This window comes from Odocoileus virginianus, chromosome 5, assembly GCF_023699985.2.
Source record: "Odocoileus virginianus isolate 20LAN1187 ecotype Illinois chromosome 5, Ovbor_1.2, whole genome shotgun sequence".
Lineage (NCBI taxonomy): Eukaryota > Metazoa > Chordata > Mammalia > Artiodactyla > Cervidae > Odocoileus > Odocoileus virginianus.
The window spans coordinates 2561348-2849705 of record NC_069678.1 but is presented as its reverse complement, the minus strand read 5'-3'; the positions used below and the strand labels follow the sequence as shown (position 1 = coordinate 2849705).

Below are 288358 nucleotides of genomic sequence, written 5' to 3'. Positions count from 1 at the left end.
AACTCATGGAAAAACCCAAATGAACCTATTGGCCATTCCAATAACTTGAACATCTGTAGATACTTGGGGAAATGGCAATAAGGCAGATGACACTTTCAATATCAGAAAGAAGATGCCCTCCTACCTTGGAGTCGTAGATTAGAGAAAAAAAGAGAGAGAGAGTGCTATTTAAATGCTCACTAGACCACTGACACAGAAGTTTAATGTAGTAAAGAGGTTTATGTGGATGCCAGGAATGGAGCTAGCTAAAGAGGAGGAGGAAAATCTACACTAAGGAGAAGGCCATTGGCTTGTAACACATTCAGAGAATGCAGAGAGCTGTGAACCATCAGAAGAAATAACTAGCAAATGATAGGATAATTACAAACAGATGTATCTGAAACTACTGGCAGGACTTGCAACTGTGGATTTTATCAGATGGTAATTTATCCTGGAACAAATGTCAATCAATGAACTATCCCATTCCAAAACCAGGATTTATTTCCAAGGTTTGCCAAAATATCATAGGAGAACAATTATTATTGAGACAGTAACCATCCTCTCAAATAAAAGGAATAATCAGGGAATGAGTCATTCTCTTTAAAAGGTACTAACTAGTAAACTGGATATTATTCAGAAAACCCTTGTAACTCTCATCTATAGTTTTGGAAATGATCAGTGATTTTCCATAGAGCATGGTGAAAATAATGGAGTTTTCCTGCTGTTGGGAAACGTGAGGTGTCACTGTTTCTCATTGCCCAGGTCTCCAAGTGGAAGGTGTAAAGAACTTGGCTTCCTGTGACCTGGTCTCACCATCCTTTGAGCGCCCCAGCCTTACCAGAGCCCAGGGGACACCATTCCTGCTGGATACTGGGTTCCAAAGTGCCAGTCACATCATGAATGGAATTCTGTGGAAAGACAGTACTGTCTGCAGATGTTACACTTACTGTTTTAAACAAATATGCCCGATGTCCATTTCTTTTGTCATTTGCTTTTATTTCCAAAACCAGAGAGCTGAGGAGCAGCAGAAAAGGGATGGGTATGGTGAATCCAGTTTTCTGAAGAAGCAGTTCTTAACTAAGGGCTATTTTGCCCCTCTAGGAGACATATGAAAATGTCTGGAGATATTTCTGAATGTCATAATGAGGGGGGATGCTGCTAGAATCTAGCAGGTAGAGGCTGGGGATGCTACTAAACATGCTACAATGCCCAAGACACACCCCTACAACAAAGGCTCATTTAACCCAAAATGTCAACAGTAATGAAACTGAGAAATGCTTGTCTACAATCACTATTCATTTCTGGTTTACTGTTTAATAGGCTATCAAATGGTATGTTTATTTCACATACAAAGAGCTAACTGAAAGAAAGGGATTCTTTTGGGAATAGGCTGAACAGTAAGAGTTGAAGGGTAGGAAAGGAACTATTTTTCTCCCATCTACTATATTCTGAGAGCTGTGCCTGGTACATCACTTACTTTATCACATTCAATAATTCAGATAACTTTATGAGACAAATGTTTTTCCTGAACTTTATAAGTAGAGTCTTTTCAACTAAACAATTAAACTTGAGGAACCTGTAGGCAGCACTATAGAGAAAATGAATTCAAGAGGTAAGCCTAATATATAAGGAGTAACATAGAGTATTTTTCTCTGACTTAATTCACAAAGCATAAAACTCTCTTTTATATGGAATCTAAAAAATAAAATAAACAAGTGTATATAACAAAACAGAAACAGACTTGGAGATACAGAGAAGGAGCTAGGGGTTACCAGTGGGGAGAGAGAAGGTGAAGGAGCAAGATAGACGTGTGGGACTAAGAGAGATAAACTACTATGTTGTTGACTTCCCAGGTAGCTCAGTGGTAAAGAACCCGCCTGCCAATGCAGGAGACGCAAGAGACACAGTTTCGATGCCTGGGTCAGGAAGATCCCCTGGAGGAGGAAACGGCAACCTGCTCCAGTATCTTGCCTGGAGAATCCTATGGGCAGAGGAACCTGGTGGGCTATGTTCTATAGAGTTACAAAGACCAAAGTAACTTAGCATGCTCACATGCTGAACAAGTGCTGAACAGGTCCTTCAGCCCATCTTCGAGACTGAAGAAAGAGCCTGAACTCAGGGACAGAGACACCAAGGGATTAAACGATTGGGGTGGGGAGCTTGCATGTCTGAAGCAAGGTTCTGGAGTGGCACCCCACCACCTGCGGTAGACAGCAGAGTGGTCACAGCCGCAGGCTTCGCTTCCAGGGCAGGGGGAGGGTAAAAGTTATAGGAGAATTGATGTCAGGCGTGCCCGTCAGTTACCAGGAAAACCAGCAGAGGAGCATGCCCCTCACCACCCCTTTGCTAAGCTAACCTGGTGGAGATGTTCTGACCTGAAGCTACAGCAATACTTAGCTGGGGCCTGAGGCAAGTATGCAGGGAGGTCAATCTGTAAGCAGGGTGTAAGTGAAGCAGGCACTGGTCAAGCTGGGGATGTAGGCAGAGCAAGAGGGCAGACTCCTTTTGTGGCATGATCATATATATGTATAAAATAAATAAGCAATGAAGAAATACAGGTGTTATTTTGTAATAATTTGAGATGGAGTATAATCTATAAAAATATTGAATCACTATGTTATATACCTGAAACTAATATAATATTGTAAATACTTCTATTTAAAAAAAGAGGTGAGGCTAGAGGATTTAAGTCACTGTGTGTGTGTGTGTCCAACTCTTCACAACCCCATCAACTGTAGTCCACCAGGCTGCTCTGTCCATGGGATTTTCCAGGCAAGAATACTGGAGTGGACTGCCATTTCCTACTTCAGGGGATCTTCCCACATCTCCTGGGTCTCTTGTATTATCAGGCGGATTCTTTACCACTATGCCACCTGGGAAGCCCATGACAAAATAGTAAAAAAAAAAAAAAAAATTCGCTCAATGAGAATCAAAAAGCACCTAAGACATAAGCTATCACCTGTAGCCCTCAGCCTGGTGGGGCTGGCTCTTTTGCCAAGTGGTAGAAAATTCCTTTAATTGCTCAATCACGAGAACAACTGGCTCCTCGGAGTGTAGGATGCCTCTAAGCTAGTTGCACACTTTCTGAATCCTGCCTTGATTTCTGACCTGTGGTCTGAGCCTGTGGTCTCAAGAAGACTCTTAGAGGGGAAAGAAAAACACATTTGTTAATCTGGATGGCATTAGCTCTGACCACCCTGCCATGGGACAAACACTGTCAGTGCCAGGCATCTGCAAACCCACAAACACCAGGATGCTGGCATGTTTTTCTGGCTAACTAAGATGCTTTACAGTTTTCAAATTTGTAATGTGCCCACCAGATACTGGCTCTAATAGCATTCTAGGGGTTTTGGGTTTCTATCCTTTACTAGTTATCTATAAAACAACCCTAAATATGTGTTGTTCAGGTCTTATGTTACTAGTCCTCTAATTCTATAGCTGCCATATAGGAATATATTTTGATGTTAGTGGTAGTCTCAGTCCAACACTGCAGCAATGATTGGTTCAGAGAAGGAGAAAATGTGCCAAATTCAGTGTTTCTTCTATAAAATCACTGATTATTATTTAATTGATTTTAAAAAATTATGTTGTACCTAAAGACCATAAGGGAGGATGACTAAAAAGGAATACAGTCTAATCGTGTTCGTATTTTCTACTCTCAATTTCTTTTTTTTTAAATTGTAGTTGATTTACAATGTTGTGTTAATTTCAGGTGTATAGATGAGTGATTCAGGTGTACAGATGAGTGTGTGTATATATATATATACACACACATTCCTTTTCATAGTTTTTTCCCTTATAGGTTATTACAAATATTGCTACTCTCAGTTTCTTTTCATTAATTTATAACTTATCCTTGCCTGGTCTCAAGAAAGTCTTTTCTTATATTTCTAACATTGCTTGTCTTTAACTTCTGGATTTCTTTGGGGTTTCTAGCCTTCAGAGCACTCTATGAAAGTTCACCAATTTAAGACTTCATCCAACCTTATTCAACCTGCTTACTTCTCTTCTTTAGATAGGACCTTATCTAGTCCTGTGTGCCAGGCTGTTCTTGCCTCCTTCTGTAGCTGAGGACTTCCCCTCATAATCAGAAGAGCCCAGTTCCCTGCTCCATCCATACTGCTCATACAACTCCAACTGATCACACAAGAGATCTAGATGACTATGGACTTGCATGCTTTCCAGGTGGCGCTGGTGGTAAAGATTCTGCCTGCCAGTGCAGCAGACAAGAGACGTGGGTTTGATCCTGGGTTGGGAAGATTGCCTGGAGGAGGGCATGGCAACCCAACCCAGAATTCTTGCCTGGAGAATCCCATAGGCAGAAGAAGTTGGCGGGCTACAAGTCCATAAGGTTGCAAAGAGTCGGACCTGACCGAAACAACTTAGCACACATGCAAACATTTCAGCAAGTCTTCCTCACTGAAAATCTGCTGCAATCCAGGAATTCTCCAGCTGCTATCTTTCTATGTGGCTCTTCACCCTCATCCATCACATAGCTAGCCTACTTTCTTTTGTCTTTTTTTCTTTTTCTCAAAATTGTAATCAATTTTTTGAATGGAGCACAATAGTTCTAAAACTTATCTTTGAGACCCGTCAACATTTTATCATGTGAGAACATGATTTGAGAGATGTGAATGCAATTTATTGAAAATCTAAAGACACTATCACCTGCACATCAATGAATACATTACAAACAGGTAAAAAGTGAAAAGGAAAAAAAAAAAAAACCTCTAGGGTTCTTGGACTTTAAAATGCAAGCTTTTTCTTCTTTTCAACAACCCGCTAAATGAAAATGTGAAAGGGAAATTAGGTGGTTTAAGCTGTTGCAAGTTTCTTTTAAATTGAATCCATGGTAAGAAAAAAGTAAATGAGTAGTGAATACAGTTAATTATACCTCTGAACAAAATCAGTGACTGCCAACAGAAGTGTGATTTGAAGGATTCCAGAAATACACATACATCTAAAAAACAAATCTCCCTCTTCTAGTCTATTAGTGTGTTTAGTGTCATCCTTAGAGGGTCATGTATAGTATACAGATTAAAATGTAAATACCCCTGGTAAATAAATGAATTAAATGGTTTTGCTCATTAACATATATATAAGACTGGGGGGGCAGGTTGTAACGCAAAGGGATGTCGCTATGGAAATGATGCATTTGGATAAGTGGGGAGTGGGGAAGGCTGAGGCACAGCTGAAGGAAATAATGCCTCTACTGGGTAGTGTGGTTGCAAGAGGGGAGAGTATACAGGGCCTGGGTAAATAGGAAAAGGCGTGAAGGAGGAGGTATCAAGAAAGAGAAATGAGTGAAAACAGCAAGGTGCAAACACCTAATTCACAATTTTCCATAATCTGGAAAAGTATTCTTCTGCACAGCTTTCCCCTTCTCTCTGACATTGAGCCTCTGAGAGTTTCTAAAAAAAGAACACTTTTCCTCCAACTCCTCTTAATACCCTGCTTAAACCCAGCTTAGCACAGTGCCTTTCACGTAGTAAGCACTCAATAAATATTTGATTGATTGATACTCTCCTGTCAACTTATGTGTCCTGCAACTAACACCACATCTCAAGAGGCTCTAAAAGCGAAGTAGGAAAATGCTCATGTTAAATGTGCAGGAGACAGATGCATTCCCACAGTTAATGGTATGCAACCACACAACTGGGTCCATACAGTGGGACAGCACATCACAACTGGTATATATATAGTTTATTAAGATGGATGAAAAGCAAATGCAGTCTTACTTCTCCTGGGAATAAATAGCAAGAGAACTTCCCAGCATAGGTTACTGTGGTTAGAAAAACAGGTTTAATAATCCTACTTCACAGATGTAAGATCCTAACTATTAGAGAATTACAGTATTCAAATGCATTCTAAGTGAACACAGTCAATGAACAACAAAGCTTGGACTCTTGAAATTATCCACCCAATCCATATTCTAGTCACAGTGAAATGTACCAAGAGTCACTAAATCCTAGGTGGTTACATATGGAAGGCTCTGAAAGGAATACTACCTTTCATATGCTTTTGCATTATGCTCTTTGGGAAGTTCCATACATTTTTTTTTCTCTAACAGTACAAATGAAACTGTAAGCTGCTGTTAGTGAATAAAACCAGATTGCTCTGGGCACAGAGCCACACCAATCCAGGCTTAATGTGTCAAACAGAACTGAGCTTGATAGGTAGCCTCTGCCGAGCAAGAAACTTAAGCTAAAGAGAAGAGAAGCCTACAGATATTTTACTTATGCAAATCAGTCTTGCTACAGAGTTGAAAGAGAATGGCATTGAAACATGTATATTATCATATGTGAAATGGATCGACCAGTCCAAGATCGAAGCATGAGACAGGGTGCTCGGGGCTGGTGCACTGGGATGACCCAGAGGGATGGGATGGGGAGGGAGGTGGAAGGGGGGTTCAGGATGGGGAACACATGTACACCCATGGCTGATTCATGTCAATGTATGGCAAAACCTTGAGAGTCCCTTGGACTGCAAGGAGATCCAACCAGTCCATCCTAAAGGAGATCAGTCCTGGGTGTTCATTGGAAGGACTGATGCTGAAGCTGAAACTCCAACACTTTGGCCACCTCATGTGAAGAGTTAACTCATTGGAAAAGACCCTGATGCTGAGAGGGATTGGGGGCAGGAAGAGAAGGGGACAACAGAGGATGAGATGGCTGGATGGCATCACCGACTCGATGGATGTGAGTTTGCGTAAACTCTGGGAGTTGGTGATGGACAGAGAGGCCTGGTGTGCTACGATTCATGGGGTCGCAAAGAGTCAGACACGACTGAGTGACTGAATTGAACTGAACTGAACTGATAGCAAAACCATCACAGTGTTGTAAAGTAATTAGCCTCCAATTAAAATAAATAAATTTATATTAAAAAAAGAAGAAAGGATTATAAGAGGTTCAGGGCAGAAACAGATCAGTTAGGGACAGTACTGCAATAAACCAAGCAAGCTCTGGAAATGGCTTAAACTATAGTGGTAGCAGTGGAAGTCACAGTAAATAATAAGAATTCCAGATAGAGTCTACAGGTAGATCAGAGAGAATCTGCTACTGAATTGAAAGTGTGATAGAAGAGAGAAACAATAACAGTATTTCTGTCCTGACCAATCAGATGAATAGAGGTACTATTTATTACATGGAAGTGCGAAGTTCAATAAGAAAACAAGCTGAAATCATTTTAGTTGAAAATCCTTTCAGACATTTAAGTGGGGATGTCAAGCAGACACATGGACCTCTCTGGATTTGAGAGGTTTAGACTGGATATATAAATTTGGGAGTCATCAGCATAAAGATTTTGTTTAAAAGTGTGAGAATAGATTAGATCATTAGGTGGTGAGTGTTAGTAGAAAAGAGAAAGTGTCCAAGGCCTAACCCTGGGACACGTCAAATTCAAATCATGGCCATATTGATGGAGTTTACCAGAGGATCATTATGAGAAGCATTCCGGGACTACTGACTAATACAGAACCAAGAGACCATTGTGGGACAGGACTATTTTTATAGATAGAAAATCAACTATGTTAAAAACTCTTATATCCTCTAAATAAGCACTTTATTATTTATAGTGTATACATGGGGAAAATTGAATAAAGAATCAAACAATTACTCTACAAATAGTTACTAGATATTTTTAATCTGTTTAGTCAACCCACAATCCTCCAAACATGTTTTAAAATATTTTACTTTTTATTTTACAAGAGAATCTGGAGATTGAATTGCCTTAATTCTCCACTTCATTGTGCTTGGTATAAAATCCAGAGCCTCCATAACCCAAATCAAACAGTTGATCTGCTCATTTTTTTATTCATTTGAGTTGCTCAAGTCAAGAAAACTTTTAACTGGGACATATAATTTTGCCTTAAAGCTTAAGCCTATACTATTTTCCTATGTTTATAAATTCCTGGAAATTATATGCCCATCTTACATGACTTAAGAATCTAAGTAATCAGAATGCACAGCTTTGGACACATAGAAAAGTATTAATCTCTTTGAGATAATGTTGGTGTGGATGAATGGATGAAGGAAGAAACAGAGAAATAAACATACACTATAAAAATCATTCCTAATGATTAATATACATCGAGATCAATGAAACAGGTAGTTTCCATGACCTTATCTTAATGAAAAGAACTGAACTTTCTGGGGGCACACACCTAGTTGTAATTCATCTACACCACTATGCTTATTAGTAAGCCCATAAAACTCATGCCAGATAAATATTCAGAAACCATCTCTTTGATTATACCAATACTTTGATTAAAAACACTACTGAGACTAAAATCAATAAGATGATAAGATAGGAAACCCTAGACTCTCTTTTTTTCCCCATGAGCACACCAATTCAACAATACATGGATTCTGCAACCAGAATACACACCAATTCAACAACAATACATAGGCTGCACATAAAACATTTCAACCTTTTCAGATGGTGCCCAAGGAACTGGTTTCTAACTTGCCCATTTCTGAGAACTGATGGGATCCTCCATATACTAGACCCTTGGGGGCTACAGAGAACAAATATGACAGTTTGAACTAGTGAGTAGACACTGGCCACAGGAGGAGTCCTGTTTCAGAACAGAGCAAGCAGATAAGGGAGGAAAAACCCAGCTCCCAGATTTTCCTTGTGGAAGGAAAGAGCTGAACCTCACATCAAGAATTCAAATATTTTCTGGAGATTGCCCATGGAATAGCTTCTGTCTTAGAGTGCTAATGAGACCCAACATATTCTAGACACTTGAGAGCCACTGAGAAAAAAAAATTGGTTTGAACAAGAACAAAAGAGCACTGTAAAGCCCCTTTCTCCCTGACCCAATGTAAGGCATTTACTGAACCTATCAGAGAAATAATCTGGAGCCATTAAGAACAAAGATGGCAGTTTAGACTGGCATGAAGATTTGAAAGACCCACAGAAGTTGTAGCCAGGTTGATTTGTGAAGGTCTTCTATATGTGGTCAGCATGTGAAGATTGGGAGAGGAGGTATTTTTTCTAAAGCATAAATACCTACACAGAATCAAAGAAAATGAAATAATTGGGAAACACAATCCCAACAGAGGAATAAGATCCAGAAACTCACTCTACTAAAACAGAAATATATGAATTACCTTAATTTTTTTTTTCAAAAAAACTTCACAAAAAATGCTCAGTGAGCTCAGAAGAACAATGCACAAAGTTAAAATTTCAAGAAAATTTAGTGAAAAGTACTAAACAGAAATCATGGAGTTGAAGAATAAAATAACTGAACTGAAAAATTCAATAGAGAGGTGCGACAGCAGACTAGAGTACAGAGTAAAAAGATTTAATGAACCTGAAGATAGGACATTTGAAATTATCCACACAGACACCAAAAAGATGAAAAAAATACTTAAGGGGTTTATTATTCACCACCAAGCAGACCAATATACACATTGTAGAAGTCTCAGGAGAAGAAGGGGGAGAAAAAAGATAAGAAATCTATTCAAAGAAATAAAACCTCATCAAATCTGGGGAAGGGAATGTACATCTAAATCCAAGAAACCCAAAATATTCCAAGTAAAATGAGCTCAAAGAAATCACAGTGATACATATAATCAAATTTTCCAAAGATAAAGACAAGAGGTGAATTTTAAAATGCAAGAGAAAAACAATTCGTCATGACACAGCAAGTCCCATAACATGATCAGTGGATATTTCAGCAGAATGCTACAAGTCAGTAAGGAATGGGATAATATATTGAAATTACTGATAGAAAAAGAACACTGCCAATCTAGAATATTATGCCTGGCAAAACTGCACTTAAAAAATAAAGAAGAGATGAAGACTTTCTCAAACAAAAACTAAAGGAGTTCATCACCACTAGAAATGCCTCACAAGAAATACTAAAGGGTGTTCTTTAATTTGATATGAAAGGACACTAAAGGGAAACACAATAGCATTAGAAAGTACAGCTGAACTTTGAGCAATGTGGAGGTTAGAAGCACTAACCCCTGTGCAGTCAAAACTCCACACATAACTTTACAATCAGTCCTCCATATCTGTGGTTCAGTATCTGCAGACTCAATACTGTGAAGTATAGTACTGTAGTATCTACTGAACAAAATTCAGGTATAAGTGGACCCATACACTTCAGACTGGTGTTGTTCAAGGTTCAACTGTATAAAATTTGTTGGTAAAGGTAAATATATAAACAAATACAGAATACTGTATTACAATAATTATGATTGACAAATCAGTTTTAATTCTAGTGTAAAAGTCGAAAGAAAAAAGTACTAAAATAACTATGATAAAAATATGTTAATAGTACACAGAACACTATATACATATGAAATATAAATTAGATGTAAATTGTAAAGTTGATAACAAAGTTTAGGGGACATTAGTGAAGTATATAATTAATAAAGTTTGTGATTGATGATAAGTTGATAGTAGCTTCAAAAAGACTGTTATAACTATAAGATATTTTATGTAAGCTCCATGGAAACCACAAAGAAAATACCTATAAACACAAAAGAAAGAGAGAAAGGAATTATAGCATATAAATTTTTTAAAAAATGAACAAAACACAAAGAAAGGCAGGAAAAGGACAAAAGAACTACAAGACAAATAGGAACCAATTAATAAACTGACAGTTGTATATCCTTCCCTATCAGCAATTACTTTAAATGGAAATGGACTAAACCTCTCAATGAAAAGAAATAGAGAGGCTGAATGAATTTTTAAAAACAAGATTTAGCTATATGCTGTGTATAAGATATTCATTTTAACTATATCTGAAAGACTTAGATAAGGACATACATAGGCTGAAAGTGAAGGAACAGGAAAAGATATTCCATGCAAATGTTAGCCAAAAAGGAGTAGGAGTAATTATATTCATGGCAGAAAAAAAAAAGACAAAGTCAAAAATTGTCACAAGAGACCAAAAAGGATATTATGCAATAATAAAAGAGTCAATTCTCTAAGATATAAAAATTATAAATATATAGGTACCCAACATCAGAGCACCAAAACATATAAAGCAAACATTGACAGAAACTGAAGAGAAAAATAGACAAAAATAATGGTAGGGGACTTCAATACTCCACTTTCAAAAATGGACAGAACAGCTAGATAGAAAATTAACAAAGAAATAGCAGACTTATACCAAACTATAGACTTAATGAACCTAATAGACATGTAGAACATCTCATGCAATAGTATCAGAATTCACCTTTTCCTCAAGTGCACATAAGATTCTCCAGTATCTGGCACAAAGACAGAAATATAGATCAATGGAACAGAATAGAAAGCCCAGAGATAAATCCACGAACCTATGGTCACCTTATCTTCGACAAAGGAGGCAAGGATATACAATGCAAAAAAGACAACCTCTTTAACAAGTGGTGCTGGGAAAACTGGTCAACCACCTGTAAAAGAATGAAACTAGAACACTTTCTAACACCATACACAAAAATAAACTCAAAATGGATTAAAGATCTAAATGTAAGACCAGAAACTATCAAACTCCTAGAGGAGAATATAGGCAAAACACTCTCCGACATAAATCACAGCAGGATCCTCTATGACCCACATCCCAGAATTTTAGAAACAAAAGCAAAAATAAACAAATGGGACCTAATGAAACTTAAAAGCTTTTGCACAACAAAGGAAACTATAAGCAAGGTGAAAAGACAGCCCTCAGATTGGGAGAAAATAATAGCACACGAAGCAGCAGACAAAGGATTAATCTCAAAAATATACAAGCAACTCCTCCAGCTCAACTCCAGAAAAATAAATGACCCAATCAAAAAATGGGCCAAAGAACTAAACAGACATTTCTCCAAGGAAGACATACAGATGGCAAAAAAACACATGAAAAGATGCTCAACATCACTCATTATCAGAGAAATGCGAATCAAAACCACAATGAGGTACCATTACACGCCAGTCAGGATGGCTGCTATCCAAAAGTCTACAAGCAGTGAATGCTGGAGAGGGTGTGGAGAAAAGGGAACCCTCTTACACTGTTGGTGGGAATGCAAACTAGTACAGCCACTATGGAAAACAGTGTGGAGATTTCTTAAAAAGCTGGAAATAGAACTGCCATATGACCCAGCAATACCACTTCTGGGCATACACACTGAGGAAACCAGATCTGAAAGAGACACGTGCACCCCAATGTTCATCGCAGCACTGTTTATAATAGCCAGGACATGGGACATGGAAGCAACCTAGATGCCCATCAGCAGACGAATGGATGAGGAAGCTGTGGTACATATACACCATGGAATATTACTCAGCCATTAAAAAGAATTCATTTGAATCAGTTCTAATGAGATGGATGAAACTGGAGCCCATTATACAGAGTGAAGTAAGCCAGAAAGATAAAGACCATTACAGTATACTAACACATATATATGGAATTTAGAAAGATGGTAACGATAACCCTATATGCAAAACAGAAAAAGAGACTCAGATGTATAGAACAGACTTGTGGACTCTGTGGGAGAAGGTGAGGGTGGTATGTTTCAAGAGAACAGCATCGAAACATGTATATTATCTAGGGTGAAACAGATCACCAGCCCAGGTTGGATGCATGAGACAAGTGCTCGGGCCTGGTGCACTGGGAAGACCCAGAGGGATCGGGTGGAGAGGGAAGTGGGAGGGGGGACCTGGATGGGGAATACATGTAAGTCCGTGGCTAATTCATTTCAATGTATGACAAAAACCACTGCAATGTTGTAAGGTAATTAGCCTCCAACTAATAAAAAAAAATAAAATAAAAAAAAAGATTCTCCAGTATCAATGCTATGTTACAAAATAAACTTTAATATAGGAAGAGTGAAATTATACCAATTATCTTTTATGACAACATGGAACGAAACTAGAAATCAACAAGTGTCGATGAGGATGAGATAAACTGAAATGCTTGTACACTGTTATTGAAAATATAAGATTTTTTTGTGGCTACTACTGAAAACAGTATAGATGTTTTTCAAAAATTCAAAAAAAAAAATAGAATTACTATAAGATCTAGTAATCCCACTCCTGGTTTATATCCAAAGAATTTAAATCAAGATTTCAAAATGATATCTGTACTTTCAGTTCATTACAACACTATTCACAATGCTCAATTTGTGGAGACAACCCAAATGTGTATTGATGGATGAAAAGATAAGAAAATGACATACACATATGATGAATATTATTCAGCCTTTAAAAAGAAAGACATACTGCAATATGCATCAAAATGGATATTGGTCAATCACAAAAGGACAAATACTGCATGATTCCATATAGATTATCTGAAAGTCATCAAACAGGAAACTTCCTAGATAGTCCAGTGATTAAGACTCTGTGCTTCCAGTGCAGAGGGTGCAGGTTTGATTCCTGGTCAGGAAACTAAGATACCAGATGCCACACAGCATAGCCAAAAAAGAAAATAAAGTGATTTTTAAATATAAATAAATAAATACAAGTAATCAAACAGAAGCTGAGAGTAGAATGATAAGGGCTAAGGAGAGGGAGAAATGGGGAGCTGTTAATTAATAAGTATAAAGCTTTAGATATGCAAGATGAATAAGTTACGGAGACCTACTGTATAACGTCAAGCCTATAATTAACAGTATTGCATTGTACACTTAAAACATTTATTGAGAGTTGTTGTTGTTTAGTTGTGTCCAATTCTTTTGCTACCCCATAGACTGTAAACCCCCAAGCTCTTCTCTCCATGGGATTTCCCATTCTAAAATACTAGAGTGGATTGCTATTTCCTTCTCTAGGGCATCTTCTCAACCCAGGGATTGAACTCGCATCTCCTGCATTGCAAGTGGATTCTTTACTGCTGAGCCACCTGGGGAAGCCCTTATTGAGAGTAGATAGCATTGAGAGTAGATAGTATTTGGAGTAGATGTTATATATTCTTATCACAACAAAATAAAAATAATTTTTTTAAAAATCCATTGACTTCTTCCTACCTTCTGCTTTTTTAAAAAATAAAAACCTCTTCTAACACTAAGTTCACATTATGTGCTTAATTGTTCAGACATGTCTGACTCTTTGTGACCCCATGGACTGTAGCCCACAGGGCTCCTCTGACCATGGGGATTCTCCAGGCAAGAATACTGGGGTGGGCTGCCATGCCCTCCTCCAGGGGATCTTCCTGACCCAGGGATCAAATCCAGGTCTCCCGCATTGCAAGTGGATTCTTTACCATGTGAGCCACCAGGGTCATCCATGTTATACAGATACTTAAATATTCCTTTTTACCTTCAGCTTTTAAATATGCCTTTTCACCTTCAGTTTTCCCGATTCCTTTTTTTTTTTTTTTATTAAATTGGGCTCTTAAAAAGATGGAATGCTTCATGAATTTCCTTGTCATCCTTGTGCAGGAGCCATGCTAATCTTCTCTGTATTGTTCCAGTTTCAGTAAATGTGCTGCCCAAGTGAGCACCTACCTCCTACTTTGTGTATGCTTGCATGCTTAGTCACTCAGTCACGTCGACTCTTTGCAACCCTATGGACTGTAGCACACCAGGCTTCTCTGTCTATGGCATTTTCCAGGCAAGATACTGAAATAGGTTGTCCTCCTCTAGGGGATCTTCTGAGCCAGGGATCAAATCTGCATCTCCTCAGTCTCTTGTATTGGCAGGCAGATTCTTTGACTTAAGTTAAAATGTTTTGACCTACTCTTCAAGGCTCTCTGTAATCCACTAATACCTTTCTTCATCTTACTTTATTCCCACTATTCCTCTGGATGACCACTTTCCTGATGTCACTATCTACTCATTGTTTCTGTCTCACCTTCAGCTTTCCTGTGTCATTATGTTTACTCACGCCATTCTATGCTCCACTGCAATAACCTTCCTATTCAGCTCCACCTATACACATTTAGCATTCCTCAAGGCCAAATCTAGGCCTTTTTTATCCACAAAATCTTTTCTAAGCATCACAAATGGTACAGTATTTCCTTACCCAAATGCTGGCAGCACAGTAACTATGCTCTTTTCAAGACTTCTGTCACTTCCTACCTTGACCTATACCTATTTCCCCTATGAGACACTAACCTCCTTGAAAATAAAATTCAACTCTACTTCATATTTGTATCATCTTAAGTGATACAAATAATGCTCGAGCATACTGAGTGCTGAAAAAGACATTTGTTTAGTGAATAAAGCCATCCTGGAGAACCAAACATAAGGAATGCGTTGAACAGAACAGCTACTAATAGAAAATAATGTATGTTCATCCTTGGCAAGCATAAATAGATACATAAGCCGTGTTTGTGAGCAACAATTTTTTTTTTCCTCAGAAACTTCTTTAACTTCTTCAACCATCTTCAGTCCAAAAAAAAAAAAAAAAATAGGTCATCTGTGCATCCTTTTTAGCAGTTGTGATAGCCAAAAACAATAAATAAGCTATTTTACATTCCATGTGTGCTTTCCTATAGGCACAGCCTAAATGTTATAAACAAAGAAGCTTAAATTCACACTGGTGCCCCCTCCTTTCAGCACCCATTACCACTTCATTACTGCTATGTTTGTTCATTACAAACGTAAGAGGAGGGTTTCAGGTCACAAAAATCATTATCCAAGTAAACAGTCAACTTTGATGTAGGGAGTTATTGACCACTGCGTTTCAACAACATATGTGACCATCACACAAAGCCTTGGTATGAAATATTAACAGCCACTGGTTCCGTTCTTTTCCTTTCTGTCCTCCTTCACCTTTTCCCTGCCCTGCCCTCTCACCTTTTCCTGCCAAGGAGGCTTGCAGAAGGATTTCCTTACCTCTATTGTATTTGCTATTTTCCATCTTCTCATTGGAACAGAGGCTTGCTATGGTCTTGTTTTAAATTTTGTGTTGGACCATGGCGGGTCGCTGGTTGAAGTGGAGCAAAGTGAAATCCCGTCTGGAAAATGATAATGCTGCTTTCCAACTTCTCATCACTGCATTTTCTGCCCGCCTTGGCTCCAGAAAATTCTCCAGTTATTTCCTTTTGGCAGCACCACTTTTGTGCACTTAATAAATCTGGACTTATGAGGGCGTAGAGTAGCCTTCCTAACATTTTTTTTTAATGTTATGGACATTGCTATTTCCCTTAGGGAGAGCTAAGTAAAACACCTCCTGCTCTTTGTAATTTCTGGCTCTGCTGTGAGTTTCAGGTTTTGCTGCTCTTGGTGCTGCTTCATGACAGGCAGAGAAACGGTCCATCTACCCAATATGATTCAACAGGGTCCAAGGGAGGCCTGAGGCCCAAAATTCTTTCCCCTCCTAGAAGCCAATCAGCTTCACCCTTTAGATGTACTGGGTGCTTAAAGTCCCCCCATTAGTATTTATCACCACACATCATTTAACTCAAATGTCCCTTTCTCCACGAAACCTCTCATAATTTCCTTTGCTCATTTTAGCTTCTGTTTCAGATATAATAAATCAAGCTTGCATCTTAATTCTATAATTAAAACAGAAAATCATAATCTATTATATAATTAGTTGTTTTACGTTTCTCTCTCCCCTGCTGAACAGTGAAAGTCTCAGAGGTTAGGACCATATCTTATTAATCTTTGCTTCCCCAGCCTGTGTCACATAGAAGAGGAGCAATTAATGTCCCATGAATGAATATAGTGCCTGAGATCCTATCATACATCATTCCCTTGGATTCCTTTTCTACAAAGCTTCTTCTTAAATGCAAATCCTCTTGGGTAGAATATTATGGTATAATACTAATTCAGTGATTATTATTGGTAAACTATTAAAGCATTCCTCTTCACAGGGACCAGGATCAAGATGAAAACCTTGGGGGCTGGGGAGTATGCCAGAGGATGATTTAAAAGGGAGAGAAAAGGCTCACAAAGGGAGGCATCAAAGATTATCTACTTGATGATTTCAGTTTTTAGGCCAAATCTATCTCCCAGCTCAAGGCTCATTTACTACAGAAAATTATGCTTTCAAAATGTTTGCCCATAGAGGATGTAGGAGTGGACTGTCACAATTAATCCAGAGATGCATTTGTAACTGCAAAATAATAGGGTACATGAAATCTTGCCTAGAGCCAATACGTCTTTAGGCTGGAACTCAATAATGATGCGCCTATAAAAAATGTTCCAGCTCTTACCAAAAACTCTGGCAAGCTGAGGGGCTCTTTTCACAGCCAGCCCTCTGGGTTCTCCAATGACTCAATGTGTCCCTGCTACACCCCAGCTCATTAAGCTGCTGGGTTATACAGACAGACATTAATTACTCAGAATTAAGTGCCTGCGTGTAAATGCTTATTTTGGATAATTCAAAAGGTTATATTAAAGAAGTACCATTAACTGCCTAGCAATTTTGACTTGTGTTCAAAAAGCTTAACTTGGGAAGGCCAGTTACTCCAGTTGGATGACAATTTAGTAAAAAGACGTCACACTTGACTCAACTGGTTTGCTTTCCAGTTTTCCTGGCTCTCCTCTCTGGAGGATCCTTAGCATCTGAGAAGACTGTTTCTCCAAAGATTCATTTACTTACATATATCAGCACCCCTGAAAAAAATGTCTCAATAAATACCTGAATCACTCTCCCATTGGCTGCGGTGTTGTTGGCACAGCTTTTCTAAGCAGACACGTTATGGTAGTTACAATAGAAAGTTTACTTTAAAAGTAAGATAAAGTGTATGAAACTCTGTCCATACACTTCTCATCACCACAGCTACTTGCTTTGATACCAGCAGGCTTTTCAAGACCATGGAGATTTAGGTGCTTGAGCACAGTGTTTTTAAATAATCAAATATATTATTTTAATTTTTTGTCCAAAAGGTACATTTTTAAAATTAATGTCTGCATCCAATTTAAAATTTTCCTATTAGGTGGTTCCTCCCCCACATCCACCCCTTTCCAAGATATTGACATTAAGATTAGTATCTGGGAATTAAACCATAAAATCTACATATCACAATAAAGATCTGAAAAATCGTGTTGAAGAGATGATGGATTCCAAGACCAGGAGACTCTACTGTAAATCTGGCAGTGATTATATGCACTACAGCATTATAATCTCAGAGCTCTTGTCTTGGGAGTTCCCTGGTGGTCTAGTTATTAGGGTTCAGCACTTTCATTCCCATAGCATGGGTTCAATCCCTGTTGGGGGAACTGAGATTCTTCAAGCTGCACAGTGCAGCCAAAAAACAAACAAACAAACAATAAATAAAATGTTCTTACCTTCCTACTTTACTTTTGACATTTTGCTTTTTGTACCTCAATTTATGCCTCTTTAAGATGATAACAACACTATCTCATAGGATTGTTTGGGGTATCAGTGAAAGGATGCGCTTAGCATAAGGTCTAGTTCATAACACACACTCAATAACTGTTAGGAATTATTGCTATCCAATGAAAAAATAAATATTCACATGAAATACCAATGTGTGCCTTGTCCTATGAATGAAAGGGGCATAAATCATGAAATTTCAGGATACAAGAGATAAAGAAACGCATCTAGTGGAGAGGGAAAAATCCAGACTTGAGCAGGAACTGGAAACCAGAATGATGTCAGACTTTCTCAACCACAACCACTGAAGCTATAAAAGGATGGAATAATGTCTTAAAAATTTGGAAAGAAAAAGTGATTTTCAACCTGGAATTCTGTGTAGAAACAATCTAATTATCCAGGGTGATAGGAAAATGATACATTACTATCAATATCCTCAGATAGAAAAAACAAGATAATGCATTTGTAAAACAAGAACAGGATGCCATGAAAAGGGATAAATGTGAAAAAAGAGAGAGAAAAGAATTCTTGAAAAACTTTTGTTAATATAATAATTCAAAAATAAGACCTAAAATATACAGTCAAGAAAATATCTCAAAAACAGGGGAAATAATAAGTTAAAATAAACAATGCCAGTCCAGCTTGGATGCATGAGACAAGTGCTCAGGGCTGGTGCACTGGGATGACCCAGAGGGATGGGATGGAGAGGGAGGTGGGAGGGGGGATCGGGATGGGGAACACATGTAAATCCATGGCTGACTCATGTCAATGTATGGCAAAAACAACTACAATATTGTAAAGTAATTAGCCTCCAACCAATAAAAATAAAGGAAAAAAAATGACAATAGAAGATAAAAGAAAAATAACCAAGTCAGAAAAAAACATTCAACTAATAGTTGCTACAAAGAAACAGAAGATAGCAAAGGAGGGAAATAAAATCGTCAAGCAAAAATTATAGCTTCTCAGAACTGAAAGACACGAGTTTCCAGATGAGATCATTCTATACTGTGCTTTACTATGGGTGAAAAAAAAATTTTATGAATGAAGAAAGTATATAATCAGAAAAATTCAGAAGCATTGCAAGAGAAAAAAACCCCAAATGACATACAACTGCAAATCAGAATGATGTTAGATAACCTAATACAACTACTGGAGACAGGAAAACAGTATAATGGAATGATGGATGTTCAGGTGCATAACTGGCCTATCCATCTAGTGTAAGAAGAGGCACATGTTCAGAACTATGGGTCAAAATTTTTATTTCTTTCACAGCTTTTTAGATACACCTACCAAGGATTCAATCCAGCAAAAGAATGCATGCTCCAGTTAAAAAAAAAAAAATGGAATGAGATTTGGAATTCAGGAGATAAGAATTCCATTATAATTTAACAACAAAGAAAATTCCTATTTTGACAGAAGAAGAAATTCCAAGAATAGAGCAGTGAAGCAGGCCCAGTGTTTAAGGTAAATGGGATCAAAAGGGTAGATGACTCCAGGAGACTTGGGGGAAGTGAAAGGGGAAGTGAAATTGACATTATGATTGTCTGAGAGTTTGTAAATAAAATTAAAAGGCAGTTGGCAGATCTATTGAAACATTTGGGGAAAATTAGAGATAGACACATAGAAAACCAAGCAAATGAAAACTAAAACCACCTAACTTTAGATTGTGATTTCTAAATGCTGCTGCTGCTGCAGTCAATATGAATGCAAACCTTTTCAAACCTGGCGACAAGGCCTATGCTCTTTGGGTGAGAAGTGAAAGTGTTGGTTGCTCAGTCATGTCAGACTCTTTGTGACCCCATGGACTGTAGCCTGCCAGACTCCTCTGTCAATGGAATTTTCCATCAAGAATACTGGTGTAGGTTGCCATGCCCTTTTCCAGGGGAATCTTCCCAACCCAGGGATCAAACCGGTGTCTCCCACATCCCCTGAATTGCAGGCAGATTCTTTACTGCTGAGTCACTAGGGAAGCCCTATAATTTCTAAATTCCATTCCCCAATAAAAGGAACCAAAACCCTTGGAGAAATGGCTGATTCTAGGGCAAAGTGAATAAATACAAGATGAGACAGGAGCATCTTATAGTGCCAAAAGTGAGGAGGTGCTCAAAAAACCTAAGCATGGAAGCACGTCAAAGGGAGGCAGGAGTCAACCTGGAAGACATCCCAATAGCCAAAGCTGGAACAATCTGAGCAACAAAATAAATAACCTAATATAGAATGATAATCCAAAGTATAATATAGCAGTCCATGAACTCATACTGATATAAACAAGTGACTGAGTAAATAAATGAAAGAGAAGAGAAGACATCCAAACAATTTATATAGATAGAGTCCTCCCTTCCAGGAGGTGAAGCGTAGTTATATCCTTCCATGAGTGTAAACCAGGGTTTGTGATTTGCTTCCAAAAAATAGAATGTTGGGGAGGGGGGCAATAGCTTTACCCTGGAAGATACCGGTAAACACTACCTTGGCCAGGTGGTTAATGTTAGCACCACCAGTGATGACTCGTGTTGATAGCACGAATCCACTGATATGATGATGAAAAGAGCATTCATCACTGTATCTGTTCTTCCCAAAGCACTATAACCCCAATCTAATCATTAAAAAAAAAAAAAATCAAACAAACCCGTGTTGAGAGGCATTTTACAAAATACTCAACCAGTACTAGTCAAAACTCTCAAGATTGTGAAAGCAAGGAAAAACTAAGAAACTGTAGCAGACCAGATGAGACTAAGGAGATGTGGCACTAAATACAATACGGCACCCTGAATGGAATTCTGGAACCGAAAAAAAGACACTAGTGAAAAAATGAATGAAATCCTAATAAAGTATGAAGTTCACTTCATAGCAATGTACCAACATCAGTTTCTCTGTTCTGATAATATACCATGATAATGTAAGATGACATTACATTATGAAAGGTATATAGAAATACTCTTTACTATCTTTGTAACTTTTCTGGAAATCTAAAATTATTTTAAAATTAGAAGTTGATCTTTTTAAAAAGTAGTCATTAACTCTAGGAAAGCAAACAATTATACAAAAAGAAAATATTATCCAGTATACTACCTGGCTCTGCAGCATATTATACTTGTATTGTTCATGATAAAAAAAAATCCAAACACTGATTTAACTGAAAATTGTGAGATCACTATTACAAAAGGATGGAAGGAAAAAAGCAGAGGAGGTATGTGAAAGAAATTTCAATTCCATTTACCATAGGGAGTCATATGTAATACAATATTGATAAACTACAAGACAGTGCTGTATACATATCATTTTCAAATACGGAGGTAAATACCAGTAGAAGTTGGACCATAAAGAAGGCTGAGCGCCAAAGAACTAATGCTTTCGAACTGTGGTGCTAGAGAAGACTCTTGAGAGTCCCTTGGACTGCAAGGAGATCAAACTAGTCAATCCTAAAGGAAATCAACCCTGAATATTCACTGGAAGGACTGATGCTGCAGCTACAATACTTTGGCTAAATGATGCAAAGAGCTGACTCATTGGAAAAGACCCTGATGATGGGAAAGATTGAAGTCAGGAGGAAAAGGGGACAACAAAGGATGAGATGGTTGGATAGCATCACCAATTCAATGGACATGAACTTGAGCCAACTCTGGGAGATAATGAAGGACAGGGAAACCTGGCATGCTGCAGTCCATGGGGTCACAAAGAGTCAGACACAACTTAGCAACTGAACAACAACAACAATTTGGTCTTTAAAAAACAAAACTTTGTTCAAAAGTTACATATACACACACACACACACACACACACACACACATATATATAACTGAATCACTGTGCTGCACATTTGAAACTAACAAAACATTGTAACTGAACTATACTTCAGTAAAAGGTAAAATTAAAATTAAAATGAGATTTATACTATAAATAAGAAAACTACCTAGATTTTTTTCCACCTCATGGAATCAGAGATAAAGTAGATTCAAGAAAGAAAATTATTTTCAAGTTTATCCAAGCAGCATCTAGGGAGAAGACACCCCACCCTGTGAAAGCACTCCTGTGCCCAGTATCATCCCTACTTTATGCTAGAACTAGCATAAAGTAACTAGTAACTAGTGTTACTCTCCCATAGTAGGTCCACAGATATCTTTTAACCAAAGAAGTGAGTGTATGAGTTATAAGGGGAGCTCCCACTATGTGCTAGTCACTAAACATACATCACTTCATTTAAACTTAAAGAAAACTGCAAGGCAAATACTATTTCCACTTTGCCAATTATGAGATTGATGTTTAGAGGTTAAATATTTTGCTTATTGTCACACAGTTAGTAAATGGCAAATATGATCTAGACCCAGCCCTCTCTGGCGGTAAAGCCAAGTTCCTTAATTGCCTTTCCCACCCCACTTCCTGTAAACCCCAAGGAAAGAACAAGTAAAGGATCAGAATGATGAGCAAGCAGCTTGTCTGGAGAGTCTTTTTGGAGAACTTAGACAAGAAATAACCAGAAGGAAACAGCAAGGTATTCATAATTTATCAAAATAAAATGGTGTAAAAGAGCAAGACACACAAGAAATCATATGGTGACCGGCTGAGCAGCAGAGTAAGGGTGAAAAGGACATGGTTAATGATTCAAATGCTTGGTAACAAACTGTGATGGCTTCATTCATGTTTTAACCATGACTCTTTTAAGGTTAAGACTGAGACTGAAGTTAAACAACCTAATTCAAATCTTAACTCTGCCACCTTAGGTAAAATACTGAACTATATGTGCCTTGGTTTCTTCATTTGTTAAATGAGGAAAGTAACTGTAAATTCCTCATAGTATTATAGTGAGGATTAAATGAGATAATCCATTAAATGCATAAGACTGCGCCTACCACTTAAAGAGCTCAATACACACTGCTCTAGTTGGTTCTTAGTGGACTAGTCATAAAATAAAGTCGGTGCATTCTCCCAGCTTGGCCTAGGGCATCTTTGTAGTGTTGCTAACTGGTTGGAAACAGAAGATGCTGCCATTGTATTTTCATGGAGTTAGGCATTTATTATCTAGCTGTCCCCCAGCAAACCCTGGTTCTTCCCACAAAGCCAATCTCCCTCTTCAGCAAAATGAATGAGAACAACAGGCCATTATTGCCCTGCCTCACATCTAAACATGAACTCTGTTACATTCCTTTGATTCATTTTTCATCCTTTTGATTGATCAAAACATTTTATAGCCACTTTCCATAAGCAAGGAACTCAGCAAGTCCTGTGACAGATATAAAGATATAAAGCTTGATCTTTATTACCTCTTGCCTCAGCTCTTGCAAAGCATCATTACTTATCTCCTGCCTCCTGTGTCTTACCTGTCTAATCCAATTTATATAGAGCTCCAGATAACTGTTTTTAAAGTGTACAATTTGAATCATGTCATTTTCAGCTCAAACATATTTTGTAAATGTCTCTTCTTTTGCAACTGAAAATCAAACTCACCAACTTGTCATTTACAGTCAGCATCTGACCTGAATCTACAATTCTTATCTCTTTATAGTTTTACTACATAACTCACATATCCCTGAATTGCACTGCCTCCAAGGATCCCATGCTTTACCTGAAATTCCTCCAGCCATTCCTACTTCATGAAATACTATGTAGCCTTAAAAATTAGCTCAAAAAACCACTTTCCCCTTATAAGCTACATTCATCTCATCCATCTATTCTACCAACAAATCTATGTTGAGCATTTGCCGTGTACCATGTACTACAGTAAGTGCAAGGGACACACAAGTGAATAAATTAATACTACTGCCTTAAGAAGCTCAGAGTCTAGTGAGGGGAGACAAAATATAATCAAGTAAGAGTGATATAAATAGAAAATATTTACACAGTGAAATGAACCATAGAGAAACTGTCAATATGTACTGTTAATGTATTTCTTGTCTTGTGACCTGGTGGGTTCAGCTGTAGTTCCAAAGAAGATTCAGCATTTGGGCTAAGTGTGGAATAAGCAAGTGTTTACAAGACAAGCAAGGTGATAACGAGGAGAGCATGGTGGTGCAAGATGGTGAGGAGAGCTTGAGTCTGAGAACAGGGCAGGTACCCGTATGGCAGCCTCAGAGACTGTGAGTGGGTGGGTTCAGCATGGAAAGTAAGAGACGAGTGAAAGAGAAGACAGGACTGGTCTTAATGTGCCACACCAAGGACACGAGATGTTTTTTCTGGGATCCATGGGAACCATTAAAAAGCTTAAACAAGGAGGTAATATAATGAGATTTCCATTTTAAAACATATGCCACTCTCTGGCAGCAGGATGGATAGGTTAGAGAGGGGATGATGATGGAGGAAGGGAGACCTGGTGGAATTCCATCCCCATGTTCCAGTGAGAGATGAGAAAGGCTGGACTGAGGCAGCAGCAATGCGCACACAGTACAGTGAACAAATTGAGAAATGGTGAGGGAAGGAGAATGGAGAGGATTTGGTCAGGATTGGTATATAAAAGACTCAGGAAACAGAAGTGGAGGATGACTCTGAAAGTCATCATCTTCCAGAGCTCTGTCCTCTAAGTGGAAAGGGAGCATCTGCTACACAAGAAAAAAAATGTAGGAAAAAAAAAAGGAGTAACAGGTGTCTATTTTTGAGGAAGAAGTTTTCACATATTGAGGGATGGGAAAATCATTCTGGTTTATATATGATTGAAAGTGAAAAAGTGAAAGTGTAAGTCGCTCAGTCATGTCCAACTCTTTGTGACCCCATGGACTACACAGTCCATGGAATCCTCCAGGCCAGAATACTGGAGTGAGTAGCCTTTCCCTTCTCCAGAGGATCTTCCCAACCCAGGGATCAAATCCAGTCTCCCACATCACAGGCAGATTCTTTACCAGCTGAGCCACAGGGAAGCTTAAGAATACTGGAGTGGGTAGCCTATCCCTTCCCCAGGGGATCTCCCCGACCCAGCAATCGAACCGAGGTCTCCTGCATTGCAGGTGGATTCTTTACCAAATGAGCTATCAGGGAAGCCCTTATACATGATTAACTTCAACTTTATGCTAACTAGAAGAGCCTGTTTTGTGACTTATTAAACATGCTTTGTACATCTTCTTTAACCATCAAAGAAAACAATGCATTTAAAAATCAAGGTGGAGTAACCATGGTTCAGGCATCCAAAATGGAGTTGGGTGACCATTGTGGATACGGTTTCAGACACATTTCTGTGTTACTGAGAACTTGACTTTTCTGAACTCTATCAGACTCAGGGATAACACCCACTTCTCAAAAGAGTATCTACTGACAGCTGCCAGCTGCAACCTCATGACCTTAAGATCTCCTCTTCTAACTGTGCAGTCATCTTAGATCACAACCTATCCTTGTTTAACAAACACCCTTAATTCTTGCCAATTTCAATCCTAATTCTTAAAAAATAACTTCAGTAATTTTGACAGTTTTGCCTGTATAAGCCTCCCATATTTTGTAGTATGGTAAAACACAATCCAAGCGCTTTTTGAATCTGTGTCTCCCAGGCTAAGTCCTCAGTCTGTCTCAAGTAAAACTCTTTTCCATTCCTATTATAGATTGTTTGTTATTTCCATTGACAGTAGGGATACATTTCTGTAATTAAGAAGAACAATTTCAGTTACTTCTTCAATCCAGAGCATCCATTTCAAGGTAGTTTTCTGCATCCAATTATACAGAAGAGGGGAAATGTTTAAATCTCTAAAACATTTAACTTCTACCTCTCCAAATATCCTGTTTAAAATATGCATACCTTGATGGAGGAGACTGTGCCCTATTCATTTTGGAGTCCTTATGTTACCTCATGAATAATTCTCACTCCAAACAAAATGGGCCTAAAACTCTGAATTACAAAAACATCATAAAAAAACCAACAAGGACCTACTATATAGCTAGCACAGGGAACTCTACTCAATGTTATGTGGCAGTCTGGATGGGAGGGGAGTTTGGAGGAATGAATACATGTACATGTATGGCTAAATCCCTTTTCTTTCCACCTGAAACTATCACAAATTGTTAATCAGCTATACTCCAATACAAAATTTAAAAAAACACTTTAAGTTTCCTACTTTACTTTTTCAAATGCACTGTGTAAAGACTCTTTCATTTAATTGTAGGTACCACAATTGCCTATGTCAATGAATTTGAGGCAAAGTTAAGTGCCAAATATTGTTGGAGAACCTACTACGTGTCAAACAATTTCAGCAAGTGCAAATATAGCATAAGGTACCACATTCCTCTGAGATAGATTTTGTTGTCACATCGGTCACTATGTCACATCTGCCTCTTTGTGACCCATGGACTGCAGCATGCCAGGATTCCCTGTCCTACACTATCTCCTGGAGTTTGCTCAGACTCATGTCCATTGAGGCAGTAACGCTATCTAACCATCTCATCCTCTGCCACCCTCCTCTCCTTTTGCGTTCAGTCTTTCCCAGCATCAGGCAGCTGGCTCTTTACATCAGGTGGCCAAAGTATTGGAGCTTCAGAATCTGTCCTTCCAGAGAATAGTCAGGATTGATTTCATTTAGGATTGGCTAGTTCAAGCACCTTGAAGTCCAAGGGACTCTCAAGAGTCTTCTTCAGCACATAAGGTATTAAAAAAGAACTTGCCCAAGATCCAATAGCTAATGGTAGGATCTGAATGCAAAACTATTCAAACCTGGCACCAGGGCCTATGTTCTTTGAGTGAGAAGTGAAAGGGTTAGTTGCTCAGCCATGTTCGACTTTTTGTGAACCCATGGACGAGAGCCCACCAGGCTCCTCTGTCCACAGAATTCTCCAGGAAAAAATACTGGAGTCAATAGCCATTCCCTTCTTTAGGGGATCTTCCTGACGCAGAGATCGAAACCAGGTCTCCTGCACTACAAGCAGATTCTTTACCATCTGAGCCATCAAGGAAGTCTTATGTTCTTTAGGTAGCCTACCCCATTTCTGAAGCATCAAAAGCAGAGCAACAAAAAAGAGAGTTCAAAGGCCCCTACTGAAAAGCAAGGCAATGTATATCAAGTGCAGATGAGAAAATACAAGGGTTTTGATCACAGAACATTTAGTCAGAAGCAGGTTATCATTGGCTGAGATATGAGATAAATACTGAAAAGTAGTGTATTTTGCCAGGAAATAATATTTATAGCACACTAAGAAGATGAAATATTAGTACCCAGAAAAACATCTACTTCTGTATCACTGACTACACCAAAGCCTTTGACTGTGTGGATCACAACAAACAGGAAAATTCTCAAAGAGATGGGAATACCAGACCACCTTACCTGCCTCCTGAGAAACCTGTATGTGAGATAAGAAGCAACAGTTAGAAGCAAATGTGGAACAACAGACTAGTTCAAAATGGGAAAGGAGTATGTCAAGGCTGTATATTGTCACCCTGCTTATTTAATTTACGTGCAGAATACATGATGCAAAATGGTAGCCTGGATGAAGCACAAGCTGGAATCAAGATTGCCAGGAGAAATATCAATAACCTCAGATATGCAGATGACACCACCCTTATGGCAGAAATCAGACAGGAATGAAAGAGTCTCTTGATGAAGATGAAAGAGGAGAGTGAAAAAGCTGGCTTAAAACTCAACATTAAAAAAAAACCTCAACATTCAAAAAACTAAGATCATGACATCTGGTCCCATCACTTCATGGCATATAGATAGGGAAACAATGGCATATAGATAGGGAAACAATGAAAGACTATTTTCTTGGGCTCCAAAATCACTGCAGATGGTGACTGCAGCCATGAAATTAAAAGATACTTACTCCTTGGAAGAAAAGCTATGACAAACCTAGTCACCATATTAAAAAGCAGACATTACTTTGCCAATAAAGGTCCATATAGTCAAAGCTATGATTTTTCTAGTAGTCATGTGTGGATGTGAGAGTTGGACCAAAAAGAAGGCTGAGCACGAGAGAATTGATACTTTCGAACTATGGTGTTGGAGAATACTCTTGAGAGTCCCTTGGACAGCAGTGGCCACAGGACTGGAAAAGGTCAGTTTTTATTCCAATCCCAAAGAAAAGCAATTCCAAAGAATGTTCAAACCGCCACACAATTGCACTCACCTCACATGCTAACAAAGTAATGCTCAAAATTCTCCAAGCCAGACTTCAACAGTATGTGAACTGTGAATTCCCAGATGATCAAGTTGATTTAGAAAAGGCAGAGGAACCAGAGATCAAATTGCCAACATCTGTAGGATCATCAAAAAGGTGGGAGAGTTCCAGAAAAACATCTACTTCCACTTTACTTCCGCTGACTACACCAAAGACTTTGCCTGTGTGGATCACAACAAACTGGAAAATTCTTCAAGAGATGGGAATACCAGACCACCTAACCTGCCTCCTGAGAAATCTGCATACAGGTCAAGAAGTAACAGTTAGAACTGGACATGGAACAATGGACTGGTTCCAAACTGGGAAAGGAATAAGTCAAGGTTGTATATTGTCATCCTGCTTATTTAAATTATATGCAGAGTACATCATGTAAAATGCTGAGCTGGATGAAACACAAGCTGGAATCAAGATTGCTGAGAGAAATATCAATATTAAAAGATGCTGGCTCCTTGGAAGAAAAGCTATGACCAACCTAGATAGCATATTAAAAAGCAGAGACATTACTCTGTTGACAAAGGTCTGTCTAGTCAAAGCTATGGTTTTTCCAGTAGTCATGTATGGATGTGAGAGTTGGACTATAAAAGAAAGCTGAGCGCCGAAGAATTGGTGCTTTTGAACTGTGGTGTTGGAGAAGACTCTTGAGAGTCCCTTGGACTGCAAGGAGATCCAACCAGTCCATCTTAAAGGAAATCAGTCCTGAATATTCACTGAAAGGACTGATGCTGAAGCTGAAACTCCAACATCCTGGTCACCTGATGCGAAGAACTGACTCATTTGAAAAGACCCTAATGCTGGGAAAAATTGAAGGCAGGAAGAGAAGGGGATGACAGAGGATGGATTGGTTGGATGGCATCACTGACTTGATGGACATGAGTTTGAGTAAGCTCCGGTGGTTGGTGATGGACAGGGAAGCCTGGTATACTGCAATCCATGGGGTCGCAAAGAATCGGACATGACTGAGCAAATGAACTGGACAGCAAGGAGATCCAATCAGTCAATCCTAAAGGAAATCAAGCCTGAATATTCATTAGAAGAACTGATGCTGGAGCTCCAATACTTTGGCCACCTGATATGAAAAGCAGACTTGTTGGAAAAGACCCTGATGCTGGGAAAGATAGAAGGCAGGAGAAGAATGGGACAACAGAGGGCCAGATGGTTGGATGGCATCACCAACTCAATGGACATGAGTTTGAGCAAGCTTCAGGAGATGGTGAAGGGCAGGGAAGCCTGGCAAGCTGCAGTCCATGGTGTCACAAAGAGTCCAACATGACAGAGCAACTGAACAACAGGATATTTGGAGAACTAAAAGAAAAAGATAATTAACCCATTAAAAAATGGGTAGAAGAAAAAAAAATGGGTAGAAGAGCATGAATCAGACTTTCACAGAACAGAAAACACAAACAGCCCTTAAATATATGAAGATACTCAACCTCATTAATCATAAAAATACACAAATTAAAATATCAGTGGTATCTAACTTTACATCCACTAGATTAACAAAAATTTGAATAATTTGAATCACAAAGAGATGGCTAGGATGTAAAACAATTCTCATTAGCACAGGGAGTATAACTTGGTGCACCCTTGGACAAAGTTTGACATTACCTAATGAATCTAAGCTTGCCTACATTTTGTGACTAAAAATTTGACTCCTTTACTTTGAACATATCCAAGAGAGAAATTCTTGTATATGTGTGCACTAAGATATATGTCCAAAGCAATGCTGTGCATAATAACAAAAAGAAAAAATCCATAAATAATAAAGTGGATAAATAGATTGTAGCACTTTCATAAAAATGGAGCACTCTATAATACTGGAAGTAAATTACCCACAACATTAACATGGATGAATCTCAAAAACACAATTTTGGAGTAATAGAATAAGTCACAAAGAATATACACAGTATGACACAGGTCATATACAGTTTTAAAACAGGCAAAACTATACAATCTGCCTCTTAGAGATCTGTATATAGGTGATATATTTATAAACACAAGAAAATATTAACACAAAATTCAATATAGTGACACTTTCCGGAGTGTGATGGGGGATGGCTGTAGGGGATTTTTAATCACTGATCATGTTCTAGGTTTTAAACTAAGCGGTGAACACAAGATGTTTGCTTTATCATTATTCTTTAAAAGGTACACATATATCATAGACATTTATACTATAACTTATTCACAATGAAAGTTTTAAGCAGTTACACACTTAAGCCAAAGATGTGACAACTGCACATTTTCACAAAGAATTCCTGTTGGCTCTTTACCAGCATGTAATCCGCATAAGTGGGCTCCAGGAAGCAGGCTCTCCCGCAGGTGCCAGCAGGAATGGGAGATGGCGTTCATGGCAATTGTCCATGGCGATTAGGATCCTGTGAAGAGAGGGCTGCTTCCCAGAGCTAAAATTTCTCCACACCTGTCTACTGGAATCTCAAATCTGAGACAGCAAGCAAGGAACCAAAGTTAAGTACTTCAGTGACCAGTGATCAGAATCTATGATGTGATCATGGGACAAAATAAGCCAAAGTACTGTCCTGGAGAATCCAAGTGGAACGGTAAACCTGTGCACTCTTGTCTTCACCTATCTTCTCTTTCAACTTGCTTTTAAACCACACAAGGGCCAAATCTGTCATCTCCTTTAACACCCCAGGTAGCTTTCAAGTAAAGATATACTGTGACTGTCCATCAATGGGATAGGTTACTTGAGAAATACATAAGGTCACTCCTAAAAAATAATGGCCCACGTTGGCACAAAACTCATTCCCCAGCCAGCAGCCTTGATCAGTCCCCAAATGTGGTTATTTTTACTTCTTTATTTTTAATTGGAGGATAACTGTTTTACAATATTGTGTTTGTTTCTACCACACATCAACATGAATCAGTCATAGATAACACATATGTCCCCTCCCTCTTAAACCTCCCTCCTGCCTCCTATCCCATCCCACCCCTCTAGGTTGTCACTTGCAAGGCATTTTATAAAGTTCTTTTTACAAGTCACATACACATGCAAATGTACAAAACCAAGTCCTTAATTTAAAAGTTATATCTTTCATTTTACTGAAATAGGATTGTTGATTAGATCAGCACTGGGTTCACTGGCATTCTGCAGAATAACAGTGCTTCCCAGAGCAGAATGTTTTGTTCTATTAATGTTAAGTAGATTGTGTTTCAGGTTCCAAAATCAATTCCATGTTGGGTGCATTTTCTAAAAGTCTTACAAACAACTGAAGGATAGTAAGTTTAAAAAAAAAAAAAAGAGGTCTAGTGTTGGATTCAGGAGCTCTGAGGTTGAATGCAGGTCTGTTTCTTCTCAACTGTGCTGCTACCTTGAACAGGTCTCATTTCTCTAGGTCTCAGCTTCCAAAGCAACTGATCTTAAAGAGTTGGCTAACACGCTGAAATGGCTGCTGGGAGGACCAGGTAAGAATAATATGAAATTACTTTGTAAACTGTTAAATACTGTGTAAATGTAAGAATCGTAATTCTAAGCCTAGAAAGCATGAAAAAAAACATAAAAAAGTTTTTAATAACAGATCAGGCTTTGAGGTTAGAGATCTTTATATCCACTTTCCAAACCTAATAGCTGACCCCAGATAAATAACATAATCTCTCTAAACTTTGGTTTCCTTAGCTCTAAGATTGAATTAGTACATACCTCTTGGTGCTACAATAAAGGACTAAATAAGATAATTGAGGTGGTGCAGTGGTATAGAATCTGTCTGGCAAGGCAAGAGACACAAGAGATCCTTGGGTTTGATCCTTGGGTTGGGAAGACCCCCCCTGGAGAAGAGAATGCCTATCCACTCCAGGATTCTGCCCGGAGAGTCCCGTGGTCAGAGAAGCCTGGCAGGCTGCAGTCCATGGGTCACAGAGTTGGACACAGCTGAGCACAGCATACACACACACACACACACACACACAGAGGTAATATTTAAATCTATTCCTGAAAATAGTGAGTGCAAAATAAATGTTTATTGCTATTATGTGTAATTAAAGTCCTCTTTTTTGTGGTCTCACCCACACGAATCAGGCATTCTCTTTTCCTAGGATCATGAGTTAATTCATGAAATCACTAAAAATTGTATTTTTAAAATTGTAAAACCAATAGCTATGAACACACACACATGTATATAGCCATATCCAAAATCACTTCAACAAACAGCTACATTTCTGAGCCTCTGCATCTGAGCCTCTGCCAGTCACCGTACTGGACATTTTACAGATATCAATTCATTTAGTCTTCACAACAAGCCTACCAGGGGGTTATTATTGCCAAGTTTTAGAAAAGAAAGCTAGCCTCAGGGAGGTTATGGAATTTGCCTGCAATCACACAGCAAGTCAGAAATGAAGCCAAAATTTCAACTTAAGTATCTTGTCTAACTGCTAGTCCCATGATAGTCTTTTCTTTTTCTTTCATCTTCTAGTCTTTTCCATCCTTTCTTCATTTTCTTTCATTGTTCAAAGTTTTACTATAACAGTTATCTACCTCAAATACAAATCATTTATACTGATGAATGCAAGCAAAATCAGCTTATCTTGAATCTTTTGTTCTGTTAACTACACAAGAAACACTGAACAAAATAAAGATTGAGGGTGGGGTAGTGGGAGGTACAAACCATTAAATGTAAGATAAGCCACAAGGATGTATCCTACAGCACAAGGAATACAGCCAATATTCTGAGATAACTGTAAGTAGAGTACAGCCTTGTATAAAACTTGCTGGGCAAACACACCAAGGAAACCAGAATTGAAAGAGACACGTGTATCCCAGTGTCCATCGCAGCACTGTTTACAATAGCCAGGACATGGAAGCAACCTAGATGTCCATCAGCAGACAAATGGATAAGACAGTTGTGGTACATATACACAATGGAATATTACTCAGCCATTAAAAGAATACATTTGAATCAGTTCTAACGAAGTGGATGAAACTGGAGCCTATTATACAGAGTGAAGTAGCAGAAAGAGAGAAAGAAAAACACCAATACTGTATACGAATGCATATATATGGAATTTGGAAAGATGGTAACAATGACCCTATATGCAAGACAACAGAAGAGACACAGATGTAAAGAACAGACTTTTGGACTCTGTGGGAGAGGGCGAGGGTGGGATGATTTGAGAGGATAGCACTGAAACACGTATATTATCATAAGTGAAATAGATCGCCAGTCCAGGTTGGATGCATGAGACAGGGCGCTCAGGGCTGGTGCACTGGGATGACCCTGAGGGATAGGATGGGGAGGTGGGAGGGGGGGTCAGGATGGGGGACACATGTACACCCATGGCTGATACATGGCATTGTATGGCAAAAACCACTACAATATTGTGAAGGAATTAGCTTCCAATTAGAGTAAATAAATTTAAAAAATTCATTGTGGGAAACATTTTCACAGGACATAGGTGTATCAAATCATGTTGCATACCTTAAACTCATGCAATGTTATATGTCAATTATGTCTCAATAAAGCTGGCAAAAATAACATCACCAAAAAAAAAATTGTATAAAAGTTTATTGTTGTTGGGGCTTCCCTGGTGATTCAGATGGCAAAGAATCTGCCAGCAATGCAAGAGACACAGGTTCAATCCCTGGGTTGGGAAGAGCCCCTGGAGAAGGGAATGGCAACCCCCTCCAGTACTTTTGCCTGGGAAAGCTCATGGACAGAGGACACTGGTGGGCTACAGTCATGGGGCAGAGAGTCAGACATGACTGAGTTACTAACACTTTCACTTTATTATTGTTAGAAGATATTATTAAAGTAGATTGAGGAGGCACAAATATAATCTGTGCTGCTCTGACTGCTTATTCTTTGGGGACTTTTTTCCCGTTGTGATACTCACTGATATTTCTATGTAGGGGCAAAGAGTTGCCTTTACTTCAACTGAAGCAGGTGCAACTTCATCAGCTCTGGGCCTGTCTAGAAATAGCTCAGTCACCCCTGACTCTGACTCCATGTATTGGGAACAGAAGTTTGAAAATTTATAATCACTCACCTTTGAAGTATCAATCAAATATTGACTGAACACCACTCTTGAGCAAGGGGCTGTACTAAGTAATAAAGGTAAAAATATACTTAGTGAAGTGAGCCAAACAGAGAAAGACAAATATCATATGATATCACTTACATGTAGAATCTAAAAAAATGATACAAGTGAGTGACCTTATTTACAAAACAGTAATAGCCCCATAGACAGAAAACAAAGGAGAAGGTGGGGAGGGACAAATTAGGAGTTTGGGATTAACATATATACACTACTATATATAAAATAGATAACCAACAAAGACCTACTATATAGCACAGGGAACTCTACTCAATATTACAGAATAACCTATAAGGGAAAAGAATCTGAGAAAAATATATGTTATATAATAACCGAATCACTTTGCTATACACCCAAAACTAACACAAAATTGTAAGTTAAACTATAATTCAATAAAAAATAAACAGAATTAAAACTGATGAATAAAAGTTGAAAAAAAATAAAAATAAGCAGGCCCTGTTTTTGGCAAGACAGTAGAGTAGAATCTGACTTCTCACACTGTGATGAACAGAGTTTTAAGAAGAAGCATTTAGTCAAGATCTCAGGTATACAAAATTCCAATATGAATATGGCAGTAGCAGAGGGGTATCTTTATTTTTTAAGAGTTTGTTTCAGTAATGAATAGAAATGCTTTGAGTTCACCCTGAGGAAAACAGCCTCTGAAATCATAATGCAGCCATGGAAGGGCTTACATGATGAAAAGAGGCCACGGATAAGAATCCCATCATGCCTCCACTCTTGTCTCATAACAGTGAACATAGCTGACTCACTAGCCTCTATGTTCTCCTCAGTCAGCCCAAAGGCAGTTAACAGCACTATTAATCTCATATTTTATCAGTGACAGTACCTTAAAACACTTCAAATCATGAGTGTACATATTCTTATTACATATTTGACTACAGCAGTCATAACAAAGATGTTGGAAAACATATGCGGGTACCAGTCAAAGTTATTTAATAAGAGTCTCTCTGGACTTTACTGGTGGTCCAGTAAAGAATTTGCCTGCCAGTCTTCACGACACAGATTTGATCCCTGATCTGGAAGATTCCACGTGCCTTAGGGCAACTAAGCCCTGCGCCATGACTGAGCCCACCTCTAGAGCCCACGAGCCACAACAACTGCAGCCCGTGTGCCCTAGAACCTGTGCTCCTCAACAAGAGAAGCCACCACGGTTAGAAGCCTACACACCGCAATGAAGAGTAGCCCCCACTAGCTGCAACTAGAGAAAATCCATGCAGAGCAACTAAAAATAAGTAAATAAGGTCAATGACCATGTTTTCAAAAAACAAAAACAAAACCTCTCTCACATGTAAAGACACTAATTTATTTTGTTGATTGAGTTTGATGGGACCAGGGAGATGTGAGTAGGTGCTTGTGAAGGATTTATCCTTGATGGCTGCCCTTGAGGATTTCCTTGAAAATGCTTCTCTCTTCATATGAGACCTTTGGTTGCATCCACCAATGGATCAACATTAAATATGCTGGCAGAGAAACTGAATGACTCCAGAAGTTGAAATGTGTATTCTGAACTTATTAGAAATGTAAGACTAATGGGGTAATAGGCACTCTCACTTCAGCCACAAGCAGTCAAAAAGAACAAAATCTCTAATTTACACATCAGATACTGGCCATAAATATGGAGAACAGGTTTAATCAGAATGATAGGTAAGATGCTCTCAACTGGGCACCTCAAGACTCTGGCTCTGCAATGTACTGAATATGTCCCTGCAAAATTCAATTGTTAAAACCTTAACTGCACTGTGATGGTATTTGGGGGTGGGGCCTTTGGGGGTATTTGGGTGGAGCCATCATAAGTGGGATTAGTGCCCTTATAAAAAGAAGCCAGAGAGTTCATTCTTTCCACCATGTAAGAATACAGCAAGAAGTTGAATATCTGTAAACTCATCAGAACTTGACCATACAGGCACCATGATCTTGGACTTGCAGCCTCCAGAACAGTGACAAATAAGTTTCTATTGTTTATAAGCCCCTCTGTTTATGATGCTTTTGTTATAATAGCTCAAACTGATCAAAACAGGGCCCTACTGAAGAAATATGAAAGAAATATTTATATAATCAACATAATAATTCCATTATAAAAAATATGATATACATTTCAGAAGTAATTAAAACAGTGTGTAGAAATTTGGGCACAAAGGAAAATCAGATATGGATCCTATCCTCAAACAATCTATGACCTACTAAGAAAAGATAAAATATGTAAAGAAATAACTATAATGCAAAATAGAAGCTTAAAAGTGACACAAATAATGATAGAGTTAGATTTTGTGGGATTTCAGAAGATGAAAAATTCCTTAGAGAAATCAATGTGAGATTTATGAAAGAAAGAATATTTGGATGACAGGATTTCATTTATGGAGAAGAAAGAAAAGATAAAAAAGAAAGTAAAGGTACAGAGAAGATGGTTTTTAAAAAAATTTTTAAGACCTTTTTTGTAATGTGGGCCATTTTTAAAGCCTTTATTGCATTTGTTAAAATTTTGCTTCTGTTTTTTATTTTTTAGCCAGGAGGCATGTGGGATCTTAGCTCTCCTACTAGGGATCAAATCCTTACCACCTGCATTGGAAAGCAAAGTCTTAACCACTGGACCACCAGGGAAGTCCCCAGAAGATGGTTTTAATACAGCAAACTAGCTCTTCGACTGGATTAGAAGGCACAGATGAACCTGCTTGCAGGAATAGAGACGCAGACATAGAGAACAGATGGGTAGACACAGCGGAGGAAGGAGAGGGTGGGACGCATTGAGAGTGTAGCACTGACACGTATACATCACCATGTGTAAAACACCGCTTGTCGGGAGCTGCTGCATAGCAAAGGGAGCTCAGCTCCATGCTCTATACCTAAGGGAACAGAATGAGGGTGGGGTGCGAGGGAGACGCAGAGCAAGTGGATACAGGTATACTCATGGCTGTTTCACATAGTTGGACAGCAGAAACCATTACCACAGGGCAAAGCAATTATCCTCCAATTAAAAAATAAAAAAGAACATCTATAAAGCATCAGGGCAAAAAGTTAAGGGAACTAAATCACACAGAACGTGAAGGTTACTCACCACTTGGCCTGAAGCAGACCTCCCCCAGCTCCCCATTTAGTCTTCCTCTTTTTCCAGAAAGTTCCCATTTATGGCTCCCCACTCAATGCCATGGCTTTATTTAAATCAGACCTGACACCCAACACCTCTCTCCTTTCTTCCCCAAGACATTTCCCTTCCAGCCTTGACAGGATGCACGGCCACAGTGCAGACCGAGCACCAAGCTCCCACTTTTGCAGACCTTCCTGTGAGACGTGTGGTGTGGCAGCTTGCCAGGCCCTGATCACTTAGCCCGGGGAGCCTGCCATAGGGGAGTTCCTCTGACTGCAGACTGAGCCTCCATGCCCCCTCTCCAAAGGCACTGTGAGGGCATCGGCGCTAAATTGTACCTGACATTTAATTCCAGCTTTGGGCAGTTTCGTGTGAAACTTGACTTCAGTGAGACATTGATCAGCCTGCAGCTCTTCATGAGCTTTGACACAATCAATTTTCTCCAGCAGATTGGACGATCATTAGCTGCCTCACAGAAAGGCCTGGGTCACGCACAACTTTCCGCAGGCCGCAGAACTGCACGCCAGGAGGAAATGATGAAAAATTGCTGTTGGCAAGTGACTGCCCCTTTCCTCGCAGAACATAACCAAAAAGCTCTATGAAGAGACCTACCTTCAGTCTCCTCACCTCAGAAATCTGGGTCTCTAAATCAGTTAATTTAGGAACTAAAGACAAAGTTGGGTGAGACTCTGCTTGAGATGTCCTTTACAAGCATGCCTTATTGTCTTAAACATCCTTAATTCACTCACCCCATCTTTACTTAACTAGAACTGTCTGGACGGGAAACGAAAAATAAGGCTCTTGATTAATGTGGGTCCAGATAATTTATTTGCTTCTCTGGGGGCTCAGTGGTAAAGAGTTCACCTGCAATTCAGGAGACACGAGTTCAGTCTCTGGGTCTGAAGGTCCCCTGTAGAAGGAAATGGCAACCCACTCCAGTATCTTACCTGGGAAATCCTATAGACAGAGGGGCCTGGCAGGCCATGAGGTCGCAAGAGTTGGACGTGAATTAGCGACTAAACCACCATCACCATATAACTTATTGTGGTGTTTAAGTCAATGGATCAACAACAAGCACTTATGGGGTACTTGGAAACATTGTGAAGGCAAAACAGTGTTTTCAAGCCACTAACTCCCATCCTTATATGCAGAATTACGCTGTTAACAAGACAGTATAGGATGACTCCCTGTATTAGATGATTCATAATATACAAGCAAGCTTGCTTCTCCAAAAACATGAACCGCTGTATCAGAAATCATGTCAACATTTGCTCCCACCTCTGTGCCCAGTGGTCAGCTAGTACCTTCCACAAGATCAGCACTCATTTAAAAAAAAATAAAGAAAAGAAAGTTGAATAAATGAATGCATAATTCAGGTGCCACATTTCTGATACTGGAGTATTTCCTGCGGTGAAAGCATTACTACTAAAAGTGTTTCTAGAAAGTTCCCATTAAAAGCACAAATACAAGCTTATTTGCTCATTTGTATAAATTAACACAGCCTAGCATGTATTCAATAGGTATTTCCTGAGTGGCTGAACCTTGTTTATTCAGTCATTTTGGAAAGTGAAGTAAGACAGGCAAATTTGAAGGGGAAGGAGCAGTCTTAAGGCAGTACTGCATCTGTGTCTGTGGAGACACAGGTAGGAGCTGTAGGAGGCGGAGATTTCTGGAGCAACTGGGAGCTTTATAAATACACAGGTAGCCCCTGCCCCCTACCCACACCTTGAAAAGCTGTTAATTAGGGTGTTTTCGGAGGATGTCTCCTGTTCTTCCCTACCTAAACCCACAGGTCCTTCTGCATTCTCATGAGGAGATGCAGATTTCATTCCTTTGAAGGAGGAAGGTCTAGGGGGCCTGAACCAAATGGACTTTGGATTACCTCCTCAAGGAAAGCTGGCATCATCTAAAGTAAGTAAGTGAAAGTTGCTCATTTGTGTTTGACTCTTTGCAATCCCATAGACTGTAGCCTGCCAGGCTCCTCTGTCCATGGGATTTTCCAGGCAAGAATATTGGAGTGGGTTGCCATTCCCTTCTCCAGGGGATGTTCCCAACCCAGGGATTGAACCTAGGTCTCCTGTGTTGCAGGCAGATTCTTTACCGTCTGAACCACCAAGGAAGCCCATCATCTAAGGCAGAATCAATTTGCCAGAAACTGGAGACGGTACAAGACAGGCCAGGTTCAGCACTGCCAGGCACTCGGAACTCAAGGTCTGGAACATACCAGGCATTTAGTAGATATTCAATAAAATTTGCTGAGGGAATTAACCTCATTTCATTAGGTATTTTAAAGTACATTTTATTACTTGTAGAACAGATGTTCTCATACATCTTAAAGCAGCTTGTCAGAGGGGGGAGAGCTTTAATTTTAGAATTAAAGACATATTATACATTCCAATACTGGCTCTGCCTGTCTTATCCTTAACTTCTTTGGCCTCAGTTTCCTCAGCTATAAAGTGGGTATGTCTTCCTGGCAGAGTTTTTATAGGGATTAAATAAGGAAATAAACATGAAAGCTCTGTGGAAAACTAATTTAGGGGATAAATGAAATGTAAGTTTTCATTCATATATAAACAATATAGCTTAGCAGTACAAATAGTTTGTATTTGAAGTTTAAATGATATGGTTGGCACATTACTTTACATATGCTGCTGGAAACCCCTAATTAGCCTAATAAGCAAACCGCTTAAAGAAAAGAGGCACAGTAATAGTTTGAACAAGATCCCAGCTGATCCATTTTTGGTATTCTCAGAAAAAGTCATTGGGCTTCTTCAAGCTTCATTTCCCCTACCTCTTAAAATTGATAATACCTGTCTCATTTATCTCATGTATACTAGTGAGAGTCAATTCAGATGGCAGATAGGAATACACTTTGAAAAGCATTAAGAACAATAAAAATGTAAGGCACATTTTGTGTTTTCCCTTAAAAAGTATGGAACTTTCTCTGACATGATCCAATGGAAAAAACCATGTTTCCTGCTTTGATGTAAGAGTCTTCCCTGAATACGGATTCTGGCTTAGGAATTGACTGCCTCCGAACACAGTTTCCCTGTTCATTTAGGATGACTAGGAAGTGTGATCATCAATATGGAAAACTTCAGCCATAGGTGTTGGTCAGCATTTATTAAAAATACTCAATGGAATGGAAATAAACATCCCTGGTTTCCATGGTCTTTCTCAGGTCACCACCCAGGTACAATGTGTCCTTTGGAAAGGAACAAACTCACCAACCATGGATCACTTTGTCCATCGAGCCAATGACACCAGGAACTGTAGAAAGCCTCCAACTTCTAGGAGCTTAATACAGCTAAAGATTATTTCTGACTTATACTACAATCCAGTGCAAGTCAGATGGTTCAGGCATGGTTCAATGGTTAGATGGGGGAAGGGAGAATATGGAAAAGGCATGTCAAATACTCATCATGTAGCCCTAAAGTGACAAGCATCACTTCTCACAACCCATAGGCTACACTAGACTCATGGGCAACTAACAAGAGACTGGACAATGCAGAAGTGCACAGAGATAGCAGTGAGTATGAACAGTCTCCAGGGGATTCCATCATTAAGAGCCCTAGGCCTAGTTCCGCACCCATTTTCTGATCCTGTAGACCCAACGCAGCACAGTCCACCAAGAAGGAAGCCCTCAGCAATGTCATCCTCATTAAGATGGAATGGGATGGATGGAATGGGGTGGGATGCAATGGGAAGTGATGAGTTGGGCTGGGTAGACTGAACCCATACAAATCCTCAACAGTGCCTGCAAAGTATCTGGTTTATAACAAATGAACAATATGTATTTGTTGACAAATGCAACAAAAGAATGACAGGAGAGAGTGACTATCCAAGAAAGGTGTCTCTCTCACCAAACATGGCCTTAAGTCGTGTGGTTCTCAGCAGGCCAGGATTGTGAAAGAATCAATGAGGCTGAGGAATGGAATGAGGTCAACCACTGATCTTTTTTTCCTCTTCTCTTATCTTAATTTGTCTCCACAATCTTTAAGCAGGCAAAAACTATTTTTTTCACTCCACTCCTAGATTTTCCACTGATCTCCTATCTCACTGTCTGCTTTCCTCTTCAGCTCCAGTTTTCTCCCTCATATCCTCCTTCTTGCTTTACTTCCCCTTTCCTAGTACCAAGCTGCATAAGGACAGAAGATGTGGTCAAAATTTGAAATGTGTTATCAGGTAATGATAACCCTATATGCAAAACAGAAAAAGAGACACAGATGTACAGAACTTTTGGACTCTGTGGGAGAAGGCGAGGGTGGGATGTTTCGAAAGAACAGCATTGAAACAAGTATACTATCAAGGGTGAAACAGATCACCAGCCCAGGTTGGATGCATAAGACAAGTGCTCGGGGCTGGTGCACTGGGAAGACTCAGAGGGATGGGATGGAGAGGGAGGCAGGAGGGGGGATCGGGATGGGGAATACATGTAAATCCATGGCTGATTCATGTCAATGTATGGCAAAAACCACCACAATATTGTAAAGTAATTAGCCTCCAACTAATAAAAATAAATGGAAAAAAAAAATAAAGCAAAAAAAAAAATTGAAATATGGTTAATGTTGAACAAATGGGCAAAACTGAAAGTAAGGTCAGCCATTAAAGAGAATGCTAGGTCTAAAAGGGAATCTAAAAATTGTGGAATTCATAACAAGTAGTACAGATAACAAGTTCCTATTCAATAATTATGATTAAAATCTTATTCATTCATATTAGTTCCTGATGATATTGATTTTTTTATTAGATTCTGTGCTAAAAAGTGGGGAAAAAGAGTGATGTAGACCAGTTCTCTTTTTATATATGTGAAAAGAATGAGCCATAAAAGAAAAGGTAGCTGAGCCAAGGTTGTATAGAGTGAGTAGTCAAGATGGTCTAGAATTGCACTACCCAATATGGTAGCCACTAATTACACGTTGTATTGAACATGTGAAGTGCAACCAGTCCAAACTAGTAAAACACACACTGAGTTTCAAAGACTCAGTATAAGAGAAACATAAAATATCTCAATAACATTTTGTTCTGATTACATGTTAAAATGATATATTTTATTACATTGAGTTAAATAAAGTATATTATTAAAAGTAATACAACCTGTCCATTTGTTTTTAATGGAACTCATAGAAAATTTTAAAACACATTTGTGCCTCAAAATACATTTCTATTGCACAGTACTGAACTAGAATGCAGGCCTTTTGCCTTCATGGAAGTTCTTTTCCATAGCACAATACTAATTTCCTTTGCTGTGTTTACTCGATTATTTTCTTGAGCACCAGTAACAGTCTGGTCAGTACTCCATCACATTTTTCAACTTTAAATCAAATGAAACATAAGCAAAAAGTTTCATCATTCTGCTTTATTCCAAATATGAGCATGGTCTTCTACAAAGAGACAGTTATTTATCTGTACTCCACATGTCTTTCTACTGTTGTCTAGCTAAGAAACAAGTGGCCTTAGAGCATAAGCTCTATGTTTTAATTTTCCCCTTGTACCACAGATTCAGCTAGGCCTCGTGTTTGCTAGCAATCACAAACTCCGGGAGATGGTGCAGGACAGGAAAGCCTGGCGTGCTGCAGTCCATGGGGTCACAAAGAGTCTGACATGACTGAGCAACTGAACAAGTGTTTTCTAATTCAGTGAGAACCCTGTGCAAGAAAGGACCCAGAAAAGGCCAAGGTTGCCACCCATTCCTCATGCTCTGGAGAATTTATTGTTACTGAAACATAGAAACAATTGCTAGTCCAACTATTCAATCTTCTATCCAGTTGCCACCTGATTTTTGTATCTTGAGTTTTTTATCTCTTTTGAGTTTTTTCTAAATAGGAATTAAAATAGGAAAGAACTCATGGGGATTGGAATTGGTGCTTTCTATTCCACTGTGAACTCAGAGGAAAATCTAAAGAGAAAAATAACCCTAAAAGGAAGCAGAGGAGAAAAGCAGAAGAGATTACAACCTCTTGTCTTGTCTCCCTTTTCTTGGCCTCTTGTTCTTTTTTATTCTGGCTTCCTTCTCTCATCTATTTTGTTTGGCATGTTTGTCATTATAGTTTGAGCAATAGAAAGAAAAAATATCCATTGATACAGCCAACAAAGAGAAGCTATCTAGTGTGCAAAGATAGGCCACTTGCCTGCTTTAGCCAATAGGATACAGTCTTTCAATCAGACAGAATCTGATTGGCCTACCAAAGGTGAAAGGCCAGGTGTTGTGTGGTGGTCTGACCTTATATAGCTAGCCCTGCAACATCATTATCCTATGACATATTCAAGGGTTTCATCCAGCTATGTATTCAGAAGAAAGTGAGAAGGCCATTTTCTTAAGATTACTTCTGTACACACCATCCTCGGAACTTAAGCTCAGTCAGAGATACTTGATTAATGACTGGACTTTTTACTTTTATTAATTTTCATCTCATTGATGCTTGCTATAATCCTTTAATAGGAGCTTCTCTGTGGCAAGGTCATGGATTAGAGGTTTAGTTGCCACCAAAGACTATTAATATCCTTAGTAAACCCTGCCCTTCTGAGTTCCTACACTGTAGCTGTCTTTTTCTTGAATTTATTTAACTTTTGGCCATGCCAGAATATGTAGGATCTTAGTTCCCTGATCAGGAATCAACCCATGCCCCTGCATTTGAAGGGCAGAGTCTTAATCACTGGACCACCAGGGAAATCCCTGAAGGTGTCTTTTGAATGACCTTATCAACTACTCTTGAGTGGCCTTATGACTTTTGCAATAGCTTCAAAAGGAAATATTTTTCTTAAGACATATGTTCTGGAGTTTGCAAAAGAAGTCAGGGTGTGTTGCCTAAGTAGGCATTTTTCACTCCTCGTGTTCAGCAGAAACACAGTGGAAACACAAATGTTCACTTAGCAACCACCTCTGCCCTTGACCCAAGAAATAAGGAACAGAGGTGATTTTGGAGAAATAAAGAGAACATGTTCCAAACTCAATTTTTACTGCTACTCAGAAGGACTCTAGCTTCTAAGGACAAACCTAAATCCTGATTCCCCTTCCCCCATCTCCCTCACCCCCCAAAAAAAGAGCAGAGGAGATCCTTCCCAAACTGCCTCCGAAGTCAGGTCATAAAAACAAAAGCTGTCATTTGGGTCCCTCACCCCACCCTCCCACTTCTGCATGCCTTCTAGGGTGATCATCAACCACATTTTGGTCCCCAGCACATTCTCCTGCACATTCTGTCACATGACTCCCCAGTGCATCTGCTCAGAGTCACTACTGTCTCACTTTAATTCAAATCACTTTATCCCTCATTTACTCTGAATGAAAACAAGGAAGGAGGTGGGAGGCGGGTGGAGGGAGCAAGGGTGTGATTGCAGAGTAAAGCAGATGTTGTGTTAGGGAGTGACTGCCTCAAAAAAAGAAGAGAAAGGAAGAATTAGTAATGAACCCCAGTAAACCAATTTGCTGAATTAGTAGACAAGGTCAGGAGTAAGTCTTGATTTGATAGAAGGTATAAAGCAAAGATGTAAACCCACCTTTAGGAAACCATACTACAGTCTCATCCCCTACATTAGTACTATATTACCATGTAAATATTACTCTAAAAACTTACAGGCTCAAAAACAACATTTGTTATTTCATAGTTTCTTTGGATCAGAAATGTGGGCACAGCTCAGAAGGGTCTAACTGGCTCAAATTCTTTCATGAGGTTGCAGTCATAGGCCAGGGCTGTGGTCTCATCTGAAGGTTTGGCTGTGAAGGATCCCATGGTTGCTGGCAGGACATGATCTCTTACTCCAGGGAGTCTCCTAGTTCCAGTGGCTGTGCAGAATAGGATACCAGAAAATAATACTGAACCTGTCCATATACCCTCAAAAACACCTGGCCTATGGTGTGGGGAGTTTGCTGTAATTGACACAAAAAAATACTGACTTGTCCAATGACTCAGTCTTCTCTCCAATCCCAATCGGCTTTTTATATGATCTTTATATTGAGGTCTCTCCACAGGAATGTCCCATAACATGCCAACTGGCTTTTCCCAGGGTGAGTAATCTGAAAGATGGCAAAAGAGTATTCCTAAAATAGAAGCCACAGTCTTTTTGCAACTTAATATAAGAAGGCTATAAAAGGCTCTAAAAGAAGGATGTAACTTACAAGTTATATCCCAGAACTTTGGCCATGTTTCATTCGATAGAAATATATCAGTTAGCCCAGGTCACATTCAGGAAGAGAGAATTACAGGAGCCTGAACTTTAGGGATAATTAAGACCATCTTGGAGGTTGCCTTACATCCTCTGTCTAAATTCATGTTAATTTAAAGGTTTTGGTTTTCGCATGGATTTACAGGATGTGTTGGGCTTCCCTGGTGGTTCAGATGATAAAGAATCTGCCTGCAAAGCAGGGGACCCAGATTCTATCCCTGGGTCGAGAAGGTCCCCTGGAGAAGGGAATGGCTACTGTTTTGCCAAAAGTTTTCACTTTTGTCTCAAGTTCAAAGGGTTTGTTAACAAAATAAGCCACTCATTAAATACAAAGAAATAAACAGATTTTTATTGGAGAATTATCTAGCTTATTTTCAACATACTAACATTAAAAGAAAAGAGAAACAGAAAGATCAGAAACTACGTCACCAAAGTGGGTTTTGACCAATACCCAGACCTGTATAGCATTGGGAAGTCCTGTGTCACAGCACCTGTGGAGTCCCAACAAGGAAAGGGTTCCAGGCAGTGCATCTGCTTCATGGGTGAGACTTCAAAGAGTGCATTTCGGGGTTCCCACTTAAAATACTAAGATGATCGCAAACTGATATCATCATCAATCTGTGACCAAATTGCAGCTCTGGTTTCATGTTAACACTGTTTTTGTTGTATAAAACTTGGAATGTAGTTAAGCCTGGGGCTTGGTTGGCCAGGCCCCCTCCAGGGGCTCAACAATCTCGAGATTTCTCCCCCATCTTATCTATGGTGCTGCAAATCTTGCACACAAAGCAGGCAGTCACTCACAGTTACTCACAGTCACGGAAGTATCCAGGCAGGTTAGAAGCAAGGTCAGAGGCCTGCTCTGCTTTGTCTCTGAAGTCTAAACAAGATTATTCATTTAATTTCCCTAGCAGCTACCCCCTCCAGTATTCTTGCCTGTAGAATTCCATGGACGGAGGAGCCTGGCAGTTTACAGTCCAAGGGGTCGCAAAGAGTTGGACACGACTGAGCGACTAACACTTTCACTTTTCACAGGATGTGTTTCTTAAAGTTTTATAGATCAGTCAGAGGAAGGTATAAAGAAAGATGATATAAAGAAAGATGATCTAGCCAAAACCATCTGGACTGAAAGCAATATTGTTGAATTTTTCAACAATAGAATAGAGTGTTTCAACAATTTGGTCAAAACTACATCCTAGTTACTGGAGAAATAAAAGTCTAAAAGCAAATAAAAATAGAAACTTCCCAAATACTGAAATGAAAATACCTAAGAATTCATAAGGAATTACAGAAAACCTTTTCATGATATACCAAAATAAACCATATCTTGGAACTAAAGATGGGCTATTAGTATTCCAACAGAATATCATATTGGTCAGCTTACTTCATAGGAAATTGCTTTTGGCAAAATTGCCATCGGCCAAATCACCCTATCTCATTAGAGAAAAACAGTGTAACTCACGCTAAAGCAAGCTTGCCGCCAGCATTTTATATCAAGATTTCCAGGATAGGTAACTATCACTGTAAGGCTGGGAGATGGTGCTAAGTAACAAATTATGCCCAAACCTAGGATTTAAAGCAACAAAAATAACTTACCATTGCTCATGGTTTCTATGGATTATGAATCCAGAAAGGACTCAGCTAGTAACTCTTACTTAGGGTCTGTCATGCATTTGCAGTCAGATGTCAGCTGGGGCTTCAGTCATCTGAGAGCTTGACTGGGGCTGGAGATACTTTCTAAGTATCTTAATTACATGGTTGCCAAGTAGGTCCTGTTGTTGGTGAAGACCTCAGTTTCTCTCCATTCATGATATATTCATGAGCTGTGTGCATGCCTCATGGTATAACAGTTCAATTTTCCCAAGGTGAGGGATATAAGACATCAAGGTGGAGGCTGCAGTCCCTTCTGTGACTTGACCTCTGGAAGTCATGTACTTTTACTTTCACCAGAATCTATCGGTCAGCCAGAGCCAGCTCTGATTCAGAGTGGGAGGGCAGCACACAAGAGTGTGAATTCTAGGTGTGAGTCATTAACAGATTGGTTCCAAATAGGGAAAGGAGTACATCAAGGCTGTATATTGTCACCCTGCTTATTTAACTTATATGCAGAGTACATCATGAGAAACACTGGGCTGGATGAAGCAAAAGCTGGAATCAAGATTGCTGGGAGAAATATCAATAATCTCAGATATGCAGATAACACCACCCTTCTGACAGAAAGTGAAGAGGAACTAAAAAGCCTCTTGATGAAAGTGAAAGAGGAGAGTGAAAAACTAGGCTTAAAACTCAACATTCAGAAAACTAAGATCATGGCATCTGGTCCCAATCACCTCATGGCAAATAGATGGGGAAACAGTGGCAGACTTTATTTTGGGGGCTCCAAAATCACTGCAGATGGTGACTGACTGCAGCCATGAAATTAAAAGACACTTGCTCCTTGGAAGAAAAGTTATGACTAACCTAGACATCATATTAAGAAGCAGAGCTCTATCCAGTCAAAGCTATGGTTTTTTCCAGTAGTCATGTATGGATGTGAGAGTTGGAATAAAGAAAGCTGAGTACCAAAGAATTGGTGCTTTTGAACTGTGGTGTTGGAGAAGACTCTTGAGAGTCCCTTGGACTGCAAGGAGATCCAACAAGTCCATCCTAAAGAAAATCAGTCCTGAATATTCATTGGAACGACTGATGCTGAAGCTGAAACTCCAATACCTTGGTCACCTGATGTGAAGAACTGACTCATTGTAAAAGACCCTGATGATGGGAAATATTGAAGGCAGGAGGAGAAGGGGACAACAGAGGATGAGATGGTTGGATGGCATCACCAACTCAATGGACATGAATCTGAATAAGCTCCGAGAGTTGGTGATGGACAGGGAGGCCTGGCGTGCTGCAGTCCATGGGGTGGCAGAGTCAGACATGACTGAGCAACTGAACTGAACTGTAGGTCGGCAAGCATATAAATAAAGAAGATGGGCCACATCCAGCCAGTTTTCTACAGACCTTTCTCTCTGTCTCCTTGCAGAGATAAATACTGGCCCTTTCTTGGCTTCAGTGGACCCTAAGTCAGGGTGAGTTCAGGCCTCTACATCCACATGGAAACTGAAGTAGACTTTATGGGAAGAGTAAGTCTTACACTTAAGAGCTGCCTGGTGGAATATCAAGAATATAAGGGAGGGTTCTTTTCTAGTAAAATATACTAAACACTCTGCTAGGGAATAGAGCTAAATTCCTCTAGAAACAGGCAAAATGCTGTTACACATTTAGAGGAAAATCTAAAAGTGCATGCACCCCAGAGAGAAGTAACATGCTGGTCTAAATTTGTGTCAAGGTGTGAATGATTGGTGACAGATCTCTTCCTGAGAAGAAATTTCATAGGGGTTGGGCAACAAATAGAAAATGGAAAGACTCTACCAAAAAATATGGGAGAGGCTTCCAGGGAAGTGAAAGTCAAATCACTGACATCACCATTTTTCCAGGACCTACACTTATCCCACAGCAATTCAAAGAGAGAATTACAGAAAGTAAGATAGAGTAGCCAAAGGATAGTAATGGGCACTAAAATAGAGTGCAGTTAGGAACTAGTCATTGAGGGAAGTGTAATTTTTTAGGAACTATAACTTATTTTTGCCTTTTGACAAATGGTCTTTCCATGCATGTAGCTCTGCTGTATTAGACCTTTGAAGGCTCTTATATAAGGTGTTCTTATTAGGAGCAAGATTGAGATAGAAGCGACGGCATAGAGTTCTGTGGAGATGCAGTCATAAAACCACACTTGGACCAGAAATAAATGATCGCTGCCACACTTTTGCTGGTCCTTCACACCACCTGGAATTGTCTCAAATGGGCAGAAAAAAGTATGCCAATGTTGGCCTATATTCCCACAAATGACTAAGAGCTGGCTGGCTGTGCAAAGAGTGTTTTTAGGTCAAATCCCATGACAATGAATTTCAAGTGGTGTGGAGGGCTGCTCGAATGCTTCCAGGGTTCTGCAATTTGGTTGTACCAAATATGGCTCAAAATGACTCCAAAATACCTGAAAACCATTCCAAGGAAACAGGCCCTATTTGAATTAATTATGACTTAAGATATATAGCTTACAGACTATAATTTTAAAAAAGTGGATATTGTGATATCTAACTCCCTTGCCATGTCTTCCTTTTTCCTGCCAGAACCAACTATGCTACCACATTCTCTCTTTTTCTGCTAGAAAAAAAGACTTCCATCTCTTTTTTCCCTGTTGGCCATGGCCACAAAATATCATTTTTGTCATTATCAGTGAGTACTCTCATGGACCATATTGCCCACATATTTCACCATGCAACTAAATTTTCTTTTCTTTTTTTTTTTTTTTTTTTTGGCTTTAGAGGAAAATCCACTGGAACAATTAGAAATTATACACACACCAAAAAAAGAAAGAAAAGTTGCTAACTGGAATACTAGCCTAGATAACAGAGCTTTCCTCAGTGGAGCCCTGCTTAAAAGAGACACTATTTGTGAAATATGTGAATCTGGCAAGAAGTCACAGAATGCTGAACTCAATGTGTAGAATTTAAAATGATGTCCCTTCGCCTTTTTCTTTCAACTAGACTTTAAAGGACTGTATCTGTCTTGTTCACTACTATGTCTTGATAAGTAATGATGTGCCTAAGATATGGTAAATAATAAATATTTCTGAAATGAATAAACATGGATAAATAATAAATGCATTAATGGGTCAGTAAAATGTTTTATGATTCTTCCTTTTAACTGTGACTTGCCATCCCACAAATTCTATGGAAAAATATATTTTTCCAAACCCTAGAATCCAGCTCTATGCCCTAGACTTGCCTAGCTTTCCAGCACTCTTTCCTCCATCCTCACGAGCTGGCCCTGGTTTCCAGACACCAGGACGTCTCCTTTATCCCTTCCCGACCTCCTTCTATTTCCTACTGATCCCCACAGATAAGACAAACACTGTTCTAACTCAAAGTTCAGAGCAAAATTAAAACACATTCAAGAGAAAATAGCACCCAGGAAAAAATACCTATTTGCTTTGCTATGCTCCCCCTCAAACCCTAATTTCAGTCATTCATGTGTTCAAGTACTAGTTCATTCATTCTGCTCACAAATATTATATGTCAATTATACCTCAACTTCAAAAATAGAAATGCCTAAATAAACAAACAAATACAAAAAATTTAAACACTGAGTTACTTTTCAGCACTATTAGCAATATTGATACAAAGATACTTCCAAGAGTTACAATTCAGTAATCAAAATCTGGCAGAAAAGAATTTATTCCTAGCGCTTATGTGCCAAGTTACTCCTAGTGCTGAATCCCATTTCACTGATGATGATTATAGGCAAACCAACATTACTGAGCCTTTTCTGTGTGCCAGGCACTGTATTGGACACTTTTCACATGTCATAAAATATCATTACTATGGAGCATGGACGATGTCCTTGGATACTGTTTTATTACACTGAGTCTGCATGTCCAGGAGAGTCCTCCAAGCTCCCCACACTTCCAGAGTCCCCTGGCTGCTGTGAAGCCAATAAGTGAATCACAGGTAATACAAGCAACTGTAGCTATCCAGTCACAGATCTTACTTGTATTTACAGAATTCTGACCCCACCAGGGTAAACACTGGTTTTGGGTATTATTCAACGTTATAAGATTTGTTGTCATTCAGTTGTGAAGTCGTGCCCGGCTCTTTGCAACCCCGTGGACTGCAGCATGCCAGGCTTCCTTGTCCTTCACTATCTCCCAGAGTTTGCTCAAATTCATGTCCATTGAGTCAGTAATTCCATCCAACCATCTCATCCTCTGTCTCCCTCTTCTCCTCCTGCCCTCAATTTTTCCCAGCATCAAGGTATTTTCCAAAGAGTCAGCTCTTTGTATCAGGTGACCAAAGCATTGGAGCTTCAGCTTCAGCATCAGTTCTTCCAATGAGGGTTGATTTCCTTTAGGATTGATTGGTTTGACCTCCTGACTGTCCAAGGGACTCTCAAGAGTCTTCCTGCATTACACCCAGGCTTTACAAGAAATCTAACTTCAAGTTAGTCACAGCGGATAACTGAGTATCTGAGAATGAACATTGTGGGATAAGTCTTTGACTTTATTAAACTTTGACCAAAGGAGCATATCCATATCTCTTTTTCTTTTTTTGCCTGTTCCTCCCTTCCCTCACATCTCTTTTTCTTTTCTCATCTGAGCCTCTGCCTTCCTCTTCCTCCTCTGCCATATCCTCACATCCCTCTCCCCATCTCTGAATGTGAATGGCTGTTTTCATGACTCTTGTGTTTGGGAACATTCAACGGAGTTCACCATCCAAAATGTCTCTAGGTTTGAAGACCTCCTTCTGAGCGTCAGGAAAGTCAAGGTGTCTTGCCAGGTGTTTAAGTTCTAGTGTGCGCCAATGTAATGCACCAAATCACCTGGGGAAAGAATATACGATTTTCCAGTGTCCAGATGAGCCAATGAAATATGCTTTAAATTCCTGAAATATAGATTGAGTACATTTTGTGAAAAGATTCTCTGTTATAACTGAAACCTGGCAGAAGGGGGAGCAACCAGAGGGGACTTTCTCCTCTCTGCCTTGAAACCCCCCGGGGAAATAAGGTTTCACTTTTAAGCATGTCTGGTTGCCAGTGAATTCAGTATGATTGAACTTCACACTTCAGATTCCACGAAATTTCCTTTAAAAATAAAACTCTTGAAATTTGACCTTTTATAGCCGTAAAATTCCACAGTATTTAACACATTTACCAGCACCTGAAATGATGAGTGAACATCTTGATTCATTTTAGGATAATAAGTATCTGATAAAACAGGACCCTTGGGGCATCTCTGAGGTTTTATAATTAACTTGAGCTGTCATCAGTGCATTATCTCTGTTATCTTACTAATTAATTATGCTTGTTACACAGCCAAAGCGAATGTGGGTAAGATGGTGAAAGTGAAAATATTCCTTTTGAATAGATGAACGGAACCAAAACAGACATAGAAATTCTAAACACTAAATGTAAGAGTCAGAGATGGCTTATCTTTCAAATGGACCCCTTCTAAATTGGCATTATTTCACAAAATCTTCCATTGCCCACAACCCTATCTTTCAAAAGCATAAATCAATCAATGTGAAGTGTTGGAAGACTGTACCATTATACAGATGCCTATTTATACTAAATAAAGTCATAATTTCCAAATATTTCAGAATTTCAAAATATTCTTATCTTGTTTGTAACCCAACCAAGCCCTGATGTTCAAGTACTAACAAAATCATAAGGCATGCCTATTGTATGAGATTCAAGAATTGAGAAAATTATCCAGGTAATTCATTGTATAATACTATCATCAGCAATAGATTCTGGCTCCTAAGCTCCTCTTCTGCTAAAGATAATATTGTATTTGGATGATGATGATGATCCACACAACCCCAATCACATTCTACTTATTTGTGCCTGCTGCTTGTGCCTAGGCAGATCATAAATACTAAGTATTTCCTTACTTCTATTCCTCATATGAAAATAAAACTGTACAAGGAAATTCACCCAAATATTAGTAACAATTAACTATGTATAGTGGTATAAAGAGTTATTTATTTTTAAACTTCAAGTTTTTTTGACTAGAATAATGGATCCCTTTTCAAATAAGTAGGACAGGTTGACAAAAGACAGAAAAGACAATAGACTGAAAAGACCACAATAATTGTCAGCCCCAGAGCTCTCATTTAATTGGGTTTTCCCCATCTAGATGAGTTTCAGTTCCCTGGAATTTGTCTACAGTGCTCTGTCTTCACCCATGATGAAGGATTCCCAAGTCTTCATATCAGAGCCCTGAACTCTACCCCTCATCTTTCATTAGTCACCTCTTCTAAGTACTGACTGCATGGAATCTACCTCTAAATTGCTTCTGGACTCACATACCTTCTCAGTGACAGTAAATGTAGGTAGCTAAAATCCCCTCTTCTCCATCTCCTACCTATGGATGCAATAAGGTCCTAAACATAAGACCTTGATCATTTGCACTTATTTGACTCCCACTGATTGAAAGACTTGGCAGATTCCAGTCTGGAAACAATATATTTAAACTCTGTCTCTTGAAACCATAGAGGAAATAGGATATAGAATTCGTTCCATGTCTTCAAGCGCTAGGAAACAGCATTAAGCAGCTGCTGCATTCCACCTCAAATGTAGACACATGTAATGAAAGGTAGAATGATTCTAACACTGAGAGTTTATACTTAAGCATGGTGGAAATTTTAAAGTGCTTTAAGATCTTCCAGGATGGAAATATGCAGCTATTAATAGCCTCTAATTAAAACAGATAGGCTTTGTTGGGTTTGAACTTGAACCTTCTTCTTAATGGCCATACCTACTAGTTAAATGAGGCGGATGGACAGAAGAAAAGTGACAGAAACAGCTTCAGCAAGGTGTTGGATTGCAGAAAAAGACATTTTTGGTCGACTCAAGTTTTTTTTTAATCATCCTATTTTGATACCGAGTAAACACGTCTATTCTGGAAGAAAATGGAAACTAACATTTTCTGAGGTTGGCTAAAGATTCCTTAGGACTTGATGAGAGGATGTGGAGGTCGCAACTGTGTGGCTACTGGGGACCAACCAGTAAATAATATTTGTTGGGAGAACACCTGCGAGTAAAATCATCTTCCCTTTTTTTGTATTCATGTTGGGCACCACGGAATGAATAAGAAAAGATGCTACAATCTCTCCGAAATGCTTTTCATCTTTTGTCTGAAATAGCAAATATGAATTTTTAAGTATCTCAGAACATTAACAGATCTTAGAAGAAGTTACTATGGGACATTATTTAAAAAAAAAAAAAAAAAAAGCAAGGGAATTCCAAAGAACATCGACTTCTGCTTCATTGACTGTGCTAAAAACTTTGACTGTGTGGATCACAACAAACTGGAAAATTCTTAAAGAGATGAGAATACCAGATCACTGTATCTCCTGAGAAACCTATAAATAGGACAAGAAGCAACAGTTAGAACTGGATATGGAAAAATGCACTGGTTCAAAATTGGGAAAGGAGTAGATCAAGGCTGTATATTGTCACCCTGCTTATTTAACTTATATGCAGAATACATTGCACAAAATTCTGGGCTGGATGACTGACAAGCTGGAATCAAGATTGCCCGGAGAAATATCAACAACCTCAGAAAAACAGATGATACCACCTAGTGGCAGAGAGTGAAGATGAACTAAAGAGCCTCTTGATGAAGGTGAATGAGGAGAGTGAAAAAGCTGGCTTAAAACTCAACAATCAAAAAACTAAGATTATGGCATATGGTCCCATTACTTTGTGGCAAACAGATGGGGAAAAAGTGGAAGCAGTGAGAGATTTTATTTTCTTAAGCTCCAAAATCACTGTATACGGTGACTGCAACCATGAAATTAAAAGGTGCTTGATCCTTGGAAAGAAAGCTATGACAAACCTAGACAGCATATTAAAAAGCAAAGCAGAGACATCACTTTGTGGACGAATTCCATGTAGTCAAAGCTATACTTTTTCTAGTAGTCATGTACCAATGTGAGAGTTGGACCATAAAAAAGAGTGAGCACTGAAGAAATGATGCTTTCAAACTGTGATGCTGGAGAAGACTCTTGAGAGTCCTTTGGACAGCAAGGAGATCAACCAGTCCATCCTAGAGGAAATCAACCCTGAGTATTCATTGGAAGGACTGATGCTGAAGCTCCAATACTTCGGCCACCTGATACAAAGGGCTGACTCATTGGAAAAGACCCTGGGACAGATTGAGAGCAGGAGGAGGAGGAGCTGGATGGCATCACGAACTCAATGGACATGAGTCAGAGCAAAGTCCAGGAGATAGTGAAGGACAGGGAAGCCTGGCATGCTGTAGTCCGTGGGGTCGAACGTTACTTAGTGACTGAACAATAATGGAACATTAATCAATAAGCCTATGAAACTAGAACTAACTTCTAAATTTAAATGCCGCAATAGGTACATCTTGAACAGGCTCAAAAATTCTGATCATTAGCTTGTGGACTATAGCAGGATTGTAGACCTGCTGACTGCACCACACTGTGAAGACAATCCCAATAAAATATTAATATATAAAGCTGTCTTTGGTGAAACTGAAATAAAATGCTTAGGTTTTATTTAACATCAGAAGTAAATCTTGAATTCATAATAATAGCATCAAGTGTTATATTATAAAAAATGTAAATATTATCTAAGAGCAACCCTCAGTCTACCTGGAGGCCTTTCAAATAATACTATTACACAAGAATCATGGATCTAAGGGAAGGCAGGCAAAATGAAAAACCTGGAAAAATATCTATGTTGGACCTTACCTGGGCCATCTCACCTCAGTCAGATTTTCTCTACATGAACACCAAGGTCTAAATACTATATACTAAGCATCTGTATTCTACCTGTAATGGGTGATTCAGAAAAAATAAATGGCCCTCTGGCCTCAAGTTGTACATTTTGATTATATAGACATCCATTGCCACATTTGAAGGAAATAACACAACTCAGTATCCGACAGGGTGTAAAAGTAGCTCTTTTATGATTGTTCAGGGTTGGAGCAAATATCAATCTCTTATTTTTTAAAAAAAAGTTCTATCACAAAATTAAACCCTGGGATTTTTGTCTTTTAAAAAACTCTTCTTAATGGTTCCAATTTCAAGTACTTATTAGATTATAAATAGTGTCAACAGAAATAACTTTTCTTTCCCCATGAAGGAAACTCAGGAAAGAAGAAGGCCTCTCAGGAATCTAAAATTTACAAAGGACAAGCATCCACTTCTGAAAATACTATTTGAGCTTTAAAACTTTATACATAGACTTTAATCTCAGATATATTTTCTTAGAAGCCATGTCTCCACAGTAAAAAGAGAAGCCAACAGTAAGAGCAATTAGGGTTCATTATGATTTCAGGAGGATTTCTGGTCCACACTGAGATGTTGACTGTCAGCACTGCCCTGGCGCTAAGTCGTTCAGTCATGTCTGACTCTTAGCAACCCTGTGGCCTGTAGCCCAGTAGCCTCCTCCATCCATGGGGGTTCTCCAGGCAAGAATACTAGAGTGAGTTGCAATTTCCTCCTGCAGGGGATTTTCCCCATCCAGGGACAGAACCCACATTTCTTATGTCTCCTGCATTGGCAGACAGGTTCTTTACCACTAGAACCACTTGGAAAGCATTGCTCAGATTCCTACAAAAATTACATATACTTCCACTGGACAGATGTAAATTCCACTTAGGTGGGAAAGCATTAAGAGTAAGCTCCCAGCAAAATGCTAACTGGATAACCTTTTATTTCTGATGCCACAGCCAAGATGACATCTGAAGGGTTTATACAATAGGAAAAAAAAGAAAAAGAAAGAGTTCCTAATTACTGACACAGAATATACTGGACAACACTAGGCCAGACAGAGATGTATACAACCTTCCCACTTGTAGAAAATAACATTTGAATTAACAAAATGCATATGCACATGCCAATAGCACTGCAATTTTGATGAGACAGATCTCTCATGTATGTTAAATAACCTTGACTTCAGTTTCCAATGAAGTTATAATGTTTCCAACCAGAAGAAAACTATCTTTTTTTCATAATCTCTTTCACCCATTCTTACTAGAGCTCCTTTAAAGTTCTGCCTATTTAATGGCCTAAATTTAATATCTCATTATTATTTGAATTTGTGTTTTTCTCTACTAGTGAATTTTAGCATCATTTTACTGGCTTGTAGCCATTTGAATTTATTCATAATTATTAGAATTTTTAATTGTGAAAAGTGGAAGCATAAAAAAGTAAAAAAAGAAAATTAATGTTACATTGTAATGTAAGCAATGCAGCCACTCTCCAGATTTAACACTTTAATATTTTGACTATTTGCTTCAGTTTTTTAAATAAACAAAATTTTCAAATATGGTTGATGAATTTCCTCCCCTACTACATCCTATTCTTTCCCTTTCTTCTAAAAAAAATAACCAATATCCTGGAACTAGTGTACATTCTTCTCAGTATTTTCATACTTTTACCTAAAATACATTTATCCAAATTTGCATTTTTAGTTGCTCTTCTGGTCTGGACATTAGACCTTCTATTACTACTCTTTATTAGGTACCTTCAAATTTCAATATGTGTATTTAACATAAAATTTAAAGCTATTTAAGAATCAGTATTCTGTCCTCCAGAAAAATGCAGGACCCTGAGTTCATTAACTATGATACTACCTCCCATATTCTATGATTTTTAAAAATCTACCTGTCCACTGATTCCTTGGCATTCTGTTCCTTCTTACAGCTTTCTCCTCCTTTTGAGTCCCTTCCTTCTGCAAAATGGCCTTTCAGTGAAATATATGAATGGACATTACTCACTCTTGAATAAGAGTTTACAAATCTAGGCCAATGGGACTTCTGACTTAGCTCTTTATGGGTTTTACTCTGTTGACTTTATCTGATTTTTCTTTTAGGCAGCTTCTTTGGTCTCTGGTTACATGTAACTGTCTTTTTTACTCTTCATAAAACAGTTTGTTTTACTACAAAGTTTAAGTATATTTTTTTTAGTCTTGCTCAAGTACATTTTTTAACAGATGTTCAGGATTTTTCTTCTGAAAAAACCGTTAGTAATTATTTATCTTAGAATATTACCTGTCCTTTAGTCTCTCCATTTCCCTCCTCTATAGCTTCTGTTAGCTATATATTACCCTTTTATTTCTAATATCCATGTTTCTTACCCTAGTTCATATTTTCTACCCTTTTGTATATCTATGCCACATTCTAGGCCATCATCTCATCTCTTCTGTTACAGGGGTTTGCATTTCAGCCCTTCCCTTTCACAGGTCTACAACTGTTTCTAGTTTCTTGGACCTATACCTGAGTCTAACATCCCTCTGTACTTCCAGTAAAGCCATTCATGTCAATATATACAAAGGTGGAGAAACTCAGATGGTGACAAGTGTCAAAATCATGTCAAGCAGAGAGTTTACTTGTCTGAAAGATATCTTTATTTTATCCTCGCTCTTAAATCTTTTACTAGGTAAAAAAAAAAATTCTAGGTGTACATTGTTCCTCCTCAGATTCTTGAGGAGTTTGGCATGGGGAAAAGACTAAATGTGGATAATATATGTTCTTTTTAAATAGCTGAAGGTTTCTCCTACAGAATAATTAGTAAATTCTCCATGTCACCTTGCAATACAGAACTATGGTATGAGACATCTGCTAAAAGGAAAGGACTTCTGGTTTACATAGGGAGGAATCTTCCAGCATTCAGACTGCCAAAAATGGTGTGGACACTCTCCAAAGATACTAAGATCCCCATCATTGGAGAGGCTTTCAAGTATAAAGAGAACAACTAAAGCAGACCAACATTTGGCAAGAATGTTGCAGAAGGGATTTAAGTATCATATGATGGCTGAAATGACTGGTCTCTTAGGTTTCTTCCAGAACTGAGAACCTCTAATTTCTTTTCATGACTTAGATACAATTCCATAGTATGTGCTCTTACTGAGTGGCTCAATATTTATTAATTAGGTGAAGATTTCTCTATTACTCAGATCCCCAATCTCAGTGCCTTATAAAAACAAACATTTCTTTCTTTGCTCACATTACACAAGATTTGCAGTTTGGCTGTGGTTCCGCCAGACTGTGCTGAAAATAGCTTAATTTAGGCAACTCTGTGTGTCTTCACATTATGAGACCAGGCTGAAGGATCAGTCATCAACTGGAGCTATTCTCAGAATGGAGGGCAAAAACTCCAAAGGGGTGGGAAGGGCAGAGCCAAACCATACAAGTACGTCTAAACCTTGGCTTGGAGTGTCTTGTGTCATCTGCTTATATTCCATTGGCCAAAGCAAGTCATATGGCCAGACCCAACGTCAATGAGAGTGGGAAATAAACACCTACAAGGAAGCTTAACAAGGACAGGAAAGAGTCAGTAGTGTGTGGAAGCCAGCTTATACCGACTTGCAAGAGCCAATATTTTAATTTCAGGAATTTGGCCGACTGGTTGTTAAATCATCAGTATTTTGAAATCAACCATGATGGAATTATTTACACCATGAAAGTTGGAAAATGCTACAAATCAGACTTCTCTCTGCCCTAAGAGCCACTTGTTAAACACTTACTAGCACACCACTAGAAGGAACCAATAGTTGTAAACAAAACTGTCTACCATTATTTCCTCGGCAACCAGGGTCTCTAGGAGGCCAACAGTAGCACTGAATGAATAACATCTAAAAAATCCTTCAAGGTGTGTCTCTTCTCTGTAGCAGGAGGTCATAGTACTGGTTTTCTTGGCTCACAGGAAAGAAATCAGTGTCCTGTAAGCCCTCTTAAATCACCTTCTGGCACAACAAGCTGAAGCAAAACCAAGAAGGTAAAAACCTATTTACCCCACCCTATCTTTAATGAGCTCAGTTTAGGGTCTTCTGTTTCCTTGGCAACATACCTGACACTAAAACTACTTCCAGTTCCTACTTTTCTTAGCTGCTTTGAGTGTTTCCAGTAAAATACTTCCATGCCTTTCCGATCTCTTGGCATGCTCTATGGCTGTCACCCCACATGAGCTTTTGGGATGCTTTCCAGGCTGGGCCCCCCACTTTAGCACATAGACCCTTTCTTAAACTGGGCTCTAATTGAGTCCAACATTTTCTTTCCTGCAGTGTGGGCTGGATAGTGCTAAACGCTGTCACTTAAGGAACCCCAGGTGCAAAGGCTGGACTCCCCCACCCCACCCTGTCATCTGTCCACTTCCCACACTCACCAATTGACCTGTACTGTCAAGAATTCCTAAGCCAGTGTGTGAAGTCGGAATATTTGTGGATTCCCTCTGGAGACTGTCCCATCCTAAGGATGATGAAAGGATTAAGGAGAAACCAACTTGAAAGAATACCAATAGGTTTCGGCAGAAGTGCCTCCGGAAAACACCAAAGCTGTGTTTCTGCACAAAATCCATGGCCATTTGCCCCCTCCGTCCTTCCTCTATTGCTCCCAATTTCCCTCTCCTGCCTCCACCCTGCCCCCTCCCTCGTCCCAGAGGACTGGTTCCAATTGCAGGGCCATTCCCGCAGCAATCTCTGGCAACTGGAGTGAAAGGTGCCGACAAAGAGGCCCTCTCCACAGCTCCCTTTTCACAAGAAGCATGTATCCAATTAAAGGATTTTAATTAAAATGCTTTCTGTAGCATCCTGTTTCTACTCACTGTTATAAATTAAACTTGACATTCTCTGATTTAACAGGTGGGTGAGATTATTCTGAAAGCTGCCAGATGAAAGGAAATAGAAGAGAGGCTGAAGCAAGCTGTGTGTCTGGGAACATGAGCATGTGTGTGAGTGTGTGCACAAGTGCATGCTTGTATACAAGTGCATGATTATGTGTGCATGTGTCTGTCTTTAAATTGATATTAAAGTGTTTGATTTGGAGCGGAAAAGTCATGATATGACTAGGAGACACCAAAAGAAAGCAGAATCTCAATGGAAAAATTAGAACTTCATGCAATATCCTGAAACTCTCAGTCAGCCCTGCCCATTTGCACATTTCTCATGATGACATTCTTTTCTAAGCATCAGCTCAGAAAGACCCGTAACTCCATTTGTTGATTTCTATAATGATGTTTTAATCCATGCTACTTTATGCAAGGGGATTGGAGGGAGGGAGTTTCAGCACTAGTATGAGGTTTCAGCCATTTCAAGTTTCACTTATGAGGTGCTTTATAGTCAGTCTCCAACTTAACGCTTCAAGGAGTTACCATGGGCTGTGCATTGTACCCTTGGAATAATCGGCCACTTCTAGGGCCTCCTATGTTCCAACCAAAGTAGTTTGCTCTCTAACCCTATACATGAAGTGTGTTATCTAAACACATGTTGTTGCCCACATCATTCTCCCTGCCTGCCTGAACCACTTCTCCCCAAAATCACTTCTTCCTTCCAGATTCTGCCCCATCTCCACTCCCCCGTGACATTCTTCTTGACCACTCCAGCCATGCTTTCTGCTGTAAATACCTAGCACATTCATTCATTTACTCAACAGAATCAAGAGATGTTGTACGTGCTGAAGGTATATCAGTGAACAATAAGAAACTAAACCGGGGGGAGGAGCCAAGATGGCGGAGGAATAGGACGGAGAGACCACTTTCTCTCCTACAAATTCATCGAAGGAACATTGGAATGCTGAGCAAATTTCACAAAACAACTTCTGATCGCTAGCAGAGGACATCAGGCGCCCAGAAAAGCAGCCCATTGTCTTCGAAGGGAGGTAGGACAAAATATAAAAGATAATAAGGGAGTCAAAAGAGCTACGGACGGAGACCCTTCCCGGGAAGGGAGTCTTAATAGAGGAAGTTTCCAATCACCAGGAAACCTTCTCACTGGCGGGACTGGGGGAAGTTTTCGGCATTCTAACTGGGAGGAAAAATTAAACAAGGCCCAAAGATTACGTGCCTAAAAGCAACTCCCAGCAGAAAAGTACCCCAGACGCCCGTACCCGCCAGCAACAAGCGGGGCGGAACGGAGAGGAGCGGGCGGCATTGCTTAGGCTGAGGACCGGCCCGAAGACCCTGAGAGCAATCGGAGGGAGCTTTTTTAAACTGTGGGATAGCAAGGGACAAAATTAACTGGCCCGAACACACTGCCGGTGGTTCACAAAACAAAGGGACTGAAAATCTCCAGAGAAGAGCCGGCCCATCCCCGCTGGAGGTAGGAGGCAGGGGGGAGGGGAAAAGGGCAAACTCAGCCCCTGAAAAGCCACCCCCTCCCACACTGCAAACAGGCCCCCGGTTCCTATCTAAAGATTTCCTGAGACCCGACTGGCGGTGCGTGCTGGGGCCACGGAGGGAAAAAGTGCGCCGTACCCGGGGAGATTGCGCCCAAGCCTCTGGCTGCCTGGGCCGCTCGCCGCGGAGGGAAAAGGCGCGCCGCACCCGGGAGAGTGCGGCCAAGCCTCTGGCTCCCTGAACCGCTCAGGCCGGGGAAGGCACAAAACGCAGGAGCAACCGAATCTGTGCTTTTGTGGAGTACCCGAAAACTGGAACCGCACTCAACGCAGGGCCCGCTCCATATAGAGCAGCCGGGAGCCTGAGCAGTGTAGACGGCGAAAGCACAGACACCCGTGAGCGGGGCAAACCCAGTGTGGCCGGAACACGGTGAGCGCTATCCACACAGAGCGGTTATCTGTCTGCAGCGCCCCGCCCTCCCCGTAGCAGGACTGAACTGAACTAGAGAACCTAAATAAGAGATCACCTCCGCCCGCCTGTGTCAGGGCAGAAATTAGACACCAAAGAGACGGCAAACAGAAGCCAGATAAACAAAGGGAACCGCTTTAGAAAGGACCGGTGCAACAGATTAAAATCCCTGAAGGTAACACCGACTACACGGGAAGGGGCCTACAGATATCGAGAAGTGTAAGCTGGAAAGAGGAGCTATCTGAAATTGAACTGAACCTACGCTGACCGCAACAACCCCAGAGAAATGACTAGATATATATGTACATATTTTTTTTTTAATTAAAAAAAAATTTTTTTTTCTTTCCTTTTTTTTAATTTTTTATTTTTTCTCTTTTATTTTCTTTTATAATTCCCTATTACTCCCCCATTACTCCTCAACTTTCATTTTCATATATTTTTACGATTTTTTTAATTAGGGGAAAAAAAATTTTTTTTTTATTTTTTTTTTTTTTCTTTTTCTTGTTTTTCTCTCCTATTTCCTTTTAGAGTCCTCTAATACTCCTCTATTATTCCTTAACTTTCATTTTCATTTCACTATAACCTTGCCAAAAAAAAAAAAAAAAGAGAGAGAGAGAGAAACCCTATTTTTAAACCGAACTTCATATACAGTTCTAAATTTTTTGTGTGTTTTTGTTTTTGTTTTTAAATATTGTATTTCAAAGAGTCTAACCTCTACACTAGATTTTCAATCTTTGTTTTTCAGTAGTATGTGATATAAATTTTGGTCATTTAAGAATCCAATATTCAGTTCCCATTTCTATTCAGGAGTGTGGTGATACTCTCCCACTTTTGACTCTCTGTTTTCTACCTCAGAACACCTCTATTTCCTCCATTCCCCTTCTCTTCCCAATCCAACTCTGTGAATCTTTGTGGGTGTCTGGGCTACAGAGAACACTTTGGGAACAGATAACTGCGTAGATCTGTCTCTCTCCTCTTGAGTCCCCTTTTTCTCCTCCTGCTCACCTCTGTCTCCTTCCTCCCTCTCCTATTCATCATGTAACTCTGTGAACCTCTCTGGTTGTCTCTCACGGTGGAGAATCTTTTCACCATTAATCTAGAAGTTTTATTATCAGTGCTGTATAGTTGGAGAAGCCTTGAGACTATTGGAAGAATAAAACTGAAATCCAGAGGCAGGAGACTTGAGCCCAAATCCTGAGAAAACCAGAAAACTCCTGACTACACGGAACATTAAGGAATAAGAGACCATCCAAAAGCTTCCATACCTACACCAAAACCAACCACCACCCAAGAGCCAGTAAGCTCCAGTACAAGACATACCATGCAAATTCTTTAGCAACGCAGGAACATAGACCTGAGTGTCAACATACAGGCTGTCCAAAGTCACACCTAACACAGAGACCCATCGCAAAACTCATTACTGGACACTCCATTGCACTCCAGAGAGAAGAAATCCAATTCCACGCACCAGAACGCTGACACAAGCTTCCCTAACCAGGAAACCTTGACAAACCAATCGTCCAACCCCACCCACTGGGTGAAACCTCCACAATAAAAAGGAACCTCAGACCACAAGAATACAGAAAGCCCACTCCAGACACAGCAATCTAAACATGAAGAAAAGGCAGAGAAATACCCAACAGCTAAAGGAACATGAAAAAAGCCCACCAAGTCAAACAAAAGAGGAGGAAATAGGGAATCTACCTGAAAAAGAATTTAGAATAATGATAATAAAAATGATTCAAAATCTTGAAAACAAAATGGAGTTACAAATAAATAGCCTGGAGACAAAGATTGAGAAGATGCAAGAAATGTTTAACAAGGACCTAGAAGAAATAAAAAAAAAATCAATTAAAAATTAATAATGAAATAAATGAGATCAAAAACACTCTGGAGGGAACCATGAGTAGAATAACAGAGACAGAAGATAGGATAAGTGAGTTAGAAGATAAAATGGTGGAAATAAATGAAGCAGAGAGGGAAAAAGAAAAAAGAATAAAAAAAAATGAGGACAACCTCAGGGACCTCTGGGACAATGTGAAACGCCCCAACATTCGAATCATAGGAGTCCCAGAAGAAGAAGACAAAAAGAAAGGCCATGAGAAAATACTTGAGGAGATAATAGCTGAAAACTTCCCTAAAATGGGGAAGGAAATAGCCAACCAAGTCCAAGAAACCCAGAGAGTCCCAAACAGGATAAACCCAAGGCGAAACACCCCAAGACACATATTAATCAAATTAACAAAGATCAAACACAAAGAACAAATATTAAAAGCAGCAAGGGAGAAACAACAAATAACACACAAAGGGATTCCCATAAGGATAACAGCTGATCTATCAATAGAAACCCTTCAGGCCAGAAGGGAATGGCAGGACATACTTAAAGTAATGAAAGAGAATAACCTACAACCTAGATTACTCTACCCAGCAAGGATCTCATTCAGATATGAAGGAGAACTCAAAAGCTTTACAGACAAGCAAAAGCTGAGAGAATTCAGCACCACCAAACCAGCTCTTCAACAAATACTAAAGGATCTTCTCTAGACAGGAAACACAGAAAGGTGGTGTAAACGTGAACCCCAAACAACAAAATAAATGGCAACGGGACCATACCTATCAATAATTACCTTTAATGTAAATGGATTGAATGCCCCAACCAAAAGACAAAGGCTGGCTGAATGGATACAAAAGCAAGACCCCTATATATGCTGTCTACAAGAGACTCACCTCAAAGCAAGGGACACATACAGACTAAAAGTGAAGGGCTGGAAAAAAATATTCCACGCAAATGGAGACCAAAAGAAAGCAGGAGTCGCAATACTCATATCAGATAAAATAGACTTTCAAATTAAGTCTGTGAAAAGAGACAAAGATGGACACTACATAATGATCAAAGGATCAATCCAAGAAGAAGATATAACAATTATAAATATATATGCACCCAACATAGGAGCACCACAATATGTAAGGCAAACGCTAACGAGTATGAAAGAGGAAATTAATAGTAACACAATAATAGTAGGAGACTTTAATACCCCACTCACAACTATGGATAGATCAACTAAACAGAAAATGAACAAGGAAACACAAACTTTAACAGACACAATGGACCAGCTAGACCTAATTGACATCTATAGGACGTTTCACCCCAAAACAATCAACTTCACCTTTTTCTCAAGTGCACACGGAACCTTCTCCAGAATAGATCACATCCTGGGCCAGAAATCTAGTCTTGGTAAATTCAAAAAGATTGAAATCATTCCAGTCATCTTTTCTGACCACAGTGCAGTAAGATTAGATCTCAATTACAGGAAAAAAAATTATTAAAAATTCAAACATATGGAGGCTAAACAACACGCTTCTGAATAACCAACAAATCATAGAAGAAATCAAAAAAGAAATCAAAATATGCATAGAAATGAATGAAAATGAAAACACAACAACCCAAAACCTATGGGACACTGTAAAAGCAGTGCTAAGGGGAAGATTCATAGCATTACAGGCCTACCTCAAGAAACAAGAAAAAAGTCAAATAAATAACCTAACTCTACACCTAAAGCAACTAGAGGAAGAAGAAATGAAGAACCCCAGGGTTAGTAGAAGGAAAGAAATCTTAAAAATTAGGGCAGAAATAAATGCAAAAGAAACTAAAGAGACCATAGCAAAAATCAACAAAGCGAAAAGCTGGTTTTTTGAAAAAATAAACAAAATTGACAAACCATTAGCAAGACTCATTAAGAAACAAAGGGAGAAGAACCAAATTAACAAAATTAGAAATGAAAATGGAGAGATCACAACAGACAACACTGAAATACAAAGGATCATAAGAGACTACTACCAGCAGCTCTATGCCAATAAAATGGACAACTTGGAAGAAATGGACAAGTTCTTAGAGAAGTATAACTTTCCAAAACTGAACCAGGAAGAAATAGAAGATCTTAACAAACCCATCACAAGCAAGGAAATCGAAACTGTAATCAGAAATCTTCCAGCAAACAAAAGCCCAGGACCAGATGGCTTCACAGCTGAATTCTACCAAAAATTCAGGCAAGAGCTAACACCTATCTTACTCAAACTCTTCCAGAAAATTGCAGAAGAAGGTAAACTTCCAAACTCATTCTATGAGGCCACCATCACCCTAATTCCAAAACCAGACAAAGATGCCACAAAAAAAGAAAACTACAGGCCAATATCACTGATGAACATAGATACAAAAATCCTTAACAAAATTCTAGCAAACAGAATCCAACAATGTATTAAAAAAATCATTCATCATGACCAAGTAGGCTTTATCCCAGGAATGCAAGGATTCTTTAATATCCGCAAGTCAATCAATGTAATACACCACATTAACAAATTGAAAGATAAAAACCATATGATTATCTCAATAGATGCAGAAAAAGCCTTTGACAAAATTCAACATCCATTTATGATTAAAACTCTCCAGAAAGCAGGAATAGAAGGAACATACCTCAACATAATAAAAGCTATATATGACAAACCCACAGCAAGCATCACCCTCAATGGTGAAAAATTGAAAGCATTTCCCCTGAAATCAGGAACAAGACAAGGGTGCCCACTCTCACCACTACTATTCAACATAGTTTTGGAAGTTTTGGCCACAGCAATCAGGGCAGAAAAAGAAGTTAAAGGAATCCAGATAGGAAAAGAAGAAATGAAACTCTCTGTGTTTGCAGATGACATGATCCTCTACATAGAAAACCCTAAAGACTCTACCAGAAAATTACTAGAGCTAATCAATGAATACAGTCAAGTTGCAGGATATAAAATTAACACACAGAAATCTCTTGCATTCCTATACACTAACAATGAGAAAACAGAAAGAGAAATTAAGGAAACAATACCATTCACCATTGCAACAAAAAGAATAAAACACTTAGGAGTATATCTACCTAAAGAAACAAAAGACCTATACATAGAAAACTATAAAACACTGATGAAAGAAATCAAAGAGGACACAAACAGATGGAGAAATATACCGTGTTCATGGATTGAAAGAATCAATATTGTCAAAATGGCTATACTACCCAAAGTAATCTATAGATTCAATGCAATCCCTATCAAACTACCAACGGTATTTTTCACAGAACTAGAACAAATAATTTCACAATTTGTATGGAAATACAAAAAACCTCGAATAGCCAAAGTAATCCTGAGAAAGAAGAATGGAACTGGAGGAATCAATCTGCCTGACTTCAGACTCTACTACAAAGCCACAGTCATCAAGACAGTATGGTACTGGCACAAAGACAGAAATATAGATCAATGGAACAGAATAGAAAGTCCAGAGATAAATCCACGAACCTATGGTCACCTTATCTTCGACAAAGGAGGCAAGGATATACAATGGAAAAAAGATAACCTCTTTAACAAGTGGTGCTGGGAAAACTGGTCAACCACCTGTAAAAGAATGAAACTAGAACACTTTCTAACACCATACACAAAAATAAACTCAAAATGGATTAAAGATCTAAATGTAAGACCAGAAACTATCAAACTCCTAGAGGAGAACATAGGCAAAACACTCTCCGACATAAATCACAGCAGGATCCTCTATGACCCACATCCCAGAATTTCAGAAATAAAAGCAAAAATAAACAAATGGGACCTAATGAAACTTAAAAGCTTTTGCACAACAAAGGAAACTATAAGCAAGGTGAAAAGACAGCCCTCAGATTGGGAGAAAATAATAGCAAATGAAGCAACAGACAAAGGATTAATCTCAAAAATATACAAGCAACTCCTCCAGCTCAACTCCAGAAAAATAAATGACCCAATCAAAAAATGGGCCAAAGAACTCAACAGACATTTCTCCAAGGAAGACATACAGATGGCTAACAAACACATGAAAAGATGCTCAACATCACTCATTATCAGAGAAATGCAAATCAAAACCACAATGAGGTACCATTATACACCAGTCAGGATGGCTGCTATCCAAAAGTCTACAAGCAATAAATTCTGGAGAGGGTGTGGAGAAAAGGGAACCCTCTTACACTGTTGGTGGGAATGCAAATTAGTACAGCCACTATGGAGAACAGTGTGGAGATTTCTTAAAAAGCTGGAAATAGAACTGCCATATGACCCAGCAATCCCACTTCTGGGCATACACACCAAGGAAACCAGATCTGAAAGAGACACGTGCACCCCAATGTTCATCGCAGCACTGTTTATAATAGCCAGGACATGGAAGCAACCCAGATGCCCATCAGCAGACGAATGGATGAGGAAGCTGTGGTACATATACACCATGGAATATTACTCAGCCATTAAAAAGAATTCATTTGAATCAGTTCTAATGAGATGGATGAAAGTGGAGCCCATTATACAGAGTGAAGTAAGCCAGAAAGATAAAGACCATTACAGTATACTAACACATATATATGGACTTTAGAAAGATGGTAATGATAACCCTATATGCAAAACAGAAAAAGAGACTCAGATGTATAGAACAGACTTGTGGACTCTGGGAGAAGGCGAGGGTGGGATGTTTCAAGAGAACAGCATCGAAACATGTGTATTATCTAGGGTGAAACAGATAACCAGCCCAGGTTGGGTACATGAGACAAGTGCTCGGGCCTGGTGCACTGGGAAGACCCAGAGGGAACTGGTGGAAAGGGAGGTGGGAGGGGGGACTGGGATGGGGAATACATGTAAATCCATGGCTAATTCATTTCAATGTATAACAAAAACTACTGTAATGATGTAAAGTAATTAGCCTCCAACTAATAAAAATAAATGGAAAAAAAAAAGATTCTATCCATACAAAAAAAAAAAAAAAGAAACTAAAGCAACATAAAATTTGTTCAGTGGGGGATATATGCTGGGCTTCCCTGGTGCTTCAGTGGTAAAGAACTCACCTGCCAATAAAAGAGACCCAGGTTTGATCCCTGGGTCAGGAAGATCCCCTGGAGAAAGAAATGACAACCCACTCCAGTATGCTTGCTGGAATGGTCCCATGGACAGAGGAGCCTCATAGGCTACAGTCCATAGGGTCACAAAGCAACCTGGACATGACTGAGCACGCACAGATACATGCTAGGATGAGATATGAAACAAGTTTAAGCGGGCAGAGTGTTGTTTCTATTTTACCTAATTCTGTTGTCATTATTTAAAGTTTTTAAGAGTACATCCCATTTCTCCAATTGGGCTCTAATTTCCTTGGAGATGGGAATTATCTCTAATACTGAAGCATCATAATCAAAATATTTAACGCGAGTATAGCAGAGGTACTCTTTAGTCAGTGTGAACCTCAACCATCCTACTGTGGCCAGCACCCCTGCTAAACTTCTTTGTATCCTCCAGGCTACATTATTGCTCAATATATTTTGGTCAACATATTGATTACATAATAGAGTTTGTTTCTTCATATTATCTAAATAGTACACCAGTGGCCTGAAAGAGTTAATTTCAGAGTCTAACTTATTTTTATGAAGAATATGAAGGCTAGGCATTCCTCAAGCAGGGCCAGGCAGTTACTATAGGTGGGTGAATTTCCTTGTCAATCTTGACAATTCATCAGAATTCCTGCCCACTTAGGAAAGATTTTCAAAGAAAAATAGGTCTTCCAAAGTCTCTTATCTGGAAAAGTCCTAAAATTACAGCTTTACTATTTGCATTCCTGAGGGAAAGATGCTTTTACTGTATATTAGAAAGATGATGGACTTTGGATTTAAATAGATCAGGGTTCAAATCCTGCTTATTTGTCTTAGATACCCAGCCTGGGTTAATTAACTTTTCTGTGGCTTGGTAACCATAATTGTAAAATACAAAGCATAATACCAAGCTAGTAGTGTTATCTTGGAAATTAAACGAAACAAAGTTAGAAAAGTGCATAGTACCTTCCTGATATGAAACTGATGTTTTGTATTGAATGGTAGCTATTTTGTGGTTGTCCTCATTGCCTATTGTATAAAATAGTACAACCACACATGTGGTCAGATGGTAAATAATACATATAGACTCAACTTCACAGTCTATGGATACCTATATATGACTTATTTTCTCAAAAAGCTCAGAGTTCCAATTTTACTTAGCTTCCACCACCCCGTATCCAGCAAAGAGAAGAGATATCTACAACTCAAAAATACAGCATCCCTCAATAAAGCAAGGTCTTTGAGAACATGCAACTCAACTTCCCTTTCTCTGTGTCTTTACTTCTTCCCATCACATTTCTATGTCATTCCTGGTATGAGGCTCGACTTACAATATGAAATATCACATGGAGCTGAAGAGCAGAAGAAGAGTAACTGACATGACTGAAGGACCTATGGAGTGAGTGATTAGATGAGTTACTAAGACTTTTGAACGAGACTGAATGAGAACATGCTAGGATCTACTGAAACATGTCTGTTCATCTGGTGAACACACTCTTTTACAGGAGACAACTGCCTCAAGCTGGAAAGAGGCAAACCTAGAGGCAATAAACAAATGTCAATTTCCATGATAGATTCTATGATTATGGAACTTATTACTCTCAAGAAGGGATGCAAGATGAAACTATAAATGCCTGCAAAAATGAGTGAGAAAAACCCATAAAAGACTGACCTATCTTAGAGTATATTAAAGGAAATGGGAACATTTAAGGTGTAGTGGCAACAATCAACAAGCATTTACTAAAGCCAGGACTTGGGCTAAGTGTAGATGGAGAAGCAAAGAAGTAAAGACAAGGTCTCAGGCTGAAGAGATTATAAAATAATAGTGAGATGTGCCCACACATGGCCACAGGCAACTTAGAATCCAATCAGCAATGAAATGCTGTGGAAAATTAAAAGGGAGAGTGCTGTACCTTATCATTTGAAGGCTTCAGAAAAAGGTAGCATGTGAGATGCACACTGAAGGAGGGGTAGAATCTGTGCAATTAGAAATTAGCGACAGGGCCATTGAAAGGAGAGAGAAAAGATTGAAGTGAGATTGATACGCAGTGTAAGGGGGCCCAACCTCTTATCTACTGCTAGGCCCATTCCTCCTCACCCACCCCATTGGTGGGGACAGGGTGAGGAAATGAAGGAAAAGTTAAGACAAAGGTAAGAAAGGTAAATGACAAGAAGTTTATATGTCTATCAAGTAGTAGGGGTGGGGAGGTTAAAGAAGATGACATCTAGAATCTCTACAGGCTCAAGAAGTGCATTAATTTATTTGACAATTAACCCTTGCCTGAAAGGAATTAACTCCCTGCCCAACCCACTGGACCCCAATACACTCATACATTGAACTCCCATTTCTGAGGGTATTAGTGTATGGCCCCACAGCAGGAAGAAACCAAACAACTATTAAACTAAAGAAGAATAACCAGCACTGTAAAGCACATGGGACAGGATCAGGGGCTATATGAGGACTGAACATTAAACAGATAAACACACAAATAAACACATACTTACAATCCATGCTATACATGCGACAGAAACAGATCACGGTTCATTGAGAGAGGGCGACTGATGGGTGACATAAGAAAGGCTGGTGAGGATTTCCAACCCTCTTCTTGGAAGAGCTCTAAATTTACCCCAAATGCCACATTTAGCTTCACAAACGATTTCCCAACATCTTTCAACTTATTTTCACTCCCTTTCCATTTAACCACCACCTTCGCATGTATCACCTCTCAGAAGCATATATAAAAGACTATATGGGGTATATAGGAGATTGTATGGGATACATAGAAGAATACTTTAGAATGCTATTGTTGTAAACCCTGAAACCAACTTTTAAGGCGTAGATGGTCATGCAAGTCTAAGCATCCACCCTTTAAGTCCCTGGAGTGAAATCTATTTATGGGTCAAAACATTTTCCTCCAAAGCACCCAAGGAGATGAACTTTCCCAAGAACTCTCCCAAGATGCACCATGCTTTTCATTCCAGGAAGAAGTCTGCTTATGAGAGAATCCATGTCTGATCCATTAGTAAATGATGAATTTGTTGGGGGATTATGTATGACACTCTGTCCTTTCTTTTGGCATTGAGTAAGAAGGGTATAAAATCTGCTTGTGATTCTTCAAGAGGGGACTCAGTTATTACCCATAAAATTCTTGCAATGTAAATACTGACAGCAAAGAATAGAAACCTAGACTCAGAATATCAGGATTAAGCAGTAGAGTTCAGGCCTCGTAAGAGACATCTATCCATCTGCTGAGAAAGGATCAGCAGTTAAATGCACAAGAGACTACAGGAACACCTTAAAGTTAAAACAGAAATATTGGACCATACCTTTCATATAGATATACACTAAGAAACTGTATTTTATTCTTTGGTAAAAGAAGAAAAGAGGGTCCCTTCAGGATAATTTATTTAGTTTTCAACTTCCCTTTGCCCAAGGAAGTTTACCAACAGCGTCAGTTCAGTTCAGTAGCTCAGTCATGTCCAACTCTTTGCAACCCCATGTACTGCAGCATGCCAGGCCTCCCTGTCCATCACCAACTCCCAGAGATTGCTCAAACTCATATCCATCGAGTTGGTGATGCCATCCAACAATTTCATCCTCTGTTGTCCCCTTCTCTTCCTGCCTTCAGTCTTTCCCAACATCAGGGCCTTTTCCAATGAGTCAGTTCTTTGCATCAGGTGGTCAAAGTATTGGAGTTTCAGCTTCAGCATCAGTCCTTCCAATGAATATTCAGGGCTGATTTCCCTTAGATTGACTGGTTTGATCTCTTTGTAGTCCAAGGGACTCTCAAGAGTCTTCTCAAACACCACAGTTCAAAAGCATCAATTCTTCAGCACTCCGCTTTCTTTATGGTCCAAATCTCACATCCATACATGACTACTGGAAAAACCAAAGCTTTGATTAGACAGACCTTTGTTGGAAAATTAATGTCTCTGCTTTATTAATGCAAAAGTAGGAAGTCAAGAGATACCTGGAGTAACAGGCAAATTTGGCCTTGGAGTAAAAATGAAGCAGGGCAAAGGATAACAGAGTTTTGCCAAGAGAACACATTGGTCATAACAAACACCCTCTTTCAACAGCACAAGAGAAAGTCCTACACATGGACATCACCTGATGGTCAATACCAAAATCAGATTGATTATATTCTTTGCAGCTAAAGATGGAGAAGCTCTACACAGCAAAAGCAAGACAGGGAGCTGACTGTGGCTCAGATCATGTATGTCTTATTGACAAATTCAGACTTAAATTGAAGTAGGGAAACCACTAGACCATTCAGATATGACCTAAATCAAATCCCTTATGATTATACAGTGGAGGTGACAAATAGACTCAAGGGATTAGATCAGATAGACGGAGTGCCTGGAAAACTATGGACAGAGGTTCGTGACATTGTACAGGAGGCAGTGATCAAGATCATCCCCAAGAAAAAGAAATGCAAGGAGGCAAAATGGTTGCTGAAGAGGACTTACAAATAGCTGAGAAAAGACAAGAAGCTAAAGGCAAAGGAGAAAAGGAAAGATATACCCTTTTGAATGCAGAGTTCCAAAGAATAGCAAGGAGAGATAAGGAAGCCTTCCTCAGTGATCAATGCAAAGAAATAGAGGAAAACAATAGGATGGGAAAGACTAGAGATCTCTACAAGAAAATCAGAAATACCAAGGGAATATTTCACCCAAAGATGGGCACAATAAAGGACAGAAATGGTATGGACCTAACAGAAGCAGAAGATATTAAGAAGAAGTGGCAAGAATACACAGAAGAACTATACAAAAAAGATCTTCATGACCCAGATAATCACGATGGTGTCATCACTCACCTTGAGACATACATCCTGGAATAGAAAGTCAAGTGGGCCTTAGGAAGCATCACTACAAACAAAGCTAGTGGAGGTGATGGAATCCCAGTTGAGCTATTTCAAATCCTAAAAGATAATGCTGTTAAAGTGTTGCACTCAATATGCCAGCAAATTTGGAAAACTCAGTAGTGGTCACAGGATCAGAAAAGGCCAGTTTTCATTCCAATCCCAAAGAAAGGCAATGCCAAAGAATGTTCAGACTACCACACAATCGCACTGATCTCACACTCTAGCAATGTAATGCTCAAAATTCTCCAGTCCAGGTTTCAACAGTATGTGAACCGTGAACTTCCAGATGTTCAAGCTGGATTTAGAAAAGGCAGAGGAACCAGAGGTCAAATCGCCAACATCTGCTGGATCATAGAAAAAGCAAGAGAATTCTAGGAAAACATCTATTTCTGCTTTATTGACTATGCCAAAGCCTTTAACTGTGTAGATCACAACAAACTGTGGAAAATTCTTAAAGAGATGGGAATACCAGACCACCTGACCTGCCTCCTGAGAAATCTGTGTGCACGCCAATAAGCAACAGTTAGAACTGGACATGGAACAATGGACTGGATCCAAATTGGGAAAGGAATACGTCAAGGGTATATATTGCCACCCTGCTTATTTAACTTATATGCAAAGTAAATCATGCAAAATGCCAGGATGGATGAAGCACAAATTGGAATCAAGATTGCTGGGAGAAATATCAATAACCTCAGATACTCAGAGGACACCACCCTTAGGGCAGAAAGCGAAGAACTAAAGAACCTCTTGATGAAAGAGGAGAGTGAAAAAGTAGGCTTAAAACTCAACATTCAAAAAACTAAGATCATTGCATCCGGTCCCATCACTTCATTGCAAATAGATAGGGCAACAGTGGAAACAGTGAACCACCAACAGTGCAGTTTGTCTATAATTTTAACAACTGGTGTGCTTCAGACTTAGAACACCAGCCTATTCTTACTCTGGGACACCTGCTGATAGCATCCCAGGAACACAGAAGATAATAGCAACCCTTCCTTCTGCTGGTCCTCTTGCTGCAACACAGGTAGGGTGACGAATGGTCCCAGCCCTGGGGTTGCCCCAGTTTTAGCTCTGGAGATTCCACATTTGGGGAAAGTCTTCTGTCCCAGGCAAGCCAGAGCTGGTCATCCTATCAGATCACACCAAGTCCAGATTGCCACACCGCTGAGGGGTACATCAGGACTGGGGAGTGGCATGGAAATGGTAAAAGAAACAACGTACTAGACTGACTTTGCTCCATCACCATTTTTAAGGGCCTAGGTCTTCACTGAGGAAAACCTTTAGGCCAGTTTTTATTTGGGACTAAAAGGTATGAACATTATAAAACAGGAACAATAGTCAAAACTTTTCCTTTACTCTGGATAAATCAGGATGTTCCTGACAAGAAAACATAAAACAAAGATCTCATTCTTTACTTGGGCTGTTTTCAATAGAAACCAACTAGCCCTTGTAGTGAAATAGTGAAATATTGAAAATGTCTTTGAGATAGTTTGAATTTCTGTTTCATGAACAGCAGAAAGTGAAAACAATTCATCAACTGTACATTGAATTTGATTAAATGGAGAGATATTGAAGAATAATCTGAACTGATTACAGACAGCAAAGTTACCGGGTCTTACTGAGCTTCTATCATATAATCAAGAATGGTTTGAAAACTGGGAAGAATAGAGCGCATACCATTAGGAAGGAAATTTGTTCTCAGAAGGAGACAAGGTAATGAAAGATAATTCATGCTTTTCATTCCTCAATATTTCCCCATGGACTGGCTACATCAAAATCACTTGGAAACTTGTGGCATGGATTACAGGCACCAATTCTAACAGACACTGGTTTAGGTCTGGGTGGACCAGGGAATCTCATTTTAACAAGCTCTCTAGGTGAATCTGATGAGCTAGTTTTAGAACATTAACTTAGACAATTAAAATATTTTAATGGTTTAAAGTGGCATAAATTGGCAAACTCACATGGATTATTCTCTAAGGTATATCATCAAGAGGCAATGGAACTCGATTATGAGACTGGGATATAATATCTCTGGGATATATATATATCATATATATATGATATATATATATATATGTATATAAATATATATACTATCTCTGGGATATATATCTCTCAGGATATAACAGAGCCTAATAATCTAGGATATAATCCTGACTCTGAACCTGTTAGCTCCACAAACTTAGAAAATATATAAGCTCTTCTGTTCCTCAACTTCCCATCTGAAAAATAGAGGTAGTATTAGTCACTTCCCAGAGTTGTTGTGAGGTTTAAATAAGTAAATGCATGTCATACTCTTCAAAAATCTCATGTCACATAGTAAGTGCTCAATATATGTGTGTAGTTCTTATATCTTTGGTAGTTATTTTGGCTGCACTGGGTCTTCATTGTTTTGCATGGGCTTTTTCTAGTTGGGCAAGTGGGGGCTACTCTTCATTGCAGTGTACAAGCATCTCATTGTGGTGACACACTGTTGTGATGCACTGGATCTAGAGCATGCAGGCTTCGTGGGCTCTAGAGCACGGACTCTGTAGTTGTGGTGCACTGGTTTAGCTGCTCCACAGTATGTGGAATCTTCCCAGACTAGAGATCGAACCCACATTGCCTGCACTAGCAGGCAGATTCTTATCCACTGTGCCACCAGGGAAGTACCTAAGCATAGTTTTTATTAATGCTGAAAGAGCCAGCAGATGAGACTTCAGAATCAGCATCAGTGATTCCATGTGCATTCATGATAGAAGAAAAGTGGCGGAAGACTAAAGATAACTATACCAACTAATCTTCAAGAAGAACAAAACAATGCTTTTGAGAAACTCAAATGGCTTCTAAAATTCTAGAGAAGATGTATGCATTAGATTATGAGTACCTACAGGAAAAAAATATCTCTAGAAGCTAGTATAGGCTCACTCACAATACATAATGTATGGACTTCAAACATTTTGGTTGTCATTAACAGTTGTTCTTTTATTTTTATTTCAGGAAGTCTTCTCTAATGTCTTCATGGGCATGGTGAGCTGGAGCTCAGATGAGAAGTGTCTAGAGGTGAACATATTCAGAACAGAACTTTTGATCCCTCTTTACCATCTAACCTAACTCTACCCATCTTCCCCATCTCAGAAACGATAACCACCATCTATGCAGAAACCTGGAAATCGCCTTGCTCTCTCATCCCACACAGACATGCATGCAGTTGATCAAATAGCTCCCATAAACCCTACTTCTAAATTGTATCTTGAATCTATCCACCTGTCTTTAACATCAGTGCTACCAACATGCTGCTGCTCACCATCCTCTCTCATCTAGAAGCTCACTGTAGCCACCTAATTTGCCTCCTTACTTCCACTTCTGATCCCTACCAGGCATTCTCCATGCAGCAGCCAGAGTGGACTTTAAAATGTATACTTCATCTCACTCCCCAGCCTAAAACTCTGCAATCCTTTCCTATTGCACTTAGAACACTAAGTCTAAATTCCCTGCCATGGTCTATGAGGCCCTGCAGAACATGCCTGCCTTCTGCCCGCATCCTCAGTACTTCTCCAACAGAGGTTCCTGCCACTCCTGCTCCATCATACACAGTAGCCTTCTTTCAGCTCCTCAGCATGTAAATCTCACTCCAGAGTTCCTGAGCTTGCTTGTCCCTCAGTCTTCATGCTCTTCCCCCAGCTTTTCCCATGGCTGGTCTCTCCTTATTTCTTGGGTCTCTGTTTAAGCATCTCTTCATAGAGAAGACCATCTTCACTATGTCTAAAATATGATCCTCCATTACTGTATATGGATGCACTCTACTTATTAGCTCTATACTACCTATTGTAACTTGTAATTACCTTTGTGTTTGTGTATGTGTGTGTGTGTGTGTGTGTGTGCGTGCGCGCGAATGGCACACATGTGCTCGGTCATGTCCAACTCTTTGCAATCCCATGGACTGTAGCCCACCAGATTTCTCTTGCCTGAAATTCTAAAGCAAGATAAACAAATCCCTTAATGAAAGAAGTAAATTCATAGCCAAGTAAACATCCATAACCAAAGATTTGACTGATGTTTTTATTTTTAATAATATAGTTATGTGGAGGGTTTACTATACATCCTTAGCGTACAATTGCAAGAAGCATTAAGGGGAAGCAACTGAGATGTCCCTGAAATTTCAGCACAGTTGCCTTTTACTCATCCTAAGATCAAACTTGGGAACACTATTTAATTTGAATCTTCTCTCCTTGGGTTTCCCTGGTGGCTCAGACCATAAAGAATCTACCTGCAATGCAGGAGACCCAGGTTCAGTCCCTGGGTTGGAAGATCCCCTAGTGAAGGGAATTCTACCCACTCCAGTATTCTTGCCCAGAAAATCCCATGGAAGAGAAGCCTGGCGGACAAAAGTCTGTAGGGTTGCAAAGACACAACCCTACAGACACAACAAGCGACTAACACTTTCACTTTTTTCAAGGTCTAATTTGTGAACATTATTTAATTTAAATCTTCTCTCCACTCTGACCCTGCACAATGCTTGGCCAGATCCACAGTTAACTAAATCAGCCACCAGTGGAATGTACTGAAGTGAATAAAACATCATGGAGCAGAATAAGTTAATGCAACCAACTCTTAATGATCTGTGTTGGGAGTGGGTGAGGCCAAAGTGGGTAGTTCAGTTGAATAAAATCCGCCCATGCTAGGGATCCATTCCTTTGTCTCTAAGTTACTCCTCCCAACAAAACCTCCATGAGCTGCTGGCAAGGAGCCAGAAGGTCTGATGAGAGTTCCACACCCACTCATTCCTTCCCAAGCCCAGGTCTCTGGTGGAGGTGCTAATGAGCAGTAAAAAGGCCAGAAGGTGATAAGGAGGATGAGGAAAGAGAGCCTGGATTATCCATGACCTGTATAACCAGTCCCTGAAGATTTGACAACTGGATTTGCAGAATCCTCTTTCCACCCAAGAGCCTGTGAGAAATTCAGAGGAGATGGGCAAGTACCGGGAGTGGAGACACTGTCTTGTTTTGAGTGCACAAACATTGAGACAGTTTCCATAAAATGTGCTTTGTGGGGGACACAAGATAGATGCTGAGTGCCTGTCAATGGGAGCTCTCTAGCTGTGAAATGTCTTACAGCTCATTCAGTCACAAAAACTATTATGATATATTTGGAGCTAAAATTTCTGTAAAGAATTTCACTTCACCACTCCCATGACTCAATGCTACAGTCGTCTTCTTCAGAGGAGTAGTTTGGCAAAGTACAACACACAGCAGGATAAAATAGTCTCCAAAGGGAACAAAAGCATTAGTTTGTAGAATCTGCAAATTTCCAGGAGGTAAATATAGGATTTCAAACTACCAATAGGATGTCACTAAAGACAGGGTTGGAAAGAGGTGGGCAGAATCTATAGCCATGAATTGGAATGAGCTGGCTTCATCATATCACTGATACACACTTGGATTTTAGGAGTCAAACAGAGTAAACTCTGATGCCTGTTCTGCCCCTTCTTGCCTATGTTACCTTGGACAAGATACTTAACCTCTCTGAGCCTCAGATTCCTCATCTTTTAAACAAAAGTAATGCAAATAAAACAGTTTAAAATATAAGTCTAAAGAAAACAGTGTCGAACATGATAGACACTCATTAAACACAATGCAGGAGATGCCAGAGATGTGGGTTCAATCCCTGGGTCAGGAAAATTCCCTGAAGGAGGAAATGACAACTCACTCCAGTATTCTTGCCCGGAAAATCCCATGGACAGAGGAGTCTGGTGAGCTATAGTCCATGGATGGGGTCACAGACAGTTGGACACAACTGAGTAACTGAACACACACACATAGACACACACAAAAGTGAGTATTACTGATTATTAACTTCAGCTAAAGGAGCCATAATTATTATAGAAAACCAATGAGTAACCAATAGTTCCTGTATTAGAGATACTCACATAACAAAGTCCAAAAAAGTCACTGTTTAGGCACAAGGGCCACTAGACTCCAAACATTTTTCTTGAGAAGGAATTAAAGAAAGAAGGAAAATTATAACTCTTTACTAGAGATGTGGCTTGAATTTTTACAGCAAGAAGTTTTCATGTTTTAAACATATAGTTATTTTTAATGTTTCAAGAAAAGCTATGGAGACAAAATTCCAGAAGCAATGCTTTCTGAGTAATAGAAATAAGCACTGAATTTTAACATTGTCAAAGCAAAAATGATATACAGCTTACTTACTGTGATTCTTTAATATAGACCCAGACAAAATTCCTAAGAAAATCTTACTGAAAACTGTGAACTTGGACAGAGGAAAATGACAAAGAGGTAGCTTCAATGGAATCCCTGGAATGAAATTTTACAGATGAAAAGGGGAGAGACACTCCACTGTAAATTGTAAAAAATAAAAATCAAAAAGTAATGATCACAAAACAAACTGAAAACAAAATTCAGTTTGAAAAAGTGTCAGGATAGTGCTGAGTGAAATATGTTAACCTTCACAAATCACAGCTGACAGATATCCAGGCTTATATAACTAAATCACAAAGTTTATAAAACGACTGTAGAGTATGTGAGGATGTTTTACAAAAGGAATGAATCAGGATGATGAACTTCAGTGACAGAGCAATGTGGCTAGTTAACAGTTTACATTTCACAGTTTCATCAGTCCAGGTATTATGGACAGAAATTTCATAGCCACCATGGAAAACAGTACAGAGTTTCCTCAAAAAACTAAAAATAGAGTTGCCATATGATCCTGCAAACATACTCCTGGGGATATATCCAGAGGAAACCATAATTCTAAAAGATACATGTACCCCAATATTTACAGCAGCAGTATTGACAATAGCCAAGACATGGAAACAATGTAAATGTCCATCAACAGATGAATGGGTAAAGAAGATGTGGTGTGTGTATATATATATATATATAATGGGATATTACTCAGCTATAAAGAAGAATGACATAATGCCATTTGCAGCAACACAGATGGACCAAGAGATTGTCATACTAAGTGAGGTCAAAAAGACAAATACCATGTGAAATCACTTATATATGGAATCTAAAATATGAAACAAATGAACTTATCCATGAAACAGACTCATATACATAGAGAACAGACTTGTAGTTGCCAAGCGGGAGAGGAGTTAGGGGAGGGATGGATTGGGAGTTTGGGATTAGGAGATACAAACTATTATATCTAGAATGGATGAACAACGAGGTCCTACTGTATACCACAGGGAGCTATATTCAATATCCTGTGATAAGCCAGAATGGACAATAATGTGAAAAAGAATGTGTGTGTGTATGTATATATATATACATGTATATGTGTATGGAATCACTTTGATGTACAGTAGAAATTAATGTAACATTGTAAATCAACTATACTTCAATAAAATAATTTCAAACAAATAAACAGAAGAACCTAGACATTTTACAGTGGGGAAATCAAATCATCTACTGACTTGTATATGAATCACTGAAGGCTGACCTGGGGCCACAGGTATGTGTGATGTGATAATGCATACAATCTCAAGGGTATCCCAGGATGAGTCTAATAGCCACCATCACCCAACTCCTTCATGAAGTACTGAGTTGCAGCAGATCCTCTAGATCAGAGCTGGAGGCGATTCCACTATGGTGTTTGGACATTCTTTGGCTTACATCTTGGGAACAACGGCATTATTTTTCAAGACACGGGTAGCTGTGACGTCCCCAACACCTTGACTGGAAACCCGGACAGGAGCCCATAGCAGTGGAAACTTTTTGGACCTGGCCTAGTAAAGTACTTCAAGACAGAGTTCAATGGCAAGCAAGGGAAGCTGCAAGGAGTGGTGGAAACTCAGACTCCAGCTGATCCAGGGTGTTGAAATATATCTATGTGTATATGATGGCTAGTTTAAGAAAAGCCAAGATATGGAAGTCTGAGTTGATTTAAAAGATAAATCAGGATCCAATTATCCTTGTCACAAATGGACTCTTTCTCTATGAAACTATTCAGAATATAATTATTTTATTTTTCCCATTCTTTGCTACTGTTAAAAATATGCTTGATTCACAAAAACCAGATTGAGTCACCTTTCACTAAACTTTCCTTTTCTATAAAATATAGTGAAGCTGTATTTAAATGAATCTAAATAAACAAAAATTGATTTTGTTAAACATTCTGTTTAGATAATATTTTGATTTAGGGGCTCAAAACTTTTTACAAATATGAAGTTCAGTTCTAGTTCAAACTGATTCATTAAGAGTGTTTTTATTTCTTCAGTATGCAAATGTGTTTTGGGGGTTTTATTATCATTATTATTGTTGGAGAGGCCTCAATTCAGTTCAAGGTTCAAAACGAGATTCATAAATGATTTTTGAGTTCAGTAATTCAGCCAGAACTTCCCAGTTTAGTTCAGTTGGAGCCCATGTATTTGTGTGTGTTGTGTACATGGATATGTAAGTGTCACATATGTGCATGGACACATGTATACATAGCTTGACTTTATTTAAGCTCGTTTTACCCTGTCGCTAAGCTGTTGAACGAGACCTAGAGGTCACAGGAAAGCCTGGAGCTGTATGAAAAGAAAAACAGTGCCCTGTGGCTGTGTTGGAAGGCCACTAGCGGCAGCAGCCTAGGATGAATGCCTCAAGGATGACTGCCTCCTGCCTCAGCACTCACCTTACACACGGCTCAGGCAGTGCACCACTAAAGGCTGATCTGGCCCCAGTTGCAGCCTCTTCCTGGGCTCCCATTTCTACTTGGAAGAGGAAAGACAGAGGAATCAGCTCTATAAAATTAGTCCATCAATAGATCTCTGAGCACTTATTAATATCATGAAAGTGAAAAGTGAAAGTATTAGTCACTCAGTTGTGTCTCTTTGTGACCCCATGGACTGTAGCCTATCAGGCTCCTCTGTCCATGGAATTCTCCAGGCAAGTATACTAAAGCGGGTTGCCATTCCCTTCTCCAGGGCATCTTCCTGTCCCAGAGATGGAACTCAATATTATGAGCCAGGCTCTATTTCAGGCTCTAATGATCAAATGAATTAAATAAGACAGATACATTTCCTGCTCTCATGGAGCTCACAGAGCTATTCACTGAGATACTGACCTCCTGAATTCTGAATTATAATAATTTTCAACAACGGGGTGAGATAAGTTATCTATATGTCATATATATATATATATATATATGTATGTATTTATATATTTAAATTTGTGTTTCATACATATATATATATATATATATATATTTAAATTTGTGAATGATAAAGTTTGCTACTATTCAGGGAGCACAGTTTAAATCTTACCTCTCTCCAGTCAGAAGTCCATCAATGGCCACCTTACCTGATGCTCCCTATTAAATGAGATGATTTCAAAAAAAGAAGGACCCTGAAATGCAGATGATCCTTGGGAGGTGTTTAGGTCTATGCCTCTTTTATGTCAAGTGTAAGACATGACTTCAGGAGTTATTATATGTGGAGAGAGGATCAAGATGGTGGAGCAGGAAGACCATGAGTTCACCTCCTCCCATAGGCACACCAAAATTACAACTACTTACAGAGAAACTAGCTCCAAGAATGACACAAAGACAAGCAGAAAATATTTACCATAAATAACTACATAAAGGAGCCATAATGAAATGGGTAGGAGTGACAAAGACAGGGGGTAGTCAGGACCCACACCCCTAGGTTAGTGACTCACAAGTGGGAGGGATATCACAACCATAGAGTTACTCCCTGAGGAGTGAGGGGTTTGAACCCCACAATGGGCTCCCCAACCAAGGGGTCCTGCATTAGAAGATAAGTCTTCAAAGTATCTGGTTTTGAAAATCAAGACTTTAATCTCAAAGGGGATGGGCAAAATGCTCTGAATCCCAATGTAAAGGTAGTAGTTTAAGAAGTGCCTGAGCCACACCTAATTATTGACGTTAGAGAGCCTCTCGAAGAGGCAGGAGGCAATTGATACTCCACTTGGGAACTGAGAAGCTGGCAGCAGCCACTCATAATCTTATTCTGCTGTGCTGGTACTTGCTCTGGCAGGCACCATTTTGGAATCCTGAACTCACTAATCTATTTGCACAAGGGCCCCGCCCTCCCCACCAGCATACCCGCAGGAACACCAGGGGCCTGCTCTGCTCAACAACATTCCTGCAGCAACAGCATGAGACAAGGCGGGGAGGCCAGCTCCTCCTGCCAGCACACCCACAGTAGCTCATCTTGCCCCAGCAGCAGTGTGTGCAGCCCACATAGGAGATATCCTTGAAGCATATAGCTCTGGTGGCCAGAGGACAGCTGCTAAGACATCTGCTCTAACACTGAGATAAGTAACAGACCTACCTAACTCACAGAGAATTGGGCAAAAAGAGGAGGCAGAAGAGTATATTCCAAGTGAAGGAACAAGACCAAAACCTCAGAAAAAGAACTAAATGGAATGGAGATAAGCAATCTACCTAATAAACAGTCCAAGGTAATGATAATAAATATGTTTACTGAACTCAGGAGAAGAATGAATGAACACAGTGAGAACTTGAACAAAGAGTTAGGAAGTATAAAAAAAGAACCAATCAGAGCTGAAGAATACAATAACCCAAGTGAAAAATACACTAGGAGTAATCAATAGCAGATTAGAGAGGAACAGCTCAGCAATCTGGAAGAAAGAGGAGTGGAAATCACCTAGGCTGAAGAGAAAAAAGAAAATAAAAACTAATGAAGATAGTTAAAGGGACTTCTGGACAACATCAAGCAAAATAATATTTGCATAATAGGATCCCAGAAAAAGTAAAGAGAGAGAAAAGGGCAGAGAACTTTTTCAGAGAAATAATAGCTGAAAAATTCCCTAACCTGAGAAAGGAAACAGAAACCCAGGTTTAGGAATCACAAAACATCCCAAACAAGGTGAAGTTAGAGAGCTACACAAAGTCACATTGTAATTTTAATGGCAAAAATTAAAGATAAAGAGAAAACCTTAAAAGTAACAAAAGAATAGCAACTAGTTGCATACAAAGGAATTGCCGCAAGAGTACCACCTGACTTTTCAGCAGACACTTTGCAAGCCAGAAGGGAGTGGTATGTAATATTTAAGGTGATGAAAGTTAAAATCTACATACACTACCAGGCAAGGTTATCATTCAGAATTTAAAGGAAGATAATGAGTTTACAGATAAGCAAAAGCTTAAGAAGTTTTGGCCTTATAAGAAATGTTAAAGAGACTTCTCTAAGCAGAAAAGAAAAAAATCACAACTAGAAATATAAAAGTTATGAAATGAAAACACTCATTGGTACAAACATAGTAAAGGTAGTGGATCAACCACTTATAAAGCCAGTAGGAGGGTTAAAACACAAAAGAAGTAAAAAAAATCATCTGTATTTATAATAAGCAGTTAAGGTACACACAAAATAAAAAGATGTAAAATATGATGTCAAAAATATAAAATATGGAGGGGGAGTAAAAATGTAGGGCTGTAGGAAAGGAAAGGAAAAGGGAAAGTGTTAGCCACTCAGTAGGGCTATGGTTTCTTATAAATGAACCTCATGGGAACCACAAACCAAAAATCCATAATCAATACCTCAAAAGGATCCTACATCATGGTCAAGTGGATTTATCCTAGGGATACAAGTATGGCTTAATATCCACAAAACAATCAATGTGACACAGTATTAACAAACTAAAGAATAAAAACCATATGATCATCTCAATATCTGCAGAAAGAGCTTTTGACAAAATTCAACATCCATTTATAATAAAAACTCTCAAAAAAGGGAGTATAGAGAGAATATACCTGAATATAATGAAGACCATATATGACAAATCCACAGCTAAGATACTCAACAGTGAAAAGCTGAAACATTTCCTCTAAAATCAGAAAAACAACAAGAATTCCCACTCTCATCACTTTTATTCATTATAGTATTGGAAGTCCTAGCCACAGCCATCAAATAAGAAAAAAGAAATAAAAGGAATCCAAATTGGAAAGGAAGAAGTAAAACTATCACTGTTTGCAGATTACATGATATTGTATATAGAAAATCCTAAAGACTCCACCATAAAAACTATCAGAACTAATAAATGAACTCAGTAAAGTTGTAGGATGCAAAATTAATATACAGAAATCTGTTTTGTTGCTGTATACTAATAACTATCAAAAAGAAAAACCATGAAACAATCTCATTTACACACGTACCAAAAAGAATAAATACATAGCAATAAATTTAACCAAGATGAAAGACCTGCACTCTAGAAACTATAAGACATTGATGAAAGAAATTAAAGATCACATAAATAAAAAGATATACCATGTTCATGGACTGAAAGAATTAATATTATTAAAATGTTCCTACCTCCCAAGGCAATCTATGCAATCCCAATCAAAGTACCAAAGGAATTCTTCACAGAACTAACAAGTAATCCTAAAAGTTGTATGGAACCACAAAGGAACCCAAAGAGCCAAAGCAATCTTGGTAAGTGATAGCATCATGCTCTTAATTTCAAACACTACTGTAAGCCTATAGTAATCAAAACAATATGCATAGACCCATGGGACAGAATATATAACCTAGAAATAAAAACAGACTTTTAGTCAATTATTCTATGACAGAAGAGGCAAGAATATACAACAGGGAAAAAACAATCTCTGCAATAAATTATACTGGGAAAACCGGACCACTCCATGCAAAAGAATAAAACTGTTAAAGACTTAAATGTAAGGCCTGAAACCATCAAATGCCTAGAAGAAAACAGAGTCAGCAGGTTCTCTGATAACACTCTCAATAGTATTTTTTTTAATCTGCCTCCTTAGTCAAGAGAAACAAAAGCAAAAATCAACAAATGGGACTACACCAAATTTAAAAGCTTTGCCCAGTGAAGAAAACCATTAACACAAAATGAAAAGACAATGTACTGAATAGGAAGAGATATTTGCAAACTATATATCCAATGAGGGGTTAATAACCAAAATATATAAAGAAACCATACAGCTCAACACACACATACACAAACCCAGCAACTCGATTTTTTAAAAAGGGCAGAGAACCTGAGTAGACATTTTTTTCAAAGAAGACAGATGGCCAACAGACACATGAAAAAGTGTACAAAATTACTGATTATCAGGGAAATGCAAATCAAAACCAAAATGAGATATCAACCTCACACCTGGAATGGCTATCATTAAAAAGGCAACAAGTAAGCTTTGATGAGAATGTGGAGAAAAGGTAATTCTCATGCATGCTTGGTAGAGTTATAAATTATTGCAACCCCTATGGAAAAAAGTATTGAAGTTTCTCCAAAAATTAAAATAGAACTACCATATAAACCAAAACTTCCACTTCTGGGTACACATCCAAAGAAAACAAAAAGATGAATTTTAAAAGTATGTATGTACCTCTGTCTTCATTGCAACATTATTTACAATAGTCAAGATATGGAAGCAACCCAATTGTCCATTGATAGATGAATGAATAAAGCACATGTAGTATTTATATGCAATGGAATGTTACTCCACCACGGAAAAAGAATGAAGTCTTGCCATGCATAACAACTGGATGGATCTAGAGGATATTATCCTAAGTGAAAGAAGCAGCAAAGAAGGCAAATAGCACATGATCTCCCTTACATGTGGAACCTAATAAACAAACAAAAAACAAAGCAAAATGAAAATAGATTCATAGATACAGAGAACTAATGGGTGATTCCAGGAGGTGAGAAGGGTTGAGAGTTGGGTAAAATAGAAGAAGAGGATAAGAGGTACAAAGTTCCAGTAATAAAATAATCATGAGGATGTGATGATATATGCAGCCTAAGAAATATGGTCCATAGTATTGTAATGACTTTGTATGCAGAAAGATGGTTACTAGACTTATCGTGGTGGTCACCTGGTAATGGAGTTAAATGCTGGTCACTGTGCTGTGCATCTGAAACTAATAAATATTATACATAAACTATATTGCAAAAAAAATAATCAAGGGAGTTACAAGCACAAAACTGGGGACAGTGGTTACTTCTGAAGACAAGATAAGGAAGTGGAATAGAGAAGGAAGATATAGGTAGATACAAATGAAATAGTACAAAATAAACAAGATAAAAAGTAGTAGTCGGATGTTGAGATGCTTAAAACTGAGATTCTGAGGGGAATAAGATTCTCAGTAAGGACAGCATCATGTGGGTATGACCATGAGAGTCAATGGCTGAGGTAAGATGAGTATGAGATGTCTGGAGGAGAAGAGGCCAAGGGGCTGAAAGGCCAGTGTACTGGAAAAGTCAGCAAGATAAGATATTGAAATTGTCAAGGATATAATGAGCATAGTAATGGAGAAAGTGACTGGGAGCCAGGAATCAAGAGAAGTGATGCTGGGTCAGTAGATGGTTGCCCAAAGGAAAGGGGCTGATGCTATTGTCCGAGGTTGAGTTCCAAATCTGGATGCTTTTATGGAGGAATGTGGGACAGTAGTTTGGGATCAGCAATAAGACGCAAGGAGAACATTTATCCTGCTCAGGCCATGTGGTACCAGGAACGTGGGAGGGAAACCAGCTACCCGAGAGAGGATCACAAAGGGAGTAATGTCCTTAGGGAACAGTTAAACAAGAGGGTAAAAGGGACACTAGCAAGAAGCAGATGTTCCATTTATACACTGAGTTCCAGAGACACAGGGGAATAGCTTTGGGAAAAAAAAGTCATTGTGTGTTAAAATCTGTTAAAAGAACCTGTGTGAGTAAGTAGCACAGTAGATTTGGGGATAAAAGTAACTTTTACTTTATTATAAATTTGTTCTTTCTCATTCTAGGACTCAAAAAAACATTTATGGGGCCATTTCTCTAAGGCATGCACTGCTACCCCAGGCTTTATTACAAATGTGTTTATTACCTGAAATTGTCCTGAGAATTACCTTGTAACACAAAAAAGCAATTATTATTATTATTATTATTATTATTATTATTGTGTGTGTGTGTGTGCTCAGTCATGTCCAACTCTTTGCAGCTCCATAGACCAAAGTCTGTCAGGCTCCTCTGTCCATGGATTCTTCATTCAAGAACACTGGAGTGGGTTGCCATTTCCTACTCCAAGGGATCTTTCCGACCCAGGAAACGAACCCACATCCCTTACATCTCCTACATTTGCAAGCAGTAGTATATCATTATTATTCCCATCCTGAGTACTAAGGCTCAAAAAGGTTCAGAATGCCTTCTCAATAACACATAGCTGAGGAGCAGTGCAGACAACTGGGCAGGGGATATAAACACAGAGTCTGGAGTTTTACTTCTTGGGATCAAATCCTGTCTTGGCTGGATGGCCTTAGGCAAGTGACAACATCTCTGTGCCTTGGTTTCCTCATTGGAAAATAGAGAAAATGATGGTTCCTTCTTCATACATTGTTGTGAGCATTAAATCAAATATTTCAAATCAGACATTGAGAATGGTGTTTGGCAGATGGAAAGAACTTAATCAGGGTTTGTCATTACCATCAAACTTAGTCTTCTGTTGTCAATACCCCTCTCTGCTGTCTCTGTCCATAACTCCAATCTGATTTCACTTTCCAGTGTCTTCATTCCCTCAGATCAGAAGCATCTATACTTCAAACTCTCAAATTCCTCTGGAAATTCTGAGTAGGTTCATCAAAACCATTATGACAAAAACCTTAAGACCAGTGACCGTGACCAATATAGTCTAACAAGTTTTTCACTTTCCAAAGGAGAAAAAAAAGTTACATTTTCTGAGTCCATCCATCTTCCCTCATGGAAATTAAACTACTTGGGATTCTGGTAAACATGATATTCTTTTCACTGAAGCACTAATTATTTCCTTTGTATAGCAGAAGTAAAATTTGACCCCAGAATTGATGTATGCTTTAATATTCAATAGACAAGGGTCCCTTGAGAATTTTTTTTTTAAAAAAAGGTTTAGTTTGGTTGACAAGAACTTCTGTGATTTCTGTTTTTATACAGTGACCCCTTAGCCAGCAATCAGTTCATCAGCACACATTTCCTGAACCCTTATCTTATGCTGAGCCCTACAGTAAATCTTGGAGATTGAAAGATAAAAGTTCCTGGCATCATGGTCAGAGGGAAATTGGAGAGGCAGCGTCTTCTAAGTAGGTATCCACGTGTGCCTATGAGTTACCTTGTTTGCAGAAATCTGACTTGGAAAAAGCATTTGAAAATTGCATGCTGAGCTCACTACCCCCGATGCTTTAAGAAAGTTGAAGGTGCAAAGAAACTGATCGATCTCATAGGTACTATGACCTCCATGGCTAGCACAGAAAATATTGGATCCATTCTGCATAACAGAGTCATGAAATTGGGAAGAGGGGGAATCTTGCAGTCTCTTGCCCAGAATGGAAAGATGCTTTGACCAGGTGGGGAATCCCATGAGGTTGGCAGAATATCCCACTGTGGGGCTCTCAGTCTCAAGACCCATGTTTTCTTGGCAAAATAGCAACTTCCTGCTTCAAAGTAAATAACGTTTAAAGGCTTATGGAAATGGTTCTGAAAGGCACTTGGCTATCCAAAACATTTTTGCAAAATAACATGTCAATAAGTTAAGTGTGAAAGAATCAGAAACAGATGGATTAAGTTTTACACAGAATGCCCAGGGTTTACCAATTAATCAACAACAACAACAAAAGGGAAAACATGTTTGGCCATTGAAGGAGGATTTGGGATGTTCTGGCAAACACCTAGCTCTGTCAAGTCCATCCTTCTCTACACACCACCACTATGGAGACTTACATGAAATTAAGTTTGTACGCTGCTGCCGCCTCCTCCAATATATAAACCATGATACAGTCAGATGACTCTTAGTTGTTTGGCCACCTGATGCAAAGATCTGACTCACTGGAAAAGACCCTGATGCTGGGAAAGACTGAAGGCAGGAGGAGAAGAGGACGACAGAGGATGATTGGTTGGATGGCATCATCGACTCAATAGACATGAATCTGAGCAAACTCCAGAAGATAGTGAAGGACAGGGAAGCCTGGTGTGCTGCAGTCCATGGGGTGACAGAGAGTCAGACACAGCTAAGCAACTAAACAACAACCTAGAATGGTAAGTCCCCTACATAAAAATCTTCAAGTTGCAAACTTTCAAAGATGCAAACACACATCTGATTCTAGCAAGGAAGGTCAAGCTCTGAGCCATCAGTGTCAGATGTGAGTGAAATTGCAACTTGCCCTCCATCTCCTATTGTTGATGATCCTTCCACTCTACCATCTCTTATCCCCTCTTCTTCCTTTAGTCCTCTACTCTTCTTGCCTGTCCACTCGATGCCAGCCCCTATATGCCAACTGTTGTACTGTACTTTTCAAGATACTATACCGTAAGATTAAAAATGTTTTCTTTATTTTTTGTGTTTGCTTTTATGTATTATTTGTGTGACAAGTATTATAAGCCTGTTATATTACAGTACTATATAAATGATTGTGTTAGCTGTGTACCTGGGCTAACTCTGTTGGACTTAAGAACAAATTGGACTTACAAACGTGCTCTCAGAACAAGACTCGTTTGTATGTAGGGGACTTACTGTATGTGCTCCATGGACCACAGGCTCTGTGAGACTCAAGCCTCCATGCCCCTGCTCACATAATCCTCTATGCCAAGGAGGGCCTTCCCTGCTCATGGCCTTCAAGGCACACTTCCAGCGCCAACTTCTTCAAGACATTTTCTTTGACCTTCTTTCATCCAGGTCTCCCACACAGCCTGACAACTATGATTCCAATTGGGTGGCTCCAGACATCTGGCCCTAAAGAGAAATCCAAGTTGCCCACAAACCAGAGAAAGAGCAAAGGCCAGTGAACACTTCTGAGAACTAAGCCTGCTCTTCAGTACTACCCCAGTGCACAATTTCAAGGCACGTCAGTAACACTTGATTCTGTGAAAATGGCGCTCTCTATTGTTAAGTGTGTGTTAGTCGCTTAGTCATATCCAACTCTTTGCGACCCATGGACTGTAGCCTGCCAGGCTCCTCTATCCATGGAATTCTCCAGGCAAAAATACTGGAGTGGGCAGCCATTCCCTTCTCCTGGGGATCCTCCCGAGCCAGAATCAAACCCAGGTCTCCTGCACTGCAGGCAGATTCTTTCATCTGAGCCACCGGGGAAGCCCTCTCTATAGCTAGCAAAATACAATTGCATGATCCCTCGTGAGTGTGTGCAGAAAGGCAGCTTTATGGGACTCATTCATGGCCCTACTTCCTTGTACTTAGCCATGTACATTGATGGTCATGCTACTCAGGACACAGCGGGAACCAGAGTACAACAGAGTAGTTGGAAGTAGATGGAAAAGTAAAACCCAGTAGTTCCAATGGGAGAAACCAAGATGTGGAATGGCCCATCCACTGGTCCAGATTGAACACGGGCCAGATTTTCCTAGGGCTTCCTTGATGGCTCAGCACATAAAGAATCCACCTGCAAAGCAGGAGACACTGGAGACACAGGTTCAATCCCTGGTCAGGAAGATCCCCTGGAAGGAGGAAATGGCAACCCACTTCAGTATTCTTGCCTAAAGAAAAATCCCATGGACAGAGAAACCCAGCAGGCCACCATCCACAGGGTCACAAAGAGTCAGAAATGACTGAGCAATTAAGCACAAGCAGGCAGTACTTCCTAGAGTCTCTTCTGTGGGGTGTCTGAAGTGTTATACAAAAGTAAGTTCCTGGACTTGCCTGGTGGCCCAGTGGTTGAGAATTCGCCTCCAATGTACGTCTGATCCTGGCTCCAGGAAGATTCTACATGCCACAGGGCAATTAAGCCCCGGCACCACAACCCCTGAGTCCACACTCTGGAGCCTGCAAGCCACAACTATGGAGCCCACATGCCACACTACTGAAGCCTGAGTGTCCTAGAGTCCATGCTCTGCAACAAGAGAAGCCTGCACACCGCGACTAGAGAGTGGTCCTCGCTCGTCACAACTAGAGAAAGCCCGTGCACAGTAACAAAGATGCACTGCGGCCAAAATAAACAAATAAAAGTTTTTTAAAAGATTGTTTCATCAAATTAATTTGGAATTTCTCCAAGATTTCTTAGGGTACGTAATATGCTACTTTCCATCACAAATTTCCAAAATAGAAGTGCACAGAGAATTCTGTAGTGTTTCCCAAACTTATTTCACCAAGGAACCTATTTTTGTAAATGTGGTTGTGGCTTTCTGAGAACCACATAAAATAAGAAAAAAGCTATGGTTTCCTTTTTACAATATCCCATCTCTATCTGACCGCCTCATTTCAGTCCCATAACAGTTACTCTGCACCAAGTGTCCCTAATGTGAGGCTCATGGATGGGTTACAGGAGGTTTGGGAATGCCCTGAATTTGCATGCAAAATTGTATTTGTATATATGTTCTTAGGAGGATCTTCAGGTTTGAAGAGAAGGCCAAGACCCCAAAGTAAGATAATTCTTTCCAAAGTCCCTCTTCAACATCTCGGTACGGTACAAGAGGCTGGGGCGAGGAGTTCCTTTCATGCACAGGTAAATGAGTGTGCAGTAAAAACAAAACAAAACTCAAGAACATAAATGTTTATCTTAATATTATTACCTCCTCATCTATAACAAGGTGAGTGATGTTCCTAATTTGGTCCAGAGTCCCTTCCTAGGTAAAATGTGGAATTTCTACTCCAAAAGGCCCAGGTTAGCATTTAACCTCATAATGAGTATTCTGATTTCCAAGGCCCTCTCCTCACCCTCTGCTGTTCCACCAACAAGGCAGGCTGGCAAGGGGCATGGATGGCAAATTCATCCAAGGAGCCCCAGATGCCGTCAGGCATCACAGAAAACAGCCCTATTGTACAGGAAAGGATCCAAGAAAAAACGAGGCAGTTCAAAAGATCAAGATGCATTTTCATTGATCTTGGACTTGTAAGAGCCGCACCATCAATCACAGTCGTTTAAAAATTCCTATTAATGGTGCAGAGAGCTGGAGCTCCCATATGGTTTGTCTTTGTAACATTTGGTTTGGGCATCTCTTTGGAAATCAGCATGAGAATCTGTCAGTGTCAGATTCAGCCCCGTGCCTGCTGCCTCACTTGAAACAGCAACGTAAGGGAGGGAAGGAAGAATGTGGGCTTAATTAGATGCTTTAAGACAATGGATACTGGGGTCTCCAAGAAGGAGCCTGAAGACTAAGAATATCTTGTTCCTGGGAAAAGGCAGAAAGCTGAAGCAAGATTCAGCCAGGCCAAGAAGGTCCTAGGATGTGTTCTGAAATGATGGTGAGGAACCAGCATGTCTGCAAAGGAATTCTACTCTGTACCCTGTACCGTAGGTACCAGGGTCAGGGCTGGACATGATGCTCCTGGTAGCTCAGAGTGTATTTGAGGGGCTGGGATGAATCAATAGGAACTGAGAGAGCATCAGAAGGCATAGTACAAAGGGCAAAGGTTTTTCTTTCTTGCTCCCTCTCCTGCCTTCATTAAAGTAGTGTAACACACACAGGCTTGACACAGGGTAAGTTCAGCCACGGTCTATCCAAAATGGAAGCCTCTAGTGTCACGTGTCAGTGGAAGACTTGATACAGCTAGTCCCAAGTTGAGATGTGCTGTACATGTAAAACACACATTAAATTCAAAGACTGTAAGGTGTAGCACTAATAATTTTATATTGATTACATGTTTAAATGATAATTTTGTTATCATTTATTGGCCTGATTTTTTTAAACAGCTGTATTGAGGTATAAATGATATACAAAAATTGCACATATTTAATGGGCACAATTTGATGAGTTTGGACACACGCATACTACCATGTACCATCACCACAATCAAGGTAAGAAATGCACTTATCACCACCAAAAGTTTCCTCACACCCCTTTGTGGCATTGTTGTTTGCTTTCTTTGTGGTAAGAACACTTAACATGAGATCTATCATCCTAATGAAAAGTGTTAAGAGCACAGTGCATGCATGCATGCTAAGTCACTCCAGCTGTGTCCAGCTCTTTGCAGCCCTATGAAACATAGCCTGCCAGGCTCCTCTGTCCATGGGATTCTCCAGGCAAAAATACTGGAGTGGGTTGCTGTGCCCCCCCCTCCAGGGCTTCTTCTCAGCCCAGGGATTGAATCCGTGTCTCTTATGTCTCCTGTATTGGCGGGCAGGATTTTTACCACTAGTGCCAACTGGGAAGCCTTAAGAGCACAGTACACAGTGTTAACTATAGGCACAATATCATACAATAGATCTCCGAAACTTATTCATCTTGTATAATTGACACTTGGGTTAAATAAAATATACTACTGAAGTTAATTTACCCTTCTGACTTTTTAAATGAAGCTACTAAAACATTTAAAATTATGTATGTACATCCCATTATCTTTCTGTTGGACAATGCTTCTTCATGGCATAGCTATGTTAGTTTCCCAGAGCTACCATGACAAAGTATCACAAGCCATGCAGCTTAAAGCAGCAGAACTGCTTCTGACATTTGCGAAGCCCAGAAATCTGAAATCAAGGTGTCAAGTTTGTTTCCTTTTTCAGGGCTTTGAGGGAGAGTCCTGTCTCATGACTCTCTTACCTCTCGGTGGTTGTTGTCCACCTTAGCATTTCTTTAGTTGTGCGTGCATGATTCCAATCTCTGTCTCCATTGTCACACGGTCTTCTTCCTAGCAAGTCTCTCAGTCTGTATCTTTTTCCCTTATAAGGATGCTAGTCGTATTTAGGGCCTACCCACCCCAGGATGGCTTCATCTTAACTTACTAATTACATTTGCAAAGGCTCTATTTCCAAACAGTCACATTCTAAGAATCCACAAAGAACATGAGTTTTGGAGACACTAATCAACCCAATATAAAGGCTTTTGTTGTTGCTCAGTCACTCAGTCATGTCCAATTCTTATAACCCCATGGACTGTAGCCTGCCAGGCTCCTCTGTAATGGGATTTCCCAGGAAGAATACTAGAGTGGGCTGCCATCCCTTCCACCAGGGATCTTCCCAACCCAGAGATCAAAAATACGTCTCCTGCATCTCCGGCATTGGTAGATGGATTCTTTACCACTGAGCCACTTGGGAAGCCCAATACAAAGGCTAAACTTGTTCTTTTAAGGAAACAGGAGCCCATGCCTTCCCTTCATGGAGAACACTCATTTTCTCATCATGGTGTGCTGAGGTATACCTATCACATCCCCTTCCAAACTCATGCTATGGACCCCAAAAGAACGGCTGATGAAAAGCTTGCTAAGGTAAAACACACTTAAGACAGGAAATCAGGAGAGCTGGATTCTAGCCCTAACCCTATCTTTAACCATCACAGTGGTCATCAGCAGAGATGCTAAACTCCTCTGAGCCTCGGAATTTCCCTATTTCAGAAATGGAAATACAGCCCCCTACACTTCCAAATTCACAAAATAGCTGTGATGATCATGTTGGATAATTGTGGACGTTCTTCTAAAAGTACTAGATGTGGCACATACATACAATGAAATATTACTCAGCCATTAAAAGGGAATGAAATTGGGTCATTGTGGTGATGTGGATAGACCTAGAGTCTGTCAGACAAGGTGAGGTAAGTCAGAAAGAGAAAAACAAGTACATATTAATGCGTATGTATGAAATCTGGAAAGATGGTACAGATGAGCCTGCTTGCAGGACAGGAATAGAGACACATGTAGAGAACAGAAATGGAGACACAGTGGGGGAAGGGGAGGGTGGGACAAACTCAGAGAGGATTGATATATATACACTATCATGTGCAAAATAGATAGCTAGTGGGAAACCGCCACACAGCACAAAGAGGTCGGTTTAGTGCTCTGTGATGAGCTAGAGGGGTGGGATGGAGGAGTGGGAAGAAGATTCATGGAGGGGATGTGTGTGTATGTGTGTGTGTGTCTGTGTGTCTGTGTGTCTGTGTGTAGCTGATTCACTTTGTTGTATAACCGAAACTAACATAATGTTGTAAAGCAATTATATTCCAATTAAAAAAATTACTAGTAACCTATATGTACATAGCTCAGTTGGTAAAGAATCCGCCTGCAATGCAGGAGACCCTGGTTTGATTCCTGGATTAGGAAGATCCCTGGAGAAGGGATAGGCTACCCACTCCAGTATTCTTGGGCTTCCCTTGTGGTTCAGCTGGTAAAGAATCTGCCTGCAATGCAGGAGACCTGGGTTCGATCCCTGCGTTGGGAAGATCCCCTGGAGAAGGGAAAGGCTACCCACTCCAGTATTCTAGCCTGGAGAATTCCATGGACTGTATAACCCATAGGGTCACAAAGAGTCAGACATGACTGAGCGATTTTCGTTTTCACTTGTATGTAAATATAAGCCTTTATTACAGGCTACCCACTCTGCTCCTTTTTCTATAACTTTGAGAGAAACGGGAGAATCCCTCTGAATGCTGGGGGATCTGGGATGTCTCAGCCTCAAGCACAGTTGGAGATGGCCTCCTGAAAAATCTTCCCTACAGAATCACCCCTTTTGATCCATTCTTCCTACTGCAGCTAGAGAGTTATTCACAATTTTTTAAAAATTTTAATCATGTTATTTGCTCCCTGCTTAAAAGCTTTAACATACATATATATATTTATATTTATATATTCCCTAGAGGAGGGAATGGCAACCCACTCCCCTGGGAAATCCCATGGACAGAGGAGCTTGGTGGGCTACAGTCCATGGAGTCGCATAGAGTCAGACACGACTGAAATGACTGAGCACATATACTGAGCATATACACATTTAAATAGTGAGCTTGCCTAATTCTGATGCAGAGAGAAGAGTTTGGGATGGTCTTCTGCTAGCCTCTCTCTGAATGAGGCACTAGGATTGGAGTCAGGCAAAATAAACAGGAGATCTCAGTTGATGAAAGATTTGAAAAATTGTCTGATGTGGGAAGGAGGAAATGCGCACCCTGCTACCTGGAATACATGCAGACATTCAGAAGAGACCCAGGACAGCCAAGCCAGCTGTGAATCAGGCCCAATCATCTGGGCAAAGAGCAGCCACTTCTGCAAGACCAGGTTCCAATGGCCCATCAGAGAGAGGAGGCCCAGAGGAAGCCTGAATTAGAAACACTTGCTGTTTCTCATTAGGCCTAAGAAAGTTATTTATTTTGTTTTTCCCAGACTGTTTTATTTGGCAGATCCTGGGTGAAATGGCATCCTCTTTTCCCAGGGTCCTCGTAGCTGCTTATTTGTTTTTGCAATTGGCCGTTTTACAAGTAGGGGTCACGGGACCCAATGCCACTAGTGAGCATGTTACTTTGCAGAAATACAGGGCTTGGGTAGGGTCGGCTGAATGGCAGGAAGGCCTAGTCCCAGAATGGCAACACATTTCCCACCTACATTATTGGTGGCTACTGTTTGCAGCTCCACCAAGGAGCCTTCCAAAGCCCTCCTCTCTCAATGAGCACTGAAAATCTCTAAGTCAACTGAGAATTTGCTGTTGATGCCTCCTGTATCTCCACCAACAGTCTCTATCAATGCCACCTTCTTCTTAAAAATCCCAATCCTGCAGAGCCGTCCCAACCATCCTGTCCTGTGGGAAGCCAAGCCTATGCCATCCAAGCAGGGTGACGAGATGTCCCCAGCTTACCTGGGACCGCTCTAATTTACACTTGCTATGCAGATATACTAATACCCTGGCTTTTCTCTCTCAAAACTTTCAATAATATGTAGGTTCCTTAAACTAAAAGTAGAACTGCCATATGATCCAGCAAGCCCACTCCTGGGTTATACCCAGGAAAAAACATAATTCAAAAAGATCCAGGCACCCCAATGTTTATTCCAGCACTATTTACAACAGCCAAGACATGGAAGCAACCTAAATGTCCATCAACAGAGCAACGGATAAAGATGTGCTATATATACATACAATGGAATATTACTCAGCCATAAAAAGAATGAAATAATGCAGCAACATGGATGAACACAGAGATTATCATATTAAGTGAAGTAAGTCTGAGAAAGATAAATATCATATGATATCACTCATGTGTGGAATCTAATTTTTTAAAATGTTACAAGGGAACTTATTCACAAGATGGAAACAGACTTACAGATATCGAAACAAACTTAAGGTCACCAAAGAGGAGATGTGGTGGGGGAGGGATAAATCAGTAGCATGGGATTAACATACACACACTACTATATATAAGGCAAGGACCTGCTGTGTAGCACAGGGAACTCTACTTAATATTTTGTGATGACCTATATGAGAAAAGAGTCAATATATGTATATGTAAAACTGAATCACTTTGATGTACACCTGAAACAAATACACCATTGTAAATCAACTATATTCCAATAAATTTTTTTAAAAATACACAAAATGTTCAAGTACATATGTAATATTTTAAAATATTTCATGTAAACAAAACTATATACCTTTAAATATTATCAAAAAAAATTTCAAAATTGTTCTGGCTTGGATGAAAAGTTATAGGGACATTCTGTTTCCAATGTATGTTTTCTAAAGAGTGTTCTTTTGAATGATTACACCAGGAGATATCTAGAGCAATAAGTTTCCTTATGCAGCAAGTTTGAAAAACACACACCCCTTGTTTTAGTCACAGTTTACATTGGCAAATTAAGGGCTCTGATCACTGACTAAAGATTTTTGTTTCATTTTGTTTAACCTAATGTTCCCAATTTATTTATTCAGCCACAGCCCTGATTTTTTAATAAACACCTATTAACAGTTTCTTGGAAAGCAGTTCAGAAAATGCTTTCCTGAAGTATTAGAGACCCAATGCACTGATCCTCTCAGGTACCAAATTTCAAAGAGATCCCTCAGAGAGAATCATATATCATCTGAAGGGGAGAAGGTGTCCTTCACAAATTATTCACATGTATGTTCATAATCATATTTTTTGAACTAAAAATCAGGTAATGTGATCTGACACATAGTCTAAAAATGAGACAAGAGATGTGAAATCAGGGCAGACCTAAACAAATATGAGCCTTCTAAATACAACCTTCCCTCCATTCTCCCTTACGGTTGGCCTCAGCCCCTCACCAGAGGCCTGGGGGCTGGTGCCGCTAACCTATCCCAGCTTACTTCTGAAATTCTCCCAGGGCAATCATGAGGTACCCCTGCTCTTCCCAGAGCCTTGCCTCCTATGCTTCACAGATATGAGCTGAGTGCCAAGTGCATAGGTTGTGGGAGCTTATGGATTCTTGCAGAGGCCTCTCCCCATGAGAACATAACAGCATCCTCTCTGATTCATGGGATAAAGATATAAATGACCAGAGCTGGCCAACGAAAGATAGCCTACCTACTCTGTAATTGTTGCCATGGGAACAAACCAAATCTCACTATACTTCTGACAAACCTGGGTGTCTAAAAACAAGCCTTACCCTATAAGGCTTAAGGATAAGCCTATAACCTTATCCCCTTGTGCAGTGCCCAGAACATGGAAGGCATCTGCAAACACTACAAACTAAAGACACAGATTAATAAAGTAAACATCTGTTTTCTTAGCCAAAAAATATAGGATTTTTGTCATAATTTTTTTATTTCTCCACTCAGAAGACCTATGCTAACAAAATATTCATGGCTTTGAAAAAAATTTTCCCATTTGTTATAACTTGATCATAGTCCTACATATTGCTTTTAATATTCCTCTGAAATCATAAACAATACCTAGGTGATGGGCCACCTCTTATAAAATGACTTCTCCCTGACCCTCACAGAGAGAGTGAAATAAAATAGACTGAGTATTGGGTATAATTAGTGAATGATATAAAAATGAATCCAGAAGTGGGCATCTGGCAATCTGTGATCTATTATAATCTGTAGAATTATTTGGTGACATTGGCTCACCTTATCCTGGTTCCCAAGACATAGGTCCCTTTGGATCTTTGGGGGAGTTTTCCTTCTCACCCAACCTGGACACTAAATCATATACCACCCAGAAGAATTTTATAGGGCTGGACACTCCTGGCTGTATTAAGCCATGCTGACTGCATCCTGGCCTCCTCAATATGAGAACTAAATCAAAAGAATGAACTCTTCTGTTGGTCAATTCTCTCTGGAAATTTCCAGGAAGAATATTGGATCTAGCTGAACAGTTGAAAAATAAGGCCAGCATAACTTTATTAAATCGATAAGAATTGTTTCTCTGTGAAAAGTGAAGGCTCAGGAGGATCTGCACTTTGTTAAACAAAAAATGATGTCTAGGGACTTCCCTGGCTGTCCAGTGGTTAAGAATCTGCCTTGCAATGCAAGGGACACCAGTTGGATCTCTGGAGCAACTAACCCCATGTGTCGCAACGACCGAGCCAGCTCTCTCTAGAGTCCGAGAGCCACAACTACTGAACCTCCATGCTGCAACTACTGAAGTCTGCAAGCCTAGAGCCCATGCACCACAACAAGAGAAGCCACCGCAATGAGAAGCCTGCACACCACAACAAAGAGCAGCCCCACTCACCGCAACTAGAGAAAGCCTGAATGCAGCAATGCAGACCCACCACAGCTATATAAACAAATAAATCTTTAAAAAAAAAAAAAGAAAGAAAGAAATGATATCTACATTTCCACTGAAGCCAAAATAAGAATAAGTTGGAGTGAGAAACAGTTTGGTTCTGTGGAAGGATGCTGGGAGAGAGCCTTTGGATATGGGATGCTTTGTTTATTGTCTTCTTGTTAATCCATCACTTAATCAAAATTTACTATGGTATGGACACTGCAGTATCCAAGCTTCTGGAGACCAGAGAGAACAATTCCAGTTCTTTAGATACACACTCAGCAGTTGGGAAGACAGTATGCAAATGACTGATGAGCACATGTGAGTTGGTACTGAGAACGGAATGAGAGCCCAGAGGATGGAGCAAGCAATTGACATACTCTCAAAAGAGTAGTTCTTTCCATGGACAAAGGGGACCAGGGCATTCCAGGCCAATTAGATGTCCTCTGCAAAAGTAAATAAGTGTAAAACAGGATAGCATTAGTTAGCACAAAGAGCAAATGAAGAAGTGGTGAGAGATGAGTCTGGTGCTAGATTGCCCAAAGGCATAGGAGTGGACTGCTACGGTAATCCATTATTCAGTAACTGCAAGATTCATGACTATTTTCCACCAAGCTGTCACCAGCTTTTGTGCCATGAAATGATGTAGTAGCTCTTGTTAACCATGTCAAAAGCTCAAAGTGGAAGGTCAAACTGAAGCCAGAATGAGGACAATGCTGATGGATTTCCCTGCACAATTTAAGAGGATTCATATGCTCACTAAAAACTAACCAAGGGCCAAGATCATGTGCATGTATACTTCAGGTTGCTTTACTAGAGGGTTTCCCATGTGGTACAATGGTAAAGAATCCACCTGCCAATGCAGGAGACATAGGAGACACAGGTTTGATCTCTGTGTTGGGAAGATCCCCTGGAGGAGGAAATGGCCCCACTTCAGTATCCTTACCTAGAAAATCCCATGAACAGGGGAGCCTGATGGGCTGTAGTCCATGGGTTGCAATCGTGGCTGAGTACACAGCGCTGGAGAAGGGATAGGCTGCCCACCCCAGTATTCTCGGGCTTCCCTTGTGGCTCAGCTGGTAAAGAATCTGCCTGCAATGTGGGAGACCTGGGTTCAATACCTAGGTTGGGAAGATCCCCTGGAGACGGGAAAGGCTACCCACTCCAGTATTCTGGCCTGGAGAATTCCATGGACTGTATAGTCCATGGGGTCGCAGAGCTGGACACGACTGATCAACCTTTCCTTTCATGCATGCCTTACAAAGAGGATCATCTAGGATTTTCCTGACAAGTGGATATTTGACCCAAACAAAGATGCCCCCAACCACATAGGAAATCATATGGTGATTTTCCTGTCTTAATGTTTCATAATCACACATTCTACACCCAGGCACCCATAATGAGACTGCTTAAATCTAAGGCCTCCACAGAACAATATTGCCATCCATCTGGTTAAGCAAAGTGGGTGTGAGTTTCTGCTATCCCAAACTTAGGATTTGGCCTATACTTGAAGAAAGCAGCACTGTTCTCAAGAGAGCAGGCTGCCCCCAAAACAGAACCCAGAACTAACTGAGCAGGCACAACTTTATAGCTCAGTGGGGAAAAGAACAGGGCCTGTGCTTTTCCACGAGCTATGCCTTAGGACAGAGGCCCCTGCTGCCTTCAGAAGAAGCTGAGGTATCCAGAGCCAGAAATACTGGAGCTGGAACTGCTATAGACCTCATGTACACTGGCTCATGCTTTGTTATAAACATTACTGAGTCCCTTTGGCTCAGCAGTTTCTGTTTTTGTTTGAAACATAGTGACTTCCCCTAAAGATCTCCAGAGGTCATTTCTTTTTTTTTTTAATTAGAGAATAATTACTTTACAATATTGTGATGGTTTCTGCCATACATGAATCAGCATTAGGTCACTTCTGGAGCATTGAGAATACCAGGGTCTAAAGCTTTCTTTTCCATATCACCTCTCTGAACAACTAACTTTTTGACTTATTTTTTTAGAAAATTTCCTACAAGCTCAATATGATTGCCCCTATATTGATATTTCACCTGCCAGGTTGGCTTTGTGGGTTCCACACTCAGAAAGGATCACACTTGGTTAAATGCTCTGCTATGCCATGCTGAAATTCTCAACACACTTTCCACAAGGAGCCCCATATTTCCGTTTTGCACTGAACCCTGTATATTATGTAGTGGCCCTGACTGAAACAAATGGAAATAATCTTTGGCTTTGGAATAACATTTTTTACATTTTCAAAGTGTGTTCACATCTCTTGTCCCATAGGATCCTCACAATTAAGTAGCCAGGAGAGAAGAGAAAGTGGTAAAGAAGATGTAACCTTCAAGACAAAAGCGATCTAGGTTCAAATCCAGGCTCTGCCATAATCCCGGGCTATTGAATTCATTTCTCTGATCCTCAGCTTCCTCTTCTATAAAAGAGCAGTACTATCTGGCAGTTGATGTGATACAGTTGATGTGATGATTATGCAAATCAGTGGATGAAAAAGTGCCTGGCCCATGGTAGACACTGAATAAGGCCTTCCCCTCTTCTCTTCTAAGCCTTTTTTCTGTCCCCTGACTCTCCCAATTTGTGAGATATAAGGATTGAAACTGAGAGGTTTAAATGATCTGCCAAGTACAGAAGTCAAGCTGGGATTAAATGTACACTGATTTAATTAGGAGAATGCCTGTGTGAGTTAAAATGGAGAAGGAGCCAAAAAAATAAAAGAGAGAGCTGTCAGACCAGGAGGCAAGTCTGATTCTGAGTTAAAGGAAGAACAACAAAAAGTTGGGCAAAATTTCCTAGACCCCTACGTCATTTAAGGAAGATTCATCAGGGCCACTGGGGAGTTCTGGAGCTAGCCAGAGTCAACCATTAGCAGAATCCCACATCTCCCAGGCATAGTCTTGCCTTAGTATCCTAGCAACACCATCTTTGAATGGAGCAGCTCATGGGAGGCACAGCCTTGTACCAAACAGGCTGTGGATTTCAGGGAGCAGCATTTAGGTCCTTGGTCAATTGTTCTGTCTGTATTTGGAGAGCTGTGAGCTGCATCTTGGGCTTCCTAGGTGGTGCTAGTGGTAAAGAATCCACCTGCCAATGCAGGAGACATAAGAGATGCAGGTTTGATACCTGGGTGGGGAAGATCCCTTGGAGGAGGGCAAGGCAATCCACTCCAGTATTCTTTCCTGGAGAATCGCATGGATTGAGGAGCCTCATGGGCTATAGTCCACAGGGTCTCAAAGAGTCGGACACGACTGAGGTGACTTAGCACAGGACAGAGCAGCATTTTCAGGGCCACCATATCACAGTTCACTGAGTTGATGCCAAAGCAAGATATACTTGACTCTTTCCTGCAAGGAATTCAGCCAGCCCAGCATCTTCTGGAAATGTGAAGGAAGTTGTTCTTGAGTCATTGCTTCCTCAAAGATCAGGACAGCTTTCTGTTAGAGTTGGCAATCCTGCCTGCTCTTAGACACAGAGAGCCTGTTGGCTGAAGATGCCTTTGTCCTGTCTCTCTGAGGAAGTGAAACATTTCCACAAAATTCTTCTGGGGCTTCTCAACACAACTATGGGTTTTTGGAGCCCAGGAGAGGAGATTTATTCAGTCATAGAGACGCAATTCCATTCAGTCATTCAAGGGAAATTGCTCAAAAATTATCTTTTGGCTGTAATGGTCCATGAAATAATTTTAAGGAAAGAAGTGGAAAGAAAGAAAGAAAGAAGTAAATAGGGGTGAGGGAGGAGGAAAGAAACTTCTTACTTACAAGGAACATTCACCTACATCACTATGTTGACCCATCAGTCTGTCAAGTGGGTGAAGACAGATCAAGTGATCTTATTATTCTCATTTTAGAAATGTGGAAATTGAGATTCAGAAAGATTAAACCACTTGCCCAAATTTCCATAGCTCATAAAAGGCAGAGCTGGAACTCCAGCCCTGCCTTCTGCCCTCCTCCAGGAAGACTGGTTCTACACAACACCAGTAAAGGCCTTCAAGTGAATCATAGAAAATATTAGTCATTTCAGCAAACCATTATTCTGGCAGTTCAACACCATCCCCCAGTCCCACACACTCCCTCTCAAGCTTTCATAGGGCTCTAGAGCCCGTATATATAATCACTGCTACCTTTCGTGGGAGGGAGAAGGAAAGATGACAAGAAAGCATAGTCAAACTTCATTAATCCAGAGTAATCAGATGGTGGGCAGAGGAGAAGATGAAGGAGGAGAGAATAAGACGTCTAGACCTAAATAGGCAAGAATCCAAATAAAGGAATGTATTCAAAATCAATTCACTTTGACTTTCTTGTTTTCACCTAAGTGAAGTTTTAGTAGAAATTCTTCAAAGATTTGCCTTAAGGAACAAGAATTATTTATAGTTTATGTTTCTGATTCACTCAACTGTTCCTAATTCGGAGTTTTTCATGCTGAACAACAGGGCCCAAAATTTAGTTTTTATTTCTAGCATACATTGAAAAAGATGATCTAACCAATTAGTGAGTAGGAATAACAAGAATATGGGGAAATTTGCTATTAACTCATTTCAGTAAAAATTAAAAATTATTTATTCATTTAGAATCACTTATTTATCAAAAAAGGAAAACACATCTTAAGTTAGGCTTGTTCACTAAAAACAGATATAAAAATAGGTAAGATTTAATCAGATTGAAAATAATAGAATAAAGCCAAATTCTTTTTTAAAATATTCTTTTATTCATTCTTAATCCGTAATACAGACCAACTCTCTTACATCCTACTTCCTTTTTACCAACACCCCCACAACTTCATACATACATACCTTGCTCTGTTAATTTAAAGAAATTTTAGTGTGCTTGCATGGTAAATTTGTAGAAGCCTACAAATTATGTTTCTATCTATAATGCCATTGCAAAGATGGGTTCCATGCAAAGATAGGTTCAATAAAGGACAGAAATGGTATGGACCTAACAGAAGCAGAAGATATTAAGAAGAGGTGGCAAGAATACACAGAAGAACTGTATAAAAAAGATCTTCACGACCCAGATAATCATGATGGTGTGATCACTCACCTAGAGCCAGACATCCTGGAATGTGAAGTCAAGTGGGCCTTAGGAAGCATCACTACGAACAAAGCTAGTGGAGGTGATGGAATTCCAGTTGAGCTATTTCAAATCCTGAAAGATGATGCTGTGAAGGTGCTGCACTCAATATGCCAGCAAATTTGGAAAACTCAGCAGTGGCCATAGGACTGCAAAAGGTCAGTTTTCATTCCAATCCCAAAGAAAGGCAATGCCAAAGAATGTTCAAACTACCACACAATTGCACTCATCTCACACGCTAGTAAAGTAGTGCTCAAAATTCTCCAAGCCAAGCTTCACCAATATATGAACTGTATGCTTAAGCTGGTCTTAGAATAGGCAGAGGAACCAGAGATCAAATTGCCAACATCCACTGAATCATTGAAAAAGCAAGAGAGTTCCAGAGAAACATCTATTTCTGCTTTATTGACTATACCAAAGCCTTTGACTGTGTGGACCACAATAAACTGTGGAAAATTCTGAAAGAGATGGGAATACCAGACCACCTGACCTGCCTCTTGAGAAACCTATATGCAGGTGAGGAAGCAACAGTTAGAACTGGACATGGACCAACAGACTGGTTCCAAATAGGAAAAGGAGTACGTCAAGGCTGTATTATCACCCTGCTTATTTAACTTATATGCAGAGTACATCATGAGAAATGCTGGGCTGGAGGAAGCACAAGCTGGAATCAAGACTGCCAGGAGAAATATAAATAACCTCAGATATGCAGATGACACCACCCTTATGGCAGAAAGTGAAGAGGAACTAAAAAGTCTCTTGATGAAAGTGAAAGAGGAGAGTGAAAAAGTTGGCTTAAAGCTCAACATTCAGAAAACTAAGATCATGGCATCTGGTCCCATCACTTCATGGCAAATAGATGGGGAAACAGTGGAAACAGTGTCAGACTTTATTTTTGGGGGCTCCGAAATCACTGCAGATGGTGATTGCAGCCATGAAATTAAAAGACACTTACACCTTGGAAGGAAAGTTATGACCAACCTAGGTAGCATATTAAAAAGCAGAGACATTATTTTGCCAACAAAGGTCCATCTGGTCAAAGCTATGGTTTTTCCAGTGGTCAAGTATGGAGAGTCGGACTGTGAAGAAAGCTGAGTGCTGAAGAATTGATGCTTTTGAACTGTGGTGTTGGAGAAAACTCTTGAGGGTCCCTTGGACTGCAAGGAGATCCAACCAAGTCCATCCTAAAGGAGATCAGTCCTGGGTGTTCATTGGAAGGGCTGATGCTGATGCTGAAACTCCAATACTTTGGCCACCTCATGCGAAGAGTTGACTCATTGGAAGAGACCCTGATGCTGGGAGGGATTGGGGGCAGGGGGAGAAGGAGATAACAGAGGATGAGATGGCTGGATGGTATCACCAATTCGATGGACATGAGTTTGAGTGAACTCCGGGAGTTGGTGATGGACAGGGAGGCCTGGAGTGCTGCGATTCATGGGGTAGCAAAGAGGCAGACACGACTGAGCGACTGAACTGAACTGAACTGAACTAAACTGCATGGTAAATTTGTAGAAGCCTGTTTCTACCCATAATGCCAGTGAGAAAGTAAAGGCCCATGGTGGAAGTTTAATATTTAATAATAAAAAAGGCATTGTGTCTTTTATTCCCCCACAAAATCATAGAACAAAGCTTCTACCCAATTTGGGAGGCCCCATAACAGTATCCTTCAAAAGTCCTACTGTCTCCACAGGAACTCTCTGGGGACAAAGAACTCTTAGCATTGCCAGAAATCGTGACTTTTTCAAATGACTCCAACTTATAGAAAATAATACCTTTTACTTTAAGTCATATAAACTCTTCAATTATTTGAAGATATTTATCCTAGCATCCCTTCATCTTCCCCTTTCCAAGTTACCCATTAACAGTTCCGTCAAACTCACATGAATCCACGAAGAGACTGGTCCCTTTTCTCTGAAATATTAAACTTGTCCTGATTCTTCTTTAAGTGTAAAGCAAGCTCTGAACTGTTTACACCACTGAATGTATTTCCCTTCTTTAAAATGGGATTAATAACAGTATCTACCTCATAGATATGTGTTCAATAGGAAAATAAGTGATCCAGACTCTTAGTGCTTACCAGCATCAGTGTTCTGTCCATCCTTTGGTGCACACAGCTGGAGTATACATCCCCTGAAATTAGAGGAGGCAGGTGACAGTTCAGGCAATGAAACATGGGCAGCAACAATAAGTACCACTTTCAGATCTGTTCTATTTCACTCCCCAAATTTCTTGCAGGTGATTTTCCTTCTCTTTTGCCATCTGCCTGTTGAGTGGAGAGAATTCCAAGGACCTAGAGGAGGATGGAACCACAGGATAAACAGAGCCTGAGTCTCAGCACGACTGTGTCCCTTCACCCCCATCTCTCCTCCCTGACCCACAAATGTGTGTAAGATAAACAAGAATAAAATTTTATGATATTAAGTCACTGAGGTTTTAGCATTGTTTCAGCCATTAGTCTAATTCTTCTGTGTATACTAGACTAATTCATTCATGTAAAACCACAGTGTCAGGTACAGAAGAAGTGTGCAATAAATATGAGCTACTGTTACCACTAACAGCACTTTTATCACCACTAATATTGCAGTTGCCCCTACTACAGACAGAATCTGAGTGAATCTACTAGTTTATGAATCACAGAATGTTGTTGTTGTTTAGTTGCTAAGTCATGTCCAACTCTTGAAACACCCATGGACTGTAGCTCGCCAGGCTCCTCTGTCCATGGGATTCTCCAGGCAAGAATACTAGAGTGGGTTGCCATTTCCTTCTCCAGGGGATCTTCCCAACCCAGGGATTGAACCCACATCTCCTCCTTGGCAGACAGATTTTTACCACTGAGCCACCCAGGAAGTAAATCACAGCATACTTTGACTTAAAATGAAATTTTAGACAACTCTGAAAAGAAAGATCCAGATCTTTTTTCACATGTGCTTCTTTCCAACATAGTCCTCCCCTTTTTTGTATTTTCAAGAGCTGAAAATTTTCAAATTTTAAAGTAAAAATAAATATGCATCTCTGATAGTTTTGCTGATTTTCATTACCAGTCCATTTTGAAGATGGGTGACATATTTTTGAATCTTGATCATTTCATTCAATGTATTACTGATATTTTCTTCTTTCAGTTTTTATATGTGCTCTGAATTTCTATGACATATAATCTGTTTTCATCCAAACTGCTGCTAAAGATGTCTATGAGGATAAGACCAAGTAGAGAACCCTGTGGCATAACCTTAGTGGTTCCCTCAAGAATTGTTCCCTCATCAATATTTGAGTTCTATAAGCCTGGTCTGTACTACCATTCAATTGAAGCCTCACCATCTTGTCCATAAAATATCTTGAAATCTTTGTCAAATGTCACATCAATAGCGTGATTTGCTAATCCACAGTATTTACCTAATCGATTAATTTAACATTTTGAAACAAAAGTTAAAGTGGGATTTACTTGGAATGACTTTTTTCTTAACAGTTTTGGGCTGACTTCTAGTAAACATTGCTGTCTTTTCTAACTATCTGATTAACATGTTATAGAATTTTGCCTGGATTTGACACCAAGTCTATAGCATTGAATCTCTCTTTCAATCACTCTTTCAAAATAATGATGCTTGCCCCTTGCCCTTCTCCAATTTTTCTAGGACCTCTCTCAGTATTTGTGAATTTTTAACCATTACCAACAAGTTTCCTCATCTCATGTATAAATTCTCCTGGTACCCAGGGTATGATTCATCTTGATCTAAAGAACTGAACTGACTGACGTCTGTAACCCAACTCCCCTGGTCACAGAAAGCACTTACAGCTATCAAATACTGTAACCATGAGTACAAATAATTCTAGAGATAGATCAGGAAACTCTATCTTACTTAGGAGTACCTCCAAGCTAAGAAACCCACATGCCCACTCAGTTATGTACTTGGAGAGTGCAATGTGCCAGGCATTTAACACACATCCTTCATTTAATCCCAACCATGAAAATTGAGGTTCAGAAAAGAAAACTGACCAAGGTTACATAACACGAGTCAGGTTGAGTCAGGAGTCAAGCCCAAGTCTGTCCAACTCCAGAACCTATGTTCCATTCACTGAACCATGCCCACTTTCTCACTAGGACTTTAATTCTCTCTTCCCACCTATCTTGGCTTCAATTTCCTTTTAATTACATCTGTTCTATACTTTACGGTTGAGACACTTCTCCTTGGTGAAGAAAATGAGATCTTGTCAGAAACTGAGGTGCTGGGACTTCCCTGGTGGTCCAGTGATTAAGAATCTGCCTGCCAATGCAGGGAACACAAATTCTATTCCTAGTCCAGGAAGATCTCATGTGCTGAGGAGCAACTAAGCCCATGGACCACAACTACCGAGCCTGTATGCCTAGAGCCTTTGATCTGCAGTAAGAGAAGTCACCACAATAAAAACTCTTGCTCCATAATAAAGAGAATCCCCCACTTGCCACAACTACAGAGTACCCACACATAGCAACGAAGACCCAGTGCAGCCCGAAAAAGAAAAAAAAAAAAAGGACAAAAAGAAACAAACTGAAGTGCTTTGCTCCCCACTACGTCTGCCATTCATTCTAAGCATTCTCCAAATGATTGTGTTCTAACAAAAGGAGCTTTGTCCTTTTTTCCCCACAGACTTCTTATTCGGCATGTTCATTCTCTATCTTTCACCTAAAATCCTTTTGTGTTGGTAAGACTTGGTTCCTCAGGGTCCTCAGGATACGCCTTCTTATCAGAAGTGAAAAAATTTTATACCAACCCTGTTCTTTGAACCCCATCCTCCCACGCCCTTCTTTCTATGTAGTCCTGGTCTTCAAGTGGAAGATTCATCTGAGTCCCCACCCTCCTTCAAGTGCATTCTGTACCCACATGGACTACTTATAAGCTGAAAACATAGGTGTCAATGAATGATTCTTTAGTATCAGCCAATGAACACTCCAAGTCTCCCTTTGGGTGTATGTATGCTCACTCATTCAGTGATGTCTGATTCTGTTACCTTATGGACTGTAGCCCACCAGGCTCCTCTGTCCATGGGATTCTCCAGGCAAGAATTCTGAAGTGGTTTGCCATTTCCTCCTCCAGGGGATCTTCCCGATCCAGGGATCGAACCTGCATCTCCTGCTTGAAAGGCAGATTCTTTACCACTGAGCCACCTGGGAAGCCCAAGCCTCCCTTTACCTGGAGGCACTTTCAGTTTTGGAAGTGACTGATAAAGCGAAGGACAGTGATTCCAGGCAGAACTTCTGGAATGAGAATCTTCTTTAACGGGAAGCCAAATCCTGGCTTTACCACTTACTACCTCTGTGAGCTTGGCAATTCACTTAATTTCTCTGAACCTCACTTTATATATCTGGAGAAGAGAGGTAATAATTCTGCTAGGGTAAATGTCACCTCTTATCACTGAGTGAATTTTAATTTTAGCAGTTTTGCCCTCTAGGTAAATGAAAGAATAAATATTTGAAAGTTGGGAGGCCCGAAGTTTGCCACTAATTCATACTGTGTGAGTGGTTGCTCATCTGCTTAGCCATGAACAGCCACAGAACATCTGGGTTGTCAAAGTCATCACATCCTAGCCAGAGGCCTGCAGTTACAGGCTAGGGAAGAGGACCAGAGGAAGACTGTCAAACTGGAGAGCTCACAAGCCTACTGAGGACGGCAGCCCTGTCTGGCCCCCACATGAAACTGTGGTCTTGGTGATGCCAAATCTTTGCTTTTCCCCACAAAGATACCAGAAGTTCAGAATTTTATGCAAAACCTCCAAATTTGTAAATGTTGGCAAATTATTTATTTTTAATATTTAGCATTCTACACGTTTACTGACAACATACCAGAAGTTTGCAACCTCTGGCCAAAAGCCTGAAGTGAGAAGCCCCACTCCCCTAGTTACAGAAAGCACTCGGAGCTATCACATGCTGTAACCACGGCTACAAATAATCCCAGAGATAGGTCAGGAAACTTTATCTCATTTATGGAGCACCTCCAGACTGGGAAACCTGCGTGTCTACTCAGCTATGTGCTAGAGTCACCCTTTTTTTGCCACAGATATTAATTTACCACAAGACTGCTCTTGTCAGACCCCCCAGCATCTCCAGGTCAAATTCCTGGCCCATCCCAAGATTCCAGGCACTCACCGGTGATCTTATTTATGGTGTCAATTACTAATGGTGCTGAGATTAAGAACCTGGTGAAACAGATGCCAGGCAGGCTGTTGCTAAAATTGTCTATGTATGGTTAGAGGCAGGGAGAACCTGTCCTGTCCTGTGCATCTGTGGAAGAGAGGGGGAGGTTTTTGGAGCCAGAAGCTAATTTGTTCACAGTCAGGTTAACTGAAGCCCACAGGATGACGCTTTTGGGGAAACCAGGGCTGGTGGCAGCTGTTGGGCGAGCCTTGCTCATTTGCGGATTATGAGAGACCTGGAGAAGGCTTGATAAATCACTAAGCGCCTATCTTTGGAATATACAACAGATTTTCCAGCAGATTCAACCCATAAAGATTAGAACCTGGGTTTTCTAATATTTAATGCATACAAGTGGCTAAAATACATATTTTTAAATTTTTATTTAAATTTTGTCTGTATTTTCCAAACAAATGTATAAAATAAAATCAATCTTAATGTTTATCTGTAGAGAACTGGTTAAAAATTATAGTGCATCATACTATAAAGTAATTCAAAGCCAACTATAGGATAAATAAAGTTAATTTTAAAGAGCTATCTATAGAATATTATCTATGGTACTATCACTTTTTCATTAAAAACAAGTAAAGGAAGGAAATCAAAATCCATGAGAATGTGTAAGTGTGAGTAAATATATGACTATATGGGCTGAATAGGCTTAGGAAAATCTGGTAAGATATATACTAAAGAATTAACAATAGTGTGCTATATTTTCATTGAATATTTGTTGGCATTTTATTTCATTAAAACAAGAAGTCACTTTGTATATTTTAAAAAGTGAATATGTAAAGAAAATACTTAATCCTTATCAAATCAAGTTAACTCATAATTAATTTAGCACCTATTGTGACTCCAATATTTGCTACATATCAAGAATAATATGAGAAAAACTCCTATCCTTGAGTATTATAGTCCACGAGGGGAATATATACATATAGAGAGATAGGTAGATAATAGATGTTGATAAACACTACAGGGTCTAAATCCAGGCATCTTCACTACCAAATTCTTAAAGCTTTGGAATTTCATATTTCTTAGAGTGTCATGACTGTGAAGAAGAAAGGACATTGCAACAGAAACTAATTAAGAAACATTTAGAAGTGCTTGAGCAGAGATGAGACACCCGTTTTCCTTTCTATGCAAGTGAGATTTTTCAGCTTATTGTTGATCTATCTTTTCACTTAAATAGAATATTCCAAAGATGGATTATGAATGAGATCTAGCTACCTTCCACAGAACATCAGAGATGCCAGAAATCTTCCAAACCACCTCTTGTGACATTTCTATTTTAAAGACAGGAAAAAAGGGCCTAGAAAGGCCTGAGGACTGTAATAGAACTGATTGAAGACAGGACTGGAACGTGAAACTTCTACTGTTTCAGCCCACCCACATTATGCTCATTCCCATGAATGATTCAGCTAGTAAGACATCAAAGTAGAATTCTTCTGTACCCCGGTTTACCAGGGAGATGCTCCCACCAACTGCAGTCTGACCTAGGCAAGATTCTTACTGGTTCAAAATTTCCTAGATCAACTTTAATGGAGCAGGCAGGCAAGCCATCCTAATTATGTCTTTTTTAAAACAGTTTTTGCTCACATGTTATTTTCTATCAGGAAGACAAATGGACAAACACCAGCATAACTAGCATTTCTCAGATGCTTGGCTTCTCTGGTGGCTCAACTGGTAAGGAATCTGCCTGCAATGCAGGAGACCTGGGTTTGATCCCTGGGTTTGATCCACGGGGAAGACCCCGTCGAAAGGAAATGGCTACCCATTCCAGTACTCTTGCCTGGGAAATCCCATGATAGAGGAGCCCAGCAGGCTACAGTCCATGGGGTTACAAGAGTCGGACACAACTTAGCGACTAAATCACCACCACCACCCTACAAGTAGAACTTTTGATTACATTATCTTTTCTCAGAAATACATGATTATCTCCATTTCACAGAACCAAAGATTCAAATCCAGGCCTTTAAAAATATGTCTAGGGCTTGTTCCCTGTATGCTGTCTGCCCTTGTATAGCAGAAAAAGCACTGGATATGGCCCAAAGACTGTAGCTTCTCTAGAAGCAAAACACACTAATAAAATTCTCTGCTTCTGGGGGGGGGGGAGAGTCAAGTGAAATAAAATAAGAGTACATTTCATCCTGTCATCTCCTGACCTATAAAAGTGAGTTAGAAGACCGGACTCCTAGAGAGTTGTTGCCTCTGGGCTCTACAAAAGTCTCTGTTCACTTCTCATTGTTGCAGATTTTTTTAATCTTGTCTTCAAGCCAGCTTCCTTCTCTCTTGTAATCACAACACTCCATTCTGTACTTGGACAGTCTGTGAAATCTGTCTTCTCTTAGAACAGATGATAGAGCTCAGGTTTCAAAATTCAATAAATCTCGTCCTGTGAGATTCTTGAAGTGGGCATTCAGGAAAGCAGAAGCCAAAAATAGATGTTCTTCAATTAAGGCTACAGTAAAGGTGTTAGTTGCTCAGTTGTGTCTGACTCCTTGAGATCTCATGGACTGTAGCCCGCCAAGGCTCCACTGTCCTTGGAATTCTTCAGCCAAGAATACTGAAGTGGGTAGCCATTCCCTTCTCCAGCGGATCTTCCAGAACCAAGGGGTCAAACCTGGGTCTCCAGCATTGCAGGCAGATTCTTTACCATCTGAGTCACCGGGGAAGCAAGTAACTCTAAGGGTTACTCAGTCACACTCCCACTTCCGCCTTAATGTCTCCTAGTTCTGCTCAGGCTTAAAGCAGTGGAAGAAAAAAGATGGCTTTTTGTGTGCAGCAGCATGTCCCATTGGAGCTTGTGTGTCTGCAGTATAACTCCTTACAAAGCAGCATTTTTCCTGAGAGAATGAGCTGGAGTGAATTTACCCCCTCCTACTGGTTCTTCTTTATTTCTTGAAACAGAAAGGACTATGTCATTCAAAGTATAAAACACACCTAAAAAAATATTCTTCAGTGAAGCCCAATGGAATTAAGGTGTGACATCCCCAAGAACAGCCAAGTCACAAAAGAGCTAGTCATGCTCACGGCCAAGTTAAATAACTCATAATTTTGGACCTCTGGGTCCTGCTAGCACTCTTTGAGTGTGGGCTTAGGAAATGCCTGAACTGAACAGGCCGGACGGCTCCTGTTGAATCGTGCTTGCCTTGGCCCTGGGGTAACTCTCCTGTGATTTGGCTTCCCCCACACATATCACACCTTCCCACAAGTGACGTTTTCACTTAGTGCTCAGCTTTTCTGTGGTGGCTTAAGTGCCTGCACACATTTGCGTCATCAGGCTCACGCTGTGAAGATGACGTGGCAGCTGTCCATGGTGTGGCTCTCCAGATGGGTTAGAGTGCTGCTAGGGGTCCTGCAATCCTTTCTGGGATAAACATGGATATGGCGTGACGATGTTTGCCTGACGTGTCTCCATGACGCTGCTTCCTGTGGCGCCTTCTGCTGGCCAGCACTTTATACTTAATTTATCAAACTGAGTTTCCACAGATCTAATGGCACCTGGTTCCTTGAACTTTAAATCTTCAGCCAAGTTTCAGGACTCTCAAATATTCCACATCTGCTGATACAAAATTTCCCAGAATTCCACTAGCATACTGCATCATGTATCAGTGGGCTTCTGCACTTCCTTGGAGCATCAATACAGCCATCTTGATTACAATCACTGGTCTTCAGCTTATTCTACATCTGTGTGAAGCAGTCTAGCTTTTAACCACCTATCAGTACCCAAAGGATGTCTTCCCTGAACTCTGAATTGACCCAGCTACTTCTCTTCTGTGCCCCTGCAGCAGCCACCTTTGTCTCTACAATCTCATTCCTACAATACATACACTAATTGCTTCTGTTTATGGTCTGTATCCATACTAGACTGTGAACCCCTAAATTGTAAGGACCATATGTTAATAATGAGATTCACTGGTAAAGAATCCACCTGCCAATGCAAGAGACATGGGTTTGATCCCTGGGTCGGGAAGATCCCCTGCAGAAGGAAATGGCAACCCACCCCAGTATTCTTGCCTGGGAAATCCCATGGAAAGGAGGAACCTGGTGGGCCACAGTCCATGGGGTCACAAAAGAGTCAGATTTAGGGACTAAAGAAAAACAACAATATATTGCCAACATCTAGCACCATGTCCTGCCCAAAACAGATTTTCAGGACGTGTTGATGAGCCATTGCAGGTTTAGTTGAATGACTTTAGATGAAAATTATTTCCAGGCCTGTGAATTAATTCTATTCCAGAAGCTTTTCTTGTATCACTTTGTCATGAAACGTTACATACGGCTTATGTTGACACATGGAAAGACACACATCCAACTGCAGTTGTTACCACAAGAAGACTAACTAGTTTAACACTCAGAGGATGACTATATTTAGCAGGTCTTGCAGAGGCCACATGGAGGGGGATGACTGACTTCCCCCACACTCTCACCTTACAGGAGGCAAGAAATTAGCAGCCACTCTGGATTGGTCTGTAACTCAATATTCTCTGACAGTATCTTCCTTAAATCCTCCCGAAAGGCTCTGCTGGGATTCATATATATTATGAAATCCAACTGTCTGTTATGACATATGGATGCCTCACCCTCTGCATCAGCTTTCCAGCCTCATCCCACAAGTGTGTTTGTTTTCCTGTCTTAGATACAGACTGAGAACCCCAGAGATAATCCTTCCCAATTGCAACACCTTCAGTTTGCTTGAGGATACCCTGTTCAGCTACATAATAGAGAATGTCCTCGGATGGTTAAGTCTCTAGGAATCTTGCATCCTGGAGGTTTGTATTTAAAAAAAAAAAAAAAAAGTCTTTCCAACTGTGGCTCCTCTGACTTTTGCCCTGATTGTTTCAACTAGGGCCTAAGCCTTCTCTAGTTCTGAATGGTTAAGGAAGCCCTTCCCAGGCTGTGCTTAAGAAGAATTAACCCATGTTAGTGTGAGGCTTGGAGAGCTCTAAGGAAAAGATGCATGTAAGCATATGTTGCAAAGAAACAAAACCAGAATTTAGGAAAAAGCCTCTATTGATGAAGCATGAAATACTCCCTAGACCAAAACATTCTAGAAATGGGAAATGGAACCTGTGGCAGTTTGCCTACATGTTTCTGGGAACCACTTCTGGATGAAGGGATTGTTGAACCAGTTCTCCTTAGAAAAGACAGCTAACTGGTGAGCAGACCAAGACGGTGCTTGGCTTATTCTATTGGGTGCCCCGCTCTCTGAGCTTCCTCTCTGAGGATCAACACTAGCCACACTCTGAGACCAAAAGTCTCATGGGGTTAGACAAAACCTACTTCTAGAAACTTAGTTTGGAAGCCATGCAAAAAAATTTTACTGGGTCTTTGGCAACTGCACAGAACGCTACACAACAAGGCTTTCTGTGCTCCTACTTAGGGATAGGAAGGGTCATTCCACAGGCCTGCAAAACTGCAGGCTGAATAGATTGGGAGAGAATGGATACATGTATATGTATGGATGAGTCCCTTTGCTATTCACCTGAAACTATCTTAACATTGTTAATTGGCTATACCTGAACACAAAATAAAAAGTTAAAAAAAAAAAAGACTGTGATCCTGATACTCTCAAGATATCTTCCATACCTGTGTCTATTTTATGTCATCTCAGCCTATGAATAGTGATGTCATCAACTAGGTATGCCTGGGGGTGCTCACCTGGGCCCTACTACTGTGAGAAGCCTCCACAGACTTTTCCTTTCCAGAGCCAATGTTGTGGCTGAACCAGCCCTTGTGGTCCTTGTTATGATTGCAAGACTCACCTTAGCAACAGCCATTGGGGAACTTTGACAAAATAAGGTTTCTTCCCAAGTCCTGAAAAGTACACGGCATGCCCAGAGCCACACAAACAGGTCATGAATAGAAAGAGTGTGGACCTGGGGTTCTGCCTCTATTGGAATTGAGGGTGGGGTGCCTAACGTTTTGTGGGTTCACCAGCTACTGGTGAACTTAAAACTTAAGAGCAGGAATTAAGGTGCAGGAAGGTCAAAGCATGGTTACTCAAGTCCTTGGTTATCTAGGTGACTGAGGGCTTTCTAAAACGGGAAATTTGTGTGTGGGGTGGGCTTTAGCTGTGTAGGTGGCAATACATTTATTGAGGACGGATGTCTTTGAAGTGGATGCCTCAGTAATCAAAAGCATATACTGCGGTAAGTCACTTCAGTCGTGTCTGACTCTTTGTGACCCAAGGACAGTAGCCCACCAGGCTCCTTTGTCCATTGGATTCTCCGGATAAGTATACTGGAGTAGGTTGCCATTTTTTACTCCAGGGGATCTTCTTGACCCAGGGATCAAACCTGTGTCACTTTCATTCCCTGCATTGACAGGCAGGTTCTTTACCACTAGTGCTACCTGGGAACATTAAAACAAAAAACATTAATCCTTAGGTACTCATACTACATTGTCAAATGTAGCATCTTTTTGGATGAAACCGAGTAAGAGGCTATTCCTAGGTATCCCTTGCTCTTCATTTGTAAGAATTAATATTTTTAAAATGGCCATACTACTCAAAGAAATGTACAGCTTTAACACTATCCCTGTCAGATGACATTTTTCACAGAACTAGAATAATCCTAAAACTTATTTGAAACCATAAATGACACATAAATTCCAAAGAAATCCTAATAAAAAAGAAGTCTGGGCATAACTCTCCCATACTTCAGACAATACTATGAAGCTACAGTAATCAAAACAGCATGGTGGTGGCACAAAAACAGACATGTGGATCAATGGGACAGAAAAAAGAGCCTAGAAATAAACCCACACATCTATGATCAATTAATCTTCAACAAAGGAGGCAAGAATATACAATGGAGGAAAGACAGTCTCTTCAGCAAGTGGTTTGGGAAAGCTGGATAGCCATATGTAAATCAACAGAACACAGCCTCTCACAAAAATAAACAAAAGATGGCTTAAAGACTTAGATATAAGACATGACACCATAAAACATAAGCAAAGCATTTCCTGACATAAATTGTAGCAGTGTTTTTTAGGTCAGTCTCCCAAGGCAAAAGAAATAAAAAACAAACAGGACCTACTCAGAAGCTTCTGCACAGCAAAGGCAACCATAAATAAGATGGAAAGACAACCTACGGAATGGGAGAAAATATTTGCAAATGATGCAACCAACAAGTGCTTAATTTCTAAAATATATAAAAAGCTCATACAGCTCAACAATAAAAAGCCAAAAAACCATTCAAAAAATGGGCAGAAGACCTACATAGACACTTCTCCAAAGAAGACATACAGATGACCAATAGGTATATGAAAAGATTCTCAACATTGCTAATTATTAGAAAAATGCAAGTCAAAATTACAGAGAGATATCATCTCACACCAGTCAGAATGGCCACCATTAAAAAGTCCACAAAGAATAAATGCTGGAGAGGGTGCGGAGAAAAGGGAACCCTCCCTGGTGGCTCAGGCAGTAAAGAATCCACCTACAATGCAGGAGATCTAGGTTTGATCCCTGGGTTGGGAAGATCCACTGGAGAAGGGAACAGCTACTCCAGTATTCTGACCTAGAGAATTCCATGGACAGAGGAGTCTGGCAGGATATGGTCCATGGGGTCACAAAGAGTTGAAACAGCTGAGCGACTTTCATTTTCACTTCCTACACTGCAGATGGGAATGTAAATTGGCACTGCCACTATGGAGCACAGTAGGGAAGCCCCTTAAATTAAAAAATAGAGCTACCATATGACCCAGCAACCCCACTTCTGGGCCTATAACCTGAAAAGATTAAAACTCTAATTGAAAGATATATGCACTCCAATGTTCATAGCAGCACTATTTACAATAGCCAAGACAAGGAAGCAACCTAAATGTCCATAAACAGATGAATGGATGAAGAAGATGTGATATGTGTGTGTGTGTACATGGAAAGTCATGGAAGAATGATATTCTGCCATTTGCAGCAACATGAATGGACCTGAAACCTAGAAATAATCATACTAAGTGAAGTAAGTCAGAAAGGGAAAGACAAGTATGATATCACTTACATATGGAATCTAAAATATGACACAAATGAACTTATTTTCAGATATAGACCCACAGATGTAGAAAACAGATTTATGGCTACCAAAAGGAAAAGGGAGGGGAGATAAGTGAGGAGTTCAGTTCAGTTCAGTCACTCAGTCATGTCTGACTCTTTGTGACCCCGTGGATTGCAGCACACCAGGATTCCCTGTCCATCACCAACTGCTGGAATTTACTCAAACTCATGTCCATTGAGTCGGTGATGCCATCCAACCATCTCATCCTCTGTTGTCCCCTTCTCCTCCTGCCCTCAATCTTTCCCAGTATCAGGGTCTTTTCAAATGAGTCAGTTCTTCGCATCAGGTGGCCAAAGTATTGGAGTTTCAGCTTCAACATCAGTCCTTCCAATGAGGAGTAAAGGATTAGTAGATATAATCTATTATATATGAAAGAGATAAACAACAAGGTCCTACTGTATAGCACAGGGAACTATATTTAAAATCTTATAATAAGGTATAATAGAAAAATCTGAAAAAGTATATATACATGCACACACAAATATATAACTGAATCACTTTGCTGTACATCAGAAATTAATACAACATTGTAAGTCAATTATACTTCAATATAAAAAAGAAAAAAAAAGACCTATACATAGAAAACTATAAAACACTGATGAAAGAAATCAAAGAGGACACAAACAGAGAAATATACCGTGTTCGTGGATTGGAAGAATCAATATTGTCAAAATGGCTATACTACCCAAAGCAATCTATAGATTCAATGCAATCCCTAACAAGCTACCATCAGTATTTTTCACAGAACTAGAACAAATAATTTCACAATTTGTATGGAAATACAAAAGACCTCGAATAGCCAAAGTAATCTTGAGAAAGAAGAATGGAACTGTAGGAATCAACCTGCCTGACTTCAGACTATACCACAAAGCCACAGTCATCAAGACAGTATGGTACTGGCACAAAGACAGAAATATAGATCAATGGAACAGAATAGAAAGCCCAGAGATAAATCCACAAACCTATGGACACCTTATCTTCGACAATGGAGGCAAGGAAATACAATGGAAAAAGGACAACCTCTTTAACAAGTGGTGCTTGGAAAACTGGTCAACCACTTGTAAAAGAATGAAACTAGAACACTTTCTAACACCATACACAAAAATAAACTCAAAATGGATTAAAGATCTAAATGTAAGACCAGAAACTATAAAACTCCTAGAGGAGAACATAGGCAAAACACTCTCCGACATAAATCACAGCAGGATCCTCTATGACCCACCTCCCAGAATATTGGAAATAAAAGCAAAAATAAACAAATGGGACCTAATGAAACTTAAAAGCTTTTGCACAACAAAGGAAACTATAAGCAAGGTGAAAAGACAGCCCTCAGATTGGGAGAAAATAATAGCAAACAAAGCAACAGACAAAGGATTAATCTCAAAAATATACAAGCAACTCCAGCAGCTCAATTCCAGAAAAATAAATGACCCAATCAAAAAATGGACCAAAGAACTTAACAGACATTTCTCCAAAGAAGACATACAGATGGCTAACAAACACATGAAAAGATGCTCAACATCACTCATTATCAGAGAAATGCAAATCAAAATCACAGTGAGGTACCACTACACGCCAGTCAGGATGGCTGCTATCCAAAAGTCTACAAGCAATAAATGCTGGAGAGGGTGTGGAGAAAAGGGAACCCTCTTACACTGCTGGTGGGAATGCAAACTAGGACAGTCGCTATGGAGAACAGTGTGGAGATTTCTTAAAAAACTGGAAATAGAACTGCCATATGACCCAGCAATCCCACTTCTGGGCATACACACCAAAGAAACCAGATCTGAAAGAGACACGTGCACCCCAATGTTCATCGCAGCACTGTTTATAATAGCCAGGACATGGAAGCAACCTAGATGCCCATCAGCAGACAAATGGATAAGGAAGGTATGGTACATATACACCATGGAATATTACTCAGCCATTAAAAAGAATTCATTTGAATCAGTTCTAATGAGATGGATGAAACTGGAGCCCATTATAAAGAGTGAAGTAAGCCAGAAAGATAAAGACCAATACAGTATACTAACGCATATACATGGAATTTAGAAAGATGGTAACGATAACCCTATATGCAAAACAGAAAAAGATACACAGATGTACAGAACAGTCTTTTGGACTCTGCGGGAGAAGGCGAGGGTAGGATGTTTTGAGAGAACAGCATCAAAACATGTATATTATCTAGGGTGAAACAGATCACCAGCCCAGGCTGGATGCATGAGACAAGTGCTCGGGCCTGGTGCACTGGGAAGACCCAGAGGAATCGGGTGGAGAGGGAGGTGGGAGGGGAGATTGGGATGGGGAATACATGTAAATCCATGGCTGATTCATGTCAATGTATGACAAAAACCACTACAATATTGTAAAGTAATTAGCCTCCAACTAATAAAAAATAAATAAATAAAATAAATAAAATGCTTTCAACATCTGCAAGCCCCCCCCCAAAAAAGAGGCTATTCCTTCTATTAAGTTTTCTAGAGCAAGGAACATGACTTATCTATTAAAATAGCATTCTTAGCATTTTGCTGAGTAAATAAATATAAAAACAAATGAATGAAAAAGCCTACTGTAACTAACATTAATGAATAGTGAAGACTGAATGGGATTGATTGAGTGTGCCCTTGGGCAAGATTCTTAGCCTCTCTGTGTATTTTCTTTTACCTGCAATATGGGCATAATAATGATAGTATCTATCTTAGAAGATTGCTGTTGATAATTAAATAAGATGATGCATGTAAACCACTTAACTGGCATGTAATAAGCACTTGATAAATGTTTCTTGTTTTCCAGTTATTACCACTTGAGAAATTCTCATTCTGCAATTTTGTAAACCCTCAAGATGTTTTAGGAAGTGGAAGGAACTCCTGCTGAAACATATATCTTACTGATGAACTGAACCCTAATGGGGTAAAGTCAACCACTGCAGATTGTTTTGCAAAACAGTTAAGCTGGTACTAGAAGCTAGCCTTACCCTTACCTGCTGGTTTCATAGGAAAAGCAGATCTTAGGAAATAAGCCTAGGTTGGCTCACGGACTTGCAGAGACTCCTAATTCATACCTAACACATGTTTCCTTTCCTTTCTAGGTGCTCAACTTGACTATATTTCCCAGCTTCTCCTGCAGTTAGATATGGTTAGAGTTCTAACCAAAAAGAGAAAGAGTCATGTAACCAGTTTCAAGCCTAGCTTGTAAATATTTCCCATGTTCAAGTTTCCATTACTCCTCCATCTGCTGCCTGAATGGAGAACTACCAAGCTATGTGCTGATAGTGAAGTCTGGTCGGAGCCTGGTTCTCAGAATCATTGATTGGAGAAGAGCCATATAACCAGGAAGCCCATGTAGACTGTGAAGTGAGTGAGAAATAAACATTAATTTCTTAACATTTGGGGATTTATCTGTTACATCATCTAGAGACAGCTTAGGGGGGACTTTACATGCCCATGGGTAGAAGAAGGACGTGTAGTGTGGCAAGACTTGGAGAACTCGAAGACTCCTCTTCACAGAGTCCAGGAACTTCTCCTAGAATGAGAATTGCATGAAGGCTGATCTGGCCATTCTTTGGCAACCCACTTCATTTTGGCTTCATTGAATGAAAGTACTAACAAGGACTCAAAATTTCTTTGGTTTTCTGTGCCTATACTGGGCTTACAATGAAGGTGAAAGTCACTCAGTTGTGTTCAACTCTTTGCAACCCCATGGACTATACAGTCCATGGAATTCTCCAGGCCAGAATACTGGAGTGGATAGCCATTTCCTTCTCCAGGGGATCTTCCCAACCCAGGGATCGAATCCAGGTCTCCCACATTGCAGACAGATTCTTTACCAGCTGAGCCACCAGGGGAGCCCAACAGGGCTTGCAATAAAGTTCAACAAAAGCAAACAGTATGAGTATGCAGCATCTGCAGTAGGAAACATTGTTAGGTTGGCCCATGAAAGATAAGTCCTCTGAGCAGCTGTAGGGATGGAAAGTTTCCCTTCTTGCCTTTTGAGTTCTTTAGCTGATTTAATAATTAAATTAACATGAAAGAGATTAACAGGGCTTCTCAGGTGGCGCTAGTAGTAAAGAACCTGCCTGCCAATGCAGGAGACATAAGAGAAACAGTTTTGATCCCTGGGACAGGAAGATCCTCTGGAGGGGGCAAGGCAACCCACTCCAGTATCCTTGCCTGGAGAAACCCATGGATAGAGGAGCCTGAGGGCTACAGTCCACAAGGTTTCAAAGAGTCAGACATGACTGTAGCAACTTAGCTCACACGTACGCAAGACAGATTAACAGAAGGAAAACAAATTTAACTCTGTGTGTGCCTGCTCAGTTGTCTCTGACTCTTTTGAGGCCCCATGGCCCGTAGCCCGCCAGGCTCCTCTGTCCATTGAAATTTTCTAGGCAAGAATACAGGTATGGATTACCATTTCCTTCTCCAGCAGATCTTCCCCACCCAGGGATTGAACCAGCGTCTCCTGAGTCTGCTGCAGTGGCAGGCAGATTGTTTTACCACAGAGCCACCTCTGTAAAGAAGCCCCCAAAGATATGAAATTAAAGAGCAAGTAGTGCAATTAAGGCCTTAGGAACCTTCCTGAGCTAAGGGATGTACTAGGAGCCTGGGGCTTCGAACGGGAGGAGGGCAATTCACAGAAAGTTAAGAGCAGCTGATGCTTGTGGGTAGCAGTTTGCCCTGAGCACAAGCAATCAGATAAAAAGGTGTCTCTCATAATAGGATTGTTTTTTTTTTTCTTTCCTGGTTCATTTCCCACCCCCTCCCCCAACTAAACTCATTGAGGTAATTAAGGGAGAGGTAAAGGTATTTCTCCAATCTGTAGGGTCTTGATTGCCTTCAGCTGAAAATTATCCACACACCAAAGTGGCATATTTGGGGATAGCATATTGTGTTCCCCTTGACAGTGCAATGAGCTAAGAAGGAAAACATGATGAATGTTTTCTCAGCCTTAAGAAGCAAGGTTCACCTTTCACCATTCCGTGTGGCATAGCATGCGCAGCTGGAGAAAGCAATGGGCTCGTGCAGAGCCAGACACAAGGAGCATGACAGCTGCACCTATCCCTGGGGACTTGGTGGGAGAGTGTTAGACCGGTGGGGTGGGAAGGTTGGGGAGACTTGACTCTTCGATCACCCCCTAGTCCCCACTGGGCCTTTCCAGGGTGAAGGTTCCCACGGAGACACTGGAGGGAATCCTGAATTGCCCAAGTTAGAATGTTGGGCTGCACCCTGCAGTCCTCTAAGCTCTATGCTTGCCCAGCTTCAATGGTTTAGCAGGGGTCCCCAACCTCCAGGCCACGAACCTCCTGTCTGATCAGCGGCGGCGTTCGACTAGAAATTAAGGCACAATAAATGTAATGTGTTTGAGAGCTTCCCTGTGGTGGCTCAGTGGTAAAGAACATGCCTGCCAATTCAGGAGAAAGGGTTTTGATTCTTGGGCCCAGAGGATCCCACATGTAGTGGAGCAACTAGGCCTGTGTGCCGCAACCACTGAGTCGGATCTCTAGAGCCCAGGAACCAGAACTACTTAGCTCACATGCCAGAACTACTGAAGCCCGCAGGCCCTAGAGCCAGGGCTCCACAACAACAGAAGCCACCACAAGGGGAGCCTTGCGCAACGCAGCTAGAGAGTAGCCCCCTCTCGCCACAACTGAAGAAAAGCCCAAGCAGCAAGGAAGACCCCACACAGCCAAAAAGAAATTAATAAAATTTTTAAAATAAATGCAATGCGCTTGGATCATCCCAAAACTAGGGTCATTCCGAAACCTCAGCTCAGCTCAGTCGTTCAGTCGTGTCCGACTCTTTGCGACCCCTTGGACTGCTGCACACGAGGCCTGAAACTGGGCCGGTGGAAAAACTCTCTCCCACGAAACTGGCCCCTGGTGCCAAAAAGGTTGGGAGCTGCTGCTTTAAAGGACAGCAGGGATCTTACACATCTGAAGCAAGCTCCTGGAATGACACCCCACCGTGTGCAGCCCATGGTGAGCAGATCCTGGCGGCAGGCTTCACTCCCAGCAGCGTGAGGGGGAGGTTCCCAGTTACAGGAGGAATTGAGGTCAGGTGGGCTTCTCATTTACCAGGGAACCAGCAGAGGAGCACACCCCTCAATGCCCCTTTGATAAGCATAGTGGAGAATTCTGATCTAAAGCTTGAGCCATCCTTAGCTGGGGCCTGGGGTGAGTATGTAGGGAGGTAAGTCTGTGAGTAGGGTGTAGGTGAAGCAGGCACTGGTTGAGCTGGGGTTGTCCAGAGAGCAAGGGAACAGCCATCATGAGTGGCCTGACCATCCACAGAGCTAGGACATCTCATATCAGAAAAGGGAGTCCAAGGTCACAATACTAGGGGCAGCAGGGAGAGCATAGGACTTAGGAGTTTTGAGATCTGACTTAAGAGAGCAACAATCTTCTTTCCGAATCCCACCACTGTAACTCATAGTCCCACGGAGATTACTTATCTTTGCTGTACTGCCTCCCACCATCCTCATTTCTCCTCAGTTTATATGGCTTCTATGAATTCTTCAAAGGACTATTCAAGTTCCACCTTCTCCAGGAACACCTCTCTTTATTATTGACCTTATAAATCTAATTTGGGGAGAAACACACTAATGGAAAGGTCTTTGTTGGAGCCCTGTCTTTGTTGCATACAAGCTCTGTTCATTTTGTGCACATTACTAAACCTCTATTAGTTTCAGTTTCCCCATCTGTAAAACAGGGATTTAAATACAAATCCTAGAGGATTGTTGCAAGGATTATAGGATAACCTTGCATAATGTGTAACATATAAGAAAGACTCAATAAAAATTTGCTTCATTCTAAAATTCTGCCATGCATCTGGTCTCTACCACCACCAATTTAATGGTTTTATTGTTCACTGCTTTATATGCATATATCTTGACTCCTCAACCCGGCTGAAATCTTTTTGAAAGTATAAATTTTCAATATCTATCCCACAGAATAGTTCTGAGAAAACTAGAATACTAAGCTGTGTTTAGTATTTTTCTTATTAATTATTGTTCATTATTAATCTGTTATTAATTAATTGGTTGCTTGAGCATTTATTTTAACCTTTTAATAGAGTCAGAGAAGGAATGACTCTCCTCCTCTGCCAAGGAAGTCTTGAAAATAAAACTTTATTGGGACCATGTAGAAGATAGATTCAAATTTGAGGAGTCGGTAAATGGCCCCAGTTTCAGAAGGTCAGCAGCAGGGCATTAGTAAATAAGTATCAGCGCTATTAACACAAAGCCTTTGGAAAAAGACAAGAGTGCCTAGCTTCAGCTAACATAAAACTAACAAAGCACATCTTGCAGTGAGGATATGGCTGCCTTGGCAGAAGTAGGAGTAAGTAAACTCTAAAATAAGTCTTCATTTGTACTAACTCAAACGTAGCCCTCTTAGTCTGTTCATTCATGCTAAGTTGCTTCAGTGGTGTCTAACTCTGTGCAACCCCATGGACAGAGGAGCCTGGAGGGCTACTGTCTGTAGGGATTCTCCAGGCAAGAATAAAGGAGTGCGTTGCCATGCCCTCCTCCAGGGGATCTTCCCGACCCAGGGATCAAACCTGGGTCTTTTACATTTCCTACACTGGGAGGCGGGTTCTTTACCACAGGTGTCCCCTGCGAAGCCCCAGCCCTCTTAGTAACCCTGTCTTCAGGGGTTACTGAGGATGAATAAGCCTTCATCCTCATTCCCCAATCATTCTCTATCATCTTTTTATTTTACATTTCCTCAAAACGATGTTTGCAATCTGAAATTACATTATTCGTTTGCTAGCATATTCTATGTCACTCTCACACCAGATCACGACCTCCCTGAAGACAGGATCAAGTTTAATTGTTCATTTCTATGTCCAAATAATCAAGTTCTACCTCTGCAGTGGAAACAATCCTAACTTCACCTTCTTACACTGAAAATCTTCAATGAGTTTTGAGAGACTTGTATATCATTTGCCTCACATGTGCATGACTGCCTGAAAAGTGAGCACTTTCAAGGACAAAACTATAACATGTATTTTTTTTAAGTCCTCTATTATGTGTATTGGAGTCTGTCAAGCTATAATCTAAGGTAAATTTTCATTAATCTGTCACAGAACATTGTGTGAAAAATAATAAATCTTTAATTTGGGTCCTATTAATTTGGAGTGAATTCAGCCATGTAACCATTTTGCACTATTGAAAAAATTGGTTTGGCCAATAAATTCAACAATAAGAATGACTATGTATTAGGATTCATCCTGGGCCTTGAGAATCAAAGGGGAGCAAGACAGCCTTTTCGCAAAAACATGAGCATCTTAACACAAAGAAGGGTAATCTTTCAATAGCCCTTTGTATGCAACCATTGTGCCAATTAAAACAAGCTTTCATCATTTCATTAAAAATAATTGGGTAGAGTATATTCTTGACAATCCTTATCCAGTTTGTGTTGAAAGTTTTTTTTTTTTATTACTTTCTCAGTTACAGAGAGAAATATATGCCATAATTCAAATGTAACCAACTTGGACTGTTCTAATTTATCCAAATTATAGATATTTTCTGTACTTAATATTCTTGCATGATTATTGTCCTTTAATAAGAAAAAATAAGGTAAGAAATTATTTTTACTATTAAATGAAAATATGGAGCTTCTGTGTCATTTGTTGCTCAGTATATTATGCTTTCCTATTACCTAAAACCTCAAAACACTGGTAGACCAGTGAACAATATTTGGTATGCTGCTAAATCAGTAAGAAATAACAATAAGCTTCGTATATTGTTGTTCTTGGTCTACCACTGTGGAACCAAGTGTTGACTGCTAGATTTTCAAATAGGAGTGTCTTTTTATATTTTGAGATGTCACCCAGAGAGCTTACAATCCTTGAAAATACTCAATCAGCTAGTGTCCTGACTATTTTAGCAATGATCTGAAGGCTAATTGGGCTTCCCAGGGGGCACAGTGGTAAAGAACCAGCCTGCCAATGCAGGAGACAGACGCAGGTTTGATTGCTGGGTCAGGAAGATCCCCTGCAGCAGAAAATGCAAACCACTCCAGTACTCTTGCCTGGAAAATTTCAATGGACGAAGAAGCCTGGCAGGCTACAGTCCATGGGGTCACAAAAGAGTCAGACACAACTGAGCTGATGGCTAATGGAGTTAACTGGCCACTCTTTGAAATTATTCATTAAACCAAAGCCATGGCTGAAGTTTTTGTTTTCCCAACCCAAGCTCCATTTCCACTGAAAGAGTGGTGGTCCAGCAACTTCACCCCCACAAAATCAAGCCCTGGTGAAATGGGTCAGTGAACTTCCAGTGTAACTGTCTGCTGGGAAACAGTCTGAGGTAGGTGTAAGAGCAGGAGGATTTAAGTCCTGAAGAACTGATGCTGAAGCTGAAACTCCAATAGTTTGGCCACCTGATGTGAAGAACTGACTCATTTGAAAAGACCCTGAAGCTGGGAAAGATTGAAGGCAGGAGAAGGGGATGACAGAGAATGAGACGGATTGGATGGCATCACCGACACGATGGACATGAGTTTGAGTAGGCTCCAGGAGTTGGTGATGGACAGGGAAGCCTGGCATGCTGCAGTCCACGGGATTGCAAAGAGTTGGACCCAACTGAGTGACTGAACTGAACTGAACTGAACTATGGCTTCCCAGTGACATTTATGTATGGACAGAGCCCAACCTTCAAACTCCTAGCCTTCCATTTGCAAAACAATAGTTTCTGCCCTGTTCACCTCTCACCATTATTGTGAGGCTCCAATGAGATGATATGTAAATGCTTACAAATGGAATAGCCCTGGGCACGTTATTAGTCTCTTAAAAGTCGTCTGATGCCTAACAACTCAAAATCACTCCTCTTATGCCGGAAGGGACATTCAAGAGGGAGGATATACATTTATGATTAAACATTCTAAGTAAATTCTGCCTCAGAGAAACTCTGGCCCCAACCCTTCAGAATTCTTTCCTGATGGTCTCCGAGCATCCTGAGTCTGCTGGGGCTCCAGCAGAAAGGCTTAATGCTAATCACACAGACCCTGAGGTCAAATTGCCAGCTTAATCACTAGCTACATGAGGGCCTTGGTCGAAGACTAACTTTTTTAAGTTGGTTTCCAAATCTATAATATGATCATAAAAATAATACCCACTATAGAATTGTGGGAGGGTTGGATGAGCTATCTATGTAAGACACATGGTGTAATATCTGGCACTTAGCTACAATGAGGATTGCTATTAGACTCACAGGTTTTGTTTTTTAAAAAATGGCATAGAGATTTATTCTTATTTCTACAACTTTTCATGAAATACATTAATTATTTTTTTTATTTTAAAAATTTTATTTTTAACTGGAGGATAATTGCTTTACAATGTCGTGTTGGCTTTTGCTGTACAGTGTGAACCAGCTATGATTATACATACATCCCCGCCCACCCCTCCAGCCCCACCTCTCTAGGTCCTCGCAGAGCACCGGGCTGAGCTCCCTGTGTTCCACAGCAGCTGACTCACAGGTTTTTGCAGCTAACATGAAACCAGGTATCCCACTACAGTCCTGGCTTCATGTCCTAGTTTTCTCTCTGTCGGGCTGTGTGACCTGGATAAATCAGTCCCTCGGAAGCTTAGTCACTGATCATAAAATGAGGATGGTAACATAGACTCCATGTGTTCTGAACAAAGGTCATGTTAAGTAGCAGAGATGAGAACACTGTGCACAGCACAGTTAGTTCAAAGGCATGGGCTGCTGCTTGCTCATTCCATACGAACGGATACGCAGAAAACAATTGCAAAGATTTTATTTAGCGGCTTTCTGTGCTTGGCACTTAGAAACAGAGTTCCGTGCATAAGGGCAAATTTTTATACACCTTTTCTTCATACATATTTTACATACCCTTTTTATTGCCCCCTTTTTTAATATTCATAATATTGGATTCCCCACTAGGCACATAAATACATTTATCTACAACACCTCAAAACCAAAAAAATCTTAGTAATATCTGAATTCTTTTACTTGGTACTATCTGCATTTCCACACCACTTAAAAAGTTTAGCTGGCACCAAACTTCACTTTTCTTATCATTAAAAGATTTGAAGGGGAAGGGAAAGATGAAAGGAAAAATCCAAAACTTCAAAATTGCAATGAACTATTTGATTAAAAAAAAAAGTGGCGATCTAAGAGCAGGTGAAAGAATGTATTCTAGAAGGCCCATTCTCAATTCTCTGGAAGGTGACAGGACTCCTCCTGCCACAGGGGAGATGGGGCAGGCAATCCAGGTCAGGCATCTGGATCTGGCATTCGGGAGGCCAGACATCCCTGTGTTGCCTCGGTTCTAGGTATCATCTGTTGAGGTTATAAAACTCTTCCTTTCTCACACTCCTTCTGCTTCCCTTCCCCTGCCAGGCTGCATGCTCTGGAATCAGCACTTCCTGTGTGGTGCCCCTCTCTTCTGGCTCACGGTGGTCAGAACTGTGGGACTGAGACTCATGCCTCGCCTGGGTGCCTCTCACCCGTGCCCTGACCATGCATAGCGTCCCAGAGAGGTTTACTCCTCAACACCTCCACGGCTCTTCCATACCCTGGGGGGTAGGGGTGGGGACCAAACCCATTTCCTCAGTGAGTTAAAACTCTCATCACTGCTCTCACTTCCTCATTCAGTCTTGTTCTCCACCTCTCTCTTACTCTCTATTCTTTCTCCTTCTCTCTCTCTTTCAGCTGCTCTTACTCCCTCTTTTCACAGGCACCACTGGAAACATCAATGCTAGCACACCAATCGAAGAGAGCCAAAGTTCAAAAGCCATCTTTTTCAGGAAGCCAAGTCCAGTTGTAGTACTGATGTCTTTCTACCCCCATTGATGGGAAGGGGTTTCAGGATACATGGTTCATTCCAGAAAAAGGGTAAGCTGCAGGGAAGAAACGTTGGCAGGCAGCTACTGCTGACCCAGTCTGTCTACTGTTGTACAGAGACAAATTTTTGGTGAAAGCACCCATGCTGGGCTTCCCTCCACAGAGTTCACCCAGTTCCGAGTCAGTGTGCATGTATGTTTGTGTATGGATGAGTTTGTGTATGAATATATTTATGTCTGTGTGTGTATGCATGCACATATGTATGTGTGTATGTAAAGGTAGGTCTGTATCTGTGTGTGGGTAACTTTTTATGGCTGCTACATGCTAGCATCTCCCTTAACATTATTATAAAACGATTATTCAGTTTCTTCAAAGGCCACTCTGAGTAGACGATGCTAAGATTTGGGAAGGCAGGAGAATGGCCGCTGAGTCAGAGATGATTCCACTGCAAGTATTCCTTCAGTGGCTTTAAGTGTCTCTTGTTGTCGTTGGGTATGTGCTTTCCTCCTCCAGAAAGTAATAATAATACACAGTTCCTGTTTTTCAAAGGCGTTGGGCTCCCACAGAGGAGGATCTGCCCCTGGAGACTCTGGATCTGCCTCGGCTGCTGTTGGCTCCACGGTGCTGGGACTGGCCACTAAACCATGTGAACAGACATCTGGGAGGAGGAGCCTGGGACCGCCCCATACTGCCGGCCGTCACAGGTGTTAGTCGCCTGCTGATTATTGGGTGAAGGGCTAATCATGTGCATGCCGTGCTCCATCCCCGTAGGCAGGTACTGCCGCTCTCCAAAGGCCCCATTGGAAGGAGAAGAACAGAGTAAAGTGCTTTGAGAGGCGCTCAGTTTTTCCGGGCTTGCAGCTAGCCTAGGGGAAGTAGGGAAATTGTATCCATACAGATTATAAGGATTGTGGAGAGAGAAGGCATTGTAGGAGCTCTGCTGCATGTGGCTGCCCCCGAACATGTGTGGTGATGAGGAGCTGGAAGCTGCATTGCCTGCCTGCATGACATACTGAAACTGGGAAGTAGGGAAGGACCCCAGCTGGCCACCGTAGGCTTCCATCTTGCTGTTGCTAGGCAACGAGGGAGGAGTTGGTATTCCTGAGATCAGGGATGGAGTCCTCTGAGGCATGAAGGTTTCGGAGGGCTGAGCAGCCGAAGTGGTGCCGCTCTGGAGCCTGTTGTAGCCACTGTCACTCAGCCCTGGGTAGCTCTGCAAGGCAGCCATGTTGCTTCTCGCACACGGCGGATAATCGGAGAGGTTTAGATTACACAGCTGGCTCTCTCGGCAGCCCACGTTGAAAGTGTTGGGGGCCAGATGAAACGTTGGAGGAGAACAGGATGGAGATAAGAGATGAGAAGAAGCTGAAGGGGATGGTGTCCCAGTGCTGGAGGTGGTTGGGGAAGTGCCTGTGCTGCCCCCTGGAAAATAAGACATAAATTCTTTTGAGACATGAGAATCACCTGAAAGGCTTGTTAGAACACAGATCACTCATTCCACCCCCAAAATTCTCATTCTGTAGGTCTGAGACAGGCCTCCCCGGTAGCTCAGTGGGAGAGAATCCACCTGCCAATGCAGGACACTCAGGAATGGCCAACAAGATCACCTGGAATAGGAAATGGCAACCACGTCAGTATTTTTGCTGAAAATCCCATGGACAGAGGAGACTCATGGTCTACAGTCCATGGGGTTGCAGAGTCAAACACAGCTTAGCGACTGAACAAAACCAAGGTCTGGGACAAGGCCTGAGGATTTGCAGCAAGTTGTCAAGTGACCCTGAGGCTGCCGGTCCAGGGACCAACTCTTTGGTTAGATGATGTCCAGGACCATTTTGTCTCTTAAAATCCCTGAATTTTATTTGAGAGAGCTGCTGTAATACGGCAGATGTTAGAACTACGTTGGTGGCTGATGCACCGATAGACAAAGAGCCAGTTCAACCCAATCTACGTCAAATGTGTTCTCAGGTAGTTTGAAAGTGAAAGTGTGAGTCGCTCAGTCATGTCCAACTCTTGGCGATCCCATGGACTGTAGCCCACCAGGCTCCTCTGTCCACTGGGATTTTCCAAGCAAGAATACTGGAGTGGGTTGCCATTTCCCTCTCCAGGGGATCTTCCCACCCAACCCAGGGATCAAACTCAGGTCTCCTACATTACAGGCGAATTCTTTACCATCTGAGCCACCAGGGAAGCCCTCAAGTAGTTTAAGAAGGTCAAAAATGACCTTTCTAAGCCTCCCCTTTTCCAGACTGCGAAGAGCAGTGCTGCACCCACTTCCTGTCCCATCTCCTGGAAGCTGAAAGCAGTGATGAGTGTCAGGACTGCTGAACCTTTCATGTGAATTCCAGAAGGAGCAGCTACTTTGTCTCCCACTGGGACTCTCCCCTCATGGAACTTCTCTTTCAGGGCAAGGTTGGGACTTGCCCAGAATTGTTGAGAGCTGTGATTCCTCAAGGAGCACTGTACCCTTTAGGTCATCCACAACTCATGTTAGGACTCCTTGAACTTGAGCTGCTATACAAGAGTAAAGGAACTTTAACATGGAAAGGAGCAGAAATAAGGTTTTTGTCAGTGAGGGGAAAATGTGCAGAAAACTAGCAGGATTCTAGAGATAATGGGATCCAAAGAAGCCACCCACAATGTACAAATGAAGAAGGTCCACATATGCAAGTTGAGAGGCAGATACATCAAAGAGAAACCCAAAGTTAATTTTTAGCACAGGGGGTAAAAAAAGTCTTAGCCTACCTTCACAAGTATTAGAGTAGTTTTGGCTGTAGAAGCATAAATTTTGCTCTTGTTAATAGTTTTTTCAAAGTTAATTTTTTACAAAGCCCAACCAACAACATCTCTTGCTTGGTCAAAAGAATTTTCCCAGATAGAACTGGATTTAGATATCAATAGCTCCTGATTATAGAATCATTTCAGGAAATTCTCCTTCTTTGTTTCTTATTTAAATCTTAAATTCTCTTTGATGTTGTTCAGTCACTAAGTCATATCTGACTTTTTGCGACCCCACTGACTGCAGCACACCAGGCTTCCCTGTCCTTCACTATCTCCTGGAGTTGGCTCAAACTCATGTCCATGGAGTCAGTGATGCCATTCAACCATCTCATCCTCTGCTGCCCATTTCTGCTCCTGCCCTCAACCTTTCCCAGCATCAGGAAAACTCCCTCAAGATAGGTAAAAAGATGTTTATTCTACAAACTGAGATAAGACCAACAGTGTAAATACCTCTGAGAGAAGTAAGCCAGAGCTGACCATAGAAAGAAGGGCATCAAACCTGATTCCAGGTTCACTGGCCTCCATCCAGCTCCCATCCACAGGCAAGGCAAGCTACGTCTTAAATCTCACCTGTGAAACAAGGGCTCGAACTGATAGGCTTCAGTTTCTGTCCTTCTCAGAATTATATTTATGTCTGGCGGATTACATTTCTGTTAAGTGTGAATTGCTAGTAACAAGTACTTTCCCAGGAGTCACTTAAACACAATGAAGAAGTTCTTGAAGGGGAAACAAAAGGATGAGCGAGAATACGCTTCTTAATTTTGTACCACTGAGTGGCCCAGTCTATGGAGCCTTGCGTGAAGCTCAGGGGTTCATTTTCTGTAAGCATGTGGTTCCTCTCTGAGGCCTCCTCCACTTTTTTCTCCCTCTTCCACCCTAACTGCCAGGCATGTCAGTGAAATAAATGCTATGGCAAAAGTGGAGAAACTCGACTCCAGCTGTAAAGAACTCTGTGTTTTATGGGCTTTGTGTCTGGTCTCCTCTCTTTGAAAGTCCATCCTGGCTCTTCCAGCTCTGGTGTTTATGTGGTCCTGGAAGAGACCCCTGCTCGGCACGCTGTACCATCCCCTCATAGGTATATGCTCCACCAGGCCAAGCTCAAGCCCTGCAGCAGGAAGTGCAAGATGGAGCAGATGACTTTTTATAACTCTAAATGCTTTTCTCGGATGGCCCATGATGGAACGAATGGTACTGATTTAAAGCCTCAATTGGTTTCACTAGAAAAAAATAAGAAGGGAACTATTAACAAGTTACAGGGATCTCTGCCGAGCAGATGAGGGGCACATGTTAAAAAGTTTGTAGTCAGCTTGCTCTGGCTTTTAAATGACACTCACTGAAAATGAGGCTTGGTGGCCTGCTGAGCTTCAAGGGGTGAGAGCCCCCATACAAACTAGTGTTTGAAGGGGGAGAGCAAGCCTGTTCGAGAGAAAGTCACGTTGCTTCCATCCACTTTGAAGAAATGCTCTTACGTACTTAAAATAATCAATAAAGATAACAGCCATTTTTTCCAGGTCCACACAAAAGAGAGAAGCATTCGTTGTGCTGAGAAGCAAACCAAGATATTGAGAAGTCTTTACTCTCTTATGATCTAACAGCTTGTCAGCTGTTAAACAAGATTGGGAGTGCCAGCCAAGTGCTAAATAAGCATAAGGAGGCAAGCTGCCCTTCTTGTGCATTTCAACACTTAGCTTCCTAGAGGCCTCTCAACCCAGAAGAGCCAGGGCCGAGTGGGAGGCCAGGCCTCTCTGATACACAGCAGTCAGAGCTGTCTCTCAAAGGAAATCATGCCTCCCTTTCCTGTGTAGCCTTGTCTTTGTCCCCATCTGCTCTGTACAGCCAGGTCTGGAATGCTCTAAGAGTGTTGACTTAAACTTTATTTAATGGATGAACAGGGGCTGTAAAGTCAAACAAACCCAGTTCTAATCCCAGTGGTCTTTCTAATGATGGGACCTTGGCAAGTGGGCTTCTCCACATAGATGGAATTTTTAATATCAGCATTGTAAGCATGTTCAGAGAAATGGATAAAATAATATATATTATCCTCTTGGACAGCAAGGAGATCAAACAGTTGATCCTAAAGGAAATCAACCCTGAATATTCATTGGAAGGACTGATGCTGAAGATGAAGCTCCAGTACTTTGGCCACCTGATGTTGAACAGCTGACTCATTGGAAAAGACCCTGACGCTGGGAAAGATTGGGTCCTAGTGGGGATGGCTGGTGTCTGTTGGCCCCTGTTCATGGAGCTGAGCATCCTGGCCACTCTACGCTCTAGGGAGCATTACATCACAGCCAACTGCCCAAATGTAACAGGCTATTTGAGTCTCTAAGGCTGTGAATGGTGGAGCACTGGACACCCACCAGGTCCATATCTCAAAGGCTAAATCAACTGTTTCCTCTCTCAACTATCTGCCCCTTCCCTCTCACTCCCCACTTGGGATGCAAATAAGATGCCCCATGTCTCCATCTCTCCTCAGATCAGATCCAGCAAAGTGAAATTGAATACAAACAGGTAAATGGGTGTTATTCTCATTGTCCTCAGAGATCTTAATTCTTCTGAAGTGTGAAGTCACTCAGTCGTGTCCCAAACTTTGAGACCCTATGGAGTGTATGTAGCCCACCAGGCTCCTCTGTCCATGGAATTCTCCAAGTAGCCATTCCCTTCTCCAGGGGATCTTCCCAACCCAGGGATCACATCCAGGTATCCTGCATTACAAATGGATTCTTTACCATCTGAACCACTAGGGGCCCCACTTCTGAGTAATGATTAAAATGTAATGCTATAAAAAAAATGTAATGCTATAAGTAGTTAAAAGCTCTCCAGCATTTCAGGACCAATCCTCCACCACCCCACTTCCCTGAAGGCTATTTTACCCACAATCCAAAGTGAGGAGGTACTCAAAATTCACTTCAGTGTTAACTTGCTCCAACATTCAAGGCCAATAGACAAAATAACCAAAAAGAATACATGTTTAGCAGTGATTCCATACAAGGACAATAACCTAGAATATACTTGTGTACCATGAAGACAAGTTAAATATGACCATGAAAATCCTGAATACCAAACCTGCTGACTTTTGCATCTTTAGATTGATCACTTCCAGACTGTAACATGGAGGCTTTCACAAACAGTGTCCTTGTGGATTTATTTTGTTGTGCTTCCCCCACCCAAAATTGAAAAACAGTGAAACAAAACCCCATCTGGGCTAGTGAAGAATAAATTTCCATATAATTACTTGGTTCCATGAGCCAGACTCTTCTCTCACGTAACTCAATGGCATCTGCCCCTGAGGAGTACTGATTCACCAGGTGCCCTTGAGTAGCCTTCTTCAAGGCTTTCAAACAGGTAAGAAGTAGAATGTCAGGATCCTATGGATGAATCCCAGAGAATAAACCCAGAGGCTGTAAAGCTTAATGATCAGAGCCCTGTTTATCCCAACTAAGGAATAACTAAGGAATAACCCTTAGTTGAAATGTGCAGTCTCTCAAAACAGAAATATAAACATTATAGTGTTAATGGGAATTATGTGGTTTCAATCCTAGAAAGTCTTTATGAGTCTTTTCAATCCTAGAAAGAGTGCATCTCTCCATAAAGTTTAAAGATATACATAGATTCAAACCTCTTCCTTTTAAAACAGTTTTAAATTAGATTCACCCAATTCTCATTTTTCACATTGGTTCTCTGTGTTCTGAGTCTCTCTGCTTCTTAAATGCCCCTATTTCATACCTACCACATTCCCTACCACATTCATACCTACCACAGAATGTTCAAACTACCACACAATTGTACTCATTTCACATGCTAGCAAAGTAATACTCAAAATTCTCCGAGGTCATAGAAAAAGCAAGAGAATTCCAGAAAAACATCTACTTCTGTTTTACTGACTACACCAAAGCCTTTGACTGTGTGTATCACAATAAACTGTGGAAAATTCTTAAAGAGATGGGAATACCAGACCACCTTACCTACCTCCTGAAAAACTTGTATGCAGGTCAAGAAGCAACAGTTAGAACTGGACATGGAACAATGGACTGGTTCCAAATTGAGAAAGGAGTACATCAAGGCTGTATACTGTCACCTGTTTATTTAAATTATATGCAGAGTACATCATGCAAAATGCTGGGCTGGATGAAGCACAAGCTGGAATTGAGATTGTCAGGAGAAATATCAATAGCCTCAGATATGCAGATGATACCACCCTTATGGCAGAAAGCTAGGAGGAACTAAAGAGCCTCTTGATGAGGGTGAAAGAGGAGAGTGAAAAAGCTGGCTTGAAACTCAGCATTCAAAAAAACTAAGATCATGGCATTCAGACCCATCACTTCATGGCAAATAGATGGAGAAACAATGGAAACAGTGACAGACTTTATTTTCTTCGGCTCCAAAATCATTGCAGGTGGCAACTGTAGCCATGAAATTAAAAGACACTTGCTCCTTGGAAGAAAAGCTATGACAAACCTAGACAGAGACATCAATTTACCAATAGAGCCCCACATAGTCAAAGCTATGGTTTTTCCAGTAGTCATGTATGGATGTAAGAGTTGGACCATAAAGAAGGCTGAGTGCCCAAGAACTGATACTTTTGAACTGAGGTGTTGAAGAAGATTCTTGAGAGTCCCTTGGACTGCAAGAAGATCCAACCAGTCCATCCTAAAAGAAATCAGTCCTGAATATTCATTGGAAGGACTGATGTTGAAGCTGAAGCTCCAATACTTTGGCCACCTGATGCAAAGAGCCAACTTATTAGAAAAGACCCTGATGCTAGGAAAAATTGAAGGCAGGAGGAGAAGGGGACAACAGAGGATGAGATAGTCGGATGGCATCACCAACTCAATGGACGGCATCACCAACTCAATGGACGGCATCACCAACTCAATGGACATGAGTTCGAGCAAACTCTGGGAGATGGTGAAGGACAGAAATGTCTTGCGTGCTGCGTGCTAGGGTCACAAAGACTCAGACATGACTTCGTGAACAATAACCATATTCCCTAGGTGGCACACTCCCATTTTTTTCACTTTCCATTAACTTGCTTATTTTCCCTGATACTTGTTTTACTGCCTTCTCTACTGCAATTTACATCTGCTCTTACTGTCATTTGGAATCCTGTCTCGTTCCTGGCAACAGCGTCCACTTTTCACTCTGAGAAACACTCCCTTTCCCACTCACCCTTCACACATACCTCCAAGGAAAGGATGTGACTCAGGCCTGAATGATCTAAGCAACCCCATCGCTGCCACAGTAATTAATTCAGAGGTAACTCAATTAGAGTCAATGAAACTCAGTGAGATTGTGCTAGAAATCTTAAGGAGAGATACATGACCTTTCCCATCCAATTTAAACCTAAAAAGATGCAGGTCCAGAAATGCTGGCAGCTATGTCACCACCATGGGGAGCCTGAGGATGAAGTCTGGTGAGAGATGATAATGTCTTAGAGTGGAATAGTAACAAGGGAGATTAGAGATATGAGCAGATTCAAGAACTTGATTCCGGCTGGATACGGTGGGGACAGGGAGGCCTGTCGTGCTGCAGTCCATGGGGTCACAAAGAGTCGGACATGACTGAGAAACTGAACTGAACTGAACTGGATGTGGTGGGTGAGGAGGGAGGGAACTGTCTGATGACTAATGGGTAGCAGTGCCCTTCCCCCAGGAGAGGGCGCCAAGTCTGTGAGGTAAATCATGGACTCCGTTTTGGATGTATTGAGCATAAGGGATTACAGCACAAAACAGGATATGTAGCCAATAACCATTTGCTTCGGGACTTCCCGGATGGCTCAGTGGGAAAGAACCCACCTGCCAGTGCAGGAGATGCAGGAGACTGGGGTTCGATCCTAGGGTCAGGAAGATCCCTTAGAGGAGGAAATGGCAACCCACTCTAGTATTCTTGCCTGTAAAACTCCATGGACAGAGGAACCCGGCAGGCTATAGCTCACAGTGTGGGGAAGAGTCAGACATGACTGAGCAACTATTTGCTCTATGGATTGAACTGAGACACTCTCCAATCCTTGTCAAGAACTCCTCTCGGGCATAATTTCTTACCTCAGGGATAAATGAGATCAGCGTAAATTGGCTATCTTTGAAACATTATAATAATCAAAGACCTCTGTCCATTGAACTTTCCTCCATTCCCAATCTCTTTACTAGTATGAATTTTCTCAGTACTTGATCTCTTTCTCTGACCAACCTCTAATTAACACAAATCAACTGATAAAAATGAAATAAGGACCTACTAGAGTTAACGCTCAAGTTGTTGACAACTCCAAAAGAGACCTTCATGATCCTAACTTTGAACTGCCTGATAAACACTAAAAACCGCAAAGATGCTGAAATCTGTCTAGTGATGTCTGCCACCAGTTGAGGAGAAGGGAGCTTTTCTGTCAATGGCGGGTCTCCTTACATTCACAGATGGAGACGTATGACCAGCTTTGGAGCCACTGGTCCTGGATGGTTCCTTTTCACGTAACAGTTGTCAGATCACTTGGAGACCCCACTCACAAAAACCCTCTCAGTATTGGTCATACAAGTAGCTCAACTGTATATATTATCAGAATAACCTCTTAACAACATCAGGATATCATCAGAACAACAAGGCTATAACTGACCTGGGCTCTTATTTCTTTTTACTTCTTTGTCTGTGTTGCCTCACTCCACTTCCACAAGCACAACTTGCTTGCTTAGTTTATTTTGTCCCTGCCACAAGTGGTGTTCAGGCAGAAGCCATTCCTGAAATATAATTTCTATCTCCAGACTATCTGAAAGTATAAACTCCCTTGCTGATTCTAAATGAAGATGTCTGAAAATAAAACCATACACTTGACTTCATAAAAGTGAAATATGGATTTACTATTTATAGAGCAAATGCTCAAGCTGTTGACAATAAACTATCAAATGGACTAATAAACTGATTGTGTGTGTGTGTGTGTGTGTGTGTGTGTGTGTGTGTGTGTATGGTAAGAAGTAAGAAAGTCTGGTGGAAAGGAAAGTGCCCAGTGAATCAGGAGATCCACAGAGTCCTCGACTCAGTTCTGCCAGCACTTAACTGCAGATACGTTCCTAGGCTGCTCTATGCCTCTGTTTATTTTTGTGTTAAAGTCAGAGGACAATGAATCCCATGCATTCTTCTCCATAAGAGAAAACAATTATATAGAGCATCCATTCAATATATTTTTTAAAATAGAAAGATTTGGATTTTTGTAAAACTGTGGTTAACTCACCTAAGCACATTCCTTGAAATGTTATCAACAAATGGGTCTTAATGAAAGAGAAATTTAACTGACAACAAGGAAAAGATGGAAAAAGTGTCCTTCACTGCCTCCAGCAGCAGCAACAGCACAAAACTGTCCCAGGGCTAAGTGTCTGACATCCAGATATTCATGTGCCTGAAGCAACGAGGTAACATGGACACCTGGGTGGGTCGATCACTGTTTTGATCTTCAGTCTGGTGCCAACATTGCCAATAGTCTCTTCACCCAGAGGGAGTTAGTACAAAATCAGTCTGCCATTGAAACTTCCACTAGAAACTCACCACTCTTTACTTCTAAGACATAAAACAGTTTAACACAGATGGCTGTGTCTCTTTTGTTCATTTTATGACTGATACTGTCCAGAGTTACTGGAAACCTCAGTTTTTAAAGGAAGAGGGAATGAGTATTGTTACTTTTACATCCTTTGTTAATGTCAAGAAACTCAAGCCACATATTTTTTAATAATGTGAACCTGGATCAAGTTCAATGTATAGTTCAAAAATATATTCCAATTAAACTATTTAATAGAGTCTTGGCTTTTCCTCTAGCACCATCTCACCACCATATGTATCCAATAATTCTATGCTCATTTCCCCCCATAAGTATAAAAAGAGACTCAATGAATAAGGGTGACATCTTGCTCTTCAAGTTCAGTTTCTCTTAAACCACTGTTTCCCATGTGTCAATAATAAGTCTTCAGATGGATAAATTTTCAACAGAAGCATCATGAACCCTGCTAAGCTGCACACCTTAGCAATGCAGGTTCCCTTTTAGCTTCCCCATGCCTACTACACCTGCCCAGCAGTTCCACATGCTGGTGATATGCAGGTAGCCATCCCCAACCATTACTCCACATCTGTATCCATGCCCATATCAGGTGATTGTGCTCCAAGATTTAATCAGAGGGTGACCCTGCCTACCCGAGCCATAGTGCCACCAAGTGATCTCATTCATTATTCATTAAGTACTTCCTGGGTGCCAGGCCCTGGGGTAGGTCTTGGGGACACAGCAATGAACACAATGTCACCACCCATGCCTGCTCTCAGGAACTGGCACCCCTACCACCCTTCTCATACCAGCCTTCATAATACAAACTCCTGCTCAGCTAGGGCTTGGAAAGTCAATGAGCAAAACAAAGGCAGATAAGCAAGGAGACACCTCAGAAATAAATAGGATCAAGTAAGTGTCTCTGCATGACAGCTTTATTTATAAAGCATGTTTATGTAAATGGCCTCACAAACACACACACACAAAAAATCATCACTCTTTGGGATAATTATCCCTCTTTGAGATGAGAAAATGGAATCAGAAGTAACTTGCCCAAGGTTATATAGAGAATTTAGTGACCATCAATCAAGATGAAGGCACCAAAGCATCAGCAACATCCTGAATATATATTGATAGCCTCAGAAGGAGCAAGATGCTTCCAACAAATGGCTTCCATTTCTCCTCCATTTATGGAAAAAGGAAATAAAGGGGTTACCTTGGCAGCCCAGTGGTTAAGACTCTGAACTTCCAATGTTGGGGGTGTGGGCTTGATCCCACATGCCATATAGCATGACCAAAATAAAATAGGCCTACGTGTTCTCTCATAGTAAAAAAGCAATATAAAATAAAACAACAAAAATTTTTTTAAAGAGATGGATATTCTGGACCACTTGCCTCCCCAGACCCCTGTGAAGATGAATGGTCTAATCATGTTATGAATAAATCATCAGAACAGCAATATTTCCTGTCTCTGGTGTGCTTTCTTCTCTGGTATTGATATGAGGGACATAGGGGGTGAAGACAATGACAACGATGATGATGACAATGACAGAAAGCACATACTGAGGGCTTCCTATGTTTTTAAGTGCATTATCTCATTTGATCCTTACATGAATTCTATTATAGTCTCCCATTATGCAGATAAGAAAAATAAATGTCAGAAAGGATAAGGGACTTGATCAGTGTCACCAAGCTAGCAAAGAATAGTGATAAGAGCCTAACCCAAGTTGTCTGACTCCAGAACCTATGCTTTTAATCACTCTCTCATCTTAAAGCCTGAGGGAGTTCAGTAATTCACATCATAAAACTTAATTCAGTATGCAGACTGCTAGAACCTCCCCGAGAAGGGGGTGAAATATAATGTTATCAAGTCCTAGAAGGGACTCCTATATCACTGAGCCGTAACTTAAAAACTAGGACTCTATTAATAGCAACTATTTGGTAGAATGAGCTCAAACTAATTTTGATCACTGTCACTTCGAGACAAGAGGAGGCTGGAGAGGAAGACTCATTAAGTGTCTGACATTTGGGAAACTTTCACTTGGGTGCCCCGGTGAATGGGTGCTGCCCCCAGGAGAGCCAGTGGTCAGACTGAAAAGAGGAGGTGAAACCAGCCCATGAGCCTGTTCACATGGCCACAGGCTTCCCAACCTGAGACGAGAAGGGAGATTAGAAATCGGATGAAAAGCACAAAGCAGTGGAAAAAAAAATGTCTACTCTGCCCATCCACTTGAGATGGATGTGGCTCCACACCAGCAAAACGGGAGAAAGTACAAGCTGGAAGATTCAGACGGGCTTGCAGCAGCCCCCTCCTCACTGTCAGACTTGAGTGATTCATTCCCACTGTCTGGGGCTAAGTTGTTTCTTATCTACAAACTAGAATAAGAAAACAGATAAGGCTGCCATGAGTAATAAATGAAATTATTATTATCTCCAAATCTCCAACCCTGGGCTCCCTGGTGGTTCAGTTGGTAAAGAATTTGCCTGCAATGAAGGAGACCCAGGTTTGATCCCCTGGAGAAGGAAATGGCAACCCACTCCAGTATTCTTGCCTGGAAAACCCCATGGACAGAGAAGCTTGGTGGGCTACAGTCCATGGCGTCACAAAGAGTCAGACATGACTAAGTGACGAACACTTTCACTTTCCAAATCCTAAGGGCTACATGAATGCTTAGTGATAGAAACAATCATCTCACCACCATTGTGATCATGAACATAACCTTGCTTCGGGAAAAGGGAGAGGGATCTGGAGCTGCTAGGTAAAACACTGCCTCTGAAACCAGCTTATTTGCACAAGTGGTGATGCTCTGGTTATTTACGGAGCTATCTAGTACTCTTCGTTCCAGGAGAGTCCCTGTAACTCGTGGCTTGGCTCGGGGCCAGCTGCGCTATATTCAGTTCAGCTCCCACTCCCTCCCCCGCACAGTCTCTAAGCAGAGGCCTTGCCCAGGGCTTTACCTTGCTGCTTTTGCATGGTGGTGAAATCTTCAAAGGTGAGCGTGCGCACAGGGGGTCTCCAGAATGCATAAGTCTCCATGATGGCTTCCAGTCCGGTTCTACAGAGAGAAAAGCCAGCAAGTTGTTAAATAATCCCCAGAAATTCATTGACTTAAAAAAAAAATCCTGAGGTGGTTTGGCAACAATCAGTATACACATAAGACCTGAGAGATATCATCACTGGGGTAAACTGGTCTGGAAGAGCACAGGTACAGATGTTGCTAGCCTACAGGAGAAAGAAGAAATTAACCCAATTCATATTATCTGCAAACAAGTCATAGCTACGATAGAATTTCACTCTGACCTTTCTTCAGAGAAGGTTTAGTCTGCATGAAAAATACATGTTAAATGTTAAAGGTCAAGGTCCCTGGATATCATGAACAGATCTGAGCAGAGAGCAGCAGTGACCATTTCTCTACCACAAGACAGTGTCATCATCATTACCACAGCGCACTGATACATCTGCCCCAGAGTCAACTCCATCACCAGGTATGTGGAGTCAATGAAACCGTCACATTGCTGTGCCTTTAAAGGCTTCTTAAACCAACCGAGATAAACAGGGTAATAGAAATAGAAGGAGAGATAAGTGATCGAATACACTTGAATTTCTGCTGCAACAGGAAATGCCCTACTTGAAGGCACAACAAGTGTTTGGTCCCTACAAAGGACCAATACATTTCTGCAAATATTTATCTGCATTCTGTAATATAATAACCTAAGTGGTCTTTGAGAGTCATATACTTGGGACTTCAGGAACATCCAATATTTTTATAATATATTACTTTAAGGCTTCTGCTTCATTGATCCTGGAAATTCCATTAATTGAACTATGTGCACACTGCCTAGTTTATCCTTCAATAAATTCTATTATATATATGTATGTATCTTTAGGGCTTCCCTGGTGGCTTTGTGGTAAAGAATCCACCTGCCAATGCAGGAGACAGGGGTTCAATCCCTGGGTCATGAAGATCCCCTGGAGAAAGAAATGGTAACCCACTCCAGTATTCGTGCTTGGGAAATCCCATAGACAGAAGGAGTTTGGCGGGCTACAGTAGGCGGGGTCCCAAAAAGTCAGACACAACCTAGCAACTAAACAACAACAATATATGAGATTGATGGACATTGTTTTAACATAATTATCCAGGCTATCTGGATTATCTTAAACATATTGCTGCTGATATTCCATATCCTCAAAGGAGAATATTGGTTGGAGCTTTGTTTACAGCTTTGAAACACAGCTTCTGATTATTCACTCTTTAAAACTAATTGTTTCACTTCCAGCTACATGGAGGCAGGGGAAATTTGGGCAGAAGAAGGTAGGAGAAGAAAGTTAAAGAAGAGTAGGGAGCATAAATCCTTTCATTGCAAAGTCACTGGAAAGGAACACAGTGTCCCTTCCTGGAAAAGATACGCTTTCCTCTTGAGATGAAATTTACGCTGCCTGGCCTCCCTAGGTAATACATGTCCAGTGTTCTCTTCAGTCCAGCACAGCAAGAATAATGTGAGAAGCTTTATATTAAGTGGGAACAAATATCCTTCCCTAATAAATGATTACAAGATCCCCTGAGGTTCTTCTCTGATGAGCTGCTGATACACTGATTGACTCTTTGTGTTGGAAAATTTCCTCTCTGAACTGGCCATACTTGCACAGTTAACTTTCTAAAGTCTTCCCTGGAATCTTGGAGGCTTTAAATACACCAATGTTGGCAAATCAAACTCTGTATTTTTAGAAGAGGTTGAGAGGAGAGGGTGTTACATGGTGTTTATTAGCTGTTAATCTGTTAAAAGTAGGAATAGAAGACATCTCCACATAGTCACCGTACATTAATGCTGAATACAGTACATGAAACTATTTGTGGAGAGAAACAGTCCAGGCAATTAGGGAGTTCAGAATAATAAGAGGATAGGCAGATAAAGCCATGCTGAGCCTTGATGAACATAAAAAATAGACATGCCAGGCTTAGCTCTTACTGCCTTGTTTCGGAATGTTGGGGGCTCACCAGAACATCTTAGGATTCTCTTTAATGGCATGAGAAGCTCACTGAAAATGGCCAAAGTCTCTATTGTTCCACCTCCTATTCCATTCTTCCAGCAACATGTACCAATGATGGGGACAAAATATTAGTTCAAGGACAAAGAACAGTTCCTTCTCACTTCATAATAAAATAATAGAACACTGTGAAGAAGTCATAATACACTGGTATACTGTCAATGATATATTTATTAAAGGAATAAAAAATGAACATTAATTTTATTTACATAACAGGCAAAAAAGGCAAAGGTATTAATAATTTTATTTAAGTAGTTAACTCTAAAAAGGATAGCAGACATTCATCCATTATCCAAATCTAAAATCTCCCTATGTTACCATCTTAGATGGAGAGTTATCTAGCCTCGGTTTGAGTATTTCCCAAGGAAAATATATAGTTTTGTGACAGATCTATTAGAAAGGTCTTTCTGACCTTGAGCTGAAATCTCTGATGTAACTTTTTCTTGTTAAAAAAAATAAACATTTTTAGTTTTTAAAAAATAAACATTTTATTTTGGAATACTTTTAGATTTATAGAAGTATCAAAGATAATACAGAAAATTCCAGAGTAACCGATGTAACTTATACCCTCTGGTTCCATTGTTGTTGTTATTGTTGTTGTTTACTCATTAAGTCTGTCCGACTCTTCTGCAACCCCATGAACCAAGCTCTTCTGTCCATGGGATTCTCTGGGCAAGAATACCAGAGTGGGTTGCCAGGGATCTTCCTGACCCAGGGATGGAACTGGCATATCCTGCATTAGCAGGCAGATTCTTTACCACTGAGCCACCTTGGAAGCCCCTGGTCCTATCGTGTTGTATGCTAAGTCATTTCAGTTGTGTCCAATTCTTTGTGACCCTGTGGACCATAGCCTGCCAGGCTCCTCTGTCCATGGGACTCTTCAGGTAAGAACACTGCCAATGGGTGAACAGTAAGAGTGCCAGACACTTTCCATACACTCTTCAGGAAAAGCTTCCCTAGCTCTTGGCATAATGTATGGCATGCCACATATGGACGTGCCCATGGTCCATCCAGTCCAGGTGTCTGTCCCAAGGAGGGTTTTTTTTGTGGTGAATTTGGGGTTGGGCATGACTACCAAAAACTAACAGCTGAGTCCATACATTCCAACCACACTTTACTAATGTGCTGTGGATCTATCTCTTATAGATTCATCCTAGACCTTACTGAATCTATTTATATATTCAGATTGGGTCTCTTTTTAAAAAAATAAATCCTCTCTGTTTACTATGGGCTTCCCTGGTGGCTCAGATGGTGAAGAATCCACCTGAAATGTGGGAGACCTAGGTTCAATTCCTGGGTCGGGAAGATTCCCTGGCGGAAGGCATGGCAACCCACTCCAATATTTTTGCCTGGAGAATCTCCATGGACAGAGGAGCCTGGTGGGCTACGGTCCATGGTGTCACAAAGAGGTGGATATGACTAAGCACAAACATAGTTATTGTTTACTATATGCCACATCATATCTGTCTTCAGACTTCACTAAGTTTTATTGTATAGACCAAATTGTTCAAAAGCACTATTTTGTTTATTTATCAGGATTTGGTAAAGTGCTGCAGCAAGGTAAGTATTAGCTAATTCACTTTCCACCATATTTTTTAAAATTTATTTTTGGCTGCCCTGAGTCTTCATTGCAGCACATTTGCTTTCTCTAGTTGTGGAGAGCAGGGGCTACTCTTCCATTGTGGTGTGTGAGGCTTCTCATTGTAGTGGCTTCTCTTGTCATGGAGCATGGGCTCTAGGGCTTGCGAGCCTCAGTAGTTGTGGCACGTGGACTTAATTGCCCCTCAGCATGTGGGATCTGCCCCAATCAGGGATCGAACCCATGTCCTCTGCATTAGCAGGTGGATTCTCAACCACTGGATCACCAGGGAAGTCCCACAGTCATGCTTTTCTATGTCCCATACTTAGCACAATGCCTTTTACATGGCAAGATTTCAATTTATATATATTAAATTAATAAATAAAGGAATCATTTTTATTATTTATTTATTTAATATTTATTACTATTTTTATTACTGAGTCACTATTTCCCAAACTTTAACCAGCATTCATTTTTCTAAGCCTAAAACAGGAAAACAACTTGATATCCAGTCAAGACTCTGAAGACAGAAAGAATTCTCTAGTACCAGAGATGGGAATTGCATCTACATATGGCTGTTTGTGTCTTTCTTGACTCAGGTCCCAGAGAGGTTTCAGTTTTTCTTTGATTTCTTCTGTTCTGGTCATAGAATTTCTAACCTTCAACAGAGTCTGAGTCCCCTAGCACAGGACAGTCATTTCTACCCTCATCTTCTCTTATAAGAATCCTTCCCAACTACCCATTAACATCTTCAGCCACTTGGATGTCTATTCAAAGTTTATGCTAAGCAGTGACATGTTGTTTACTTATTCATCATCATTATATCCCAGTTTTCAAAACTTCATCTCAAGGGTTTTAAAAGTGAATTCATTCTCTAATGGATAAAAAAAAGTAGTCTTAGGTAACCTACATGTCATAAACATGTTCCGCATGGTGGGCCTCAAAGGGTCTGCTAAACACCAGAGACCTGATGTCATCTCCGAAGCTTCCAATCAAAGATGATCAAATTGGCAAGTGTCCCCATCTTGCTTACTTTCCCCTCTTTGCTCCAGTGACAACAGAGACCATATCTAAACCCCCTTTGTTCAATTGTTTGGCTGTAATCACCTCTCTGATTTCCAGGCCTGTCCTCTTTAGACATTTCCATCTGCTCACTGGCCAAGCCAATAGCATGCACTGAAGAGGAGGGAGAAAGGGAAAGCGAAGAAGCAAGTCAAAGAGCTCTTCTGTAAATTGATGATGCCTTGAGAGTCAACTGATTTGGAAAAACAGTCAAAGTGAAAAGAAATAGTCTTCCAATCTTCTCATTCCAAAAAAAAAAAAAAAAAGTGAGACCATACCTTTGAGGTTTATCAAATATTTGATGATTACAATAACTACAACTACATTCACAACCTGTTAGATAACACACCTATGCATAGTTTCTGGTTTTTATTTATCTTCAGATAGAATACTATTTTTTATGTTTCTTTCATTTATTATCTTTGTAATTCTGACATCTTAGGCTTTGCTGGTGATTCCATTAATAAGGGGAACTTATACTATGGATTGTTAGGATCACTGATTAGCTGTCAATAGAAGACAGTCAAGGACTAAGGAAAGTCTAATGAGATGAGGTCTTGAAGTCAAAAAGAGGTTATTCAATCAGGAAGACAATTATGTGCTAATTTCAAGAGATATAAAGGCAAAAAAACACCCCCAGGGTCTTTACCCTCAAGGAGAATTCTGCTCAACAGAAAGATAATGACATGTAAATTACTGATTTCTGAACTGTGTGACACATGCTATACTGGAGATATGTAGAAGATACCATGAGGCACTGAGCAAGATGTCTTGAATACACCTGGAAAACTCAAGGGTAGGGGGTTGTTCCATAAAAGGCCAGTTATTTAAGCTTAATATTATAGGGCACTCAGCAGCTTTTCACACAGATAAGAGGAAGAAAGAGCTTTCTCAGTAGAGTTAGTAGTATATGCACGGACTTGGAGGCGTGGAAAAGATGTATTCTAGGAACTGAAAATAGTTCAGGGTGACTGGAGCTCCAAGAGAAAGATGAGGGAGGTGGAGGATGTGGGGGCCGGACACCATGAGTATTTATTCCATGTTAGGTCGGACACAACTGAAGCAACTTAGCAGCAGTAGCAGCAGAAGGTTCTTGGGTTATATCCCATGGCCAATACTGTGCTTCAGAACTCCTTCCCTTTCTCCTCCTGTTCCAACATTTGAAAAGACACAAAAACAGAATGTTCCGTTTTTTCAAATCTGATTACCACATGTCAACTTTCTAATTCTTTTTCTTAGACTGTCCTTGGTCCACTGTGGTCAGGTCAAACCTTCCACATGTCCTTCTCCTTCACTAGATCTAAAATTTTCTCCTATATTAAGATTCCTCAGGGTATTCGTTCTCCAGGGATAGTCTTAAAGACCTCCCAATGAAGGTCTGCAAATTGACAAAGAAGCCATCATTCAAAACTAGGAATAAAACTACCATATGACCCATCAATTCCACTACTGGGCATATACCCTGAGGAAATCATAATTGAAAAAGACATATGTACCGGAATGTTTATTGCAGCACTGTTTACAACAGCCAGGACATGGAAGCAACCTAGATGTCCATTGACAGATGAATGGATAAAGAAGTTGTGGTACATACATAAATGGAATATTACTCAGCCATAAAAAGGAATGCATCTGAGTCAGTTCCTATGAGGTAGACGAACCTAGAGCCTGTTACACAGAGTGAAGTAAGAGAAAGACAAATATCATATATTAACGCATATGTATGGAATCTAGAGAGACGGTACTGACGATCCTATTTGCAGGGCAGCAAAGGAGACACAGACATAAAGAACAGACTTTCGGACATGGGGCCGGGGCTGGCGTGGGTAGGGGGAGAGAAGAGGGTGGGATGATTTGAGAGAGTAGCATTGAAACATATACATTACCTTGTGCAAAACAGATAAAAAGTGGGAGTTTGATGTATGACACAGGCAACCCAAAGCCAGTGCTCTGTGACAACCTAGAGGGGTGTGATGGGGTGGGAGGTGGGAGGGAGGTTCCAGAGGGAGGAGACATATGTATACCTATGGCTGATTCATGTTGATATATGGCAGAAACCAACACAAAATTGTTAAGTAATTATCCTCTAATTAAAATTTTTTTTAAAAAACCTTGGCTTTAGGTGTGCAATAAATACACCTACCTGATGAACTGGTACTTTACAATGGTTTGGAAGAACAGGTGGCCAATGGACAGATTTTAGAGTTGAGTTAAAACTGTTCCTTACCCAGGGATTTCCAACATGGGAGTGCTGTAAACACTTGGAGTCTGAGTAAGTAGAGTAATGCTAAATTACACAAGGCACAGATTAGCTTACTGGTTAAGAGTACAAGGTCAGGAGCCAGGCTGTTGACCAGGGTTCCAGCTGCAACCCTGCCACTTAACTGGTGCAACCTTGCCAAGTTATATAACCTCACACTCCTAAAGCTCCCTACCTGTAAAATGGAGATACTATTACTCCCTCTTAATTGTTACTTAATAAATGCATACTGATTAGGACAAAATATTTCAACACAAGAGAGAAAATACAATAAAAGCATGAGGACCACTGGTCTAACTCAAGTAATAGAAATCCCACCATCTGCTCAGGTTGTGATATGGAACAAGAGAAAACATTCTTACTTAACTGGGATACAAAGTTTTGTCAGCCGTCTGGTTCTGGATTGAATGTGGAAGGACCCCTATGTTACCTAATTTTGTTTCTCATTCTCTCCTCTAAGAACCAAAAAAATGTGTCCCTCAAGCCTCTGTAGGCCTCATTATCTTGCAGATATTTCAGACTCCAATGTGTTAGCCATTAAACAGACGTCACTCTGTTAGATGACACCATCGCTGGGCAAGAGCCATAGATAATAAAACAACTGCCAACTTTCTCTGGCAAACCCACATGGCCAAGAGGACAATAGGGGGAAAGATTCATGACAGAGGAGGGAGAACAAACAACAAGGCAGAGAAAAATGTTAAACACTGGCTGAAAGACCGTAAACCCGAGGACGCGAAAAACAGCTATGGCCTGGATGAACAGGAGGAGTCTGGCAGGAGGTTGCTGCCAGAGTCCACTATGAAGCCAGCTACCTTCAGCTGCAGATGAAGCGACGCCTACCAGGGAGTCCAGCACTGATCGCTTCCATAGTTCTGTTGAATGGCACCCACGCCAGGGATAACAAAAGAGTGTACAAAATCTCCAGGGGCTAGTGAGATTGCCAGGAACGAGCAGGATGAGACCGGCTGGAAAAATACAGCCAATGGCTCAAGGAAGAACAAACAAAAACTATAGAAATTTAAAGTGAAGGAAACACTTGCAAAGTCATACTGATTGAAAGGAAGACAAGTGGTCAATTCCTGGGCTCTAAGCTCACCTTCAGGAGTGACGAGGAATCAGAGGTGGACGGGGCAAGTGTGTCTGCTGACTGGCAAGTGATGCCTGTCGGAGGAGTGCGACCCCATTCTCTGGATGCTGTCATTGGCAGATTTGCCAGCTCTAAAAGCAACTACCTCACCGTACTCGGTCTTACCATCAGTAAAATGGGAAACTATACTGATACCAATCAGCTCTGAGGTAAAAGTAGAAAACTTGGACCATAGATACTCAATGAAATGATTACTACTACTATTTATATACTTAGGATTTGAATGCCTAGAAATAAATATACAAGGTTGAGCTGCATGAAATAGCTAATATCTCACCATTCTGACCTACAACTAAGGAAATTTCATATGTTCAGATTAACAGATAGATAAGTGTGTACATAGTATTTGAGATACTTGGTCATACTAGAGAGCTCTACTAACAGATTTTAACTGAGACCGACCTGCACCTTAACTCCCAAAGCAGTTTCTTTCAGAGGATGTGGCCCTGGGGCTAACCTTTTCCCCTTTTTCCTCCTGTTAACTTTCAGCACTCGAATTCCTCATCTCACAGTCCTCTTTCATGCCAGGAAATGGCTTTTCATTCAGTGAACATGGCCTTGGGACAGCAGCTGCTTAACTGGGGGGTCCACAAAAAAAAAAAAAAACTTTACTCCCAAATACTTTCCCCCACACCAGTAGAGATTCCTTCCTTTGGATTAAGTCTCAGCCTCATTAAGCATGCTCTTCCAGTAAACAGACACATCCATTCCCGTAAGGCAGTCAATGGTTCCATTTTTAGATCACCGTCCCCCAACACACGTAAGGGACACTAGGCACCAGGAAACACTACCACCAGTCATATTCCCAGAAAGCAGCAGTGCTTGCTGCAAACACTCTGAGAATCAGCTCAGGCTCAGTACAGGCCCTGTTGTGTTTTTAGTGAGGGGTAACCTATTAAACTCGACATTAAAAAATACTAAGATATGGCATCTGGTCCCATCACTTCATGGAAAATAGAAGGGGGAAAAGGGAAAGCAGTGACAGGTTTTCTCTTCTTAGGCTCCAAAACAAGTATGGACTGTAGTCATCAAATTTGAAGACGCTTGCCTCTTGGAAGGAAAGCCATGACAAACCTAGACAGCAAATTAAAAAGCAGAGACATCGCTTTTCTGACTAAGGGCAGTACTGTCAAAGCTATGGTCTTTCAGTAGTCATGTATGGATGTGAGAGTTGGACAATAAAGAAGGCTGAGAACTGAAGAATTGATGCTTTCAAACTGTGGTGCTACAAAGACTCTTCAGAATCCCTTGGACAGCAAGAAGATCAAACCAGTCAATACTAAAGGAAATCAACCCTGAATACTCATTGGAAGGACTGATGCTGAAGCCATATTTTAGCCACCTGACACAAAGAGCTGACTCATTGGAAAAGACCCTGATGCTGGGAAAGACTGAAGACAAAAGAAGAGGGTGGCAGAGGATGAGATGGTTAGATAGCATGACAGATTTAACGGACATGAACTTGGGCAAACTCTGAGAGATAGTGAGGGACAGGGCGGCCTGGCATGCTCCAGTCAACGGGGTCATGAAGAATTGGATAAAACTTAGTGACTAAACAACAACAATGCAGGCCCTATTGTGTTTTTAGTAAGAGGCAACCAGTCAAGACTACTTTCCCCTGAAAACCAAGCTCCCCATAATATAGGGCCTGGCCCTCTCTGACAGTCCCTGCCTTGTGGAATTTGAGTGTCCTGGTTTAAGCCTCCAAGGAAAACTCCATCGAAACAAAGACACCCTCCCAAAAAGCTGCAACAACTCCCTGGACTACAGAAGGGCAACTCCCATGGGGACCTGTCATGGAAGCACAACAGTGCCAGCAAGGGGCATCTGGAGGAAACCACGTCACCTGGGACAATCTCCCTGTAGTTGTCTTAGACTGTACGGAAGCTGGGAGTATAGGCAAAGGCCAAGGTCAGAGACAGGATGAAGGCTGTTAACAGAGGAGAATCCAGAGTCGCACAGTTCACAGCACTTCTAAAACAAGTTCACAGAACCTTCATTCCATCGACAGGTCATAATTTTAATCCTCTCCTCTTTGTGTTTGTGTTTACTTTGGAGGAAGTCCCTGGGAACCATATAGATGTTCCCAAACTTACTGAGGTTTTCTGTAAAATCTTACAAAATCCTTGCAGGTTTTCACTTTGGATGTTGGCTGAGACCTGCAAGGTCCTCTCTCCTGCTGCTCCTGTCTGTGCCCTTTCAAGCACCAGGTCTCTGCCGTGGCAACGCTCCCTCCAGCTGCACACATGGGCCCTCCAGGCACATGGACACAGACCTCCCAGGCTGCTTCTCGACTATGAGGCTCAGTGCAAAGACTCCTGTTTCTCTTCAGCCCCCGGCCCTTCGTTTCTCTTTGGACAGATTCCCACTGGGGTGGTCATCGCCGAAGACATCGCTTGACCTCTCAGTTTGCTCCTGAGGCCTTTCTCAACCAAACCTGACTCCGCTTGGGCTCAGCTTCTAGGAGCCCATCTTCCCTGAGGCTCACACCTCTGGAACTTGCTGGATGTCCTCCCTCTTCAGGGAGCCGGGCAGCCCAAACACGCCCTCACTGTACAGGGCCAGTTCAAATGGCCTGAACATTGCTAATCTACAATTAAGCTACATCAGTGTCTTATAGCAGCAGTCCATCTCAGATTTGAATTAAAATTGCCCTTAGTCTTTCCTACAAAGACTATTTATAGATTCACTCTTTCTTCCATTCTTAGTGTCCAAAACCAGCTCCCCACTGTTGCTCTACCTGACTCACCCCTGGTTGGCTTAAGGCTTTCTTACTCCAGAGGTCCCAATTTTTAACTTCTCTGCCACTCATCAACTCTGTTTAATGTTTTGTAACCAAAGGAACAATTATTATTTTACTCTATATACCTGGTACTACATGGGGAAAAATATAAGAATAAGAACCGGAAAAAGGTAGAGCCCCATATGCAAGGAACTTCATTCTAGCAGGGAACAGACAGAGCCTAGGAACACAGATCACAAGACAAAACTTAACTCAAGCTAAGGGCATCTGTTTTCCCCCAGGGATAAGAAGGAGTTACTGCCTCCTCCTTATGAGGAATCTCCCAGAGGGGATGCTGGGTATTGCACCCTGGGGCTGGGCCTGCTAAAGGTAAATACATATTGATGCTTCCACCCAAAGCTGTATTTGGGCTACAGAATTTCTGAGAAATCTAGAAGGAAGAACAACAGAAATGAACAATCTCCCTCCCATTGTAGAGACAATACCTGGAAGCAAAATCTGTCAGTGTTTCCACTGCAAAAGGACTAGATGTCTACAACTCTTCTCCATTACATGAACACACACACACACACACACAGAGAGACACACACTTTGGTAGACACTTCTATTCAGGGACATAATTACATGTGAATGAAAAGTAGGAGCTCCATAAGTAAAGGTCAAAGGGCAGTGACCTTCTCACACTGTAGCGTGTGAATGATGCTTCCTAAAGAAGCAGGAGGAACCATGATGGGCTCTGATGAAGTCACAGGGTTGACACAGTGAACTCACTGGGATTCCCATTGGGGTTCCAGAACACCCAACGGTTATCACCCCTTGTCCTCATTTGAACTCAGAATAAATTTCTGAGAAAGACCTAGGAGCCTGATGCCATGGAGACCAAAACACCAGTTTTACTGTTGATAAAAAGTATTTGGAGACAACAGCAGAAGTACGAAGGCTGAAAGAGTGTGCTGGAACCCCCTGAAATGAGTTGACTTCCGCAGGCCTCCTCTGCTGGGCTTACCACGCAACGGGAAGAGCCCAGATTGCATCCTCTCTGCAGGCAAGCAGTCCTGAAGAGTTCTAGACTCAGCAATCACATCCGTCACCCTGGTTCCCACTGAGGGGAAGGAGAAAGTGATGGGGCTACAAGCCACGAATACTTCTCACAGACCTCTCCTTTCATTCAAATAAGAATGGGAGGACTTCCCTGGTGGAGGCAATGGATGAGAATCTGCCTGCCAATGCAGGAGTCATGGGTTCGACCCCTGGCCCAGAAAGATTCCTCATGCTATGGGAGAACTAAGCCCATGTGCCACAACTACTAAAGCCCGTGTGCTCTAGGGCCGGTGGGCCACCACTCCTGAAGCTCTCGTGACTAGAGCCTATGCTCCACAGCAAGAAAAACCACTTCAATGAGAAGCCCGTGCACCGCATCTCTGCAACTAGAGAGAACCCTTGCAAAGCAGTGAAGACCCAGCCAAAAATAAATAAATAAGAACGGGAAATAAGTGTCCTCACGAGAGCTGCCTCAAGTTCTTCTCAGCCGTCAGAGGACACTGCTGTCACCCAAGCCACGCTCCATCACCCCAGCACTGTAGTGAGAGGTTTATGAGCCTAGGGAGACTCGTGAGAGGCTTTTTAAGAGAGCGCAGCGGCAGCTGCGTCCTCCCATCTTCCCTCTCACACTCCCCTCTGGAACCTCAGCATCACACTGGGATTGATGGAGATCGACAAACCTAACGTGTTTTGGTTTGAGGTCTGGCAATTTCTATAACTCCAAAGTATTCCACAAATGTTTTTGTGTTCTACAAAACCAAAAAACACTGGCCAAGCACTTTCCCTCCTAATTTTTAAGCCCATGTGTCTTTAAAGGAAATGTAATCCATATGTTTCGGGTACATTTCTATGCAACTCATCAAACCATGCACGTCTGTATGAGTCATCTGATGTCTAAAATGCATGGGGAAAATCATAGATTCTTAAGAACTCTGTTAGCACAAGAAAGGCCATCAATGAGCCACTGATTAGAAGGTGATGAACTAACTGGATTCTGGTGTTGGCATAGACCACCAGTTCCTGGAGATTTATAAATAATCCTCTATATCCTCACCCATCAATTTTCCCATCTGTCAAACGGCATTAATAATTCTTGCTGCCATCCTGCAGGCAGCCAGTAAGAATTAAAGTGTGGTTAACAGGCAATTTTGAGCTTCTTAAAGAGAAAATACAGGGACTCCTGTATTTGCCCCAACAAGTTTATTTTAGTCTAGCTTCCCACAGAGTTGGAGGATGAGAATGGCTCCTACCTTCGCTAATTCATCCCAGTCCCTTCATGACACAGATGACTTCACTCATCATATCACAGTTTCACCTGCTAGGGATGTTCAGCCTGACCTCCTATCCTCTACTAGGGGCTCCTTATTTACAGGGATATGGGGAGTAAACGGGGCTTTCTTTAGTGGCTCAGTCAAGAAAGAATCTGCCTGCAATGCAGGAGAGAAGGGTTCAATCCCTGGGTTGTGAGGATCCTCTGGAGAGGGGGCGTGGCAACCCACTCCAGGATTCTTGCCTGGAGAATCCCATGGACTGAGGAGCCTGGTGGGCTATAGTCCATAGGGTCACACTGAGTCGGATACTACTGAAGTGACTGAGCATGTGCGTGCGCACACACACACAGAGGAAGTAAATGACAAAGTCATGGTGAATAATCTGCACAGACAGCCAGAGAATACTGGTTGATTTATTTGGAAAAGGGAAAGATCTGGCTACTTGAGTAGGATCTTTAAGTAGAAGAATGATTTTTAGAGAAAGAGCTCTATTCTCCATATCTGTTGACTATAAAATAAGCAAGATTAAACTGCTAGCATGATAAAGCTTGAAGTGCACAGACTCTGATGTGAGGTGGACTTGGGTTACCTTCCCTACTCCCAGATTTACTGTGTGACATTAGGAAAGCTGCTTAAGCTCTTTGAGCCTGTTTCCTCATTGGTAACAAACAGGTTGCCTTAAAGATTAGAAAGAATGTAAGTAAAAAGTCTGGAACACAGTAGTGTTCAATCACAGATAACTACTATAATTACTGATGTTATTGAAAACAGCCTGCAGGTTTTAATACGACATAATAAAGAATTTCCATGCTATCAGAAATTAATGAATAAGACACTGACATGGGCTAATGAGGATCTCTTGTTCTATTTTCCTGGAGTTCTTACAAAGAAGAACAGTCCATCACTCAGGACAGACATTTGTCTGTCCTAAGCAGTAAGATATTCACCAGCCTTAAGGGAGACACAGGCCATGGCCAAATGATGTGTCGAGATCCTATCTGGCCTAGTGAGGAGACAGGAGAACCTCAGGACTTGAACTGAGCTGTTATCACAATTTTCTAACCAGAAATATATGCTTCAAGACACAAGGTCTTAATCTCAAGATTAAAGTCTGCCTCCAATTTCCGGTGCAAGCTCTAATCCTGGTCAACACACCCTCTCTATTCTAATTTTCTCTTCTAAGTCACGCCACTGAAAAACAAGGAATCCAATGGGAAGACAAAACAAAGGGGAAAAGGAGAAAAAAAGAAAGCATTCTTTGGAATGCCAAGAAGAAAATAAACATGAAATGCTGCTGGAGATACAAGGAAAGAAAGTAATTGGATACCTAAAGTCACCAGGATTGGTCTCTGGAGACAGATGGTGATGTCTAGAGCAGAAATTCTTAACTTTTTGGTCACAGATATTTTTTGAAAATTTAAAGAAAGCTATGGACCTCTCCCGAGAAAAATGCACACCTGGTCATCCACTCACAACTTTTCTTTCTCTATCTGGTAACTCACAGAACCCCTGAAATATGCATGGACCCCAAGTAAACACCTTAAACACCATAGAGGCTTCTTTATCAAAGGCCAGCTTTTATTTTGAGCTCCTCTTCACTAACAAGGTTCTCAAGAAGGCCAAGGCAGAGCCCCTAAAAGGGGGCAACAGCAAACAACTTATAAGCACGTTCTTGACTTGGCCATTGGGCATAGAATAGAAAGCATTCTTCATTGGCTACATTTTGAAAACAAAGACTTTTGTCTTATTTTAAAGAGTCATTAACAGGAAGGTATTTTCCTTGGGCTAGTCCACTAACTGGGCTTCCCAGGTTGCACTAGTGGCAAAGAAGCCAGCTACCTGTTGATGCAGGAGACGCAAGAGACAGGAGTTCAATTCCTGGATGGGGAAGATCCCCTGGAGGAGAGCATGGCAGCTCACTCTAGTATTCTTGCCTGGAGAATCTCATGGACAGAGGAGCCTGGCAGGCTACAGTCTGTGGGGTCACAGGCGGATATGACTGAGCATGAGCACAAATTACAAAGAACTGAATAATTCAACCTTTGGGAGGCAGCTTTTTTATTCCTGAACAACCACCCATATCTCTTGGCCTGCGTCAGTCTAGCATGCAAATGTTCTCCAAAAAGCAGGAGCCAGAACCACTAATGGGGCGTGGGGAAAATAATGCCACATAGAAAAGGAAGGTCAGTGAGTCTTGTCCAATTTGCTCACCTGTTTCTTCCAGAATCTCTGAATCCTTTAGCAAAAGGGTTTCGGTCAATTTTTAATCTGGTGATCTGGAAACAAACAAAAAAAAGGATGAACTGTATTTATATTAACTGATTTCTTTTTCGGTTGCTCCTAGAAACTTAACAAAAATCACCCAGTGAACAACAGCTGTTATTTTTATTTAACTTCCTTTTAGTTTGAGATTTAGATTGAAGTTGACATAGGACTTGGGCCTGGCACACAGATGTCTGACCCACCTGACCCACTTCTTCCTAAAAACCAACGTCTTCCCAGTATGTGACTCTGTAAACTCTCTTCTGCTCACCTTCCTTGCCCCCAAATGGTGATAAATCATGTGCCCAGACAAACAAAGGTACCCAAATGGAAAACCGGACAATGGTCAGATAAAAGACACACAGGAAGTACCTGAAAAGTACTTGTTGAATGAATGAGTAAATGAATGAGTGAGCAAGTGAGTGAAGAATGAATGAATGAATTCAGTCAATCCAATCAGGTGCAATTAGACCACCAGACAACCTGCCTCAGCCTGACAGAACCAAATAATTGCCTGCATTTCCCATTTCACTTAAGCTGTGCCTTTTCTGCCTTTGTGTATTGCTCATCTGAAATGACATAAAATGATCTTGTAGACAACACAAAAAAGTAGCTAGACTTTTGTCAAGGCTGCACCCAAAGAAAAATCTAGAAATGGGGGACGGGATGGGGCAGGATGCAGGGCATCTCACCCAGTTTCTTAAGTCCCATAAGTTAATCAAAAGAAACAAAGAAGCTGCTTCATAAGGCTGAGCAAATCCAGTGCAAGCAACTGTAAGCCAAGTTGGATGGGTCTTTAGAAGTCATGTGGTTCAACCACCACTCAGCACAAGATCCCCCTCAACTTCATCCTATCTTCGTCCCCTTCCATTCTGCTTTGGTATATATTACCCTATTGCCTTCAGACCAGAACAAGCCTGACCAACAAATTCCATCTGTGCGCCTGTTTTTTTGCCTTTAACCTTTGTCGTGGGAGGCATTTTGATATCTTCTGTCTGAACTGGATGTTAATGACTCATTACATTCAAACAACAGAGACTTAGAGGTGGGACCTAGGGAGCTCAGGAAAGGAGGAAAGTCATCCTCAATGGGAATTCTAGGAATAAGGAAATTTCATTTTTAAGATCATCTTCCCATTTCTTTTTTTTTAACCTTTTAAAAATTCATTTATTTTTTTAAATGAATTTTCAAATTCATTCATTTATTTTTTAATTGGAGGATAATTTCTTTACAATGTTGTGTTGGTTTCAGCTTTACAACAACACGAATCAGTCATAGTCATATATACATCGCCCCCCTCTTGAGCCTCCTGTCCCCCTCCCATCCCACCCCTCCAGGTGGTCAAAGAATGCATTTGAGTCAGTTGAACTGAGGTGGATAAACCTAGAGTCTGTTATACAGAATGAAGTAAGTCAGAAAGAGAAATACAAATACCATATAGTAATGCATATGTATACGGAATCTAGAAAAACAGTACTGATGAGCCCATCTACAGGGAAGGAATGGAGATGAAGACATAGGGAACAGACGTAAGGACATCTTCCCATTTCTGATCACAGCAGAACTTATCACTAGGACAACTAACAGTGTTTCTTACATTGCAAATCTTTCCAGGTCCCTTTTCTGTCTCCCTTCGTCACCACAGAATTTCCTAAAGCCACAGTCTGAAGGTCTTTAAAATACAATGTGAAATTTTGTCAAAGAGACTCTGACTTGAAAGTACCAAAGTTTATTTTTTTCCCCTTAAACATTCTTTGCTTCAGAGTGGTACACTAATAACGTAGCACTAATAATGAAGCAAAAGCAATTTTACATCTATTTTATAGACCAGAGCAGGAGCCTGAAGCTTCGGCTTTCTAAAGTTTAGTGTCTGCCCTGTGAATACTGTATTGACTTTAAAGACTGTCACTGCTTTTCTGTTTTTGCCTTAAAATCAGTTCTTTCTTCCTCCATAATCCATAGCAATAAACCACACACCATATTTTCTTTTCAAGTTGGAGTTATAATATTTTATTTTCTCTTTCAAGTTGGCTTATCCTGTCTGACTCATTTATGATAGCGGCTTGTGATATATGATTGCGCTGCTGTGTTTTGGGGGCACAGACCCCTGTAAATATAATGACGTTCTATTTCATGGGCCTGGGAGAAACGGTTGAAAACCTGTTTCTCACAATTCCCTGTATCTCAGGCCAAGGGGTCTGCAGGGAGATTTAATAGACAAATGCCACCAAATATTAGGAAACACAACACTTTTCTACTTCTTTCAAAGTTTTTAATGTGGGATTTACAGAGTTTTATGAAGAGGGTGATGGTGCTACTCATTATTCATTTATTATGAAGGGTTTCCCAGGTGGTGCACTGGTAAAGAATCTGCCTGCCAATGCAGGAGATGCAAGAGACACAGGTTTGATCCCTGGGTCAGGAAGATTCCCTGGAGAAGGAAATGGCAACCCACTCCAGTGTTATTGCCTGGGAAATCCCATCAGGAGTCTGATGGGTTACAGTCCATGGGGTTGCAAAGAATCAGACATGAGTGAGCATACACATTGTGTTACATTTGTGTGCAAAGCTATGTGACAGGTTGCAATCACAGAGTGGTGGACAATCAGTACTGTGAATCATCTGTGCCTTCCCCAGTAAAGCTTATAATCAAGGAGAAAAAAGAAGATACATATATATATATTAATAATTACAACATAAAACAAAAAGTTATAAGGTTTTGAATAAAGGCAAAGTGCCATAAGAGCTTAGAGGAAGTAATAATTGCTCCAAGCTAGCTGAAGGGCTCCCAGGTTTCACCTTAGAGGAAGCATGTAAGCCAAGCTGGGAAGGATACATAGGATTTTAATGAAATCTGCAAAAGGGGGAGAAAGGAACAAGGGATGCATTTAAGAAGAAAGCTCTTATGTAAGTCACAGAATTGAAGTGGGAAAGAATGAAGCTTTTGTTTTGGCTGCATTGGTCTCAGTTGCATCATGTGGGATCTTGGTTGCACTGTGTGGACTTTCCAGTTCTTGCACATAGACTTAGTTGCTCTGTGGCATGTGGGATCATAGTTCCTCAACTGGGAACCGAACCTACATCCCCTGCATTGGAAGGCAGATTCTCAACCAGCAGACCACCAGAGAAGTTCCAGAATGAAACATTTTTAAGAAACAGTGAAGAGTCCGATGTGACCAGAGCACAAGGTACAAGAAGAAAAGTGTGAGAGAGAAAACAGAGGCTGACCTCAGGTCACATCATGAAAAGCCTTTACTATCCTGCAGACATTTAGTTACCCTGTAGGCAGAAGAAAGCAATACTAGCTATCCACACCAAATTATGACCCCGATTAATGTTTATGCCAACAACTTTGGCTATGCCTACAAATATCAAGGGTGAGTTTCCCAGGTGGTTCAGAGGTAAAGAATCTGCCTGCCAACTCAGGAGATGTGGGTTCTATCCCTGGGTCAGGAAGATCCCCTGGGGGAAGAAATTGCAACCCACTCCAGTATTCTTGCCTGGAGAATCCCATGGACAAAGGAGCTTGACGGGGTCACAAAAATTCAGACACAACTGAGCACTCACACACACACAAATATCAAGGGTAACATGGACAGTATTTTGGAGGAGTAAATCAACGTATTCACAACATCAATAATCCCATAGTTCCCATATCAAGAGCCACCTGGTGGATTCAGTATAGTGGATGCTAAGTCACTTCAGTTGTGTCAGACTCTGTTATGTCTGACTCTGTGCGACCCTATGGACCATAGCCCACCAGGCTTCTCTGTTCATGGGATTCTCCAGGCAAGAACACTGGAGTTAAGTTGCCATTTCCTCCTCCAGATTCAGTATAGAAAGGGATGCAAATGACAGCTTGCTGTCCTACAGAAGGAAAGATGTGACATGAGATGAATTTTCATCAGGTAGAAAAAGAAGTAAAAAAATCCTCCCTTTCTACTCCAGTGGGACATGAGAAGAGAGGTGACAGACAGAAGAAAGGCAAGCAGTTAGGCTTACACACGCTTGTGTGCTCCGCTCAAACTAAAATCCAGGGGCAGGCCTGGGGAGACTCCGAGGCGCACTGACAGCTCACCACACACACGGGGAGGCTGCACTAGCACGGATGCAGCAGGAAGAGGCCTGCGTTAGGGCTCCCGAGCCTTCTACGGCCCTCTACAGAGGGTCAGGGGCTCAGAGGAGAAGGCACGGTGACCGTGACACAGAGGTGCTGCCATCCAGACAAGAGCCAGAGGACCTGGATGAAACCTGAGGTGGAGCCGAGCTATCCAGGGACGCCCAGGGCGTCTGACTGGACGCAGGAACACCAAAGCACAAGTTCAACGGTCTCCTGTTGATGGAGCATATCAACACAAGGAACCCAAGGACCAGCCTAGACCTGGCCCCAGGCCACACCCTAGCAGAAGCCAGTGAGGACCAGAGAACAGCGCAGGGGCCCCCAAGAAACCACAATTAGGACTCATAAACCCCATTGCACCCATCCCTGCCCATGCACTGTACATCTGGAATAGCAGGGGAGGCTCGTTTGAATACTTCATTATCAACCCTTAATGTTATTTATTTACTATGATCAAATAGGATGGTCAACCTCTGCCTCCCCATCTTAGTTAGACCAGGTCACTGCTGTCTTTTGACTAGACTACTCTAAATACCCTTCAAACTAATCTCTCCTCTTCCACCCTTGTGTGCTAAGTCACCTCAGTCATGTCTGACTCTTTGCAACCCTAGGGACTGTAGCCCACTAGGCTCCTCTGTCCATGGGAATTCCCTAGGCAAAAGTACTGGAGTGGGTTGCCATGCCCTCCTCCAAGGAATCTTCCTGGCCCAGGGATTGAACCTACGTCTCTTATGTCCCTGTCCAATCTCTTCTCTTCACTCAGCAACCAAAGTGATCTTTGTTAACATACAGCCAGACCATGTCACTCCTTCAGTGCTTACCACTGGACTCAGAATTCAATCCAAGCTCTGCCTGGCCTTGCAGGGTCAGCATGCCCTGGCTCCTGCCTGCCTCTCCATCCCCACCCACCCTCCCCTAACTCTGGTTCACAGGCTCCAGGCAAACTGAGCTGCTCTCAGAGTTGGAATGTGTCCAACTCTTTCCCACTCAGACCCCTCACATGCATTCTGTGCTGTCTGTGTTTAGTCATTCCAGTCGTGTCCAACTCTTTGTGACCCCGTGGACTGTAGCCCACCAGGCTCCTCTGTCCATGGGATTCTCCAGGCAAGAATACTGGAGTGGATTGCCACTCCCTTCTCCAGGGGATCTTCCCAAACCAGGAATTGAACCTGGGTCTCCCTCATTGCGGGCAGATTCTTTACCATCTGAGCCACCAAGGAAACCCATTCTACCCCCAGACTAAAATGTTCTCTTTTCTACTCTTCATATAACTGACTCCTCACCCTAAGTCTCAATCCAAATGTTAACCTCCTGAGAGAGGTCTTCCTTGATTACCCCTCCAAAATAGGGTACTTCTGCCACTCTCTTAACTACACTCTCTTTATTTTTTCCAAATTATATATAATTTATTTGTTTTTTTTAACATAAATCAATTATTTAAAAGGGACATTGAAGAATTGATAAATTCTCTTATATTTTTTCTCATAGCTAGTTTATCTCCCATCTGTTGTAGTGGTAAGTCAAAATTTGTACTTAGCCTAACATTATAATATGCATGTTACAATTAAATAAAGTGAAATTTATTTTCAACAATATTAAAGATACATTTTACTATTTACAACAGCATCCATAGAGATTTGGGAGGAAAATACATATCTATATATTATAGATAGATATATGTAAATATAGATGTGGGTTCAATCCCTGGTTGGGAAGATCCCCTGGAGGAGGAAATGGCAACCCACTCCAGTATTCTTGCCTGGATAATCCCATGGACAGAGGAGCCCGGTGGGCTACAGTCCAGAGTCGCAAAGAGTCAGACATGACTGAGCATGCATACAGCCACAGCCAGCTAAGATGACATGCTATTTGTGTTCAATGAATGCATAGAGTGAGGGAGTGAATGAATTTCACTCATTGGTGAAACAGAAATCACCAGTCTCAAAGCCATAATAAACCTTAGAGAATATAGACCAAACAACTCCGCCAATCCTATTTGCTTTCACTATAGGGATTACAGACAAAAATCTTAAATGCCTTTCCCGTCAGAACAAGGTCTATTAGAAACTTCCATTGTAACTAAAGCTATTCTACAGCAGTTGTGTTCAAATTTGGTCCAATGATAATGAGGCAATGTGGAAAATACAGAGGTTATGGAAGCATTTTTCTTCACTGATTTTCTTTCCATAACCTTATACTGATTTGTGTAGTCTGAGTTATTGAAGACAATGGCACATAAGGGGGTGGTTATGGCTTGCCACTATTCATTTTAATCATTTTCCCTCACTGTTTTGCCTAGTAACATAGATGCAGTTAATAAATCAGGTATACCTCACCATGCACAGTGCAGACATAAAGAACACAACCTACAAAGAAAATCTGAATATTCTCAGTATAATTTCACCAGACCAAGGCTCAAAGGGACTTCCCTCATTAACATATGCTTATTCTTAATTTTTTACCAGATTGCTTGAAAAGTATTCCATCAGTATAAAAAAATTTTAATCCAATATGAACAAAAATTCTATACTAATTTGATTTCAAATTAAGGCAAAACTGGCTCAGTAGTTCAGGGTATAATGAGTAGCTCAGAAATCCTATTGGATTTGCTTACACAAACCTGGCCTGGCTGTGGTTTCAGACTTCCCATACAGCTCATGTAGCCAATTCTCATCAAGAAATAAGACTGTATTACCTGAGGAAGAGAGGGCTGTGCCATTTTGAAATCTAGTTTCTTATTTGGAGAAAAAAAAAAATCAAGGTCTTTTTCCCTTAGAGAGGACAAAGACTCTGCAATGGAGATTTCCTGTTAATTCCATGAGGACATATATTGGCATCAGCTTCTTCCAAGAAAAAGCATTAAGGGTAGAATCATCTTTATTCCCACTTCTACCACCTTGTCCTCCTCAATGAGAGTCTGGGCATCGTGTACTTTCCTCTCTGCCATGGGCCTGCCAAGTTGGCACTCCAAGAGCAAATAATAGCAATAATAACTTCAGTATGTTAGCAGTCCTGGGAGTCTATGTGTCAGTCAGCAAGGATGAGTAGAAAGAATGGGCAAGAAAAGCATCAATTATTTCATGAAAATAGAAACTCTTTCTTCACATGCCACTCCTAATTATATGCAAAGAAGCAGAATCACAGATACATCAGGAACCTGGTAGTAGAGGTATGTTGGCTAATTATCCATTCAGTCATGTTCCAAGCATGTAGTCAGTGCTCCATGGACTATAAATAGCTTAGAATTATGGAGATGGAAGAGTCTTTCCTTCTAATTAGTGGTTTCAGTTTCAGGGCATCCCTGGTGGCACAGTTGGTAAAGAATCTGCCTGCAATGCAGGAGACATAGGTTCAATCCCTGGGCTGGGAAGATCCCCTGGAGGAGAAAATGGCAACCCACTCCAGTATTCTTGCCTGAGTAATCCCATGGACAGAGGAGTCTGGCAGGTTACAGTCCATGGGGTTGCAGGAGTCAGATATTACTTAGTGACTAAACCACCACCACCATGGAGATGGAAGGGTCCTTCCTCCTAATTAGTGGTTTCGGGGCTTCAAAATGTCACAGGTTAATTCTAAATCCTCCCCTTCCACCATGTGAAGAATCAATATTGATATTGCAATTTTTTATTCTATCAAATGAAGAGAATTAACAGCTCCCCACTATCTCTTCCTGTCATCACTATTTCTTAAAATAAATGACATTTTAATAATACATTGAAGCCCCCAAAGACAAAACAACTTGCTTAAAGTGACATAGGAAGCTAGTGGAGAATTTAGGACTAAAATCCAGGTCTCCAGGTCTCTAGCCCTTTGCTGTATGTGGAACAATGCACTGCTTTTCCCTAGGAAGGCTGGACAACAGTACAGTTCACTTTAATTCCATTCCTTCTACTATCCTTCCTGCCATGTGCTCCTCCAGACAAGTCCCCGAGAACAATGAGAATCTATCCCTGACTCTTTCCTCTTTCCTTACTCATAGCCCTCCTTAACCATTCCCTTAAAAAAAAAAATGAAGTAAACAACTTTGCTTTAAGATATTATTTGTTCTCAATCTAGAAGACTGAGGAAATAAAAACACAGTAATCACTGAATGCAGCTCACAAAAGAGAAAAGTTTATGCTACCCAGCATCTTCATGACAAGTTTGAAAATTATTGGTACCTAACAGATCTGCCTTACAGGATGCAGACCTCTAGATTCCTGGGGGAGAGACCCAACGTTAGTTTGCTGTATTAGAAGGCACTGTGTTATATTAAATCATATCTACACAGCCAAAGGGAATGTTAAACAATCATGCTTATTGATTTATCCAGGGAATGGAGGCTTGTTAAACAGGCAAAAGCTGTTATCTGGATTTTAAAATGGGTGGAATTGAGTATGACTCATCTATTTTGAATGTCAGCACATCATGAATTCACCAACGTGACAGGAGAACAGAGAGATCAAAGTAGTTACCTATTGAATATAATTCCTTCAAGAGACCACGTACCTCCTCCAGTCCCCAAGAATCCTCCTTCTCCTTAATAAGAAATTTATTCTTTAAAATTACCTCTATTCCCCATTATCTTTCATGCCTGTGCAGACCCAGGCATTTAGCAATGTAGGCTGACTACTCTTAATTAGATGCCAGGTTTATGTCAGTGACAACGATGTCCCCTCATCTAGTCCTGGTGAGGTCAGGACACTTCCAGGCCAGGAAACACAAGATGAGAGGAAAACACAAATTGTGTGGCCTTGCTCAAGGTCACACAATTTGCCAATAAAAAGGTAGAAACCGAAAAGATATGTCTACTACCAAATCCCATGATACCCCCACCAAACTACCACTGCCTCTACTCAAGCCCATACGTGTGCTTCCCTGATGCCTCAGTTGGTAAAGAATCTGCCTACAATACAGGACACTCAGGTTTGAGTCCTGGGTTGGGGAAATCCCCTAGAGAAGGGAATGGCTACCCATTCCAGTATTCTGACCTGGAGAGTTCCATGGACAGAGGAGCGAGGCAGGCTACAGGCCATGGGGTCACAAAGAGTCAGACATGACTGAGCAAATTTCACTTTCTTTTTCAAGTCCAGATATAGGCAAAATATTTATATGAGTAGAATGTACTCAGATGCTGGAACATTGTCTATGAAATGCAAAGAAACTGAAAGAGATTTCAGGCTCATGCTTGGTCTTCTTTCATTGTCGCAGTGAGTTGTAGAGTTTTAGCTTTAGCTTGGGTTACAGTACTGACTCTTCTGGCCTCTAGAATGGATCTCAGTGAGGTAGTGGGATGGTCATTCAACAGTGTTCTACTTTGCTCTACAAGCTACATTCTAGAGCCACATTTATTGCCACATCTCTCCACCTGCATGAGAAGTAATGATTAAAATGGTGGCTGGTGTAGTCGTGGAAAAAGTTCAATTATTCAAAGAACTTATATTTCCCCTCTTCTGTAATACAATTAATCCCAAAGTCCCAACTGCTCCAAAAGTCATGTTGATACTGCTGCTCTATCTTGTATCAGAGCTTAAAAAATCTTGATTATTAAAGTTTTTTGTAAGAACCCTCCATGGTCTCTGCAATTTTACTATCTGAGGGGTTTGAGAGAGTTTAAGCAATTTTAAATAGCGCCCATCGCAAACTACAGCTCTTCTACTTGAGATCAAATGCAGCATCTAAAAGGAAAGTCTGAAGTTGGGAACACTTTACAGCTGCTGAGAAAGTGCAACAATCATATAGCACTTAACCTTTGTATGACTAAGGCATTGTTGTATATCAAATTCCCCTAAGCTAAAAAGTAGCCAGGGAATCTTACCAGGATGTACTATCAAAGGTAGAAAAAGTTTCTATATGAACTGAAGATTGTGTGACACACCTTCCCCTGCCTGGCACACAGTGAGCCCTCAATAAATAAATGTTTCTTTCTTTGTTAGAGCACAGTGCCCAATATAAAAGGCATTGAGTTCTAGAGTATAAGTCCATTTTGTTCCAAGGAGGCCCAAAATAAAAGTGTGCAGAGTTTCAAGTAAAATTAACAAGCAAAAAAATCTTTGCTTTGGAAAAGAATTCACTGTAGGATCCTATTCATTAGATAATTTACCAAAATGTGAAATACAATCTAACTTACAAAATGAGATTCATATGCAACTCTTAGAAAACTGCATAAAGTGAGACAACTTGTAAATCCATCAAGTTATTCTCTTCAAAAAAAAAAAAAAAAAAGAATGTTTTTTAGAAATGTCCACAGTAATCCTAGACTTGGCCTCTCCCTTCCTCTCCCCCACCAATTGGCTAATTCCTATGTGTGTCTGAACAACAGAAAAACCTTCAGTTCTTCCAGGAAAACTTCCCTCATTTCCCACACCAAACAAAACAAAACAAAACAAAAACAAACCAAAGCAAAACAAAAAAACACCCTGTCCACATCTCTGTTATTCCACTGTATTATCATTATGTATTTATGTGTCTTTCACTCAACTTGAACTCTTCTTTGCTTAGGGAGAAATGAGATTAAGAAATGAGCCTTAATTGGCTAAGCTTAGAATATTATAAGTTCTCAATAAATATTAACAGAATGAATACATTACTGACATCAAATCATACAGATCTTAGGGTGTGGCTGGTGAGCACATGCCAACTTCGTCTGAAAGTATAAATGGGAGTGGTGAGTCTGACAGAGCCTGAGAGGCTTGATGACTTTGATGTAGCCTGATGGAGGGCTCCACGGAGAGGATAAAAGGGAAAGAATGAATCAAACCTCAGGAATTTCAAGTGATGGGGAACATTTGCCAGGATGTAGTAGAGATCATGAAACATGGGTACAAGTACAGAGAGACCTGAAAATGACTTAGGTTTGGTCCTCTTGGTCAAAGATCTCGTCTCTGATCTAAATCTAGACTCTGACAGCTGCTCCCAGGCATTATCGCCTTGTCATCACCAGCGCTGTCTGTGCACCACCAGCCCAGTGGCTCTCACCCCAGCATTTCAGTGCCATGGAGAAGGACTAAGCAGTTCTTACAAAAGCATGAATCAACTCCTTTAAAGGCAGCTGCAGCAGGTGACTCTCAAAGGCAGCCTCTTACCTGCTGGTTCTGATAGGCTGTGACGGTGGTGAACACTGTCTCAGGAAAGTTGAATGTCTTCACTCCATCCCCAACGGGGACAGGCTTGGTGGGGGAAAGGTCACTGCTGAAATCCTTGCGAATCACGTGAACTCGAGGCTGGTATTTGTGCATAGAGTGAAGAATGATCTGAAATGAGAAGGGGAAACATTACTCCAGGGTTGCCTCTAAGGTCCCTACACCTTTTCTAGCTCTTATGCAAACAAATTGCAGGATAAAAGCATTATAGGAGAGCACAGATTGGAGGTGAGATGTACAGGGAACTGGAAATCGGTGTACTTGCCCATGGCTGGAAGGACTAAGTGACCGGAGCATCACCTCACACAGAACCCTGTAGCAGAGCGTCTCAATCATAGGTGATGAGTGCACTGTGTCTTCTTCATTTGGATAAATACTGAGTGAATTGGTTCTGATACCAGTACACTCCACTCCACTAAAAGGTCTCAGAACCCCTGCTGTGTGACTGTTGTTCCCTCCTGCTTCACATCTTCAGCATGGGCTCATCTGTCTTTAAATTTTACACGTCATCACTTGCCCTTTGTTATGGACTTTATGGACATCCTCTCATGTTATGTGAGAGCAAAGGGTATATGGGTGTTCTCTCCTCCTCAGAAAGTTACCATTTCCCTAAAGATAGGAGCCATGATTTTAGCTTCTGCAGTCTTCTTCCATAGCATCCAGTGTAGATTCTGGCTTTCAGTGAAAATTCAGTGTGTTAACTGCCAAAATTAAACCAGGGACACCAATTACACCTGGCCAGCCTTAAGACCTAGTCTTCTCTCATAAACTTATAAATTTCTTGACCAATCAGCCAGAACTGCCCCTACAACAGTTTCTCTGAGTTTATTGCCCTCGGAGGATAATATGAATTATATGATATGAATAATAGGAATTATTCTAAATGTTGTGATTTATCTCAGCATTTTGAAATTCGTCCTGTGTTTCTTGACACACAGTGTCTTGACTTGACTTGACAGTGAGTTCCTAGAGCACAAGAACTCTGTCTGATAAACACAACCTAATACATAATAGACAATTGCTTAATGTTAGTTTGTAATAAATGTAATTTAACAAGAAAAAAAAAAGCTTTTATGCTTGCATAATTACTTAAAATGACTCAAAACAGCATAGAGATTCTTTTTTACCCATTTGAAACAGCCTGGGACTAGTCAGTTCTAGAGCAAAAACAGGGAAAGAGGAAGGTAGAGGAGATGGGGTTATTTGACTCACATGTCCTTGATCATCCAATTCATTGTTGGTCAGCTTGAGTTTGTCAAAACTGACCACCTGTCTCATCCAAGTATCTCCAGAAGCTAGAGAATCAGGGTGGATATAAACTCTTGGGGGCACGGGGGAATCAGCGTTGCCAGCCACCATCCACTTGGAGCTGTGATACACATATCTGAGACAGAGAGGGAAGAGAGGAGAATTCAGAGACAGATGCAGGGGAGGAGCAGAGACCCGGGAAACAATTAGGGACAGGAGGGAGGAGACACAAATGAGAAAAAAATGGAGGAGGGAGGATTAAACAGAGAATACAAAGGAGCAAGGGAAGGGTGGATAACCAGGGAAAATGAAATAGAGATGGAAATTGGAAACAAGATGGGTGGGGGAGGGCAGAAAAGTGTTGTGGTTAATGATCAAAGCTGCAGCTCTCACAAGGAAAACATTCTCACAGTTCCTTTTCTTTCTTCTTCCTCTCCTTGCCTTGCACCCCTGTGTGCACACAGGCATCCTGAACCCACGTGTTTAGCTATGGAAAAGGTATTTTACTGCAACCTTTCACCTTTCAAATGCAAACCATATAATCCATTGGCCACTTGCTCAGGGTTTGGTCCCTTATTAAAAACATCTTCCATATTGTCCTATAAAACACAGCCATGTGCAGAGACCCTCCAAGCCTCTCACTTGTTAACCATTTCCTAGCCAAGACTCTGAATTTTGAAGCATTTTGATGAAAACTTAGTTTTGAACATCCACATTATTTTCCCACAAAGTCACTGGAATGATACTAGGTTAATCAAAGACAATTAACTGGGAAGTCTTGGTGTTTCTGGGAATGGCTGCACTAAGATAGCGGTCTCCATTTTCACTGAAATGAAGTATGTTTTTAAAGAAAGAAGCATCTCCCCTGCTAAGTCCAACATCAAGACCACTTTTTTCTTAACCAGCACTCCCTCTAACATACAAGTAATGAACTTCTCTATTCACCTCTAACCTCCAAATTCATCGGCTTAGGGCCAAGTTCTGAAATATCTCAAAAATGAGCCATGACTCACTGATTTGATTGAGAACTCAGGAGATCAATTAAGCCACAACCGGTTTCCAACAAGAACTGCGTGTGAGACACATGGAGACTATGTTGCCTTTTAATGGCTTTGAAGGAAAGTTATTTAGCAAACTTGTTCATAATCCATATTAATTACCAATAATTCCCCTAAATAGATATTCTTCTTGAGGTCTTACCTGATTCTCTCATTCTTCCTCTCCATCAATAACCAGATAATCCACCATGTGTATGATTGAATATACTATACTAATGCACTTCTCTAACCAGTTTTCAAATAAATCATCTCAGCTCACTTAACCAAATCATTCAATACGTTAGTCACTTGCAATGCTAATTGAATTAGTTTTAGACTTAAGATCCATTTGATTTTTGCTACCCTGGCATACACTACACAATCCCACTTTAAAAAAAAATTGTTTATTTTTTGTTTTTTAGACTGTGCCATGCAGGATGCAGAATCTTAGTTCCCTGACCAGATATGACCCCCTGGAGAGGAAGCTTAGAGTCTGAACCACTGATCTGGCAGGGAAGTCCCTACATAATCCCAGTCTTTATAGAAGTGTTAGGAGGATCCAGACCAAACCATTACTGGTTCTGATTCCCTGCCTCTCTAGTGACTACTTCCTGTCTGGTGTTCTGCCACAGGCCATTGGCATATCCTCTATCCTTGTTCCCCATCCAGTACATTGTACAGCGCACTGTTAAAATGTGTCATCTAATGAGCTTACAGAACATCCTGGGTGCTGGTGATGCCCACAATTCCACATGCCAGTCATCATTACCTGTATCTTTTATTGTCCACAGGTACAATGTCCATTGCTATGTAGTACTGCTGGTGTGGATCTAGGCCAGTGATTTTCACTCTCATGGCAGGAAACATCCTCCTGTGATGGGAAACAAGGCAGGAAGCTCAGCAATCAGAGGGGAAGAAGTAGCAAGAGTAAACATTTGATGAGTCTCTTCTTAATAGGAAGCACATCAATATCCCATATCCTTTAATTCTCAAAGTTGGCTTGTTTTTTTTTCACTTTGAAAATTACCAGTATCAAATATCCTGAGAATTTACACTGCTGAAATAACACCTCTTCTGAACTTAAATTGAACTGATTATTCATATACTCAAAGATCTCATACCATACCATGCTTTACATTATTAATCTTTAATGTGAGATAGATGGAGAGACAAGAGATAGATAGATAAAATGCATGTATATACATTCCCTATTAGACTGTAACATTCTTCTCTTTTTTTTGGCTGCACCATGCAGCTTGCAGGATCTTAGTTCCTCAAACAGGGATTGAATTGGGCTGCCTGCAGTGGAAGTATGGAGTCCTAACCACTGGACAGCCATGGAATTCCCTAAAATATCTTTAAATATACTTACACTTTTATACTTAATACGCTTGAATAACTTATATTTTTATTCCCCAAGTAGCTTATCACAGTTAATTGCAGTGATCATGAAATACTTTTTGACTGTTTACTTGAAAATGACCACTCTCAAAATAATATCTCAAGAAAAGAAGAAAAGAAGGAAGGTGCTACCAGTTCTCAAACAAAGGACCACCAACATTTTTTTTTTAACGCATAAAACTGTAGAAAAATTTCTGCAAGTTCTCAGGCTGTCAACGTGTGTGTCAGAGGAAGGACCCTGTGGAATAAGAAGCAAATACCAAATGAATTCTAGTGGCCTCTGGGCAATACCTTGTTTCTACCACAATGGCTTGTTAAACTTGCCAAAGCAAGCGAGGTCAGGATATGGCACTTTACAACCACCCTCATAATTGAAGAGGAGGAGAGGGAGCAGCCCCAAAGAGGTATTGAGTTTCAAGGAGACTAAAATAAAATTTGCCATTCTTCTTTAACCATAAGAAAGAAGAAAAACATCAGGCTATTTTGCATGTCATTCATTTAGGAGCCAGACATAAAAAGTGCTCAGTTTTTTAAAAAATGTGGATTGCCCTGAATGTGCTCTAGGGTACTTGTACACAAAATGCTGCATTAAGTTTAGCCATCTGGGGCCAGTTAGTTGAACTGGGCAGAGCGCGGTGCTAATGAGGTCAAGGTCACAGGCTTGATCCACAGATGGCCTAATTGGCTTTGCTCCATTTCACAGCCGTAGACCATACCCTGACCCCAGACAGTCATCTCACAAATGTGCACCGGTTGTTTACATGAGGGGCTTTCTGTGCTAGTCACACTCTCTACTACTCATCAAAAATTACTCAGAAAACAAAAGTCCTCTGGTTATAGGTTGGTGACATCATAATCTTGTTTGAGGTTAAAGCACAAGAGTGACCACAGATCTTCAATAGAGATGGTGGCTATTTCTTAAATATTTGCAAAGAATAATGTCAGTATTACCAATTCTTCTTTTTCACTTTATAACTTTCAGAAGCTTCTATTGGTATTCCAGTTTTAGATTTTCTTTCTCTATTCTTAAAGTTTAATTAGAAAGTCTTCTATTTTAGTATTATGGTGAGCTAACAAAATTTTATTATACGCTGCTCATAATGACTAAATCTATCATTCACTGTAGGTGAGGCACTTTGATTCACATTAACGCTTTCCAAAAATTTGGGAACCTTGGTATATACATGTATAGATCATTAATTCCATTCTTAATAACCATGACCTATGATTGCCCTGTCTATATAAATGTTTGGAGAACATCTTTCTTGGGGTGGAAAATCCTCTCTCTTACTACCTGAGATAAGAAAATGTGGTTTCTGTCAGCCAGCAACAGAGGGATACACTACACTGAAAGAGATGAATTTATTTCCTGATGACTTCAAGAAAAAGGGTCAGATGGTTTTAAATTCAATACCTGTTTTGTCTGAAACATTTATATGACCTTGAGTGGAGAAGCTACCTGTCTTTTTCCAGTACTTAAGTTCTAAAATGAATGAACTGTATGGCTCTTGATAAGTCATTTAAATTCACCATCTATAAAACAAAGGAAAAGAACTAAAAAATCCTTACACTGACTTCTTGCTTTCAATTCTATGCTGATATTTGAATTCTCTCATTAAAATCTTACCAAAGTTGCTGTTTCTTTTTGTCAGTATTTTAGCACAGAATAGCAAGCAACGTCATAACAGCCAAGAAAAAATTAACCTTTCACATTCACAAAATGAGATGAGTTTAGTTTTCATTTTATGCCTAAATTTAAGTCAATTTTTTTGACTTCCAAACCCATTAATCCCTACAAACACCTCTGTCCATGGTGCTGACCATGCAGGTTCTGTTGGTTCTTTCAAAGATTGAGGGTTCTGTAGACTACAGTAGTTCTGAATCAACAAGCTTACAGCTTGGAATGTGAAAAGAAGTAGATGGTGACTAAGGTCTGAGAGGGGAAAAGACCAGAGAGGCACACATAACTAATAAAACAGAAACTGAAATTAAAACTGAAAAGGACACTACATAGGAAGAAAAATGAAGTGAAAAGGAAAGAATCAATTTCTGGGATGGGGAGGGAATGAAGAAAATTTACAGAAGAGAAAGACTTCTTTGCCTGTTTCTGAGTGGTTCCAGAATTACTTGAGCAGAGTTACTGATAGCAACATTATTAGCTGAGGCAATCCAACACGGAAGCAATGAATATAGTTTCTAAACCTAAACAAAGGGATATGAATAAAGAACAAACTGTATGTCTGTGCTCAGAATGCCTGGATATATTCAGGCTGCTGTTGTTTAGTCACTGAGTCATGTCTGACTCTTTTGTGACCCTGAGGACTGTAGCCCACCATGGCTACATGGCTCCTCTATCCATGGGATTTCCCAGGCAAGAATACTGGAATGGGCTGCCATTTACTTCTCCAGGGGATCTTCCCAACCCAGGGAGTAAACCCACATCTCCTGTAAGGACAGGTGGGTTCTTTAGGCAGGTTCTTTAGCACTGAGCCACCTGGGAAGTCCATATATTCAGGTACCAAAGTGAATTTGTGAAGGCAGAGATACAGAAAAGAAAACATTGCAGAAGAAATCATGAAATGACATCACAGGAGAGTTGTCAAGGAAGTGTTTGAATAAACTGAATTCGTTGATGTGCAGGGAACAGGGAATGATATCAGGAACCAATGTGATTCAAATACACAGACATAATGTTAACAGTTGTAAGTAACTGCCCCCCAAAGAAAACTGGAAAATCTGATAGACAATAAAAGTAGTATTTCCCCTCTCACCAAGCTAAGGCCCTTAACAAACACTAAGAAAAAGAGTAAAAATATCTTCCTTGAATTGCTGTTTCTGTCCAAGTCATAATATCTCAAAATGTAGACTGAAACTCAAGCAACAAAAAAAGATGGCTTTTGAAAGTAATTCTGAATAAACAACAAAGTCTTACTATATAGCACAGAGAACTATATTCAATACCCTGTGATAAACCATAACGGAAAAGAATATTTAAAAGAATGTATATATATATGTGTGTGTGTGTGTGGGTGTGGGTGTGTGAATATACTGAATCACTTTGCTGTACAGCGGAAATTAACACATTGTAAACCAACTATACTTCAATTTTTAAAAAATAATTCTGAAAGGTATTTCAATTACTCAAATTGCTCCTCCAAATAAAGTTTTTTTAATGATTTTATTCCCTACTAAAACTTAAAGAAGGAAGGGGGTTTACAGTGGAGTATGAAACTGAATAAGACTTCTGCTTCACTTTAAGATCATCTTTTTTTTTTTTTTTTTTAAGATCATCTTTTCATAACATCTTATTGAGAGGGTTCTCTATATGCATATTCAAGTGAACTAGACCCAGTCAAAACATGCTTTTGCTTTAAATGTCCATGGTTCACAAAGACAGTTTGCGATCAGTGAGGTCAGTCTCTTTGGTCTCTGTGATGTGAGACTACGTGGATTGACTTTGTAAATATGAAACCAGTATAGCTGCTTTAATTTCAATGAACTATTCTTATACACTAAAATATTCAGTACAAATTTATTTTCATTTGAATTCAAAGGGCAGAACAGACATAAATACTTAAGACAATTGTTTTGGAGCCAAACAGATTTGCGTAGAATTCTGAACTGTCCTTTACTACCTGTGTGGCCTTAGTCAAGTTAGTTAACCTCTTCCAGCTTTTGCATCCTCCTCTATATATGGGATTATCATATCCTCCCTCAAAGGACTCCCGTGAAATTTAAAAAATGTAATACATGTTGAATATCCAGCATAAAACAGACACCTAACTGAACATATGCAAAGATACCAATAAAAAGTAGCTTAATTAAGTGTTTATCTCAAGAAATGTCAATGTATGACAAAAACCACTACAATATTGTAAAGTAATTAGCCTCCAACTAGTAAAAATAAATGAAAAAAAATTAAATAAAATTCTCAAATCAAAAAAAAAAGAAATGCTGTGTTTTTAAAACTTTTATTATCCTACCTAAATCGTTTTGAAAGAGTTTCCAGCAGGTCCCATTAAAGTGATAATTTCAAGCCAACAGTAAGACACAAAGAATCAATCATCAGAGTTCCAAAAACGCACCAAGCCCAAACTTTAACCAAAAACAAAATTCTTACAAAAATATCTGGCTGATTTAAATGCCTTAGAAGATGCAAGCTTTTTCTCTTGAAAACACTGGTTGGTAAAGTAACACTAGCTTTAGTGATCTATTGTTTGACTGTTATGTACCATGGATCTCTAGTACTGGCTGGAACACATTTGCAAGCAGAAAATGTTTGTGAGGGTAGAGGTGATTTAGGTTTGAGTGATCCTTGGAGGAAAATAGCAAAATCCAATAAACACAAAAAAAGCATTTTAACAAGATATCCAGATGCTGAAAAGTGAATGGGAGTGGCTTTGGCTTCACCAAGGCCACCTACCACAAATAAATAAAAAGAAAAATGTAACAGCTCCTAAGTTTGTTCTCCTGGTCTTGAATCTGGCTATTAAAGAACTGTCCTTACCTGCCTGCTTTGGTGATAATCATCTCGGTTCCAATGTCATGGAACCTCTTCCAGAGGTCAGCACATTGTAGCTCCACCTGAATCTCTTCCATGGAAGACATGGCGGCAGGCACGGGGCCCGCAGCACCAGGGCCCAGGTCAGCGTGAGTGTCAAAGGAGCAGGAAGTCCTCTCGGTGAGCACCTCGGAGTCGGAACCTGTGCTCTGCTCGGAATCTGCAAAATAAATAATTGAGCCTTAGGTGAGAAACTGCTGACTCCCCCCATGCCCCTGGCCTCAAAAAGATGGAGGCAGGGTGGGGGGCACGATGGGGTGAGGAGAAGGGTAACAAAAGGAGGCTTAAACCTGGGAAGCTCCAGAGCACAGTACTCAGGGTATTTTTTTTTTTTATGATTTGTTTTTGTGATTTATGATCTTCTTTCAGGTTTCATGTTTCCAACATGACATCTGGCATTTTAGTAAGTTCTAGCAACAGCTGAAGAAAATTGGTCCACAATAGGCAACAGAAAGAGTATGAATGTCACCGTGTTGAAGGGAATAAAACCAAACTGGGGTAACAAAATAAACAAAGGCCAAATTTTAAGAAAGAATCATCATCACAGACTCCAGCTGCAAACCCAGATTAGACTTTTCAACTTGGGGGAAAAGATTCCATGCTAACAGCAATGTATTCTTTAATTCCATACCACACAGCATCACTGTCCATCAGTCAGTTACTTTTAAACACAGCAACTTTCCCTCCATTTATATATCCTGGTCATCACAAGTAATGAAAAGCTGTTTGGGATCTTCAGAAATGCCTTGTTGTCTAGTTGAGTAAATGGCTTTCCCTAAAGCCCAATTGGGCCATTTTGGATTTAAAGGGAAAAAAAAGTCTGTTGTGAGGCAAGGATGTAAGCATATGGAAAAAGTTACCCCAAGAAGGCGGTTAAAACAAAGGGAATAAATAAGTTTAGGAGACACCTTGATTGGTTTCTGAAGTATGGGCAGAGGGGAGGGCTGATCCAAACAGGAAGGTAGGATTGAGAACAACCAAATAAAAAGCGGGCATGCTGGGCCAGACAGTCCTTTCCTCCTGATTCTTCTTTTCTCAAAGAAGGGGCAGGGTTGGGGGTGGGGGAGTAGGAGGATGCAGACCAAAGAGAATGCTAGAGTCAGGTCTGTAAGTTTTCAGAATTTACTTTTAGAAGAATTGTATCTCCTAATATTTTCCAAACTTGGAGTAGCTAGTACAGTCTCCTTATGTCAAATGATACTGCAAACCAAGCCCAAGAACCTATTTCTTCCACTCACCCTTAACATCTAGGATTCTGATTTCTACCCCCTAATTAAATATATAAAGAGAGGTTAAAAAACAACAATGCCTTACTCTGACAACTGGCTTTTCAACGCTGTCAAAAGTCAGGACCTCTTGGGCACCAGTCCTTGACATTAACATGACGGAAGAAGGCTGGGACACAGTGCCAGACCATCTAGCGGCCATCCTCACTAACTGGAGCAGGTTTCCAGGCCTGTGAAAAACGCCTCTCATGACACCTTTAATTTTCTTTCCTTCCAATTCCTAACGTGTTCCTCTCTCAAGTCCAGGAAGCATTTCTAGCAAGAATCTCCCACAGCTTTGCAAAGCCCATAGGAAGCCAAGTGTCATTTTTCTCCATCCTCCCCAATTCCTCACCCTCACTGCTGAAGACATTCAACACACCGCAGAACTGAACCAAGCTCCTAAACAACAGGGAAGCCTCTGCCCATAATCTTTAGTTTATCCACAATCACTGATCCAGTCATCATCTTCATTAAAAACATTAAAAAGTTGTATAGCCAGATTTTCCATGTCCAAGCATATCATTTTATACCTTGGACTAAATAGAAGCTAATGTTGGTCTCTTCCAAGTACAGAAAAGTGGAGCTATTCATCTAAGGGAAAGCTGTGGTTGAGTGACAAATCTCTATCCCAGCCTGATTCAGTCTGCCTTTCAGCAGAGCCATGACATCATCATGCACTCTCCAAACATAGTAATCCAACCCCCTGAGGTGTGGATTCCCAAATCCCATTTTGTTTCTGTGATATGCCCAGAGCTCCTGGCTTATCACTAAAATTGTGACTTTTTCAAGATCTTCTCAAAGCAAGATTTTTAAAAAGTAGTCTTGTCCTACTTTTGGGAGCAAAGTACTATGGAATCTCCCTATCATAGCATGCTATGATTGTGAAACAGCTGGAAATAAACAACCTAAGTAGGGCCCAGCAAAAATTTTCGACACATGATTTCTCTAGCATGTGTTTAGGAGGGAGGAAAGAAAGGAAAGATACTGCAGCACTAAGTGATCCGTTTCTAAAGGCAGCCAACTTGAGGTAGGGATTGGAATTGTAGAGTAAGGAAGTAAAAGTCTCTGCTCTTAACTCCCTTCATCATCTGGAATAAAACAGGTACTCAGAATCTAACATTAAATGGACTAATGAATAACCTTGGGCAAATTATTTAGCCACATTGGACCTATTTCTTCACAGTACAAATTAGAAGGACTGAACTGAAAACTTTCATAATCTCATCTACCTCTAGTGGTTTGAAGAATGTAAGAATCCTTCTTAATGCAACTTTCAGGATTAACCCAGGCTACCTCAATTAGAAGCATCATTTTTTAAAATTCTACTTCAAAACTTTAGGAAAAAGTCCAAAACATATGTAAATAAGTCAAAAGAGATAACCTTTTTTAAAGATCATTATACAAATTGCTTAATTGGAACTTTAGTTCTAAGTACTCAATGGGCGACTATTTCTAATAGATTGTTAGCTGTTCAATGGTTTTTTTTTTTTTTTTAGATAAAACACTAGAACCATGATTTATGAAAGAAAAATTCGGTAAGTTGGGACTTGAAAAAAAAATTGCAGAAGCATCAAATTATAAACTGTCTGGGCAAGATAATGAAACGAGGAAAAAACTAAGGATCCAAATTCACATTATCATAGGAGTTGAAGAATTGAGTATTCTGTTTATAGTTTCAATCAAATCCATCAAAAGCACCTATCAGCATGTGGCCCTATACAAGGTACCCTATACAAGGTAGATAATTTGAAACAGAGTCCAAACCTTGAGAAATTTTCCAGTTAGTTAGTGTTGATTAATTATGTGTTTATTGAGTGCTTATTATGTGCCCAGCACTGTGCTAGATTCTGGAAAATACTCAAGTACACAACGGATCTCTTTATAGAACAAGTAGAAACTGGAAATGTTCATAAATAATCAGAGAGACAACTACTACCATGCAGTTCTCCATACCATTACATATTTTTCTGTATGTCACATAGGAATTCAGGGAAGAAAGAGATCAAAGAGGGCTGGAAAATTCCATGGTTACTAAGAAAGAAATGGACAAGACGTGGAGGCAGAGGCACTATTTTCCCATGAAGAGGATTCTCAGAGACATTTCTTTGCCTGGAAATACTCTGTGCTCCTGAAGTCTCACTCTCTCACAAAATAAAGCCCAAACAACTTCTACATACAGAATGCAGGCACCAGCCCACATTTTCAATCACATGAATGTAGCATGTAATTTTCTATTGTTGATTGTTTAACTGCCATAGGTTGGAAACAAAATTAATATTATAGCTTACATAATTTGTTTCTTCAGAAAGGAACATGTATGTATTATTATAGAAACTGTGAAGAGTGAAGTCACTCAGTTGTGTCCGACTCTCTGGGACCCCGTAGACTGTAGGTCACTAGGCTCCTCTGTCCATGGGATTTCCCAGGCAAGAATACTGGAGTGGGTTGCCATTTCCTTCTCCAGGGGATTTTCCCGACCCAGTGATTGAACCGGGTCTCCTGCATTGCAGGCAGAAGCTTTAACCTCTGAGCCATCAGGAAAGCCCTGATATAGAAACTGTAGATGATCAAAAAGACAAAAAAACCCCACAAATCACTTTTAATCTCATCATGTAGAAATAAACACAAACACTTTTGTGAGTGCAGCATTCTAGGGTATTCTCTGCAACTTTTATTTACTAACTTTATCTTTCTAAAAGGTTAATTTACATTTATAGATATTAATTGACACATAACCTAATGTTAGTTTTACATGTCCAACATAAAGATTCAAGTATGTATATACTGTGAAATAATCATCACAATAAATCTAGTTAACATCCTTTACCACACCTAGTTATTTTTGTGTGTGCAATCAGTATTTTTAAGATCTCTCTTCCTAGCAAGTTTCAAATATACAGTTCAGCTCAATTCAGTCACTCAGTTGTATCCGACTCTTTGTGACCCTATGAACCACAGCACGCCAGGCCTCCCTGTCCATCACCAACTCCCAGATTCCACCCAAACCCGTGTCCATTGAGTCAGTGGTGCCATCCAACCATCTCATCCTCTGTCGTCCCCTTCTCCTCCTGCCCTCAATCTTTCCAAGCATTAGGCTCTTTTCCAGTGGGTCAGCTCTTCACATCAGGTGGCCAAAGTATTGGAGTTTCACTTCAACATCAGTCCTTCCAATGAACACCCAGGACTAATCTCCTTTAGGATGGACTGGTTGGATCTCCTTGCAGTCCAAGGGACTCCCAAGAGTCTTCTCCAACACCACAGTTCAAAAGCATCAATTCTTCTGTGCTCAGCTTTCTTTATAGTCCAACTCTCACATCCATACATGACCACAGGAAAAACCATAGCCTTGACTAGACGGACCTTTGTTGGCAAAGTAAGGTCTCTGCTTTTTAATATGCTGTCTAGGTTGGTCATAACTTTCCTTATAAGGAGTAAGCGTCTTTGAATTTCATGGCTACAATTACCATCTGCAGTGATTTTGAAGCCCAGAAAAATAAGGTCAGCCACTGTTTCCACTGTCTCCCCATCTATTTCCCATGAAGTGATGGGACCAGATGCCATGATCTTAGTTTTCTGAATGTTGAACTTTAAGCCAACTTTTTCACTCTCCTTTTTCACTTTCATCAAGAGGCTCCTTAGTTCTTCTTCACTTTCTGCCATAAAGGTGGTGTCATCTCCATATCTGAGGTGGTTGACATTTCTCCCAGCAATCTTGATTCCAGCTTGTGCTTCCTCCAGCCCAGCATTTCTCATGATGTACTCTGCATATAAGTTAAATAAGCAGGGTGACAATATACAGCCTTGACGTACTCCTTTGGAACCAGTCTGTTGTTCCATATCCAGTTCTAACTGTTGCTTCCTGACCTGCATATAGGTTTCTCAGCAGGCAGGTCAGATGGTCTGGTATCCCCATCTCTTTAAGAATTTTCCACAGTTTATTGTGATGCACATAGTCAAAGGCTTTGGCATAGTCAATAAAGCAGAAATAGATGTTTTTCTGGAACTCTCTTGCTTTTTCGATGATCCAGCAGATGTTGGCAATTTGATCTCTGGTTCCTCTGCCTTTTCTAAAACCAGCTTGAACACCTGGAAGTTCACAGTTCACATATTGCTGAAGCCTGGCTTGGAGAATTTTAAGCATTACTTTTCTAGTGTGTGAGATGAGTGCAATTGTGTGGTAGTTTGAGCATTCTTTGGCATTGCCTTTCTTTGGGATTGGAATGAAAACTGACCTTTTCCAGTCCTGTGGCCACTGCTGAGTTTTCCAAACTTGCTGGCATATTGATTACAGCATTTTCACAGCATCATCTTTCAGGATTTGAAATAGCTCAACTGGAATTCCATCACCTCCACTAGCTTTGTTCGTAGTGATGCTTCCTAAGGCCCATTTAACTTCACATTCCAGGATGTCTGGCTCTAGGTGAGTGATCAAACCATCATGATTTTCTGGGTCATGAAGATCTTTTTTGTACCGTTCTTCTGTGTATTCTTGCCACCTCTTCTTAATATCTTCTGCTTCTGTTAGGTCCATACCATTTCTGTCTTTATCGAACCCATCTTTGCCTGAAATGTTCCCTTGATATCTCTAATTTTCTTAAAGAGATCTCTAGTCTTTCCCATTCTATTGCTTTCCTCTATTTCTTTGCATTGATCACTGAGGAAGGCTTTCTTATCTCTCCTTGCTATTCTTTGGAACTCTGTACTCAAATGGGTATATCTTTCCTTTTCCCCTTTGCTCTTCCCTTCCCTTCTTTATACAGCTATTTGTAAGGCCTCTTCAGACAGCCATTTTGCTTTTTTACATTTCTTTTTCTTGGGGATAGTCTTGATTCCTGTCTCCTGTATAACATCACGAACCTCCGTCCATAGTTCATCAGGCACTCTGTCAATCAGATCTAGTCCCTTAAATCTATTTCTCACTTCCACTGTATAATCATAAGGGATTTGATTTAGGTCATACCTGAATGGTCTAGTGGTTTTCTCCACTTTCTTCAATTTCAGTCTGAATTTGGCAATAAGGAGTTCATGATCTGAGCCACAGTCAGCTCCCAGTCTTGTTTTTGCTGACTGTATAGAGCTTCTCCATCTTTGGCTGCAAAGAATATAATCAGTCTGATTTCAGTATTGACCGTTCGGTGATATCCATGTGTAGAGTCTTCTCTTGTGTTGTTGGAAGAGGGTGTTTGCTATGACCAGTGCATTCTCTTGGCAGAACTCTATTAGCCTTTACCCTGCTTCATTCTGTACTCCAAGGCCAAATTTGCCTGATACTCCAGGTGTTTCTTGACTTCCTACTTTTGCATTCCAGTCCCTTATAATGAAAAGGACATCTTTTTTGGGTGTTAGTTCTAGAAGGTCTTGTAGGTCTTCATAGAACTGTTCAACTTCAGCTTCTTCAGTGTTACTCTTGAGGGCGTAGACTTGGATTACCATGATATTGAATGGTTAGACTTGGAAACGAACAGAGATCATTCTGTCGTTTTTGAGATTGCATCTAAGTACTGCATTTCGGACTCTTTGTTGACTATGATGGCTACTCCATTTCTTCTAAGGGATTCCTGCCCACAGTAGTAGTTATAATTGTCAGCTGAGTTAAATTCACCCATTCCAGTCCATTTTAGTTCGCTGATTCCTAGAATGTTAATGTTCACTCTTGGCATCTCCTGTTTGACCACTTCCAATTTGCCTTGATTCATGGACCTAACATTCCAGGTTCCTATGCAATATTGCTCTTTTCAGCATCGAACCTTGCTTCTATCACCAGTTCCATCCACAACTGGGTGGTTTTTTTGCTTTGACTCCATCCGTTCCTTCTTTCTGGAGTTATTTCTCCACTGATCTCCAGTAGCACATTGGGCAGCTACTGACCTGGGGAGTTCATCTTTCATTGTCCTATCTTTTTGCCTTTTCTTACTGTTCATGGGGTTCTCAAGGCAAGAATACTGAAGTGGTTTGCCATTCCCTTCTCCAGTGGACCACGCTCTGTCAGATCTCTCCACCATGAACCATCTGTCTTGGGTGGCCCCACACAGCATGGGTTAGTTTCATTGAGTTAAACAAGGCTGTGGTCCATGTGATCAGATTGACTAGTTGTCTGTAATTGTGGTTTCAGTCTGTCTGCCCTCTGATGCCCTCTCTCAGTACCTACCATCTTACTTGGTTTTCTCTTACCTTGGATGTGGGTTATCTCATTATTAATTATAGTCACCATGCTGTACATTATATCCTCAGGATGTATCTATTTTAATAACTAGAAATTTTGCAACTTCTGACCATTTTACTCATTTCACCTCCCATCCAGCTCCTGACTCTGGTAACCAACCAATTTGTTCTTTATAGCTAAGAGTTTCGGAGAACGAAATGGTATCCCACTCCAGTATTCTTGCCTGGAGAATCCCACGGACGGAGGAGCCTGGTAGGCTACATACAGTCCATGGGGTCGCTAAGAGTTGGACACGACTGAGCAACTTCACTTTCACTTTCATGCATTGGAGAAGGAAATGGCAACCCACTTCAGTATTCTTGCCTAGAGAATCCCAGGGACAGAGGAGCCTGGTGGGCTGCTGTCTATGGGGTCGCACAGAGTCGGACATGACTGAAGCGACTTAGCAGCAGCAAGAAGCAGCAGCAGCAGCTAAGAGTTTAGGGTTTTTTGTTTGTTTTGTGCTTTTTGTTTTTTTAGATTCCACATATACACAAGATCATGCAATCTTTCTCTATTTGATTTATCTCACTTAACATAATGCCCTCAAGATCCATCTGTGGTGCTGTAACATAATAACAGTTATTAAAAATTACATTTACAGTTAGTAAAAGTATCAACAGAGCTTTCCTTTTTATGTCTGAATAATATTCAATTGTATGTATGTGTATGTGTATATATATATATATATATATATATACATATATATATATATCACTAATTCTATATAGTTGCTTTTTAACTCCTAGAGCAGTGAGGGCTACCTGTGACATTAACTACTCTACAGTACCCTTAAAATAGTCATCTCAGAGTCCAGATCAACAGTCGAGGTAAAAATAAAATTTACTCCTTTGTAAAGCACATTTCCAAATCATAGTTACATAAAATATTTAGGCTAACCAGATAAATTATTTCATCTGTTAATGAGAATACACAACCAAGTGCATACTGCAAGTGCATATTACGTAAGTGCATAGTGAGTACGTTATTTCAATTAAGTCAGGTCCTCCATTCAGAAATATAATGTCTTTTGAAGACCAGAAAATACTTCTGTGTTTCAAGATTCTTTCATTCTTGACAATTTGTGACTTCCTGCCTTCAAAAAATAACCATTAGGAACTCATTTGAATGACCTGGATAGATGTTTTGGCTATCAGATGTCTCTTGTGAACAATATTGTAATGGGGGAAGTTTTAGGAAATCAGGAACATAAATGAAAAGTTACACATAACTAAGGAAGTTAAAGGAGAAAACTGTGGGAACCTGCACTAAGCCAGTTATAAGTCACTGGAGAACATCATGTGACTCAGAGTCAAACCAACATATCTACTGCTTTTCAAAGGAGAATCTAACCAACAGTTCACAAGGTCACTCATTTTCTATGTCTGACCTATTTTGTATTGACAAGCTGGATATTGTAACACTAAGTTCTCAGAGAAAGCTTAGTTTAGCCTAGAGAGAATTCCAGTTCTCAATTCATGCAAAACATAGCAATAATAGTTTCTTCCTTTATATTTTACATACTATCTAATATATGGCATATATGTTTATGTCAATTTTGTGGATGAAGAAATTAAGACTAAGAAAAACTAAAAACAACATGACCTATGAAGTTGGTCTTCTGCTTCCTGAATCAATGATCAGGTCTCCCCAAGATCATGCTACATTCATCCTTGGCCAAAGCAGTCAGCAATTCTGTAATACCCTTCAACTGTTTTAACCATCCTTACAACTGAAATGGCTTAAATATTTGATCTCAGCCAAATCACATAACTGGGCTTCCCTGGTGGCTCAGTGGTAAAGAATCTGCCTGCCAATGCAGGAGACACGAGTTCGATCCCTGGGTCAAGAAGATCCCTTGCTGAGAGAAGAGCATTGAAACAAGTATACTATCAAGAGTGAAACAGATCACCAGCCCAGGTTGGATGCATCAGACAAGTGCTCAGGGCTGGTGCACTGGGAAGACCCAGAGGGATGGGATGATGGGAAGGGAGGAGGGAGGGGGGATCGGGAAGGGGAACACATGTAAATCCATGGCTGATTCATGTCAATGTATGGCAAAAACCACTACAATATAAAATAAATAAATAAATAAAATTCAAATAAATAAATAAATAAATAAAATCATGTAAAAAAAAAAAAGAAGAAGAAGAAGAAGAAGGAGGAGGAAATGGCAACCCACTGCAGTATCCTTGCCTGGAAAATCCCATGGACAGAGGAGTCTGGAGGGCTACAGAACATGGGAAGGCAAAAGAGTTAGACACAACTTAGCGACTAAACAACAAAAAGAAGCCACATAACTATTCTGGTCCCTATTTTCCTTCGTCTTTATATCACAGCACATGCACATATAATTAGGGGTGCTATAAAGTCCCCTTTAAATTTAATGTTTAATAAAGAATTTGTAGTAGAGCTTAAAGACCACCAAGTCTAACAGCAGCAACCCAACCATGATAAAACTGATTCGGTTGACATGTATAGGAAAAGCCTGTATTATGTGACTTAATTTCAGAATTAGATATTATGAAAACATATTTCATGGGCTTCCCTGATGGTTCAGCAGTAAAGAACCCGCTTGCAAGTCAGAAGGTGTGAGTTCAATCCCTGGGTCGGGAAGATCCTCTGGAGGAGGGCATGGCAACCCACTCCAGTATTCTTGCCTGGAGAATTCCATGGACAGAGGAGCCTGGTGGACTACAGTCCATAGAGTGGCAAAGAGTCAGACACGACTGAAGCGACTTAGCATGCACACACTAACCAAACATATATCAGAGTCTGCCAGGTGACTTTCATCTCCACTTCACTAATAATTTTAAGTAGTCATTTATTACTACAGTGAACAAGGCATATTTACTTTTGGGGCTTGGAAAACCAAGAGTAGGGTCTTGGAAAGCTACCTCATTTTGCAGTACCTCAGTTTCCTTATCTTTACCATCTCCTTATTTTACTATTAGAGTCAAGGGGAAGATATCTTCCTTCTCAAAAACTACATTTATATCTTTATGATAAAAACAGAATCTAATGTTATCAGCAGAATAACTTTGGACAGTGAGATAAATATAAGCTCATAAGAACTGTCCCAACCAAAGAATTAATGTGTGCATACTAAGTCACTTCAGTCGTGTCTGACTCTTTGCAACTCTATGGACTGTAGCTCGTCAGGCTCCTCTGTCCATCGGATTCTCCAGGCAAGAATATTGGAGTGGGGTGCCATGCCCTCTTCCAGAGGATCTTCCCAACTGAAGGACCGAACATACATCTCTTGTGTCTCATGCACTGGCAGAAGATTCTTTACCAGTAGCGCCACTAGGGGAGCCCAAAGTGTTAGTAGTCAACATATATTGAGCACTTACTGGCATCCTGCTAAGACTTTACACACATATCATCATTTAACAGAACAACTCTAAGAGTTACCATTATCTCCATTTCAAGTAATATTGACAGCCAAATTCAGATTACATAAGTCCTACCTCCTAAGGATTGCAGGCATATTAAACTATACTTAATGTCATTTTTATTCCACCAAACATTTCTGCTTTGTATAGATCAGGTTGTATGTGAATGTGCCAAGACAGATAAAACCAGTTCTTGCTCTGAAGGAGCTCACAATGACAGGAAGGACACAGAACCTGTTAAAGACAGTGGTCTTTGATAGGTGCTCTGACAGATGTAGGAGCAAAGTGCTAATGGAAACTCTGAAGAGCAAACAAGTCACTGGATGAGAGGATCGGGAATTTCATGAGGTGGAACTTTAAGAGTGGGCTTGAAATCTATGAGCTTTATATGTGTTTAATACGAGCAAGCAAAGAAATTATGGGGATAGAACCTCAGGTAGTGAGAACAGCATTAAGAACTTGTCATTTTTAGAAAATTACAAGCACACTGATAGGGCAAGAGCTTAAAATACATAAGGGAAGAGGGAAAGTGAGATAAATTGGAAAAATCAGGTTCAACTCAACTAGACAATGACTTACTGGTACATAATAAATGTACCAATTACTCTTCTATCTATAGATTCTTGAGACATCATCAGAGAAAAAACTAAAAACCCTGGCCTCATGGAGTTTATATTTTAGCAGGAATGTGTATGTGTCATAATATGGAGTTTAGACTTTATTTTGTTTACACCAAAGTTTTCTTTTAAATGAAGGTGCAATTAGCTTGGCGTTCCCTTCTAGACTATGAATTCCATAAACTGAGCTTCACACTTTGCTACATCTCCTGAATGAATGATACATGATAGCCTGGTTTCAGTGTGAAAGACTAGCGATAGAAGACTACTCTAGAGTCAGATAAGAGATGCTGAATTTTCTGAGATTAGATGGGCAGTCACTTCCATGAGACTGAACCTCAGGTGTCATATTTTAAGCCAAGGGAAAAAGTAGTTTGAGACAAAAGAGAAAGACCCAACCCAGATGATAATCAACCAATCGCTTTTGTTTTTGTTTCTGCCAATAATTGGGACATGACTATATTGAGCAGTACCTTCTATCAGATACTGGTAGAGCAACCACTTCTTGATCTACATCTTAAGTCCCAAAGTCTCTAAAACCAATACCCCCACAGTCATCTCAGGGCCCCCATTCATACCACAGCAGACATCAGAAGCTTATAACCCAGGCAGCACTCTCTGTACCTGGCTCAAGTAATTCCTATTTCCAGAGGACCTCTGCAGTGGAAATTGGTCCTGGGACATCAGATTTTATCAGGTAGCTTAGCAAAATCTGGTGATGAAACTTTTTATAGAGTAATTCTAAATACGGCAGAGGCAGAACATTTGGCATGGACCTGAGTGCAGACTGAGCCCAAATTTGATACCCCTTCCAGAGCTTCAAGGGAATGAACTATAAACCAGGTTGGATTAAACTAAAATTATGATGATAGCAAACACTCAAATGAGCCTGTTAGATGACTTTAGTAATGGAATGAAGTCTCTGAGCCCTCCACGCGGTCCAAGTTTTATTTGGGAAAAGGGGGGTGGTAACCTGAAGCCTGCAATACCCATGCCAATAATCCAATTAAGGAGACTGAGCACACATATCCTTCAGCTGCCTAAAGCACTCTGCACCTGACAACCAGCACCTCTCTCACTGACAAGCAGACCACAGGCAAGGACCCAATGTCATCCCTGCGATCTAAGCCTTTTAAAGAGGCTTTGCAAAGAAGTGGCAGCAGTCGTTTTTATATCTGTTTCTTGTTGATCAGACAAAGGCTCAGTGTCACCAAAGGTTCAACCTCTAGTGCTCCAGCATGCTTTAAAGGTGGAAGCAAACAAAAGAAGAGAAATAGCAGGCACTCCACTAAATAGTTGGTATACATTTATATGTAAGCCTCATGCAATTTTCACAGAAAATCCTGTGGAATAAGCATTACTGCTGCCATTTTATAAATGAGGAAACTGAGGTTTGGCAGGATGAAGAAGCTTTTCTCACATTATATAACTAGCAGGGGTCAGAGTGGGATTTGAGTTAGTCTGACACTGCAGGCAATGCTCTTTACACTATCGACTGTTGCCCAGTTTTTAGAGCTAGTCCTGCAGAGTTGTGAGCTTTCCACTCTGAAGTGGGAAACACAGAGCTAATGTTCAGGCTGTTGGGTGAGAAGATAGCTCTATGGAAGCTAAAACACTGTGCATCCTTAGAAAAGAGAAAATTCAAACCAAGGTCAGATGGGAATTTTCCTTTCTCAGTCGGAGGGCAGTTATGTTCAGGAATATTTTAGGTCTCTTCACCAACTTAACATTATTTAACACATAAATACAAATGTAAAAGGCCCTTTTTGTCGTATTTCACCTCCTGTTTCCAGCCCTCCCTGGGTAAAAGATCCAAATGTGACAGATCACTAAAGATCACTGTTATGCTGTAGCCGAGAAATTAAGTAAAATAACATTAGAAGATACTTGGATTGGAAAATGTTTGGACTTTGTGAAATGTGAAATGACAGCGTGGAAAGACAACAAAACACAGCTGAAGTAGTTCCTATTTGTGCATAATTTAGCTTATTTAGGCTGAGGTCAGAGTTCAGGACACAAAAACTTTTGATAGTCTTAAATGTATACCTACACTTAAGGAGAAATCATCTGATAATAACATGTGAAAGCACTTTATAAACAGTAAAGCATCAAATTAACATATAAGATTACAAGCCAATGACCAAGTTAGTTGGGAAGGCTAAGAATAAATAAGGACAACTATGGGTCCTGGATTTTTCTAGAACAATCCTAAATTCAAATATTTTATTTCTTCCCCCCACCCCCAAAACTTGCTGGTCACAAGTTTTGAGACCAACTCTTGGTTCAAAAAATATTCTTGATCAAAGTACAGAAAATGTATAAATGGAATAACCAAAAATTCATCATAAGCTACATGGCAATACTGAAATCTAAAAAATCTCTTGCCCCAGAGGTCTTCCAAAATTTGATCCTGGTTGACTGGGTGGTCTTCAAGATTGACTAGTCAATTTCAGGCCAGCAGCTGTCAACACATGCCCCTCCCCGAGGCTCATGGCATCTTTTCTGGGTGAACTGACACATTAGATCATCCCTAAGCCAGTGCTTGTTTGCTCTTTGCAACCACAACTACTCCCAACCTCCCACCCCCCCCCCCACCTCCACTGCAGCCACTACCATAACACCATCAAATACCTGCCAAATTTCCATGATGTGAAAAGGAGGCCTTCCCCTAAAGGCTCTAGAAGAACATGCTCTACCTTGTTAGGCTATTCTCACTGAACACCAAAAAATAAACAAATCCATGCTAATATGCTCAAGGGGAAAAATTAAGCAGCTGACTTGCAATCAACAATTGTAATTTCACTATGACTCCTGGAATGAGTGCACTTGGAAGTGGCAATTTCAAAAATGTAAGTAACATAGACATTCAAAGATAACCAGGAACATGCCATATCCTTTGATTATACTCGACACCACCAGCTACACTCAATTTAAAATCCACTCAACCAAAAAAAAAAAAAAAACAACTCAACCTATCAAGACAAATATAACAAACCATCTTGTTTAATGAAGAGCTATGTGGCTGGAAAATGTAACAACCTCTCCAGTAATTTTCTAAATTTATCCATTCAATCAATCACTCATTTATTCAACGAATACTTATTGACTATCTAGCCTGGGCTCACAAGTGTGTTAGATACTATGAAGGCACAAAATGAAATAAGCTATGTTCCTATGTCCTCAGGAATTTACAAAATCACTTAGGAGATAGGTCAGGTTAACTGGGAATCTAATATTAACAGAACAGTCAAAATCCAGCATGGCATACAGCATGCTGAGGGACTGCAATTCAAAAATCCAAGTTCTGAAGTTCATCTCTTTTTTCCCAACTGCCTAATCTTGAACAAGTCATTTAACCTCTATAAGCCTTAGTATCATCATTCACAAATTGAGGATGTCATTAGTAACTGCTTTGTGAAATTTCTATGAACCACTAACAAAGTGTGTGTCTGTGGGTTTATGTAAATACTTTATCAGTACTGAAAGAGACTGCTGTATTGTTGTTATCCAGTCACTAAGTTGTGCTCAACTCTTTGAGACCCCATGGACTGCAGCCCGCCAGGCTCCTATCCACGTGATTCTCCAGGCAAGAATTCTGGAGTGGGTTGCCATTTTCTACTCCAGGGGATCTTCCTGACCCAGGAATTGAACCCATGTCTGCATTGGCAGATAAATTCTTTACCTCTGAGCCACCAGGGAAGCCCAGTAAAAGGGATACTTAAATGCTGATTTTCATTATTATCTAAAAGGAGTATCAACAAAATGCTATAGGAATTGTGAGGTGACAAGAACTTCTTCCAGTGCAGGAGGCTTTTTTGTGCCTAACGAAGAGATGTCTTCAAGATGAAAAGGAAGAGAGGGTGAAAGAAGAAGAAAGATATTCCAGGGAAAGGGAATTTTATGGCAGAGGCATGGCAGTAAAGTCTACCAGACAGGTTTTGAGAACAACTAGTAATTGAGACCATATCTGTGTGATTTCTCTTGAATCCTCAGCACCTGGGACAGTGTCTGGCATCTATTATGCACTCAATAAAATGTTGTTTTTGTTGAATTCATGAATGAAGGAAGTGCTATAAATTTAGCAAAGCAAGAGAAGAGGTGTGGCCAGAGAAGCCTGGAGCCATATCAAGAATCTTGAATGCTATTCTTCTTCTGATCTTCTTCAGACCAAAATATCCCCACTAATGAGATGTCCTAATTAAATGCCATGTTTCCAATAAAAACCCAATAGGGTCACCTCCACACATAATTTAAGTTTTTGGAATCCCATTAGCTATTCCTTCCAGGACTGTGAGTTGTATTAAAACTAATTGGCAACATCTAACCTGAAATCTTTCAGAGGCATCAGGGAATTCAGTCACCTCTATGAGTAGCAATCAGTCAGTCATCTTAAAAATTCCTGATACTAACTCTCCTCCACATGAACTTAAGGAGAAAAGGTGCCTGTGATATGAAAGTAAAATGAGGGAGGAAGCAAGCCCTGCTGCAAGTGCTGGGACTGGTGATGCTTGTGTGTGTGTGTGTCAGGGTTGCAGGGATGCAGAGATGACTCATCCTTCAGGAAAAGGATGACTCCTGCACATAGAGCTGCCGCACCCCCCAGATCCTCACGGCAAGTGTCCCTGCTATCTGTGATGGAGTGGGGTTTCCAGAGAAGCTGCCAAGAAAGGGAAGGAGCACAGTCCCTCTCCAGAATCACAAAGACTCAGCTTTATGACTTTGGGCAAGTTATCTCACCCACCTGAGTCAATTTCCTCAATAAAGCAGATATGTCCATGGCTCTCAGCAAAACCCCTGGCACACAATAGGAGTATATTAAGTGTTAGTTCTGTCCTTGGAAAAGGCAGTGGCCACAGGGTTAGATCTTTTCCCAATCACTTCCCAATCCATATCTGAGAGGGAGAAAGAAGGTTCTTTCAAAAAGAGAAAAGCAAATTCTAGCAAAGACAACTTAGGATGTAGAACTGAAAAATATCATATAATGAAGACAACAGTTCAGGGCCTAGAACAAAAGCTATCAGAATTGAATGTGTTAGAAGGAGAGATTGTGGGAAGGCAGAAGGAGGGAAAGCAAAGGAACAATGGAAATGCCAGCTAAGAAAGCCTGTTTTTCATGTGGGTCTAATCCCTTGGACTGCAAGGAGATCCAACCAGTCCATCCTAAAGGAGATCAGTCCTGGGTGTTCACTGGAAGCACTGATGCTGAAGCTGAGGCTCCAATACTTTGGTCACCTGATGCAAAGAGCTGACTCATTTGAAAAGACCCTGATGCTGGGAAAGATTGAGGATCCTAGGAGGAGAAGGGGATGACAGAGGATGAGATGGTTGGATAGCATCACCTACTCAATGGACATGGGTTTGGGTGGACTCCGGGAGTTGGTGATGGACAGGGAGGCATGGTGTGCTGCGGTTCATGGGGTCGCAAAGAGTCGGACACGACTGAGCGGCTGAACTGAACTGAATCCCGGTTTGTGATGGCTGCTGCACTAGTTGAGAAAGAAAATGACTAGAACCTGAAAGAAGAGAAAACAGGTGGACCACTGAGAAGAGATGTATGTTGTATCTTCAGTAAGGAAATGGGGCCAGGGAAGCAAATTCTAGCCCAGAAGAGAAAAGCAGAGCGATCATCCTTGGCTGAAGAAGCAGTCCAAGGGCACTGCTCCACAAGAGGTGGGAACGACAGGGAGCAGCTGGGACCCGGCAGGGTCCCCTGGCCCCAGGTTGACAACCTTGTCAAGAGTACTTACCCTCTGGCTCAGGCTGAGCAAAACACACCCTGAGGAGGCAGCAAAGGTCTGGTGCCCAAGGGAGTCTCCCAGAGAACACGCAGGTGAGACCTAAGATTGTGCAGCATAACCCCTTTGACAGGTGAGATTACTGAGACCTAGTCTAGCTGCCCAGTGCCACTTACACAGGAGCATCAGAGAGAAGAAAAGGACTCCGGCCTCTCTTACCCCAAAGCTGGAATTCATCCACCATCCGCTCCACTCTACTTCATCCATCCACTCCAAAACCCTAAAATTGAATTCTTTAACAGTAGAAATGAACCCACTTTGGGGACACAGGGCAAGCATTAAGAGTGAGACAAACACTCTGGATTAATTGTATTCATAGCAGTATCTTTATGTTTACAGTTTACCAACCCCTCCTTGAGATGCTTGCCAATTTTAGAATCCCACCCTCATGTCCCAAGTCCCCAATGAAATTCCTCTGCAAAAGCCCACCTCCCAAGTCTCTCCTGTCTTCTTTCTTTCCTTCGAAGCCCTCCCCAGAGGAGAGTGAGTCGTCAAAGGAATCTAACCTGGTGGATTTTTTTGGTGATAGCCAATAAGAAGAGGGTGAAGCAGGGTTAAAAAAAGAAAGAAAGAAAGCCTAATGCTGTCTTCTAGGTAAAGGTTGCTTTGGGAGACCCACGGTTTCCCGTTTCTGACCACCCCCATTTCTGACTCTTTGAGTCATCTTGACCAGGTCACTTAATTCCATTCATTGCTTGGCCAACACCTTGGCCATACAGCATGCCTCTGCTTTTCCCCAGGCCTACCTACCTTGAACGGTCAGAATGACCTTTGAAGAAACAGTGTCCTCCAAGTGTGTCAGCAATTCAGAAACTGACAGCTTCTAAAATAGCTGGTGTGTTGTTGGGTGTCTGTTGCCTTCTGAAGGAATGGTGGTGTCGCCGAGGCAGCAGGATTTCCTTGCCAAGGTTGCTGCTACCCTCCTCCCTGTAAGGCTCTGCACTGTCTCTCCCTATTCCAGCCCAGAAAGACTTCGAGCCCAGGGGCCGTGGCATTTAAGCACTGTCAAAGTTCCCACTTCAATCCCCATCGTGGTGCCAGTTCAGCAACTGTCATGATGACCCAGCCTGAACTGTATTTAGAAGCTTTGGACTTGGTACCATGTCCTAGCCCATCTCAGAGTGACAGGAGATTTCCTGAGCACCTGGGCCTGTGATTCAAGGGCTCCTCCTCCCAGAGAATGAAAGTCAAAAGCACTTTCCTAATGGTCCGTTTCCTTCTCAGAAGGGTATCCATCTGTTGGAGGATTCTCTTACAGAGTCAACCTCCATCAACATTATTACACAATGCTATTTTAAAAATCGGTAACTCTTTCATAAAGTTTATAAGATGTGGCAGAGGAAAAAGAGAAAACCAGTTAGAAAGTGGGTTTAGTGCTCTGTGTATGGACTATGCTTTCAAAGGTACACTTCCCTGGGATTACACCCTGGGAAGGCTCAGAATCTACCAGATATTGCCAGTGAATGGAGAGACCCAGCCTATGACTCAGCTTCTAGGGACACTGCGTAATAATTCACTTCATCTTCTCAGCAGGTTCTGTGCCAGTCTTGAAAGTAGCCTACTGAGTCCAAAAAAATTTATAAGGGATTCCTGGTTAGTGGTTAACAAAATAAATTTTAATTTATTTACACTTTAAGGTAATCTCCACCAGGCAGGCAGACTGATAATTATATAACACTAATAGGATGGGCTGTCAGTTTTGAGAGTCACTGCACAGACAGTGGGTCTAGGTCCTCAACTCTGCTAGACCACAGGAGAGAGAAAGGCTTTTTTTCCCAACTGACCCTCAACTCTCTGCCCCAGTGTCCCTGAGCAGAGTCCCTTGGAGATACCCTGTCATTTAAAAGGCATCAAAGTTTGGCCTCTTCCCATATCTGGGCAAGGGCCCAACACTCAGAGAATGTGGTTTTAGGATCATGGCATCTAATCCATTCAAGGATTATTGTTCCCCCCTACTGCTCAGATGGGTGTGTTAATCATCACCTCCCTTTGTTCTGTAATAAATTCAGTCCTGGCTAATTCCAAGCCTCTATGCATCACTGAAGTTTAAAGATGGCGTTTTGACAGGTCAGCTATTTAGAATCAATAGACCACCAACCAGTCAAAAACCTTAAGTAGTTTTAGGAACATGTGGAAGTAATTTTTTCTAAGAATTCACAAGTCTGAAGGATGAGATCTTATTGATGGCGTGTGGGCTGTTGTAGGTATTAAAGTATTATTTTATATGCCATATTCTACATGTAATCAAAATTGATTTACAGTGAAGGCAGATTTTCCTTATTATACCCAATATTGCACACTATCAGATATAAATTACAATGGAATACAAACTATATCACATCTTTAAAAGAAACCAATAAAAGACTGAAATAAAATTATACATGAATGTGCAATGACTACATATGTAAAATACAATGACATAGGGTAGGGAATTTAAGAGAAATCAGAATATTTTATGTGACATTGCCTCTATATCTACTTTTTAATTACAATCATCTCAACTGCATGTACTGAATCTTTTTGTAAAGAAAAAATTATCCCATAAAACATTAGTTTCTAAATTTTTGTTTTATTTTTAAGAGAAATATTGGTTTCAATTAAATATAGGGTAAACTCTAGCCTAAAAATTAGCAAAATTGCTTAAACAAGACACAATTTCCACCCCCCATACTTCCTCTATTGCTTCAATTATAAAAAATAAATATGAAAATGTTAAAACAAAAATAGAAGCCTGAGATATTTTTAACTGTATAAAAATGCCCACAAAATCTTTCAGCACTGTTTCTTGTTTAACAAAATAGCATCAATAGGAAGAGTAAAAAGTGTTAAAAACCATTATGACAACATTTCTGAAATTAGGGATAAAGTTCTAATTTTTTAAATTGAGAGGTCATTTACCTAAAATCAATGAATGGGCTTTGGAGTTTTATAGGTGACCTAAAATTGTAAGTTAAATTTGCAGGAGCTTGCATTTCTCTGGGAAGAGGATGAATGGTATTCATGGAATTATCTAAGGAATCTACTGACTTTAAAAGGACAACGACCACTGATTTAATAGGATTTCTTCAAGTGGACAACTGTCTATTTTCCAAGCTCTCTTAAGCTGTAATGTAAAGCATCTCCCCTTAGCTGGACATTTCCAAAGGAAGAAATATTCAAAAGACTATTACACAGAATGCTAGTGCTGCATCCTAATAGAAATACGTATATATATATATGTATATAATATATATACATATATATATATATATTCTTTATCTCCCTTACAAAGTGGTTGTGTTGTCTAGGAGTGTTAAATGGTCACATGAGACCATCCCAACTTTCTCAGTATGATCCCTTAGTTCCCATTTATCTTTATTTTAGCCACATATACATGCAAGTGATGGCTCAGTAGTAAAGAACCTGCTTGCAATGCAGGAGACGTGGGTTCCATCTCTGGGTCAGGAAGATCCCCTGGAGGAGGAAATGGCAACACACTCCAGTATTCTTGCCTGGAAAACTCCACGGACAGAGGAGCCCAGAGGACTACAAAAAGTCCATGGGCTCACAAAAGAGTTGAACACAACTTGGTAACTGAACAATGGCGTGCATGTGTGATTTTCTTCTTTTTTTACTATAATCCATATCACATCATGTTGAAAAGCAGGGTGATTGTAAAATATCTTTAAGTGAATGAAAATGGGGCTTTTCCTTTGGCCTGGCTACTTTCACTCTTGCATACTCTCTCAGCATCCTCCCCCCTGCCCCTCAGAAAAACCTCAGGGGGTACAGAAACCCCAGGCTCCCCACGCTATTTCTCCTTCTGCGTGCCAAAACCCAGCCAGCTCGCTGCTGTGGGACACGCAGTCCAGTCCCAGCATCAGGGATGTGCTCTCAGCCCACGAACCCCACACCCCAGAAGAAATCCTGCCCCCCTCCCACCCCCCAGCCCTGCCTGTGTCCTCTAGGGCAGTGCCTGCGTCTGGCCTTGGAGCCAAGAGGCAGCTTCTCAGAGAAAGCTGGACGTGCTGAGTAGGTGGCGCTGCCCTCGGCAGGACTGCCAAGGCTTCCCTAAAGGCCACGGCAACCGAGTCTGCCCGCGAGAACATTTTGGTGAGCTCAGTTTGTTTGCTACCGAGAACCTCCTTGTCCTCACAGTCTATTTTTACCACGCTGTGACGCTGAACACTCTGCTGTCATTAAAGTGAATGATATATAGAATCAACTCTCCATGAGTTATCATTGGAGGGTGAAAGGAACCCTGGATTCAGAATCAGAAATCAGGAGCTTGACCCCTGGTTTTTACCTTGATATGACCTTGAGGAAGCCACTTAACCCTGCTGAGTCTCAGTTGAAATAGCTGTGGAAAGTGGATTAGGAATCTGACTGCTTATCCAATTCAGGGAGTCATCAGCAGGGTAAAATAATGCAGATGAAAGCACTTTGTAAACTACAAATGACTTGGAAATGTAAGTAATCAGCATGGCATCTAAACATTTAATTCACAGAGATTTCTCCCCATGCTCTAAACAGCAAGCTAAATCCATATTTCTTTCATAGCGCCTGTTAAAGATAGGAAACTGAGGCTCAGAAGCAGAGTGGTGACATGAGAAGACCTGTATTCCCTCCTCTCATTCATCTATACCTCCCCTACACTGCACCCTTAATGTACTCTGAGCAACTATGATCTTTATTTTTATTTTTTAATTTAATTATTAAAAAATTTTTATTGGCATATACTTGCTTTACAATGTTGTGTTAGTTTCTACTGTATAGCAAAGAGAATCAGTATATATATATGCATATATCCCCTTTTTGGATTTCCTTCCCATTTAGGTCACCTGTAGAAGGGAATGGCAATCCACTCCAGTATTCTTGCCTGGAGAATCCCATGGACAGAGGAGCCTGGTCAGCTACAATCCATGGGGTCGAAAAGAGTTGGACACAGTTGAGTGACTAACACTTAGGTCACCACAGATCCCTGAGTAGAGTTCTCTGTGCTGTACAGTAAGATGATAATCCCTAGCTCCTGGAAGGCAAAGATCTAGACACAATGACCTCCCCAGCATCTCATTCCATGACCCACAATTCCTCTAGAGGTGACCAAAGTCACAGAGTACCTAGCGATGGAGTGGCAACTTATTAATGGCGCCCAGATCTGATGACCAGGGTCCCCATCATATCCTTGTTGCCCTGTCCTCTTGAACCCCAGCACCTGCTCATCTCCCAAGTGATAACCCTGTGATATGACAAGATCCTGATTTATCAGCAAGAAATCACAGTATAATTAGGGTGTCTCCCATGCTAAGTACATTTTACTATAGATTCTCTGTTAAACAAAGTATGTAGCACCTTTTCATTGTCAAGAAAAACAGCCCGCCCTCTAGTGAAGCAGGCAGATTCCTTCTCTAAATGATCATTTACAGTCCATTCCAGGAGATCTGCTCTATCACATATCCCTTTACATAGAGGCCATGAGGCTGTAGGAAAGCTATTATAACCAAACAGCTTTACCAGTGACAGAAGTTTTGTCCAGTCCAAAGGCAAAACATTTTGTGCATTAGGCCCATGGAATTCCCAAACCTGCAGCAGAGTCAGGCTGCTCCCATTCTATGAAATGAATGAAACCTGAGGTTTTTCAAAAAGTTACTCAGTCTCCCCAGGATCCAACATTCCTATCTCTGTTCTCTCCAAGCCTCAGAGTAGCTCCTCCCTGGAAGTCTGTCTCACTTTTTTTTTTTTTTTTTGCCCACATAGTTACTATTGAGGCAGAACTCAACAATGTCTACAAATTTCTTTAAGTGCCACAAGGAAATGCCTAATGAAGGAGGATGACTGGATTCTTATTTCTTAAAAGGACCTTCTGGACATGCTGCTGACTGTTCAGAGGGTGGCCGACTTTCCTCCCCATCAGAAATACCCTTCCATGATTTGGATTGGGATAACACACTAGAATTCAGTTCCTGAATCCAGGATAAAGCTGTTAATCCCTGGAGTTAGATGTTCTGCTAACTTAGTCTTTGGAAGAAATAATGTGACATGTCTCTTGTCTGCTCCTGAACTACCTGTGAAAGACTTTCTTCTTGTCATTACTTACAATTTAATGATGAGTTCATGTGGCCCATGATAAAAATACATCCTCTTAGACAAAGAGGATAAATGCATTTCAACAAATATGTCAACTCTGGTCATTTGATGGTGGCAATGAAGATCACAAAATTGGGGAGTATAAAACCTGATTCAAGCTTAGAGAGAAGAGTGCCAGATTAATTAGTGATGTCTGCCATCGGCATGGGAGCAGGAGATTAGCAGCCCACAGGTTATTACATATTTGCTATCATACTCTTTCCAAGGCCTCCACTGAAATGCTGCCATGCATGAATTCCAATGCTGTTCCTCTTCCCTACTTTAAGGGAATAAAGGCTATTGTGTCCTTGTGCATATTTTGTGTCATCCTTTCCATGTGGACCAGGTTTTCCAGAGGCAGCAGATAGGCCACTAATCTCTCTCCTCCTGCAATAAGGTCATCATGTTAGCAAACTTCCTCTGCTCTGACACAGTTGTGGTTTTAATGGAGAACTAATGTCTTCATCAGTATCTGTGCTATTTCACACTTCATTTCCTTCCCCAACTCTTGGATGAAAACCATCCGGTCCTGGTGATTTACTTTGTGGGAGTTTCTTTCAAGTTAGTTTCCTTCTCTGGGGATGCCACGCAAGCATTTTCAGGGCTCCAGCTGGGGAGCACCCAGCCTTGAAACATCAGTGTGATCAAGTCATTCAAGAAAGCCAAAGGCCTTGGCAGGGAACTGACAGCAAGGCCCTTAGCCCAGGCCTTCCAGTCTGAGGGTTACAGAAGCAGCTGCTAGTTTTTCTGCCTCTCAGTCAGCACAGTGTCTTGAGGTGGTCCAGATCACCAGAACCCAGGGAACTGTGAGCAGATGCAAAGAAAACACAAATGCTTTGAAATTGTGATCCAAGACTCAAGCTGTCTCCAGACCTCTCAATGAGGTTCACAAAATCTCTAAGCAACCTCCAGGCATTCCTGTCTCTTTTCTCTCTGAGCCTCAGAATAGCTCTTGCCTGAAAGCTTGTCTCATTTCTTTTCTGTGGCAGGACTCAGCAATGTCTGAAGCTTCCTTTAACCTCCTCAAGGAAATGCCTAATGAAGAATGCTTGATTCTTGATTCTCATTCCTTTTCCATGTCCCATAGTTGTAGCCATCATCCAACCCAGATTTCACTAAAACAGTCCTAATATCAAGTGGTCCATTCTGTGGCCCTTGAAATACATCTGCATTTAAAATTTAAAGATAGGAGATAATATCCTAATATCTAGCTTGAAGAACCATCCCTTAGCATAAGTACACAACAAATACTTTACTTTTGATCTAGTACTTTCTGGCTACAAGGCACAGCTGGGAGGAGTGAACAGGGAGGGAGAAGAAAGAAGTGTCACGATTCCAAAAGATTTGTAAAGGGCTGTTTTTATGGAAAAGAAGCAGAAAATACCCCTCCACAGAAACAGTGACACAGCCCTGGGGACTGGGCATGTGTGGCTGCGGAGGAGAGATTCCCCGGCTAGTGCGAGGCCTGAGGCTTCACAGGGGGCAGGACTGTGCTTCTCCACTGGGAGGGCAGGTGAGGGGACAGAGGGGACGGAGAACCCAGAATGAAGCTGGCTAATGCAGAGCCAAGAGCCAGCGGCGTAAAGAGGACTGCTATATTTAAAAGAGATAATCAACAAGGACCTATTGTATAGCACAGGGAACTCTGTTAAATGTTATGTGGCAGCCTGGATGGGAGGGGAGTTTGGGGGAGAACGCGTACAGGTATATGCATGGCTGAGTCCCTTTGCTGTCCACCTGAATCTATCACGTTGTAAATCAGCTATATGCCAATATAAAATAAAAAGTTAAAAAAAAGAGAACCTCTCTCTTCATGTATCCTTGGGGCAGAAGCCCTCACAGTGTGGTCTCATTTTTGGCCACAAAGATAGTTTAAATGAGTACCACATTGGACCACTGAGGTATCTGCCAATAGCAGTAGAAAACATATGACCACCTTCCCCTGAGAGCAAATTCTAAACACAGGGCAGAGCTGAGGCCCTCCAGAAAAAAGCCTCTTTAAGGGGCACTAGTCTAAGCTGCATGACTGCTGATGTGGCTGTGCTATTACTGTCCTGTTACTTTTTTTTCTAATGAATATCTGATATTTATGCCTTGTTAATTACGGGGCTATGCCTTACCATCCTACAGAAGGTAAGCTTTAATTAAAACACGAGGTAGAACTCAAATACCATTACCAAAAAGCAAATAGGAAAAAGACAGCCTCAGTTTCTCAGAGTGTGCTGGATGAAAGCACAGTGTGCTTCACGTTTCTCACTTGGAGGAGCAGGAGAGTCGGTCTCAATGTCAGCACTTTAATCTGGTTCTTTGCCAAATGAGGCAGTGAAGACAGGGGAGCTGGGCATGTCACTGTGGCACTCTGAAGAGGTACTGCCATTTATACCACCAAAAAGCAGCACGCAGGAGCAATTTTCATACTGCAACAAGTGTAAACTTTTAAGAACAGCTAGATTCATTCATGGAGAAGGCAATGGCACCCCACTCCAGTACTCTTGCCTGGGAAATCCCATGGACGGAGGAGCCTGGTGGGCTGCAGCCCATGCGGTCGCTAAGAGTCAGACACAACTGAGCGACTTCACTTTCACTTTTCACTTTCATGCATTGGAGAAGGAAATGGCAACTCACTCCAGTGTTCTTGACTGGAGAATCCCAGGGACAGGGGTGACTGCTGGGCTGCCGTCTCTGGGGTCGCACAGAGTCGGACACGACTGAAGCGACTTAGCAGCAGCAGCAGATTCATTCATTCAGATGCCCTCCTGCTATATTCAATAAGAGCAGAATATTTCAGGAAAACAACAACTGGACATAAACTTTATCAGTAATGTCACAAACACCTAGTTTGGAATACATTTACTTGACAGCAAAGATTCTCCTTTCCCAGAGACTCGTGCATGCATGCTCAGTCGTGTCCAACTCTTTGTGACCCACGGACTGTAGCCTGCCAGGCTCCTTCTCCCATGGAATTTTCCAGGCAAGAATATTGGAGTGGGTTGCCATTTCCTACTCCAGAGGATCTTCCCAACCCAAGAATCGAACCCCAGTCTCTTGCATCTCCTGCATTGGCAGGCAGGTTGTTTACCACTGCACCACCTGGGAAGCTCTTCCTGGAGACTAGAAATGTTCAAACTGCAGCTGTCAGAAGATTATCAAATAATTAGGAAGAAGTTCATCTCCCAACAGTAGGAGATACAGTCCCCAGTTGGCCTGGTATCCTAAGTTCTTAGCAGAGTTTCACACTGAGTTCTGTGGAGTTTCACGTGCAGGCAACTGCTAACATGAAATTCCCCAGAATAAGAAGCAACATGTCTCTCAGTTAAAGAAAAGGAGTAGCCTAGGCCTCCTACTACTTCTCCCGGCTGGAGAAGGGCGACTGGAGGAGTTTTGGGGTAACAATAACAACAGTCCTTGGCCCTGAGCCTGGAGCAGGAGATCTGTGGAATCCCAGGCCTCAGGCCTCGCCTTCTGGCTGGCAGGGTCTCTAGATGGCTTTTGAGCTCTCTCTGGCAGTCATTACAGTTCACCTGCTGCAACCACAGGTGCCATTTTCTGCTCAACCTCATGGCCTTGGTTGCAACACCCACTGTCCCTGATCCCGTGTGCTGAAACCTGAAGGTCACCACTGACCTCAGCCAAAATTGCTTCCTGCTCCCAGCCCTGCCAGCCTGCACCACATACTCCAAAGGTCATGGCCTGATGTCAGTGCCCCTGTCTCGACATGGGCCTTGCTGCTTCCCCAGACCGACAGCCCCTATAAGGTTTTCTCTCTTCCCTGTGCCGCCCCTCCTGCTGCAAGTGTGAGAGGGGCTTGTCCCCACCAGTGTTAGAAACCTGAATGTGACTCTCCAGCAATGCCATCACTTGCTGGGAATGTGGGCTGGGAAGATGATACAGGTCTAAACAAGGAGTGTAATTTTTTAAAGGATTTTCTGTGCTTAAAACCATCCATGCATTCAAAGCAAAACAAAAACAGGCCTTCCCTGGTGGTCCAGTGGTTAAGAATTCGCCTTGCAATGTAGGGGGCATTGGTTTGATCCCTGGCCCGGGGAAGATCCCACATGCCACAGGGCAACTAAGCCTGTGCATCACAACTACTGAGCCAATACTCTAGAGTCCGTGAGCTGCAACTGCTGAGCCTGTATCCTGCAACTACTGAAGCTTGCTAGCCCTAGAGCCCATGCTCCCTAATAAGAGAAGCCACTGCAATGAAAAGCCTGCACACTGCAGTGAACAGTGCAGCAATGAAGACCCAGTGAAGCCAAAAATAAATTAATTTAAAAAAGAACTTCAGTGAGTCTCCAAAAAAAAGTTAAAAACAACAACAACAAACAAACAAAACCAAAAACGCCTTCATAAGATTGAAACCAAGACTCTCAATTATTTTAAGTGCAAGTTCCCCTCTCACCTAGGGCCTTTAGAGGCAACAGTCTTAGGTCCACTCTTTTTATAAGACTTTTTACAACCCTGGAGCCAGCCATCAGTTCAAGGTGTTTAATCCCTCTGTCTCCTAGGAAGTCTGCCCTAACATAGGCTTCAGTTCAGTTCAGTTCAATTCAGTCACTCAGTCGTGTCCAACTCTTTGCAACCCCATGAATCGCAGCCCGCCAGGCCTCCCTGTCCATCACCAACTCCCAGAGTTTACCCAAACTCATGTCCATTGAGTCGGTGATGCCATCCAGTCATCTCATCCTCTGTTGTCCCCTTCTCCTCCTGCCCCCAGTCGCTCCCAAACATAGGCTTAATCACCCACAAATGCCCAGACTGGGCACCCACACGAGTATGGCTCAATTTCCCAAGTGAACTACCCTTCAGAGGCTCAGCAAATAGAAACACAGCTACTCTTGGGCTCCCAGAAAGCTGACAAGGGCTTTTTCTTTGGCTAAGAACCTGCACTGAAGCCCACAAAAGACAGACATCGAGTGCTTCTTTTTCTTGAAATTCTGCTGTCTCAGAAAAACAAGAGCAGGAAACCATCAGGAAAAGGCTCTTAGCACCTGAGGCAACAGTACATCCCATGTTTAGATCTACCCTGAGCTCAGCCCTCTGAGCACTATGAGACAGAGAAAGCAGCCACAAAAGAAGGCCGAAGAAAGTGGGGCATTTCATTTTTTAAAAAATATATAGACCCAGTACTGGCATTTTTTCCATATTACAAGAAATTGGTTTCTGGCTGTGGACAGCTGAGATTATACTCTTTAAAACTGGATTTTGTAACAAAGCCACTGATTCTAATTATAAAACACATTTTAAAATTCAGTTTCATTATTTCACAGTTCACACCAGAAGATTTCAGATGGGAATGGATGATACATGAGAAAGGCCATGTGCTTATAATATGCATGATGTTACACATATGGGAATTATCTGAAATCAATGTCTTCTTAATCCAGCACTAATGCTTTACACACAGGTTGTTTCACTTTTCTTTATTTCTTCCTTTCTTTCCCTTTCTTTCTCTTTCAGTTTATTGACCTTTACACTCAAGAAAGTCAACAACTCTCTTCCCTAAATGAAAACTTTTCATGAATTTTGGTGAATATTTTCTTGCCCCCTACAAAGGTAGATATTATTTCAGCAGACCTGAATTTGTTCTCAATAAACACTCTAAAATTAACTGGGCCAAGCAGTTGTCTTCATTTGAAGCAGGAGTAGACTTAACATGAATACCATAAACTGAAGGTAGTGGCCCTTGCCTGCCTTTCTAAGTTCTCAGGAAGACCAAACGAAGCCCAATGTACTATTCCTCAAGAATCATCTTATCTCATGACATCCAGGTGATGGCTGGGAGGAATATTAATCTTCACATGGACGCTTGGAAAAATATCAGTCTCATCAGCTACTTTCCAGTAGACTGTCAAAGTTTCTTCTTTCTTCTCCAACCAGCAATCAAAACAATCTGTGTTTTGAAAACTAAACGGCTCAGATTCTCAAAGTCAGATGAACTTGGGGGTACCAAGGAAAGCTAAGGAGTTCTCCTACTTGACTTGTCGAAGCAAGGATCAAAGGAAGCTTGGAATGGGTGCAATATCACAGCCATGGAATGGCGGTCAGGTATTCAGCCTTTCCCTGGCTTCCAATGCTATTGAATACAACAGATAAATTAAGATCAAGGCACATGGCAGTTCTAAAAGCACCAGCCTGTCCCCAGGAGATCCCAAGGGAGAGTCGTCATCTACCACGGGCCAGGTCTTGTCCTCACTTGGAGGAATGCCTGTTAACATGGGGATGGATTACCTACAATAACGTGTAATCAAAAGCCCTACAACATGATCACAGAAGGAGGCAAACTCATCAAGTGCATTCACTTAAACTTGGCCAAGGAAGAGATCCCAATGCGGCACAGAACATAGCCGACAAGACTCACCCTGCTCCGACTCCTGATGAAGCATGCGTGTGTGGAGAGGTGGTTACCCGAAATAGCAAGAGGGCTCAAGTGCTTACGGGAAAATCTGACCCTTTAACTTAAGGCAGGCATGGCCTACCAGCAAATCTCAAAGACAGGAAATATTTCTGGGCTTAATAACTCAAGTTGATATTCATTTCAAGTTGGGGGATTTCCTTGATCCAACTGTTGGGTTTCCACAATTGCAGGCATCCTAGCTGGGAGCACTGCAGGACTTAATAGGTTCTTATTCTGCACAGACTTCAAGTTCCACAAGATCTAACCATATCATTAAGAAGGCAGAATTCTAAGTATCACCTTGGTTGGAAGAATTACAAGATACCAAGCTTCAGGCTTCATCAGACTCAAGAGTAAGGCCCATGAAGGGAGTATGAAGAATCTGAGCCGTCTTTCCAGAAGTCACCCTCATGGACAACATAGAATCACCTACATAGTGTCATTTCAGGGTTACCAGGAACGCCTCCCTTGCTCTAAGTTAGCCTACAGCCCACCAATGGAGATCATCCAGGCCATGGTTTTATTTCAAAGAAACTTTTCAATATATGGGGCCCTTTTCTTTTAAAAGGCCATCTGCATATATGACAAAAACCACTGCAATGATGTAATTAGCCTCCAACTAATAAAAATAAATGGAAAAAAATAAATAAATAAAAGGCCATCTGCATTTTAAATAGGGAAGAATACATTTATATGTATATAAATACATAAGAATATGCTTAAATATATATTGTTTTTGTTGTTGTTTAGTCAATCAGTTGTGTCTGACTCTTTTGCAACCATATGGGCTATAGCCTACCAGGCTCCTCTGTCTATGGGATTTCCCAGGCAAGAATACTGGAGTGGATTGCCATTTTCTTCTCCATGAAAAATATATGTGTGTGTGTGTGTGTGTGTGTGTGTGTGTGTACTAGAGAGAGATATATGTGTATTTATGTAAAGTGAGGTCTGGAACTACTATAGGGATTTTTATTCTGCAGTGGAAAATGTAGAGCCACTCCAGGGTCACAATGTTAAGCTAACACAGCAAAAGCTTTAAATTTACAAGAGTCAACAAATGTCATCATTCTGTCTCCTATCATACACATCCCAAAGCAGTCAGTGTTTTTCAGAAAACCATTCAATAGATGGATAATTCATGTGGGGGCACAGGGAATGGGGAATGCCATAAAATATAATGCAGGGCCCTGCCCCCAAAGCACTTACAACCAGAGGGTAGACAGTCTGGAAACACAAAATTGTTCAGTCAGAAAAAAAAAAAGAAATCCTGTTATGCTTTTCTGCTATCAATAGGTAATATTCTTTCTGCAAGGGTCTGGAAACATAGCTCACAGAACAATTTCACAAAAATAAAGAGCTTCTACCTCTAGGATAAGCAGAGAGTGGAAAAAAAAAAAAGGAGAAAATTACTCGGGTCACGGTCTCCTGCTTCAACTCCATGACCTTGTTCTAGCCTCCAAGGAATGCTTGGGTATGGAGATTTAATGAGACCCAAGCCTTAGTGACAGCAGCCCGCTCTTCCCTATGTGTGTCCCATCGAGACTTATAAGCCCCATGTAAAAATTCACCTCTAAAGCAGCTCATCTTTCCAGGGAAGGTCAATGTGCAGAGTTTATCCTAGGTCTGTAAAGACCTCCTCTTCTGATGGCTCTGGGCTACAGGATCTTGCCTGCCTTCTCCATTCTCACCCATAACTTCCTTCTCAGAATTGGTACAGACTTACTCTTGGTACCTATATAACACGGTGATGATTTATACACTTTAATATGATATTAGCCATGGCTTAGTATATGCTCTTCTTCTCTTCCCTACAAGAATATAAACTTCTTAGGATCAGGAACCATGTTTTATGCTCTACAGACTCTGTGAGGACTAATCCAAGAATCAACCATCACTAGACAAAAGCATATTAAGTTAATTGGTGGATTTATTGCAGTTTTCAACAAACATTCAAATAAATCAATTACCTACATCAAAATTATACATTGGGCTTCCCTGGTGGTCTACTGGTTACGAATCCACCTGCCAATCCAGGGGAAATGAGTTCAATCCCCCACATGCTGTGGGACAAGTAAGCCCATGGCCACAGCTACTGAAGCCCACATGCCCAGAGACTGTGCTCCACACCAAAAGAAATCACTGCAATGAGAAGCCTGTGCACTGCACCTAGAGAGCAGTCCCCACTCGTGGCAACTAGAGAAAGCCCAAGTGATGCCAAAAATTAATTAATAATAATTATACATCAATGCACCTGTGTGAGTCATACCTAGGCTTGAAATGTTGAACCAAAGAAAATTCAAAGAAAATTGACTAAAGACCTTAGAGTGAAAGGTCAACTAATAAACAGAGAAGAAATGATGGAGATAAAAATATCATTACCAACAGACCTTGAAGTAATCACTCCACTTTAACAACAAGTAAAAACCTGAACAAACTGAAAAATCAACAGATTTGCTTAGATATGTCAGAGAAATGAGGCCACAAGGAAAATCACTCTCCCAATCAAAGAGTGCAGGGAGGGCAAGGATACTGAAAATCACAACTTAACTACTGCAGAAACCCATGAGCACAAACCTCTGCAAGAACTGGTGCCAGGACAGGAAAACCTAACCTGTAATTGACCAATTGCTGGAGGCAACTCTATGGAGAGCCAGTTAGAAGTGGTATCCCACACTTTTGTGAGTTTTACCTCCAGGAGCTCTTTTTTAGTGAATATCACAGAAAACTCCCCTCATACTTTCAGCATGGAAAGGAAACCATTCTGAAATACACCAGAGCATTCTCTTCACAACAAAGCCTTCCCTAAGAAGAAACTATGTGCCAGAGCATAACATACCTGGATGAAGGAAATTACCCAAGTTCAGCATCCCTCTATCCATCCTGTCCCACTCAAGGGAAAAGGAGGAGAAAACTGAGAATCACCGGAGACATTTACAGTCCAGGACACAGGCTCATCTGTGCCCCAATCAGAGAATTAATTCTTTCTCTCCCTTACACACCTTACCACCACACCACTAAAAGCCTGTTTACTACAGTTCCTTTCACACAGTACAACATGTCCAGATTCCAACCAAAAACTACAAGGCAGGAGCTGTGCTCAATTGCTTCAGTTGTGTCCAGCTCTTTGTGACCCAACGGACTGGACAGTATCTGCCAGGCTCCTCAGTCCATGGGATTCTCCAGGAGAGAAGACTGGAGTGGGTTGCCAGACCCTCCTCTAAGGGGTCTTTCTGATGAAGGGATTGAACTTGCATCTCCTGTGTCTCCTGCACTGCAGGTGGATTCTTTACCACTGAGTCACCAGGGAAGCCCCTATGGCAAACTAAAAGGCAAAAATCTACAGTCTGAAGAGGCTGAACATCAGCACGATGAGAGTCAGATGTTGGATTCAGGGATGTAGGAATTATTAGGCTAGGAATTTAAAACAACTATGATTATGGTGATAAGGGCTCTAATGGAAAAAGGAGACAATGCCATAATAAATGAATAATGTAAGCAGAGAGATGAAAAGTCTAAGATAGAGTCAAAAAGAAATGCTACAGATTTAAAATACTGTAACAAAAATGGAAAATGGTTGTTCAGTTCAGTTCAGTTGCTCAGTCGTATCCAACTCTTTGTGATCCCATGGACTACAGCACACCAGGCTTCCTTGTCCATCACCAGCTCCTGAAGCTTGCTCAAACTCATGTCCATTGAGTCGGTGATGCCATCCAACCATCTCATCCTCTGTCATCTCCTTCTCCTGCCTTCAATCTTTACCAGCATCAGGGTCTTTTCCAGTCAGTCAGTTCTTCACATGAGGTGGCCAAACTATTGGAGTTTCAGCAGCAGCATCAATCCTTCCAATGAACACCCAGGACTGATCTCCTTTAGGATGGACTGGTTGGATCTCCTTGCAGTCCAGGGGACTCCCAAGAGTCTTCTCCAAACCACTGTTCAAAAGCATAAATTCTTCGGCGCTCAGCTTTCTCTATATTCCAACTCTCACATCCATACATGACTACTGGAAAAACCATAACCTTCACTAGACAGATCTTTATTGGCAAAATAACATCTCTGCTTTTTAATATGCTATGGAAAATGGTTGTAATGGGTTCATGGGTAGACTGGAAAAGGCTGAGGAAAGAATCTCTGAGCTTTAGGATATAATAACAGCAAATTCCAAAATGAAAACTTAAAAAGATAAAGACTGGGGAAAAAAAGAACAGAATATCCAAGACAACTATACAGTATATATAGTTTATATATAAATATATAGCATATATATTTATAGTAGGACAACTATAAAAGGTATAACATAAACATAAAGAGAATACCCAAAAAAAGAAGAATAATAGGAATGGAAGCAATATTTGAAGTAATAGTAATGAGAATTTCCCCCAAATTAATGTCAGACACCAAACTATAGATCCAGGAAGCTAAAAGAACACCAAATAAGATAAATTAAAAAACAAACAAAAAAGAAAAACAAACTGTACCTGAACACATATATTCCAACTTAAAAAATCAAAGATAAAGAAAAACATAGCCTGAAAGAAGCCAGAGGGGGGAAAACACCTTACCTATAGTAGAATAAAAATAAGAATTACTGCTGACCTTTTCTCAGAAACCATACAAGCAAGAGGAGAGTGAATGAAATAATTAAAGAGTTGAGAGAAACAACCAACCAACCTAGAATTCTGAACCCTGCAAAACTATCCTTCAAAAGTGAAGGAAAGATTAAAGTTTTCTCAGATAAAAATTGAGGGAACTTGCTGCCAGAGACCTGCCTTGTAAAAAATGTTGAAAACGATTCTTCATAGAGAAGAAAAATGAAACAGGTCAGAAACTTGGATCTACATAAAGAAAAGAATAAATAAGTGAAAGTAAAACAAAAAGTTCTATCTTTCTTATTAACTGATCTAACACGTAAGTGGGATTTCCCTAATGGTATAGTGGTTAAGACTCCTGCTTCTAATGCAGGGAATGTAGGTTCGATCCTTGGTCAGGAAACTAAGATCCCATGTGCCTTTTTATTGGGGTTTCCCTGGTAGCAGAGCTGGTAAAAAAAATTCATCTGCAATGCAGGAGACCCTGGCTCAATTCCTGGGTTAGGAAGATACGCTGGAGAAGGGATAGGCTACCCACTCCAGTACTCTTGGGCTTCCCTGGTGGCTCAGAAGGTAAACAATCCACCTGCAATGCAGGAGACCTAGGTTAGATCCCTGGGTTGGGAAGATCCCCTGGAGAAGGGAACAGGTACCCACTACAGTATTCTGGCCTAGAGAATTCCATGGACTGTATAGTCCATGGGGCCGCAAAGAGTTGGACATGACTGAACAACTTTCACTTTCACAACAGGTAATAATAACAACAATGTATTTATTTATGCATGTTATGTATTTCTTTATGCTTATGTGTATATGCTTATTTTTGTATGTTTATGTGCATATACATACATGCAAAAGAATTTATACATGCAGACATACAAACATATGCTTATGTATAAGTGAAATGAATGACAGCAATGATTCAACAATGGAAGGGAACAACCCATAAGGGAAAAGAATCTGAAAAAGAATATATGCATATATATGTATGTGTGCATGCTCAATTGCTAAGCTGTATTTGACTCTTTGCAGTCCCATGGACCAGGCTACTCTGTCCATGGGATTTTCCAGGCAAGAATAATGAAGTGGGTTGCCATTTCCTCTTTCAGGGGATCTTTCTGATCCAAGAATTTAACCTGATCTCCTGCATGGGCAGGTGGATTCTTCACTGCTGAGCCACCAGGGAAGGCCCATTTCAGATACACACACACACACACACACACACATGCACACATGTGTGTATGTTAGTCATTCAGTCATGTTCAGCTCTTTGCAACCCCATAGACTGTAGCTTGCCAGGCTCCTCTGTCCATGGAATTCTCCAGGCTTTAATACTGGAGTGGGTTGCCATTCCCTTCTCCAGGGGGTTTCCCTAACCCAGGGATTGAATCCGAGTTTCCCACATTGCAGGTAGAGTCTTTACCATCTGAGCTACCAGGGAAGCCCATACACACATGTATACTCACACATATACAGCACTTCCCAGGTAGCTCAGTGCTAAAGAATCTGCCTGCCTATGTAGGAGACATGGGTTTGATTCCTGGGTCAGGAAGATCCCCTGGAGAAGGAAATGGCAACCTACTCCAGTATTCTTGCCTGGGAAATTCCATGGACAGAGGATCCTGGTGGGCTACAGTCCATGGGGCCACAAAAAGTCAGACACAACTTAGCAACTAAACAACAAAAACATCTGAATCACTGAGCCATACACCTGAAAACAACACAACATTGTAAATCAACTACACTTCAATTCTAAGAAAGAAAGGATAGAAATAATTAGGAATACTTGGTTGTTATAAGAAATTATCAGGAAATTCCCTGGTAGTTCAGGGGTTAGGACTCAGTGTTTCCACTGCAGGGACCCAGGTTTAATCCCTGATTGGGAGCTAAGATCCCACATGCCTCACAGTACAGCCAAATAAAGAAAAAGAGAGAAAGAAAGAATCACTCACACTACCCAGGAAGCAGTATAATATTATTTGAAGGTACACTTGGATTAGTTGCAAATGTATATTACAAACTCTTAGGCAACCACTAATAAAAGCAAAAATTTTTAAAGATATATAATTGATATTCTAAGAAAAGAGAGAAATGGAATCATACTTAAAACCACAAAAGGCAGAAAAAGTGTGTGAGACAAAAACAAGAACAAAGAGCAAGGTAACAAATAGAAAAGCAACAAATTGGTACACATTAATCCAACTATATCAAAAATTACTTAAACATCAATGGTCTAAATATAGCAATTAAAAGATAAAGATTGTTAGAGGGAATCAAAAAACAAGAACCAGCTCTATGCTGTCTATAAGAAACCTACTTAAAAGATAAAGACACATATAGATTAAAAGCAAATAGGCAGAGAAAAACACACCATGCAAATACCAATCAAAAGAAAGCAGAAGTAGCTATATTAATTTCAAACACAGCAGATTTCAGGGCAAGGAAAATTATCAGGAATAATGAAGGTGATTACATAGCAATAAAGAGGTCAATATTCCAAGAAGACATAACAATCTTTCATGTATATGTGCCTAACAACAGAGCATCAAACTACCTGAGGCAAAAATTGACAGAACTACAAGGAAAAACAGATGAATCTACTATTACGGTTGGAGACTTCAATATCACTTCATCAGAAACAGATCCAGAGGTTGAAAAATCAGTAAGGACACAGTTGAATCCAACAACACTGTATTATATCCATCAATCAACTAGATATAATTGACATCTATAGACTACTTCATCTAACAGCAGCAGAATACTCATTTTTCTCAAGTTCACATGGAACATTTGCCAAGACAGACCATATCCTAGACCATAAAACAAAGCTTATGAGTTTAAAAGAATAAAAATAACACAATGTCTGCTTTCATGCCACAATGTAATTAAGTTAGAAATTAATAACAGAATGATAGCTAGAAAATCCGCAAATACTTGGAAATTAAGCAACACATTTATAAATAACACACAGGTAAAGAAAGACATATCAATACAAATTTTTAATATTTTGAATGAAATGAAAATGGAACAAAATCATCAGTGGATGCTAAAACAAGTGGGTCAAAGTTAATTATGAATAAGATAAATAGTCTCAAAATATCTCTATATCTCTATATAAATATGCAAATTATATATTATAATTATAATTGTATAATTCTATATGTCTATATATTATAATCTAATATAAACTGCATGTTGATATTCCTTCCAAAATTCATATGTTAAAGCTCTAACCCCAATGTGATAATATTTGGAAACGAGGCCTTTGGGATGTAATTAGGGCTAGATGAGGTCATGAATGGGGCCCTCATAATAGGATTAGTGCCCTTATAAAGAGACACTAGAGTTCTCTCTCTTCCCCCTACTCACCACCATGTGAAAACACAGTGAGAAGGCATCCATCTGTAAGCCAGGAAAAGAGCTCTCACTAGAAACCGACCCTGCTGGACCTTGATCTGGTATTTCTCAGCTTCCAGAACAATGAGACAAAAATATCTGTTGTTTTAGCCACCCAGTCTATGGTATTCTGTTATGGCGCCTTAGTGGACTAATAGAGACAAATTCAACACTCCTAACTTTTCCTTCTGCTTCAGGCTCAAATATCACTCCAATATTTTGATATTTAGTTCAATATGGGTTTTTTCACCTTAACTTTTATATTGTCAATACTGCACTAAAGTAATATTATCTGTCTTGATTAGTGTAGAACACCTTTTCTCACCCTAGTCCCAGCCCCAGCATAGGGAGCACAGTCTCGGGCTTCACTCTGCTCCCACAATATTCTCACTTATCACCACCAGCCCACACTCCCCACTAAGTAACTAAATCCCCATGGTTCCAGCCCACATTTTACAATACCCTGCCTCGTTAGGTGACTGTGAGGTGCTTACCAACTCCCTACCAACTCCCCTCAGCCAGCCCTGACTCTTCTGCTTTCCAGGGACTGTTTTCAAACAGATGTCTCACCCCAGGAAAGGCAAAGATAGAGATTAGGGTAGTAAGTGAGACAGGCAAATTCATTAAAAGAGCAGAACAAGATGCTGCTTAGTGTTTCAGTATTATAAATACTATTTAATGGAGAGTCAAACTCAGAGAAAAGAAGCCATACCATCATCAAAGAGTATAACATCTTCATTATATGTGTGTGTGTATATATATATACATATATATGTACTGGAAAATTAACTGTAAGTCCTGGTAACTTTCCTTGAGAGAGAAGGTAAGAATAAGGCAGAAAAGGGAGGTGGATTAGAGGAAGGAAGGTCAACAATTAAGTGCCTAGAGAAAGACAAATACCATATAATATCACTTACATATGGAATCTAAAATATAACACAAATAAACATATCTAAGAAACAGAAACAGGCTCATAGACAAAGAGAACAGACTTGTGGTTGCTGAGGAGGGTGCAGAGTAAAGTAGTGGGAGTCTGAGGTTAGCGGATGCAAACTATTATACGTAGCATGGATAAACAAGGTCCTACTGTACAGCACAGGGAACTATATTCAATATCTTGTGATAAACCATAATGGAAAAGAATATGAAAGAGAATATAAATATAACTGTATTACTTTGCTATACAGCAGAAATGAACACAGCATTGTAAATCAAGTATATTTCAATCGAGCGGAGGCGGAGGTGGGAGGGGGGATCGGGATGGGGAACACATGTAAATCCATGGCTGATTCATGTCAATGTATGACAAAACCCACTACAATATTGTAAAGTAATTAGCCTCCAACTAATTTAAAAAAAAAGAAAAAGAAAAAAAAATTTTTTAAAACATCAAGTGTCTGATCTGCACCAGGGTCTGTGCAGGTGCTTCCCACAATGCCTCACTGAATCCTCCCAACTTTGAATGCTGGGCTATGGGGGATACAAGCTGCCCCTATATGAGAAAGCTTTCAAGCATGAAAGAGTATGTATCTATAGACATCTGTGAAAGAGACCACCATCTCTCTGTGTTGGAAGCAAAAAGCTGTGGTCTGCCAGGTGTGCAAGGCTTTTGCATCTGAATATGAAATGTACAAGGTGTCTCAGGCTAGTGCCTGAGAGATGAAGGTCCTGGACATTCCCAATACCTGACCTCTGTCAGCACTGCAGGGGCTCCAGTCTCTATAGCTGGAAAAAATACACACCACTCCTGCCAAGCTGAGCTGAGCCCTCCCTGAAGTTACTGCTGCTACAGCACCTGTTTCATTACTCTTGTATTTCACCCAGCTCCCCAAATCACCTTAACATTCTGAGCACTAGCAAAGTACAGAGATTTGTCCTTCACTGTCAGTGTCAGTCCTACATCAGTCTCCTAATTCATTATTACTAAATATACTGCTACCCACAGACCAAATGAGAAAGAGATGAAATCTGACTTCCAAACCAGAATAAGCACAAACATCTGCCATAAATTCAACACATCCAAAAACACTCTTACAAAAACCTAAGCTGGGAGTCAATTTCTCCTCCTAAGTCAGACACCTGGGATATATTGCCTTTGGGCTGAGTAGAGAGGCATGTTTCCTGTGGCTTCCTAGAAAGAGGCCATTGGAGGGGACCAGCTTCTCTGCACGTCTCTTGCAGTCCAGGAAAAGACCTAGCCACTCCGAGACCAGCAAGACAACCATAGTCCTATAGACAAGCTGAAGAGTCCCTAAAGCAAAATACAACTTGGAGAGAGAAAGAAAAATCAAGAGGAGAAAGCGGAAGGCACAGCAAGGGAGAGGAATTTCTGGCAGGAGCTGGTGGGTTTGAGTGAAGCAAGATGGGGACCCCTGAGCTATTTCTGCCTCTGCTTTTGGCGGTGTCTCCATCTCTCTGTGTTTATGGGCCTGACGTGACTTTCCACCCAAGTACACTCACTAGGCTTGCACTGGAAAACCTGCCACCTTCCACACAGTTCAGGTTTCATCTGATTCACACCAGCAAGCTCTAGTTTCAAGAGCCTGATGCATTTTTGCAACTGGATGGAAACAGGGATGCAAATCAGACCCAGAGAACACCTGAAGCTCTTCACCACACTTGTACCTTCATCTTTGCCACTAGCTCCCCCATCTTCAAGGTCACTGACTCAGTGGCCAGACTCCATGCTCAAGCTTCTCCAGGCTTTGATGTCCACAGATGCCAGCTTCCCAGGACCACAGGAAAAGGAGCTGGTCCCCCAAAGCGCTAAAGTTTACATAACAAGGTAGGGTGACCAGGAGGCCAAATTGGAGGTTGAAAGGAAGGGCTGCAGGAATGCATGCCAGGGCAAGAGGCACAGGGTTGTCATTTATAGGACATGACACAGCCTCCAAAGCAGGCTAGTGTGTGAGCCGTCAAGAGTTCCCCTCATGATCAGGCCTTCATGTTCCAAGCTAAGCAGGTGTGAGCAAATAGGCACAAGTGGCCACTCTGACTCAATCACAGCAAATTTTTGCTACTCATTGCTTGGAAGGGAGGAGGCAAGGCAGAAACCAAGATCTGGTCAACACAGGAGTGGCTGAAGCGCAATTTTAATCATCCTGAGCTTGGCCCAACCCATCCTCTCGGTGTAAGGGGAAAATAATTTGCTACTCCTGCTGTCACGGACACTGGCAGGCAGAGCCAGAGCCCCACAGGAAGCAGTAGCAAGAGAGGTTTGGGACAGAACGGGAGTGGCCGTGGTACTGAGCGTGGGGGCAGCAGAGAGGGGCAGGCGCACAGGGACCGCAATTCACGCAAGGGCTTCCTTCATCTGGACCCTGCCTCTGGGAAATGTGGTGGAAATCAGGAAACTAAAACTGACTTCTTGATACGGCACATTTACACGATAAAATATGGGTGGTGGTGGTTTAGTTGCTAAGTCATGTTCGACTCTTGCCCACCAGGCTCCTCTGGGCATGGCATTTTCCAGGCCAGAATCCTGGAGTGGGTGGCCATTTCCTCCTCTGGGGGATCTTCCCAACCCAGGGATCAAACCCACGTCTTCTGCATCACCTGCATTGGCAGGCAGATTCTTCACCACTGAGTCACCGGGGAAGCCCCCACAATGGAGGATTACTCAGCCATATGAAGGAATGAAACAGTGCCACTTACAGAAACATGGTGGGCCTAGAGACTATCATACAGAGTGAAATAAGTCAGAAAGGGAAAAAAACAAATAGAGCATATTAATGCATATACGTGGAATCTAGAAAAATGGTCCAGAGGACCCCATTTGCAAAGCAGGAAGACAGACACAGATGGTATGGACACCAAGAGAGGAAAGGGTGGAGGGATGAATTGGGAGATTGGGGTTGACATATATATACTACTATGTATAAAACAGATAACTAATAAGAACCTACTGTATAGTGCAGGGAACTATACTCAATGTTCTGTGATGACCTAAAGGGGCAGGAAATCCAAAAAAGAGGGATATATATATATATATATATATGTGTGTGTGTGTATATATACACACACACATATATATATATATATGTACTGTGGATGGTTCACTTTACTGTACAGCAGAAAATAACACATTGTAAAGCAACTACACTCCAATCAATTTCTCTTAAAAATAACTTCCTGGCTTCTTCCCAACCCAGACTGGGTCAGGTGTGCCTGCACATAGTCTGTTGGAGCACTCATCACCTTGTACTACATTTATGTGTTGGTCTGTCTGTCGTCTTGAGGGCAGGGACTGTGTGCTTTCATCTTTCTTTCTCCCAGCACCTAGTGGCCTATCTGCCTAGGTTAATGTTTGTTGAATGAGTGAATGAACTACTACTATGATTAAAGTGTGACTCATTCCTTCTGCTGAAACCTGAGCAGGTGCTGCTGAGTTGTACTGCAGTCTCTATGCATCCAAGGCACTAGCTGGGATAAGGCAGCCATCTTTGCTCGGGCAAAAGAACATCAGTTAGGCTCTACTCATCGATGCCATGTGACCTCATCCATCCTAACTAAACCCTGATCTCCCCATTCTCAACTTTCCCCATTACACACTTTACATTTTATTTATTCAATACTGCTATCAAACAGCTCTTCCTAAGGCATAGTCCTCGTGACAAAATATCTGTTAATATTAACGGATCACTAACTATGGATTTCTTTATGTAATTCTTATAACAAACTTAAGTAAATACAGAAATTGAAGTCAAGAGGAGCTAAGTAAGTTTTTGGAGCCAGTAAGGGACAAAAAAAAAAAAAATCACAGTTCAAACCCAGCTGAAGCTTATAACCACTATCCTTGAAATCTTTCAGAGGCTCCAAATACTCATTTATCCTTTTTCTCTAGATTTTAAAGTTCTTCAGTTCAGTTCAGTCACATGGTCGTGTCCGACTCTTTGCAATTCCACAGACATCAGCACACCAGGCTTCCCTCTCCATCACCAACTCCCAGAGCTTGCTAAAACTAGTGTCCATTGAGTCGATGATACCATCCAACCATCTCATCCTCTGTCATCCCCTTCTCCTGCCTTCAGTCTTTCCCAGCATCAGGGTCTTTTCCAATCAGTCAGTTCTTCACATCAGGTGGCCAAACTATTGGAGTTACAACATCAGCATCAGCCCTTCCAATGAATATTCAGGACTGACCTGCTTTAGGATGGACAGGTTTGATCTCCTTGCAGTCCAAGGGACTCTTGAGTCTTCTCCAACACCACAGTTCAAAAGCATCAATTCTTCAGCACTCAGTTTTCTCTATATTCCAACTCTCACATCCATACATGACTACTGGGAAAACCATAGATTTGACTAGATACAACTTTGTTGGCAAAGTAATGTCTCTGCTTTTTAATATGCTGTTTAGGTTGGTCATAGCTTTTCTTCCAAGGAGCAAGCATCTTGTTATTTTCATGGCTCCAGTCATCATCTGCAGTGATTTTGGAGCCCAAAAGAATAGTCTCTCACTGTTTCCATTGTTTCCCCACCATTTTGTCATGAAGTGATGGGACCAGATGCCATTATCTTAGTTTTCTGAATGTTGAGTTTTAAGCCAACTTTTTCACTCTCCTCTTTCACTTTCATCAAGAGGTTGTTTAGTTTTTCTTTGCTTTCTGCCAAAAGGGTGGTGTCATCTGCATATGTGATTAATGATACACAATCTGACTATTGATATTTCTCCTGACAATCTTGATTCAAGCTTGTTCTGCTTCATCCAGCCCAGCATTTCACATGATATATTCTGCATGTAAGTTAAATAAGCAGGGTGACAATATAAAGACTTGACATACTCCTTTCCTGATTTGGAAGCAGTCTGAGGTTCCATGTCCAGATCTAACTGTTGCTTCTTGACCTGCATACAGATTTCTCAGGAGGCAGGTCAGGTGGTCTGGTATTTCCATCTCTTTTAGAATTTTCCAGTTTGTTGTGATCCACACAGTCAAAGGCTTTGGCATAGTCAATAAAGCAGAAATAGATGTTTTTCTGGAACGCTCTTGCTTGTTTGATGATCCAAAGGATGTTGGCATTTTGATCTCTGGTTCCTCTGCCTTTTCTAAATCCAGCTTGAATATCTGGAAGATCACAGTTCACACACTGTTGAAGCCTGGCTTGGAGAATTCTGAGCATTACTTTGCTAGCATGTGAGATGAGTGCAATTGTGCATGCAGTAGTTTGAACATTCTTTGGCAGTGCCTTTCTTTGGGATTGGAATGAAAACTTTTGCAATCCTGTGGCCACTGCTGTGTTTTCCAAATTTGCTGGCATATTGAGTGCAGCACAACATCACAACATCATCTTTCAGGATTTGAAATAGCTCAACTGGAATTCCATCACCTCCACTAGCTTTGTTCATAGTGATGCTTCCTAAGGCCCACTTGACTTTGCATTCCAGGATGTATATCTCAAGGTGAGTGATCACACCATCATGGTTATCTGTGATCTTTGAAGATCTTTTTTGTATAGTTGTTCTGTGTATTCTTGACACTTCTTCTTAATATCTTCTGCTTCTGTTAGGTCCATACCATTTCTGTCCTTTATTGTGCCCATCTTTGCATGAAATGTTCCCTTGGTATCTCTAATTTTCTTGAAAAGATCTCTAGTTTTTCCCATTCTTTTTCTCTATTTCTTTACATTGATCACTGGAGACGGCTTTCTTATCTCTCCTTGCTATTCTTTGGAACTCTGCATTCAAATGGCAATGCGGGAGACCTGGGTTTGATCCCTCAGTCGGGAAGATCCCCTGGAGAAGGAAATGGCAACCCACTCCAGTATTCTTGCCTGGAGAATCCCATGGACAGAGGAGCCTGGTAGGCTATAGTCCATGGGATCGCAAAGAGTCGGACACGACTGAGCGACTTCACTTCACTTCACTTCTCTTCTTTTCTCAGCTATTTGTAAGGCCTCCTCAGACAACCATTTTGCCTTTTTGCATTTCTTTTTCATGGGGATGGTCTTGATCACTGCCTCCTGTACCACGTCACAAACCTCCATCCATAGTTTTTCAGGCACTCTATCAGATCTAATCCCTGGAATCTCTTTGTCACTTTCACTGTATAATCGTAAGAGATTTGATTTAGGTCATACCTGAATGTGCCAAAGAATTGATGCTTTTGAACTGTGGTGTTGGAGAAGACTCTTGAGAGTCCCTTTGACTGCAAGGAGATCCAACCAGTCCATCCTAAAGGAGATCAGTCCTGGGTGTTCACTGGAAGGACTGATGCTGAAGCTGAAACTCCAGTACTTTGGCCACCTCATGCGAAGAGTTGACTCATTGGAGAAGACCCTGATGCTGGGAGGGATTGGGGGCAGGAGGAGAAGGGGATGACAGAGGATGAGATGGTTGGATGGTATCACCGACTCAATGGACATTGAGTCTGGGTGAGCTCCAGGAGTTGGTGATGGACAGGGAGGCCTGGCGTGCTGCAGTTCATGGGGTCGCAAAGAGTTGGACACAACTAAGTGACTAACTGAACTGAAGCGAACTGATACCTGAATGGTCTAGTGGTTTTCCCAACTTTCTTCAATTTAAGTCTGAATTTGGCAATAAGGAGTTCATGATCTGAGCCACAGTCAGCTGAAGGTCTTGTTTTTGCTGACTGTATAGAGCTTCTCCATCTTTGGCTACAAAGAATATAATCAATCTGATTTTGATATTGACCATCTGGTGATGTCCATGTGTACAGCCTTCTCTTGTGTTGTTGGAAGGTGTTTGCTATGACCAGTGCATTCTTTTGGCAAAACTCTGTTAGCCTTTCCCTGCTTCATTTTGTACTCCAAGGCCAAATGTAAAGGCTTAGGGAGGGACTATTCCTCACTCATCTACACACCATAAGTGTTGAATAAATAGTTGTTGAATTTAATTGAATGCACCATTTGTCTTCGGCGTCTTGTACAAACAACGAGAAGAGCTTGTGCGTGGATCAAGGAAGGCGGCAGCACTGGGATGGAACGAGCAGCGTGGATCATAACTGCTCACAGCCATTCTTTGGAGGAGGTGGGAACAGTCATCTAGGAATCATACTCTGAGTCCCCCTCCAGGCTTTTCCAGTGGCTCCACCTCTTTCTACTACAGGAAGGGATAAACACCCTTCATATATTTCCTCTCACCCCCAACTGCAAGGAAAACAGTAACACTAATTAGTTGTAACAGGGTGTTCATTTCACACAGTTCTCAGCAGGTTGCCCTGCTGTTCTTTGAAATGGTCTGGAAACAGCCTTGATTTTAAACATCTGAAGATAATTGAACCAAAGTTGCACCCAGAAAGCCTGAGTGACATGCCTTTTATTTTCTCCCTCACTAACAAGAAATGTTTGCTGCCATTTCTTATTGACTCAACACCTTGAAAGCCTCCGGCAACGATGACTTGCACCCCAGGATCCTAAAAGAATAAGTTAAAGTAATGATTGGTAATAAATGCAGGAACAGGGAAGCCTGAGAGATTAAACAAAACCCTCTCCCTATTTAAAGGGAAGAAGGAATTGCCCTAAAGCCCTATAAACTTAAGTTCTGTACCTTGAAAAAACAGGGAAGTTGTGGGGAGAGCTGAAAAGAATTTATGACAAGATCAATTTGCAAATATTTTTCAAAGACAAGGATATTAGTTAGCAAAGATGGAAACATTTTCTAATATACTGTTGGCAAGTGGGTGGGAAACTAGGCTGTCATGTCCTGTGGGTGGAAGTGTAAATTGCACAACCTTTTATGGAGGGCAATTTTGGAACATCCATCAAAATTTTAAATGACGTAATTTCAACCACACAACTTCTAGAATTTATTCCATAAATGCTATCACAAGACTGCCCCCTCAGATAGTCAAGGAGCTTTATTTACAGAAGCAAATGACTGAAAATAATGTAAAGGTCCACTAAAGTAGTTTGGGTAAAAATTATGATAAATCCACACACTGGAATACTATGGGACTTTTAAAACAGCAGGAAGGGGAAAACCTGTAAGTATGTCTATTTAACAATCTCTAGTATAACAGTTTGAAACTAACTTCATAAAGTCCAAAGTACTGAGTGTATTATGCCACAATCTGTGTTTTGATTTTAAAGGTTTGTATATAAACATATGTATGTAAGTTTATATAATGATTCATACACATCATTCATATAATGACTCGTATACATTATACCTACACCTGGAATGATACAAAACAAAGTGGTAACAGTGACTGATCCTGCAATGATAAACTAGGACACTAGCAATGGGAGATTAATTTTCACTTTGTGCATTTCAGTGAATACTTCTTATGCTATCTGAATTTTTTTAATATGTGTACAAGTTATTTGAGTATTTTTAATTTGTAAGAAAAAGAGAAAAATAAGTAACAACTGTTGCAGTCTACAAAGGAATGGAATCTTGCAGGACAACTATGACCTCTAAGACACAGAGGTGAGCCTGGTACTTTTAAGAGGAAAAAGTACAGAACCTACCTTGTGATTCTTAGGCTTTGACTCAGCCTGTCAGGGAAAACCTACAAACACACTTGCCAAGAAGTCAGAGATTTAACAGGTATACAGGTGACAGAAGCCCATCCCCAGAGGTGGTACCTAATGATCACTGTCACTCAGCAAGAATTTGACAAATAATACAGAGCAGGTGCCCCTGAGCCTACTGCGCAGCAGCTAGGGAAATGGACAGGCAGATATTCTGGGCCCAGAAACCGTGACTCCTCCAAAAGAATGAAGGAAACTCTCCACATCACTACCATGTGCTTACAGGCCCGGCTCAGCTCTGTAGAACCAGAGGAACCTCAGGGTACCTTCAAAGGCCCTCAGAGTATACAGCCGTATCCTACCTGCCTCCAGCTCATCTTCCAATCCAGGGTAAGGGAAGAGGGGGTACTGAGTTTGGGGGATGCTCATGGAAAATCAATGGCTTTCTCCCAGGGCTCTGCTCACACCTGGCTGTGATCGTGGGCCATTTGTTTCCCCACCTCCAAAATACGATGACTAGTGGCTCCATTTTGTATGGTTTTGAGAGAATCAAATGAGATTATCATGATTTTCCATCCTAGGACAGACAATGCTCTGAGAAAACAAACTGCCATGCAAATATAAAATATTAGCAATATGACACTGGTGATCTTTTTTTGTGAAAAGCCAGCAACTTGACCGAATTATGCAGTCATTTGACTTAGTCAAAATGGTCAATCAGGCAAACAAAACCCAAAGTTATGATTATTCCATTAACTGCCATGCAAATATATTATTTTATTATTATTATATATAACTATATAGGTTTGTAAGGTAAAGGAGGTGTAAGGACTAGAGATAACAGCATAAAGACAGATTCCTGACCCATAGGAAATTCCAGGTCTAGTCAAGAGGACACGTGAACAACTGTATCCAATATCATCATGACCATATTCCATTAAAGGTACTGGAGAGATGCCATGGGAGAAAAACCAAAGGATTGACCCTGTGATGCTTAGAGGATCAACCTCCAAATACAGACTCACCAACTACCTAGGGATACAGACTAGTGACAACTGCTCACTAAACTACATATTTATTTGCTAAGGAATCTGCAAGTAATTAGCAGTCATTTTTTTGTAACAGAAATGTTAATCAACATATTTGTTTAGTATTGTTTGGATTTAGTCAAGTTTCTCACTGAATAATTTCAAAACTAAAGGACCCAAAATGACCCCACAATTAGTAGTCATTTCAGATTTCACAGTGGTAGGAACACTGAGTAAAAATTAAAGAAATAACCTGTCAGTAGCAGCACTGTTAGGCAATATTTCAATCAAGATAACTTCAAATAATATGTTTACCACCATCAAGCCCAGGGCTTATGTTCCCCATATGCCTGACAGACAGATCTGTATTCCACCAAAACAGCAGTTCATCCACCAATTCAGTGGATCCTATCCATCAGTTAAAGGCAGAAAGGGACAAAGGGAAGATAAAATAGATAAATCAGTTGTTTAAAGCCATGGAGACAAAAGAAAGGTTAACTAAATGTTTCATTTTCAAACCTATGTTGCATTCAGGTTGGTGTTTCATTCAGCTCTAAACATGAGAGTTGCAAATGTTGGGCAGAGCTCCCTGAGTTAACCTGCATAAAATTAAATTTAATTCTAATTTAATTCACTTCCAGAATGGTATTCTGTTGTCAATGTTAAAACCCTGAAGGAGTTTCATTTTCCATGACCTCTATAAAATAACAAGTTGTATTTGCCACAACCAGAAAAACATCCTGAGCCTCATTTGCCTAGGGAGCCTGTAATCAGATCTTACTTTACTGCCCCACGTTATTTCAATAGCCACAAGTCATTCCTATTAAAACAGAAAGTAATTTTCTGTCCTTGCTACAATAACGAATGTTCTCAGTTGTGACATTTATTTGGGTGCTGGCAGAACTATTACAATAGCTTTAAAAATACAGGGTCCAGAGCACTCATTTAAGATGCTAAACATGTACTAACCAGTCCCTTGTCTCCCAGGCATTCCTAATGAAAAGACAGTGGTAGAGAACAGTAGTTTCCATACGTGTTGCCTGTCAAAATCATCTGAGGACTTTTCTAAAATACAAGTTTCACCCCCTCGTCCTCATCCAGATATTCTGAAAGGAATACTTGGGTTGAAACCCCAGAATCTAACCTGGTAACATACCCTTCAGGTACATTGGGCAGTCAGCCCCAGTGTAGAATTTTATTGGGTGTGTGGTGTCATTAAAAGAACCAACTAGGCAAATCAGAGAAGAAAAGCTGATGATAATGAGGGCTGAACAGTTTCTGGACAAATCAAAGAAAGTTGAATACGGACTAACTAAGATTATATCAAGAAATTAGTATCAATCATGTTATATGTGATGATGGCATTGTATTTAGGTCAGAAAATGACCCTTCTTTTGAGGTCTACTCAAGCACTGAAGAACTTTGTTGTAAAATGACATAAAGTCTGAGGTTTGCTTTAGAATGCTCCAGCCAAAAAGTAGAAATAAAGATGAGGACAAGCAAAAATATTGGTGGCACTGAAGATGGATGATGGGTTCATAAAAGTTCATGGTACTTTCATGTTGAGAAATTTTCATAATAACATGTTTTTAATTATCTGAAACAGAAGAGTAATAACAACCAGAGCCCATCTCTACCATACAAGTCTATTTCCCACACCCTCTGAAAGACAGCTGATTGGCATGCTGCATTCTCTCCCATTCTCTGTGGAGGAATAAGAGTGCAGAAAGGATACATGATTTACCTCCATTGCCAGTTGCCTGCTACCAATAGTAGGTGCCTGACATTTTTCCTTTAGAGGAGCCTTTCCATTCAATATCCTAACTATACACATGGAATTAGGGCTTTTCCCTAATCATAATTTAAGCAATGTTTAGAGGCTGACCTTTGTGAAATATTTTGAATTTTTCTTTAAGAAATTATCTGAAAATAGATGCCGCTGTTTTCAGTTAGAAATACACTGAATCTCTGAGCATGGTAATGTAAGGGAGGTAAAATCTTAAGTCATCAAGTATACAAAATGGGTCCATTTTCAAGTCTCAACAAAGAATACAGAATTGGTCATAGGAAGATATGACTTACTTTTAGCAAATCTGGTATATGAAAATCTAACATTACCAATATGATAGGAATTTGTCTTCATTTTATCAATGGATTTTATTTTTGCCCTCATAGCATTTCATTCTATAACACCTATAAACAGCAAACATCCTTTGAACATTGAAACGTAAGTCTTATCATTCAAAGAGTCCATGTACACATTTGGTGAAGATTCATGTACTTCAAAAAATGTACAGCACCTAGCTATAAGTCCCAGTGGTTAAAATTAAGTATAAATTTATTTACAGAGACTACTCAGATATCAGAGGAGTTGGTGCTGATAAGACTTTATGCTAAGTAAAGAGGCTGTTTTGTTGATGCTGCCAGATTAAGAAGGAAAGACCTAGAAGCCCTGAAAGCATAGAAACTGCTGAACAATTTGAGGAGTCGCTGGTTCTGGTTTGACCTTCTGAGAAAAGGGTGTTGGTGCCACGCTTCCCATCTGTAGAGAAGCATGTGATGTGGATGTTGGATTACAGTCTGCAGAGGACACAGTCCCTGAGCCAAGCACAGGGGGCTTCCCTGTTTGCCCAGATTCCCTGCCAGGTACTAACAGCAAGCTTCAAGTGCAGTCTTGAGTTACTGGGTGTTTCAAGCTTTTTTGGAAAGAATTAATGTGTGTGGGATTAAAAGTCAGTTTCTGGATTGCCCTAAGACAAAATAGCCCAAATGTCATAATCACTATATCACCTAACAGGGATGGTTAACAAGATCTGGGTTAAGCTGTCTGGTGAGTCATGAAAGGCAAATGACACGGCAATCAAAACACCTCTTTTCCCAGAGTATGTGCACCAAGTCCCTGAGCATCCTGGACAACTGTACTCACCCTCTGTTCCCAGTGCAGCTCAAAGGAGAGGCCTCTCCCAGAATCCTGAAACTCAAGATCATCCCACCTTCTCCTTCACTGGACGGGGACAAAGTCTTTCCAGTGAAACTGGAAAGAACTCCATCTGTGTGAATATTAAGGGACCACGCAGTGGTAACCTTCTGGACTTACTGTCTGTAATAACTGATCCTGACCTTCTGGACTGTGAGAGATCTAAAGGGAAGCTTAACATTCAGTTAAGGATCAGGATGTCTATAAATGAGTAATGAACTTTTAAACCTCGCATGGGCAGCACATACCCATCAAGATGCACTTCAGTGTCTGCAGAGCCCAGCTGTCCTTCAGAGATATGCAAATATGATACCTCAAGACTGACAACTAGATCTTGGTGAGCTGTCCTGGGTACCCCTCCTAAGTCTGAATTCCTGGGTCACATTCCCTTTCTAAAGAGGATTCAGAATAAGCCTTAGGTTAGAATGTCGGAATCCCAAAAGACACAAACGTTTCCTAAAATCTGTTGGCTACTAACATTTAGGGACCCACAAACTCATCTTGAAGAAGCATCTTCATAATTCAGGATCAAAGATAGTCAACTAGAGGAAGACAGACTCAAAGTCATCCTGCTGTTTACATATAAACCATAATTCAAAAAGATACATGCACATCAATGTTTACTGCAGTACTATTTACAATAGCCAGGACATGGAAACAACCCAGATGTTCATCAATGGATGGATAGATAAAGAAGATGTGGTGCATATATACAGTAGAATATTACTCAGCCATAAAAAGGAATGAAATGGTGCCATTTGCAGAGATGTAAATGGACCTAGAGACTGTCATACAGAATGAAGTAAGTCAGAAAGAGAAAAACAAATATTGTATATTAATGCATATATGTGGAATCTAGAAAAATGGTATAGATAAACTTATCTGCAAAGGAGAAATAGAGACACAGACATAAAGAACAAACATACAGATACAAAGAGGAGAAGGGAGGATGGGATGGATTGGGAGATTGGGATTGACACATAATAGACATAACTAATGAGAAACTACTGTGTAGCACAAGGAACTCTGCTCAATGCTCTGTGGTGGCCTAGATGGGAAGGAAATCCAAAAAACAGGGGGGATGTGTGTGTGTGTGTGTGTACATATAGCTGATTTGCTTTGCTGTCAAGCAGAAACTAACACAACATGGTAAAGCAACTATGCTCCAATAAAAAAAAATAAAGAACTGCGGAGAATGTCTTTTTTCCCACAGCTTGGAGCTCAAGGCATCAACTCACCTCAGGTCCGTTAGCTTTCATGTGAGTTTCTTTTCCCTCTGCTGTGTTTTAAATTTAATGATGGTTTGAAAGCCATGAGCCCTGTAGAACCCACAATGATACTGGGTTAGTCCCAACAGTCAGCTGCCACCATGAGCACAGTAAACCAAGAACCCAAACAAAGACAAGTTTGGAGAGCCATATCCTCTAAAGTGAGTTCCAGCCACACACAGCAGTAAGACAGGACATGAAGAATGAAAGGAGAGAGTGAAGTGAGGCTGTTTTTCTCCTTGACGGCCTGAGTCAGTTCCCAGACAGTATTAAGGGATATGTGATTTGACAGGTACCAAAAAGAACCTGTCACTTCGTGTATCTCAGCCCCTGACTCTTCCTTATGATTGTGCTGTTTCTGAAAAGTATTCTCTGAGCTTCCACACATCCGCCTCTCCATCTTCCTCAAAGATTCCCCTGTGTCTCCGAGGGTTTTCTCCTTTTTCCTCCTGACAGTTCACCTTCATTCCCAGCATGGGACCAAGCCCTGAGCTGGGACCTCCTGCCAGTTCATTCATGTATTCCTGCTGCTCATGGGAAGGGATGACCAGGAGAATTTCTATCATTCTGCTTCAGCTGAACCCAGTGCTACTTTCTCAGGCAAACTCGTGCAATCTGTCTTTCATTTAGAGATATTTTTGTCCTTCTGTTTAACACTGGGGGTTTGCAGATTGCCTCTTATTCTATTTCTTTTTCTCCCTTGCTGGGCAGAAAGCAGAGGCTGCCATGGACATAAGACCTGAGACATATACAGTAAGATGAGGCAGTTACTCCTACCAACTAATTGTGCTTCCAAATGCTAATGCCTGGTCAGAGAGAGCTCTGGTATAGACTCCAAGCAGACAGCTCTGGGTAAATCCTAGCTACAGAAATGTTAATGGGACAACTAGAAAGTCTTTCCTTCTCACTAAAATCTGATGATCTTATCTCCATTAGAGACAGAGACTTATCAACTCACACGTCCAAGACCACACCTAGAGGCGACTGGCAAACACCTCAGACTGTTCTCCAGGAGCTTCTAGAAGACAAATGTCTCTAAAGCGGCTGTTGTGCTTACCACACCCCTCACTACAGTTTGACAGCTACTGATTCAGTTTAGCAAATGCTCATGGAGACCTAATAGGGATTCAAAGATGAGAGAGACACCGAGCTCTCCAGGGTTTTCCAGTCTAGTTGGCTCGCAAAACAAATACGCCGTCCAAAAAGTTATCACTCTAGGCAAAATGTGTTAAGCATCATACAAAAGGTACAAAGTATTGGTTTTTTACAGGCTTTGACTTTACCTCTTCTTCTGTAACCAATTTTAGAATGTAGACAAGACCCATCAAAAGTACTGTGAGAGTGTACAAGCGTGTGCATGTGCACAGAGGGCCACAGGACACAGAGACAAAGTCACTGTCTTCTTGGCTGAAGGCATCAACTGCGCGAGTGCAAACGTTAATGCCAGTCTAACAGGATAACAAGAGGATAAGAGGTATAAATGCTGGTAAGGCAAGAAAGAGCTAAATTCAAATCACTGCCCTGCTCAGGAATAGAGACACAGACATAAAGAATGGACATGTGGACATAGTGTGGTGGGAGGGGGGCGGGTTGGATGAACTGGGAGATTGGAATCGATATATACACCCTACTACTATGTGTAAAATAGATGTTAGAGGGAACCTGAAGTGTGGCTCAGCTCTCGATGCTCTGGGTGCGGTGGAGGGGGGTGGGAGGGAGATGATATATGTGTACATGTGGCTGATTCACTTCGTGGCATAGCAGAAACCAGCCCGAGACTGTAAAGCGACTATACCCCAATAAAACAAACAAACAAGAAAACTAATCACTGCCCTGCTGGCAATGTGAAGCCCGCAGGAATTCTGTGAAACCAGAGGCAGAATGGGAGTCTTCCTCATAAACAGTCTAAATCAGGTTACTTGGTGAAGACCTCCCCTCAAGAGGAGCTTTGTGATAATGAAGGCCAGTGGGGGACCTCTGTATTTTTACCATCTTGGCTACACACTTGATAGTTGAAGGTTGTCTAAATGAGACTGCCTTATGACTATAAAATCACAGCAGCACATAGGCACCATTTTGAGAGGAAATTACAGACAGGCCCCTAAAAGAGAAGTTTCCTATAGTGGACTCCAAATGAAGATAAAATTGGTGACATCTGAGAAATTCATTCCCTATAGCAATACCCAAATTGTACATGAGCTCTGCATGGCTACATGTAATTGTCTTCTGAACTCACCCTGTTTGAATCTGTACATCACGCCGATTAATGTTTATATCAAATTATTCTTTTTCATCTTGGAATATTCCTGTTATATTAGATGCTTAAGATAGATCTCAGAAGCAGTATAAACTTTTTTCAGAGGAAATTTTAGGGAAGGAGAAGGCAAAAAGTACTCAAAACAGAAGGAGGAGCAGAAACAACTGCATGGAGAATGATAAAAACACCTCTGTCCAGACGAATTGCAGTATTCCAAAAAGAGATCTCCACTCCCATGTTTGTTGCAGGATTATTCACAATAACTAAGATATAAAAACGCTAAGTGTACAGGAAGCCACATTCAATATACTTCGATAAGCCATAATGTAAAAATATGAAAAATGTATATACATGTAAAACTTTCCTGTACAGCAGATAGTCACACAACTTTGTAAATCAACTATACCTCAATAAATTTTAAAATAAAAATAAAAAAGAGTTCCGTGGTGGTCTAGTGGCTAGGATTTGGCACTTTCACAGCTATGGCCGGGGTTCAATCCCTAGTCAGGGAACTAAGATCCCACAAGGCGTGTACCATGGCCAAAAAGAGCTAAAAAAAATGATAATAAAAGTAAAAAATAAAACAAAGTGGTCATCAATGCATGGATAAAGAAATGGACATATACATATATATACCCATATGCGTGTATGAATATTATTCAGCCAGGAGAAAGAAGGAGATCCTACCATTTGTCACAATGTGAATGGACCTTGAGGGCATTACTCTAGGTGAAATAAGTCAGACAAAGACAAATGCTGTATGATCTCACCCATATGTTGCATTTTTAAAAAGCTGAATTCATAGAAACAGAGTAGAATGGTGGGTAGCAGGGGTGGGGTGGGGGAATTAAGGAGATGTTAGTCAAAGGGTGCAAGCTTACAGAGAGGAGGTAAACGAGTTCTGGAGACCTAACACACAGCATTGCGATTATATTCAACAACACTCCACTACGTACCTTGAAGCTGCTGAGACCAGATCTTAAATGCTCTCACCGCAAAAGGCGGTCATCATGTTTCAGTATATAGATGTATCAGATCAACACATTGTATAACTTAAACTTGTACAATGTGTATGTCATTGTTTTTAAAGTCAGCCTGAGTAAAAGGAACAGGGCAAGCAGTGGAGATAAGCTAAGAAGGGTAGTTCGGGGCAATGCTGTCTGACACTTACCAAAAGGTTTCTCCTAAGAACACTGGAGAGTTTCTGAGTTCTCAATTTACCAACAGTGTAACTAGGAGCATGGAAATACCGAGCACAGTCCATAGGCCTGGCACAGTGCCAAGCACTTTGCATTTATCTCACTTAACTCTCACAACAGCTCTGCAGCATGTGTTATTGCCCTCATTGTTCACGGATGCACCAGAGGCACAGAAGTAAGTCACTAACTTCAGGCTACACAGTCAGAACCACGTCCACCGGTCCAGTCTCCCTAACCGGCACGCCATGCTCTTCTCCATGGCTGGTTGCTTCTGCTTCTAGGATATGAAGGACCGTCTGCTTTCTATAGAATTTCATACTCATTCCCCAACAGAGGCCATCCAATACAATATAGGGTTGGTACTCAGCTGGCAAGATGATGGATTGAAAAAAAAAATCCTCAAAATTTAGGAAACATGCTGGATGAAAACATCTCAAAACTCTACCTATACACATGCCCCCAAACTGCCCCTGCATTAAAGCCAGATCTGTCATTCTCAACACTCACCAGCAATGAGCCACACAGCTGTACAAGGCTAACAATTTGGGCAGGAAAACAGACAGGCAAAGAAAAAGAAGAATGTAGTCAAGCCCCAAGGAAAAAATGTTAACATCCGGAACCAATTCGCCCACGCAGGCTGGGGAACCGTTACACCCAGCTCTCCATAACACCCCCCAGCCCTCCCTGCACACACACATACACACACACACACACACGCAGAGTCACTCTCTAGGCCACAGTTTCCTATTTGCTCGCTCCCACGGCAGTCAAACTGTCCTGGGTCCATAGGAAGCGCCTTCTGTCGTACCTACCACCCAGTCAGAATATCACAGAGATGCCTTAAATCTCTGTAATGTCACAGTCTAATCTGGGTAATGCACGGTTGCAGCAGATGGGATCTAACGTTCCCAGGATTAATGCTCGTCATGCAACCAGCGCTCCGAACACTGAAGGAACTGAAGGGACACTGAACTGGCCAAGGCCTGGCTGATTTCAGATCCTGAAGCATCTACGTTTCTAAATGGACGCATCTCATGGATGAAATCCAGCAAATCACCCAAGACTGCAGCATTCATCTCATCCTCTGCCACACTCTATATTTCAAGAGTTCGGCTCCACATGGGTTCCTTGTGAAAGGAAATGGGCCCAGAGATCCATATGCTTCTGTTGCTGTGACAGCATATCAAATCTCATCAATCACTGCCAGCCCAGAGCAAGGTGGGCAAAAGGAGAAAGCAAAGCTTGAAAAGAGAGACTGACTTGACATCTTTCTCTTTTTAGCTTCTAAAAGCCATTTTTCTATCACTGTGCACAACAGACAGGAATATGATAGACCTTACTGTTAAACAGCCAAGAAACACATTAATACTAAAGTCCACACACCGAAAATGGGGGTAGAGGTAGGGGATTGTTTTTCTTCCAAATCCCTGTTGGAGGCATCAGACTTCCTAAGAAAGAATGGTTACTCTGAGTGGAGGAGGGGGTGAAAAATGATGGAAAGACAGTGAACAGGTCAACCAAAAATCCTTGAAAACCACTGCTAAGTTTCCTGAAACTCACTGCTTGGATCATACCCACTGACAGTGCGTCAGAAGAGTAAAATAGTTCTGGGTTGTAAACGTTTATCGGGATGAGAGACTTCTGCAAATAACTGATCCCATACGGAACTAGACTGTTCTAAATAGAGCTGTTACAAAATAAATGAATCAGAGCAGTCACTCAGAGGTTAAAGTTAAAGCCGTGACTCTGAGAGCCTGTGTACTTGCTGTGGGTCCTCAAGGCAGTTTCCTAATCCTTGGGCATTAGAAAGAAGCCACTGTGGAAATCAGAATCTCCTCCTTTGTAAATTCAATCCATGGCAAAGGGATTTCAGCTGTGATTGCTGAGTTTGAAAAAAAAATCAACAGCACTTAGAAATGCACGAATTGCTCGTCACTGCAACTGATACGTTTCTAAGCTGTTCCATTTTGAATCAATTACCAATAAGATTCCATCCATCCCGTTGTGAATGGAGAAGGGAATGGGTAAAACAGAGCAGTTAAAGTTTCCCCTGAATTTCACTGCAGGAGGGGATTTAGGATGAGGAGGTTTTAGATAAAATTCAATATATAGCCACTGCCATTTCAAACATTGAGATTTCTGTGCATTAAAATCAAAGCAAGTCATGCTGAAAAGGCTGTATTTGCCCCATTCCAAAAATTATGGCTTATAAACTCAACCCTGAATTGCTGTCACAGAGGCTTCTCAGGGTATGAAGAAGGCATCTTAGGCTTTGTTGTTGGTTGTTCAGTTGCCAACTCATGTCCAACTCTTCGCGACCCCATGGACTGTAGCCCACCAGGCTCCTCTGTACATAGAATTTTCCAGGGAAGAATACTGGAAAGGGTTGCCGTTTCTTCCTCCAGGAGATCTTCCTGACCCATGGATCAAACCCAAGTCTCCTGCATCGCAGGTGGATTCTTTACCACTGAGTTACCAGGGAAGTCCACCTTTGGGCTAGAGGGACTTAACACAGGAAAGGAAGATAGAGAACCAGAAACTATAAATGAGGTCTCTCTCATTTACAATTTAACAATCAGTTTAGGGGAACAGCACAGACAGCAAGCATAAGTTTCCATCTACAAAAGTACGAAGTTCTCTCTAAAGCACTGAGGAGACATCCACAGTGGGGAGCAATATAGTCTAATGGTTAAGACATTGATTCTGGAGCCATGTGGAGCTGGGTTTAAACTCTGGCCCAGCCAGTTAAAGTGAACTAGAGCTGTGTGCCTATGGGCAACTTATTTTCCTCATTTGTGAGTTTCTCAGGTGGAACTAGAGGTAAAGAACCCACCTGCCAATGCAGGAGACATAAGAGACATGGGTTCAATCCCTGGGTCAGGAAGATCCCCTTGAGGAGGGCATGGCAACCCACTTCAGTATTCCCGTGTGGAGAATCCCATGGACAGAGGAGCCTGGTGGCCCACAGTTCATAGGGTCACAGAGTCGGACACAACTGAATTAACTTAGCAGCATGCATGCATCCTCTTCTGTAAACAGGGAAATTATTACTTCCCTTGGTGGACTAGTGAGTATACAGTGAGAGAATGTGAGTAAAACCATCAGCATAGTGACTGTAGAGGGTCCACTCTCTAGCCATGAAAGCTCTTAATGGCTAGCACTGCGGGCATGCTGAGATAAGATGATGTTTGTAAGATTGGAAGTATGGAAACATCTGACCAAATGTGGAGCAGAGAGTCTATTTTGAAGACTGAGACCTGCCTCCAGCCAGAGCAAAGCAGCTCCCTCCTCTGAATGGCCAGGCAGGACCTGAGTGCTGCTGGTGAAGGGACCCAGCTCCTTAAAGGAGGGAGGCCTTGGGAGGGATCCTTTCTCTATTCCTCTTTCCTTGGGAATGCACCTTCTCCCTCTGCAGTGGAGAATCAATATAAACAAAGTCTGAGGTGTAGCTATTTTTTTTAATAGTTAATGATCAAATCCAGCCTTCTGTTTTCCAGAAGGAAGAAAACGGTGCAAGAGTGCAGCCAGATATGAGTTCTCACAGAATGGCTGCATCTTCTTCTGCATCACTGGAAAAAGACTTCCCAGTGTCTTCCCAACAGTCAGCTTAGTTATAGTTTTCCCTTTCATTTAGTCCCTTTACTCTCCCTCTCTCTTTTTAATTCAACCAAGCCTGCTAAAAATCCTTCACAGCAGCCTCAGCTCATTGGTTAAACTGGCCATTCTGCCCAGAATCCTGGGGTCCATCAGAAGACAGGCTTATGAAGCAAAAGCCTTATGAAGATGAACATTATTTCCTATACGATAAAACCTGACCTTTGGGGGATTTCTGGGCTCCAAAAACTAATCAAAGAGAAACACACAGGAGTTACTCCACTTCCCTGCATCCAGAAAGGCCCCTCTGTCTGCCGCCAGAATGGAGTTCCTGAAGAGCTTGTAAAGCTGAGGCTCCCCAGCCCCAGCCCCAGCCCCTGCCCAGACCCTCTTCCTAGTGTCTGCCCGCCAGCTGGTCCCCACCCTTGAAAGCCCTCTCTCCCTCCCTTCAGGGCTCACTCAGTGGGACCTCAGTGGGACCCTGAACAGCGATGGCTCTCAAAGTTCAGTTCTCAAAGTTCAGTTTGATTTAAGCCACGCACTCTTAAAATCCCGTCCTGTCTCCAACCATAGGCTATATACACCAAGTGGGGATCCTACTTCAAGTCCCAAACATCCCATTTAAAGCAAAAGACTGGGGGAGAGGGGTACTGGCTATAGTAACTTACAATGTGCAACAGTTTCTTATGTGAACTAGTCACTAAGGTGAGTAATCACCATCAATTCAATTGATGGGAATAATCGGCACCATGAAAATTCTTTTTTCTTTAAATGTGCACTATCTCATTTAGTCCTCTCAACCACTTTCTGATGAATACATTTCTTACTACTGATGCAGAAATTGGGGTTGATAGAGATTAAGTAATTTGCCCAAGGTCATGCAACTAGCAAGTGTTGGAACTAGGGCTCAGACACAAGCTGTTTAACCCCAGAAACCTGAGCTTTTAACCATTCTACAATCCACTCATTGTAACAAATTGAAATGATAATAGAAGTAGCTATCTCATTAGAGTGTTTTGGAAAATCTGCATACATATATAATTGTTATATATAATTATTTGGAGTATATACTATTATATATCACATTACATTATTACACATAATATATAAAATAAGTATTTGCATGTATTACATTATATTGATAATATATATATAACTTAGCACAGGGGCTGGCACATAGCGTTCAATAAGTTGGTTACCATTGTTCTTATTGCCTTTTCATTATATTTTTATTATTTACTAAGTGCTCTGTGCCAGCCACCTGCACCAGGCTCCAGACGTACAAAACCATGAAGACAATGTCCCTGCCCCACAGCAGATTATAGGGCAACAGTGAGAGAGGATGACCAGTAAATCTAAAACTCCGTAACAACAGAAATTCTGCACAGGGCCTGGAGCTGCAGAGAATAGGGCAGCAACTGAGGTGGCGGGGCAGGGGCGGGGGGTGAGGGGAGCTGTCACTGGGGTTTGAAGCCCAACTGTAGAAGTCTATAAGGAAATAAAGTCCCACAAGATAGAAACATGAGATACTCTCCTCGGTGTGTCCTGGGCCCAGTTTTTTGGTCTGACCCTGCCCTCAAGTTCAGTAGCTATGAATAGAGGTCTTGAATGCTAAGCTGTCTTCTGATCTATCTTGTTGACAAGCGTTTTGCCTGTTACTAAGTCATCCTTTTAGCATTCTCACATCTCTGCCAGATCAAGATCTCGGCTTAGCAGACTGGACATGGAAAATAGTTACTAGTGCTTTCTATCAGGCTCAAATAGAAATGAGGGGCAACTGATTCTTGCGGGGTGAAGCCAGGTGGGGAGGGTGGTCCACCAATTCAATTTACCAGTGCTTAAGTTGCTTTTCTCAGTCTTCATTTTTTCAAATCCATAGAATTTTTCCAGCTATTTCTGAGATCTGAGAATGGCAGAAAAAATGTTCGAAGCAAAAATAACTTGTATTTCCTTTAAATTCAGTAATGCCATAGAACTCTTTTGGCAGGAGAGTCCTGGGCGTTCACACAAGCAACAATAGGTTACATCAAACACAAAGACTAGAAATCACTGATCCGGGACTTCTGAACATGTGATATTAATCTAAAAACTTTTCAAGAGCTTTATGGAAGCTCTTAATTCTAGCTATAAAAATCTTTTTTGTTTTTTTTTTTTTTTTTTGGTCTTATGTTGCTATTACTGTTACTTTCTACAACTGCAGTAAAACTTCCCTCATTCCAACAAAGAAAAGGATGAGTCAAGTGATAGCTAAGTTGTATTAGGAGGAAAAAATAAAAAAAATTTTTAAGTTAACAGGATTACAGAATTTTATAGCTAAAGAGGCCTCAGGTGTTATTTAAGCCCCTCTCGTATTTCATGAACCAGGAACCAAGGCCTCATCAGTAGCTATGAAACAACTTTAAAACTTTTTTTTTCACCATTTATATGTCTGCCTTTAAAACCAACATCCTCGGTTCCAACATTAATAACAAAGCTTGCACTAGAATTTAGTCTAATTTAAGTTAGTGTAGCCCACTTCCTATCTTAATACATGGATATAATCTAGAATACAAGGGCCTGTGTCAAATGTAGTGTAGTAAAGACTCATAGACAGCCATGTAAGCAATTAAGGTTTCTGAAAAGTTTCACAATTCAGTATTCCTCTGCAAGCTTACGTATACAATTAATTTTCTAACTAAGCCCTTTCTTTTCATATACAGTGCACAGGTATATAGATATATACACATGGAGCCCTTGGCCAGTTTTGCTGCAAACAAAGATCAAAGTATTAGGCTTCTGAATTAAGGAAGATTTGTCATATCCAGGGAGAGCATTGCTGCATTCACAACCACCTACCGGCCCAAATGCGTGCCCCTCCCCACTGTGAAAAGCGAGTATTTTTCAGTAGCAAGAATGGGAGGCCTGAAACAGCCAAGTCACCTACCCTCTAGGTTACAATTCTGGGCCCTGGGGCCTGGTGTGATTGACGCTTGGGAACCAGGATGCCTCGAGGCGGGACTTCCCTCGCAGCGAACGCTCAGCTCTTGAAGGGAAGCCAGCTGGCTGGCTTCGTGCAGAATATAGTCACTTCTCAATCTACTTAGTAAAGCTGAATGATTTTCTTTGCTTTTCTGAGAAACGCATTACTTCATTGTTTCAAACCTCCAAGAACAGCAGGAAGAACAATTGCCTGCCGTCCCTTTGTCTCGGTGGGCAATGCCGGCTTCCTGCGAAGAGGTATCTCTGCGGTTATGAGTCCCACGCATCCGGGAATCATCTGTGTTTCGAACCGACAAAATGACTTTCCTTTTTAACGGGCTGGCTATGATAGTGACTGACCCTAGAAATCACCCATTTGGAAATGGTTAAGGATTTTAAAACTCTACAAGCCGAGGGCTTCTTGGTTTCTAATTGCTGATGTTTGAAGTACGTTTGATTCCTTGGAAATGTGTTTAGCCTGATGAAAGCAAAAGCTCAAACTCCCCCAGGGCGCGAGGTGTAAGATCCTTGGATCCAGTTTGATTTGAAGTTGGGTTGGGGTTCCCCCCGCACCGCTTCCGATTTTTCTTTCGGAGGGGGGACAAGAATCTTTCATCAAAGCCCTCCTGATTACCCCCAATGTCCCCGCATTTCTCCAGGATGTAAGTAGAGCTGAGAAATGCACCCACCATCCCTCAGTATGCCGGCCCTGGTTTCAAAGGCCCCGCGGCAACCGCGGGCCCACGCATCAGACAGACCCAGCCTCGAGAGCCGGAGCAAGGAACCCCGGGCCGCGCGGCCCCGAGGCCCGGCCGCCGCTCCCTCGCCGAGGCCGCCGAAACCCCGGCAAAGAGCTAGGGGCGGAGGGCCCGCAGCCGCGACCGCGGCCCAATTCGCCGACTCGTAACGGTCACCCGAGGGCCCTGGTTTCCCAGGGATGGTTTCACGGAAAGAGATGCAATCCCAATGCCTTCCTCCATGAAACGTCATCTGAATTTTTTTTTTTTTTTTTTTTTTGAGTGGGTAAAAATGAGCGATCAAGGTGTGTGTAGGAGGTTGGAGGAAGGGAAAAGGATGTCGGGGTGCGGGGAAGTGAAGGGAAGGGGAAAGTCAAGGGGAGCTAACTGCTTTTAGAGCCTCGGTCTGGGGATTTTGACATTACGTCCTGGGCTGCGGGACGGCAAAAGAAAGGGGGGGGTGGTGGTGTTCGGGGTCAGAATTTTGGTTCACCTGATTAAGAACTAGGCTCTGAACTCTAAGGATCTAAGGTGTATAATGATTATCTTGTAAGGGGAACTCTACTGTTATCTGCAGCGTTTTGGTTTTTAAAAGAAGGCTGTATTAGGAGATTACTCCTGCAATCCACAATTAGGGGGTTGGTGTTTTGTTGCTGCAATCCTCTAAAGTGTGCGTCAATTGAGAAACAGCTCAGCAAATATACTGCAGACAATATAAGGACAAATCAGGACAAGATTTGAATACATTTCCTATATTCTTAAATTATTTCCCCCAAATCACAGTGTTTCTCTCATGATTTCTACTAACCATCGTTATTATCCAGACTTCTCTTAATGGTTCCCTTAACTCTCCTCTTGGGAGAAGGTGAAATTACTCTTCAGAATATAAAGCAGCCTCTGTTCATCCAAAAGGAAGATGGCATTATTCAGAAAATAAAGAAAAATTTTAGACATTTAGAAAAATTTCCACTCTCCTTGTTCTTTTCAATTACACCTGCACAGTCTCATTTTCTGGTGTTTTCTTTTAGGCTTTAGTCAAAATCAATTAATTTGAGAGTTAAATAAAAATGCCAATAAATAAGTTTTAGGTCCGGGATACTCTTGAATTGTCAAAGGATATCTAGACATGACAAAATCTCTGGCCCCCCCAGATTTTAGATATTCCCAGTTTGTTAAACTGGCTCCAAACAAAGAAAAAAAATAAGCAGTTTCTTTTCTCTGAAATTTTATCTATGACCCATTCAGAACTTGATGTTCACACATATATTTGTATATAAACATGCAAATTTTATAGAAAAAAAAGTAGTGATTTCAGGGCCTCTTTTCACTTCTGGCATCAAAAACTCATCATCACTTGGTAGTCAGCAAAAATGCCCTGCCTCAAAGTGAAGCCATTAATGGCAGGGAATAAATGTTGATTCGTGGTCACCAGTTGCAATTCCCCACCCTCTTTCCATTTCACCTCCGGTCCTCCCTACTGAGTCTCATTTTCCACCCTGACACTTAGAACAAGGGCCTCACTTAAATTAACTAATGATTATCCATGCCCGAGAAGTGTAAACAGACCTTAATTTCTAAATTTGCTAATTGCTCTAACCAGTGCAGACCCCTGAGTATCTCAGTCATGCACATATAAAATTCAAAGCTCACTAAAAACCAGAAAAGGCAAAGCAAAAATAAATCACCTGGATGAGAGGAAGAAGGGGGAAAGATTCCACGTTCCATCAGCTCCCTACTTTTCTCTGTGGAAAAATATCCCAAAAAGTTAAAACTTAAAAAGCCACTCAAGTATTCTCCCCTTGCTTAACTACTTTGTCTTTTGGGAGTAAGAAAGCAATAACCAGTTACACCCTTGAACAATCATTGGACGGATTTCTGCATTTCCAGAAAGGAAAGTGAAATGCCAATCTGTTCTTTATCCCTGTGGAATTTGCACAGTTCAGCCTGGCTTTAAAAAAAAAAAAAAATCTACCATCACCTAGAGAAGAAACTTCCAGATTTAAGAAGTAATCATTTTTCTCCTGGGGTATGAGAAATAAACTTCTGTTAGAGTCCATAACCAGGATCTCAGAAAAAGTGCTCTCATCTTATTAATATTATAATTTTGGCAATACAGAAAAGGATTGTGACAGACCTGGAATATTTCACTCTTTAATGCTAGCAATGCCCTTAGAGAGGCTTGGATGAACAAAATGTTTCGGTCTTCTGAGCCAAAATGTATTTGTCCCTCCCTTTTTGTGGCCCAAAATGAAGGATTCATGATGAGGGACTTGCTTCCATTAAACTTGTCCACACAAAGGAAATTATACAAATAAATCGGGGTACACAAACCACCAATACCCAATCATTTCAGTTTTAGCTCCCAGGTTAAGCATTTCATACCATTTTTTCGCTTTCTCTTCAAGTGCCGGGTATATTAATTAAATATGCTAAGCTAATTTTCTTTAATAATTAAAAGATGTTCAAGACACCATTTGAAGTAATGGGGGCGCGCACAGGAAAATGGCAGTCGATATGCAGATATGTATCAATATAATTTAGATCCAAATTCCACTGTAAGAAATTTAATTCCCCTTTCCCCCCTGCATGAACGTCACCTCGTGAACTTTTCTTTCTGGGAGTTTTTGCCTATAAAATCAGGAAACCCAAAGGCGCTAGTTCTGGATCCAAAGTGTATAAGAAAGAGCGCTGGGTGGAGCGTGGAAGACACGAATTCAGAATTGCTGCGCACCTAGGCTGTAAGCTGATCTGTCCAGGAAAGCCTTCACCGCCCATCAGGCTAGTGCTCTTCGGGCCGGTCTCCGAGAGGCAGAGGAAGCCAGCCGGGCAAGGGGCTGCCCTGCACGGAGTAGCAATGAAGCCAGAACACCGCCCCGCCCCACCCCACCTCCCCCGCGCGCCTTCCACACGCTTTACACCCGTTTCTGAAACCTCCCTCCCCCGCAAGTGGAGGTGGCGGGGTACAAGGGGGCGACCTGCGGAGGTGCAAACCACAGCCCAATCCACTTTCCTTCCACCACAGTCCAAACTCTGGGCATCAGGATTTTCTCCATTCCCAGTCCTCCCCGCTGCCCTCGAGCACTTTGCTCAATTCATGGGATAAAGCGCGTTAGAATAATCTAATGCCTTCCGTCTTGCCATCACGCCAGGACTGGAGTTTTACGCAGAACGTCTCCATTCCCTTCCCCACCGCTCTGGGGACACTGCGGTGCGCTCTCCGAGACCCGTGCAAAAAAAAGGCATTTGGCAGTCAGGCCCCAGCAAACCACCATCCTAACCCGGCCTACAACGAATTCAGACCTTGCCTACCCCTTCACTTCCTTTCGGATTCGTGACACAAGGTCATTTACCAAAGAGGCAAGCACAGTGGAAGACTGTTTTGACCTGACACCCAGGTCACGTTCAGAAGGCCGCACACTTGGCTTGTTTGCAGGGCGCAGAGCCGACACCTCTAGGCCTGCACAGGCGTCCGGACGCACGTACCACCAAGGAACCGGAGTTCTACCGCAGAAAGACCTTTAAGCGTCTTGCGCCGCGCGCCTCCTACGCTTACACTGCGGTCCAAGCCGCGGCCTGCGCCCTGGCTGGTGCTTGCCTTGCGTTAAGTATATTCTCCCCCAGTCTCAAACTCATCCCTTTTCTTGTTACTTAAACACCAGTGAAGAATCATTTCCTCAGTTTTGACCCTTGTGTTTCCATATTGCGGAGAGGGGGAGTCGGTTAGAGATGTGAGGACAGGATTAAAATCTTGGAGTTCTACTCTGAGCGAACAAACCATAAACTGACAGGTTAATTCCCGTGACAAGTTGATTTTGATCATTCGAAGGAAGCAAGGGCCCCGGGAACTGGAGGGCTTTTTCTTGTCTTTCTCTACTAGAGGTTGCGCAGCCGGCCGCCTGGGAGAACGCGAGCGCCCGACGTGCGTGCACGTGTGCGTTCGGATCTCCCTGGCGTTATCGGGTGTGCGCACCCGCGTGCGTCGCCCCCTCCTTAGGGCGCCGCCGAACGCCTTGGCTGCAGAGGCTCAGGCCTGCGGGCTTCGGAGCGGGAAATCCCTTCGCAGAAGGTTTAAATTATTTTTCTCCGCGGGGGACCGGGCTTCGGTCGCACTGGGCTGTGGATTTGGGCGGGAAAGGCCCAAACCGGAGCTGGGGAAGCCGGGTGGAGCCGAGGTTGCGGTCCGAACGCAGATGGCGCCGCCGCGTGCCTGAAATATACTTCCAAGGCCGCAGCCGCCGGAGCAGCTGTTCCCGGCGATCCTGTCTCGAAAGTTTCCTCCGTTGCTGCTGTGTGAGAGGCGGGGGGCAGGCCAACCCGAGAGCCAGGCTTTTCGGAGACGGGTTTTGAGACCCTCCCCATCCCGCAGAGGCTGAGTTTCCTGGCGGTTTCTCCGAAAGACTAGAGAGCTGGCCTGGGTGTGAAAATGAGGGTACCTCGCAGGCCTCCTCCAGGGCCCTGAGGGCCTCAGGGTTTGGGGGAGGGGAGGAACCACCAGGCTTGGTGGAAAATTTTGAAATACATACTGTGTGTCCTCTGATGTGTGAAGACCTACAGCGAGCAGGCCCGGCCGGTCCCCCGCTGCTGCAGGTTGGCGCCCCAGGCTGCGGGCGCGCTCGGCGCCAACTAAAGCCAGCTCTGTCCTGACGCCGAAAGAAAAACGGGCTGTGAAAAAGCAAAAGCCACGTCTTTGAGGGAAAAAAAAAAAAAAAGCTGAGCATTTTAATCGGACCCCTAAGTTACCTGTAGATCCCGGGATTTTGAGGGAGGGCTGAAAATGATGGTACGGGTCAGAGAGGGTATGGTGAGAATGGTAAATACAGCTGATCTAAGGCGGGTGGCCAGTGTACGTGTGCATGTTTGTTTAATCCCCCAGGACGTGGGCAATATTCTTGTCGTGGTGGGGTTTTTTTCCTGTCCCTTATTTCTAATCGGCCTAGGGCAGCTGAGCCCCACGGCGAGTCCACCCCTCTTGTGCTAATTGGGAGAAGATAGTTTAAAGACAACGGCAAGGCCCAGCCCGGCAGAGACACGGCCCTGTGCATGATGGGAGTCCCCGCGCCCCCTTTCCCGCCTCCACCATACACACACCTTTACATGTGGCCCTGACTTTGTAGTTAGGGGTCTGTATTAGAAACAAAAGGAAAGGTCTAAAAGGAACCCCAGGCTCTCCAGTGTTACCCTCCAGGCTCAAAGCCCAAAGCTTTGCCTCCTCCACTCCCCTGACGGCGAAGCCTCCACATCAGAGCGCACTTTAAATGAAAGATCTTTTTTTCATCCTGCATCCTGTTTGTCCTGGTCCTAAGAGTCTTGGCCCCTGCAGGGACCTTGGAGATTCCCCTGGTCCACCACTGAACGAGGCTCAGCAGGATGCAGCCCTGCTCTGAAGAAGGCCCCTCCAGCGCTCTTGGCTTCCAGCTATTTCCTCCTCCTGGACCTTTGCCCCACAAACATATTTCTTTTTCTCTAACCCAAAGGCCCTTTAAAAAAAAAAAAAAAGTGATAATGGTAATGGGAACTCATCACCTCAATTCTCTGTCAGGTAAAGTTCTCTGTTAGGTCTGCAACCCATACCCCCACCCTGGGGGATTGAGGAAACAGCATTCTGGACACCAGGTCCTCCCATTCACATCCCTGAACTAGTCTCTCCTTGTTCCAAATCCTCATTTTTCTCTCCTCATTATTTTCTGAGAAGAACTTCAGAAAGAAAACTGCCAGCTGAGTCCCCTATTATGATCCGAGTGTTGATCCTTTTGGACATGCGACCCTACACCAACTCCCTATGACCTGTACTCCCTATCCCAGAGAAAAGTACCCGAGGACAGGACAGAGTGTCTGCATATTCAGTTAAGTAACTTCTCCCTTTTCTACCATCGCAAAAATAAAATAAACTAACCTCCCCATTTATGAGCTGTCCTAAGACCTGAAAGAACTTCCACTAAACTATGTGAAGGCCCAAAGGAGATTTTGACAACAAATAAGTGCGGCGAGGAAACGGGGTCCGTCCAGAGATGGGAAACACACATTAGCCATGCGTTCCTTTCTGGATTGCCCACACAGGGGTCCGCGTGGACAGGCACCCGCATCCAAATACAGGGAAAGGCTTGAGCGGACGAAATAAATCTCCTTTTAATTTTCTTTTCATCGACTAATAAAAATAATTCCCCAGCACTAAACCCAAATACCGTAACCGGCCGCAAGAACACGGAGAATTCATAAAACTCTGCCTCTGCAGGTCACCCACTAATCGCGTTATTATTAGCCTCGGGAGCATGGAAATTGAACTGTCACTGCCGAAAGAGAAAATGTAAGCGACAGCTGTCTCTCCTTGGATCGGCCAGTTTTCCAGCCCCCAAGCTCCTTCCTGGGCCTCAAGCTGGGTCCCCAAGCTCCGTGGGCCTGCGGCCGCCCCTCATCTCTTTACGGTCCGCCGCCCCCTTCCGACTTGCCGGCGCTCTGACCCGAATCTACTCCCCAGCCCTAGCTGGTCAGCAGGAGCACCTCCAGAAAAGTTCTACAAATCCTGGCTAGAAAGTTTCTGAAGCGCTAAACCAAGCTGTGAGCGTAGCGTGAGTGCGTGTGTGTGTGTGTTTGTGTGTGTGTGCGCGCGCGCGCAAAATTCTTCCGACAACAGCTGTTCTCCCGGACTGTTTTGCACAGTTGAAATCTTGGCACTTAATACAAAACGTTAAGTTGTTCCCCACCCCTTCTAAGATTCTGTTAAATACTAACATTGGCATCCGCCCGGTGTTTTACATTTTATGTGCATATAACTGTGCATAGAATGCGTACAAATCCAACACGTTACTGCACCGCTCCGCACAAATACGCAAAGACGTGGGCTCTGAAGAGTGGCCCTGGGCGCAGCGTAAGGGGGCTAACACCCATTCCTCTTTCCACAAATGCAGGCGAAGTAGAAATATAATTGTACTCCCTCGTCGCGGGGAGTAGGATAAACACAACAACTTGAGTCCCAGAAAAGTTGGTGGGGGAAGGGAAAGGACCGAGGTTGAAGGCTAAATGGGACAAACGGCGATTTCCACAGGGGTGTTGCACGGAGAATTCCGTGCCAGTCCTCGGAGCTCTCAGAAGCGAGTCCCAGCTCGTCTCCGCTCGGGCCGTTGCCTTCGATCCTCGCCCCTCTTAACCCCAGGGGCCTGCAGCCCTCTCAGTGGCGGGCAGGCTGAACACTGCATTCTGCTCCCAAAAAGAGAAGAGGATGAGAGCAAGTAGGCCTTCTGGCTTGAGGTTGGCGACGAAACTGCAAGGTTCAGGCCAGTTCCCCCAAATTGGTTCCAGCGAATTTGGGGAAACCTCAAGGCATTGCGCAAAGAAAAAGAAACCGGCGTTGGAGTAAGACGGCGTCACGGTCAGGGCCTTCCTACTCGCCACTCTCCCCGCCGGCTGGCCGCCCCGAGGCCCCTCTCCGCCCGCCTCCCGCGTTCCGGCTCCACGCACTCACCCGGGTGAGGCTCCAGGCCGTGCGCGCCCGCGTCCTCCGCGTCTCCGAGTGGGCCCGCGGGGCTCAGCGCCTCCATGGACAGGTCCAGCCCCTTCTCCTCCCAGTCTCGCAGCTTCCGCTTTTTATTTGAGCCGATCAAGGCTTCAACGGAGAAGGCATGTGCTCGCGAGCTCAGGGCGACTGCAGATCTTCTCCTTTCACTCATCTTAGCCGCCCGCACCCCGGCTCCCGCTCGCCCCCACTACAGAGGGAGCAGCCCGAGCCCTCACGCTCCGAGCGCCCACCGGGCCGGGCCCGGGAGAGGCGGCGGCGAGGCGGCCAAGACTGAGGCAGCGGCTCCGCGGGTCCTCGGCACCCTCCCCCTGCGCCCTGCACGGCCGGCTAGTCCTTGGCTGCCCCAGCCGCTAGGAACGTGCGCCCGGAGCGCCACCCGCTCGCTGCATGAGCGCCGGAGTCCTGCTTCCCACCCACCCGGGCAGGCGCTCACAGGCGGCGTAGACTGGACTTCATCATTTTTTTATTCTCTCTCCCTCCTCCCTCTCCCTTTCTCTCCTCCCTCTCCCTCTTCCTCTCTTGGTCTTCCCGTCCTTGCTCTGATCCAAACTTCTGGGAAACTTTTTTTCTAAATTCCTCCCTTCCCGAAGAGCTGGGGGCAGGCGGTGCGCTCCTGGACGAGGGGCGAGGGAGAGGGAGGGGGGGAGGAAGAGAAAGACTGAGGGGGGAAAAAAAGCCAACCCCCGACCAATGGCGAAGAGGGAACTGGAGAAACCCTGAGAACGCGGGCCAATGAAAAGGGGGGAGAGACTGAGGCTCGCGCCAAGGCTCCGCGCTGGCTGTCCCCGGGATGCTCCCGGGCCGCCTTTAACTCCTGGCTTCCCGGTCCCCCACGGTTCCTCGTGGGGGTGGGGGGAGGTGAAAGTCGAGGTCAGATCTGTGCCGTTACAAACTCCTGCAAGTCCCAAATTCATACCTTTTCCTCTCAAATCTGCTAGGTCTCATAGTCACTGCAAGCGTAGGGTCATTTTAAATGCGGAGCTGGAATTGGGGGGCTCTGACAAAACGTCAACCTTTCCAAATACACCAGAAAACGATTCCAATAATCTAGCGCTTGCCCCCCAGATGCTTTCAGATCTGCTAGTTCCGTCGCGACATAGGTTCCTATTTTCCTGTTAAAAGATTTCTAAGCAACTCTGATTAAGGCAAAACGAAAGAAACAAACAAGAAAGCCTCGTTACTACCCAAGGTCTTGTAATTGGAAACATAAAGATCACTGCCTCCTTCCAGCTCTACCTGGTAGAGAAGGTGACGTAGGCGCCCTCAAAGCGAGAGGCCGGCGGAGGGGCACCCGGCTTACCAAGCGCTCGGCAGGCGGATTCTGACTGTGCCCCCGCACGCAGCAAATGCTGTCCTTCCGTTCGGCGTGGATGCTAAACCGAGCTTCGCCTGCTCGGGGCGCTGGCTCTGGAGAACCCGCCGAGAGAGGCTGGGCGAGGGCAGACGGGAACTTTGACAGCGGAGACGGAGCTTTTTCAAAATTCCCTTCAAATCCGATCACCTCGGGAGCCCGGCTCTCCCCGCCCCACTGATCCTCCCTCCATCGTAAAAAAAAAAAAAAAAAAAGAAAGAAAAAAAAAACTTTCAGGACAGCGTGGTTGTGAGGGATTTCTAAGGGACTTAAATTCCAACACTTTGGGCCATCCTGGTTTCCCACACTCTCTCCCAGGTTATGCTACTGGTCTCGGGCCGCTGGAGACCCCGAGCGCACGCAATCCAGCGCAGAGCAAGTTTAGAGGGGCCAAGAAGTTTATCCTGCCAAGCTGGGAAAAGGTCTCGGATTTCTCGGAGGACGGCCCAAGCCACAGTCCGATCGTCCCAGCGCCCTGGTCCAGAGCTTCTATCCCAGCGCAAGAAAGAGGCAGAAAAGAGCCAGCTCCCGGATGTGAAGGGCAGACAGAGAGACCCCAGCAGAAAAGTCATGCCGACACCCAGGCTCTGAACAGGGTCTGAACCTGAAACCTAGGGCAGAGGAGCCCACGATGTTCCACAACAGCGCCACCCTCCCCAAGAAAGTGCTCATCTGTCCTTCCACCTTTGGGGAGAGAAGGGAGGGCCTGATGGACCTCTAAAATGCCACATTCTCCTCCTGACCACGAACAGCCAGGAAATCTAGTGCTTGCTATTACAGTTGGATGTGCTCTGGTTCTGGAGGCAACCGTGTATGTCCTGAATGTACCTTGGGCCTCTCTGAGAAGAGGGAGAAAAAGGCCAGCTTTGGAGCCCCCTCCGATAGGCCTCCAGCATGGAGAAGATGAAGCTATCCCGTTCAGCCAATGCAGAAAGAATAATGGAAAAGCCACTGGATAAGGATGCTTCAGCTAGGCTTGGCCTCCTCTGCATTCCAGGAGCCTGCGCCTCAGGCTTGGGGGTCCCTGAGCAGCACTCCAAACCCTGGGATCCAGCACTCAGCCCTTCAGCCTCTCCCATCTCACTGCTGGGCAAAAACCAGGGTGACCAGGTGCAGGGTCTCCTACCTCAGTTCACCACCTAGGGTTGCTTTTAGGTGACCTTGCCAAAAGAGACCACTCCCTGGGTGTCCACGGCTTCCACGGGTTGGAGAGAAGGTAGGCCAGGAACCCGAAGTTACCTTCCCCCCACAGCTCAGACCTCTGTTGGCTCCCAATTCTTATGTCACCACCCTTGGCCAGCACCTGCCAGGATCAGGCCCGATGGAGTAGCAATGGAGCAGGCGTCTATTCCTTCCCAGCATTTTCCTCCTCCCCTGCCCCCTGTATGTTCCAGATATCTCCCTCTGGTAGCCTCTTGCCTGCCTTTCTCTCATAGACCTCGTTTGGTTTGAGAAACCCAATGTGAACAGCAGAGAGGCCCCAGCAGGTCTTTAGGGTTCAGACCCTGCTTAGAGCCTGGGTGTTGCACCAAGGCCACACACCCACTCCAAGGTCATGAAAGTTTCTCAAAAAGAGGATGTTTTCGTTACCCACCACCTAGGTGCAGATCTAGAAGGCCTGAACAATGTAAATGTCCACACACACATGTCCAAGAGTCGTACATAGAAAAATGAGCTGTGCCTTCAACATCCTGCATTTGCACCCCAAACCAGAGCATATAATCTGCACAAAGTTTTCAAAGGAGCTCCTATACCTTCCTTCAGGTTGCACATACGTTGCCTCACCCCCATCCCCCATACAAATGTATCCCAGAGTTGTGGGTTAGGCCATTAAAACAAATTGGATGGTAACAAAGCCACACTCGTTTAAAACAGTCATGAAAATAGGACTTTTCCTCTAGGTGAAAGGGAGGGGCAGGGAAATTTTCTTTCTGTGAATACAGGGATCAGTTTTACGTTTTTCCCAGGGGCATGCACTTGGTGTGTGACCTTCTGCTGACAGGGGAAAAGGTCTGGAGAAAGATTCAGCAGGATGGCTAAATGTCTGTGACTTATGTGCATAATTTTATGCAACTAGAGAGAAGAAGAAAAACAGAGTTAGGGGATATTAAATGTAATTATCTGGGAATATGGTCTGCATTTTCCTTCTACTCACTACATCAAGGGGCTTTCAAAATTCCCTCTTGTTACCTCAGTTTCTCTCTCCTTTAACCTTTAGGAATGAGAGTGGGGTCTCCAATATTTAACTCTAATTCCTGAGGTACTCTCCAGGTTTCCCCAACATAGGCTCCACCCTTGGGCCCTATTTCACCCTTGGGTGAAATCTACAGATGGTTAGTCCAGTTCAGGTCTATTTCAGATCTAAAGATGATTGACAAGGACCAAGCTGGAAGCCCGACTCCACCCACTGCAGGGTCCGCAAAAGGATGAGAAAGTTGTTGAGCACCTGAGATGTCAGAGGGGCAGGGGAGGGGGAAGAGGCACTCAAGGACCCCCATCGCATAAGGAAAGTGGACTTTCAGGCCTAGACTTGACAGGAGGAAAGTCAAGCCATGAGAAATGTGACTTAGTGCCTGCTCACCTAAAACCGACTGCGTCCAGATAACTTGATTTTTCAAAGGAACATCAGAGTTCTGCAAGATAGGAACAAAAATACAAGAAATGGAACCCTACATCCTCCATATGCCTTATCCTTTCCTTCTGTTTCTCCACACTAAATACCTCTAAATACCACCACTGTGAAAGCCTTAATACTAAGGTGATCCACCAAATACTGTGACTATGCAGTTTTGAGGAACGAACTAAAAACAAAAGTTTTTAAACAAAAATTCAAAATCGGTCTATAAGGCAACTGTGGGATTCGAGGAAACCCATTAGAGGACTTCAAGGCAGGTGGAGCCTAGCGACCAGGTCCCATTCAGTTCTAAGCTATAGGACCTTAGGCATATGGATGAACGCCCCATGGACTCAGTTTCCCTGCTGGCAGAGTGAAGGGGTCCCAAATACCTTTGTTGTTGTGTTCAGTTGCTCAGTCATGTCCGATTCTTTGTGACCCCATGGACTGCAGCACGCCAGGCTTCCCTGTCCTTCACTATCTCCTGGAGCTTGCTCAAACTCATGTCCATTGATTCGGTGATGCCATCCAATCATCTCATTCTCTGTCGCCCCATTCTTCTCCTAAATTTTACCTTACAACTAAGCAAAGCAGGTAAGATAATCGGTAGGAAACTGGACAGATCTGGGGTTTTGTTACTGCTCTGCTAGAATTTTCAGGGAATGTGAGGCCAATGGACCCACTTTTCACTTCTTTTCCCAAATTGGCGCCCAGTTATGGAGTGGCACAATTGGCCTGGAGCCCTCACGTGGGCGTGGGCTGAGGATGGATTTCCGGAAAGTCCAGCCTAGTGCCGGTCCGAGAACCAGCCCGGGCTCAACTCCTGTGGACCGCATCTCCAGTAGCTCGGCTCCGTCCAGGTCCTGGGAACTGTGGGGCCGTCGTGCGTCTTCGACTACTCAACCACCCTCTCGCACTTTTTTAAAAATAAAAGTCCGTGGGGGCGAAAGGGTCTTTAATGATGTTTTTTTGTTTTCGAGAAATAAAATCTTTTGTTTTTATTTTAAACCAGCAGCGTGCCCACCTCTCGGTCCTTCCAGATGTTTGCAATAAAATCGCAGGTTTTGCCTTTGGGACTGGAAATAAAATTTAACGGCCTTCACCCTGTAATTATTCTCTTAGCTCGCCCTTCATAAATTTATCTGCTTTCTATCGGCGTTGGGGTAGGGGGCGAGCGTAAGGGGAGAAAGCCCCGATTTTATATTTGCGACTATAAAAAAGCGCCACCCGGTTTCCTCGCCTTCGGCGGCCGCGGAGTAACCGGGAGAGCCTGGCCCGGCGGGCGGCAACATTGCGCTATTGTTCGCCCACTTCGTCCTGCGCCGGAGCCGGGCCCCTCCACAAAGGGGGCCTTGTGCGGCCGGGCTGAGCAGCCGCGCCCAGGAGGCGAGGAAATCCTGTTCCCCCAGGCCCGGCTTCTCTCCCCCCAGGGCGTCCCGTGCGAGCGGCAGCCTGCCCTGGGCCTTCTTCGGTGTGTGCCCGCCGCCCCAGGCGCCGGCTCGGCCCGGCCAGACTTCGCAAGAAGCGAAACCTCGAGCCTGCGCTGAGCCCCCTTGAGCGTGAGGGAGGAGCCAGCCTCTGGCCCTACTGAAGGCGGGCCTGGGGCTCCAGGCGAGAGGGCTTCCTGGAATGCCCTCCAGCCCCTATTCTTCGCCTTGCTTGGTTTGGGCTGGAAGGTAACATTCCGCATCCTCAGGAGCTCAGGGTTGCTTGGCCGCCCTAGGGAACTCAAATCAAAGCGGATTTTGAGGCCGCTAGAGAAATTTCATGAACCTTGAAATAAATGCGAGTACACCGGCAACCACTACGTTCTTTTATAGGAAGCTCGTTAAGTACAAGGCTCATGCATTATTTTGCGTGACCAACACGAAGTCATGGTTACAGCTCTCTGGCAGCACACACATGCTGGTACACACAATTACAGCTACACGCGTGTAGCCACATGCCTTTCTAGAATCAAGCATGCATGTAGGAACAAGACGTGATTGGGTATGTACACACGCATGGGGGAAACATTTGGTAACACACTCGGCTGACCCCAAAGGCTGCAAAAATCTACAAGCCTTTGGCCCTTGGGCAGTTCTCCTCGCTGCAGTTCCCCACTCCACAGCTCCCTGGGGCTCTCCCTTGCCTCCTGAAGGTTAATTTCAGGTGGCTGTTCCCTAGTCACCTCTTTTTCATCTGCACAGAAGTGGTCAAGATTTCTCCAGCAAGGAAAGAAGGGGGAAATGAGGGGTACCCAGGCTTCAGGCCTGAGTCACACAATGCATGGGTGAGACCGGGACACTCTCCAAAGCACAGGATCCCAGCAGGGACTGGGAGCCTGGGCCACAAAAAACAGCACGACCATGCAGAAGCAGTAGGATTCTGTCTTGCTTGGTTTTAATTGCCTGCAGCCCCTTCCACCCTTCAGCCAGCCAGCCTCCCCAAACCTGGGAAGCCAGATACTTCCCAGGCAGAGCATTCTTTCAAGTTCTTTCTGCCCTGCTGCCTCCCAGGTCTCCCAGGTCTGCCCCATAACTGTGATTCCCCATCTCCCCCTTCTTGCTAGGTTTGCAGGTGCTTAGCTAAATCAAGGCTAAGAGTCCTCTCTAGTGTTTTCACTGAGAGGAAGGATTATCTAAAGCTGGCGGAAAGAAGCGCCAGGCCCCACAACCTAAGACTGCCTGCCGACAGGGATCAAGAGAGTTCCCTGGGATTCCTGAGGGGGAGCTGAGGCTGGCGGTAGTGAGGCAAGGGAGAACACTTAGAACACTGAAATAGGGCTGTCCACAAGGACCAGCAGCTAAAGTCAAAGGATTTGTGGCATTAGGGCCTTGATGTGACGACTTTTTTGCCAGAACTGTTTACATTTCACTAATAAAAGTCGGCCACCCAAGAGCAACATGTCCTCAATAGAACTACACCAGCTAACCAGGCCCTGAACTGTCACCCAAAAATGAGACCAAATAGAATTTTCAGCCTCCTTACAGATCATTCTCTCCCTTCCCATGACTGGAAAACAAATGGTCCATCATAGAAGAAAGACTAGAAAAGAGCTCTCTGACCACGAAGCTATGAGGGGGGCTGAGGAGCTGAATTCTTGGGGTAGCTGGGGTGGCCAGAGGTGTGCTTGACTCTGTTCTCAGGCTGCAGATGAAGGGCTGGTAAAAGGCGTTAGCAACATCATAGGAGACTTTTCCTTAGTTTTGGTCCATAATTCATAGGCCACCTCTCTGACCCTTCTTGGACAAAACCAAACCAAAGCGGGTAGAAAAGAATCAGGAACTCTCCGGTTATATGCATTGAGTCCATGGTGGCACCAAAACTAGCAGAGGTAGGGAGATTATCAAGGAGGAAAGCCCTATTGGACAATTGAGCCCTGAAATTGTTTTTTTTTAATATGTGTTAAAAATCCACTTGATATACATATATTATATACCATATTATACAAATGGTATATATTATATACATATTACACATATATCATATAAAGCCATATTATATACCATAGAATATAAAACTGTTACGTACCATAGAATATAAAACCATATGGCTTTATATTCTATGGTATGATGTATATAATATATACTAGATGTAATATGGCATATAATATATGCATATCAAGTGGATTTTTTACACATATAAAAAACAATTTTGAGGGCTCATTTGTCCAAACAATAGGGCTTCCCTCCTTGGTAATCTCCATACATGCAATATAAAAGCAACTATGTATATTGTTTTATAACTAAACAAACTATATGCTTTTTTAAATAATTCAAAAAGTCTTTTGGAACAAAGAAACATGTTGAGTGTCTGGAGAGCCAGACATTGCCAGAGTTCCAAGGCCAGCCACTGGGGAAGGGGTGGGTGAGGGGAGTCCCACTGCTGGTTGCATTCAAACTGCAGGAGACATTGCACTCTGGCCCACAGTCACCTACTCCAGAAAGCCAGGGGTGAGGAAAGTTGTCTACCCCTAATTAGGAAAAATATTCACTTAACGTCACATGCTTTCCAAGGATCTCATAGGACAGTCAACAAATTCAGGTAAATGAAAGCATTTCCAGGACAGGACAAGCCATGAACCCACATTCTCCTAATTCTCAACGGTCTGTGCAACACCAGGGGCGCAGGAGGCTTGAGGTTCCTAGCGGGCAAAGGCCAGTGGCCCTGGGGTGCCCTGGAACTGCACCACGGACACCTGCCCCTAGTATTGCTCTCCTTGGCTGTCTTCACTGGGAAAGAGAACTTTTGACCCAGCTCAATAAAACAAGAGAAGGCAATGCCATCCAGAGGCCCCTGCTTCCAGGAAAGGCAGAGAGAAAAGATGAGAAGAATTGCAGCCTTCTTCTCTTGCTACCACGTCTCATTCTGTAACTTCTCTCTTTCTGGTCTGCATCTCTTGTGAACCTTTTACTCTGTGTCAGGCCCTGTGCTAAGCATTTTATGCCCACTAGCCTGTTTTACCCATTTAAAGTTCTATGAACCAAGAATGGTATTACCAGCCCCATTTAACAAATGAGAGAACTGAGGTAAGGAGAGGTTATGTAACTTGGCAAGTGTCTCACAGCTTTTAGTGCAGGTAATCTAACTCCAGGGGCTTCCCAGGTGGCTCAGCGATAAAGCAGTCGCCTGCCAGAGCAGGAGACTGAGAGTTCTATCCCTGGGTTGAGAAGATCCCCTGGAGAAGGAAATGGCAACCCACTCCAGTATTCTTGCCTGGGAAATCCCATGGACAGAGGAGCCTGGGGGCTATAGTCCATGGGGTCATAAAAGAGTCAGACAAAGCTGAGCAACTGAGTACACGCACATAGGTACACACAATCTAGGTCTAGAGCTAGAATTCTCTACCTGCAACTGAACTGAACTGAAGCCTCTCTTGGTACAAAGACACATAAATAAAACTTGCACACCTAGGTTCCCTCTGCCTGTGACTTGGGGGAGGGTGCGGGTTCAAGAAAGGGACTTCGATGGAACTGTAGTCTACTGATCAAAAATAAGAAGCATACTCTCATTTAAATTACAATTGGGACGCCTTCCCAGCTAGCAGGCAGCATCCTTTCTGGCAAGGACATGGAAGGGCAGGAGCTCCCATTGGGATTTTTCTCAGAGCTCGCTTGAGTGCTGAGCAGAACCTGAAGGCTATGACCCTAATGGGGCTCAGCCAACTAAGATCAAGTTGCCAAGCGCTGGTTAGGCTCTGGTGGCACCATGGTACTGGCTTCAAGCAGGCTTCTGTCAGTGGACTTGCAGCCCTGGGCCAGCTCTTGCCACAGCTCCCAAACCAGTCGGGTTGCTTTGCTAAAGTATTGGTTTTCCTGGCTACAACCCACTCTCACCATCCCCCCACCACTGCCCCCAACCACCTATTCCTTAAGGGCTTTCTGCCTGTGTTCCCTCCCTCAACCAGCCTCCCTCCAGGCTGCTGATCCTCACACACTTCTGGGCTGGTAACTGAGCTATTAGAAGGCAACCTTGGAGCCCCCAACTCAGTTCCAAGCACCTGTCCTCCAGTGGAACCTGTCCACACCATTGTGGAGGTAGTCAGTGCAATGCAGATTGTCTCGGCCCTCAGACTGGGAGCTTCTGAGCACAGACTGTGTTAATTCAGCATGGGAGCCATCTCCAGAACTCCATGGGCACTAGAGAAATGCTGCTCCAGATAGTGGTCCCTCAAATGTCTCCAAACTGAGTTTCCCTCCATCCCTGCCCGCTGCCATGCACACATTCCCCAGGCTCATCTTCAAGATCATCAAGGCCCTTCATATATTGTAGCCCACGTTTCTACAGTTCAGATCCAGATGAAATGCAGATAAGGAATAGGTCCCGTGGCTTGAGACCTGATTGCTATCAGTCTTTTATTCCTCAGAATAACTGAGGACTTGGAAATCTGATCCGTCTGGGAAAGTGGGAACAGGGAGGAAAAACTCCTTGGATCTTGGGGACAGAACTCCACGGAGTTTTCAAGAAGAACCTCAGCTTGGGAGAGAAAGCTTCTGGCTTAATTCAGTGAGAAAGGGGAGTAATGCAGAGGTCCTGCATGCCCAACAAGAGCTACCCGTGCTGGACAGGAGACACCAAATCCCCATCGAAGTCTTCACCTCAGCAGAGGGGCCACTGAGTCCCAGGTAACCTTTGGGCTCCAAGGAGGCTCAAATTGAGCTGGCTCGCATTTTTCAGCTCCTGAGGCTTCAGCATCTTGCCCCCAACCCCTGCCGTCCAGGCAGAAGGCTGGCCTGGAGAACTGGGGCTCTGGGTGCTAAGGGAGCTGTGGGTGCTAAGGGAACTGTGGGGGAGAACAGTCCTTAGGAAGGCCCAGCCGACTATTTCCCATGGGATCCAGAAAGAGGGAAGTGGGTGAAACGCAAGAAGACCTTCCCTCCTCCTTTTTCCCTTTTCCAGATTTTGGTTTCTCTATGGAATGTTGGCAGCCTCTCTTCTTGGGCTATTTTTTTTCTCTCCCCCTGATGGCAAATGCAGTCTCACTGGTGAACTTGCTCTAAGCAGATGCCACTTCAAAACTTCTGTGCAGCCAATGGAGTGTTGTGCAGGGGTTTCCTTGGTGTGGGGGCTGCCCAAGGCTTGAGCTTCCCTGTTCTTTAACCTCCCTCCTGCCCTCACCAGTAATCTTTACCCATACCCAACCTGCCAGGCAGTTTCCCTCCATGCTGCAGAAGCAGTTTTCCACCCAACCAGCTGACTTGACTGCTCCCCTACCTGCCTGGGGAAACTACTAGCCATCTAGTAGTCCCATCTATTTCCCCTGAATTTTTACACTATAACTGGAAGCTGAGCTCACCTGTATCTTGTGAGGAAGATTATGGGGGAGAAACGTGAGCAAGCGGGAGTGTGGGTCAGGTAAGTGAGAGGAAAGGTATATGCAGGGGGTACCCAGCAAGTATCTCTCCTGAGCCGTGGGCCACAGAGGCCCTTGAGCTTCTGTCTGGAGCTCCCCCTTTCCCACGTGGCCCCCACTGCAGGCTCTATCAGTGGGGGAGGGCAGGCTGGCTGGTGGTCCTTTTAGAGACTGAAAAACATGGAGTGGGGCTTTTAAGACGGAGAAAGGCTGGATAAAGCAAAAGCCAGACAAACATGAGAAGGAAAGGAAGGACAGAAGGAAAAGATAAAACTTAAGAAAAAGGGGGGAGGGAGGAAAGGGGAAAAAGGAGAGAAAAGGAAAAATAAAGCAAAGAGAAAGGAAGGTGGAGAGAAAGAGGCCAGAACTGCTTCAACTCCTGAAAACTTAATAGTGGTCTGGCCGTACAGTCAGGATCTGGATCCCTGATCCATCTTCCCGGGGTAGGATTCAAGGTGACTCGGGGCAGAGAATTACGGAGGGGGCCTGGAAAAGGAATCTTTCCAGCAAGTACACCAAGCACAGCAGAGCCCTAGGGACCTGAGTGTTGAAGCCCTCAGGGAAAGGTTCTTAAACTGGACTCCTTCAGAGGACCTGGCTGCCTAGCAGGAGGAGCCTGCCGATTGAAGGGCGGTGGGGAACGGGTGATGCCGCCCCACCCGACCACCCCTCCTTCCATCCTTCCCCTCTCCCCCCAGCTTCACCTCGCCTTCCACAAGCACTGGATAGAGACTCTCCTGGGAGAGAGGAAGGGCAGAGAAGAGATTTCAGGTAGAGTAGATAGAGCACAGTTATGGGAAGAAAAGGGCTGAGGATCTGCAGACCCCAGGGAATGAGAGACCCCAAGCAGACCCTAGAGTGGTGGGAGTTTGGACAGCTTTGCCTAGTCAGAGGATGGAGGGTTGTCCAGCTGGGTGGGAGGAGTTGGTGGGAAGCCCGGGATATTTGTCTGGTGCTTTCTGTGGTTTAATATCCTCCTGAATCTTAATCCAATTTGAAGTTATTAGGCAAAATGCTGAGAAAGGTTGCATGTCGATTTTATTTCAGTAAATCCTCAAGGCAGGAAAGATTGGATGGGGACGGACTGGTACTGGCCCTCCACCCACTGAGGCTGCAGCTGCCCCTACTCTTTTTCTGGTGGGCAAGAGGGTGAAGGGCATAGAGTTCTCCAGTCATGTCTGACTCTTTGCAACCCCACGGACTATACAGTCCATGAAGTTCTCCAGGACAGAATACTGGAGTAGGTAGCCTTTTCCGTCTCCAAGGGATCTTCCCAACCTAGGGATGGAGCCCAGGTCTCCCGCATTGCAGGCAGAGTCTTTGCCAGCTGAGCCACAAGGGAAGCCCCCTCTATAAGGCAGAAGGTATTTTTCCTTTCTGAGCTCCTTCTCTTCTTCCTTACAGTTCAATTCACCTAAGGTGGAGTGTCCGCCTTAGCTTTTCCGAAAGCAGCCTCCTCTCCTCTACCTTCCCTCTCAGCATCTCTAGGTCACAGGCAAATAAAGCCCTGCTTCTTGTCTGGGGTGAATCACAGGAACCCGGTCGCCGGGGCAGGAAGAAGAAACCCGCGGAGAGGAATGCGATGCACACCCAAGCGAGCAGATGTGCCTGCCGCCTCAGGCCCAGCCCTGGCCCGGCTCAGAAAATCTCTCCTCAGCCCTGCGTTCGCGGAATTACATTATATTCTCCCAGATCCAATCATCTTTTTACAGAAAAAAAAAATTTAAAGAAATATAAATTGCTGCTTTGCAAGATCAAAGCGCGGCTCTGGTCCATCTGGTCGAGTGGGGAGTTGGGGGAGGGAGCAGGAGAGAGTGGCGCAGTCACAGCCAACTTCAAAGTGTTCTCAACAGTGAATTTTGACCAGTATATTTGAAATTCTCTTCCCCTTCAACTTCGGAGGGGTGCGCAGCGGGGAAGCGCCTAGCTGGTCCTAGGCGCGTGGAGAAACCTCGCCTTGACCAATTCCACGCGGGCGTTAGAATCTGAGCCCGGAGGCTCCTGCCGATACACGGACTTCAGACCGCGCGTGGGTGAGGGCGACTAATCACCGACAGGACGTCGGGTCATCAGATATCCAAATAAACCTCGGAGACACCACCAAATCGCCTTGTCCTGCTCAAGGAGCTGCCAGAGGCTCCTTGTCAGTCTCCCCAGCGCTCAGGCTGCAGGTCGCTTCTGCGCTGCCAGGAGTACTGGAGTGAACTAGGATAGTATCCGAATTATTCAGGGCTTCCGGGTCAATCCCAGCCTCTCCGGGCAGAGCGTAGCGAGGATCTTGACTGTGGATATGTGACAGGCCAACTGGGCGACTCTGCAGGCCTGGTCGATTAGGTTGGACTCCTTCTGGCCCTCAGCTGCTTTCCTTAAGCGAAGCGCATTCGCCACGCGGAGAACTCAGCAGTGTGGCCCGGATGCCTTCGCCGCGAAGCGCGCAGGCTGCGCCGCGTGTTCTCAGAGCTTGGGCGTTTGTGCGGCTGAAGAAGCTGAATCCAGGTTGGGCTGAGTCCTGGAGAGGGGCCGACCTTCTCTCCGTTTTCGCTGCACGGTTATTGTGGAGCCAAGCGGCAGAGGGCTGTTGTTTTTTTCTCGCGCGCGTCTGCAGAACCTACTTTCCCTGCAAGACGCATAGGGCGACCGCCACGTACCCACTGGGCTTCCTGCGCTCTTTGGGGCGGGCCCAAAGGGCAAGCCGGAAGCCTTGGCTTCTTTCAAACCCCCGAAAGTCTTTTCCTTTCCTGGAAAGACCAAGAGTGCAATATCACCTCGATGGCACTTGAGTTGTTCCTGCGTGGCCATTTCCGATGTTTTAAATTTCAGATTTCCCTGCCAGGGCAGGAAGAGTTAAAACAGCCGACAGCGCGCCTGCTCTCTCCTGCTCTGGATTCCGTGTCTCCCCAGCCTCCCGCGTAACTGAATCTCAGAAAACAGAACTATCATGCCCCAGGGTGGGAAACATGATGTTAATAGCATTTCTAGCCGAGAAAACCAAGGTTCCTAAAACTTCGCTGACTTTTCCTATGTTCCTGAGTGGCAAAGTTAGGACCCATTACCCAGGTCACCTAAAAATTCTTGTTCTTCCCGCTCCGTTGGAGATGATTCCACCCCTCTAACACTCCCTTCTCCCGCCCGTCACTCGAGGTCATCGTCCCAGCAGCTTGAGCATCTCCGCGCGGGCTTGTGCGCACCGCCCTGACCACGCGCGCGCCGGGCATCTCACCTCAGCCAGGCAGGTGCAGAGGTGGCGGCGCAGCAGCGGTGGGTCATTCGGCCGAAGGGCAGGAGTCGGCTGGCCGCCTCTTTCTGCTGCCCGGTGGCGGAGGGGGCAGAGAAGCGGGGTGGGGGGCGGGGGGGGGGGGTGACAGGACTGGAGAAACCGCCGTCAGCGGGTCCCGGCCCCGCCTCCCAAACACAACGTCCAGGAAAGCTCGGAACTTTCCATTGTCTGAGGAGCTTCACTAAACACATTGTCCCTATAATTACGGGGCCACACAGAAGACAGGATAACTGAGGGGGTTAAGGAGGAAAGCGGGCCTGGACCGGCCATGGAGGAGCCCAGTGACAGGAGCCTGCCTGCTGGGATGTGTGACAGGAACTCCCCTCCGCCCGGGGCCCCGCAAGGAGGGAGGCCCCGAAACACCTCAGTACTTCCCCAGCTGCAGTCAGGGAGCTGAGCACCGGGGAGGAGGGGGTCGCCCAGGACCGGCCTCCTGGGTTCTGGATGGGCAAGGGGCCACAGTCTCGAAGCTACGGGCTTCTGGGAGAGCCGGGGCGCTTGTTGCTTGCAAGACACGGTGCCGGTGCCGGAGAGTCGATCCCAAGAGTCAGGCTTCCCAGATATTGAATTTGTAATGACCCCCACCCTAGACGGTGGCAGGCGATGAAACTTCCCTTCCTTTCTCGCGGAGAAGTTACACTTGCCCCCTCCAGATACACGCTTCCCTATCTCGGCAAATCTCGCGCGTCCCACTTGCCCCCCGCACTCGCCTTCCTGCAGCGTGCAACGAATGCCCTTAGCCCCACCGCGCCCTTGGAGGTGGGTTCCTAAGAGGTTTAGACACTCTCCGAATGCAAGTCTTCTATTCTCACCACACTGGGTGAAAAACAGTCAGCCTTCTCTCAGGCAAGAGCCGCGGGTGGGCGCAGACCCGACTCACTGGGCCAGCAAGTTGTCAGCTAACCTTGCACGAGTCTCTTGATTACCAAGTCCACATTTCCCGTTTGTAAAATTAGAATAATTGGGGCAGCCTAAAAGAGCTTTATGGTTCCCGAGGCGCGTCAACTGTGGCGCCCATTCGGAGCACATCCGACACGTGTGCACGTCTACGTTTGAATCCCACCACCTGAGCCCTTTGAACACCAGCGCACAGACCCACACTGTCTTTCTGTCCCTCTAGCTACTTTTCCTGCTTGCCGGGCTGGTTTCTGCTGGGTGATTAACGACCCCAGATAGTGTAAGGAATTTGGCTTCTCAAGCTCAGCATTTTCAATTCCTTAATTTGTCCCTAGGTGATCGTTAGCGATCGCGGCTGTAGATCACATGGGGGGGGGCGGGTCAGGTAGAGTGAGCAGCTGATTCAACACTGTTGAGTTGGGGTTTGGTTTCGATTTTTAAAGGCGGTTCAGAAAGCGGCCCCTGGAGAACTTCAAGAAGGCGGCAGGCGGCAGGCTGCGGAGGTCCCCGACTAGCCTTTGGGCTGTCACCACGCTCATTCTTTATAAACTGTAAAGCGCTAGCTAGCAAGTCGCAAACTCCCTGGGGCCTTAGTCTCTGATGTAGGTGGGGCAGACAGGTGAGGAAACGGAAGATCAGAAGTGTCCTGCCCCTAAATCCAAGGCCTCACTTTGCTGTGGGTCAGGCCTGTTCCTGTAACCTATTCACCACGGAGCAGCAACAGAGGCTACTCCAGATGCAGCCTCAGTTTGCCATTTTTCTAGCTGTTCAGGTTAGAAGTGAGTTAGACTGCCCTCCAACTCCTCAGTCCTGACTGCTGTCATCTCATTTAGAGAGGAGTTACTGTCCCTCCGGAGGGGCTGGGGGTGGGGTCTAGAACATTACAGGTTGTCCCAAAGAGCTGTCACAATTTCTTTGGCAGCTTGGCTTTAGAGGAGCTTTAAAAATACTCCTTTCCTGCCCTGTCCCTCTCTCCTTCCTGAAAAAGCAGGTGGCTGCCCTGGGGGCAAAGCCTTTAGAGGCAGCTCCCTTCAAGGACCTCCTGGACTTCTAAATGCTAGGGAGAGTATGAGGGGAGAGGTGGGAGATGAGGAAGGAGAAACGGAATGGGGAAGAGTCTTTGTCCTTGTTTTCCTGGGTCTTTCAGGCTGGGGCAGACCGTTTCTGCTCAGAGGGGGCAGAAATTTGCTCCTTACGTCCCCTATGATGACTAGGGCACTGGTAGGCTGCTCCTTCCAGCCTGCCATGCCTCTGAAGGGGTCTGGGGGCAGGAGGTGGTGGGAAAAAGAGGGTATCAGCATCCTCTAGGTGGTAGGGGGTTGGCTGGAGCACATAAGCGGCTCCTCTGACTCACACAGAAGGGTGAGCATCCGTGGTCTACTGGAGGGCAAGAGTTTGATCCACTGGACTGTCTTCTCTGAGGTACCAGGTTTGTAATGTCTGAACTCACACCGCATTGTGATTATACATTTATATAAAACAAACCTAGAACATTAGACTTGTCTCAACCAGATTGGAAACTGGCGTTTTTCTGCCCTTCCTGGACCTGACAATCCTCTCCAAGATGAAGACCCCACGCATTCCTGAAAACTTCAGCCAGTCTGAAAATTCTGACTGAGGCCAGGCAGGTTAACAGGGAGGACCAGTCCCTCTGGAAGCCTGTGAAATCCAGCAGTGTACCTAAAGATGTACAAAGGAACGTGTGGGGTGAAATCAGTCGAAGAACCTTTATGAAAACATGAGGGAAGGAAGGAGGTGATCAAAGTACTGCATTTGCTTTCACTGGTTGACTGACAGGCTTTGGTGTAGGTTGGATAAGTTTACCACTGGTTGCAGAGAGCTGTGCCTCAGGCAGGGACATGGGGGAGGGAGCTACTCAGAAGAACTGCAGGGGAAAAGAGGCAGATACCAAAAAATTCTCCTACATTCTGGGATATGTGACACAACTCCTTGTCACACATATATAGCACATATACATATACAAATTCATTTAGCTAAAAAACCTTAACCTGAAAAAAACAAACATTCACGAGTTCATTCATCCACTCAACAAAAATATCATTGAATGTCTATGGTGTGCAGGGCATTTTACTATGCTCTCCTTTGTAGAAATGCATGTGTGTCTGTGTACAAGTTCATCCTGCAAACTGCTCTGGCTTCATGGAAGGTTCGGGAGAGTTTCAGCTGTCAACAGTCAGAATGATGGGGGCTCAGACTTCAGGATTCACACACTTTGGGTCAGTGCCAGAGGTGATAAAGAGTTTGCTGGCACCCTATGAGTTCAGGCTTTTCCTCCACTGCATTTGTGGAAGCTCCAGTCCGGCTACAATAGGATGGGAAATGCTTAGAAACAGTATGCTAAATCCTCTTTACACAATGCTTTTCGTTTCTAAAGCCTGTTTTCCTTCCAGGAGTGGTCTAAGGAGCTGGGGAATCACAAACTCTGCAACCAAAGAAAATCTTTTCAAAGCATATGCCAGAAAGGAGAGACTGATTTAGGGTAATTTCCACAGGTGCACACTTCAATAGCATGCTCACACACCCAAACACACACATATATATATACAAATACACACATTACTATACAAATTCATTTGCATAGCATGAACCATATTTACAGAAAAAGCAGAATAGGAGAAGGGTGCCTTCAGTTTTCCCTACTAGGCAAATTCAGAAACTCTTCTAGTAGGCTCAAAATATCACTGAGTTTTTTCACAGTCTTTTTCATAAGTCCCTATCACCTTATTTGCTTTATCGGTGGGTTACCAGCTCAGAAAACACTACCCTAAAAGGGTAGCAACAAATGAGCCAATGCCCTGTGGCTTCTCAGCATAGTCGGTGAAAATCAGATTTATACTCCCTGGTAGCAGTGCTCAGAACCTCTGAGATCTAACGGAACTGGTGATGAGGTTCAGCAGCTTTGGCGTAGGTATTTGCATGTACAAGCATATTCCTGGGCTGTGACTTTGAATTCTAAGTTCCAAGTCAAGCAGAGAGATACCAGTATAAAGATTCTGTCTAGAAGTATCTTTGGGGGGGTTTCCACCTGGGGGAGAGTGTGGCACAGGGCTAGAGAGGAAGGTAAGATGAACCCAAAACAGGAAAGCTGGCTACAAGCTGCAATAGAATAAAACGCTGCTGGAGGGGCTAGAGGCAGAGCAGAGGGTGGGAACTGAACGCCACCGGAACTCATCCAGATGCTGTTGCGTTCAAGCAAATGCCGCACCAACGGCCGAGGCGGGTACAATTTCCCCCAACGCGAAGGTAGGGAGGAGAGGGTACTGGGAACCGGAGCTTTTCCTTTTACGGATTCACAGGTCAGCAAAAACTACACAAGACCTCCCTAAATGTCCATTCGCCTTAGCTATGTTTAGTGAAATAGACAACGGAAAAAAACATCCAGCCCCATCAAGCTGAAAACATTTTCACTTTTACCCTAAACAAATGAAATAAACGGCTTTTCCTTTTCTGAACATCGCTCTTATTTTGCCATCTAGACTTTGGAAATGTAGCCTCGAAATTGAACGCGCACAATCATTTCCACTACACCTGTACAGGTGAGTCACGCTCTCACCCCCTGCGACGTCGGATCCCTAAATGACCGAGCTGGGCGGCTACCGCCCAGAAGGGAGTTCTGGCCGCGAGCTTCCTTCCCGGGCCCGGGTTCAGCGGCAGCGGTGCGGGCTGGTGGGAGAGGCACGGCCGCACCCCCCGGCGCAGGAGCCGGGCTGAAAGAGCCCGGCCCCGGCCGCTGCGCGCAGGAAGCGGGGCGGTGCTAAAGCCAGCCTTCGTGGCTCTGCGCTTTCTCTCGGTCACGGGGGAGAGTGGAGGCTTCCTCAACTCCTGCGTGCCTGCGATATTCAGACGCAGACCAGCCTGGGGAGCCTGCCTTTGTTCCCGGCGGGAAGCCGCCGCGCGGAGTTCGGGGTGGGGGGAAGAAGAAAAAGCAAGGGGAGGCGGCGGGGCCGAGCTCCCGACCAAAACCCTCTCGGAAGCCCGCTCTGCGTGCCACTGTGCCTTTCGGTCCCGAGGCCTACTTGTACCTGACGCTCCTCGGGCCTTCACACGCGCATGACCTGGAGAAGTCTTGGATCCGGGCGCCCTGGAGCCCTGCGACCCCTCGCGAGGTTTCCGAGCGCCCCCCCTCCCCCCCACCGACCCCGCCAACATGAGCGGGCTGCGAAGGCATGTACCGCACCCCCGCAACCCCACACACACCTTATTTCTAGGGTCTAGAGGTAGAGGAGGGTTGAAGCTCCTTATCTACCCTAGCCCGGCATTGCCCACTTCTCCGTCTTAAGCAGGGAAAAAGAGAAAGAAAGAAAAACCCTTTGGAGCTTTAACATCTTGCCCCCCCCCCCCCCATGCCTCCCCCCCACCAGATTTTGAAAAGCGGCTGCCTCCTCCTCTTTCCCAACAAGGGTCTGTCCCGCAGGGCACAACTTCCGGAGAAATGGGCCCACGCGGTGAATTCTATGGAGTCGGCGGGCCAGGCCCCGACAGACAGTTGGCGCTGCGCGGCAGCCGGAGCGGGCTCGTCGTGAAGGCCGAGGCCCAGCGCTTGTGGAGCCCATTTGCTCCGAGTTCCCAGCCTGACATTCCCCAGCTCAGGAAACGTCCCCTCCTCCTGCCGGGGGAGGGTGCCCCCTTTTCCAGCGCTGTGGGCCAGAGAGGGAAGGAGGTAAAACCTCGCTCATAAACCCCGAATCCCCGCCGTGGTTTTGTGGAGCGGGGTCTGGCTTTGTTTCGGGCTCGGTGCTCAGGGCTTTTACTTTACACTCTCGCGGCTCGCACAGCCGACTGCTATGCCGCTCAGCCGGCTCGCCGGCCGCCGCAGCCCCTGCGCCTGGAAGGACAAGCCCCCCAGGCCCAGGCGCCCGCCCACGGCCCGCGGGAGGCCAAGCGCTCCGCTTCCCGTTCAGCCGCCTTATCCTCTAGCACAGGAAGGTCTTAGGGGCTCTTGATGCTAAGACATTAACCCCCTGGCGTCGCACAGAGCACAAAAGTTGCCGTCTCTTGCTCCGACTGTGAAGGGTGCGGCCGATGAGCTTGGATCCCGCCCCGCCGCCCGCGGCCCCCGACCGGGTCCTGGCTGGAGGCGGGCGGCCTGGGCCGGCTTTGCGTCGTCCCGGGGGCCCGCTGGCGATGCCCGGATTCCAGCCAAGAAACGCCCCCGGAGCGAACCGACGAGCGCACCCGCATGTGAACGAGAACTTCTGACTTCCGTGGCAGCAGCTAGACTTCAGGGCAGGCCGGAGCCGGCATTTCCACGGTCGGAATCGGCGAGCGCCTGGCAGGGTCCACGGCCCGCTCCTCCCTTTGCTATCGAGTCCCCTCGAGGTTGTGGGCGGGAGCCGGGGGTCTTGGAACCAGGGGGCTAGCGCGGCGGGGCAGGGACGCGTGTTCGGGCTCCGGGGCGGGAGGTCTCGGGAAAGGCCCAGAATCCCAGGAATCCCTGGCCTCTCGCCCTCACCCTGAGGTCGTTAGCACCCCAGGACCCGCAGTCTGCGGCCGCCGCCCCGCCGCCTTCTCAGCTTCTGAGCTTTTCCATTTCCAAAAACTAAAGGAGAACTGTTGTGACACATCTTCTGCACATTCTCATGGAATCACCTCCTGTCGAAGAGAGTGTGGTAATCAGTTCCTAAATTGTCTCCTCCCTTGCCCTTTTTTATCACCCCTCAACCTCGGGTGAAGAATCAGCACTTCGAGGGGAAAAAGGAGTAAAACGCGTACTAGCGTGAGGTGGAGGAAATTTAAGTCACAAGACTGCCCCCAGGTGATAGTTTTCAGCAACAGCATTTCTGCACGATTTGAGGTAGCTCTGTATCTGTACTGAGCTAATGTCATCTGTGGTAGAAAAGTTATTGGATCCAAACGTTTATGTTAATCCCCCAAGAAATGGAGAAATGTCCCCGAGAAACCTCTTTCCCATAGCTGCTGTGAAATTGTTCACTTTGTCTTTTTAGCCTCACTACCATTAACATTTGATAACGGCATTTTCAAAATCGAACTCTCCCCTCCCCAAGGTGCAGACCTGCTCCCACCCGTCTTCCCCCCCACCCCTTCTTCACCGTCTCCTCCTTCTGAAACAATAGCGCGGGCTGCTGGAGTCAGTCTGATGATATAATTCTTAAGGCATTCTCGGGCAGACCAAGGGCCAAGCTATCAAAGGGTTCAGCTTCTTCTTCTTCTTCTTTTTTAAAAAGCTGTTTACTATTCAGGAAATTTGGTAATTATTATTTTTTTTCTCCATGTAGTGGTATTACCCTCTTCTTTTGATATTAGATCCTCTGTGGGGCCGTAGCTTCATGCCGTAGAGACAGGAGAAAGATGAAGGGGCTGAATTCTGCATCAGAATGTAATTTTCCTTTATGTCATCATTGTTGCTAAAGACCAGCTGAGGGCTTGCAATAGAACAGGAACCCCCAGAACAGGCAGAGAGTCCTCATGCTTCTAGGAGCAGAAGAGAATGCCAATTTCATTTATTCTTTCACACCACAAACTTGGGATTTTTATATACTTCACTCCATCAAAATACTTTCAGTACTTTTATAGCAGGATTGAAAAGTCACCTTAGGAAGGAAAAGTGAAGATAATAACCAAATTTTAAAAATGATTTGTTTAGAATGCATCACAATGAACCATGTTTTTTTCAGGGGGTGTCACTGATAGGTATTAATATCCTTACGATGTTATCATGTTTATCTAGGTTTTCCCTGTGCCTAGCATAGTGCCTTTCTCATTGCAAGTATCAATGAATATATGTTGAATGAAAGGACAAATGAAATATAAAGCAAAGGAGCACAAAAGGGATTGGATAGGTAACTTCATTCACTTAAAAATCCCTCCATGACATATCTCTTGAGTGAATGTGTCATGCAAAGCAAAACTATTTTTGCAGGATTGTGAGAGATTGACCATGTTAAATGGGTTTAAGTTTTATCTTACTAACTAAAGTGTCATGTATTGAGATCAGGAACTCAGTGTTAACACTTTCATTATGTACAATGTCTTTCATATTTCTGGGCACATTATCAATCATATTAAAGTATGGGGAAGGGGAAGCCTCAACTTAAGATAGAAAATGTTGAGAGAAATGTAGTGTTAAGGTATCCCTTTGGGCAGTGCCAGATATCCTGGTAGAGGGACGACAGGACAAGGGGTAGGGAAATTTCTGTTCAAACTCCTCCTTTAATCAGACCATATAGTCTCCTGTCCAGATTCCTCCCAGAACCAGTATCTTCTCCTCAGATACCTTCCCCCATAGGCTATGAAAGCATAGAGAACAGGATGTGTTGACCAGAGGATGACGCTTCCATGTTACATCCCGCCTCACTCCCACCACCCATAGCTTTTTTAGCTTCTCTAGTTTAAGCTCAACAGGTTTGTGTGAGCACTAACCAGATCATCACAAACTTTCCATCCACTGGGGCACTAGTTTGGCCTATTTCAAGCACATCATCGTAATCTTTCCTATAAATTCATGTTATTTGGCCAAAGGAAATTTGGAAAGCGCCAAAGCGCTTTAATATATTCTTACTGGAGATTTTGTTTTTGGAAAATATTTGCCAATCAACTGGATTTCCCCATAGGAGCCAAGTCATCACAGAGGTTTATATGCCTGTGTAACACTGTCTAATAAAAAAAATAAAAGAGACATAAAATGTACTTTCAAGGAGCTTTCTGTTTTTCACCACTTTTTATATTTTTCATTTAAAATTTCCCCATGGCAAGCATAGGTAATCAGGATCAAGTTGTTCATCATTCCTTGTGGCTTTCCACATGGAGAGACTTTCTGCTTCTTAAGGAGCCATCTCATTATCACCCTGCACCTAGGCATAAAGCATGATACACCAACATTTAAAATGCTGGCTCTCCAAACCATGAATAGTTCATCCTTTGATTTCTCCCTGTGTTTCTGCTTAGCATGTTCAAAAGTCCAAAATACTTAATTTGAATGTTGGCTAAATTGGAGGCCAGTGTTGAGTCTGCTCCTAAATATACCAAGTCAGAAGTATTTTCTGTCTCATCCACACATCTCATAATGGTGAGTAACAACTGTCACTAAGGCAGGGTGCTTTCCTTTGATCAGTTAAAATTTTTCTAAAGGATTAAAGGATTGAAAGCTGACTAGAAAGCAATGGGGCTGATATATTTTTTTAAGTACCAAAATTTATTTATTCAAATTGGAGTTGTCCTTCAAAGAAGTAACCCTGGGATTCTATACCTTATTCAAATGATTGCTCAAGACATTTTTGGAATGCCTCTCTTGGAAATGTCTTTAGGGATAGCTTACTAGCCACATGAAAGATGGCATCATCACTTACTTCAATACTATTTTCCTCCTTGCTGGCCAAGATGTGTACACTCCTGGAATTCAAAGCTGCCCAAACCGAGAAACTAACTCTAAAAGCTAGGTATGTGAAGTGCAAAGCGGCATTTTTTCCCCAGAGAGAGTAATGTGTCACTTCAATGGTGTCCTTATGACAGACACACAGCAAGTAAAACAGTGGCAGAAAGCAACCGTGGGCCAGTCCCAACTATATCCAGTGACTCTAGAGCTCCAGAGCAAAGCAGCTCCAAGAAGCCAGCAGATTCCTATGGGGGTGCCTGCCTGGAGGGCCCCGGATCCAAGGGTCCTTTTATTTGAGACAGAGCTTGTTCCAGGAAGCATCCCTATTTGGAAATTTTGAGATATCATTAGATGGTCTCAGAGGAAATGGGATAAATTGACTGTCAGGCCCTTCACCTTCCCAACCCCTCTAACAAAAACAAACAAAAAAAACAAAAAACACATCATTTAGACTAGGAGTCACACTAGTAGGGCCAAACAGCAGAATTACAAAACTTTGCTGATGGCTTAAATGATGATGGATCATCTATAGGTTAAGAAATAACTGCCCAGTGACCAACCACGTGTTTCTGAATGTGCCCGACATAATCTTCCAAAGTGCAGGCCAAGGAAAAACTTAATGCTCACCACCCAGCACAGGCCTCTTACCCTAGGAGATGTGGAGATACAGGAAATCTTGTGCTACAGCCTATGTGCAATATTAGCAGCTGGAGGTAAAGGAAGTGTTCCCTTTGCTTCTCATTGATACTGCCAGATCATTCTCTCTCTCTATTCCCTAAAACTCTGATTTTGAAACTAGTCATTAGCCTATAGCCTCCTAAGACCATTCTCCTCGATTTCTTAAAGATTTAATTCCTGGCTTACACTCACTTATATTCATTCTAATCTGCACATAGTCTTTGTGCTTGCCCAGTGAAATAAATGATGTTTGCAATATTGCAGCTTCTTTAACCTTCTCCGGAGATAACGTTTTCCTCCCTATATCAACAATCATTCCTTAGGCCATTCCCTCCAACTTTGTCAGTATCAAGAACTGCTTGCCCACAATCTTGAATTCAAACTAAGATCAACATCTCCTGTCTTTCCAGCTTACTCTCTCAATTCTTTGACATCACTGGGGCCTTCAGTCACTTGATCTTGCCCCCCTTTCACTGTCTCCACATCCCTCACACCCTCACTTTCCCCTTGCCCCATTTGGTGCCATGGCTAATTATTATGCATACTTAGGTCCTTAGCCATTTTGCTCTTTTGTTGCAGTTACCCAGCAAAGCCCAGTTCGAGGTTAATTTCCAGTTTCCCTACATACTGCCTACACCCACAAGCGGAATGTGGCTGGAGCAAAACAATCAACTTTATTGGCTGCTCTCATAAATTCATGTTCTCTAGTTTCTTGAGAGCCCTTAAATGCAGCCTGGAAATTCTATTACATGTCCCTAGTCCTTTCCCTTTCCTTTTCCCTATGGGACTACTTTACACCTCCCCCGTCTCTCTCCTCAAACCTCCATCATGCCCTCCCTCATCCTAATTTTCTGCTGCAGACCTTGATTCCTTTTTTACTAAGAAAACTGAAGCAGTGAACAGACATACTTGCTTTCCTACAACACACAAAAGTCCACCTGCATTCTACATCCAGATATTCTTCCTTTTCCTGTCTCTTCTCCTATCTATTTCCAACCTGTTCACGGGTGTCCTAGATCCCATCCTGTCTCACTCAAAGACACTGCTTCAGTAATTGTTCTCTCTCACTCCTGCTTCATAAAATTTTCTGATTTACTGGATCATTCTCATCAACATACACACATGCAATTTTCCCCCCTTCCCAACTTAAAAAGTAACACAACTCTCCTGAATCCATCCATATCAATGTCATACTGTCCCATTACAGCATCACTGTTTGCAAGTCTGTCAAGATGATCATCTCTCATGTCTCTTGCCATTTCCCCTAATTCTCTTAAACTTTTGACCTCACCATCCACACAAACTGCGTTGATCAAGGTCACCAACGAGCCCCAAATTGTTAAAGCCCCCAGTGGTCTTTTTTTCAGTCCTCACCTTATTTGAGGAAACTCCAGGAGATACTGGAGACAGGGAAACCTGGTGTGCTGCACTCCATGAGGTAGAAAAGAGTTGGATACTACTTAACGACTGAATAACACCTTACTTGACACAGATTAGTCCTTTTCCAGAAAACATCTTTTTCACTTGTCTTCCAAGGCAACACTCCCTCCTGGTTTTCCTTCTATCATATTTGTCTTTATCAGTCCTGTTGCTGCTTATTTTCTTATTTCCTTCTACCCTGAAACAAGGTCAATCCTTGGTCCTCCTCTTTTCTCTGCCCATGATTACTCGTTTAGAGATTTCATCAAGACTTTTGGCTTTAAATGCTACCTCTATATTGACAACTCCCAAATAATATCCCTTGCCTGGACTTCTCCCTGACCTCTAGTTTTAAATATCTAACTGCTCACTAAACATCTCCACATGTCCAAAATGAAATTTCTGATCTTTCTAAATTTGCTCCTTCCACAGTCTGTCCCATCTCAGTAACGAGGGACTCCATCCTTCTGACTTCTTAGGTCAAAACTCTTGAAGTTATCCTTGACTTTTTCCTCTCTCAAATATCACAGCCAAACTATCAGCAAATTCTGTTACCTCTGCTTTCACAAATATCACCAATTTGACCACGTCTTACAACTTCCATCACTATTACCATACTCCTAGCCTTCCTTCTTATAGGGATGATTAAAATACTTTCCTAACTGGTCTCCCACTTCCATCTCTGCCCCCTGTAGTCTATTTTCTAACATAATAGCCTGAATGAAACTTTCGTAAGTTAAACCTGCAGTGGCTTCCCAATTCTATTACCCTAAGGTAAAAGCCAGGATCCTTACAATGTCCTGTGAGGCCTTGACCGTCCTCCAGTTACAGCCTCATCAACCCCGCTCCCTCTCATTAACTTGACTCTGACCATGCTGGTCCCCTTGCTATCCTTTAACAAGTCAAGCAGCCTCTTGCATCAAGGCTTTTGAGTTTGATGGTCCCTCTTTTCGCACTGGCCTTCCCCAGATGTTACATCACTGTCTTCCTCACCTCATTCAGTGTTTTGACTAAATTTAACTCCAGAAAAATCATCCTTTATAACCCTATTTAAAAGAAGTGCTCTGTATTAGTTTGCTAAGGCTGCCTAACAAAATACCACAGACTGCTAAACAACAGGAATTTGTTTTCTCATAGTGTGGAGGCTGGAAGGCCAAGATCAATGTGTTGGCAGGTTCAGGTTTGATTTCTTCTGAAGCCTTTCTGTGTATCCTGCAGATGGCCACCTTTGCCTGTACATTCCCCATGTGGTCTTTTCTCTGTGCATGAGTGTTCCTGGTATCTTTCTAATGTCCTCATCTCCTTTTCCTATAAGGTATCAGTCAGATTGGATTAGGACTCACACTAATGACCTCATTTTAACTCAGTTTCCTCTTTAAAGGCCCTATCTCCCACTATGATCACTTCTAAGGTCCTGGGGGCTAGGGCCTCAACCTATGAATTTTAGGGGTTGAGGAATAGACACAATTCATCCATAACACATTCCACCCCCATTTTCTTTATATTTCTACATAGCACTCATCACATTATGACTCACCCTTTTCTTTCCTTGTTGGTTCATTGTCTGTCTGTCTCTGCTACAATTTCAGTTCAAAGAGGGAAGGGATTTTTGTCAGTTTTGTTCACCACTGTATCCTCAGTGTCTAGCACTGCCTGGCACATAAGTAAGTAGTGAAAAAAAATTTTTAATTAGTTAATGAATTTACATAGTTTGGAGTCATTGAACTTGGCAGCTCCTAAACCCTCTCTGTCTTCTCAGGACTGTTTTCAGGCAATAAGCATTTATTTAGCACTTACTCTGTGCCCAGAATTGTGCCCCAGACCATGAGTAGTTTACAAGATCAATAAAAAAACAACAACAATATTTTTGCAATGGTATGTGATCAAAACATTACAAACAAGTATATATAAGAGAAAAAATAATAGTAATTTATGGCACAAACTTCAAGTGCAATAAATAGGTTATTTGGTGCTGAAGGACACAGGGAAAACTTATCTATAAAATGAGGATAACAATCCTTATGCTTGATACAGGTTTGTGAAGATGAAATATGGTTATAGTTTACCAAACACTTCTTCATATGTTAAATTAGGAAAAGATTAGAAATCCACAAGAATTAAGAGACTTCTGTGGTCACATAAACTCTCTTGTGGATGAAGGAGTTAACCTCCTGGCAGTGCACAGGGGTCTGATAGGTCTTGTCAGCCAATATAAGCAGATTGCTGTGATGTCATTCTTGTAACATGATTCCTCGCTGGGGTGCACCAGTGGGGCATATTGGAGCCTCACAGAGGAGCCCCTCTCTAGCCTGCCCACATAGTTCAATTTACTCTCAATAAAAATGCAATAAAAAGCTCACTTGCCTTCAGACTGTTGAATGTTTGTGACTCCAGATAATTTGGAATAGAAATCCTGACTGACAGGATTTGGGAGAAAAAGATGGATGAAATATCCTTAAAGCAAAAAAGCAGGAAATGAAGGAAATAAAGTGGTTGTATTTTACCAAACTGGATGGTAGTTCAAAGACCCTGCAAGATTTTGGAAGTGTATAAACCAGGGCTAAAATAATCTCTAGCAGCAAATGATGTTGTGTTCCTAATACAAGGTGATAGAATCAAACCCTTTCTTCTAAAGATTCACATGACTTTGGGGAAGTTGGGCAACGCTAACTGCCACCTCTTCATTATCAGAAAGAGTCTAAAGTTCCTGAGTCTCAAGACTGGCTAGTTTGAGGGCATGCTAATGCTTCTCCCATATTACTGCATTATCCAGAGTGTTTAGCTCCTGTGCTAAAAATGTAAGATCAGCTTGCTGGGTATAGTGGTAATAATATTTTATTTAGCTTTTGGATTATCTACAGGTTTCAGTTATCTGCGTTGTCCCCTGTTAATGTGAATAATAAACTGGCTTTAATCTGAAATCATAGCACATGCTTTTATGAACTGCATCCATTGTCTCCCTTATTTCTTCTACTTTTATTACCCATCAAATTTGAAGTGTGTATGGGTTTTATACAAAAGACTCTAAGCACAAGAGTCCTTCCTCTCAGTCATCTGCCTTTCCATCCCACCACCAATCCCACACTGGCCTAGTCTGACCTAGCCTGGAGTTCTGGACACTGATGATAAAGCGATAAGGGTGGTGACAGCAAAGACTGTAGTTTCCGTTCATGATATTGACGTCAGATACTTTCAGAAATAATTTAAACATTCCTAACTTGTGCTTAATGTAATTTTATGACTTTCTCACTCATAAATTTAATCCACACTCAACTGTTTTTATTTCTAGGCCATATAACCCTTTATAGGGTAATTAAGTACTGTAATTTTACTACCCACAGTATAAAATAACTCCCTTTTCTTATTTGTCTCTCTTGGCTTCAGGAGACTTTCATTGGTTCTAATGTTGATAACCAAATTTGTGTTGACCTACAAAAGGAACTTCATTTATTTTCCCTTTTAGGATTTGCATAGACCCAAATGACCTAAATTTTTAGGTTGTCTATAAATAATCATATATATAAAGAAAAATAGTCTAAGTTAAATTATTTTGAGTTAATCTGATGAAAAAGTTGAGTAGACAGGAAATAGAAAGTCAAGACAATAATTACATTTGTGATTGGTTATCTATTTGCACGCCTTTTATGTCAATGTAAACTCCTCAACTGAGGCTGGGTTTTATTCCTTTTTTATCTGCCCAGTATGTGATTCTCGAACATTACTGTGCATCCAGATCAGTTGGAGGGCTTGTTCAAACCAATTGTTGAGTCCCACCCCCAGAGTTTCTCATTCAGCAAGTCTGGAAAGCAGTCTGTGGGTTTGCACATCTAACAAGTTCCCAGGTGAGGATGATGCTGCTGGTCTGGGAGCCATACTTTGAAAACCACCACCTTACCACATAGAAGGCTCACATAAAATGTTGGTTGAATTGTAATAATCCAATTGCAGGAAGACATTGGACAAAGAGGCCAGTAAGGTATTAGTTGGGGTAATAGCTAAGGTACTATTACAGAGAGACCTCAAGTTAAAGTGGCTTAAATATGATAAAAGTTTATTTCTCACATAACAGTCCCAAGGTACATGGGCAATCCAGGATAGAAAGGCAGTGCTTCTTGCCAAGTCCAGGGACCCAAGATGGGGGTTGACCCTTCCCATCTTTCTCTTGTGGCTTTCATCAGTGGGTCCAATGTGCAGTTCCAGGAAGTGGGAGGAGGAAGTAATTTCTGTTTAAAAAGATGTGAATTGGAAATTTCACATGGGACTTCCCTGGTGGTCTAGTGGTCGAGACTTCGCCTTCCAATGCAGGGGGTGCAGGTTCGAAACCTCTTTGGGGAATTAAGACCACATATGTCTCCTAATCAAAAAAACCAGAACATAAAACAGAAGCAATATTGTAACAAAGCCAATAAAGACTTTTGAAAAAATGGAAATTGAATGTAACACCTTTGCTCCATCCCATTGGCTGGAATAAATTTATACCCTGCTGCAGGGTGGGCTGGGAAATGTAGTTCCTACCTGTGACTATGTGCTCTGCTAAAATGAAGGGTGAGAGTTCCATTCCAAAAAGGAAGAACAAGAGATTGGATACTGGGGCATAGTTAGCAGTCTCTGCCACAACTTTATGGCAAACCTGTATAAAGGGACAAAAATCTAAAATACAATGAGAGTTCTTTATGTATCTGCACATATTATTTTCTGGGAGGAGAGGAGGGATGGGGTGGGGTGGAAAAACTTTTATGCTTAATACAGAGGTTTTTATTTTGGAATTAAGATGGATCAAAAGGTAACAACTCTTTCATTTACCTTGACAAGTCAATATGCCAGTACATCAAAAGGACATTGAAAGGTTCTTTCCCCAATTCCTCTATGGCTGATTCATGTGGATGTACGGCAAAACCATCACAACATTGTAAAGTAATGATCCTCCAATTAAATTAATTTTAAAAATGAAAAAAAAAAAGAAGAAAAAACAAAAGGAAGACTATGGAGGAACAGGTGGTTTGATGAATATGAAGTTGTAGAAGGTGTGAGAATGGCATTGAAGTCATGACAGTGGCTGGTGCAGAAAGGGCAGTGGGGCACAGAGTGGGTAGGAGTGATGTACACAATGGTAGTTATTGTAGAACAGTGGGAAGGAAATAAGGAGGAATACACAGATGCCCAGGAACTGGCAGAAGGAGCTTATGTTGTGAGACGTCAAGGCCGACTTGAAGAGAAATGAAACAGACACAGGCATCAGGGAAGATCTTGAAACAGCAGGGGTGGGAGAGCTAGCAGAGTGCCAAAGTTGAATGGTCTCAGGAGGAGGTGTGTTTTGCTTATTTGTTTCTCTAGAGAATAGTAGAAGCAATAGATAAGAGAAACGACAGCAGTAGCTAGACTGATATCCATTCAGATATGGGGAGTGGGGAGGAGATGCCCAAGGATGAAAGCACATGCCCCTTCTGCGTGATGTGGTGCACACTAGTGACCACGGAATTCTTTGTACTGAGCTTGCAGAAGTTTTAAAGATGATCAGAAAGTAGCGAGTAAAAAAGGCAGGCCTAAGAACAAAGTAATATAATAATGGTTGACTGGGGAACCACCAACCTCAGCAATTCCACTATTTGTTAATCCTAGGAGAGAAATCCATCAGAAAGCAGTTTGTGGCTTTGAATTCCCATCAGTACTTGCCTCCCCTTCCAGTATAAGAATAACCCTTCTGCCTGGATCATAGTGGGAACACTTCTATCCCCAGGTCTGACTCCCATGTCACATCTGGACAAGCCACAGAGCTAAAAAAAAAAAAGATCACCGGACCTCCTTTTGGGGTGGAGGCTGCTGCAAACTCAGGGAACTCTCTGGACAAGCTCTATTTGAACTGACAATTGCTCTCAATGAGCTTCCTTGGGGGCCAGGCTAGTGTGGGATGTGGTTGTAAATGCCAGGCCCACGTGCATCTTCATGCTGTGTTCACAGATAGGACCGGGGACATGGCTTTCTTCCCAGGAAGAGTCTGTACTTTAAAATCTTATTGGAAAAAGGAATTAAGTTGGATATGATGAGTTAGCAGTCACTATGTAAAATCAGATCATTTTATTCTAAACAGAGTCCTATAAAGTCACATCATCTGCTTTTTGGAAACACTTCTAGAAAATGAAAACCATCAGCCTGTTTTACAGTATATGTGGGCAGGAGTGGAAAGGGAATATTTCAAAGAACTAGTTTGCATTCCATAGAGCCAACATGGTTAAATATCAAATACTAAATATTCTGTCTGCGAGCCACTGAGCACAACACTTAGAGGCCATATTTCAAATAATGCCTTAGTTGATGTACCCTGAAGACATACAAGACTCAGAAGACTTTGGTTCTAGTTGCTCATCTGCCTCTCACTGGCTTGCTTTTTTTTTTTTAATTTATTTTTATTAGTTGGAGGCTAATTACTTTACCATATTGTAGTGGTTTTTGCCATACATTGACATGAATCTCACTGGCTTTCCATGCTCATCTCCACAGAGGAAACGGGGACTCTGAGGGTGGGGATTGTGTCTCATTCCTAATTCTTGGTGCTTAGATGGGGCCTGAAAAATAGGCACGCCACAAAATGCTTGTTCATTGGACACAGTGGGTGGACCCACATGCAACTAACTGCCAGTTTTGTTGGTATAATCAAGTATTGACAGTTTCATATGGTTCAATCTAATATTTGCATTCTCATTTTGTTCATATATTGTATAGCTTTGCTTTTCCCTAAATATAAATTTCATGTTTCTGGGTCCTTTCCTAGTTGAGATAGGAAAGTCCTTTCTTCTATCCTATATCTGTCTTATTTCTTTCCTAAACATTTTGGTTAATTGCTCATTTCTATGCTCATCCAATATTTGCTAGCTAGTATCTCTAGCTCTGTGTGGGTTCAGTGGTAAAAAAAAAAAAAAAATCCTCCTTTAATGCAGGAGATGCAGCTTTGATCCCTGGGTTGGGAAGATCCCCTGGAGGAGGAAATGGCAACCCACTCCTGTATTCTTGCCTGGAAAATCCCATGGACAGAGGAGTTTGGTGGGCTACAGTCATAGGGTGGCAAAGAGTCGGACATGACTGAGACTGAGCAAGATATCTGTGTCTTCCTCTACATTATAGGCACACTGCATTTCCCCTGTGCCTTTCACAAAGCACGCCCTACACGAACTTTTGTCATCATGTTGAATTTCATTTCCGAGGATAAGTCACTAATTCTCTGAGCCAGTTTCCTTCCTGGAGAAATAAGATAATCCCAGCCTGGCCAATATAACAGAACTGTCGAAAGTTAACATATGAGAGCTTAAATGATTAACAGTAAAGCCTCCAGGTTGACTGTCTACGGGGGTGTTTGAAAACGTTACATGCTAGCAATAGGCAATCTGTTTTCAGCTCAATTACAGGGAGAAATGGACTCTTCTCAGCCAAAAAAAATTCCAAAGTCCCCTCCAGTTGACAGAGTGAAAAGAGAACATTAGTCACACAGGGAGAACACACAGTCGATGAGAACAGACAGAGTCATCATGTTAAAGAGACCAAGTGCTGCCCCACAGTACTGTGCCTTTACCTAGAAACATAGGCACACAGTGCTAGACAGGGTGAACTGCAGGAAACGACGGGGAGAAATCAGGTCTAAGGACCACCCTGCATGCACAAACTAAGACCTTGAAGGAATTATTATAAGAGCACTGAAGGAAGAAAGGAGGCAGGGAAAGAGATGTGAAGGCTAAGATAATGGGACATGCAGGAGAGGAACAGAACCCAGAGTGGTTAAGAAGGGACATGTCACTTCCTTGGGCAACTTAGTTAAGAGGCACCACTGAGTTCCTGGCTAGAAGAGACTACAGATTAATGGCAAATGTGTGAGTCTAGCCAAGTTACTGAATCTTTCTTTACTTATTTGAAAAAGTAGCACTAATAGTTTGTCTTACTATATAAATAGTAAATGAGATATTTCATATAAACACACAAAGTACCCAGCACGTACCCAGAATACATAGCAAGTACATATGTATTCTTACTATCTAAGAAACTAAGAAACTATAGATACTAAGTTGTATCTGTATCTTCTTGGAAAGACTGAAGTCAGGAGGAGAAAGGAACGACAGGACAATGGTTGGATGGCATCACCGACTTGATGGACATGAGCTTGAACAAGCTCCAGGAGTTGGTGATGGACATGGAAGCCTAGCATGCTGCGGTCCATGGGGTCGCAAAGAGTCAGACATGACTGAAGGACTGAACTGAAGTTTGGGAAACTATAAGGTCTGTCATTCTCACCTAATCACTTTGCTGTTTTCATGAATTCTCTAGTTGAAGAATTCTCCAGGGAGAGTCCTCAACTGTAGGTGCTTGACCTATTACAAGCAAAATCAGTAAGCTGAAGCCTTAAAGCAGCAGGGTCCAAGAGACATTCCTGTGAGGACTGAGATACTCCCACCTGTACTGTGCAAGATGCTAGTCACTAGTTATTGAGGCTGTTGGGCCCTTGAGAGTGCTGCAGAGAAAATCCATTTTTTATTTAGTTAGTTTTAATAATTTAAATTTAGATGGACATATACACCTGCTTTTGAACTGTGATGTTGGAGAAGACTCGGGAGTCCCTTGGACTGCAAGGAGATCCAACCAGTCCATCCTAAAGGAGATCAGTCCTGGGTGTTCATTGGAAGGGCTGATGTTGAAGCTGAAACTCCAATACTTTGGCCACCTCATGTGAAGAACTGACTCATTGGAAAAGACCCTGATGCTGGGAAAGATTGAGGGCAGGAGGAGAAGGGGACAACAGAGGATGAGATGGTTGGATGGCATCACCAACTCAATGGACATGAGTTTGAGTAAACTCCGGGAGTTGGTGATGGACAGGGAGGCCTGGCGTGCTGCGGTTCATGGGGTCCCAAAGAGTCGGACACGACTGAGCGACTGAACTGATATACCATATTGGACAGTTCAACCTCAGGACATGACCCCAAACACACCAGAAGACATTGTGCAAGATCCATGTGGACTAGTAGGACCCTGGATCAGACGACCTGACTCTAACCCTTGGAAGCTGGACTCTCTTAGGCAAATTACTCAACCTCCTATGCCTTGGTTACATCCTTAATAATGTGAGATTGACAATAGTTTCATTTTATTGGGTTATGAGAGCTAAATGAGAGAATTCATATAAAAGTAGTTGTTCTTTAACTCTAGCATACATCAGAATTCCCTGGAAGGCTGTTAAAATGGATTGCTGGGGTCATCCTCAAAGTTTTGCTTCAGTAGATCTGGGGTAGAGCCAGAGAATCAGTGGGTTCCCAAGTGATGCTCATGTTGTTGGATCAGAGACCACATTTGGAAACATACTGTTATAAGATGTTGAGTAACAGTGCCTGATACAGAGTGAGGACTCAAGTGTTGGTTATTGTTTTATGATTAGCACTTTTATGGTCTGCATCAAGAAGGTTTCTGAAAGAAAATCCATGCTTCATTAAGACTCTCTAGCCCATGTTCTGACATTATTTGGATAGATGTTTACCAGGCACCTACAAAAGGCAAGATACATCCACTGTATTCTGAATGACAGTCCCTCAACATGGATTGGAAGTAGGGCTTGTCAGGGGGCAGAGCTACAGAGCACTAAGTTACCTGGACATTATCACCATCATCTAAATATTTTTCATCATTTCAACTCTCCACAAAACATACAGGAAAAACAATTAAAATCACCTTCTGAGAGAAGTCACAAGTTGAATTTCGCTCTAATTTTTCATCTTGATAAAAAGATTATGTGGAGGCCTGTAAATGCTAAGTGGAAGAGATGTGAAAATAAGTCCAGGTTCTAGCCTTGGCTCCTTTATCAACTTACTGAAATCAAGGGGTCACCTCTCTCAATCATTATGGACTTGGATATTAGATGTGATGAGTCCTCAGGTCACTTTCAAAGAATAACAACAGCATTCTCTCGAGCCCAACCTCATCTGCACAGGGATTTGCTTCTTAGAAGTTACCACAAGTCTTTGAGTTTTTCTCCTCTGAGATTCTTTCCACGGTGTCTTTAGTTCTTTGGATAAAAGGTGTGTTAAGGTGGTTAAAAAAAAAAAACACAGACAGTTTGACAGATCCACCTTTAATTTAGTCATTTTTCAGGATTCATACTAGGATTTCTTTTAAAGGCAAAAAAAAAAAAGAGCCTTGGATAAATATGCCAGGAGGCTCTAAGACTCTAGACACCCCTTTTCAAGAAAAAATGCAAAAAGGATCTTTTAATTCGGATTCTGGGAGGCAGTGTTAGGTGTATTAACATCTACTCTGATAAAAGGACCACTCTATTTCCTTCTCTTTAAGAAATGCGAGTAAAAATTCTTTGCCCAGCATGCTCATCTCTCATGTGTAAATGGTGAACATGGTACTCACTGACAAAAAACTTATAAGCAACTTTCTGTTACAAAATCAATCAGGCCCTGGTGTGGTGAATCACAATTATCATTTCCATTTTCAGATGTGGGAAAGGGAAGTGCAGAGAAGCTAGGTTTTAGACAGACTTGCTACTACTTAGACTGAAACAGATGTGAGATGAGAAGCTTCCACTCAATGAGGAAATCCAACTCATCGGGCCAACTACTTTTTTTTTCGTTGTGCCACATAGCACGTGGGATCTTAGTTCCCCAACCAGGGATAGAAATCGTGACCCCTGCAGTGAAATCTCGGAGTCAACCACTGGACTGCCAGGGCATTCTCAGGCCAACCACTCTTGTAGTCAGGCAGAATATACTTTGAAGTGTTTCTGGGGTAAACATAAGGAGACAAAACTTGGGACCTGCCTTGGGGATTCTGAGTAGCAAATGTGATCAAGTTTGGCTGAATCCAGATTTACATCTAGCAGCTATTAATTGATTTGCTGATATAAACAGTATCAGTAGTTCAGGTCTTATATTTCCAGTTGTTGTTGTTTATTTGCTAAGTTGTGTCCAGCTCTTTTTTGACCACAACGACTGTAGCCCACTATGTTCCTTTGTCCATGGGATTTCCTAGGCAAGAGGGTTCTTTACCACTGAGCCACCTGGGGAGTCCTATATTTCTAGTACTCATCTTCAAAATAAGAATGCTTGGGGTCTCAAACATGCTGCCTCTCT

General features: G+C 41.9%; 1 protein-coding gene and 1 non-coding gene across 2 annotated transcripts; both read right to left on the bottom strand.

Annotated features, from left to right (window-relative positions):
* Positions 1 to 14288: 14288 nt before the first annotated feature.
* LOC139035313 (U6 spliceosomal RNA) lies at positions 14289 to 14395 on the bottom strand. Its single transcript, XR_011487984.1, has one exon. It is a non-coding gene; the product is annotated as a U6 spliceosomal RNA (small nuclear RNA).
* A 117444-nt stretch (positions 14396 to 131839) lies between these two features.
* TBX15 (T-box transcription factor 15) lies at positions 131840 to 252484 on the bottom strand. Its single transcript, XM_020911339.2, has 8 exons — positions 251770 to 252484; positions 181046 to 181259; positions 175907 to 176008; positions 174065 to 174236; positions 172796 to 172963; positions 161561 to 161625; positions 146155 to 146252; positions 131840 to 134327 (listed from the first exon to the last, which is right to left on the bottom strand). The coding sequence occupies exons 1-8, from the start codon at positions 251972 to 251974 to the stop codon at positions 133543 to 133545; spliced, it is 1809 nt and encodes a 602-aa protein (XP_020766998.1). The 5' UTR covers positions 251975 to 252484; the 3' UTR covers positions 131840 to 133542.
* Positions 252485 to 288358: the final 35874 nt, after the last annotated feature.

Bases quoted from the DNA above. Each gene is read 5' to 3' on its own strand.
- TBX15 (XM_020911339.2), bottom strand. From the start codon at position 251,974: ATGAGTGAAAGGAGAAGATCTGCAGTCGCCCTGAGCTCGCGAGCACAT. The intron at 174,237-175,906 runs GTAATGATGACT...TCTCTGTCTCAG, and splicing joins GTGGACAATAAAAGATACAG to ATATGTGTATCACAGCTCCA. The intron at 134,328-146,154 runs GTAAAGCCCTGG...CTTATTTTCCAG, and splicing joins CACCATGCAAAAGCAGCAAG to GGGGCAGCACAGGCACTTCC.